The sequence below is a fragment of the Chrysemys picta genome, chromosome 10 (assembly GCF_011386835.1).
Source record: "Chrysemys picta bellii isolate R12L10 chromosome 10, ASM1138683v2, whole genome shotgun sequence".
NCBI classification, from domain to species: domain Eukaryota; kingdom Metazoa; phylum Chordata; order Testudines; family Emydidae; genus Chrysemys; species Chrysemys picta.
In genome coordinates this window covers 84,341,262-84,560,184 of record NC_088800.1, presented here as the reverse complement: position 1 = coordinate 84,560,184, position 218,923 = coordinate 84,341,262, and the positions used below count along the sequence as shown (strand labels likewise).

The following is a 218,923-nucleotide window of genomic DNA, read 5'->3' as shown; positions in this document are numbered from 1 at the left end:
TTAAGTACATCAGTCACATATGGTTTGTTCTTTCTCACAGCCTCTCCCTAAGGGGAGAGTTGTGTGTGCAGTGGACAGGGAGGATAAATATCTATCATTTAAAAAAAGTGGATTTTTTAAATATATATTTTTTAAAATTTAAAATAAATACAGGTTTAATTTAAAAAAATCTATTTACATTTGAAACCAACCACCTATGTTAAGGCCTAAACATATTACATTTGTTCACATTTTCAATTATATTCAGAAAATAATGTTAGCAGTACATGTTTGTTGCCAGGTTTTAAGGAAAGTCAAACCACTGAACTAGTGGAAGTCAGTGGCCAAGGGTTTGCTGAAGTGCGGTTTATTCAACTACTTTCGTGACTACTTCATTCAAAGCTGATACACTGATTAGGAGCTGGAAAAGCAGGAAAGCTTGTTTTCTTCTTCCAGTCTAAGAATAAAAATTAGGTGTGAGAGGGTGAGATCTATTAGTTCTAAAATCTTGAAAGACAATGGTGGCCAGAAACAACCAGTTCAATTCATTAACCACACGTAATATTTCCTTTGTTTAGTAGATCAGCCAGTTTTAAATGTAAAACACGGTTTGGTAAACTTTTTTATGTATTTATCCGATACTTTTCAGGTAGTTTTATTTAATAAAAAAAAATAGTAAATGCTGTTTTTCTGCATTTGAATGGCATTTTAATTTCCATCCAAATGGAACTGGACACAAACCACAAGGAAAAAACTCAATAAGAAATGCACCATTTTTCACATAAAAAAATAAGAATCGGACTAAATGCAAGTTATGCTATATAGTTGCTTAAATAAATATTTATAGATGTATTTGTCCTGGTTAGCAAAAAGAAACGCCAAATTTAGAGCAAAGGCTCTATTTAGCTGCAAATCAACATGATTTAGTGGTTACTGTGATGATTCTTGGAGTACCCAGGACTGAGAATCACCTTATTATCCCCTGACTCCAGCAAGAGGTAGATTTGCCTGGGGTGGCTGGGGGTCAGCTCCCTCATATCACCTGCCTGTCAGCCGCTCATATACTTGCCTCTGGGCTATGCCAGCCCTGTCTTTGCCTTGCAAGTTAATGATAGGGGCACCCCAGTCCCTGAGTCCCCTTAGGAGGTTTCCTCTGTGATATCTAGCTCCTGACACAGGGTGCTCACAGAAATCCCAGATCCTCTGCCCCCAAAGAAGCAGTGTGCCCAAGTTTACTAGTTTTACCTTAAATCACTATCTCTGTGTAACATGCAGCACTGGTGGGCACTTATCATAAAACAAAAGTAGGTTTCGGTAAGAAAGGATAGAAATTCCACTAGAAATGATAGTGATGGAAACAAATGGTTACAATACAAAACCAAACCACAAAAGGCAAACTAGATCCTACACTTAACTGTCATCTTTCTTATCTAATAACGTAGGTTCCCCAGCCCCCAGAGTTCAGTCTGTTGCAGAGCTGGCTGGCTTCACAGGAACCAAACTTTCATGAAGCACCCCTACTCCACAAGAGGTCTTCTCAGTGAATGGATACCAAGTGCTTCTCCCCGCTCTGTTATACTGAAAAGATTGTCGCTAATCCCCTTATATAATCATTTAATTGTGTTATCTATTGTTGTAGTTATCCCATATGTAATCAGTGTCTAATGAATAGATTTAAACTGTAGGACTACGTGGGATAGAATTATAGGGGTATAGGCTTGAGAAGCATGTATTGGTAAAAATGTGTTAGGTATATAAGTAAGATAAGGCTGTAATGCAAGGCCTAAAGGCTTTAGGTCGGTAAGATATGTACGTTGGTCATAGAACGCCTCAGGCCTAAAACAGGTTGGCATGACTAGTTGACCGAGAGATAACCTGTATCAGTAAAGTGTAAGCTTACAGTAAAAAATGTGTTAAGTCCTGATGTTCTGGAAACTATGCAGCAATAGAATGGAAAATATGCCGCAATGTGCCACTTAACATCGCAAGGTGCCTGATAGTAACATTGTGGGGATTCTATAATAACCTTAAATTGCCATGGTAACTCATTGAGCTAGATGTGAATGAGAATAAGGGGAACTAGGACTAGGGACCGAATAGCTAGCCAGCAGTTCTGCAGAAAAGGACCTAGGGGTTACAGTGGACGAGAAGCTGGATATGAGTCAACAGTGTGCCCTTGTTGCCAAGAAGGCTAAGGGTATTTTGGGCTGTATAAGTAGGGGCATTGCCAGCAGATCGAGGGATGTGATCGTTCCCCTCTATTCAACATTGGTGAGGCCTCATCTGGAGTACTGTGTCCAGTTTTGGGCCCCACACTACGAGAAGGATGTGGAAAAATTGTAAAGAGTCCAGCGGTGGGCAACAAAAATGATTAGGGGGCTGGAGCACATGACTTATGAGGAGAAGCTGAGGGAACTGGGATTGTTTAGTCTGCAGAAGAGAAGAATGAGGGGGGATTTGATAGCTGCTTTCAACTACCTGAAAGGGGCGTCCAAAGAGGATGGATCTAGACTGTTCTCAGTGGTAGCACATGACAGAACAAGGAGAAATGGTCTCAAGTTGCAGTGGGGGAGGGTTAGGTTGGATATTAGGAAAAACTTTTTCACTAGGAGGGTGGTGAAGCACTGGAATGGGTTACCTAGGGAGGTGGTGGAATCTCCTTCCTTAGAGGTTTTTAAGGCCCGGCTTGACAAAGCCCTGGCTGGGATGATTTAGTTGGGAATTGGTCCTGCTTTGAGCAGGGGGTTGGACTAGATGACCTCCTGAGGTCCCTTCCAACCCTGAAATTCTATGAGTCTATGAACTAAGGGGATCGCCAATGAGAACTGGGGCACCTCTCGGCATTCCAAACTGTGGTTTCTTGCAATGCTTTTTCACCTAGCCGAGAAGCTGCTTGAGGACAAGCTTGCCATGGACATCCATCCATGAGGAACTGAGCTGAAATCACCCGTTTATTACACACTCTACCAAACAGCCATCACAGGGAGTTCAGTGTTGGTCAGATTTGACCCCGTGACATAGGATCAGTTAGGTGAGTAACTGACTCACAATCACCATCCCAGCACTATTTGAATGTCCTTTATCTGGAAGGATCCTGAAGGACCTTACAAAGTGTGCCTAGCACCACTGAAATTCAAGGGTGCTCTCATGTGGAGAGAAGCACGGCACAAGCTACGGGCGTGCATTCGGAATGCTGGAAACATTTGAGTGGGATTCAAACAGCCACCGAGAAATTAACTATTCCATGCCACAGCTGATGGAGTTAGAGAGAACCAAACACATTCCTAAAGTTCTCTGCCAGATGCTGGCAAAACCTCTCATCCCAGCCTACATGAAAGGTTACATTTCTTATCCTTGGCCCTTGTAAACAATATACTTTTAGTCAGCTCCAGGTTTGGGTTTTTTTCTTTTTCTTTTTAAATCAGGGCTTGTCTTTGTCGTTAACAAGTGTCTAAAACTTTTCCTTTGTTCTCTTGCAATCAGCCTTTAGGCAGCTGGGTTTTTCATTAAGGGTGCTGATATGTCATGTCTTATCGCAAATGACTTCCAAGAGCTGCAAAGGGCAGGGTTTGATCCAGAAGATGTTGCTGGCAGGGAATTAAGCGCTCACACAGACAGCATGCCAGGTGTCAGCTGCCCCACCCCTTCTCTGCCCAGAGTAGGTACTGATACTGTTCTCTCCTGGAAGTGGCTTGTGCCTCTGTGGCATCTTGAGGCTGGCTTGAGAATTTCTCATTTGTGTTTTTTTGGGGGTGTTTTTTCTGGGAAGCTTGAAGCAGGTCAGAGTAACCCAGGAGCAAGCCACTCTCGGGTGTACCCTGAGGACTCCCCAAAACACTACAGATTACTAAACAGCCTGGACCTGAATCAAACACATGCTAAACAATGCCCATAGGGTGTTTCATCTGCTTTTTCTTGTGTAGCTGTAAGAGGCTCATTGCGGGTCACTGTTAGAAACCGACTTCCATGGAACTTTGCTGCTTTACCGAGATTGCGAATCTGGCCCTGGATATCCTGGCGCATCTTAGTTCTGAGACTCCAGTTTGGGCTCTTATGTGGTGTTAAAAATCGGAGCTAGATTCGCCTCCCACGTATTCTGCTTTGTACATTGGTGTAATGTCACTGACATCAACGAGTTACTCCTGATTTACACCAGTGGGACAGGAGAATCGGGCCCTTCAAGGTCACCTGCCGGGGACATTTCACAAATGATGGAGAGGCAGGCTAGTGGTTAAATGAAGTGGGAACTAAAGCAGTGGACTGGGAGTCAGGGGATGTGGGTTCTCTGACAAAGACTCCCTGCGTGACCTTGGCAAGTCTCTGAATCGCTCTGGGCCTCAGTTTCCCTTGTGTACAATGGGAATAATAGGCCTGCCTCCTTCTAATTGTCTGTCTTGTCTCTCTAGACTGTGCAGTCTTTGGGGCAGGGAATTGCCATGTGTTTGCACAGAGGGGCCCTGACTTCAGTTGGGGCATCGCGGTGCGACTGTAATATAAAGAGGTGCAGCTGTTTTAAAGTGGCAAGAGTCCCTCACATCAGCAAGGCTCAGAACACCACCACTGGGGGTGGGACGGTGGGACACATGGCTTCCTGGCACAGACTCTCCAACTGGCTTTGTTTGGGGCTCTTTGAGGGGTGTGTGTGTGTGTGAAAATGAGCAAAGGGCAATCTGCTAGCAGTGAGATCTGTGGGGGTGTGGACTACACTCCACAACGGAAGGGGTGGCAGTTTCATTGCTGGGGACCTTTAAAACTCAACAGGGCCAACCCTGCCCTCCCTCCCCCATTGTCCGGGCACCATGGCCTAGCAGGGCTCTCTCATTGTTCAAGTCTGCGGGATCTGATACTGCGAGGTGTCTGGGGAGGATGGGAAGAGCCCGGAATGGGGGAGTGGAAGGTGAATGGGATGAGGGTGACAGGGAGGGGGAATATAATGTCCTCTGCTCTTCATATCGCCAGATCCCCCCTTCCCCCATGTTACTCTCCTGTAGTTGCCTACCCTGCCCGGGGTACCATGGCCGCTGCGGAATCCTGCACTCTGAGCTCCCTTGGGCCTGGCACATCACGGTCGCATTGTTAACTCCTTGGATGTGGCAGCCTGTGAGTGCCAGACCGACGCTGGGGTTCCTGGGCAAAGGGAGGAGCTGGCAACCTGAGGCAGGCCCCTGACAGTGGCTCTGTGCCCCATCCCCGTCTGTCCCGACATATCTGTCAGGAGGGGCCCAGGTGCGGGCAGAGCTCTCAGATGCCAAGCCAGCACGGGCAGCTGCAGCAGCCACCCCCCTTCCAAGTGAGGGCTGCTGGCTCAGTGCAGCAGGGAGGCCGACAGCAGCCTGAGCCGAGCCCTGCGCTCTGTCCCGTCCCTCCAGCCGCCTGCACGCACAGACCAGCCCGAGGGGGTGGGCCGGCGGCTCATGGCCAGTCTCAGCTATGAGGATGGATCTCCCCCTGCAGCGAAACCACAGGCCCAATCCAGGCGTGCAGGCCTGGTGGAAAGGATGCGGCCTGGGGCTCTCCACAGAGCATGGCGGTGTAGCTCCTCAGTGGACGTCACCCCAGTACCTCCAAGGGGGAGAATGGAGATCCAGCCGGCTGGAGGTAAAACATCCCGGCCCTCCTCCCCTGCAGCCGCTGGGCTGGGCCACAGGGACAGTGCACGAGGCAGTGCCCCCTGGTGCACGTGGCTGTGGCCTACCTGCCCCACCCTTTCCGTACCGGAACTGCGCTGGTTCCACCGGGTCAAGGTATACCCGTGGCGGGGGAGGACTTGGCCCAAACACATCAATCCAGGCGGTCCCGTGTCAGCTGGTTCTCTCCACAGAAGAAAATCCATCGTCTCTGCGACGGGGCTTTAGGAAATTCCAGGGAACTGGGAAGCAACAGGGAAGGAGGGCGGGGAAGTACTTCAGCCCCCGGACATCGCTCTGACGCGCAGAACCAGCCCAACCGTATTTGCCGGACATTCGATCAGAAAAGAAAGAGGTTTGAGCCCAGCCCAAGCACTCGTCAGCCAATTCATAGCCCGAGGCAGGTTAGGGCTAAGTCAATCCTGCAAGGCCAGGCTTCAGAGCTGTGATTGCTTAGGGGCTGCGGAGGCAGCTGGGACATAGGTCACCTCTTGTAAGAACAGATCTGCTGCTCGGATTCCTGTTGTCCCACTCTGCCCTTCAAGTGCCTCAAACAATGCAGAGTCCATCCAGAATTGTCTTCCCTGCAGGGTGATGGGTGCCTGAGGGGGCAGGGGGTGAGTTATGGGGCTTTTCACCTCTGACTCTCAAGCTCTGCTCTGGCCTGGGCTGGCGGAGGCTGAAAGTCCTTCCCCTTTCCTGTTGCGTGGCCTGTGATGGGAGCTGGCACTATGGTGTCTAGTTTCACAGCTTGCTAAACGGGTGATTACATCACCGTCCTGCTGGGAAGGGACAATGACCCTCATGGCTGTCATGACTACGGGGCTAACTGCGCCTCTGTCCCCGTTCTGGTCTCTCTGAGTGCACCTAGGGTTACCATACGTCCGTTTTTTCCCGGACATGTCCGGCTTTTCGGCAATCAAACCCCCGTCCGGGGGGAATTGCCAAAAAGCCAAACATGTCCGGGAAAAATACCAGCCGGGCACTTTCTCTCCCGCGGCTGCTCTGCTCCTCCCCAGACTCAGACTTCGGCTCTGTTTAAGAGCCAAGCTGCCCAAGCCAGCGCTACCGGCTTCGGGCATCCCCTGTGCCTCTGGACCCTGTGCCGCCGGAGCAGAGCAGCTGGAGCCGGGGAGGAGAAGTGCCCGGCCAGTGCTGGGGAAGCGCCGGCCAGGGGCGCAGGGTCTGGAGGCTGCCCGGCAAACCGTAAAGCCGGTAGCACTCGGGCAGCCCTTTTCGCGTGGCTGGGAGGGAGGGGGAGTTAGGGCGGGGACTTTGGGGAAGGGGCGGAGTTGGTGCGGGGCCAGGGGTGGGAAAGGGGCGGGGATAGGGCCCGTGGAGTGTCCTCTTTTTTTTATTTTTTAAATATGGTAACCCTAAGTGCACCCCCTCCGGTGTTTGGCCTCTTGCCCATTCCTGGCCCCGGGTGGGGTCTCAACATTCTTCCACCATCAGCCCAGGAGCCGAGGACACTACCCTGCGTCCAGCAACCACTCGTCCCCCTGCAGCTCCGTCCGACTGAGCTCAGGTCCCCTGCATTTCCTCCTTTGGGAACCTGAGATCAGTGATAGCCACCAGCCGCTGCCTGGAAAACCAGTGTTTTTAGTTGCAATAAAGCATTAGAGAGAGAGGATTTTAAAACAAAACTCAGCTGATGCCCACATTCAGTCTCATCTAATCTGATGCTCCATTGCAAGCTAAGTGCTAGGCGTTCCTTGGAAGTCACAGGAGCAGAGCGGGACCAACTCACATGATCCCAGTGAGCCCAGATCCTCCTGTGAGTCTGAGAAGCAAGTGGCAGGTTTTGGAATGGAAGGGATGGGAATCACAGCCCCAGGGGATTGTGGGAGAGCACTGGCAGACTCTCCAGGCCGCAGTCTGGCAACCCGGACTAGAGCTGCATCTACACTGCAGCATGCCTGGCTCTGATGCGCATCACAATGGGATCAGGCTCTGACTCACCCGCCTCCAAGGGTCCATGGGCCCAAGTCAAGAGGGGTTATTAGTAATTTCTGTGTGGCGGGAATGGGAGCTGGGGCTCGAACCTGAGTCTGCACCAAGGCTGCGCTTAGTGTGCAGTGTAGACATACCCTGTGGGACTCTGGCTGGTTCCTCTGGTGCAAACAGGTTTGGGTGCTCCCCCTTAAGGCTACTTGCTGGGGCATTGTCTCTTAATGACTCTTAAGTATAAGCTGTTAGAAAAGCCTCCTCTCTCTTGCCCTAGCTGGTAGGCTGTGCTAGCCAGATAGACCCTGGGGGTGACATATCCACCCCCATTTCTGCTACAGCCACACCACGCGAGCACTAGGGCCTGTTACAGTATTAATCATCACCAAAGAGCACCCCCAGATTTATCACAGTTTATTATTGTCATGATCTATGAAACCACAGTTCTTCAGGAAGAATTTATTCAACACATTAACTATACACTTCAGACCCAAAGAAAGAGGCAAAACTCGAGTTCCGGCTTTGTCCATCTTGTTTACCAGGGACTACACCCTGGCTGGAGTTCATGCGGAACACACTCACAGGTAGAGGCTGAGTAATGGTTGGGAAATACCCAACCATTACAAAATTTGTGGTCTGGAAAGGTCGCAGAGCACTTCAGCCATCTCTAAGGTGGAAGAGAGCAGATGTTTAATAGCAAATCTACACAATAGTATAGGATAGGACATGAACAACTCATTCAACTGAAAATGCAAGGGAAACGGACTCTACCACGTTGGAATTTGGCCAGGGCTTTGGGGTGAACATCTCTTTCCTGGTAAAAAGTACCTCAGGGGTCTTTAGTCAGGCCCTCAGTATTACAGCTTATCCCAAAGACAGCACCTTTAGCAGCACAGTGCCCCCTAATGCCTGAGTAGGGCATGGGTTCAACACTGACTCAGGGAAGAACCTCGCCTACTGAATCTTCAGAGCCAGTTCCTGGATTGCCTGGGTTTTCCTTGCAGGCCTCCCCAGCCAAATACTGGCCTAGCTCAGCTCTGGTTAGCTTAGGGATCTGGGGGCACGTCTCGCAGCACTAATTCTACAATTAGTTTGGTCTGTCCCAAAGAATCCCTGTATTTGTCGCCCAGGCACACAAACTCCATCCAACACCCAGGGATGCCTCGCTTTCCGTTGCTCTGCTCGAAAGCAAAGAGCCAGACGATATAAAGGCATTTGTGACTTAGCCTACAGTTTCAGAGTAACAGCCGTGTTAGTCTGTATCCGCAAAAAGAAGAACAGGAGTACTTGTGGCACCTTAGAGACTAACAAATTTATTAGAGCATAAGCTTTCATGGACTACAGCCCACTACAGCCCATCCGAAGAAGTGGGCTGTAGTCCATGAAAGCTTATGCTCTAATAAATTTGTTAGTCTCTAAGGTGCCACAAGTACTCCTGTTCTTCTTTTTTTAGCCTACAGTGCTGTCAGTCGAGAGGCATGTCGAAATTGGCAGATCTTGGAATTTCTGGACCTTGTAAATTTCTGGGTGGAGCAGGAAACAAAAATTGGTTGTTTAGCTTAAATCTGATTGGCTGGAGCAGCCAGGGCCCCTCCCTCCGGCTCCTGAATATTTAATCTGCAGAAGGCAGGTGCCATAGCAGACTCTGCAGGGCTTGAGCCAGCGTGTAGTGAGGGCAGCATCAGCCTGCAGGAGAGATGAACTGTTGCCGGTACCCTGTTGATGTGAAAGCTGTTGGCTTGATGCAGTGCAAAAAGCAGAAGGTACTTTGATCGGAGGCTCTTTCCTGTAAATATATTTACCACTGCAAATTAGGAAACTTGAGAGCTTTTTCTTACAACAACTAGAGGGTCATGTTCGCTCTTCTGCTTGCCAATAGTGGGATCGCAAAGTTATCAGCTGGGACAGGAAGAATCTAACTTTTTCAGGGCCACATCTTAATAGAAAGGCTGCCTCTTAGCTGCCCTGCCTTTCCATCCGTGATCCTGTACATTCCCTCTAGCTCCTTCAGTGATTCCTTACAGGGAAAAGTAACTCTAGGAAAGGATTTAGCTTTTATTGGTTTATTTTTTAAAATGTGACTTAGCAGCTGGAAGCCAGCGCTCTTGTGTCTGGACAGCTCTCTGCAGACCCCCAGCAAGTGCTCGTTGCACCCCCAGTCTGGGACTCTCAAACCTCAGCTAGGGTGATCAAAGCCTATTTTATTCCCTTTTTCTTTTTCAGAAGTACATGATGGCTGTGTCCTGGTCAGACCGAAACAACGTTCTCATCTATAGGACTTTCGAAGAGTTTAAGAAATTCCATGTAAGTTAACAAATCCCTGGCAATGGTGTTATTTTGTTGCTGCCATTACTGGCAGGTGGGAATGCCCTTGCTCACGCTCTCTCTCTCCTTTCTTGCTCTCTGGGGTCACTCAGAAAGTACTGAAGAGAAAATTCCCCATAGAAGGTGGTGTACTGAAGAAATCTGACCGGAGCATTCCGAAGTTTAAAGGTAAGGGGATTTAACAAACAGGGGAGAGGGAAGGGAAGACCAACAAAAATGACTAGAGGGGTTGGAGGGAAAGCACTGATGCGGAAAGGGGACTAGAAGTCAGTCACTGGGCCAGAGCCTTAGCTGGTGCTGCTTTACACCCATGCAGAATCTGGCCTATTGTTGGTTTAAAAAAGGAACACATTTGGGAATTAACTTTCCAGTTTAAATATTGATCCAAGCCCTTTGCAACATGATACAGTGCAGCCTTCATATACGATCAAGGGCAAATGTAAGGCTTGATACAACATAGCACTAACGCCAAGGCACAAGCCATTGAAAATGGTGAGGAGAGAGACAGCAATAGATCCTGGTGCTATATGTGAAGTCTCCTACTGGGATGGGAATTAGAGATGTGCTGGCAGAAGGTACCGTGTACAAGGCAGCAGCACATTATAATCACTTGCTAACAGTGTTTTGCTTCTTTCACTTCAAAGATGCAAAACTGATGCAGAGAAAGAGCAGGAATTTGAGCAGGTCAATGGAGAGATTGAAACTGCTAGAGACTTACGCCCAGGAGCTGCTGAAAGCGGATGCTAAAGTCTCCCAGAGCGAAGATGTGATCCAGTTTTTCAAAGCGCAAACCCAAGACCTAGATCCTTCCTTTCCAGAAAACAGGTACTGATGAATTATACTTCCCCGGCTTTTCACATGTCTGTTTCATAAACAGGGGGAAGGGAAATTTCAATACAAAATGTGGAGAAACAATTATGATTTTTTCCCTGGAAAATGTTTTCCATTTTGTGACCCACCCTGAATTAATTAGTAATGCAGGAGGACTGAAGTGACATTGAATGATAAAAACACTGATAAGTTTCCCATAATGCTTTCCCCTGTTCTCCTTGCATCTTGATCCCTTTTTCCATTCGCTCGCTCACTTTTTTCAGGATGCAGAACTTTGCATTTTCTAGATATTGCTGGTTTCACTCAGACCACTGGTATATTTGTGCAGCAGAGCAGAAATTGAAAATCAGCCAATATTTTCCTTAATAATAATGTGTCTCAGCAACCCCTGATCAGCTTCCCTGCCTGAGATTCTGTATTAGCAACTGCTTTTTAAATCTAGAGAACTAGCTCATTTGAAAGCATGGTTTTCAATTGGCAAACAGCAAAACAATAATTATGAACATATTAAAAATGAGGCAGTTTTTATTCTAGATCAAAGCACGCTCGGAAACAAAGCAAATTTCAGGGTTTTGATGTCTTGCTTAATGCAAAATGGATGGAGCAAGCTAATTACGCTTTTGCAAACAGACAGAAAGCAAACACGGCAGGCTAACAACCTGTGTGCAATACCCTCTGACTCTTGCAATTCAGAAGGGTCATTACAAACCCCTGCGAAGTGGAAATGCAGATACTGCGAGGAATGTGGGCTAGTGGTAAGGGACAGAGTATGGAAACCAGTGCCTTTTGAGGTTTATTTCCAACTCTACGCTGGTTTCACTGAGTGAGTTTGAGCACCTCTCTCAAACTCTCTGTACCCCAGTATCCCACCTGCGAACTGGCCATAAGAACTTATGTGAGAGGAGAGCTGTTTGCTGAGTGCTTTTAGATCCTATGGACTTAAATGATCCCTACCCATTGTCCTGATCTTCTGCATAGGGGTGAATTGCACCCAAAGGATGTTCCTGAAATTGATCTGAAATGCAGTCTCTCTCCTGGCTTCAGAACAAACCAGTGTCAAACTTTACTTTCCAGCATTATAATTATGCCCTCAGAAATGAGAGATGGAAAGAAAGACCAGCCCAAGCAGCAGAACCCCTCTGTTACTCAGCCAGTGGTCTCCCAGAACTACAGCTGCATTGAAGCCTATGAAACCAAAGACACGAAGAACAGGCCCTTCAAAGTTGCCAAGAAGGAAATTGTGGAAGTGTTAATCAAGGACATGACCGGTATGTCTTGTATGGTCGGTTATTTTCTGGTTTTGGATGTGAATTCTAGAGATTTTTAGACTGGTTCCTGGCCTGACAAAAATGTGTGTTTTGCAATACGTGTGCGTCCGTTTTGTAATAGGGGGTGTGTGTACTGAATGGTATAACTTACCTTGGTTAGGATTGGAAATATTTTATCAAGAAGAAAAGAACAAGTGAAGTAGGGTTTTCCGGTTGGTGGAACAAGGAGTGTAAGTGTCAGGACTCGAGGTTCTATACCTAACCTTGGGAGAGAGCATGAGTTGGGGGCTCCCCCATTTATAAAAACAATGGCACGTGTTAGGCAACTTTAATATGGGGCGGTTGCCGCCTCCTCTATAATAATTAACACAGGGGCTGCAAAGCTTCAATAATGAACAGCTGAGAAGCACTTTGACAGCAGTGTCCAAGTGCAATGTATTGGGTTATTAAAAGTGCTCCTGCAGTACAAGCTCCCTCCTGTTCACCGCAGGTTGGTGGCTGGTGGAGAACAAGGATCAGCAAATAGCCTGGTTCCCAGCTCCGTATCTGGAGGAGAGAGGAACTGGGGAGGAGAATCTGAATGCCAGAGAACTGGATGAGGAGGGTGAGTCTGTTTATCCCTTGCTGTGGCTCTGAGCTTTCCATCGCTGTGGCTGGCTTAGGGCTGCATGTCACTACATTGACATTTTCCCCCTAAAAGTAGGTCCTGCAAAAAACACGCTTCAGCTCAGAATGAAAACCAAACACATCCCAGAGAGGAGGCATGAGCTGGTGGTTAATGCCCAGGCCTCGGACGCGGGAGATCTGGGGTCCAGTGCCCAGCTTTGCCACTGATTTGTTGTGTGACCTCGGGCAAGTCCCTTACAGGGCTGTTGTCAATTTAAAGCTCACACTTATCTGCACACCTTTACCTGTTGCCATTACGAGCGGCCCTGCGATAACGATTTCCCCCAATTTGTTTCCTTTGCTTTTGACGACAATTAGCCTGTGGGTCAGTTGGTCATTTTCCCGGACACCAAGCTGGTAACAGGACTCGGGGCCAGGGGCAGCACTTGGAACTGCCTTTAACTTCCTGAAGACTGACTAGATTTGGAGTTGACATGGTCCCTTTTAGCCTCCAGGCCTTGGTTCCTCCATCTCCGTAATCCTTACCCACTGCAGAGGGGCTTTGTGAGGCTCGATTCTCTAATGCGTGAAATTCACCCTTGTCCAGAGGGCGAGTTTAAAGTGGTGCCTAGACATTGGTCTGGTCCCTCTACCTGGGGTGAATGACCCCCTATTGCTTGTAAGTTCTGCAGCCCAGATGGCAGGCAGTCCAGAGAGGTGTTCCTACCTCTCTGGTTCCCACACTCCACCCAGAGTTCTCTCTTACCTGCAAAGCAGAAACGACCCCTTCCTCTTTCTTCCAGGAACTCTGTACTATGCCGTGCGGGCCTACAAGTCTCAGAAGGCCGATGAGCTCTCTCTGAATGTTGGGGTAGTTGTGGAGGTGCTAGAGAAATCTGACAATGGCTGGTGGCTGATCTGGTAAGGAGGTTCTCTTCCCCCGTCCCCCTTCTGAATCAGCGCTCCGTGAGAGAGCCCGTTAGCAGTGGCTCACTCATTCCCATCCCTGGGGAGGGTATGCAGGGACCTCTCAGCCTTTGGCAGTCACCCCGACTGATTTAGAGAACTCGCTCACCCAGGCAGGGATCTTTCCCCTTCCTTTATGTCTGATACACAGTAACAGGCTGGACTCCCTTGAAGGGGGCGGGGCAGGGGTCCAGGGACTGAAGGACTGCACTTGGGGCGTGGCTAGCCCTGTGCTGGGGAGCCTGTCCCATGCTGCTTGGGAGGAAAGAGCATCTCCCACTGGGAGAATTAAGAATTCTCAATGGAACTTCCAGGGCGAAATCCATCTCTCCCCCCACCCCGAGTGACTAGACCGTGTGTGGGGAAGTAATCGGAGACTGGCCTGGAATTCATGCCTATGGGCTGGGATGGCAGCCACCGACCCCTGCACCCAGTACACCACTATCCTAGCTATAGAATCTGCGTGGGCATCGATCCGGTTACCCTGGCAGCACCTCGAGGACCCCTCCGTGCTTGTCTGCTGAAAGTTGGCATGGATCCCGCCAGGGCAGCTTGCAGGGCCCTGCCCCCTTGGGATGGATTCACCCCCAAAAGCACACCGTTCTACACGTCCCATGGGTCCCATCTGTCATAGAATCATAGAAGACAAGGGTTGGAAGGGACCTCAGGTGGTCATCTAATCCAACCCCCTGCTCAAAGCAGGACCAACCTGGTCTCCCCTGGCTTTGGTGTCACCAATTCGGAGCTCGCTCCTTGTCTTCCCTTTGCCCTCAATGGCAGCCTCCCCCTCCCGCCCCCAAGTTCTGTCCCTGTCTCCCAGGTCTGGCATACGTGGCTAGTACCTAGCACCCCCTGGCTGCATTTCCCAGGGATGGGAGTGTCCGTAGGGCATGATCTCCCCGGCATGCTCGGCGCGCGCGTGAAGTTGCCCTTATCCTTAAGTGTTGCTTTCCCCTGCCTTTCTCTCAGGTACAATGAGCGCACTGGCTACATCCCCTCCATGTTCCTCCAGCCGTATAAGAACCCACACAGCAAGTTCCAGACGATGGTGAACGCTGGCCTCTGCGTCTCCACCCCTAACCTGTTGCAGGCCGCCAGCCCCTCCAGCTGGAGTTCCCTCCCCCAGCGCAAGACGCCGGCAGGGGACGTGCCCCCCACTCGCTCAGCGCAGGAGAGGCCCATAAAGAGCAGGGATCCTCTGAGCAGAACGAGATCGAGATCTCTGAGCGGCCCGCGGGCTGGGGCGGAGAGCGCAGCCAGCTCCAGCCTCACGTGTGAGCTAGACAGTCTGTCTGTTAGTTCAGGGAGCGGGAGCGAACACGGCTTCAGCCGGGATCGGAAGGCAGGCTCATCAGGGTCTTTGCCTGGAGTCAAGCAGGCCGTGGCTGGCCTCCTGCAAGCGAGCCTAGGTCAAGCCTCGGCCAGTCAAAGCAGCAAAGCTCCTCACCTCACCAGCAAGGATAGGAACGATTCTGGCTTTGAGGAGGAGTCTCCAAGTGACTCAGATTCTTTCCTTCACAGCCCAGACTCTTCCGCCAGCGTCCCCAAGCTGCCGGCGCGACCCGCGGTCCAGGAAATCCTCCAGAAATGCAGCACTGTGACCAAGAGAGCCGTGCAAAGGGCTGCCCCCAGGCCAAACCTGCATTCCTCACCTCACCTCCACCCCGGAGGGGAGACGTGTGCGAAGCCGACGGATGCTCTAGCGCACGTGTGCCTCAGATGAGAGTCCGTTATTGCCCTGAGCTGCAGGGAGGAGACTGAGGTGGCTGAAATTCCTGACATTATCCTTGCTCGGCCATCTTTTAATAGCCACAGCGGGAAGCGGACGGAGGAAGCTCAGCGCTCGTGATGGTCGTGTGCTGAGAGGATGGACTCGGCCTTTAACTCCTGGTTGGAAGCTGCTCTTGCGTGGTTGCTTGACTGGCTGGTTTGCGTTCATGCACTAGTCTCGCTGTTCACATAGGAAGAACTGGAGGCTGGAATGCCACAGAATTGTCCCTGCTGGAGATACTGTACCAGATCCGCAACTGGCGTAAATGGGGTCATTCCACTGACTTCAGTAGAGCTGTTTACGCCAGCTGAGGCTTTGGCCCACTAACTGGGTAAGAAGTTAAACTTTAGAGTTCAATTAATCCCAGCCATCGACCTAATGATTGCTTTACCCCATCACTGAGGCCCAAAGGCTAAGTGACTTGGTCAAGGTCACGCAGAAAATCAGAGTAGGAAATCGAACCCTCATCTTGGAAGTGCAAGGCCAGCAACCAAACCACCAGACCAGCCTTCTTCTAAAAGACTTATCCGAAAGTGCAGTGTTAGATCAGTGCAGGCTGGGCTCAGTTTGGTTTACACATTGTAACCACATCTCACACACTTCAGCACATGTATTCTCTTAGGCGCCACTGCAACATTAGGCGGTTCAGTCCCCACCCTTGTAAACAATCAGACACTACTGGATGAAACCATCACATTTGATGGGAGGAGAGGGCGTTCTCTAACCCAGACTTCCTTTCGCTTATTTTGGTAGAACCAAGTGAATAAATCATAGGAACCATTTATTCAAACTGTCCGGTCCTCCGCTCTGTCTCCAAACTGCTCGCAGGTCAATTTGGGATGTTGTTGAATCATGAATGAATTCAACGTATTGGTCAAACCGTTTCTGTGAATCACGCTGGATCTGCCGATCGGCCACCAGAACTGAAATTTCAAGCCGTTAGGCAGCTGGGCTGGCTGGCTTTATCCTTCCAAGGCAGGTCCGTACGGGCTTGGGCGCATAAATCCCATGGTATCATTTGTTATCTGTGTGGAGGATAGTCATTCTTTGGATCAGGTCTCTGTGTGAATTTTCCCCCTTATGAGTTAGGTGTTGACTGCCAGTGAAAATTCTCTAATATTAACTTAAATTCACCCTTTACACAACCATTCCGACTTGTAAACTCACTCGCGAAGATGCTCATGGAAAAACCTATTTTTAATTCACAGGTGCTTTTTTAAGCTGTCCCCTCCGAGCAGTAATTTAATTACCCTTCCATAAATCTGTTATTCTGACTTTCTGAGCCAGGCCTGTGAGATCACTATGAACCAAGCTCTTTTGTTCAGCTTGCAAGGTATTTATCGTTCTGAATTACATATATTTACGCCTCGGTTTGGATTAAACATATGCTAGAACACCTCTCTCTGTTGCTTAGAACTCTGACACAGTACCCGGTTTATTTTATGTTTCAAGGGTCTGCTGGTTTTAGGAATTAAATTTTGGCAGCAATCCAAGGTGGTGAGCTTTGAGGGTGATGGGCACAGCCTAGGAACCTGGGGCAGCTCCTCACCTCCTGTGGATTGTCAGAGCTCCCTGGGGCTGCACAGGGAACCAGTCATCTAGGAACAGAATTACAGACGAAAACTACGTGAAAAGAACATTAAGGCTGCAAAGTCAAACACGGAAAAGTTAGGAAATGCCTGAATTCAGTTTGCCCGAGCAAAGAAAGATTTCAACACGTGGCCACAACCTTGGGTAACAGCCAGATGCCTGCCCCAGGATGGCCTGTGATTTCTTTAACAGTCCTTCCTCCAGAATCTTGCGACTGCTCATTTGGCATCCCTGCAGCATTGCAATTGTCTCATGGCTGCCCTGGGGCAGTTCTCAGTTTGGTTTCTTAGGCTTTACTTCCTTCCAGACTAAAATGGGAGGTACTTGCTGTTTATTTTTCAACCTCTTCGCCTCCTATCCACTCCCCAGGCACTGCCCCTCTTGATTCACTTCCTGCATCTCAGCTGGGGTGACCAGATAGCAAGTGTGAATAATCAGGACAGGGGATGGGGGCATCTATATAAGACACAGCCCTGAATATCGGGACGGTCCCTATAAACTCGGCCAGCTCAGCACAAGCACACCCTTTGAGTGTATAGTTTGTGCTGCAGCCGCTCCTTTTGAAGATTAAAGACTGAAATCGCTTATTGTGGGAATGAGTCGCTTTAAACTGCTCCTCCTGCTACGATACATTGTAGCAACTTGAGGAATTCCTGTTTCCTTCTCACAGGGAGAAAGATGCAGACAAGACAGAGAAATTAAAAGCCATTAAGAAGCAACTTCCTCCCTCTCTACTCTCTAGGGACGCATCTGCTTACCTAGTGCACAGCTGTAGATTAGCAAGCAGCGCAGTAACAATGAGATTTAGGACTTTACCCTTTACCTTTGTGCTCCTATGACCCTCCAAACAGCTTCAGTGACGCAAGTCTACTGAATCCATCCCAGGAAACATTGCGTTTGTCTGTCTTTTTCTCGAGTAGAATGGAAAGCTGGTAATGCCCACCCCTTCCATGCCCTAGGATACAGCCCTTTCTTTAGGGTGTGCACCAACACCCAACCTACACAGCCACAAGCGAGCTGAATCCTTAGCAAGCTCACCACAAGCGAGGGATACTTCCCCGGAGGTCAATACAGAGGAGAATGAGCAGAGATACCAGCTGGTGCATAGACAGAAAGCGGGGGGTTGGGATGGTCTCCCAACAGGGTGCAGTGCTAATGATAAGAGGACCTTTGCTCTAGAACGGACACAGCAGGAGTCAGACTCGGGCAGGCAGCCTATCCCCTCCTTATCTACGGCACTGAGGAGACAGCAAGTCGAGACTGGACTCGCTCATTTATAAAATCAAACTTGAACTATTTATTATAAAAATACTCAAACTGCAACTTGGGAGGGTGGGGGGGAAGCCAACTAATGTTAGCGTGCGGCACTGCAGTCAGTGTGCGTGTCCTTGGCTCGCCAGTCATTCCCCTCAGTATACTGCAAACAGCATATAAAAGGTCACAGACTCATGTCCTCTTCCCACTTTGACACATCTGCTAGTCTCATATTTTGCCACATGAAATCGATGAACATGGAGGCTTGCAATAAGCGGCCGAGTCTCTGGAAATGGCGCTCTGTAAAGAGGAAAGAAAAATTATGGCTAAGTTCAAGGAAAATCAGAGAGAATTCTCTTCTCTGCCCTGACTCAGGCTAACGGGGAAAGGAGAGGATGCTGAGTGTGTATCATCTTCACAGACTTTGAACAATTATTTTTCAGTGCTGATAATAAGACGCCAGGAAGCAATTATTCATTCCACATAGCACTGGTATGAGGATGGAAGGACAATACAGCTGGCAACACTATAGTGTATTGTTGTCTACAAGCTGTGTCCGAGGCACAGCTCGGAGACCGGGATCTAGGGCATGGCTGAGATCAGGCGCAGTGTGAGCCACTGAGCGAGACAACTGTGCCAACGTTGGAACGGAGCTGAGATACGGTCTCTTTTCTAACTCACCGGTGTAAGGCAGAAGGGATTCCACAGCAGTTTTAATCCCTTCATACTGCAGGAGACACTCTGGCGCTTCGTGCTTTAGGAGGGTTTCAAGGACAGCCTGAGCCTCATGGCAGTTTCGAGAGTTTGTGTTCCATGTCACCAAAAACTTCAACACTGACTCTACAGAGAAAAGCCAGAAATTCAGGAGTGTGCGGTTCACACACGCAAGCTCAAGGACAACATCACCCCACAAGAGATGCCAGTTCAGGAGGGATCTGTTTTCATACCCGCCAGGTCAGGCGAGCTTCCATGCAAGACTGAGTGACAAGCTTGGGGGCCAATAGTAATTGTATAGAGAGTCCCTCACTGGACTGATTGAGAACAACTAATCATAACATATGGAAGTGGCCTTGTGAACAGAGATGGTGACAGGGATGCAAATCTCCGGGTTCTAAATTCCTAGCTCTGCTCCGGACCCAACTTGGGCAAGTTACTTATTCTCCTGTGTGCCGTCATTTCCCCATCTGCAAAATAGGGCTAATAGAACGTAGCTGCCTCCTAGGGGCATTGTGATGCTTTGACACACCTGGCTGGAAAATGCTATCGGGGTGAAAAGGAACATTGCATGGCAGCTGTGTGGCCACAGACCTGCCTGTAGCAGGCTCAGGTCTACGTCACCACTGGCACCCTTACTGATGGCAGCAGTCGCGCTGGGCAGTGGGAGGCCAGTGATGAAGAGTGAATAGAAGGATGATTCTAGTCCTTCTAGTTTCAGTACAGGAAACAGGCTTCTAATCTAAAATACTCTTTTAGTCACGTGAGCAATAGCCCAACCAACCTTTCTGATCCTTCCGCAGTCTAAGGATGTTCTTTTCTAAGTTCTCTTTCCCATTGGTTTCCTTAAGGATAACTAAAGGGGAAAGCGAAGAGACAGGAAAGAATGGTAAGATTAACTTCTAGAAAACAAAAAGGTGACAATCAGAAGCCAAGCTTTGGAAGCAGAAAGTATCCAACAATTTGGGGTATTTATGAGTGTGCAACACTATAGCTTAAGGCGTGCTGGTTTTTTGCGTTCACTCAGAATGTTTAGCATACTGTACTGCGTCAACACCCTGGCTCAGCCCAATTCCTCATCGCCAATGAAAAGACATGAAAGCTAGGTCTAGTTTCTCTGCCAAACTCTAAACCTGAATCTGATCTCCGGGACAACCAAATCAGCAACCTGGCGTCACTGCCATGAGCAGACAAAATACTGCAAAGTAACAATTAACCTCAATAAAGAGTCTGGTTTCAGGCTGTTGGCTTTAGGGATGAAAGCTGCCCTGTCCGCTAACTTTGACGCTTAGAGGACCCACTGAAGTCTGTACAGTGACCTTTCCTGAGATGCGCTTGTGCTTTGAGATCAGAGGAAACATTTGCTGTTGGGCACAATGCAGTGGGGCATTGGTGGTTTCAAATCAAAAAATAGAGGTGACAAGAAAAGGGGAAAATAGAAGTGGGAGGCTCCTGGACTCTGGGTTTCTGTCTCCTTTACCTGACAGAAGGGGATGATTTGGAAGACTCCAGAAAGAACATTGACTGACAGTGGACACCTACCCTTGATCACTGTCAGCACCGTGTGTGGCCGATCCAAAGAGATTGCCAGCCCTAAAGCTTTCAGGTATTTTTTCTCATGGAGCAGGTTGGAAAGCTCTTGATCTCTGTAATGCAGTCAGGAAGAAGAGGTTGTCAGAGGTTCGTTTGCTTGAGAGAACAAAACGTTATGCAGAATGCAGCAAATTCAATGGTAACAATGCATAGAGATTTAGTGCCAAGAAGATAATAAAAGTAGGCTAGTCAGTGAAAGCCACAGTGCCCTCATTGTGTCGATAATTATCCTGGCATTATGTTAAAGGGGTTCCTGAGCTATTCTGTGCTGGCTGACACAGGAGAAAATGAACGATGAGTAAGTTTCAATGGTCTGACTTGGCTTATCTCAGCAGTACAGATCCTTGAAGTTCATTGACTTCCAAGCTAATAGTTATTATATGAAGATTTTATGGGAAGCAAAGATAACCTACACCAGCGGATGAAGAGCTGAGAGAGATTACAGGGCAGACAACCAGCTAAACAAAGGCTTTGCTTTATGAATCAGAAGGAATGGGAAGGCTTTAAGGGCAGTTTCATGGGGACGGCACATGATAAAGGAGACAATAAACTATCCAAAGTACTGCTCAGGGTTACTCACTTCATAATCTGCTCCTCTTGCTTAGCTTGCTCCTCTTCCAGTTCAATTTCAGTAACATCCTTTAACAGATCACAACACAGCCGCTGTCAGTCTTGCTTGAACAGAGTTTGATTTCCTGCCCAGCTTTTCAGTAGGATCACGTGCTCCACAACAAGATCTTTATGTGGGGTTTCAAATGCTGAATCTAGCTGCTCCCCAAATTATTTACAGCACCATGGACTTGACCCCTTCCCAACCCATCGCTGGTGTTCCCATTGCGCCTTTCGCTGCTTGCAGGCTGCTCAGGGCCTTTTCCTGTCTCTACCTTTAGAGAGAAGTAGCCAGTGCTGTTCTGGAGCCTTGGCCGAAATCAGTATCTGCCTATCCCCATTTCACAGATGGGGAGGATGAGGACAGCAGAACTCAGGCAGCCTGGCTCCCAGTCCTGGATTCTGACCACTAGACCACACTCCCTCCATTCTTTTCTTAAAGCAAATTGAAGGAGGACCATGTACGATACCTTCCACAGGATGACGCAGGAATCGCTGGATGCTGTCACGACCAGGTCATCCTGTTTGTTACAGTGGAGACCCCACACTTTATCTTCATGACCGTCTAAGGTTTTCACACACTCATTTGTTTTAATCGTCCAAAGTTTCAAGAGCCCATCGGAACCGCTTTTGGAAAGGGGAAAGAGAAACCAAACGTAAATCTCTGGATTTAAATCGGCACTGCACGGTCCTAGTCTTGCTCTGCTGCAACCTGTCAGAAGTGAGGGCTTGGTAAAAGTGACACTCTCACACCATCACGGGACCCTGTCAGGTTAAAAATCATTTCAAACTAAACCAAATGATGCTATGAACATCCCCTTAGAGTATTCTTTCTATCCTGGCTATTCATATAGCCCCGATCATGGCAGTATCTGAGGCACTCAGAATCCGAATGTATGTACCCTCCCAGCACCCCTGGGAGGCAGGGCAGTGCTCTTATCCCCATTGTACAGACAGGGAACTGAGGCACAGAGAGTAAGTGACTTGCTGGGGACATAAAGTTGGTAGCAGATGTGGGAACTGAACTGGTGTCTCCCAAGACCCAGGCTAGCGCTTTAGCGGCCGAACCATTCTTCTTCTCTGAACTAAGAGTTTTAAACCCCAATGTACGTCTCGCTGTGTATGCAGTTCATTGGCTTTTTCCATTTCTCTCTGCTTGGAGAGTGCAAAGATCATTCATTCAGGTTTTATTTCTGTTTACAACTAGTAAAGGCAGAAAACCCTTTCCTTGAGGGGTCTGCATTCGTTTCCCTTTGGCTGATTAACCCTTCCTCTGCTGCTCACGCCCGCTACAAGAGGTGAAATGCCCCTTCAGAGCTGCCCACGTATTGGGTATCTCTCATGTCCCAGATAGTTCAGTGGAGGTTATTGGAACACAACAACACAGGTGCTAGACTGGAGGACGAGTAGGGGCGGAACTAGCACTTCAGCAAAGCTGAGCAGAAATCGAGGATTTTCCCATCAGCAAGGTGAACGTACAATTCGCTTCTGGGAAAGGGCTACAGTCAAGGCGGCTGGTGCTGACTCATCTGGTTGCTGGTTTAAGACCCAAATCCAGTGTCAGCGTAAGCAGGCCCAACTCCCACTGACTTCAATGGGAGTCTCACCTGCTTACTCCAGAACTGAATGTGGTTCCCTCTCTCGTCAGAATCCCACCTGCCGAGCACACCTCTCTCCCTGGGAAAGGGGATTTTCAAATCAACAACTCAACCTCCTGCTCAAGCCTCTGTTCGCCAGTTCGCTGCACTGGCCTAGCTTCACTTAGGCTCCTAGAGGAAGGTCATACCTACTAAGCAGCTGTGTCCCCCGGCTCACGAAAACTATCTTCAGCACAGAGGCGTCGTGACCTTCAAAAGTCTGGGTGGGAAAAAAAATAAGTATAAAAAGAAGTAACAGAATATTAGACAGCCAGGTCACAGGGGAGACCATGCCTCACTGTTTGGAGCTAAGAGGCAGTTTGGAATGGCGCTCTTCTTTCACGAGAACGAAATCTGTACCCAGATGCTAGATAAAGAAGTTCCAAGCAGGCAAACCATATCCCCGGAACCTGCGTTTTGCTACAGGGTGGGAAAGGTAGGAGGGAAGAAAAGACGCATCCCAGTACTACTTTATAAAAGCTTAGTGTAACTGCTGGAACATGCAATCCAAGGTTAAATCACAGTATGATCAGAGCGAGACATTTACATTAACTGGATCAGTCAGCTGCTGAAAAGTTGATTCACCTGCTTATTGTGTCAGATGGGAGATAACACCATCGGGGAAGAGTCACGTGGGGATCACAGCACTAGGACTACTAAGTTATCTGAAGGTAGGAGCATGCAATAAGAAGGGTGCAATTTAGCATCTACCTCCTTCTAATAATGAGACAGACTGGAGAAATGTTTCTCCATTGAAGACCAAGAGTCAAATTACTCTGTTCTATGCCCATTTCCTCCAAGGTCCTATCTCTGTCACGTCAACCCAGCCTGCACTGCTCCTGGGTTGGCCAGAGAAGGAAGCAGGTTATTCAAGAGTATTGCTAAGGGGCTTGCTGCCTGTGCAGGCCTGGAGAACAAACCCAGGCCTGAACAGCTTTTCCCTCATCACGGCAGTGTTGTTACACTTCTGCTAGTCTGGCCAAGCCGTGTCTGTTTGGAGCAGCCCTGACGAATCTCTGCCACATTCAAGTGTTTGTCTAGACGGCCCAGGAGTTTGAATTTTCATTACCTTCAGACAGCTGAAGTCATGAAGACCCCACAGCTTCACAGTGCCATCTGCTGAGGAGGTGGCCAAGACTTGATCCACAGGAGAAAACTGCACGCACCAGATCCCACGCGTGTGTCCCGAGAAGATGCCCATCAGAGAGCAATCAGGACAGGACCACAGCTTGGCCGTCCTGTCCTGTGAGCCGGTGGCAATCAGTTTGTCATTTGGAGAAACCGCCACACTATTTATATCCTAGAGAAAGTCACACAAAAGGAGCGAAGCAATGAAATTCTCTTGCCAGCACTAACCAGGATAGCCCAGGGCTGAGAACGGAGGCGTGAGAGAGGTACAAGTTCTGGCTATGCTCATTCTGAGCCCTCAAGATTCATTGTTCCCGGGACCTTACCTGTTTTATAGCTAACACACCTGTTACAGCTCAACTAAAAACTAAATACAACATTTTCCCATGATGTGATCTCCCCAGCACATGAAATCTTTCCTTTTGTGCAGCTGTTCTATGCTTATAGGCAGGTGCCCCCAAGCCAAGTCCCACTAACTCCGTCAGTCTCAGACACACATCTGTTTCCTGTACTGATCTGAGATTCCTAGAGTAACTAAAACATCTGAATGAAAGCCACAGACAAAGAGAGGGGAGAAAAATACATGCCCTGGCTTGGGAAATTATTTTTTAGCGAAAGGAACAAATAGTTTCAGGGGGGGATTTCCCTAGCCTCCACTTTACAAATAAATCACTGATTTTCCTTGTCTGATGTCAGTGGAAGTTATTTCACCAGTCATGTTACTGCCTGGAATCCATAAACATATGTTTTATGAAGTACTGAACCTTGCGGCCAAAGGCACTCAAAGCACAGAGCACAAGAACTGGCTCGTGGAGCTTCCACAGAAAAAGAACCTTCTCCAGTCCACTGAGATTTTACCTTGTCGTGACCCCTCTCCGTCACGTGGGCATGAAGGATTTCAGGGCTAGAGACCAAGCCTGCTTTTGTTTTGGCAGTGAGGGACTCTGGGAGATTCCAGACTTTGATCGTACAGTCTTGGCTGCTGGTGACTACAAAGCTCTCTTTCATTCTGGAAGCAGGAGTGGGAGGGGAAGATATGAAGAGGAAAAATGTCAAATGCAATAAACCAAAACAATTGTTTCACCTGCACAGAGAAAATGGCTTTTCTTTCTCCAGCACCATCCTACGCACTCAGTTGGGATTTCAAACAGCTCAGTGTTTGAATGTTTTCAAAAGCTTCGGTTCATTTCATTTAAACCCTTACAACAGCCCCCAGCAGTTCAGCTGTTTGCCACAGGCACCATTACTCCTCTGAGCCAAGTATCACTTAATGAATTGCACCTTTTGAATACAGAAATTGGAGTCCAAATAGAAACAAATGTGAAGAAAGGAGAAGAGTTTATAAACAAGCAAGATTTCCCAGCAAGGTCGATTATCTCTGTGTTTCTCCCCTTCCCTCTCTAATTCACTGTAACGTAATCCAGGAGCTAGATGGATCAAGGATCCTGCATCTTTTTGTTCCTCTAGAGCAGGGGTCGGCAACGTTTGGCACGTGGCTCGCCAGGAGAAGCACCCTAGCGGGCCGGGCCAACTTATTTACCTGCTGACGTGGCAGGTTCGGCCAATCGCGACCTCCACTGGCCGCGGTTCACCGTCCCGGGCCAATGGGGGCGGTGAGAAGCGCGGTCAGCACATCCCTCGCCCGCGCCGCTTCCCGCCGCCCCCATTGGCCCGGGACAGCGAACCGCGGCCAGTGGGGGCCGCGATCGGCCGAACCTGCCACGTCAGCAGGTAAATAAGCTGGCCCGGCCCGCCAGGGTGCTTACCCTGGTGAGCCGCGTGCCGAACGTTGCCGACCCCTGATCTATACAAACTTGAGCCAGCCGGACAAAGAGGAGAAGCGCAAACATAAGAGCTGGGGGTGGTGAGGCAACAGGGTGGGCCAAAAAAAGTCTCTCTTCCAACTTCATCACATTACAAGTCAACACGTTTACCATGACTGGCCTGGGATACCGCAGAGGCAGCAGCCTTGGTTCAAACAGACTGTGGTTTCTTCATTGTGAACACAGACCACATGTAAGAAGAATGATGCCTCCGTTACCTTGAGCAAGAGAGCGCACCCACTCCATGGGCATGACCCAATCCTTGGGCCACGCAGACCACATCGCCTGCTTTATCCATCCGCCAAACCCGGAGGCTTCTGTCCTGAAACAGGAAAGGAGGAAAACAGTTATACTTTTCTGACAAGTGAATAGATTAGTATTAATAGCCAGTGTGTCAGGTATTAAAAAAAAAAAAATCTATGCCTGCAGTCATTTCATCACCACCACTTCAGGGCACAGATAGACAACTGTAATGAGGGATTCCATCTTACAGGACCAAGCAATATTCATAGAATCATAGAAACGTAGGACATAATAGATTACCTAAATTCACCCTCCGGTGCTTAAAAATCTTTCAAGGGGATTCCACAACCTCCCTATTATCCTTTTCCAGTGCTCAGCTATTCTCAGAGTTAGAAAACGCTCTTAATATCCAACCTAAATCTCCGTTTCTGCAAACTAAGCTAGACAAATTAAAGGTAATTTTAATGGTAAGCTACAATGTACATTAGTTACTTTATTTCTGAGCATGTTGCGACAGCCTGCCCCTTGTCTCCTTACCTCTGATCATCTGTGCTACACGCTGCTCCCAGCCACTTCGGCAGCAATGAATAGCTCTGAGCTCACATGCTTACTAAGAGTAGCACAAATACTAAAGATCCCAGGAAGATAAAACAACTGGGATTTCCTGTTGGGCCAGTATACTAAAACCAACCCATATTTTTCTAAGGACAATGTTAAAAAAATGATAGGATTTAAAAAGAGCTTGGATATCTATGAAATCTCTAGATATTCTCTAGAATTTCGAAGGACAGAAGTTTCCATCGGTACAAAAGTCCTTTCCAAAATCAAGGAAAATGAGCAGAAAACTGCCCACAACAATAAAGGTCACTATAAGCAATGGGCCTTACTACATACCCAGGAAAGGAAATATTAGATTACCTTAGCACAGCTAGAAAACATCAAGCCCTTTCTGAAGACATCCAGGGCCAGAACGGTTTCTGAAAGGAAAGATGGCAGCAATTATTGTTCATGATTTGTAGCGCCTCGGAGCCCTAGTTGTGGACCAGAACCCTACTGGCCTAGTCATTTCAAACAGAACAAAAAGATTAATTCTAAGCACTTCAGAGCAGGGTCCAATATAAAACAAGAGGTAACAGATGGGGCAGCAAAAGGAACAATGGGAATACTGGTCAGCATGCTCTGCAGTGATCTCAGGGATAACCACTGCCAAGTTGCTGTGATGGCTACGAAAAAAAAAGGGGAGTTTTAAGAAGGGGTTTGAAGGCTAATGAGATTTGTGGATGGTTACAGGGAGCACCTTCCACGCATGAGGGAAAGCAACAAAATATTGTATTTAGACAACAGAAATGCATGAAGTAAGGCAGAGTCCACCGCCCAGTAGGGGTGAGGGGAAGCTCTGTGGCACTTCAAAACACACCTACGCTGTGAGCGCTGTCGTTTTCTAGTAAGTACTTGGCTACGTTTGTGGACCTGGTGTGATTTGATTAGACACTTGCAGTCACAAAGTGCATTAACACTCAGAGTCGGTCTTCGACCCCCCACACCCTAATCTAGAATTTAAGAGGATTTCAGTGCTGGCGAAAGATGCTAAACCAACAGCCCTGGAGAATAAAGGCTTCTCTTTAAGCAAAACAGGGACAGCATGGAGAGCAGCAGGAGCTTCCATGCACAACGCCTGCAGAGCAGATGCCTACGGTAGAGGGCACTGCCGCCTCCGCGCAGACGAGTCTTGGGAGGAGAGAAGCCAGTTCCAGGGGTGACCCACACAGCTCCTCCCTGCCCAGTGCAGAGCTGACAAGCCTCTAGGTCCTTGCGTACCTGTGTGACCGTACAGGATCTGGCAGTGCGACGTTGCCAGCTCAAACACTTTCAGCTGAGGGCTGTTGGTAGCCACAACAATGTGAGAGTCAGCAGGGCCAAGGAACCGCACATCCAGAACCTCCTCGTTGTAACCTGCAAACTGGGGGCAACGAAACAAGAGACAGCTTAACAGGCAAGGAACGAGCTGGCGAGAGAAGACCCAAATGACAGCCACGGTGGCTGGTAGCACTGCATTCCTGTGCATTCCTGGGGATCTGTCATTTGATGCCATGCTTAAAAACAATCTCACATAGCACAGCCTCCATTTAAATACATAGACATTTAAGGATGTGGAGCATTCCTCGATGGTCTGTCCCTCACTGCCCTTTCGTCTCTGTTTCATTTCTTTAAGAAGAAATCCCTGCAAAGAACAACCTATAACTCCTGATGCCAGGTCTTTGGTTCATACTGCATAGACACCAACTCAGGACAATGCAAAGCTCTCCCAAAGAAACCTTATCAATGAACCTGTGCTCTGTGCATTGGAAATAGATCTGAGTACCAAGGAGAAAAGGGAAAGAACATAAGAACGGCCATACTGGGTCAGACGAAAGGTCCATCTAGCCCAGTATCCTGTCTTCCAATAGTGGCCAATGCCAGGTGCTTCAGAGGGAATGAACAGAACAGTTTATCATCAAGTGATCCATCCCCTGTTGCCCATTCCCAGCTTCTGGCAAAAAGAGGCTAGGGACACAATTCCTGTCCATCCTGGCTAATAGCCATTGATGGACCTATCCTCCATATACTTATCTAGTTCTTTTTTGAACCCTGTTATAGTCTTGGCCTTCACAGCATCCTCTGACAAGGAGTTCCACAGGTTGACTGTGCATTGTGTGAAAAAATACTTCCTTTTGTTTGTATTAAATCTGCTGCCTATTAATTTCATTTGGTGACCCCTAGTTCTTGTGTTATGAGGAGGAGTACATAACACTTCCTTATTTACTTTCTCCACACCAATCATGATTTTATAGACCTCTATCATATCCCCCCTTAGTCGTCTCTTTTCCAAGCTGAAAAGTCCCAGTCTTATTAATTTCTCCTCACATGGAAGCAGTTCCATACCCCTAATCATTTTTGTTGCCCTTTTCTGAACCTTTTCCAATTCCAATACATCTTTTTTGAGATGGGGCGACCACATCTGCACACAGTATTCAAGATGTGGGCATACCATGGATTTATATAGAGGCAATATGATATTTTCTGTCTTATTATCTATCCCTTTCTTAACGATTCCCAACATTCTGTTCGCATTTTTGGCTGCCGCTGCACATTGAGTGGATGTTTTCTGAGAACTATCCACAATGACTCCAAGATCTTCCTCTTGAGTGATAACAGTTAATTTAGATGCCATCATTTTAGATGTAGCAACAGCTGGGGAAGATGGAACCATTTGACAAAATGTTGTCATTGGACATGGAGTTGTCCCAAGGTACGGTGGGGGAAGAGAAGAGGCACTGAGGTTTGGTACATGGTACCTGCTTTCTGAGCTGAAGCGTCTGGGCATCGTAGAAGATGATATTATGCTCAGCAGTCACAGTTGCGATCTCATTTTTCTCAGGCACCAGCATGCAGTGTGTCAGACCGTGCGTGCTGCCCTCTTCCTCCTCCTTGGCGTCCACACATTGGTAGGGCACGGGCTGGGTGTACACACAGGCAGCTGTGGCGGCTTCCCAGATGTGCAGGATCCCTAGTGCATGGGATGTATACTGCCTGTTAGTGGCATTACGTTACCTGCACAGTACGCTCAGAAAGGTCCTCCGAGGTGTGTCCGTTCAAACTCCAGCCTTGTCTATAGGAGACAGCTGTGCTGGTGTAACTAATGGTGTGATTTTTAAACTGATTTAGTTCCGTGGATGTGAAAGGCTGCCTGGACACTCTGACTTTGGTCTAAGCCAGACTTATTTCAGGTTAGCTAAAATTGATTAGGAACAGGTTTAAGCTAAACCAAAATAAGCCACTCAAACTGAAGTGTCCACAGAGGGGTTTGCACTGGTTTAAAACTCAATTTCATTTAAACCAGTGCAATTTTCTCATGTAAACATGATGCCTAAGACAGAAGGTGTTTTCTAAATTAAATCTAGACTATGAAATCTGAGCAGGCGTTCATCCCCCACTCATCACCGTGGTATCTGGGACTGTAAAAGCTTAGCAGAGATGGGGAGGGGGAGAAAGTGCTACTTTAAATATCCCAAGAGTGCCAGAACAGGCTCACTGAACTGGACCTGGCTTTCAACAGATACAAGACAATGGAAAAGGTGCTGAGCCCTGACAATGGCTGGCCACAGAGTGTAATTTACTCCTTCTTACACCCGAGCCAGGCAGCGACAAGACAGGAGATTCCATGGGGCTCACTCACCTTTGCTGCCAGCTGTGAGAAAGTGAAGCCCTCGCTTCTTCACACCCAAGTGTGAGAAATCTCCACCCTCGGGTAACAATACTGCAGCTTCCACGCTCTGCGAGAGACATCGACAAACCATGAGGCGCAGTAAAAGGTAAGTAGAATTTAACAGCCTGAGTAACCACTTGGAATCAAAAGCAGGTCCCTTTTTTCCTGACTTCTAGTCAAATATCACCAGGGAAGTAATCTCACCTCATATATAGGGACGGTCCTCTTGGCTTCTCTTGTTTTCAGGTCCCATACCATACAGATTTTATCACGACCAGAGCTGCAACAAAGGTTATAAAGAAAAATTCACTACCAGCACCTTCCAGCCAAGAATCTCAAAGCAAAGTCAGACGTGGAGCTGTGGCTGGTCAACCTCTCTCTAGGTCAGGCACGGGATGAACAAAGCCACACACATCCCTGTGAGGCAGATCAGTATTATCTCCAATTTACACGTGGGACACTGAGGCACAGAGCATGATTAGGTGAAACCCAGACCCTCAACCTCTCTTTTTCTCGGAGCCCCAACGTGCTGTATTGTCACCCCTTCCTTCCCTCAAACAGGAAACCCCATGGGCAGTACGAGAATGCCATATGTTTCTTGGGGAGGGGGAATCTGAATGGAGATCTGATAAGCCCATAACAAGTTTACCTGATGAGCGTGTCTTTATCTGCAGCAAAAGCCAGAGAGGTGACAGCACTGTAGTGGCCGTCGAGAGAGGCGATACACTTGCTGGATTTCAGGTCCCAGATCCGGATTATATAGTCCATTGAGGAGGAGAAGAGCTGCAAGCGGGAGATATCGGGATGGAACTCAACGATGCTAGCAAGGGAGGGTAGAGAGAGATTAGCATAATGCAGGCACAAACCAATCAGCATCGTCTCTGATACGGCAATAACGTAAATGTCTAGCATCTATGACAGATCATTCACATTAGCTGAACTGGGCTTAAATTACTGACCTCCTTTGTCGAATCTCATTTATCCACAGTCCGCCCACTGGGAAAATTTACCATAGGTCTTTGCCCTAGGAAATGATCTAAAGAGTCCATAAACTGTCAATTGTGGGTGTCTGAACTGGAGCTCCCAGATTTCCTTAACCACATCATCTCCCTCCCTATCTTTTCCTCCCAAAGCAACAGCTAGTTATAGCCCTGGTCCCTCCGTTAAGCAGATCAAAAATCGGAAACCGAGAACAGTTTTGGACCTGCTTAGTACAGTCATTTGCATTTCTCTTACCCAGAATGCTCTTCTTACTCAGTCATCTCAGGATAATACTAATGACCAGACTGGGATTGAGCCAAAAGGACTGGCAAAGATTGCAATTGTACAGCAAGATCTGCTAACAGAATTGGGGTCACAAACCCAGATCCCCAAGCTGCTGCTCCTTATTTCAGACAGAACACCTGGGTGGAATTTCAGTGTTTTGGTAAAACTGTCTCTGCTAGTTTCCCTAACGGAAAATGGAAGATAAGAAGATTTTCTCCTTACTGTACAACCCCCGTAGATCCTTTCAGGTTATGCGTGCAGTACTGTTTGATTACATCCCAGATCTTAATGGTGCTGTCACAGCCACCTACAAGAAGAAAGGACATGAAGAAATTAACAACACAGCAGGGCTGGGACACTAGCAGTTGTATCAGTTTCACAGGTTACAAAAGCAGAAGAGGGAAAATGAGAGAGCGAACAGTTAGTCACGACACCCAGGGAGGTTTCACGGATTATAGCACTTTGCATTTTCAGAGGGCTTTGTAAGTATTAACTCACTGGTCCTCACAAAAGACAGGTACAGTTAGTGTCCTTACTCAGAGATGAGGACCCTGAGACACAGAAGAGTTAAAGGACTTGCCCAACCCCACCTGCACCCACTCCCTGACAGAGAGTGAGTTTCAGAGCTGGGTTTTCCGATTTCCAGATATGTGCTCAGACCACTAGACAAGCTTCTCTCTAGGTGCATGTGATAATTTGTAGAATTTTCAATTAATAATATATTTTTACATAAAAACAATCTTCTTATTGCAGTAACAGGAAAGTCTTGAGAGGCTCTCAAGTTCTCTTTTGATTTTATTCGAACAGCAGGGGTCACTGTCTAACAGCACAGAACTTAAGGTCATTTCATCACAAAAACAGACTCCCCCATCATGCGACACTGAAGTCAGACTGTACCTGTGGCCAACAAAGTGGAAGTGGGGTCAAAGATCATGGTGGCCACTGGTGCTGTGTGCATTGCTTTCCACGTACGTCTACACTTGTTCTGTCGCCATTCCCACTGCTTTAACAGCAATGCCCGGCTTCCTGTCACAAGAATCTAACAGAAAAAGCAGGAAAAAGAGGAAAATACAGAGATTAAGTTAGCCAGTATATTTACATTCTGCATTATGTTCACAGCGAAATTTAGAAAACCCAGAGACAGACAAAAGCCAGGAAATTCCAGTTACCAAAAGAAGCTAATTCTGAAACTAATTCATTTCCCAGCATTTTTTTTTTATAGCAAAAGCCTGGAAGCCATATAAATAACATAAAAATGTAAGTACATCACAAATGAACTGGACAGAAACGCAATGCTGTAATGCAACAAACAGATAAAATTCTGCCTCCCCGCTCCAATATATCAAGTAAGTTTAGAAGCAACTGCTAGTCTTTCAGAAGAAGGCATTACAGATAATAACAAACAGCTAATAAAGACCTGTTGCAATAATTGGGCCTACAAATTTACTGTAATTGTGAGATGTGAATAAGTTCATAAAATGTCACAATAACCTAGAACAATAAATGGTGACGGGGAAAAGATGCAAAAGGGACACAGAACCAATTAGTACAAACAAAAAGGCCTATTATAATATAACTCAATGACTGTGTTAAAATTATGCCTGGTAAACAAGAGAAGGACGGGACCAGAAATTGACAGATCAAAATTGGTGTGTCGGAAATTACTCCTAATTGGTAAATAAATTAATGAGGGAATGGGCTATTCCACCAATCGTTCCCTTTGGGGTCCCTAAAAGACAAGACTTTGGGGGAAAATAAAGTTCAAGCTAACAACAATTACTGGCTGGGAGAGAGGCAAAACAGAAGAAGCTAGCTACACCAGCATGGCTGCCACTCCCACCATCTTCTGGGACCCTGGGATCCACCATGACACCATTGGGCCTTTGTCATCCTGATCCTGAGAGATGTCCTGACCTGACCAGACCAGGCCAGAGAGAAGGACCCAGATGACATCATCTCTGCTGGCTCTGGCTAAATCCTGTTGGAATCCCAGAGATTTGGTGCCTGCTGTCACTGTCCTCCCCCTGGTATGTTCTTTTTCTTCCTGACCTTCCTTCTCCTTTTTCTTACTTCTTTCCTTTTGTCTTCTGTCTAATAAGCATCCGGATTAGCCCACCAAGACTGTACATTCTGCAACATTGCCGTATGTTAAAAGCAATGCTTTAAACAGCTCGATGCTGGTACAAGTTTGCCAGGTCTTGGAGTGGCTGATGAGACCATGTGCCATGCCTATGTTTCTCCAGCAGTGAGGTTGCAAGTGAAAGTCAACACCAGAGACAGAGACTGAATTTTCTCTCTCTACTATTCTTTTCTCTTCCCTCTTGTGTTTGCCTTGTTTTGTCTTCTAGGAAACAGTACTGGGTTAACAGCAACTACAACAGCTCCAGTCAATTTCAACTACCTTTTCTTTTCCCCAAAAAGGACAGTTATTACCACCTTTAAAACGTGAAAGTTGTTGGAATTAAAGTCTTAACATTTTACATTTCACATGTTCTCGTGGTTTTTCTTTCTTTTCTGCATCTTTAGTAAAAGGTTAAAAAACAAACACACAAATTAGCAGTGTTTGCCAGTGTACTAAGAAGATGATGTCTCTGTTTACGAAACCCTGAACTTTGTTTAAAACTGTTCAGTGTTGGACAGTGACTGGGTCACATTAACATCTTTAGCTCTTTGGGCCATAATATTCCATCAAAATTAATACCATAGGCTCCAATCCTGCAAACTCTTAAGCACGTGCATATTTGCAAGAATGGGTCTAGAGTTAACTCATGGAGTAAATTAAAATAGCAGCTGGTACAATCTATGCACATGAACAAATTGATTATATTTGATTGCATCCCTTTCCCTCTGTTTTTTGTCTTCCTAGATTATAAGATTTTTGAGACAGGGACCATTTCCCTGTATGTGTTTGCTCGGAGCTTGTCACAATATAGTTTCAATCCAGATTGCTACCTCTGGGCACTATTGTAACATAATTATTAAATAATAATTCCCTTTAATTTATACAGGATGCAAGTTTGTTGGAAGTAGCAATTCAGACTGCACAAAATTTATTAGAAAATCCTGTCAGAAATTAAAGCTGGGAGAGTCCAATCAGACCCCATTTGGACCATCACCCTTTGCGAGTGCAGGATGATTCCATGCAGAATATTCTCCAGTGCTGACATGATTATTTATGGGACCTATTAAAGTGGAAAAAAAGGAACCAAGTGTAACTTGACACATACCTCATCATCAGGGCTAAGAACAAATGATGTAATGTCCTCTTGATCATCCTATAAATGGAAGAAAGACGCAGTTAAATCATCTGTGCAATATTTTTAAATGCCATGTTGCCCTATTCTCTGTACAGGTTTTACATGGCCTACACATGCTACATTGTTTCTTGCGCTTCATCACAGAATCTCCTGCAGACGAAACTGCAGAATACCCATGAACAAGACAGACTAACAGGACTGGGTACATTGTACAGGGCTAAGGACTCCTGGTTCCCACAATGCTTCACTTCTTTCCCTGACTGAGCAGTTCCAACCTGGGGACACGGGAGACAGGGACAGAAACAGGGTGAAGTGTGTGAATGAGATATCTTCCTAGGGAGATGCTTCTAGCTTTCGTTTAGCTCATGCCACTGTCAAGTGCAGACTCTTCATTTCAGTGGCAATCCAAAAGGTGAATCATTTCCAGAGAGACTGTTCACAGGCAAGTTTCCTACTCTGACCAGAAAGCTCCCATGCCGACTATATCGCTTCAGCCCACCAGGATGCACGTCTGCAAGCACGTTTCACCACTGGGGTCTGGAGTTTGAGACTAAATCCAGTTTCCCATGATAAATAACAAGTACATAAAAACCACCATGCTGGGTCAGACCACTGGTGCATCTAGCCCAGTGTCCTGGCCTCAGAGTGGCCAGTGCTAGCGCTTCAGAGGGAATGAACAGAACAGGGAAGTTTCGAGTGATCCATCCTGTCATCCAGTCCCAGCTTCTGGCAGTTGGAGGTTTAAGGACACCTGGAGCATGTGGTTGCATCCTTGATCACCTTGGCTAATAGCCATTGATGGACTTATCCTCCATGAGCTTATCTAATTCTTTTTGAACCCACTCATACTTTTGGCCTTCACAACATCCCCTGACAACGAGTTCCACAGGTTGACTGTGCGTTGCGTGAAGAAATACTCTCTTTTGTTTGTTTTAAACCTGCTGGCCTATTAATTTCACTGGGTAACCCCTGGTTCTTGTGTTACGTGCAGAAGTAACACTTCCTTATTCACTTCATACATTCATGATTTTATAGACCTCTATCATATCCCACACAGTCATCTCTTTTCTAAGATGAACAGTCACAGTCTTTTTCATCTCTCCTCATATGGAAGCTGTTCCATACCCATGATCATTTTTGTTGTCCTTCTCTGCACCTTTTCCAATTCCAATATATCTTTTTTTAGATGGAGTGACCGGAACTACACGCAGTATTCAAGGTGTACCAGGGATTTATATAGTGGCCCATGACTGCACGGATCCCCCTTGGATGGGTAGGAAAGTGGTCCATTCAAGAAGAAAAACCTGTGTGTCGTACAAAAGTACTGGGAAAAAATACATTCCCTTTCATTCCATGTGCAGACAGTGCTTGTTCATGGAAACTCAGAACTGCTTCTTTGCACCAGTGAAAAAGGCCCTCTTTTATAGTGAGACATGAAACTGTATTAGCCATGTCCTAGCAAGAACTAAACTTTGAAAATGTTTTCAAATCTCATAGTAGCCAGGGACATTGCAAATAAATAATGTATCTGTCTAGATTCAGATACATTTCTCATTCTTCAATACTCAAACTTTCTTCTCAGTGCCTTTAGATGAATGCCCCAGTAATAAAGGTAAAACACCCTTTGAAAGTCATTTGAAAATACTGAATTAAATACATCACGTTAGTAGATAAAAGTTAATCTAGAAAACTTAAGTTAGTTTGATTTTGCATCATCTCACCTGTTCGATGCTATGAACAAGGGCTCCTGTTGCTATGTCCATTATATTTAGTTTCGTTCCACAGGGACAAAACATGTGTTTTCCATCTCGGCTGAGCTAGAAAAGAAAAAAAAAGTCTATGGCACCAAAAAGAAAGTTGATGTATGTTTTTATACATTAGCACCAACACATCATTGTTTACTTTCCTCCCCCAAGATTTCAGTAAAAGAATTTGGAGTTTGGCATTACCTGAACTTTCCCTCCTTTGTAGAAAGGCTCAATTTTCCTAGACACAGCATAGCTGAAAGGAGAAAAAGAAACATAAATAGAGGAACAGTTAAAATAGACTGATTTGTTTACACCATTTGCATTAAAAGCACTTTGAAGTGATTATTCATACGCAGGAACACTATATGTACACGTCTTACCAGAATTAAACCCGCTAAAAAAATTGTAGCTAAAGAAATATCAGAAAATAAAAAAGACCAACATGTGCTATGTATAGAAAGAAATGGATTATCTGAGTCATGTACCAGGAACATAAATTACAGTAAAATGCTTCTATGTAACTGCTCAAGTCTATTCCTGTAACATCTTTTCCTTCATGAATCCCTGCTTCAAGTTTGTGAAGACAAGGAATCCAACAACAAACTACTCTGGATTTCCCAGAACTATTTTATTGTTGTGTACAGGAACTAGTGAAAGTTGAGTTTCAAATAGAGATGCGTTATCCCACTAAAAGCGTCAGAGGCTGACATAGCAAACATGCCCCACTGAGACAGCATTGTAACTACCAGTGATTCAATGTGCATCATGTTATGTTTAGGTGATCTGGAACCAGGTGATTCAAATGGAGCAGTGTAAAACAGTAGCTTGAGCACAAAGTCTGCTCACTAGCTCCTTATCACAGTGATGATAAAAAGCACTGTTAAACACCTATAGACTGCAACAGAAGATAAGATCCTGTCAAAAGTGGGTTTGACAAATCCTACCATTCTCTACAGTACGGAATCATTCTGTATTAAATCTACCCAGCTTTTCCTTAAGGAGATGAGACCAATACGCCAGAGGTAGAACCAGAGGTAAAACCCTCACTCCCAATGTGTTCTGTGGGTGTTATTAAATAACAACAACTAAGAGGCAGCATGGGGAGGGGAAAGCAACTGTTATCTGACAAACTCGATATCACGTGTATGTGACAGAATCCCAGGCTTGTCCCATCTGCACAACAGCAGAGACTGGCCACTGGCCTGGCACCCTCCCAGCCACCTTCCTGGCAGACACCCCTATGCCACAGTACCGCTTAGCGCCACAGCAACGCCAGGGCTCCCACCATGGCAACCCCAAAGTGATGGTACAAACGGGCCCCTCCACATTGGCGGCAGCACTGGCAGAGAATGCCTCCCCCACGCCACCTCCAAAAGGCTTTTGGATCTCTGAGACACAAGGAGCCCCACAGGCCCTTTTTGCTCCCCGGGGAACTCAGCTTCCCCCCTCCCCAGCCCCTTGGCTCTCCGGGGATCTCAGCTCCTTTCCACAGACACCACCCCGGCCCCATGGCTCCCTGAGGATCTCAGCTCCCCCCCCGGCCCCTTGGCTCCCTGGGGATCTCAGCTCCCCCCCTCCCCAGCCCCTTGGCTCCCCGGGGATCTCAGCTCCCCCCCTCCCCAGCCCCTTGGCTCCCCAGGGATCTCAGCTCCTCTCCACAGACACCCCCCCGGCCCCTTGGCTCCCTGGGGATCTCAGCTCCCCCCCACCCCCGGCCCCTTGGCTCCCTGAGGATCTCAGCTCCCGCCCCCCCCCCCGGCCCCTTGGCTCCCTGAGGATCTCAGCTCCCCCCCCCCCCCGGCCCTTGGCTCCCTGAAGATCTCAGCTCCCCCCCCCCCCGGCCCTTGGCTCCCTGAAGATCTCAGCTCCCCCCCCCCCCGGCCCTTGGCTCCCTGAAGATCTCAGCTCCCCCCCCCCCGGCCCCTTGGCTCCCTGAGGATCTCAGCTCCCTCCCCCCCCCCGGCCCCTTGGCTCCCTGAGGATCTCAGCTCCCCCCCCCCCCCGGCCCTTGGCTCCCTGAAGATCTCAGCTCCCCCCCCCCCCCCGGCCCTTGGCTCCCTCAGCTCCCCCCCCCCCGGCCCCTTGGGGATCTCAGCTCCCCCCGCGGCCCCACCGCTCACTTGGATTTGAAGCGCACGGGGGCGCTGCCGGGGCGGGTAGCCGCCATACTCCCGCTGGGCCCCTCAGCAGCCCGGAATCTCGCTTCCCCGCCCCCCCCACCGATCGCAGGGAGCCCATGTGGTTCCGGCGCTCTCAGGTTGCCAAGGGCGAAAGCATCACTTCCGGCGCTCCCACCTGACGTCACTTCTCCCGGGCGCCATATTAAGTACGGGCTGGGCGCTCGTACCCCGCCCCGCGGCCATGTTGAATGCGGGCAGATTGTCCCGGGGGCTGAGACAGGGAATGTGTGCGCTGGGGGGGGGGAGATGGGCTCCTTCACCCTGCCCTGCAGTGCAGCCACCTCTGGGGGGGAGGAAACGAGGCCACCCACAGCAGCCTCGTGCCACTAGTCGGGATTGGTGGCTGGAAACTAGAGCGACTTAAACTGGGATTTGGCCAGTACATCAGGTTTTACCCCCTACGCCAGATATTTATGCTGCGCCCAAGCTCATGGGGTAGATCTACTTTTAATATCTATTTTATTTACACATGGCTGCCTCGGGTAGCCTACCAAAAAGCAAATTGTAAGCAGCTTTTGCACCTAGCCTACAGTTTCAAACAAGGGGAAGAGAGAGAAAGATGTGATGGCTGTCAATGCCAGCTATCACTTATATGTACATCCTTCATCCTGCAGATGGTCTGGTATATTGGCAGAGCAGACCCTGAATTTGCCCTTCATGTTCACAACAGCCCTTCAGGGTATTAGCAAGTCAGATGGAGAAAGGCAGACATTTTCACATTAGAGTAACTGCAAGGTGCAGCTGTATTACACCTGCAAAAAGCATTTTGTACACTTGAAACTTTTGCATGCTTAACTAGTCTCAGGACCCACCCAAAAGTTCTGTTACTCTTAGCCTCTAGGGGTACCCGCCTTTATGCAGTTCCTAGGGCTCAAGGCATAACCCTGTCAATTTATCAGGGGGTAGCCGTGTTAGTTTATATCTACAAAAACAAGGAGTCTGGTGGCACCTTAAAGACTAACATTTATTTGGGCATAAGCTTTTGTGGATAAAAACCTCACTGCTTCAGGTGCATGTTTTTACCCATGAAGGCTGATGCACAAATAAATCTGTTAGTCTTTAAAAGGTGCCACCAGACTCCTTGTTGTTCCTGTCAATTTAGGCACCCACCCTTACCCTTCAGTGAACTCAGGCATAACCCTACACTCTGCAGGATCTTTTACCAGTGAAAGAGCTTCACACAGTAATATCCTACTTAACGTGTGTTTTTTGATGATTGTTAATAAACAATACACATGCTACACAAACAATGCTCACCACTCCCAATAAGACAGATGAACTTTTCTTGATGGCCAGTCAGGATCAGGTCCATCTGGGGACTCCAGTTTCTGCATGATGTCAGTGGCAGTGTTGAGATCTGGCAGCTCTGTTCTTGGGGCTGTGTCCTGAAGTTGGTTCCTAAAGATCTTCCTTTTGGACCCCAGTTTATATAGCGAAACTGGAGTCCTGCTTAGCTATACCTTAACTAATGATTTTACTAATCAATCCTAACATACTGTAATAAAATTCTCTAACCATACTCTTACACCATCTTAAATAATTTACACCTAGCAAAATTAACTATGTAACCAAAAATAAAAATTGAAGAACCAGCAATCATACAGAAAAATAGGCAAGTGAGGACCATAAAGATAAAACAAAGAAATGAGGATTTCACAGCCACAACTACTGATAAGCAATTTCTTGCCAGACAGGATGCTATCAAACCAAGTTCTCTTTAGCCACCTTAAGATCTGTTTCTTTATCTGGTGATCGTGGGGGCTACTAGGACAGAATCTCCTTCTTAACAGCCTATTACATTGTTTTAATGTAATTTAGATGGCAAGTGAGGATTTGACTTCCTGCTTCTTAGATAGCGGCTGCTGCTCTTAATATGGCTGCAGACAAAGGCCTTATCCTGACACACATGGGCATAGGTAGAACCCCTTGGACAATAAGCATCTCAATGACAAATTAGTGCAAGCTTGTTCATTCTGTACTGTGTTCGGGTTATGCCTCATTATGAGATTAATAAACTTGTACAATTGGGTATCTGAACATATGATTGCTCTATAAGCGCACAGATTAAGTGTCAAACGCAATTATGACTAGTGATCATTTACTTCCTAACGGTAAAGCATTTGATAAACCAATTACGAAGATCCTCTAGCCAGGTTTAACCTCATTTGGAAAAAAAGCAGAGACAAGTGGCTACTCTTAAGGCTGCTTTGAAAGGTGACAATTTGGGGAAGGAACAGCCTGAGGCAGATAGATTTGCTCTTACAGACACTGCAAATAGCAAGTTGTTTACTGGAATAATGAATGAAACCAAAAAACTGTCAGTAAGCAAATATTTTATTACACACTGAAATTTATACCGTCCCCTAGAAGCAGCATTTTTACAACTGAAAGACATTCTAATAAGTTTGACATATTGTACGCACAGACAGTAACCAGGCCACTACTTTCTCTAAGCATCCTATTTAAGTGGTTTTGCTCACTAGAGGGCAGCATTTCCCCTGCCACACATAGTCTGACCCTCTACTCAGTAGTAACACTGCTACCCCTTTGATACTACTGAGTAGTACATTTGGAAATAAAGGCCTTTAAATTGCTGCCTCAAATTAAATTATCATAACTTATTATAGCAGGGCACAACATCCTCTTATTCTGTAGACCAACGGTTTTCAAACTTTTTGCATTGGTGACCTCTTTCACACAGCAAGCCTCTGTGACCCCATGATAAATTAAAAATGGGGGGAGGAAATTTAATTTAATGAGGGCTCATGACCTCCATGTAATCACCTTGCAACCCCGAGGGGTCACAAGAACCCCTGCGTAGACATTCTGCCCTGCCTGAAAGCATTAAATCCATTACCTTTCTACAGCAGTTACAACAGAGCCCCAGTCTCACTATAGGCCTCTAGGCACTGCTGGAATACAAATAGAATAGCCCTATTCCAACGCAGTACCAAAAGAGCATCTTATACCTTTGGGCTTTGTACTACACCACCATAATACGCTCCTGTCAGCATTACTCACTACAATTTGACTACTCATGCAAACAATCATACTAATTACTGGTCAACTTCTTTTGCTGAATAAGGGCTGGAGACTCAGATGTTTTCAGCATTAAAGACTATTAGTGTTTAAGTGAGATGGTCTTCGAAGTGTCCCATTTATAAGCAGAACAATCTGCATTTAGTATATTCATCTAGAAAGGGGTACAAATGTGGAATGTTGCTGAGATGCTCCACGTACTCTCGATTGTTCATGTGTGATCCATGGCTCTTCGGACTCCCAGTGTGTGCTGGAAGAAAAACCAAACATTTCTGTTTAGAAACACCAGTTATACCAGACTTAAAACAATAACTCCCCAGTATGTCCCTCTCCTCCCAGACAGTACTGACAGTGTTATTATCAGCCACCTCCCATTGGCCTGAATTATAGGAACATGGGTTTTATTCCCCACACATTGGGTCCGTGGGCAATAAGCTTAATGCTCCTGTTGCTGTAGGCACGGTGATCTCCCCAGAGGCCATTGCAGAAGCCAGAGGTGATTTTCAAACAGTGCCAGAGAACACCCTGTGCCCTACCACAGCCTGATGGCAGTTTGGTGCTAATGGGGAAAGGGCCCTGGAGAGACAAGTAGCCTCTCAGGCCTCAGCCAGCTCACCAGAATGCGAGACTCCAAGAGACACTGGATTCCATGCAGAGCCCGGGAAGAAGTGTGGGATCCCCTGCAAGGGCAGGTCCCTAGCAGCCTATGCACGCTGGGGGCCCCCCAGTCCATAAGGCACCAGTAGAACTACACCTCCCAGCATGCCCTGTGGAAGCCAGCCCACAGCCAGAGAGGAAGGATGGAGCAGGGCACGCTTGGAGGTGTAGTCCTGGACATATGCCCGCCGCATGCACTATCAGGACCCCGCCCCCAACCCCTCACGATAATGCCCAGTCACCCAACACAGCACAGCGCCTGGGGTGACAGCGGAGCTAACCTGCCCTTCTGCAGTCTGCTGCCAGGCTCCACACCATCCCTTGGTCTTATCGGCTACAGAGATCTGCTCCCTTGAGCTCACCTGTAGGAGAGCGTTGCCAAGTCTCACAAGGGGGGGGGGGGGGGGGGAAGAGTGGGGAAAAAAAAAAGGGGGGGGGGGGCACTGCCTTTCGAAACAAGCCCAACCCCTTTCAAAACAAGCTCAGCTCCTTTCAGAGGGAGGGCAGTGGGGGTGTTTATACAAACTCCACCATTTTTTCAGTCGTTCAGTTTTGCTGCATACAACATTATTATTTTAATGTGTCACAATTGGTGTGTACGTACATTAAGAAATGTCATCTTTACTCTCTCCATCCTCCACGGTCTCTGTTGCCTCAATGTTCAACGTGGGAATGTACTACCACATCCTAGTGTGGGACAAAATCCTGATAACATCCCCAGTCTTCTTAACCTAGAGCGGAGGTGCAGTATACGGCGCAGAGTCATCCATCCTGTTCCAGTGCTTGGACTTCTCTCGGGTGAACAATGAGAACACTTGTTCCACATCAGCATTACTCAGTAGGGAAAGTGCAAACAGGGCTAGCTCTTTAAAGCACTGTTCACCGCTACCGTCTTGAAAAGTGTATACTTCCACCCAGAACTGCTCCGCATTGTCATAATCTGTGCTCTTCCATTGCTGGAAGTTGATGGCTTGATACTGTGCATCCAAGGCCCCCAAGTCATCTTTGAAAATTTTCAGCATGGAGATGTCATTAGTTGAGGTTTTCCCTGAAAGAGAATAACTGATGGACTGAACACGGACATAGATTCCCACAGATTAATATTTTCTGGAAGTCTCAACTGTACTTGTTTAGCTTCAAGAGCATTGTCAAGCTTTGCATCTCCTAAAGCAACAGTAAACAGTTCTCCAAAATTAACAGCACACAGTGCCAAGTGGCTGGCTACTCAAATTGAAGTCCAGGAGTTTGCGATCAGATAAAGGGATACTTTCTAGAAACAACACTCTTAATATAAAGTATCAAAGGGGGTAGCCCTGTTAGTCTGGATCTGTAAAAAGCAGAAAAGAGTCCTGCGGCTCATGCTCCTATACATCTGTTAGTCTATAAGGTGCCACAGGACTCTTTGCTGCTCTTGATACAAGAGTAGGAAAGAGACTGGAGGGCAAGTTACCGTGATTACTCAGGTGGTGAATATGTACCAAATCTCAGGAAGCTGTGATAAAACCAGTTGTAGGAATGCGAAACTAAAAAAACCTCTAGATTGGCTGGCATTTCTACAGTTTTACTGGTACACAGCTGGATAGAGTGACATATACATTTGATCAAACTGAGATTCTCATTCCTTTGGAGATGTGTGTAGACAGAACTTTTCTTCCCAATCACGATGCTACAGCCATCAGTCCCAGTCCCAATACACCTGCTGAAATCCAGACCAACATGGTCAAGAAACTGAATCAGTGCTGTAGCAATTGCGTCTGCTGTTTCACTTTCCAAACTGACTAATCCCCAAAAAAATGCAGACACAATTTTGTTGAAGGAGGAACTGAAGTAGCGCACTACAATGCAAAGCTGTTTTACTGCAGCAATATCTGTCCTCTCATCTATTACCAGTGAATACTGAGACTCACCAATATCTGATGAGGTCAGAGAACATACAGGGAGCAATAACATTGTTTTATTAACGCCATGCATTTTGTGCAATGCAAACTTACCTCTTTTTCGAACGCTGATCCGACAACTTCCCCAAGGTGATCCAGGGAACTAATTTCTGAGTGGCAGGCAATGTAGCAGGCCAGATTTAAATCTGCTTGGTGCATCGTGGTTGAAGGCTTTGATTCTGTAAATCCAGTATCTGTCAGGTGCATAGAAGAAAATGGTGTTGTATTTGTTTTATGTTTGCCAGTCCCTGCATGATGTGCACGAATCTAGATTTTTACAAAATTTGCATGCAGCTTTACTGTCGTCATCACCAACCACAGGCTTTATCCAATCTTCCAACACCTTTTCTTTTACCCACACCTTTTGGTAGTTGTTTCTATATTTTGCCCATTTTGTTGGCGGCATACTGCTCTTTTGTTAGGTTAACCTCAAAATGGCGTCTAAGCATGGCTTAACTGAAACATGATAGGATGTGTCAAGTGGGTGGGCCAGAAAGTTCACAAACTTGCCACCCACCCTGCAAGGAACTCTGGGTAGGGGAATACAACTTGCATGCAGCATCTGACCGCCCCGCCACCCCCAGTGCAGGGAGCTGGGGCAGGGTAAAGGGATTTGCATGCAACATTTACCCCACCACCCAACCAGGCTGCAAGGAGCTTGGGGTAGGGGAGTGGGAGTTGCACGCAGCATCTGCTCCCCCCCGCCCCGCAACAAGGATCTCAGGGGGCTCTGGTGCACTATTTTCCTGCCAGCACTGCAGTATCCCACGGGCAGGGAGGAAGGGGCTGGGTTTCGCTGTGTCTCCCCCCCCCCCACCCTCAGTCACAGGCTGACCAGCCCTAGCCACACTAGCTACTTTATGGGCCTGCCTGAAGGTCAGAGCCACCCAAGGAACAGAGACGACTGACTGAGCAGCTAGTAGCCGCAGAGGGGGCCCCTGGCAGGGACAGTTGGGGGGCGCATGTAGCCCCCCAGTGCTCTGCACGGTCCAGTCAGACACCTGCCCACCCGGGCCCCACATACCCCGCCCTTCATTAGGCCAAGATTCTTGTCCCCCCCCCCCCATTTCAGACCCCCCCACACTTTCCCCCTCACATTCCCCAGTAGACAGGAGAACCCCGCCTCCTCATTCTGCTTCCCTACCACCCCCCCCGCGCTCTAGGGTCCACTCTCAGGTGACATCTCCCCAGGGCCCCCTCCACCACTCAAACCCCCACAGCCCGTGCCCCCCCCCCCCCCCGGAGGTACAACTGCCAGTCAAGGGCAGGCAAATCGCAGGCTGCTCTATCCTCCCCCCACCAACCCCCCCGTACCACCCAAACCGACCTCCCCCTTTACCTAGCGAGCCGGCAGCCACGTGCGGGGGGGGGGGGGGGGCCGCAGGCAGCAGCAAGCCCCACAAGCGAAAGGAGAATGGGGCAGCCAGCAGCCTTTTAAAGCCTTTTTTTTAACCGCTTGCACAACCATGAGCCAATCACGCTCTCCGGCGGGAAATTAAAAAACAATCAGAAAAAGTCCCCCCCCCCCCCCCGGCTGCTTAACACGCGGGCAGGCACTTACCTAACACGGAACACGTGCTTGCTGGGAGCGGCCGGCCTGCAGACAGCTTTGCGCATGCGCAGCGCAGGGTTCCGGGCTGCTCCAGTTATCCCGGCGAGTCTAAGTCATGCTCGATCCGGGGCGCCTCCGCCACTAGCCACGCATGCGTACAGCCGGGGCTCCGGGGCGGGAGGAAGCCTCGACTCATGGCAGGCGGCGCAGGCGTTCTGTATTTAGGGGGCGGGGCGCTCCACCGCCCTTGCGAGGAAATCTCGCGAGACTTCGTTTGCTATAAATACCCAGCTGCGCGAGGCGGCGGCCTTCTAGTCTGAGAGAACACGTAAGGCTGTGCTGCCGGGCGGGGGGGGGGGGGGTGGGCATCCACTGCCATCGGGCCTGGCCGCGGGCCGGGTGGGCCAGGGCCCCGCTGCGGAGCCTCTGCTGGGGGTCCGCCTCTCGGGCACAGGCCTATTTCCTGCCCCGGATGGGGCTGTTCGACCCGTTTTCGCTCCCTCAGGCGGCCGGGGGGGTTGGGGCCCCGGGGGAGGAGGGATACGGGGGGGGCGGGAGGAGGGATTTAGGGGCCGCGGAGGGGGGGGGGGGGAAGGGAAGGGATCTGGGGTGTTTGGGGCCGGGGGGATTAAGGGAAGGGATCTGGGGTGTTTTGGGCCTGATCTCTGCCCAGGAGGAACTGGTGGGATGAGATAGTATTGCAGTGAAAGGGAGAGCCAACCCCCCTCCCCGGCTAGTTTAGTGTGGGCTCTCCGAGGAGCCCCCGGGGCAGCCTCCAGCGCTGGCCTGAGGAGAAGAGGGGATAGCAGCTGGTGCAGTATGAGGCGAGTGTAGAGAAAGCTGTACTCTAAAAAGGGCTGAGGGCATCTTTCCCTGAGACCATGGGTTGCCGAAACGTTTCCAGGCTGTGCCCCATTTGGGGATGGTGGAGAGATGGAAATGGGAGCTGAAATTCCCTTGGGACTGTGGAAGAGGAATAGGAATCTATTTAGAAAAACTAGTTTGAAGTGGATTAGGGATAGTGCGGTGACTGGAGCAAATGCTAAAAAGGGGCATACTCTCTGTCTTGTACTTTAGACTAGATCACTTTAGTTTGGGGAATTGCATGGTCCTGGTGCCTACGCTGCCCTTGAGAATGTGTGTAAGTTAAACAGTTGTGCAAGTAAATATGTATTTGTCCCTTTTCTATAGCAAATGGCGGACGACGCCGGTGCTGCTCCCGCAGGAGGTGCGGGAGGTGCAGGAGGAGCTGCAAGAGGGGGTTTCCGAGGTGGCTTTGGCAGTGGTCTCCGAGGCCGTGGTCGGGGTCGTGGCAGGGGTCGTGGAAGAGGGCGTGGGGCCCGTGGCAAAGCTGAAGACAAAGAAGTAAGCCCATTTGCCAACTCTGCTATCTTTACCCAGTCTTTAAAGACTGCCATCTTTCTCTCTGTAGTTCTAAGACCTGTATCTGTCTGTAATGTTTTGTGAAGTTTACATGTGTTAATGCTCACATGTGGACACCAATGACAAATGCATTGTTAGAACTGGGAGCTCTGTTATACTTTGATAATCATGTGATTGTTAATAGACAATTGGTACTGCATGATTGGTTTTCTAAAAAGTTTTTCAAGCTCTGCATAAAGCAATTTTTTCTATTGCTGTTGCACTTTAATGATAAAAAGTATGTTACTGATAAAGCTAAAGGAAAAATAAAAACTTATAAGCTCTAAGGGGCACAGCATAATTCTTGAATGATTATGACACCCTGGATTGTCACTGACATTTATTGGTGTTTTCTTTTTTACAGTGGATTCCTGTCACCAAACTTGGTCGCCTAGTCAAGGATATGAAAATCAAGTCTCTTGAAGAGATTTATCTCTTCTCCCTTCCAATCAAGGTAAGCCTATATGAATTCTGTAGGTGTCTCAGAATTAGAGTGCATACTAATACATTTGCAAATCAAGTTATTTTTATCATATAACAGGTGTTGCATTAGCCAGTTGGGAAGTTCTGATTATAAAGATCTGTCCTACTTTAGGGCTTAAGTGGTTGACAGATGGGATTCATCTGCTCCCTTGTGATAGAACACTACATAGTTGCCTCAAGTGGATTGAGTCTCCTGCCTTCCTTTGAGTTATTGGGAATAGGCTATGTAAAGGTAGTATAATGCCTGATGCAATGCAGCAGCTGTGTTCTGATGAAAGTGGAAAATACAGGTTTCAAAATGCAAATCAAATTTATTATGACTTAAGTACATTGGATTGTACTGTGCATTATATGATATAGTTTGAATATTTAAAAACTTGTGTTTTCTATAGTAGATTATTCAAATCTTACCTAAAATATGTTAATACTATCACTCCATATTGGTACATAGAACTGTTCATTTCTGTGCTGTGTTGCAGGAAGCCTATCAATACCATCTTAAGTCTGTCATGAGGTAATGGGTAGCTTTTGAACTGTGATTGATTAAGTTACTTTGCTTCCTGCAGGAATCAGAAATCATCGACTTCTTTCTGGTATCTTCCCTGAAGGATGAGGTTCTGAAGATCATGCCTGTCCAGAAACAGACTCGTGCTGGTCAGCGTACCAGGTTCAAGGTAGCTTTTCACTCTTGACTAAAGTGGAAGCAGATTGTTTCATTTAATTGGAAACGGTTCCATCTTTTGGCTGATGTGATACTTATTCTCCTGGTATATATTGTTGGATAGTAAAGAATCTACAGTTACTTTCACTGGTGTTCACAACATTAGGTGGTATAGGAATTATTAGATGGTAAATCATAGATATTCATGAGACCACCTACCAAATATACAGAAGTCAGCTCATAAGCACTGTTGTGTTAATTTATTGAATACCAGTTATATCCTTCTGAATGTAGCCTTATATAAATAGCTCTTACAAAAATTCACAATTCATTTATATTGCATGATACTGGTATAGTTCACCAGGAACTGAGTGTTGTGGAGACACTGTATTTGGTCCAAAAGAGGGAATGCTATGTGGCCAGTTTTCAAATGCAGCCTTCTGGCCAGGTGGTGGCTGCAGAGGGTATTCAAGAATCAAGATCCCCAATTCTCTCCAACCTGAATTGTCCTTGGCTTAGGAACAGGGTTTGGGGGTAAAAGTGGGTTTAACAGCCTACCAGCCCCCTGGTACAAATTTGAGTAGTTGGAGTTGCTGTAATTTATACTTGGCTGGAGTGGTGTGTAACTGAGTAAATGGAAGGTAGCAGTGTTCCAGTCACCCCTGCTGTATGGGGAGCTGCAAGGATGGTGGCATAGTTGGGAGTATTGCCCTATTGAAAAAATCTGCTGCCTTTAATGGTCTCTTTGCACTTCTGGAGTTGCTGTACACTTCTTGCAGCAGATTCTGCACTGCAAGTTTGGAAAACTGGAGATTCTCAAAATAGTGCTGGAGATAAAGGACTCTACCATAACCAAGGGGCAAAATCTGTGCTGGATGTAGTCTGAGGTGGTAAAAGGGTGATAGGGTATGTTCTTATTGAAAGGAGGTTTGTAAGTGCAACATGTATACACAACTAAAAAGCTTTTCTTTTAATTTTAGGCTTTTGTTGCTATTGGTGACTACAATGGTCATGTTGGCCTTGGTGTAAAATGCTCCAAGGAAGTTGCCACTGCTATTCGTGGGGCAATCATCTTGGCTAAACTATCCATCGTACCAGTACGACGAGGCTACTGGGGTAACAAGATTGGCAAGCCTCATACTGTACCTTGCAAGGTAAAGACTAATTTGCTTCACTATAGCTCTGTGCTGCACTTCAAAGCATGAAGGAGTTATTAGAGCTTAAATAGTCTCATAGATTAGTTGAATGTAATCTGCTGTTCTGTTTAGGTTACTGGTCGTTGTGGGTCTGTTCTGGTGCGTCTGATCCCAGCACCCCGTGGTACAGGAATTGTATCTGCCCCTGTTCCAAAGAAACTGCTGATGATGGCTGGAATTGATGACTGCTATACTTCAGCTAGGGGTTGTACTGCTACCCTGGGCAACTTTGGTAAGTTAAGTTTTGGGCCAGTTGTCCAATCTGTTAGGAGTTTAAACTGGCTTAAAATCATACTGTACCTCTGGCCATTTTAGGTGCCTTTGTAATATAGTCCCAGTGGATGACTAAATTACCTGTTTTATTTAATACTTATTTTAGCTAATGTTAAATTAAAAGCCCTTATCAAACTAGGAATTGAGCCCAATATACTACCAGATTGTACAGTGCAGATTGATCCTGCCAAAATTTATTCTGAAGTTAGATCTGTCTTGTAATAAAGGCTTTGAGGCATTGAATTATAAAACCTCCTCCTCCTGTGTGTTCTGTTCAAAATTCTCTCAGCTCTGCTCAGTTACACTTGGCTGAAGTAGTGTAATTGTCGTCATTGGAGAGAGAGAGAAAATGAGTTCAATATGCACGACAGAGGGACAGTGTGATATGGTCCCCCTGTTCCTTTTCAAACTCTACATTTTTTTTTTAGATTGAGGGCCATTAAATTCTGAGGCAGGCACTGGCTTTTGCTGTCTGTATTGTGCCTTGCACAATGGAGTCCCAGCTTTGTTGAGGCCTCTCATCGGTACTGTGTAACACAAAGTGCAATGTCTGACTTTTCTCAATAGCTAAAGCCACCTTTGATGCGATCTCCAAGACCTACAGTTATCTGACCCCTGACCTCTGGAAGGAGACTGTGTTCACCAAGTCTCCTTATCAGGTAAGAATTAAATCAGGGCATTTGTTCTTCATCTCAGAGTTCATCATGCCAAACTCCTGAAGGCTGACTTCATTAGGAGTGGACTTCCTTAAAATTTCTATTGCAGTTAATAAAGTGAGGATGTGGTTTCATATAGAATCATAGAAATGTAGACCTGGAAGAGACTTTGAGCAGTCATCTAGCTCAGCCCCGGTGCTGAGGCAGGACTCAAGTATACCTAAACAATCCCTGACAGGTTTTGTTTGACCTGTTCTTAAACCTTCAGTGATTGGGATTCCAGTCCATAACTACCCTTTAGTTATTTTTCCTAGTATATAACCTAAATTTTCCTTGCTGCATATTAAGCCCATTACTACTTGTCCTATCTTCAGTGGACTGAGAACAACCATCGCTGTCCTCTTTATAAAAGCCCATAATATATCTGAAGACCTATCAGGTACCCCCCCAGTCTTTTTTTCAAGATTAAATATGCCTAGTTTTTAACCTTATCATTTTTGTTGCTCTCCTCTGGACTCTCCAAGTTGGTCATTGGTATCTCCTGAATGCCAAGCTCGCTAGAGAATAAAATGGGGAGGGAGCTTGGAGGGTTCAGGGAAAGATACATTTACATTTGTAAAAACTCAGTCTCTAGTTTAGTTTAAAATGGTTCCGTTGTACAGTGAGGCCTGCAACATCATTTGGTTCAAGGCAGTGAAATGTCTCATTCTTTTGCAGGAATTCACTGATCATCTGGCTAAGACCCACACCAGAGTTTCAGTGCAGAGAACCCAAGCAGCTGCTGTGGCAACAACTTAAATGTTTTTGTACAAAATAAAGTGATAAGTGAACAAGAGTTTGGTGGACTTTTAATCCGTTGGGGGGGGGGGGGGATGCAGATTCAGCTGACAATGTGGATTTCTGTGTTTAAGTGAAATCTCTGTTCATGAAAGATATGGATCAGTGAAAGGTTCAGTTGAACATATGCTAAATGTGATACAGTAGCCAAAGTTTCTTTTGACTAATCCTTAATTTGCTAAACATCTGAATGACTTTTTTTAAAAAAAAAAAGCTATTTGAAAAAGTAAGATTTCCTGATTAACTTGCCCAAACAAATGAATTCAGAGACAGCAGCGCTCGCTTGTTCAACAACTTACAATAACTGGTGGGACAGAGGAAACACTTTTTTCCTCAGAGAAAAGTGAATTAGGTTTGAATGATCAGCATGTAACAGGATTACTGAAACAAAAACTGTTAATGGTTAATTTTTAGGAAGACTTTAAAAAAAAAAAACCAAACAGATCAAATGTAAGTAAAGCACTGAAGACTCCCACTTAAGTGATGCTGAAAGAAACCAGAAGATCTTTGAGGTTCTGTCTGAAACAATACTGTTGTTGGGAGTTAGTGTAAAGATACCCCCCTACTCACTGATGTGGGCCCAGACTGAAACTTCCTCCCTACTAACGAGGGTCTGCTGCTCTAGAAATGAGATCAGATAACTTATTTGTTCTGTGGGATCTGGTGGTAGCTTTAATGAAAAGTCAGACTGACTAATGTAGACCATACAAAAGTAGCTTGTAAGTACTTCAACTATTTTTAAAGACTATCAAGACCACAGGGTCCTACTTGGAAGGCAAACTAAGAATTTTCTGCCAGTCAAGGATGGGATAATTCTTCAATACAGTAGTAGTGATTCACATGGCTAGTCACTAAAGCTGTCAAAAGCAACTTTATCTGAAGAGACAACTGCAGTAATTACCTTCAAAGACTTGACATAAAAATTGCATCCTCAGAGCAAACTGGAAAACTCAAGGTAGAAAGAAATGTACTTTGATGCAATCAATGGCTGAGTTCAATATAGAGCATTATTACTAAAGGACAAATAATGCATTTATCCAGTTAATGTTTAAGGGGGAAAATAAACTCCCAAGTCATCTGCTTGGGAGAAGTTAAAACCCTCACAACCAGTTAACATGGCTAAAGGTGCTCTGCTTTCAAGCATCAGGAGTTGCCTTTCTAAAAGAGACCAGGGGAAAATCAAGTAGAGGTTTATGGACTTACATGTTTAAAATGACCTATTAATGTGAAAAATCCTTGATCCATTGATATAGTTGACCATGAAAGGGCTCCCTGAGTTATAATCTTCTAGTTCAAGCTTTCATGCCAAACCAAGGGAAGGCTTCCTGCTTCATTTATAAAGATGAACAATTTTGCTTGGTCTACTGGCCAGAGCCCTTTTTCTAGTAGTGTTCATGACTGTGCTGATAAGGGAATGCTGTGGTGTTCTGCAGTGCAAGGATGAGTACTGCCAATGTTTTTGCTTATATTTCTTTACAAAGTGGCACTCATAGTTCACTACATTCACCTCTTCACAAGGCTGACAGCATCATAAGCTTTAGAACCTAGTTATCTGGCAGAGATGTTCTCTGCAAATGCTTTATTGTACAGTTGAGTAATACAACTCATACAAGCCTCAGCATCCAGGTACATTGGAAGATTCACATAATATGATGAGAAGTAACACAGCTACCACTTTGAAACCCCTCACAATACAGTATTCAAACCTTAAACTTCAAATACTACACATTGACGATTTGAGCTTAGTCTTTTGCTTGTGCTTGTGCTTTTCTTTCTGCAATCATTCTCTGTTTCTGCTTCATTAAACATTTTCTAGCATTTCCATTGGCACCAAGATCAGCATCTAAAACAAGATGAGAAGAAATGCTGTGAAGTGTTCAAATCAGGCCCTTTAGCTTGATGTCCCACTGAAGACATTAACAAAGTTATAAATACCCCCCCCTCATTACAGTTCCATCTTCTGAACCGGGGTGGGCAAACTTTTTGGCCCAAGGGTGACATCTGGATGGGGAAATTGCATGCAGGGCCAGGGCATGGTGTGCAGGAAGGTGCTCAGGACAAGGGGTGTGGGATGCAGCAGAGGGCTCAGGGCATGGAGTTGGGGGGCAGGGTGTACAAGGGGTGCAGGCTCCAGCCCAGCACCGCTTACCTGGAGCGGCTCCAGGATGGCACACTGGGGCCGGGGCAGGCTCCCTGTCTGCCCTCAGGCCTGCACCGCTCTGGGGAGGGAGAAAGAGGGCTCCATGCACTGCTCTTGCCTGTAAGTACCTCCCCCGAAGCTCCAATTGGCTGGGAATGGAACCACAGCCAATGAGAGTTCCAGGGAAGGCACCCACAGGCAAGAGCAGTGTGAGGAGCCCTCTTCTTCCCCGCAGCAGGGGCATGGTGCCGGTTGCTTCCTGGAGCAGCACGGGGCCTGTGGCACCACAGAGGTGGCAATCCCATAGGCCGCCATAGTTTGCCCACCCCTGCTCTGAACAAAGCATAGCCATACTTCCTTTCTGAGCATTTATCAAAGAGTTACTCTATGGTCCCTCTTTCAGGAGCTGACGGCACCAGTCTCCAAATCTTTAGGTTAGGTTTAGGATATTCGACATCCTCTCCTGCTCTCCCCCGCAAGTCATGCCACGGTCAAACCTGAACATTTTTCAAATAAATTAAGAGGCTTTAGATGGCCTTACTCACATCTATCTTGATAGGCTTGAGCAACCTGAGTAAACTGCTCTATCTCCTTTGCACAATTCTGAAGGTAGTTAGTTCCTTCTATCTGCTGGCAAGCTTTTACCCTTCTCTGAATTATGTTCACAATTTCCTGATCAACTTTCCTGTGTGAGAGAGAGAGAGAGATCAGTGTGACTGCAGCAGTGGCAATAACTTCCTGCAGCTGGAGAAGTTAATAAGTTACATTCTGGATAGAAGAGACAATTTTATTAGCTGCTTTAATATGGGATACAATTAAAAGGCACAACTAAGCAAAATCAAGCCGCAGGGGCTTGGCAGCAATGCCATATGTAGTGGCAACAGAGAAGGAGAATCAGTAGTGATTTTCGGGTTCTATTCAGAGCCCAACTCGGGCATGCTGCAGAAAAGATACTTGGAACTCTGTCAGGGATAGAGGAACACCAGCAGCTGCCCAGTATTTGAAATAAGCTTCTAAGGAAGCTTATTGGCTTTGCTACTAGCAGAAGAGAAGCTTCCTAAATTGGAGCAGGAGCTAGGGGAAACCTCAGTGTGGAGTATTTACAGTGACAAGCTATGATTGAATCAGGAACAGGCTTCTAAACTTTCATGGCGGGGGGGGGGGGGAGGGGGGGAGGAGAGTCCATTATGATTTTGCAGCTTCAAACCACATGAAAGCTGCATACCAATCCCAAGCAATCTATTGCAAGACAAAAAAAAAAAAACTGTGCTCTACTGGTTTTCTTCAACATGCTGTAGATATACATACATGTCCCTCCTCCACTGGGACTCAGCTTCAAAGAAGCATACATAGTCATCCTCCAAGCACTCAGTCAGATCCGGCACACGGTTGTATTTCCGATGATAGTAATAAGATCTTCTCTTCGCATGTTGGCGTTCCATCCATTCTGCAAGAGTCAACCACCACATTCATGAATCTTCAAGGTACTAATCAAAGAGATAGACAGAACCAACTAAAACAACTACTGGGCAGGGTACAGTTCTGGTTTAGGATAGAAAGCATACAGGACACATGACACAAATTGTCTCCATAACCTAACGTGTACTGGGTGACTTGGAAAATAAAAATGAAAGGAATTTTGCAATATGTATTTTGTTCTGCAACAAAATCTTGAGTTACTTTCTATACAGCCTATGTACCACTGACTGGGCAGGAATGATTGATAATATCAGGTGCATGTCCACCTGCCCTCACTTTCCCGAACTGACTCTACAGAGAGAATGCCAAGCTGTAACCCTATGGAAATACAGTAAATGCTACACTATGATGTCTAAGCTTCACAAAATCAGGCAAGTCACTTGCCCTCTGGGTTATTAGTCTGATATTTTCTATCACAGAGTTCAAAACTAACCAGGGAAGGGAGACCAGCGTTCCTCATGGTATCAGAAGTGGTAAATGACTCTCCATCAAATCATAGAATCATAGATTATTAGGGTTGGAAGGGACCTCAGGAGATCAAAATTAATGAAGATATCCTATCTCCTAGAACTGGAAGGGACCTTGAAAGGTCATCGAGTCCAGCCCCCTGTCTTCACTAGCAGTACCAAGTATTGATTTTTTGCCCCAGATCCCTAAGTGGCCCCCTCAAGGACTGAACTCATAAACCCTGGGTTTAGCAGGCCAATGCTCAAACCACTGAGCTATCCCTACCCCATCCCAAAAAGCGATAAGGAATCAGGGCATACCCCAGGGGAGAGTCTCCAGAGAGCACATGGCACTGAAAGCAACCTGGTACCAGGCAGTTGTGCAAGACGGGAGTGGGACACATCCCCGGAGCGCCAAGCCCCGTCCTGGGCAGATCATAAGAACGGCCATCCTGGGTTAGATCAGTGATCCATCCAGCCCAGTAGCCGGTCTTCTGACAGGGGCCAATGCCAGGTGCCCCGGAGGCAATGGACAGAACAGGGGTCGTTAAGCCATCGCACGTGGCTCTGATGGAGCTCGGAGGGGACGGTCCCCCGTGACCCTCTGGCAGCAACAGGTCCGCTGGCTGTTCCCACAGCCTCTGCTTAGGCGCTGTCAGGCAGGGAGAGGGGCCCGGGGGGGCTCCCCGAGGCGGCTGGGACCCAGCCCGGGGTCGGGGTGAACCCAGCCCCTGGCGGGCAGCCCGAAGCCCTGCCCCACAGCAGGTCAGGGGCGTGCCCCGGGGCTAGGCCTAGCTCCACGGGGATGGGCCGGGCACGGCTGGGGGCGGGGAAGGGCCCGCCTGCACCGATCCACACAGCGGGGCAGGGCGCGGGTGCTGCCCGGGGAGCAGCCGGGGGCCCGGCCCGCTACCTCGGAAGAAGGTGACCGGCGCGTCGACGCTGTAGTAGTAGAGGGTGTTGATGATGGTCGCCGGGTTAGGCAGCGACGACCGCTTCTCGGGGATGGGGGTGCGGGCCGGCGGCCTCTTGTACGCCTCCGGGTCCCAGTCGTCCGGCATGGCGACACAGTAGCGGCTGCGGATTCTCCTTCCCCACCGGCCCGTACAAGATGGCGACCACCTCCAAAAGCTGGGAGAGGGTCAGGTGGGGGCAAAGGTCAAAGGGCACGCAGGCGCAACTCGGGTAGCGTCCTGCGGCGCTTCGAGAGAGTCTCGTTTCCGGGGCAGAAAACGGGGCCCCGCCCGATACGCATGCGCAGCGCCACGCATGCCCCCTGGGATATGTAGTTCCGTTCGTTACAGCCTGGTGCGCCGGACTCTCCGCGAGCCTGGGGGAGGGGTAAAGCGGAGAACGCCGCCTCTAGGGGCCGCGCCGGCCGGCGGCAGCCTCTGCCCGGGGAGGGGGGTCAGCATGTAGCACGCGGTATGTGATTATAGAGCCTGGCAAATGGGGGGGCAACTGCCTCCCCCCGCAAATGGTGTCCCCCCCATGCACCCCTCGCTCCTTCCTAAGGGCGGGGGGGGGGTCACGTAAACTCCTGCAGCCCCAGGGGAGGGGGCGAGAGCGGGATCCAGACGGGCTGGAACGGGCCAGTACCCCTGGGACCCCCTTCCCAGCCTCGAACCGACCCCCCTCCCCCGGCGAGCTTGGTACCTCCCCTCCCCCACCTCTCTGCCCCCCATTGGAATAGAGCTTGGCCACCCTAGGGAATCGGCCCCAGGGCTCCTGCCAGCAGCACTAGCCCCAGGGGACCCAGGAGCCTACCACCTATTAGCCCCCCTGGCACAAACTCCACAAGCCCTGCTCTGACTCCCTCCCCCAGGAGTCTGACTCTGCCTATTGGGGGCTCCATTTCTGCCTTTGATTGCTCTGAGAGCCGGGAGTGGAACCCCGGAGTCCTGAGTCCCAGTCCACAGCCCCGACTCCCCTGGCTCGCCTCTTGGGGCAACCCCACCCAGGCCCCCGGCGCGATCCCGCCGAGCAGCGTGCACTGCTGCGTTCAAAACCACGGGAACACGCCGCCCTGCGTGTTGTCATATTGCCACCTTTTCAAAAGAGAAAAAGGATCGGCCCCCGGTTAAGTGGTTCTGTAGCTTTTAGGAGGGGGAAGGATTGTGCTCTCTTTGAAGTCAAAGGACAAAATTCCTTTAGATTTCAAAGGGGGCAGGATCAGGCCCTTGAAGACAAACAGTGGGCAATCCCGCAGCTACGTGTAGTAATGCTGTAGTTGGATATTGTGGCAACATTCACTTCTTCTGAGACACGGGGCTATTTTTGAAAGGATTAAAACAATCCAGTGATGATGCCTGTCACTTTTTGTCCACAGGCAGGGGCTTTATTTTTATTACTAAATGTAGAGATATGAAAAGATCTGGCATCTGTCGAGCTTTAACTGGTTTTCGTGCAAATGCAAACCTCAGCCAAGCTAGTAAAAAAAGAGAAAAAAATCTAGGCCGGGTGCCAGCCTATCAGACAACAACTTTCCTTTCTTTTTAAAATCTTCATTTAGTGCAAGTACCAGCACAACATGGTACTGACCTACAAGAAAGAAGGGATTGTATTTGCATATCCCCCCCCCCCCCAATCCACCCCACTGCTGCTCAAAGATGGGATATTTTGGAGAACTCTGTGAGCTGCTGTTTGTGGGTCCCGGAAAAATAACTGAAAATCAGGACAGTCTTGATTTTCATAGAGATGGGTGATAATATTAACTGTTACATATCCTGTCAGATCCTGTTAGTCTCCGGCTAGGTAAGACGGTGTGGCTATGGAAGACCTGAAGTAAAGGGCTAACCAGATCCCAAGTAACTAAAGTGAATAAAAACAAACAAGGGCTATTAAATTATACTTTACTGATAGATTTTAACCTCTTTCTTACTGTACAGCACCAATGCTGGTCAATGCACCAGTTATGTCCTCTCTGGGTAGGTCCAATGAAATATCATCACTTAAAGAAATGCTACTGCTGTTGAATAGACACTGCGTCAGTGTTGCCCAGTGAAAGGGATAAAGAGATATGAGGAAAAGCTTCCCTGCCATGCGATCTGTTTGACTGTGTGTGGAATAGTCTCTCTAAAGTGGAGTGGTGAAAGCCCTCATCGTTTGGGCGGAACAGAGCACAGGAGACAATACAGGGCTGGTGGGTGGGAGGGGACCCTGAGATTTTTACTCTGTTCGTACCTAGTGAAATGGATGAGTTTGGCCTGAGTATGAATTGAAAGCCCCAGTCTTGTGATGAGCTCTGCGTGGGCTCAGGGATCCACCTGCATGGAGCTTGTTGCAGGATCGGGGTCGGAGCTCAGGATTTGGCCATTTTATGTAGCAGTATATACACAGAATATATTGACTGCCCTTTAGTGATACAAAAAGAACAGGAGTACTTGTGGCACCTTAGAGACTAACAAATTTATTAGAGCATAAGCTTTCGTGGGCTACAGCCCACTTCTTCGGATGCATATAGAATGGAACATATATTGAGGAGATATATATACACACATACAGAGAGCATGAACAGGTGGGAGTTGTCTTACCAACTCTGAGAGGCCAATTAAGTAAGAGGAAAAAGACTTTTGAAGTGATAATCAAGATAGCCCAGTACAGACAGTTTGATAAGAAGTGTGAGAATACTTACAAGGGGCGATAGATTCAATGTTTGTAATGGCTCAGCCATTCCCAGTCCTTATTCAATCCTAAGTTGATTGTATCTAGTTTGCATATCAATTCCAGCTCAGCAGTCTGTTTTTGAAGTTTTTCTGTTGTAAGATAGCCACCCGCAGGTCTGTCATTGAATGACCAGACAGGTTAAAGTGTTCTCCCACTGGTTTTTGAGTATTTTGATTCCTGATGTCAGATTTGTGTCCATTAATTCTTTTGCGTAGAGACTGTCCAGTTTGGCCAATGTACATGGCAGAGGGGCATTGCTGGCACATGATGGCATATATCACATTGGTAGATGTGCAGGTGAACGAGCCCCTGATGGTATGGCTGATGTGATTAGGTCCTATGATGATGTCACTTGAATAGATATGTGGACAGAGTTGGCATCGGGCTTTGTTACAAGGATAGGTTCCTGGGTCAGTGTTTTTGTTCAGTGATGTGTGGTTGCTGGTAAGTATTTGCTTTAGGTTGGGGGGTTGTCTGTAAGCGAGGACAGGTCTGTCTCCCAAGATCTGTGAGAGTGAGGGATCATCTTTCAGGATAGGTTGTAGATCTTTGATGATGCGCTGGAGAGGTTTTAGCTGGGGGCTGAAGGTGACAGCTAGTGGTGTTCTGTTATTTTCTTTGTTGGGCCTGTCTTGTAGGAGATGACTTCTGGGTACTCGTCTGGCTCTGTCAGTCTGTTTTTTTACTTCAGCAGGTGGGTATTGTAGTTTTAAGAATGCTTGATAGAGATCTTGTAGGTGCTTGTCTCTATCTGAGGGATTGGAGCAAATGCGATTATATCTCAGAGCTTGGCTGTAGACAATGGATCGTGTGGTGTGTCCTGGATGGAAGCTGGAGGCATGTAGGTAAGTGTAGCGGTCAGTAGGTTTCCGGTATAAGGTGGTATTTATGTGACCATTGCTTATTAGCACAGTAGTGTCCAGGAAATGGACCGCTTGTGTGGATTGATCTAGGCTGAGGTTGATGATGGGATGGAAATTATTGAAATCATGGTGGAATTCCTCAAGGGCTTCTTTTCCATGGGTCCAGATGATGAAGATGTCATCAATGTAGCGCAAGTAGAGTCGGGGCGTTAGGGGACGAGAGCTAAGGAAGCGTTGTTCTAAGTCAGCCATAAAAATGTTGGCATACTGTGGGGCCATGCGGGTACCCATAGCAGTGCCGCTGACTTGAAGGTATATATTGTCCCACATGTGAAATAGTGATACAGTAGTTCTAAATATAGTGCTGCTAAGTACAGGAAATCACACTACTGAGAGGAGGGGAATTCTTCCCTGCCCTGGGGTTACAAAGCAATCATAACATCCCCTTTGGGAATACCTGGCCTAGGTCCCGAGTTGCCAGCAGGGCAGGCATGCACGAGAAAAAAAAACTCTGGAGGTAATTAATTAGGCATGTAGTTATCTAGCTGGAAGTGATGGGGTTGCTTAGGTATAAGTGAGGGCAGAATATTGTCTTCATATATTGTGCTGTAGGTAGCAATTGTAATTCCCTCCATTCATGTTCAATTTGTTTCTGTGGTAAATTGAGACACTGGCAATTGACCTTTACCACATCACAACTGTTGTTAGCAAATCTGCCAGGGTCTGACTCTGAGTATGAAATGAATATAGCGTTGAATGAAGCCAGCAGCTAAATTTGTGTCTTCAGACTGATAAACATCTTAGGTATTAGCCTGTAGAGGCACTTGGTGACTGCCTCGTTGTGCTGCTGACCTGTGCTGAAGACGTCCCATGGTCTGTAACGTTCCATGTTAATGTCTTATAGCTTGTAGGGTAGACCATTTAATGGGCTTGAGATATTCATTGGGCAGATTAAACGAGCACATTTGAAACTGGCTTGAAATCAACAATCAGTTCCACTTTGGGCGGGAGAATAAGTTTAGGGGAAAGGGAAATCTGGTACTGGAATTACTGAATAAACAAGAGGGAGTTGTAGTGAGTGTAAATTTACTCCTTTGCTGCTGGGCTGATTCCCTGAACCTTGATTTTATGCTGCTATTGTAGGAATTTGTCCAACTTTCTCCAAGGTGGTAGTGGTTGCTATGCCCAGGTTGAGTTCATGATTGTGACTTTTCTAGTTAATTCTCATAATTATATTTGGCCTGTACATGTGGCATGTTCTTATTATGGTTTCCTTTGTCCACCCTCCCCCATTTCTTCCAATTGTTAGTTACCTCCATTGGTTGTGACTTGTCTGGATGAGCATGTACGGCTATCAAAGCAGGGCCTAGCTTTCACTCTGGGTTTGTGCAGCACCGAACACAATGCTGTACAAACCCTGACTGGGCCCTCTACGTGTGGCCATGACACATATTAAGAATAATAATGAACGCCAAAGTGGGGCAAATCTGGAAAACATTGCGCTTCTCTTAGCAGAAAGAAGGACAATTATAGTCAAGATGTTTTATTTAGCAAATCCTCGTCAGCAGTTTTCACAGAGACTCGAATGCTTTGACGCAAAGGATGGGGACTACATTTATAAACTTAAATAAAATCTGTCCCATTAGGGAGATCTTTCGCTCTGTTACTGGAAATGGAGGAAAAAATAATTTGTGAATTTCCTCTCTCAGTGAGATCATGCATCCATCGGCGAGATACATAATGGCCTTTGTAATTCATATAATTCCTTTTTTATTTCTAAACATCTTATAGCAGATGGGCCTGATGTAACAAGCTGCTGTCCTGAAATCTGTAATATACATAGAGCCAATCTAACTGAAGTCCAAGGATTCCTTCCCATTGTCTTCAATCAGCATTGCCTCAGGCCCATAGCCTTCTGGGTTTGAAGGTAAAACTGAATCCTTTTTGTTTCTTGCCTTCCCCCAGTCCCATCGCAAGTTTTCAGCTCCCAGGCATGGCCACCTGGGCTTCCTCCCTCATAAGAGAAGCCGGCGTCACCGCGGGAAGGTGAAGACCTGGCCCAAGGATGATCCCAGCAAGCCAGTCCACCTGACAGCCTTTCTGGGCTACAAAGCTGGCATGACGCACATCCTACGAGAAGTTCACAGGCCAGGACTGAGTAAGAGGCTTTGATTGAATCAGCTAGTTTGAGTCCAGGGAAGGATAGAAGGAAAAGTCTCTTATGGCCGGCTGGGATGGATAGCTTATGGGGATTGGGAATGGGTTATGGATTTGAAATGGCAGTTCACCAGTGACCAAAAATCATCTGGCAGCTGTTTAGACGTTCTCAGTGCAATTCCTACCTTACATCATAAGATCACCAGCACAGCTGGTATTAGTTAGCTCCCTGTTGGCAGAGAAGCCAAGCAGTGAATAGCCCATGGAGGGATAACTTCCCTCATACTCTGCATGGGGTCTCAGGGTTTAGGTGGGGACGTTGTGTACTGTTGCTTTCTGAGCAGTAGATAAAGGTAGGTCTCCAGTTCTGTGCAACTGGCATCCCCATCTGCTCTAAGTCAATTTGCCTTTATAAAAGGCGGAGACACCAATAGACAGTTGCCCTCTGCTGGGACACGATGTAGTTGAAGGTGCATTGGGCACCAGGAACTTGGGTATCTAATTAAGAGAATTACTGGCCACCCACGGCTCCCCTGAAAGAACCTGGTCCTGTGAGAACTGAGCACAGTCAGCTCCCATTGACTTCACTGCTACACCCTTTGATTTCAGAGCTTTCCAAGAGGGAAGAGGTGGAAGCAGTCACAATAGTGGAGACCCCACCCCTGGTAGTGGTTGGGCTTGTGGGATACATAGACACTCCTAGGGGCCTGAGAAATTTCAGGACCATTTTTGCTGAGCACCTCAGCGATGAGTGCAGACGCCGCTTCTACAAGAACTGGTAAGAATCTCTCGGCGCATGGGTTTCCTGGCAATTGTAACAGCGTCGCCTTTCCCCACCCCGCGTTAGCCACAAGAGGCTCTTCGTAATGTCTCCACATTGGAATCCTTCACTCGGGGGTGAAATGCAGCAGCTGTTTAATTGCGCACAGCTGCACGACACGACCATTTTGGCTACTGTGAATAAGAACGTGTGCGCACAAATTTCTGGTTCACGTAATAATAGTAAAAAGAAGAACAGGAGGACTTGTGGCACCTTAGAGACTAACAAATTTATTAGAGCATAAGCTTTCGTGGACTAACTGAGTTACTTGTCTCGGTGATGTGGCAGTGAGTTCCACAGGTCAATTATGCATTGCGTAGCTGAGGCCAGCTTCTGCTCACCATTGTAATTGGTTCATCAAAGTAACTCTACTGACGTCAATAGAGTAATTCCAGTTTTACAGGGGTGCAAATTAAAGCAAAATCTAGCCCGTGGCGCTTCGGCACCTTTGTAGAGATTGACTTCCCAAATCTTGGAGCGGCAGTGAGGAAAGTGATCGCTTGAGTCTTTGTAATTGAGTAAACTTATGGCTGTAAGGCTGTGTAGCCATGCTTTCTATCTGACCCCTAAAATGTCCCTGATCCTCAATAAAGAGACTGTTTTGTCTCATTTCCATTTAGCTCTATTTTTGCTGTTGTATTTTGACTTCACTAAGTGAGCAAATCAGTGGGTGTCAACTGGATTCTCTATACAAAAAGCTGCCAGAATTGCAAGTGTTGTCAGTCCATTACTGTCCTTCCACCATTTCCTCCTCTGAGCTCCCTCTAATGGTCTTGTGTGTATTGCATTTGCTCACCTCAGCTTGGTGCAATGATGGATGCATGATGCTTCCAATAGCAAGCCTTAATAATATATGGAGATATACCTATCTCATAGAGCTGGAAGGGACCTTGAAAGGTCATTGAGTCCAGCCCCCTGCCTTCACTAGCAGGACCAAGTAGTGATTTTTGCCCCAGATCCCTAAGTGGCCCCCTCAAGGATTGAACTCACAACCCTGGGTTTAGCAGGCCAATGCTCAAACCACTGAGCTATTCCCCTCCTTAAGCAACCTTGTCCCACATGTTGTACTGTGTTTCTGAGATTTGGTGCTTCATTATTCCAGTCTCCAGCATAATTAAAAGGCTCCTGTCCTTAGGCACAAGAGCAAGAAGAAGGCCTTCACCAGGTACTGCATAAAGTGGCAGGACAAGGACGGGAAGAAACAGCTAGAGAAGGATTTTGCGGCCATGAAGAAGTACTGCAAGGTCATTCGAGTCATCGTCCACACTCAGGTCAGAACTTCACACAGGGTGTGGGACTTGATCCCAATAGCCTGTTGGAGTGGGGCGAGGGCTTGGAAGCCGAGAGCAACTAGCAGGTGGGAATCGGGGCACTTCTCATCACTGGGGGGGAATGGAGGGTCTTGTTGGCTGGGGCCTCTAGTCACTGGTGCAGGATTTGAAGTGGCAGGCGGGTTAGTGGGTGCTGGAGCTGCGGTATGTGCACGCTGCAGGAGGTGCATACTGACGTTGCAGCCACTTATCAAAGAGTAACCTCGTCCTTTTGAAAGTGCAAGGGGGAATCCAACGGGCACAATGGAAGTCTCTACACTGGGATTCGCCCAGGAGCCTGGCACTGACACCCCGGCTGCTGTGGAAGGGTTGGGCCTGGAGTTTTCCATCTCCTTGCTGCGGCTTGGGACCCTGGAGAAGCCACAGGGCTTGCAGTGGGCAGTGCCAGAGGCACTCACAAGTTCGTTGGGAGGAAGCAGGCATTGGTCCCAAGCCCCTCAGTGAACGGTGTAACGCTAGCAACTGGTGTCAGGTGATGGGGTAAAAATAACCTGTGATCCTGGCCGCAGGGAAGGGTTTGCCAGATGCCAGAGCTACTGGATAGTCAGGGGCTATTTGAATTGGGATCCTCAGGGAGCTCTCAACTCCTCAGAGCCCAGGAGGATCTTGGCTGGCCCGAGGGCCCTTTGGGCTAGTTCGGGCTTGTCAGCTCGCCACGGCAGGTCTAAAGTTGTGTCTGGCCACACGACACGGATAGGCCCGGGCTGCCGCCATCACTACCCGCTGATTTTTGAAAAGTGGGATGCGACACCGGCGCTGGGAGGTGATGTGACGCCGCAGCGCTGCCGTCTAGCACTGTGTGAGGAGGGGATCTTCCTGGGGGGCCGAGGGCTGGTCACATGGCCATTTGTGGGATTGCATCGATCTGAGCTGCATTGGTGGGGCTGGCAAGTGCTGCTGAGGCCGGGGAGAGGAGAACGCCGCCCACGGTGGGTGGAAATACAGGCCGAAAGCACAAAACGCTGCCGGACGAGCCCCCAGTCTGCTGCACGTGCGCCTCTGAACAGTCCCGTTGGAGACAGGGGGACTGCCCCTGCGAGTCCCTGTGGCCGTATCCACGCAGCTGCTGCACAGCTGGTGAGCTCCAGTGACACACACAGCTCAGCTCCTGTTAAAATCCATCCAGCTAGCCCCGGGCTCAGAGGGTTCTCTGCAGAGCCCAGTTTCCATGTCTGTCCCCGGCTGGCCCTGGAAGGGTGGGCGTCGCTCTGTTCCTAGCCACGCCGTGCTTAGTCGGGGGTGCACATGGCATGTCGTAGTGTTTTGTTCTCTGGGATTCCGGTTAAGCGTGAAACAGCATCTCAGCTGGCAATAGTAGCAGCGTGGTCAGGAGCTGAACACGTGTTTCTGATGGTGGGTGGGGAAGGGGAAGGCCTGCTTCCTAGGAACTAGTAATAACCCATGCTACAGAAATGCAGCTTGTGCCAATCACCACGTAGCCTGATGGCATGCTGGGTGAGTGTGTGTGTGTGTGTGTGTGCGTGCACCCATGCCTGGTGTGCACGTGTTGGTGCGTTCAGTGAGAATGTGTGTGTTTGCACTTGGCGAGTGTGTGTGCTTAGTGAAAGTGTGTGTGTGTTTGAGTTTAGTGTGTGTGGGTACACGTGGGTGCACATGTATGCTATGTGTGTGCTTAGTGAGAGTGTGTGTACATGTGGGAGGGTGGGTGTCCTTAGTGTATGTGTGTGTGTGTATACATATATGCTGTGTGTGCATACATGGGAGACGTGTGCTTAGTGTATGTGTGTGTGTACATATATGCTGTGTGTGCATGTGTACATATATAGATGTGTGCACACATGGGGGATATATGCTTAGTGAGCGTGTGCGTGTGTGCTTAATGAGTGTGTGTGTACATATATGCTGTGTGCGCATGCATATATAGATGTGTGCGCACACATGGGGATGGATGCTTAGTGAAGGTGTGTGTGTGTTCAGCAAGTGTGTGCGCATGCGTGTGCTCAGTGAGTGTGTGCACTGGATGTGCCTCAGTCACACCAAGGCTTGATGGGTTATTTTTCCCCGTCAGGATTTAGTTTGTGGAGGACCCTCTCGGATTCTGCCTCTCTCAGTTCCATCCCCTCTCTCTCTCTCTCTCTCTCAGGCTGCCTTGTCCCCAAGCTGCAGGGGCTGAAGGCAGCTCCCTCAGAGTCCTGTTCATGCTGCTGCCTGGCTGGGGTGGTGGGAGAGTAAAGCCAGGTGCCACCTCCTTGCCTCGCTCTTTCCCGGGGCGAAAGGACCCCGCCCCCGGGTGAGTGCTGTTCTCCCCGTCCCCAGCCAGGAGTCTGCAGCCATGCTGAGATATAATAAAAGCAAGAGACCCTGAAATGCCATGTCTAGGGCTTCGCTGCTGGGGAGACAGCACGGTGAGTGGGTGCTTTACGTACCCTTGGGTAGACAGATTAGCTAGACTCAGGCAGACTAAACCGCAAACAGCCCGCTTGCGTCCAAGCGGGCCCTGTCTCCTCCTCCCAGCACTCAGGGATATTGCCCCTGGGAACACGTTCACACCCACAGGCCTGGTGTCATTTCTTGGCCCTCGCTGCCCAATGCAGATGAAGCTGCTCCCTCTACGTCAGAAGAAGGCCCACGTGATGGAGATTCAGCTGAACGGCGGGACGGTGGCCGACAAGGTGGACTGGGCTCACGAGAAGCTGGAGAAGCAGGTCTCTGTGCACACGGTCTTCAGCCAGAACGAAACGATCGATGTCATCGGGGTGACCAAGGGGCGCGGGATGAAAGGTACAGGGGGAGGGAGGGCCCTTTGCCATGGGGCTTGGCATGGATCCTCTGAGGAGGCTGGGCAGAGGGGTGCTTACGCATTGCAAGGGCATTGTGGTGTGGGGCCTCCTTGATGCTCTTGGGGGAGACCGTTTTGTAGTGGAGTGAGCACAGGACTGGGAGTCGGGAGACCTAAATTATAATCCCAGTGCTCAGATCGACTCACTCTGTGGCCCTGAGCCAGTCGCTTGCCCTCTCTGTGCCTCAGTTTCTCCATCTGTAGAATGGGGATAGCAACACTGACAAGTGTGGCAAGTGCTTCAAGATCTATGGATGAAAAAGCCATACGAGTGCGGAGTACTTAATATTATTACTCATAGTAATTATTTACTAATCTGTCATTGTCAAGACACGGCTTCTTGACCTCATCTAATTAATAGTAATTCTCAATTAAACACAGTGAAGAATCCATGTGTCATTGTGAATAATTAACATTGATGCATAGAAGCTTCCCCTTGTGTGACATCCAGAGGAGAACAGACTCCAGTTTATTAGGACTGTACATTTCTTTAAAACATTGTTTTTAGTGTCGGTGAAATGCCTATTCCCGGAGCAGGTACAGCAGAGGCAGTGGTAGTGCGGGTGTCCCACATACTGTACACGGCAATCCCCCCATGTCCTGGGGATCCTCTTCCAGAGGACAAGAGGGGAGTTCATTTCTCATTCCCTCATTTCATCCTCGGCCTCACAGCCGAGACGACCAACGCTGGGGACAATCAGTGCCAGTATTGGTGGTCGTCCTTGAGAAGTAGTCTGAACAGCAGCCAGACTGAGAGCCCCCCAGCTCATTTCATGAGGGACACCAAAGAGTCGCTGGATTTGTGCCCATACGTCTGTTCTCTTTTTAGCAGATTTGGTTCCATTTACCTGGTTCAAAATGCCCTGTCATTAGTTATGGGCTTAGTTCCCATGGGAGCCCTAAGGGCACTTGGTTTGCTGTAATCTGAAGTAAACAAAATAAGGACAAAAAGTCATTTCAGTGCTGACAAAACCAGTGGGGGGGAGACACACCATAGTCCAGTCAGTTTAATGCGGAGCGAGTACAGTTCCGTCCATGGGCCCCCGATTCTGAAAATGGCTGTTTGCCTCAACCTGACCCACCGTCTTCTCATAACTTGAGATGCAACATAAGACAAACCTCACAGACGCTTGCTCTGATTTCTGGCTCTGAGGCACCAGCACCCGTCCCCCTGGGCTCCTCTGACAGCATCATCCTGTCCTGCTTTCCTAGGGGTGACCAGCCGCTGGCATGCCAAGAAGCTCCCAAGGAAAACTCACAAAGGCTTACGCAAAGTCGCCTGCATTGGAGCCTGGCATCCAGCCCGGGTGGGCTACTCCATTGCCCGGGCTGGCCAGAAGGGCTACCACCATCGCACGGAGCTCAACAAGAAGGTATGGCACCGGTGCGACACCTCCCTTGGGCCTAGTGCGGCTTCTCCTTCTTTCGAGCACCCTTCCCTCTCCTGTCCTGTCTCTCTGTCATGCATATCATTTCAGGGCAGGAGGGAATTTAGGGCTTCGTTTGGTGGTGTTATTTTTATTACCATAGTGCCCAGGAGTCTGAGTCACTTACCATGACCCCATTGTGCTAGGCACCGTCCAGACCCAGTGATCTGTGCCCAGGGGCGGGGATGTGCTTTATCCATCGCATGCTGACGACATCTGAGATGAGCCTATGAGTTTTGTCCCAACCCGGCATCTCTGCTTTTTGTACTCAGTTTGTGACACTTTGTTTGCAAATGTGGCCTAAAGCCATTAACTCCATTTCAACCTGGGTTCTCACCCAGATTTACCGTATTGGCCGTGGGGTCCACGTACAAGATGGCAAAATAGTGAAGAACAGCGCCGCGACAAACTACGACATCACCGAGAAGATGATCACGCCGCTGGTAAAAGGGCTAAAGAAATTGGAAGTGGTGGGGCTGGAGCTGGGACTCCTGCATTCCCGACTCTGCCACTGACCAGAGACGTGGCCTGGGACAAATCACTTATGGTTTCTGTTGGGGAAAAGCTGGTTGGGAAATATTTTTTCTGGCCATACAGATTTTGATTGTCTTCCTTTTTGTTTTGTTTTCTTTTTAGTAACGAAAAGCTGCAGAGGTTTTGCTTTTCCACACCCCAAAAACAACAACAAACAATTGTTTTCAGCTGGCGTTTTTTGCCTTACAGGTTTTTGGTTTGTCAGCAAAAACCCAGAAAAATCTCATCAAAGTTGGAAATGTCAGTTTGGACAAAAAGTCAATTTCCCATTTTTTAAAAAACGGCTTTGAACAAAAAATTGCTGCCAGCTCTATCCTCTGTGACAGCTTGTCCCCGTGTAAAATGATACTAGTATTTGTAGACCTCACGGGCGGGCTGCGCTGTGTATGATAAGCGCAAAGCATATTAATGGTTAGTTAATAATTAGGATGATTAATAATTAAATAATAAATACCCAGCTTTGCTACAGCTAATGTCACTTGCTGATGCATATCTGTTAACCACACATCTCACTACTGCAATCCCAACCTCTGCCTTTCCCCACAGGGTGGATTTCCTCACTACGGTGCAGTCAACAATGATTTCCTCATGCTGAAGGGCTGCGTCATGGGCACTAAGAAACGTGTGCTCACTCTCAGAAAGGTAAACTCCTCCCCCCTTCGAAATTCAGTGCCGAGGCTGCGCACACGTAAGGAAGGAGCTGACTTTGTGAGTCATGTAGTGATTTTCCAGGGGGCCGTTTCCCGGAGAGGTGTGTTGCCAGGCCATTCTCGCTGCTAACGGTGTTTCCAGTTTCAGTTCAGCCAGTCTCGTCTCCCTTAGGAACCGTTTTGCCGTTCATTGGAAGCGATCCTTGCATGATCTGACACACTCGGCTACTTTGTTCCAGTTCGAAGTGGGCACTGAGAAGCAATGACACTCAAAGTCATGCTACTCTGGGTGTGTCTCCGAGGAAACCACTGTTGCTGGAGTGATTGGCTGATGGATGTGCGTGAAATGTCTTAACTCCACTCACATCAAAGTATGCTTTCAAATCTCTGGTTAAACATAAGCCTAATGTGTTGTGACTTTTCCTCTCCAGTCCCTTCTGGTGCACAGCAGCCGTCGGGCTCTGGAACCCATCGAACTGAAGTTCATTGATACCACTTCCAAGTTTGGCCACGGCTGCTTCCAGACTGCTCAAGAGAAGAGAGCTTTCATGGTGAGTGAATTCTCTCAAGGTTCTCAGCTGGTGTCAATTAACCTAGCTCAATCGATTTCAAAGGAGCTGCTCCGATTAACACCAGCTGAGGGCCTGGCCCAGAAAATAAAGACCACCAAACGAATGAACAGGACTGTCTTGCATAAAAGGCAGTTCAGCTGCCAGAAACAATGCTAAGGAGGGAACATGATGGTTGAGAGAGTCATACAAGCCAGCCAAAGCCAGCAAATAATGCACCATATGGTCAGCCAGTTTGCACCCACAGTGGGATGCATTCAACAAGCCGTTAAATTGGCAGCATCTTGTTAGACATATGGTGTCTTTCACTCTGGAATTGTACATGTCTTTGATTTGGTTGGATTGCCTTAAACTTTTAATGTTTTTAAAGGAAAAAGGTCAGGTCAGATTTGGCCTCATATTTGGGATTTTGTTTAAATAAGCTTTTCAATGCCCAAATCAGGTACCTTTTAAAAATCCCAGCGGAAACAGGTTTATAACCAAAAAACCAGACAGTCATTCCTTTATAGAGTTTGCCCCCCAGCCCGCCACCACCTTGTGCTGTGGTAGCAATCCGAAAGTGAAATTGACTAGATACGAAGTGGACCAGAGCCACAGCTGGTGTGAATCAGCCTGGCTCCAATGGTGCGATGCCGATTTAAACCAGGTTTGGATCTGGCCGTCTGACTACTAGGCTAGTCAGTTTCACATGTGTTTAACTTCTCTCCAGGTCAGAAGGACTGGCTATGAAACCCCTTCACATCACTCTCGGGATGGCTGGAGGTTAATGCACAGGGCTGTAGCTTCTGCACTAACCACTGCTGGAGATTCTCCTTTTGCTCATGTGCTAGGGGGTTGAACTTTTGGAGCAGGAAGATGTGAGTTCTGTCCCTGCTGTCGCCTCTGAGTGGCCAGGCTGGCAGCACGGTGACATTGATTAAGTCTTAAGTGGCCACAGGAAGACTGCTCCATTAAGCTCGTTATTTTAAAGCAGCAGAACCTTCCCCACATTTTAATTTAATTCAGTAACATTTAGCTGGGCCGAAGCAAAACAACAGCCCCCAAACCACCATTTCCTCCCACTCTTGTAAACTAGAAGGGCTGGGACCCTGTCCTCAGCTGGTGTAACTCTGTGTAGCTCCATTGACTCCGCTGATGTAACCAGCTGAGAATCTATCCCCTTGATGGTAACCCAAACCAGAAACCCCTTCTGCTCCAAAATCCTGCTCAGAAGGAGTTGTCATATGCAACCTCCTGAAACAGGGGATTGTATAGGAAATTCTCCTGACACAACCTCATCTAGCCGCTCACAGTCATGATGCTCTAATAGTGTAATCAATATAATTACTTTACCACTCAATCTTCCCCATCACCCCAGGCCAGCTTGCCGGGCTCAGTAGCAAACCGGTCTTGGAAGCACATAGGCCAACTTTCCATGCTGCTCAGCTAAGCAAACTGCCAGCTCAGGGACGGGCAATTCATTACCCTCATTCCTCCAGGGTTAGGAGGGTTTCTAGAGCCCACAGCTACGCAGCTGCTGCCGTTCAGGAGGAGAGCTGAGAGTTAGCGGCCAGGGAATAGACATGAACAGCTCGTGTTGCAAGCCTTGTGCAGTGAAAAGGGGTCACGTCTGAATAGACATTCCACCGCGTCCAGCTCACCGACTGCCTCTCTAGGTCACACTTGGGGAAGGCTTGTAATGTGGATCTTGAACTCATCAGCTTGTGGCAATGGGATCTCTTCTTCTCACCATTTCACTTGTGTTTTAGGGCCCCCAGAAGAAACACCTGGTGAAGGAGAAGCCAGAATCCCAGGAAGAATTGTAGAGGATTGAAATACACATGGCCACCTTAACCTGGCACCTCCAATAAAGGGACTTCAAACCAGGCCTCAGCCGTTGTGTCTTTCTTCTGGCGCCGTTATTAATAAGCTTAAACTAGCCTCTGTTATCGGTGTCTGGTGTAAGGAGAGTTTGGTATCAGTCAATCCCAGAGTCTTCTCCCCATGTATTGATATCCACAGGCTGCCGAGAGGACAGTCACGGGGGAAATTGGTCCAGTGAGACCTGGAGATGCCGACACCTGGAGATGCCTTTTCTTAGCTGAGCTGTATAGGGGTCTGTTGTGACTTAGGAACATCCCCTAGGTCCTGTCCTCTAACTCTTTCGAGCTGTCTAGGGAATGGCCATTGGCGCTCTGAGATACAAGGCATCAGTTGTGCACTACCCCTGCTGGCAGTGCGAGGAGAAGCCGTTTACACCTGGCTGGTCGCAGAAGTGAGGTGACTGCACCGCTCCACGCAGGGCTGTTTATGGTGGGCCTAATGAGGCCGCTCTGGGATTCGTTAGCTCACTGACCCTTTTTCAAGTCAGTGGGAGTTTTGCTATCGACTTCCGTGGATGGAGACTTGGGCCCAAAGTCTGTCCTCAGGTCACCGAGTTCTCCCATCCTTCCTGCTAGGCTGGGCACAGCCAGGAGTGGGGGGAATCCTCCAGAAAGCTGCAGAAGAGGCACGTCAGAGTCACTCCTGCTCTACCGGGAGCACCAGCTGGGGGATTTTATCTGCAACTGACATGCTGCCTTTGCTTTTTCCCTCCCAGGTGAGACCCCATCTGACCAGGCTTCCCCGTCCTCCTCAGTGCTCAGGAGAAATCCCTGTCCGATCAAGGCCCCAGTGTTTGGCATCTGTTCCAGGAAAGGAAAAGAAGACCTGGCACAGATGAATCCTGTAAGGCCTGGAAAACCTGGGCATGTCAGCAAGGCTGGTTCTGCCCTGCCTCGTTTGGCCAGGATGATTACATCTTTCACAGATTCCAAGGCCAGAAGGATGGAGGGGTCAGACAAGGCTAGTGAAGTGGATTTTTACTCTGTCTGATTCGCTAGTATCAGTCCCGGTCTGCTTCTGACTACACTGATCTATGAATCCAGAGTGACTCCACTGACCTCATTGGCGCTACTCCAGATTTACACTGGTGTAGCTGAGAGCAGAATTTGGCTCAGCATGATAATATGCACCACAGCTTTGTCTGTGTATGTGACCAGGGACAAAATTCAGCCTGGGCGGAAGCAAGTACATTTCCTGTGACTTCAGTGGACTGCATATTCACACATTCCAAGGCCTGAAGGGACTATTGTGATCATCTAGTCTGACCTCCTGGATAACCCAGGCCAGAGAACGTCCCCACAATCATTCCTAGAGCAGAGCTTTTAGAACAACATCCAGTCTTGATTGAAAAATTGCCAGTGATGGAGACTCCCCCACGACCCTTGGTAAGGTATTCAATGATTAATTACCTTCACTGTTAAAAATGTACACCTTATTTCCTGTCTTGCTTCAACTTCCAGAAAAACGGGTCCAACAAGGAGGGGATACTTTTTTTCTGGAAGTTGAAACTAGATGAATTCCTTGAAGAACCTGCTTTTCCTAGACAGCAGCAGTGGAGAGGAAGAAGTTCCCCAGGACTCCTCGTCCCCTGCTTCAGATGCTCTGTGGAGGCTAGTAATGCACTTGCCCAGCGCTACTCGGCGCTGGTTAGGCCTCAGCTGGAGGGCTGTGTCCAGTTTTGGTCACCAACTTATAGAAAGGAGGTGGAGAAACTGGAAAGGATCCAGCGGCGAGCGACGAAGATGATCAAAGGGATGGAATGCAGCCAGACGAGCAAAGGCTGAAGGAACAGGGTGTGTTTAGTTTGGAAAAGAGGAGATTAAGGGGGGACATGAGAGCGGTCTTCAAATACTTGAAAGGCTGCCATAAAAAGGATGGAGAAAAGTTGTTCTCTCTCGCCACGGAGGGCAGGACAAGAGGCGATGGGTTCAAACTACAGCACAGCAGATTTAGATTAAATCTCAGGAAAAACTCCCTAACCGTAAGAACAGTCGGCCAATGGAGCAGACGCCTCAGGAGGTCGTGGAAGCTCCTTCACTGGAGGTTTTCCAAAGGAGGCTGGAGAGCATTTGTCCTGGATGGTTTAGACCCAACAAATCCTGCATCTTGGCAGGGGGTAAGACAAGATGGTCCCTTCTAACCCCATGGATCTATGAGCTACTCATCCCTGGATCTCAAGGGAGGGGGGAAGTATCCATTGTACAAATGGGGAGATGGGGCCGTTAGCAGGGGCTCAGGATTGTGCCAATTGCAGAAGGAGGGGAAGGTCCCATTGGTACCGATTGGGAGGGCGAGAGAGATGTCCTTTCATGCAGGACTAGTCTAAAGCGATTTGTGTTCACGTGCCTCAGGAGGGAGGGCGGGGGAGGGCTCTGGCTCCCTCCTGCACTGTCGCTAGCTGACATTTTACCCAGCTGATTACAAGGGAAGGCAGGCAGGCACTTTCCTGCTGCAGGGGCTCCAGAAGATGCAGCATTGTCCGTCTGCATCGCTGCCTGTCACAGGCCTTTGCTGGGGACGATGAGACGTGAACGTGGCTGGGACAGCGTCATCACCTGTCACAAATCGTTACAGAGCCCCACGCCGGGCTGGCACCCGGCTAGAACAGAACAAAATGAGCAGAGAACAGGAGAGGAGATTGGCTCATTATTCTCTGAAAAGGAACGCTGAGCAATCAAAAACCTCTCCCTTGTGTTTGAATGGCAGGGTCCACCCTAGCGTGGCCCCTCAGAGCCATGATCATAGATTTTATAGCTTCCAAGGCCAGAAGGGATCATTACGATCATCTAGTCTGACCTTCAGTAGGACACAGACCAGAGACTTCCCCCAAATAATTCCTAGAGCAGATCTAAAAAAACATCCGATCTTGATTTAAAAATGGTCAGTGATGGAGAATCCACCATGACCCTGCATAAATTGTTCCCATGGTTAATTACTCTGACCATTACCAATTTACGCCTTGTTCCCAGTCTGAATGGTGCGAGATTAGGCCGCTGTTTGAACTCTGTGATACTAGCTCGGGAAGAGGGAAGATAGCCCTGGATCTATTCAGAGGACTTCAACCCACTTCGCAAAGTCGTCGGTAATACTTCATGTCCACTCCATAAAAGGTAAGGAAATAATATTATTCCCATTTTACACACAAGTAAACCAAGGTACATAGATTGGAGAGTTGGGAAACAGCCAAAGCTGGGAATAGTTTGTAAATTAAGGGCTGGGGGAAGCCGACAGGTGGGGAGGACCATGTGGTTCGGACAGACACATCCCTTGAGAGGGTGGATTTATTAAAGGGGATACTCTATATCCTAGTACGTTGGTAAAGTACAGGTAGAAATGGAAGAGAAACAGTCAAATAAAAAAGAATCCCATTCAATTACATCACATGAAGGCAGACAACTAAATATTGACACATTTTATAAGTGCTGGTATATCAATGCAAGAAAGTCTAAATAATATAATCGGTGAATTTGAGTGCCTGGCATTAAATGAGGATATTGATATATAGGCATAACAGAAACTTGGTGGAACAATGTTACTCAATGGGACACAGTAATACCAGGGTACAAAATATAGAGGAATGACTGAGCAGATCGCGCTGGTGGGGGAGTGACACTATATGAAAGAAAGCATAGAGTCAAACACAGTAAAAATCTTAAATAAATCAAACAATACCATAGCATCTCTATGGATAGGAAGTCCATGCTTGAACAGTAAGAGTATAGCCGTAGGAATATTCTACTGACCACATGATTAAGATGGTGATGGTGACTGTGAAATCCCTGGGAAGATTACAGAAGCTACAAAAACAGAAAACTCAATAATAATGGGGGATTTCAACTATGCCCATAGTGACTGGGAACATGTCACCTCACAACGGGATGCAGAGGTAAAATTTCTAGATGCCATTAATGACGGCTTCTTGGAGCAGCTAGCTCTGGACCCCACAAGGGGAGAGGCAATTCTTGATTTAGTCCTAAGTGGTATACTGGATCTGGTCTAAGAGGTGAATATAGCTGAACCGATTGGTAATAATGACCCTAATGTAATTAAATTTACCTTCATGGGGGGGGAAATACCCAAGAAACCCACCACAGTAGCATTTTACTTCAAAAAGGGCAACTACACAAAAATGAGGCTAGTTAAATGGAAATAAAAAAAAACCCACGAGTGAAATGCCTGCAAGCTGCATGGAAACTTTTGGAAAAACACCATAATAGAGGTTCAAACAATATGTCTACCCCCAAATAAAAAAAATAGTAAGAGGACCAAAAAAAAAAGCCACCGTGGCTAAACAACAAAGTAAAAGAGGCAGTTAGAGACAAGAAGCCATGTTTTAAAAAGTGGATGTCAAATCCTACCAAGGAAAATAGCAAGGAACATAAACTCTGACAAGTGCAGTGTAAAAGTATGATTAGGCAGGCCAAAAAAGAATGTGACGAGCATTTAGCCAAAGACTCAAAAACTAACAGCAAAAATTTTTTTTTTAAGTACATCAGAAGCAAGAAGGCTGCCAAACAATCAGTGGTGTCACAGGATGATCGAGGTGCTAATGGAGCCCTCGAAGAAGTCAGTCCCTGACTGAGGTGTCAATAGAGGAGGTTTTGGAACAAATTGATAAATTCGACAGTAATACATCACCAGGACCAGATGGGATTCACGGAAGAGTTCTGAAGGAACTCATTTGTGAAATTGCAAAACTACTAACTGGTATGTAACCTATACTTCACAGGAGGGATAGCTCAGTGGTTTGAGCATTGGCCTGCTAAACCCAGGGTTGTGAGCTCAATCCTTGAGGGGGCCATTTAGGGAATCTGGGGCAAAGATCTGTCTGGGGATTGGTCCTGCTTTGAGCAGGGGGTTGGACTAGATGATCTTCTGAGGTCTCTTCCAACCCTGATATTCTATGAACACAGAATCAACCTATAGAACTTATTGCCAGGGAATGTTGTGAAAGTCAAAAGTATAACTGGGTTCAGAAATAAGTTCTTGGAGGACAGGTCTATCAATGGCTCTTCACCAAGATGGTAGGGGCACAACCCCAGGCTCAGGGTGTCCCTAAACCTCTGCCTACCAGAAGCTGGGACTGGCCAAGAGGGGATGGATAACTCAATATCTTACCCTTTTCTATTCACTCCCTCTGAAGCATCTGGCACCGGCCCCTGTTGGAAGATGAGCTACTGGGCTAGATGGACCATGGATAGGGAGTTCTACATCCTGGTCTTTAGTGAGTGGCTATAAAGAAAAGCCACACTGAAATGGCAATATAGACACGAAGGACAATAAATATAACAACAAACACATCCCAGCCTGAATCCCTGGTGGATGAATGCAAACTTTATTAGTTCAGTTCAGCTCTTCTCTCTTACACATCCACCTGGCCTGCAAAGCCCTTTGTTTTAACGCGGTGCCGTGACATTACTTGACAGAATCGGTTACTTTTATTGCATGGAGGATCAAATGGTCCCACTTTGTGCCTCGTGCTGTCGTCCAGACGGGCGCCTTCCATCGCTGCCCGGCGCAGGGTTGGTCCTCTTGGTGTTTTCAGATGCTTGTGGTGTTGCTGGCGGCTGAGATGTGTCTCTCCTGAAATGCGCCACAGCGAGGAAGCATGGAGCAAACGAAAATGCCGGTTGGAGGCTACTTCTCTCTGCCTCGTTCACTGCAAGGCAGAGGGGGCCAGCTTCAGTGGGGCACAGGCCTCGTGCAGTGAGGCTTCAATACCAAGGGAGCCCAGGCTCCTCCTGCTAATGCCCCCATCAGGGGTAACTCCCAGGGCAGGATGGACTCAGGGCGCAATGTTGGTGAGCGTCAGTGAGGACAAACACCACTCGATCTCCCTCCGACCTCCGCTCCACCGGCTTCCTGATCCCCAGTGAGGCTGGCTCACTCCAGTCCTCCATTTGGGGGCTCCCCTGGGCCTGGGATGGGAGAAGAGGGCTGTTGCTGTCTCCTCCCCTGCTTTTGACCTATTAGAGGTGCTGCCACGAGCCCTGACCTGCACGGGGCCTCGTGCCCAGGCATTCCCATGGCCTCCGCTTTCCCCAGGTGCAGGGTGCACTGCCTGGGCTGAGGGCATGAGCTCAGGACGGGCTGAACCTGGGCAGCTGACAATGCTGCCTCTCTTTTTGTCTACAAGCCGCTCTCGCTCTCTCTCTGAGGCTCATGGGACTTCCCCTCCGCTCCCTTCCCTGACATACTGAGCGCTCCCCCCCAGGCTCCCCACCCCTTAGGTACTGGGGGATTCACCCCCACGTCCCTACCCTCTGCCCCAACTTCGCCTGACGGAACAGTCGGTGGATTTTGACATGTGACTGTTTCAGTCCCTCCCCGCACTGCTGCTGCCTGGTTACCATCAAATGGCCGCTTTCCCCACTCTCCCCCTTCAAGTAACCCTCTGTGATAGCCATTGCCCGGCCAGGAGCAGGGCTGTGCATCCCTGCCTGTACCTCCCACGTGCTCCTCCCCAGGCTGAGGGGCACATGGTCCTCCCCTCCCCCGGGCTGGGGGCTGTCAGAGCCAGGTAACATCACTGTTATGTGTCCAGACACAGATACAAAGCAGCCTGTCACAGACACACACACACACACTCTCTCTCTCTCTCTCTCTGCCTGCTGCGTGGAGGTGAGACTCAGAGTACAATAAAACACTTGTAGGGGCAATGGGGGTTATGGGTTTTTGTGTGTGTGTTTCAGTTCATTTCCTGCCTGCAGTTTTCCTGGCAGACCCGGCTGCCTGTTTAAAGGATGTCCAGTGCTGATGCAATAAGCGTGGACCATTTCTGATCGGAACGTCTGATTAACACTCCTCGGACCTCAGGCTTCCCCCTTCCCTGGGGTTTCTTGCATCCCCCTTTGTAAAGCAGACATTGCCGAGCAAGTTCCTGCCCCGGCTGGCACAGAAGATGCCCACCTGGCCACAAGGGAGTTGTGTTAATCCAGAGGAACCTGGTGGTGATGGATGAGCTACCTGGAGTTTTGTATGCTTGGGTGACTCCAACTTGCTCCCCCCCCGTGGGTGTATGTTTCTGTCCTTAATGTGCTGTACCATATTTGAAGAAGAGGCTCCTTTGCTGGGCTGGGGGATGCTGAAGATGAGGTGGAGAGATGAACCCGGCGATTTCAGATCAGTGTCTTGGCTCCTGTGTGGTGACTGGTGGCCAGGCCCTGGTTAGCTGGGCATCTCCGCAAATCCTCCAGAGTTCTGCCAAGTGTCTTGACCCAGCCAGTGGGTCACTTTTCAGAGCCACTTCTCACTATCCGCTGGAAGGTCCTTGAAGGACCCCTCCATGGGGGGCTGGGGGTCCAAGCCGGAGTGCATGATGGGAATGATGAGATCATCCATGTTTGGCATCACTAAAATTTTCTGAAAAAAGGAAATTGGACAAAACTAACACCATGGCATGAAAAAAACCTTCAGAGGGACAAAGCTGGGAGCTCTGAAGGGCTGATTGGTACCTGTTGCTACCATCCCACTGGGGCTCAGAACCTGGGATGCAGCTTACGATAAGCAGAGGTGTAATGGAGTGGCTAATGCCTACGTGCAGCTCTGCTGGCTGGACTCAGCCCTCCCAGGGTTATAAGGGTTTTTTCCCCCTACCTAGTGGCTAAAGACCAACAAGAGCCGTAACCCAATGGAGCATCTCCTTCAGCTCACCGGGCAGAAGCCTGTTTGGGATCAGAAGGTCCTGTTTCCCATGGCGACTGAGTGCTGTTTAGCAGTTGACCATGTCCTCAGCAAATGTACACGACCATAGATGTGACAAGACAAGAAGACATGGCTTTTCCTTGATGTGGTTGGCCATGCTTAGAGTCAGGGTTGGGTGCTGCGCAGGAAACTGGCAACAAGTTCTCAAACCTCTGCCCTTCCTAGCTGGTTAAGAAGACACTAAAATCCCAGCAGATCATGCTGGTGCAGGGGGCTTTGGGAACTTTCAGCAGATCTTTCCACCTAGGACTTGCCAATGGTCTCTGACCAGAAGCCTAAGAATAAAAGGTAGATAGATAACAGCTCTAACAAGGATTGCAAAAGAGAGAATAACTCGAAGCATGTAGCTCCTTCAAACTCTTGGAGAAGCCCCTAGGAGCTGAACTTGGCTGAATCTCTTTGGGATGAGAATCAGGCTGGTCGGCTCAGGAGCCAAGGCTGTCTCACCAGCGCCTTCTGGGTTTCAACTGGGTGGGAAATCCTACAAGAGCAGCGGCTCTTGGAGCACTTCATTGATTTGAATCAAACCCCTAAAAAGTTTAACTCGTGTTTTCCAAAGAGGCCTGAGTCCGGTTTGGTTTCGGCTCTCTCCAGATTGGCCTGAACCAAAACTTGGGCCTGAACACCCCTGAATTTGGAGATGCCCAAACTCTATCGCCTTCCTTTACATGAATCAAAACCCTGGATCTAAACACTGCCCAAACTTGAGGTTTGCAACATCTGGCCCCAGACTTTGCAGGCCCATCTTTACATTGTTTAGGTCCCAGTTGTCCCCTCCTTGGTTCTGATCCATCCCCAGTGCACTCATCATTCCTCTCCCAGTGCTCTGGGAGCAGGTACCTGGAATTCATGCTGCAGCTTCCTCTCAATCCATTCCGTGACGTGGATGAAGGTGACTTCCCGCTCGCCCAGCTTTGGGTGGACTTTCAGCTCCAGCTGGGGAGGGATTCGGAAGCTGTACCTGGAGGGGGAAGGAAGGAAGGAAGCAGAGACCATCACAAACTCCCTTGTGCTCCTGCAGACGTGGCCTGGTGACCGGGGAGTGCAGTCTCCGTGGCCCATACAGCTGTTGGCCTCTCTGCTGACACTGCCAGCGAAAGGACCAGTTTTGGACACTTGTCCATTAGAGGGGGGCTGAGACCCACTGAACAGCCATCAGACCATAAGAGATTTTGGTCACTAGCACTACCTGGTGCTGGTTTTGAACCCATGACCTAGATGGGAACAGAGTGACGTGTGTGGCCCAATCCCCCGAGCAATCCAGTCCCCATTTTGGGAGACTATTTCTGCCCACGTTGAGTTCCCTAATCCTAAATCTCAGGCCGAAACGCCGACCATGTTCCACTAAGCTCTGGGAAGTAGAAGCCGGGCTCCGCGGCGAATCACCGCGTGGCGGGACACAAGGGCGCTCCTACCAGATTCGGTCTGTCGGGGGTGGAGGAATGTTCACAGCCAAGGTGCCGGCCAGCTCCTGGACTTCCACAGTCAGCAGCAGCGGCGTGTTGGACACCTCCTCGATCTTCTTCTTGATGAATTCGTTTTCAGTGGCCTTCTGGAAGTACTTGGACTTGGCGATCTTATCCACGAAGCGCAGGATCTTGCGGCTGGTGCTGTTGCCGCCACCGTGGCTAAGGAGGGGGAAGAGGAGAGTCAGCGTCAGCCTGAAAAAGGGGTGGCTGTTCCAAGGCAGGGGGCTAAGCTGGGCCTCACCTCACTCGGTCCCGCCCCATTCGTCCTGGGGGCACCTCTCACTCCCTGTAGAACCCCCCCACCCCGCGGTCCATGACACTGCGACAGTCCTCCAGCAGGAACAGGCCACCCTTCTCCGTGGCTCCCAGGACACGGAAATCCATCCAGCAGAAGGCGCTGCAGGTGTGAGACTCTCACACTCCTACAACTCTTCTCCTTCTAGATTTCCCTAATAGCTTCATCGGGGAGACGACAACGTGCCTTTGCAGGACGTCGGACTCAATGATCTAGCCAGCCAGCCAGCCGTCCTGTGCTCATCGTGTGGTGTCTAGTGGCTGTGATTCCCAATGGCTCCCCACAGGCAGGGCTAGCTGAGGGACCCCTCTTCTGAGAGGGGGTTGTTTGACTGGGATGCAGGAGACCTGGGTCATGACTCTGCCATGGCTTCGTTGGGGGATCTTGGGCAAGTCACTTACCTGCCCTGTGCCTCAGTTTCCCCATCTGTGAAATGGGAATGATGATTGTGACCTCTTTTTTAAAGTGCTTTGAGATCTACTGAGGGATAGTGCTATAGGCGGGCTAGGGATTATTATTACTATTTTATTATTAATTATTTACCCTTCAGCAGGAGAGGGGACGATCCTCTCTCCCAGGGCTCCAGAAGACTCTGCTGCAAGGACGTCTTCCTCGTCGGAGGAGCCGGCGCTGGAGGATTCTGCATCGCTGTCTGCCAGCAGGATCCCCCGAGGCTTTGCCCTGCGAGCAAAGAGGGAGGGGGTGAGTCCCTGGGCGGGGAGGGTCCTTGGGCTGCGGCACTCGCAGACTGCACGGGCCTGGCGTCTTCCCTCTAGCCCTGCAGCATGGGCCAGGTGCTTGGGAAGAGGAGCCGGTGGCAGGGACGCATGGCAGGGTCACCTCTGTTTCTCATACTAGGATGAACATGGATGCAGCAGGGTGGCCTGGCCCTTTAAGGCTACAGCCCCGGGACAGCCTGTTCTCATTTTAAACCCAGAACCCAGGCGTACTGGGACTTACAGTTCCCAGGACCACTGGGAATGGTAGGTCATTATAGCCAGGCATGCTGGGAGGAGGAAGCAGGATATAAGCAGATGTCTGACTCTTCCCCCCCAGGACAGAGAAGAGAGCAGGAAGAAGCAAGGTTTGGGGGTGTGTGGGTATGGGGGGGGAGTGGATTTCTCTATGGAAAGAAATATCCTGGAGGGCTTGCAGGCTTCTCTGCAAAGGGAAACAGACAGAGAGGTCTTCTCGTTCCCTGTAGACCTGCAGGGACCCTGGAGAAAGTGGGTGAGCAACTGGGGATTTGGGCACTGGCCCCCAAAGGAGATTGGGGTGTGTATCTGTTGGTTTTCCTGCAGGTCTTTGGGAGACAGAGTGGGGAGTGACTGGAGCAGGCTGGCCTGGTGACCCAGGGCAGACTGGGAGAGATTTCATTTGGACTTTCCTTAGCCCAGCATGGGAGGAGTGTAATTTAGCTGTAGGATTATATTAAACTAAGAGCAAGAGGGAGATTGTATCAGAGGGGAAACTGAGGCAGTGGCCCCACCTGACACTGGAGAGGTAAGAACCTGCCACAATGGGGCTCTTCCAAGTCAGTTTCTAAGGTGAGGGGTTTAGTGGGACTTGACAGTCCCTGGAGCTTGAGGCAGACAATGGGACTTCCCAAGCTGCTGCTGGGGGCGAGAGTTTGGAGGTGGATGCCCAGCCAGGTCCCATTACAGGGGCTCTGAAACGCTTACCCAGCGCTGTCTAAATGCAGGAGAGTCTGGGCAGCTGGTTGGCTTGGGGGCTCCAAAACCATCTTCCTGCTGCTCGCTGGGTTTACCAGTAGATGGTGACCCCAGCGGAGGCCAAACGAATCATCCTGGCGTCATGCCTTGGTCTCTCTTGTTGCATGGGTTGTGCGGATAGCTGGGGCACGACCCTGCTGCCCCCAAGCTGGGAAGTTCCCTTCCCCTGCAGGCAGCATTGTTCTCTATTTAAATCCTTTAACTCGCCTTTAAGAAGAAATGACCTGGTGACACTGACCTACATGCAGTGTCAGGCTGGGGAGGACTTTTGCAGGGGGAATGCAGACTGCCAGCATTGTGGGGAGGGGCGTTAGCTTGAGAGTTGTTATCTAGTGACCCCCCCGGAGCTGTACTGGGGGAGGCAAAAGTTGATGCTGCTCCCTGCCGGAGCGTATTGTTAAAATGCGGCTAAGTAAGGAGGCTTGTGGCTACCTTTCCTGTGTCAGAGCCATCCCATCCTCTTGCCAGGGCGGAGCTGTTCCGCGAGGCGAGGGATTTGGAGCGGTAGGGAGGCAGGGGAATGCACGCCTCGCAATCGAAACCACGCAGAGTCATCTTGGTTCTGAGGTATTGGAAATCCAGCGTGAGGCTGGTGAAGCAAAGAGCTTTGGCTCCAGTTGCAGAGAGATTTAATGCACCGCTGAGCGTGACGTTAAAGCTTTCATCGAGCTGCTTTCTCTCCACTCCTCCAGCCCCGGCCTCTCCTCTGTCACTCTCCTCCCTGTGGCTGGTGCAAGAGCCTTCTCCTCTGCAGCCCCTGCCAACTGGAACCACCTCCCTGGATCCCTCTGTCTCATAACTCTCCATCCCCTTTCAAATCGCAGCTGAAAACACAGGAGGCCTAGCTGAGCCCCAGTGTAAGTGGGTGCACATCCAGGAATTTCACTGTGGCAGCTGTGTCAGGGCTGAATTTGGCCTGGTCTTTTCACCTTTGCTGTATCTCACGAGAGACAGAACCTCTGAGTCTCTCTCCTTGTGCTATTTGGGATTTATCTCGGTAAAGCACGATGGGGATGTACATCTTGTGCAGACGACCCCTGGCAGAATATTCCCACGTCCTGCTGGGATGGGCGGGTTTCCCATATCCCCACCCGCAAAAGCTGCAACAAAGCAGGTGTGACCGGCCTTAAAGTCAAATGCTACTCCTGGAGCCTTAAAACGCAGCCCCCGGCCACCGCCTCCCTGTGCAAAGCCAACCAGCTGCCAGGCCTTAGTGCTGGTGAACTCAAACCACGAGCAATTTCTCTTCCTGCACTAAGGGAGACCGAAGCGAAGCAATTATTATGGCTCTGTGCATTTGCCCAGGATGAAAACAGAATCAGAAGCAAGGTAGGTGCTGTCCCATCTGGGCTCCTGGCAAGCAGCCCCACATGTGACAAAGGTCCTAATGCTGCACCTGAAACTCCCATCATCTTCCAGCAGAGGACTGGCCCAGGAGAGGATTCTTGTTACAACCTGCAATTCCAGCTCTGTGCTGACACCAGACAGCTCTACCTCTCTGCTCCAGACCCGTCTCCTCCTGTCCAAGCATCTCGGCCTATCACTCTGACCTCTCCTCGTGGAGGTCTAGCTGTCAGCTCAAGCTCAACGTGGCTAAAACGGCGCTTTTAATCTTTCCCCTCAAATCCCCCCCTCGTAGCTCCGTTCTCGATCACTGTGACAACACCACCATCCTGCCTCTGACTCGGATCTCTCTCCAGGCTCCTCGCATCCAGGCTGTGTCGAAGTCTTGCAGATTCTTTTTACATATGTGGTAAGATGTGGCCTTTCCTATCCATCCACGCAGCTAAAACTCTCGGCCAGCATCTCAGCATCTCTCATCTCAGTTACTGCAGCGTCCTTCTCTCTGGCCTTGAGAAATGCTAGCCTGTCTGGCTAATAGCCAATCAGAATGCTGCCGCAAAGATCAGTCTTCTAGCCTATTGCTTTGACCATCATCCATCCACTTGTCCTGTATCAAGCAGAAGCTGCTTGTCTTCACTTTCAACCCCCACCCTACCTAGCATCTCTCACTTGCTACTGAGATGTCAGCTCCCACCTCCGCAGCCTCCATCACCTACTCGTTACTTTTTCAAACAAGCACCTTCGTGCTTTCTCCCATCATGTCTGGGAGAAGCTCCCCATAAACACCCACAAAGCTACCTCATAGCCCTCCTTCAGATCTCTCCTCCAAACTCTCCTCCGCTGTTGAGGTCTACAAAAAACTTGATGATGGTTCGGCCTCTGAGACGACTGCCTATCATGCTGACCAGTCTCATCTCATGTATCCCTCTCTCTGTATCCATCAGTCCTCTCTTGTCCTGGATTGGGAGCAGGCACTGTCTTTTTGTTCAGTCTGTACAGTGCCTAGCACAAGGGGGTCCCGTCCAGGTCTATGACTGCGGCTCTTGGGGTACATTTATTATTTATAAGATGAGCAAGAATTCATTGGTTCTAGGAAATGTAAAAGCAAGTGCAAGCACAGGGCCTGCTGCTGAAGGATGCGGGGTACCCTCACTGGTCATGGACTCCAGTGGTGTGGAGGGCTCACAGCAACTATAGGTGGGTCTCAGCACAGCAGCCAGACTTAGTAAGTCCAGGCCTCCCTTTAACTTGCTCAGGGAGCCCATATCCTGCATCCTGGGGCCGAATGAGATGATGTTTGTCCAGATCAATGCACCTCTCGCTGCAGTCACCCGTCACCCAGTTCTCCCTAGTGGGTAGAGGTAGCGGGGAGTCAGGTGGATAATTCTCTAGGCAAGCCGTGCACACCGCAGCATCTCCATAGCAGAAGCAGGCGCTCGAGGGGTAGGCCGGGCCCCAGCTCACATTCTGGCCTGGAATGGCTCTGTTAAAAAGTCAGAGCAACCAATGATCTGTCAGCAAATGTACGTCCGAGCAAAGCGGAGTGCTCCAGGATCAGGGATGAGAATCCGGGCTCGTCAGACATAGCTGCTAATTGACAGTGAGTGGCGTGATCCCCGATCATTCTTGAGTCAGCTAGACATGTGCTAAGTAGCCACACAGACAGTGTCTCCAAAAGGCAGAAGAAAACCCATTCCCGTAACTTGTAAATAAGCCAATGGGGGATGTGGGGAAATGTGTCAACAACAGACTCTTCCAGTAGTGCTAAGTACATCCCAGCAGATCACTCTCTGAGGAATAGGTGAAGGTTTGCAGCATGCTGGGAGAAGGACGGGCCAGGTGTATGTGATTAGTAGGATTCATTTGCACTATCATTACAAGTGGTTGACAACCTTGTTCACAGCTGGTCAAGTACAGCAAAAGGCCAGGTTAGTGCAAGTTTTTTCCATTCCACCGTCTCTGAGACAAGATCGTGTAAGTGCGCTACAGCAGATCCAGTTTCTGTGCTTAACCAGCCCTTGGCTTCTCAGCTAGCTTTGCTGTCTGCATTGTGAACACAAGTTCACCAGGAGCTAGACCAAGATCCACCATCTTATTTCATATACTTCCAGATGATAAGACAAGCACTAGCAACCTGGAGTTGCATTTGAACCAAGAGGGAGAGGCCATTGAAGAGAAGACTGAGAGGGGACATAACAGTTTTCAAGTACATAAAAGGTTGTTACAAGGAGGAGGGAGAAAAATTGTTCTTCTTAATCTCTCGGGATAGGACAAGAAGCAATGGGCTTAAATTGCAACAAGGGAGGTTTAGGTTGGACATTAGGAAAAACTTCCTAACTGTCAGGGTGGTTAAGCACTGGAACAAATTGTCCAGGGAGGTTGTGGAATCTCCGTCATTGGAGGTTTTTAAGAGCAGGTTGGACAAACACCTGTCAGGGATGGTCTAGAGAATACTTAGTCCTGCCATGAGTGCAGGGGACTGGACAATATGACCTCTCGAGGTCCCTTCCAGTCCTGATTCTATGACGTTTGTCTCCCCCGCCCCGGTGAAGCAGACTTCTTTTTGAAGAACAGGCCGCTGCACGGAGCAAAAGCCTCATTCCTTCAATGCTTGTCTTTCCCGTGCTCTTTACGTTATCTGGAGTAACTCAGAATTCACCCACTTCTGGGCCGTCCCCTCTCCTCGCCTAACGCTGTTCATGTTACAAAAGGTTTAACTTTCCAGCCCATCTGTGCTTTCAACGGGGCCCAGTTAAATGGAGAATGTGCCCAGGAGCAGGGTGGGAATAACACTAGGCCATGAGAACATTCACAGCTCCAGACAGAACGTTTTGTCCTGATTTAAAAAAACAAAACAAAAACCCAAAGCGGCACATGGGGATGGGGGAGGATTTTTGTTTTGATCACTGATAAAACGACTAGAGATTAGTACAAGGCCGGGATGAGGCTGTCAGCTAACTCCGAGCACAAGCTGGTCATGACAAACAAGCCACAGGCACGCGCTTCTTATCTTTTTATTTTATTAATGACTCTTTCCTAGAACTAACTTCCCAGCTGTCTCCATCCTGCTCAGACAAATGGAAAATATTCAGCACAGATGGCCTGATAAATCCCTCCAAATGGAGTTGATTTATTTTCATTTGACTTATTCCTTCTGCCCCAGCTGGATGATATGTGACTCCGGATGGCCCCCAGTATCAGACACCTTGTCCCATTGCTCTGGAATAATCCGATCTCTTCTAAGACGCTGCTTCAGATCAAGACCGACTAGGTTCCTTCTGATTAGAAGGCGGCATGATGAGAACATGGAGTTAAATCCATTTGGCCTGTGCCACCCGGCAGGGAGGCGAACTGTAGATGTGCAGATCTGCTGCCCGCAGAGCCCTGTGAGGTGCCCTTCAGACCCATGATTTTGCAGACCTCACTGAATTATAAAGCCCTTTCTGTTCAGTGTAGAGACAGAACAATGCAGTGTCCTGGGTGCCTTGAATTAATACACAAAGGCTTCATACTCATGTCAAAATCCAGTGCTCTTACTGAGCACGGCTATAGAACCGACTACCTTCTCCTGGAGGAACAGTTGGACCAGGGTCTCTCCTGCCCTGATGTCACTAGGAGGCTGGTGAAGCACTGGAATGGGTTCCCTAGGGAGCTGGTGGAATCTCCTTCCTTAGAGGTTTTTAAGGCCCGGCTTGACAAAGCCCTGGCTGGGATGATTTAGTTGGGGTTGGCCCTACTTTGAGCTGGGGGTTGGACTAGATGACCTCCTGAGGTCTCTTCCAACCCTGATACTCTATGATTTTATGTTGCAGGAGTGAAGGCCCAGTAACGCTTTAGTGACCTTACCCTTCCCCACCAGCAGCCGCCTGCCCACTCTCCTCCGCCAGTGCCTCTTTCCCCAGCTTGCACAAGTTCATCTTCGTCTCCAGTGTCATCTGTAGGGCGCCGTTGTAGATGACTTCCACGTCCACCCAAAGCCCTGCAGAGGGGACAGGATGCAGGTGACCCACGGTCCCAGGAATCTGTGGTGTCTGGGAGGATGCGCGGTGCCTGCTACAAAGCCTCATTGGACTTGGTACTGGGGAAAGGTGCTGGCCTGAGAGCCGGTATCACCTGGGCAGTACCAGCTTCCCCACGCTGCCTCATCACGGTGCCTTATTTGAGACCGGGACAGACCACCTTTTGGGAGGAGAGGGAAGCTCAGCATCGATCTATCCAGCCTTCCCTGCCTCAGCCCCGTCGTGCCGGCCTCTCTATTCGTGACCCTTGGCGCCTCTGCTGAGACTGCCAGCAGACGCCTCATGCAGGGACGCCAGCCCTGTGGGAACTGGGCTCCGGTCACTGACCTCTCTCATGCAGGCCCCTGAAGAGCCACCAGAGGATAACAGCCTTTGGTCACTACTCGATGTGAACAGGTGACAGAGTCTTGAACCCTGGAAACTGTGGAATTTACCCCATTCAATCAACCACCCTGGCCTTGGCTGGGTAGCAGCTGCCTTGCTGCTCCCGTCATACAGGAAGGCTGTTCCGGAGGCAGTGCCCTAGGCTGAGAGGCAGGAGGCGCTGGGTTAAATTCCTAGCTTAGCCACTGTCTCCTGGGGTGAGTCACTGAATCTCTCTGGGCCCCACCTGTGAAATGGGGGTGAGAAACTGTGTGCGTGTGTGTGCGTGTGCACGTACATACACACAACCTCTAGCACAGTGGGGCCCCAATCCTGGTCGAGGCCTTTATCCTGACATTAACAATGCAGGATCCCTTTTCCACACATTGGGAAATTCAGCAGGTTCTTGTGACGCCCGTAGCAAGGACTGCACTGCACTGCACTGGCTTCTGGCTGCACAGAGCGATTATTACTGTGCTGGGTCGGCCGCCGGGAGCAGGAAGAGGGCTCTGTTTGAAGGCTCAGCGTGGCCCCTTTATTTTCCCCTCCTCTGTCCCCTTTACACCTGCCTCCTGGGAGTGTGGGCGGCGGATTGCGCATTCCCAAGCAGGCCGTGAATGTTTTGAGCCCCTGCGTGCTCTCGCCCGCTTTATCTGAGGTTGCACAGCGGGAATGGAGACTGAGGTGCTGGTGGGAGATCTGGAGGGATGCGAGGGGATGTGCAGGTCGGGGGGGTCAACACAAGCTTTATTCCTCCACTGCAAGGAGTCCCTGGCAAACAGTGTGTGGGGATGAAATATTAATCCAGCGTCTCTACTGAATGAATTCCGGAGGGGAGGGGGGAAGGGGATAACTGGAGACTTGGGAGGGTTAACATGCTGCCACAGCTGGGTTGTGGGATGCCCAGGATGGAGAAAGACTGGTGCTGCAGTCTAGGGGATCCAGTGGCATCTCCCCCAAATGCACCCCATTCTGGGGACAGGTTTGTGACCTTCCCCTAAGCCTTTGTTCCAAGCTGTGCATCACTGTGAGTGGCTAACCCCTCTGCTACCCTCAGGCTGGTTGCTACGTGACTCTCCAAATGGCCACCCATGTGGAACAAAGTGGGTGTGGGCGTGGAAGCGCTGGCTGTGGTGCTCGAAGGGGTAATCCGGCTTAATTCCAGTGCCCTGATTCTCTGCCTGCCTTTCTCCACACTTGGCCCCTCCCCATGCTCCCTCCTCTACTCCAAGCCTACTCTTTCCCTGTCCCTGAGGCAGTCCTGGACTCTTCTGCCACTTGACACACTTCTTCCTTTCCCGTAGGAGGCTGCCAACTTGCCATTTCCCCAGGGCTGCCCTGGGATGAGACTTAGCAGCATGGACAACTGCCCTTCCCCGTCCTCCCATTGCAGTGGCCCCCTCAGGGAAGGGACCCATTGGTTCTGGGTGTTCTACTTGCCCTGTTTTCCATCAGGGCGAGGGGCTCTCACTGCCCCGGGGTGGGGGGGGGCGGGTTCCTAGTATATAGCACCCCCAGTTATAACCCTCCAGTTCATAGTGGCCCCCAGCTGTAACTGTCTCAATTTGGTTCACTGACAGAACAAGGAGTAATGGTCTCAAGTTGCAGTGTGGGAGGTCTAGGTTGGATATTAGGAAACACTTTTTCACTAGGAGGGTGGTGAAGCACTGGAATGGGTTCCCTAGGGAGGTGGTGGAATCTCCATCCTTAGAGGTTTTTAAGGCCCGGCTTGACAAAGCCCTGGCTGGGATGATTTAGTTGGGGATTGGTCCTGCTCTGAGCAGGGGGTGGGACTAGATGACCTCCTGAGGTCCCTTCCAACCTGGATATTGTATGATTCTATAAAATGCCCACTTTGGGTTTCTTTTGTCAGTCAATTAATGATGGAGGAAGGTTCTGGATTGACAGCCCTGGAGATCAGAGGCCAGAGCACAGGGAAGCCGTTGTTGGGCAGCACCAATGCAAGCTTCTCCCTTACAACCCCACCAACGTGTCGCCACCCTGAGCTGGAGGGATCCCTCCTAGGAGTGACAGCAGAGGGCAGTCTCTGTGGAATACTGGACTGTAGGATAATCTGGTTGTGGGTGCATTATCAATGCCATAGGGCTGGACCCAAAGCTCCCAGAAGTCAATGTAAAGCTCCCATTGATTGACTGCTCTTTGGACGAAGCAGGCAGTGCCATCGCTGTGGTGGAACCAAGCTCGTGTCAAATAGTTGCCACCAAGTAACTTCTACAGACTTGTTGGTCTAAAATGGTCTTTGTCCGTGGCTGATGGGACAAGGGCTAGGCACTTTTCACGGGGATGCTTTAATCTTCCCAAAACATGTTTTTTTAAAGAAGTCTTGAGCCCAGTCCCTACGTTAGTGCAAAGTGACAGGGGCTAAGGCCTGGTGCGAATGCATTGAACCGGGTGGGAGGGGGGCTGCCGTTGGGACCCTTACCTCGGTTATCGATGATCGGACTGGAGGCACTGAGAACGAGGGGGATGGATGTCCCCATGTCCAGCTCGTTGAGTGTGAGCTCGTTCATAAAGTACGGGAGCTAGGTTGGAGCGAGAACAAACGAGAGCGATTAAACCCAATCTCCTTCCAAACAGATGCAGAAGGGAAGCTGCTTATCATTAATCAGAAATCAGAAACTAGGCTACAGGGCTGTTTAAAGTGGCCCTGGCCGCGCTGTCCAGCCAGGATATGGGGCCATCTCAATGAAACTGTCAAAGTAGGATGAGCATTATTCCAGCTGTAGAAATGAGAGATGGGTAAGATCTACTGGGTCCATCCTCCAAATCCCAATGCAGGATTGTTCTCTATGACGGTTGGTTTCTGTAGGTGTTGTAGCTGCTATATTCTTCTGTGTCCCAAACGATTCTCCACACAAACTGTGCTCCAGTCTATTTTTTTTTTTAAAGCCACCCTCTATCTCACAGGAATAGCCTTGCTGGATCCCCGGAGTTAAATTTTTAATTAAAATGTCATTAAAACCGGACAACTCATAACCCAGTGAAGAACAGACCTGGGGGAGGGCAGAGTAGAAAACCCTTTAGGAGAAGGGCTCCCCAGAATGTCTGAACTTGTACCGTGGCTAATGCATGCGGCTTGTTCCATCCATGGTGGCTTAATGGATGGAGCGTAAGCATCTCCAAGCACTGACAGAGTCCTAGTGCTCACTGAAGGTCCAGTACGAGGCCCCTCCCAAAACCAATCTACTTCAGACCCTTTCTAACTGGTTTCAGATGGGCACATTTCCCCATACGCTGCTCTCTGCCGACATGCTTTGTCCCTGCCCTGGAGGGACGCTCTCTGGGAGAGGGGGGCAGAGGAGATTGCCATCTCTAGGGCCCCATTTATTCTTGGCCTCCCTGCTGAGAGAGCCAGCAAAGGACCCCATTGTGCTAAAGGGTTTTGTAGTGTGGACGCCTGTCCCAGTAAGAACTGATCTGAGACCAGCTTGTGCCCAAAGGCAACCAGAGCCAGCAGCAAAGGGCTCTCCGTCACTGCTGACCCAGCCTGGGTTTGAATAAACGCTTCCCAACTGCACTGTTAATTCATAGAATATAAAGCCAGAAGGGGCCATCAGGATCGTCTTGTCGGACCTCCAGCATAGTACAGGCCGTAGGACTGCCCTGAATTGATGTGAGCTAGTGCGTGGCTTTGAGAAAAGCATCTAATCTTGATTTTAAAAGATTCCAGAAATGAATTCCTAATTCCCTAATAAACCCTTTAACTTTAATGATGAACCCTGGTCGTAAGGTTTCCTACCAATGAAAGATTTGAGAAAGCTGGGCACATGAATCACCAGTTCACAGAGCATCAGTCAAGTCTTATGTCAGGCTTGACTGCATGTATAACTTGACTGCCAAATCCTGCTCCCATCAAAGTCAGTGGCAAAACTCCACTGACTTCAATAAAGGACTTGGTCCATATGGTCCTAAAGGCAACTTGATGGATGCATCACACTTGCATCGCAATGCTCTGAAAAATACCAGAGCCCGGACTTTCTCTTCCAGTCCCATTCCCCAGCCAATGAGACAGGTGGAACACCATGAGGTTCTTCTGCAAGGGAAAGCAAAGATCCATACCGTCTCACCTTGATTTTGCTTAACTTCTTCTGGATCTTGTTTGACACTTGGTCCATCCAATATTTCTCCCTCAGGAAGTCCCAGAAGATTCGCCCAACCAGTGCATTCATCCAAGCCATGGACAATTCACTGCTGCCATTCATGTCCCTGAGGAACTTAAAAAAGTGAGAGAGAGAGAGAAATAAGAATACCTGAAAATGGGCCACGTATACGCTACAGAATGAAGGAGACCAACAAATGCCGAAGCGTAATGTAAGTATCAGATCAAATTAGCGTACAGTAGTATCCCTGACTCTCACATACTATATTTAGTATATGCCGAGGGGCATGGGCAAATCTTTTGTGAGAATTCACGTGTCTGTTTCTCTAAGCCTCTGGATTTCTTGCCAGACTACGCCGTTGGCTTCACTCACCTTTTGCGAGGTTGGGCTGCCCCTGGCGCTGTGACAGGGGCTCTGGAGGGGGCTGGTGCCCGTTTCTGGCTGGACAAACCGGGACATGTAGGTGCTGTAATCCAGAAGAATCTTCTGCCGGACGGTGCCAGCTAGATCCTTGGGTCTCAACAACGAAGGGATGTCTTCCGTGCTTCCCCGGCTGCTGCCGCTGTTGTTGATGCCCTTTCCTGAAGGGCTGGAGAGCTGGTTCGGACCGAAACCTGGGAAACAGAAACAAATGGAGCTAGTCCTCTGGCTGTGTTCCGTTGAGGGGAGTGGAGACAGAGGAGCGGTGCAAGCGAATGGCGTCCAGCAACGCCAGCCGGATGGAAGGACAGACCCATCAGCACTGAGGGTAAGTCTACACTTCAAGCTAGGGGGAGGTTTTCCCAGCTGGAGGAGATGGACTCCCACTCGCTGTGCTCGAGCTGGTGTGCTGTCAGCGGAGTGCCGCTTAGCGGGGCGAGCAGCGGGAGGGGCCAGCCACCTTGAGGACACGCCGAGCATCTCAGATGGTACATACTCAGGACAGCTAGCCCCCTGCCACCACCATGGCGACGCTCTCTGTATAGCACACCAGTTTGATCAGCGCTAGCGCAGAGACGTCTCCTCAAGCTGGGAATCGCCCCCTCCCCGGCTCAAAGTGTAACGCCCTCGGAGATACAATTGTGCATCTAGGAAAGGAAGGAGTCTTTCCCTGCCCCGGAGGAAGATGCAGAATGTAATGATCAGATTTTTCTATTCAACTTCAAAGCATTTGCCACACTTCAGCCAGTTAATCCTCATACCCATTGCCCTTATAGGGGGGTTATCATTAGTTCCGTCGCACAGACAGAGAAACCGAGGCACAGATTGGTGCAGCGACTCGCCCAAAGCCACAACGGGAGTTGGAGCCAGGTTTAGAATTCAGAAGTTCCTGGTTCCTAGTCTGTTGCTCAGGCCACAGACCATCTCTCTCTCTCCCAGGCATCGATGCAATACACTGCGGGCACTCTGCATCTCTCTGCAGGTGAGCGAGGCCTCGGCAGGCACATCCAGCATGCTTTCAGCACCCTCTGCTGCCGCTCAATCCGGGGTAGTTGTTTATAGAGCTGAGCGAGCTTTGCCGTCAGCGACAATGAATCCGGATGGTATCCCACCAAACCGAATCAGCTTCTGAAGCTAGTTATTATTATTTAGCTCAACGTAAAGACTCTTGCTCAGAGTTTTACTGGTTGCCATGAATATTGAGATTGGCACCTTCCAATAAACCTGCCATGTAGAATGTCAGCAAATCTGTTGCTAAAGAGTTGCTGAAAATGCTTTTAGGCTGGGGCATGGTTGAAGCTGAGTGGTCCATCTACCACCAGACATCCCCCTCTGTCTTTCTCCAGAGTTAGTGCTCGCACAATTGGGCTCAACTCCTTTGACTTTAGTGGGATTATACTTGTTTCCCCCCATGGTGGATTTAGCCCACAGCAAGCCAATTAAAGCCCATGGCTATAGAAGTGACCTCCTCCATTGGATTATCTGTATTTGCCTAAATGCAAAAGAGGCCACCATGATAAATAAATAAGATATGGAGATATACCTATCTCATAGAGCTGGAAGGGATCTTGAAAGGTCATTGAGTCCAGCCCCCTGCCTTCACTAGCAGGACCAAGTAGTGATTTTTGCCCCAGATCCCTAAGTGGCCCCCTCAAGGATTGAACTCACAACCCTGGGTTTAGCAGGCCAATGCTCAAACCACTGAGCTATCCCTCCCCCCCGGGCCAAATATTTTACCAAATTTGCCTTCACTCCAGCTGGCACTCTGCACCTCATGACAGTCCCCTAGGGAGGCTGTCGTGAGATGTTGGAACCACTCTTCTTTGTCCCTTCCTGTTCTTCCAAAGAGGTAGAGAGTCCTTTCCCGGAGGTCCCCTGGAGGCTTCAGGGGGACGTCCTGGCCTGGTGTCCAAGTCATTTTCAGGCTTTCATCTCTTGGGAGGTCCATGTCATGCTCATTTGAGCTTCTGAAATTTTGGTCCTCTTGGTCTGGGAACAGAATGCAGATGGGATATTTCTTGTTCCACATCCTCTTTCGGGCCAGGCCCGGTGGGAAGAGAAAGACCTGCAATATCAACAAATGCTGTCAGGCAGGGAGGCTAAGCCATGGGGACACTGAGCCGTTCCTTCAGCCTGGGGACTGCGTATGTTCTTTGGTGTAGCCCAGTGGGACAGGGGAGACAATCACATGGCGCATCCAGCCACGGGGACTCTCTTTAATGGAGACACAGTGAAGGAAGAGCAATGGCCTTGCTATGAAGAGTCCCAAGGGCCAAAATGGTCCAGCTGGGCTGAGAAGGACTTACCAAATGTTCCCACTGAAGGCCAAAACCCATCCATGATGTGGTAGGATGAGTCCAGCATGAGGCCTGTACCACCCAGCCCCAATGGGACGAGTTCAGGTTCAAAGCTACGTCCACCTGTCTTGGCTCAGTTTAAACTAGATGCTTTCAGCTATTCTGTGGGGACTGTGATCTCCTCGGGCAGAGTCCTACCTGGGCGTTGCTCATGTCGTAGTGCCGATGGCTGACAAAGGCCACGTCGAGGGTTTCTTCTTCGAAGGTGGCTCGGCGCGGGACGTTGTTCTTAGGGTAGGAGAGCTTCATGGCGGAGCCTTCCAGCGTCACAAACACCGAGTGAGTGAGCGACGGGTGGTAGGTCTCCGGGTCGTAGAAATACATCTCGTTCATCCAGCTCTGGAAGGGAAAGTCTGCATGAGATTACGTCTTGCAGCCGTGGCCGGCTAATGGATTTACTGTGGGACCAGCCGTGGTATGTGTTCCTTGCTGCCTACAGTGTGATGGGAATTGTTTTTCGGGCCAGTCGCTTGCACTTGGAAAAGAATTGCTGTGACACGCTCATGAGAAATGTGCTATCGAGTAGGAGGGGATGAGCGTGCAGGTAAGGTGTGGTGTGACGCGCGCGTGAGTTGGATGTGTGTGCATGTCGCACGTGGGGTGGCCTGGGGTGCACAAGTGCACACATGCATGCGGGGAGATGTGTGTGCTGAGTGGCAAAGGAGAAGGGGTGCGTGTGTTCACCTAGGTGTGTGAGTGTGCACATTATCTTTCACTGGTGTGAGGCCACAAGGACAAATAAAGTGCAACTTTACAACAGCAACACAGCAAATTAACCCCTGGACCCCAGCCCTGCTCCCCTGGAGACGAGAGGGGCTTCGTCAGCATCAAGCGATACGGCTCGACACACGTCTGGAGAAAATGGGGATGATAAAGAATTCCCTTTCAACTATCGCGACACTTAACCAGCAATGTGAAATCACGGCCCGGAGCTCCCAAAGCCTGCGTCCGCTCGAACGTTTCTGTGACCTCCAGGGCGGCGTTTCAGCAGATTTCCAAAACACACAAGGCTCAGCCTCCTGGCTGCTTTGCCATTAGCCCGTTCCTCACCCTGGCCCTGAAATATCGCCCAGCCAGCGCACTGGGACGTTTGACTGGCGCACACATGATCCAGTCCCTGGGTCAACAGGGTTCGGGGAGTTACTGTGTCATTAATGCATCGACAGAATCCAAACCAGGAATCAAATCTCCTGCTCGGTGTCTGCCCTAGCTTGGCTGCAGCTCAGCTCCCCACCTTGTCAGCCCCGAAGGAAGCATTTCTCTTCCCCTGCCTGACTTCCAAGTAATTCATGCTGCTGCCTTTCTAACCCCCTTTGCTACCTACCTGGCACTGAGGAGCCCAGCCCGCTCCTCTTCATGCCCTGATAGGGTGACCAGATGTCCCGATTTTATAGGGACAGTCCCAATATTTGAGGCTTTTTCTTATCTAGAAGCCTATTACCTCCCCACCCCCTATCCCGATTTTTCACACTTGCTGTCTGGTCACCCTATGCCCAGATGCGTGCTTAGCCTTCCACATCAGAGGCCGGTCTCTGCCCAGCAGCAATGCTTTAGGGAGGAAGGATGGGTACGGGACTGGGACTCAGGCGTTCCTGGCTCTGCTAGAGCGTCCTGTGTGACCGTGGGCTAGTCATGGACTCTCCCCATGCCTCAGTTTCCCATCACATAACCATGACAGGGATAACAGCACTGCCCTACCTCACAGGGGTATGTGGGGATAAATTCATGGTGTGGTGCTCAGGGATCGTGGTAATGGGGCTCTAGAGGGACCTAAACAGACAGACACCGGCGGAGCTAAAGGAGGACGCTAGCTGGGGATATGCAGTAGGCTGTTGGAGTTGCTGGGGGCATGGTCGTCACACACCCTGAGCCGGTGGATTAGATACACTCTCCAGCAGCCACCTAGTCCCGAATGTCTGGGGCCCACAGGGGTTCCTGTGGCAGCCGGGGTGCTGCTATGCGGCGGGCGCTGTCTGCATGCACCCAAACACCGTAGGGATGATCAGCACTCGGAGCACGGCTACCCGGCCCTGGCGTCACACAGGCCGTGCATGTTACAGAGCCGTGGTCTGGATAACTGCTGTCCCCCTGGAGCAGAGCGACCCCTAAGCGGGCATCACCCCCCACCGGACGTATCTCCTACCTTGAGGACATCTGGTTCCCGTGGCTTCCTCGTTAGCAGCTCCGAGTGCAGCTTGTCCTGAGGGTACCGTCCCTGCCGGGGAGCCAGGGAAGGCTTTGGCACGAACAGCAGGATGACCAGGAAGCCTAGTACGAACCCGCAGGCCAGTCCCAGACAGAGGCCCGAGAGGTAAGGGGGCAGAGGCAGGATGAAGTAATTGTAAGCCAAGATGGCGACGCAGGCGAGGGTTTTGCATGGCACCGGGCTGCCAGGCTGGGCTGGGAGGAGCTCGTCCAGGGGCTGCCGCAGCTGCGCCTCCTCCGGGCCGTTCTCGCTCTGCTCCATTTCCACCACCTGGATTACGTCTCCACAGGAGCAGATCTCGTAGCGGCAGTTCAAGGCGGGCCCCCACTTGTGCTCCAAGGGGAAGCCGTCCTTCGCCTGGGTCCTCCGGATCGCTTTGCACATGTGCTCTCCCGGCCGGTCGCTCTCCGCTTTCCCGGGACTGGGCCTAGCAGCCTTGACGTCCGCACTAGTGCAGTCCCCGCTGTGGCTGGACAGGGAGTCATGGACGTAAGCACCGGAGTGGGGCAGTTTATACTTGGCCGAGACGCTGTTCTCGTCCCCGATGATTTTGCTGAGTCTGCTGAGAGGTTCCTGCATGGCCTCGGAGAACCTCCTCTTCGTGTCCTCGAACTTGGCCTCCTGCACCCTGAAGAAGCTGCCTTTGCTCTCCGAAGGGGAGATATTGGGGGAGGAGGGGGCTGTCCTGGAGTCCCCATCTCTGCTCTTGGGATGGGTGATCTGCCTCCACAGATGCACGTTGAGCTTCGAGTCTGATTTGGACTGCGTCACCTCGGGCTCCAGGTGGGAGATCTCCGTCGAAATGGACTTGACCAAGTTCAGCAAGGGCTGGGGCTTGAGAGGGCAGCTCTCCTTGGCTTGTATCTCGGTCGACAGGGACTTCACTAAGTTAATGAGGGGCTTGGGGCCCGGGGAGCCCTGCAGATTCGGAGGGGCACTGGAGCTCGGTGGAGAGAAGCCAGGCAGGTGATAGAAGGGGATGTCGATCAGGAAGCCCAGCTCTGGAGGAGAAGCCGGAGGGAATGGCCTATGGAACGAAGATCCAGGTTGGCCTTCACACTGCCCAGTGTCCACATACAGAACAGAGTTCTCAGGCAAATTGGCAGCTCCTTCCTCTTCATCCTTATCCAAGGTGAAAATCAACTCACTCCCGTCCAGGTTCTCCCAGTCCTCTTTGCTCCTGGCGCTGGCGAACTGGCTGGTTATCTCTTGGGAACTGACCGTCGGGTCTCTTTGCTGAGGCGAGCCTGGGGGAGAAAAGGAGGCAGGAGAAGAGCCCGCTGGCTCCAGGGTCGCTTTGGCGTGACCAGCCATTGTTCACATCACTGCTAGTGGTGGTTCTGTAAGGAAGGCACAAATGAATCAAAGTGGGGAGGGCCCAGTTGACCTCACTGTCTAGGAGAACTAGATGGAAGGGGGGAAAACCATATAGGTGACACATCCCTAGCCCTCCCACATGAATAGGTACTACGTGCATGGTGTCAATATGGAATATATTATACCAAATATACATGTTGGGTAATCATGGCAAACTGTATTATGCTGATTCTTGTTCACTTGTGCTAAATATTCCACAAAACCTTGGAACAGTAGAACAGCATTTGTCCTAGGCAGATAGGCAAACTGCCAAAGGCAAGACACAGAAGTGTTCTACCCTGGCACAGGTAGGAAGTGCCTTCATAGCCCACCGACTTTGGAAAGGTGTGTTTCAAAACAAGAGAGAAGAGGGGCTCAGCAGAGTACCAGAAAAGTAAGGTACATGGCCGATAGGTGATTTTTTAGTCATGGGGGATGTGCATGGTTTTATGGCTCCAATCTTGCGAAAATGTATACCCGTGAGTAACTTCACTCACATGAGCAGTCTCATTGAATTTAATAGAACCACACCTATGAGTTAATTTATTCACATGCGTAAGTCTTTGCGGGGTTTGTAGTTTGCTGTCACATGCACATAAACAACCAACAAGGCCCAACTCCTGACACACACAGATAACACTGACACACACGCATTACCGTAGTCAACTTCCTTTAAAAAAATGCAACATGGGATTTCATCTGTAGCTTTCTTTTTAATCCGTTGTACGTTAGAAATGATGCCAGAAATCTAATAATTCTACTTGTGTTTTGGGGGCAGTTTATCCTACAGCACTATGAGTTATTGGTGGTGACTGATCTTCTTAGCCTCTTATGGTTAATGGAAGAATAAACCGCCTAGTACTAAACAGCATTATCTTACTCTTCTAATTGTGTTGCTTGCTTAATAGATATTTGAATTGAAGCCAGAGCTACCCCTGTGTTCCATTAGCTATACATTGACAAATGGTTTTAAAACTATATCTAGGCCCCAATTCAATTAAACAAAAGCTTGTGTTGTACGAGGGAAAAAAATCCACAATCTGAATTTTTACTAGATTTACAAGAAGTTTAACCTCCCCCCCAAAACTACTTTGTTTTACCAGAGAATTTTCCAAGTTGTCATAAAATATTGCCAGATCGCTCCATCCCAAAATATCAAACTACCACAACAACCCTCCCGAGCTCTGCCAAGCAATTGGTCCAAAAAATCAGGCGGGAAACATTATTAATCATTATTCGCATTTGTGGTTATGCATTATTTGGAGAGGAAGGCTGTTTGGACTGTGGGCTCTCTGGGCCAGGGACTGTCTCTCACTAGGAGTATGTACAGCCCCTAGCACAGTGGGGCCCTGACTCCGTGGGGGCTCCTAGGTGTCACCACAATACAAATAATAAATGACAGTATTTGCTATTCTGCTTGGGAGGGGGCAGGAGTGGGGTGAAAACGTTTACCATTCTGGCCAGAAAACTCCTGCTAATGACACACTGCAGGGCCACTTGGAACGTCATAGTGATAGCTGGGCTAGAACTCTGCTCCCCTTGGCTCGAAAAGCACAGATCACTTACGCTATAGGCGAATCTTCGTTAGCAGTATAGGGCCCATGACACACCGTTGAGCAATGCTTATTCCATTCAGTAGGGGGCAGAGGGGATATCAACCCCAGCCAGTTTGTTACTGTGCCAAGCAGTGTACTCAAAATGAGTAGTTAGAAATGAATTCCAAAGCAGACTCCATGTTTCTGTGTTCCTGTTCCAAACAGCCAGGCGGGGGTGTCCAGTGCTGCTCCGATTTACAGGAGGGAAAAATAATACTTAGCATTTATAGAGCTTTTGGGGCCAAATGGAGCCCTGCTGTCAGGGCCTGGCCTGCTTACACCAGGGCTGCATTGGGCTCCGGCTCTGCAAAGAACTTTACAGACATGAATTAATTACAGGCTGTGCAGCAGCCGCCTCTGGCTCGGTTTATATAATCTCATGCTTCATATTCCCGACCCCCTCCTGATTTACATGAGCCAATTGTTCCCAGCATAAACCTGACGGATGCCCCAGTCCATCCAGGAGAGGGCTGGAGAGCATCTCCTCGGGGCTCCAGAGAGCACTACACTGGAGCTAGCCCCTGTATTTTGCTGGAGCGCTCCCTGTCTAGCTACAAGGCCTTTGCCAACGCTTCGTTTTGCAGTCAGCTGCAGAGCTGCGGCACGTTTGCTAGCAACGGTGACTGATTTGCATTTACACTCCTGCCGCTGTCAGGAGGAGTCTCGAAGTGAAGAACAAAGACGTCTGTTCAGCTGCACTGAACCAGCCTCTCAGCAGCAGCCGTCTCATATCATTCATCTCATCCTTCTGCGCTGTGCAGTAGCTGGATATTTACCTCCTTCCAGTGAGATCGCAAGAGAAGGCACGGAGGAGGCTGAGGTTAACCTGGCCGCTTTCGCGGCATGCTGATGTTCGAGCTTCAGGGTTCGTGATGCTCTGCACTGCTGTCGCCCGTTGTCTTGAAGCTAAACTAGCCTCGCATTTTCTGAACATGTCTGGCACGTCCCAGCCCACGTGGGAGGCAGGACAGCAGTTCTCATCCCCATTGTACAGATGGCTAAACAAAGGCAAAGTGAAGTTAAGCTCAAGCATGAGCGTCGGCGGCAGAGCTGGGGAGAGAACCCAGTGGTAGCTATTACAGGTGTGCCTAGAAACCCCAGTTAGGCGCCATTGTGCTAAGCCTTGTACAGCCTTGTCCCTACCCCAAAGAGTTTACACTCAAAGTAACCCAGGAGTCCGGACTCCCATTTCCCTGCTCTGCACACCAGAAAAAACTGCCTTCCTTTTCTCCTCTGTTCGATGGGGCATGCAAGTCCCAGAAAGGGTTAATGGGCTACGGGGGGGGGCCCAATCAGCTTGCACTGGGACACCTGGAGCTGGAGTCAGGCTTCCAGGGAGGAGCTAAAAGGGAGAGAGAAAGCCTGTCTGGTAGTGATCAGTCATGCTAAATGAAGCTCTTTTTAAAAGTGTGGTTTGACTGATTTATGTTAAGTGACCGGGGTTGTTTAACACCCTGTTTTGAGAGCGATTGTGAAGAAAGATTCTACCAGTGCCCTCCTTAGGATGGTGTAGATGGGCCTTGGATACATTGCTCCTCTGCAGAGTTCACCACCACTTCATAGAACAGAACTAAACCCTGGCCTAGGAGAGACCTTGCTAGCTGCAAGTCCCAGGTCCTGCCGTCATTAAGGAATTTACAGGTGCAGACCTTAATGCCAAGGCACTGCCATGAGAATGATTCAAAGACTGAAAAACACAGCCAACAGCAAAAAGACTTCAGGAGCCCAATTTATTTGTTTATCTCATCAAAGGGAATGTTCAGGGGTGATGGAGCAGAGTCCAAAAGTACCTATATGGAGAACAGAAATTTGGTAATAGCGGGCTCTTCGGTTTAGCATACAAAGGTACAACCAGATCCGAGCAGATTGAAGCTAGACTCCTTCAGACTAGAAATAAGGTGCAGATTTTTAGCAATAAGGGTAATTAACCATTGGAACAACTTACCAAGGGATTCTCCATCACTGGCGATTTTAAAATCAAGAGCGGATGTTTTCTAGAAGCGCTGCTCTGGTTAAAGCACAGCTACTGGGGTGAAGCAGGAGTTACACAGAGAAGTCCTATAGCCTGTGTTGTGCAGGAAGTCAGACTAGATGATTGCAATGGTCTCGATGATGTTAGAAGCTCAGACCACTGCACGCGTACTCTGGTGTCAGATCAAAGAAAGCTGCACTGCCGTAAGCTTCACTCTGTCTCAGGGCAGCACGTCTCTATGAGGGGTGTGCTCTGGTGTGCGTGAGCTAGTTACCCTTCTGCAAATGTCTTTCGTGTAGACAGGGTCCCACGCGAGGAGCAGCTAGTACAAGGATAGAGGTGCAAGATGGAGCCTGAGCAATTCTCCAGCGATCCTTCTACTCTGCCAAACCGCATTGAGCATCGTTATTTATTATCAGTGTTGTGGCAGCACCCAGAGACCCCCCTCGGCTTGTTGCACAAACGCCTGGGAAGAGAAAGACCCTGTCCCTGTCCTGATCTACTCAGCATGTTTCAGTTTAGCTATGTGGTGGCCTGCGGAGACTTTGCAGGTGGCTGTGGAGAGATGACTGGTCCCACAGTGCTGCCTCCCAACCTTATTTTCCGCTACCAAATACCACTGGAAGAAGCTAAAAACATATAAATATTTTCCTACGGTTCCTTTGTCCTTGTAACTAACACCTGCAGTTGCCCCAGGGATGTTACACGATTGCCAGTGGGAATGGAGCTGGTCTGAGCAATTTCCATCCCTCCCATAGATAGCAAAGCCGTGTACAAAGTAGGGTGAATATCATGATGCCTATTTTACAGATGGGGAAACTGAGGCCTAGAGAAGTGAAGCGACTTGCCCAAGAGGCAGAGCTGGGACTAGACCTGGCTCCCAATGCAGTGCTCAGACGGCTGCCCCTACTGCCTCTGGCAGAAAAACCTACCCACGGATTAGGGTGTGGCCCACGCTGTGAAAATGGCTGTGACCGCACGAGTCACATGGCCGTTGTGCAGATTCCCTAATGCTGCTTGCTCGCAAACAAGAGCAGACTGTCCTGAGTCACGCTATCGTCTCCACCCACTGAGCCTGCTGCCCCTGGGTACCAGAACTAGCTCCAGGTACGGAATCGGCAGATAGTGGCTAAGAGCAGCTTTTGCATTTAGAGCCAGATCCGGAGAGGCCCCGACCTTTTGCGGTGTCAGCAGCAAGTGCTTGAGGGCTCAGCATCTCTCAGAACTTGGCCCTTCTTCAATTATCCCAGTCATATTTTGCTTGGTTTTTAAAAGCTAAAAAGTCCTGTATCCTAAGAGGCCATTAATACATTGGCAGCCTGTTCAGTAATAACATCTTGTATTTATATAGTAGCTTTCATCCGGAAAGAACTCAAAGTATGGTACATGCTATATATCAACCACTGAAATGCAGCCACCTCTGGGGAATGAAGGCAGCAGCACATTGCACTACCTCCGGGGGAAGGAGGAAGGCTGGCCAAGGATGTCAGGACAAATCCTTATACTTAAGCTGGGGATCAGACAGGGGCCACTAATGGCCACGCAAAGCAGGCTGCACCTTGGCTACAGGTCTTGCTTGGAAAGCACATCCATGTCTCTAGTCTGATAACACTTTAATTGCACAAAGCTGTAACGGCTACCGTAGTTATTTACCGTACTTCATGTTTATTAAAATGAACAGGTGATACTTACAAATGCTACGTGATCATTTTGTAATATAAAGGTTCATCCAACTGGACTCTATCCAATAAAAGCTCCCAGCATCTTATTCCCAGATGAGCCACTGCCAAATTAGTGTTTGCGTTTGTCGCAAAATTAGCCAGAGTTAATTGAAAAAAATAATTTCCAGGGGTTCTCTCCAGCCTATTAAGCCTGTCAGTGGCTGCTTGAGCAGGGAGCAGGCTGCTAGTGAAGACTGCACCAGAGTTTTGCTTCACTTCAAAGAGACTGATTTATGAGCCAACCAAAAGGGTGAGAAATCCCTCATCTAATTATCACTGAAATATATGGATACAGAAACCAAACTGCTGTGGTTATTAGTCTGGGGACTGCAGAGCTCCTCCAGTTGCTCTTTGATTAGGAAGTGATGCAGTTTGAAGGAAACCAAACTGCAATCAAAGGATGTAAATTATCTGCAAATTGACCTTTTTATAAAACAGATCTACATATTCCAGGCAAAAAGTTTGGCCAAATGCTGAGAAATCAAGCACCCAAAATGCAGGACATGGACAGAAAAGGCTGAAGCTCATTTTTAACTCTGTCCTCTTGAGCTTCTGCTTTAAACTATTTGACTTATCAATGAATACTAGAGTAAATACACATTGGAATTTCTTATACAGCCTCAGGTACAATCTTCAAGCTTGGCTTGATTTTTTTTTTAAAGTTGCAATGAGATCTACAAAACAAGCCTAGCTTGAAGAAAAGCAGCATTATTGAGTTATGGCTATATATTATGACAGCTTGTTTTGATTCAGATGGGTCAGGAAAGAGTAAATCCTGAACCAAAATAGGCCCTGGGCAAGTGTGTGACTCCTTGAGCAGCTTTGCCTGGTGGTGCTAGCTTCATAAAGAACATTGCAATCAGTGTCGCCCTGAGGGTATTACGGCAGCACCGAAGAATTCAGGTCCTGAGCTTTTTGGAAACTTCACCCCTGGGAGTGGAATCACTTTGCCTTGCTCTTCGCTGACTCAACCCGCATGATGCTCAGAGCGGTGTTGCTGATAGTCCAGGATGGAGCTGCCTCCAGCCCTCCGGGACCAGAGAATGGGTGCACGCAGTGGCAGTAATGGGGTGAAACTGGGGAGACGCTGAAGTCCCTCTCCCTCAAAAGGCCAAGGTCACTCTGTGCACAAACAGTGAAAGGGGGGGTGAGACAAGCTCTTTGGGGCAGGGGCCACCTTTGTTCTGTTTGTACGGCACCTAGCACAGTGGCAACCTGGTCCATGACTGGGGCTCCTAGGTGCTACCGTAATACAAATAACAGGACCTGCTACAGCCCAAAGGCTCCTACACCTCTTGGCTTCGCTGCCTCACTGCCCCTGACCAGTTTCTGCATCAGACTCCTTCTCATCCAGTGGATTAGATCTGTGGCCCTTGTAAAAAGGTGTTACGGGTCAGGACTGAAAGGCATTGGTGCAGCTGTGTGTAGGAGCCTAGGACTGGACCAGCAGGAGATGCTGCAGGTTAGCCCTGAGGTGTTAGTAGAATGATGTCAGGCTCAGGACTACAACGCAGGGGGTTGCAGGTGAGGACTATGGGGCAGTGGCAGGGCTGTGTGGGTGGGGCGTCCAGGGCTGGAATGGGGAGTGGGGGAGGAGGCTGCAGGACAGCTCTGAGGTGCATTGGCAGAGCTGGGTCAGACCAACAGCTGGAATAGTAGGGTGGGTACAGGCTAGAAGTGAGGTGCCCAGTGGGCATGGGGAAGGCTGTGTGTCTGGGTAGAGGGCCATTGGCAGGACTGGGCCAGGAAGCTCAGTCCCAACCTCCTCTGCCCTGCCTAGCTGGCGCCATCCCAGTTTTTCACCTTTGTGAGCACTGACGTTCACAGCTCGGCCCAGATAAAAATAAAAACGGCAGGTGCAGAACGTGTGACCACACTCCCCCGCCTCGTGCCTCTGGGGCGCTGCGTAAGTGCCGGGCTGATCATGAGGTGAGACGGAAGGTGCTGAGAGCGTCACTTTAAAATGGCCCGGAGAGCTGGGGTGGGGTGGGGTGGGTTTTTTATGAGTGCCCTCTTCTCCTGGAGGGGCTGAATTCTGATCTCGGTGAGGCGGGTGTAACCCCAGTGACGGAGGTGTAACTGAGCACCCAGGGAAGTTCCCAGTTCCCGGTTCCCTTTACTAATGCAGCTCGGGGAGGAATTTCTGTCTTCCGCTGGGGATGCAAACTGAATCCCAACCTGACCACTGGCTCAAGGAGGGGGCGTTCTTAAGTCTTTTAAGGAGTCCGCCTTCGCCTCTGGTTCTTTCTGGCCCAAATAATGACCAAGGGACTCCTTCAGGAGGCTATGTGGTCTAGAGCTCAGGCTTCTGGGTTAGGAGTCAGATGACCTAGGCCCTAGTCCCAGTTGTGACCTTTGGGTAGTTGCTTCCCCTCCTTTGTTGTCTCTGATTAGACTGGAAGCTCTTGGGGGCAGGGCCTCTCTCTTACTATGTGACTATAAAGTAGCTAGCACAAAGGGCCCTGATCCCAGGTGCTGCCATGATACAAAGCATTAGAATAACTTCTGTACCGTGAATGCAGTGGACACTCGCTCCACGACAGTCTCGTCTCTGAGGGGTCAGGGATCTCTTAGGGAGACCCCCGTGCAGCTCTCTGCATTGCTGTTTTCTCCGACTCTATAGCTCACATGCAAGAGCACGGGCATCAAGGAGAGCGCCCCATTCCAGTGCTGACGAGCAGCCGTGCAGGCAGCGGGATTCAGACATGGGGCCTGCGTGCGTTCAAGGGAGAGGAGCGCTACATCTCTCATTGACCTCCGCTGTAATGGGCCGTTACCCCTGCTGCGATTCGGGACTCGGTGTCTGTTCACTGGCCCGTATCCGCTGCCACTAACGCTGTGCTGTGCCTCACAGAGATCAGGCTGGCCTTACCCGAAACGTGTGGAGCCCCGTGCAACCCTGCACCAACACGTGCATTTCCTGTTGGTGTTAAAACGGGGTGGAGGGTCTAACATGCAGGGCTCGAATCTGGATAGTAAGCCCCTGTTATTTAATCAGACTATATCTGATTAGAGGACGATTTTTCAGGACAAAAATCCCTGACCAGCAGGCTCTACTCCTGAGAGAGCATCGTGACAATTGTACCTAAAACAGGGGTTACTGTCAAAATATCCTCATCCTTGGTGTTTCTATTCTGGCAGCTCCACTAAGTATGTTCCAAGAGCCGGATCCGCAGCTGGCGTCGCACTATTGACGTTAGTGGAGCACTGCTGTTTTACACCAGCTGAAGCTTGGCCCCCAAGGAGACATTTGGCCCATTGTCTCTTAGGAGCCTTTTCCAGCCTGTTTGATCCCTCTGAATAATAAATACCGGTATGAAAAATAACACATCGCTTGTTCTACACACCACAAAACAAGGCAGGTAAGTCGTGTCCTCAGCTCCCCATTCCTCACGGGCCCCACTGCCACCTCCAGTGACTTGCTGCTCTCTGATCCAGAGGACGCATGCTGCAGCAAGAGGTCCTCGCTTAATGGTCCCTCGGCACCTGCCACTGCTACCAAATTCCGCTTTGTCCTCTGGGAGGGAGCTTTGCAGAAATCTATCTGCGATGAATGACTGACCTAATTTGAAATGGCAGCATCCAGAAGGCAGAGTGGCTGCCACCGCTTGCCTGAGCACAGAGATTTCAAAGCCCTGGGCACAGCCCCTGTTCGATTCGGAGCTGCGCCCAGATCAGTTGTTCTTAACCAAAGAACTCAGAGGCTTCCATGTGCACTTGGGTAGTCACTCTGCTCCGGGCCTAGAGCAGTGGTTCTCAACCTGCAGGCTGCTTGTGGCCCAATCAGCACACAGCTGTGTCCCATGTGACATCCTCAGGGCCATACAGGTGGTATATATATTGTGTGGATGTGGCCCCCATACCACAGAGAGAGCTGCATAGGCGGCCCACGATGATAAATAGGTTTAGAACCACTGGTCTAGAAGGAGCGGGGGCGCTGATGTTCAGAGCATATCGCTTGGAGGTGATTGGAAAAGGACAAAACTATGGGGGCTGTGCCCTAAATAAAATAATGGAGATATCCTATCTCCTAGAACTGGAAGGGACCTTGAAAGGTCATCGAGTCCAGCCCCCTGCCTTCACTAGCAGGACCAAGTACTGATTTTGCCCCAGATCCCCGAGTGGCCCCCTCAAGGATTGAACTCACAACCCTGGGTTTAGCAGGCCAATGCTCAAACCACTGAGCTACCTCTCCCCCTTTCTTTGCTTCTTCATATTGGAGAAGGCTGGAGCAGGCATGTTTTCTTTTCGTTTCAAAATGTGTCTCGATATTTTTTACATTAAAAATTCAGGCCTTGTCTCCATGGCCCACTGGAGGACAACTGGGCTTATAACATCAAAGGTATCGAGGAAGAGAGGGGATTGCTTGTGATTTGTATTCGGTTTTATCTAACGGTCCCTTTAGAAACTGGGGAAAGAGCTCTCTTTACTGCAGAACGAGCGCCTTCAGCTAAAGAGTTGGAAAGCACCTGATTCACATCCCTGGTCAGCCAAGGAGCCATCCAGCAAAAACAGGGAAGAAAAGACTTGAGATGCCTGATATTTATAAGGGGAAAAAGAACCCTGCATGCCAACATGCTCACTCCTGCATGCACCTTTCAGTCCCCATCAAGAAGCAAAACAAAGGGAATTGAATCCAGATTCTTTCTTTTGCAGATCACCTTCAGAGCTACTTGGCTCTCTGACAGCGTTAACAGCCGACATCCACTTCAGTACATCCACCTGATAAAAGCTATGGGCAGGATCTTGCAAAGGGCTGTGGGTGGGTAGCCGGGGCTGGACTGCAGGATTGGAGCCTAAATATTACTGGCTGCTGGCATTGCATCCTGCAGCCCTTAGACATGCAAGCAGCTCGCTGATCCTGTGGGGATCTCAAGGAAATCTCCTGGGGCAACTGCATGGAGACACTCTCCTTGCTTCCAGTCCGTCTCCCAGCCACCCTGGGGCCTCCTACTGACCCTGGACAGTACAGCTGTGCTGTTAGTAATCCTTGACAGCTGCAGCCCCTTCAGCCCGCGTAGGGTGGTGATCCCTGGAGCAGAGGAGGAAGATTCAGTGTATTGCCTTGCTCCTGTTTGCCCTATGGGTTTGGGGGATGGAAGAAGCCTGTGGAGCCCAGGTGCTACCCTCAGGTTCCCAGCTCTCCCTTCCTGGCCCTCTCTCCATCTGTGGATCTAGATCCACAGGGAGCCCCCCACAGACGGCCATTGGAGGTGCATACTGAAGAGCTTCCCCCTTCTCCACACACCCCTAGACTGATCCATTCTCACGATCCAAGGCACAGGGCATTCAGCCTGCAAAGTCCTTGGGGGAGGGGCTGTCTGTTGTAACCCTCTGTACAGCACCGCGCACACCTCTGCAGGCAACAGAAATACATAACAATGACCACTGCTCTGGGAAGAGAGATGCCATGGCGCCAGGTCTGTTAATCCTGCACCCTTCCCCAGCGCTGTATTCACTAGAAAGACAGGTAAAACCCACGCCAAAGCAGCCGAGGAGACTTCTGCTTGGCTAGGGGGATCCCAACTGCACTGGGAGGGGAGACACAAATGCGTATCTGCCCCTCTGTTGCGTCCACCCACGGTTTGCTCCAGTCGCCAAGTGGGAGCAGGATGCTAAGGATCTGTTAAAACTCCAGCAGCATTGCAGGGATCAGCTGGTCACTGCAAGGTGCTTGGGAAGGAGATGGTCTTGGGCCTCGTTTTAAGTGGATTTAGGGGCGGCGAAGGGTGCCAGGTTGCCACGCACGGGGCAGCGCCAGGGCAAGCTAGCTCTAGGCTGCCCTGCCAATAGTCCTCTCTCCTGACCTTGAAGCGTTGCCTCTAGTGCTCTAAAAGCATTTTACTCTCCACACCTAGTGCTTGGTCTCTGAAAGGGTGGGGGTTTGGGGTTGTTTTTTTTTTTTTGCGGTGGGGGGTGGGGAGTAGAAGAGATAGGAGGATGGTGGCATTTTCTGCTGTCGATCTCTAACCCTAGACCCTGGGAAACCAGCCAGTCATTCTCCATAGTTCACCAAACCCTCATCCGATGGTAAAATGGTCCATCCTACTGAGAGGAGAAAACCCCCATGAGCCATCACCAATCTCCTGCAGCACCCGGTTGAAGACACCATTGAGGCTACATGGCACAGAGGGGTGGGATCCCCTTGAAAGTCTCCAGCATATGCTGAACTCGCCAGCCAGCAGACATTCCTCACGCGGCCCCCCAGTTACATATCATCCATCACACTTATAGAACAGGTGAATTCATGTCTGGTCAGGTCTGAACTGCCTGTAGTTGAAAACCCAGCCCTACTCTGCTATATATTTGCAATGCACATATCGATGTTCCACTAGGGACAGGAGTTTGAGGTTCACAACACATGCTGCAGCAATGCGTTCCGCAAACACACCCGGGTCGCCATTCACCCTGGGTGTCTCTAAGTGGGCGACTGTCTCGAGAACTTTTCTTTTTGTAATGTCTTGAGCTCCTCACAACTCATCGCACTGGTGACATTAATTTCTAGCCGGAAAAACGGCTGGATTATTCTGCTGTTTCCAACGCAGCGCGGGTTGCCGGCCCCACAAGGACTTTACCTGGGGTGTGGACCGCACACAGCCCGCCCCGAAATCATTCCAGCCCTGCGCTCTTCCTGGGTCGCCCCTAACACGGGGGCAACCCCCTGGCTGGGTCACAAGCTGCCTCTGGGATTTGAATCCTTAGGTCTGCGCCCAGGGCAGCCCCTGGAGCTGGTCTTTGTGCACCGCCCTCCGGCCACGCAGCCCGGCTGCAAAAAAAACCCCAAACAAAGTCCCACGCGCGACTCTCCTCCGTTCGCCTCCAGCTCGAGGTTTCCGCGGAACTCACCTGCGTGGGAGCCGGGGAAGCGGGGCGGCGGGCGGGGCTGTCCGCCCCCCCGGGATCCTTCAGCTGGAGAAGCGCCCGGGCATGGCCCCGCCGCAGCGATCCGCCCACGCGAGAGAGGGGCCCACGCCGCTGCAGCCCCCGGCGCCTGGGCGGTGCTGCTGCAAGCCGCGGCCTGCCTGGCACGGTCCCTATGGGCTGAACTGGGCTCCCAGAGTCCCGGCTCCTCCGCCGCGGCGGGAGCCGGGGCCCGCTCGGTGCGTGGCGGCGCTTAGCGCAGGGCTCCCCGGGAGCAGCGCCCCGCACCGCCCGCTCGCACCGCCGCCGGCTCCGAGGCGCGCCGGAGAGGGATCGCGGCTGGCTGGCGGGGAGCAGCCCGGCGGCCCGGGCACCGGCTCATGGTCAGCTCCGGCTGCGGCGGCGTTGGCAGGGCTGGTGCTTTGAGCAGCTAGAGGCTTGGAGATCCCCCCCCCCCTTGTCACGTTGCCAAACTATCAGCCCTGAGCTGCAGGGGTGGCAGAAGGGCTCTGAACAATGAACCCCTCCGCTGCGCCCCGGTGGCCAAGATGCTATAAATACCCCACCCTCCCCTCCGCCCCCGGCACTGTGCTACCGTGACTGCCGCTGGCACTCCTCCCGATGCACGCTGCTCACACTCACTGGGCCACGCACGGGGAAGGGGCAGTGGCTTGCGGGTCCCCCAAGCAGCCTCTGCAAGCGGGGTCGGTCCGGACGCAGCCCCTGCGAAGGGAGGGGGGGCCCTTGCAGTGCATCTGTTTTAAGGAACAGTGGCAGCTCAAATGGGGAAAGGAGGGGCCCAAATCCAGTGGAAACAGGTTCATGTCCTCCCCAAACAAACGAAACCTTCCCATCCTGGTGTTTGCCAGCCCAGCATTGCAGGACCTTGCTGGAGAGAAATTAACCAGAAGGTGGTGGGTGAAGAGAAACCACCTGGTGCGTTGGTAGGGTCCCCAGGCTGAAGGAAACGCAAAAAGTGAACCAACACCGGCTGCCAAAGGAAAACTGGGGACCGGGTCCTGAGCTGGTGCAAATGGGCCTCTCTCCCTTGTCTGCAGTGGAGCTGTGTGGCGGAGGAGCTGGCTCTCCGTGGTTAAAGTCCTTTCCCTTTGAAAAAGGAAGGAAATTCATGTTGTTAAATTACCACCATCCTGCCCTCATGCAAATCCAAGCAGCGAGTTTATCATTAATAAAACAAGGGACCACCCTGGGATCCCCACCGCTGTATTTGTCGGTGCATCCCATTGGCTATGCTCTGGGCTCTCTGGGACAGGGGCTGCCCATACTTGTGGGTAGTGTACGGTTCTGAGCACGTTGTGGGTGCTAAACAAGAGCAAGCCAACACACTGGGCCCTGGGGCTGACTGTATGGTTTCCAGGGTGAATCTCTCCATGTCTCAATGCAGGATTCTTAACCTTCCAGGATCACTTCAAATTCTCCCATATTAACAGCCCAGTTCAGCTGTGGGCAATGCTTTCTTTTCTTTTCTTTTCTTTTTTTTTTTCTTTTCTTTTCTTTTCTTTTTTTATTGCCATATTGATGTGTTTTCCATGCCATATACTCAGGCTGGGATGATGAGTGCTGGGAGCTCACCGGATACGTGCTGCAATAGAGACCTCAGTCCTGCTCCCATTAACATCAGTAAGGAAACGCCAGGATCAGGCCGTCTAGGGAATATTGCAACAGGACAGCTGAGATTCCAGGCTGGATGACCGCAGTGCCCTCTGCCTGGGGGTTCAGCTGAAGACAGCTTGAAAGCTTCAGCTAGCGCAGAACGCAGCTGCGGGTGTACTCAGGGATGTTCACCGAACCCCTCTGCGGCGTAGATCTGAGCCATTTCTGGATACAGTTTAAGGCGAGAGATTTTAATCTATACATTCCTCTAGGACTTGACCCCTGTCCTTACATTCTGTTTAAATATGTATTGTAAAACTCCACCAGAGAGGTCCTTTGGGGCCATCTGCCTGTCCCAAGTCAGGATAAAGGAGGAGGGTTGGGCGTGGGGCTAGCAACTCCACCCCGTAAAAAATTAACCTGCTACAGAAACGCCAACAATAGAGATAACAGAGACTTTTAGCCTGGAAAAAGAAGGGTCTTCAACTTGAAGATACATGACGCTGGGTGGTGAAAGTCGTGAGGAAGCCACAAAGCCGATTACCGTTCTTGCAACCAGGAGGATTACCATCGGTACATGGAACGTGAGGACCATGTACGAGTTAAGAAAGATGGCGCAGGTCGCAGCAGAGATGAGGAGCAACCACCTGAAAAGAGGCCGTCCAAGAAACACCTGGCGACGCGACCTTCAGGCTGATAGCATAAAAATGGGCTATACCTGGAACCAGCTAGAGCAAATGGCCCAGGATAGAGGACTCTGGAGATCTGTGGTTGGCGGCCCATACCCCGATTGGGGTGACGGGCATGAGTGAGTGAGTGATGTATTGTCACCCTCATTACCTCAGAGGCCAGCCAAAAATTCAGGATCCTGCACGTTGTTCCAGTTAGCAGGAGAAATCGGTGCCGAGTCTGGTGTTACTTTGATGCAATCCTATGTATTTACGAAGAAGGTACGAAGTCCTGTTTCCCTGCACCCAGCAAGAATCAAACAGCAGAAGCTGGTTTCTTTGCTCGCAGGTCCAGGCCCCTGTTAGCCAGCACTCAGCCCCAAAAGCTCTCTCTCCAGACTTTTTGCAGTGCCATGCTCCCACGGCTTGTTGTGACAGTACCTGGTGCTTCCTTGTTGCCTTCTCTCTCAGCTTCTGTCCGCTGTTTCTCTCATAGACACACACACCTTCACAAGACAATAGCTAACACATCCCCTCTGCCCATATGTGCCTTTTGCTTTCAGCGGTGACATATGCCTGTGTTTGGGGTGGAGAGGCTGCTATTGTTTCAACCTGACTTCTTACAACTATCTTAAATGCAGGGCAGTGGTTATCTTCCCCTCCCCCACCACAATTTCAAAGAGGGTTAAGCTGTCCCAACCCATAACATTATAGTAGTGTCTAGAAGCCCCAGCCAAAATCAGGGACCCATCATCACACACACGGAACCCCTAGGAAAGCCAGGAGGAGAAACCAGGTCCAGCTAGTCAGAAAACAGTAAGTATTGTTCAGGCAAATTTTTGAAATAAATCTATTTTTTATTCCAAAAATGTCATGGATTTTTTTTAATTCAAAAAATTTCATGGATTTTTCCCCCATCAACATCCCCTACAAAACAAAACTAATTTCCCCGCTGCCCTCTCCCTCCAGTTTTTTGGTTGGTTTTGGTTTCTAAAAATTAAACATTTTTCAGTAGTTGACATTTTAGGTATTTATATTGTTTGTTTTAGAAAACTGAGAACTTTGTTGTTGAAGAAGTGGAAAAATTCAGACAGATACAAAAACTTCTTGTCCATTTTTTTCTTATAAAAGAGGTAGAAAATCTCTTTCAAACAGAAAAATGTAGGCACCTGCTCAAACCATGAGGCAACATAGCCACATGTGAAGGTATTTTATTTTGTGGGTACCAAAGATCACATCTCATTTCACATAAGTCACCAAGGAGCTATCAAATGGTGACAACCTCCAACCATAGCCAGAGACTACAAGAAGTACATGGTTCTTCGCAGTCCACTGCCAAACCAAACCAGTCTGATTTCCTTAAAATGGCTTTTAAAACGAGAGGGGCATATCCTACATTTGTTCCATGCCTGGTATTTGAGTTCTGTGCCATTGTCCACTCTGTGGCCATTCTAAAGGTCATAGCTGGGGATTAAGAAGCCAGGTATAAACCAGCCAGCTTCCATCTCACTCCAAAGTGTTTACTACGGAGGATGTTTTAAGCAGTTCTATAATCTGAGACACAGCCCTTTGCTGGCAGACGTATCCTGAAGGCAGCGGCATAATTAAAATCTTGTTATAACAATAGCTGAACATATGTATTATTCATGCAACAAACCACAGCTGTGAGTGTTGCATTCGCCAGTGGCCCCACAGGTACCAGCTACCATTATTAATGAGACAGCTGGGAAGAAGAGAATCTGTTTTAAGGGCCTGATCTTGATTGGTGCTGGGAGCCTGAGGCTCTAACGGGAATCATCGGTACCTGGTATCTCTCTGGATCTGGCCCCAATTCTCTTGTAGAGTAAGGAGACCAAATTTGGCCCATATTTGCAGCGCTGTTTGCAACCAGTAGAGGGTGCTGATGCATAATGAAGGACAAGATTTGGCCCTAAATACTTTAGTTACACTTTAAATACAACAGCAAAATGCCTTGTTAATTGATGCCGGTATTATGGAAATTGCAGGGCCATCCCCCTCTAGGATACTAGTTCAAATCCAACCTGGGCTGGCAACTGCTGGAAGTGGCATAATGTTAAGTGACCCGCTTGTTTCACTCTGGTTCCCAGTGGACACAAAGGTCTGTATCACAGCAGGGGTTAAAGACGGAAGGGCCATTGGAAGCAGAGATGGGCCAGAACCAGAACCAACATACTCAATTTGAACCCCACCCCCAATATTAGGCTCTGGAATCATTCCTGAGCCCTATGGCTGGCCCTTGTGTCTATAAAACCCTACAGCCCAAGCCCCCCAAACCTTGGAAACATTCTCCTTCCAGATCAGCTCCAACCCTGGTGGTTCAGGCCCACTCTAACTGCAAGCTAAGTGCCTTCTTCCCTCTAGAGGCGGGCTGGTTAAGTCCAGGGAGAAGCACCCTGACTGGGTGGTACATGGGGGAAATTTGTCCTGTTTCTTTCCCATACTGCTCTGGGGATCGAGAATCCAGCTCCATGTACGCCCGGTCTGGAACCTAAATCCACTGAGTATAAAAAACGAACATCAGTAAAATAACCCAGAGGACAGTTCTATATCCGCAGTAACGACAACACAGCTGCCCCTGGGGATAAAGTCCTGTGCAGCCCTGGTGAATTCATCCCTGCTTCATTAGTGTCTTCTGAAGCCTATACGATGATATGACTCAGGCACCTGGAGTATCAGAGTCATTTCTTGGTTCCATTTCCTCCAGCTTTAATGTCTCTCTGTATAATTAGAAGATGCTGCTCCATATACCACCAGCCTGGTGGGATCAAATATGCAGTGAGAATTAAAAGAGAGAGAGAGAGAGAAAATCAGCAACTCAACTACCGGGGGAAAGACTGTGGTGTAGTAAATTATTCATTGGTCAGCCCCCGCCACCTACCCCCCACCCTGGTGGATTAAAATTAAACTATCAGCAAGATCCAGGGTCTTCTATCCCCGCTTCCTACGTCGGATCTCACGTCCCACTGACAATACCCAGGGTTCTTCCTTGACAGTGGAGGCAGACCCAGCTCCTGAAGTCAAATTGGCCTTGGAGTTGGCTTTACAGGGATTGTTTATGAACAGCCAGTGGGGTTTTCCCTGTAGGGGTCCTCATTTATGGAGCCAAGGGGTCACAGGGTGGGCTTGTAGCAACCTGCATGGAACTTGGAGGGAAGAGCACAGGCTGCGGGAAGGAAGTGTTTGGAGGAGGCACGAGGAAGTCAGTCTGTGTGCACATGGCTGGAATGCCGGCTGCAAGTACAGCCCTTCTGTCAATAGCTTTCTCACTAAAGAGCCAGTTTGAGACACATGGAGTCCTCCCGTGTTATTACCCAGCACGTGGGGCATGAAACCAGGCCTAAGGGACCTCCACAGAATGCCCCAGCAGAAGGGGAGTTGCCAGGCTGAGGGTGGAGCGGAAGCGCTGAGGCAGCTTGGGGGTGTGGCTGGGGCAGACCCGCACCTGGCTATTCTGCACCCCTGCAAAGCCCCATAGGGGCCACTGAAACAAGGTACAGGGTAGTCCCTGCAGAGGGGAGGCCTTAGCTGTCTTCCCTCTATTCCAGCACCAGCACAGGGAGAAACCTGGGGCCTGGCTACTTCCTACACCCTTAGCAGGGACAGGAAACCACCCAGAGTAGTTGACTGCACAGGCTGAATAAGAGTAAACAGCTTGTGGCCTAGCCCGGTGCTGCTGCACCCCATCACACACCTCGATACCCCTCCCCGTCCCTCCAACCCCGCTGGAGCTCCCTCTCCCCCATTTCCTCTGTAGCCTTCCTTGCGCCCCTTCATCTTTCTTCCCTCTTGCTCTATACTGCTCTTACCCTCCCTCCTCTCCTCCCTCCAGGGCCACCCTGCGCTGCTGCCTTTTAAACAGCTTGGCACTGGGACCTCAGAAGGGACTCGGCCAACCTTCCCCTTCCCGCTTCAGTGGGAACCTATTGCTTGAATCCAAATGGGTTGGGAAGGGAGGACAGACGGAGAGAGGGATTTAGGGGCTCTGGAACATCAGTTCTCTTAGTGATAACAGGACCTAATGCACATTGACAGGTGTAGACATAACTCAGATCAATGATGATGGAGAAATGACTGAGAGCGAGGCTGGGAAGCTGTTCATTCATACAGGCTGATTTGGAATAATACATGGATTATGATTATGATTTATTAATATTATCCTTTGTCCTCTTATGGCAGATTTCATCTGAGGAGTCATAACAGCTTAGCAACCGTTAAGACTCACAGCGACTTGGCAAGGTAAGCCAGTGTGATTGTCTCTACTTTACTGAGGCAGGAACCAAGGATCCAAGAATGTAAGTGACTTGGGAGCCTAGAATGTAAGCGACTTGTCCAAAGTCACACAATAGGTTAGTGACAGAGTTGGGAACAGGATCCAGGCGTCCTGACTCAGCCCAAGGTGGCCCAAGACTTTTCAGGTACGCAGCACAGACAGGTATCTTGAGAAAGAAACCAAACAGAGGGTGTCAACTTGAGTTCATTGTTCATTTCCGCGTCCAGGGCAGGATCAGGAAGGGGAGCGTAGGATGGGCTTAAGAACTGAGGAGGAGAAAGAGGCCAGGTAGGTCGAGGGACAAACATTCCTGGAGACAGTGGCAGCAAAAGGGAAAGCTAAACTATCACTAAAAATGCTGCAAGGGCCAATATACTGTGATAAACTGGATCTTACCCTCTGGATCTTCTTTCCTCCTTGATCAATAACCTTTGACAAGTTTGCAACCACAATCCTCGGGGGGAGTGAAGTGCTCATCGCAGCAGGAGCTGGGGTAAGCGGTTTGTGACACTGGTAACTGTTTAGTGCCTTTGCTTCTAGAGAAAGGCTTTGCATTGCATCTGGAGGCAGAGGAATCTTTCCTGTGACCGTGGGGTGAGGAACTGCATGAAACTAGCAGCAGAAGATATGATGGGGAGGGGTCAACACCTACAGAATATCGATGCTGTGCATCTGGTGGGAATATACAGCGGGACTCCTGCACTCACATGGCACCTGATTCAAAGCCTACAGAAGTCAGTGGGCTTTGGGTTGTGCAGGGATGGGGAAGGGCAAGAAGGAAATGACCTTTTCACAGCTAATTTCTAAGAGAAATTCTTTGCCCCCCTGTGACGGAACAAGGTGTTGTGTCCTTAAATCCTTGGCTCCTTAAATCAAAGCCTTGAGGCTCAATAGTGAGGACATATCTGGGAGCTTTGCTGATCATGCCTGCCCTGTCTGGGTAACCATCCAGGACAAACTAAACTCCCAGCCTTCTGTCCCAGCATGCAATGGGCTCAGTGTAAAATTTTGGCTAGAATTTAGATAGGGGACAGACTCCCGTCTGCTTGTTCCAAAGTCCTCCTGCTTTCCCCAGGGTGTGGAGAAAACTATCTGATCTCTCTTGAAGTGGAAGTGGAGGTGCTAATGTTCACACCCCCATCCTCCTCTCCTCACGGCTCCTACACTAAAGCCTCAATCTAAGCAGATGAAGAAACAGAGTCAGAGGCCAGCCCAGTGATGCGCCGAACACGGTGTGAGAAAACGTTTTTACTGCTAATAAAGAGGCCAGACACCAGAACACTCCTCTAGAGCAGATGGGAGTTTGCACTGGTATATTTCAGCAAGGTCAAATGTGCTATGAATTAACAAGGTCTCAGAGATAAGACGCATCAATTATTGAAGAGTACAAAACCTCCAGCATCAGCAAAAGTTGCAAAATCACTGGGCTGGTGCTTACGGGACAGATCTTTGCAGTAGGTGGAGTGCGTTACAGGCTCAGCTATCCAGGCAGATGGTAGGTGACAAATTCAGGTTGCTGAGGAATGCCAGCAATTTGATCATCAGGGACCAAGATACAAAAAAAAATGACTTAGACAAAGTGTGGCAGGGCACTGCTAGGAAAGTCCTTAATCAGCTCCTGCCACCCTAGCCCCAATCAGGGGGAATGGATTGGGGCTGGGTAAATAGCCAGTGCTTGGAACTGCCCGCACCTGCCAGCCTCATAACAGGAGCAAGAAGGCTGGGAGGAAGTGGAAGAAGGGGGGTGGAGACCAGAAGGGGAAGGTCAGGCTCAGATGGGGGAAGGAGTCTATAGTCTGTTGCTGGACAGGCTGGTGTGAGGCCAAGCCACGTAAACAGTGGGAAACTGGTGGTGGGAAACGGATACAAAATAAAGAGCACAAGTGTTGCACCAGCTTGGAGCATCCCTGAGTCTTTAAGGAGTGGGGCTAAGGAGCCGAATCCTACGGGGCGCAGCGTGCATCCCGTTACACAAAGGTTTAACCGGGCTATGTGACCAGTAGTCGATGCGTTCCTATCTGTCTGGGATTACAGAAAGGCCCCAAGAACTCTGCAGCACTACAGGGCTGTTGCCAGTCCAGATGCAAGATGAAGAGAATTCTGCAGCTGCGAGGAAGCGTCTCTGCCTGTGAGTCCCTAATCTGGGGGATTTGCTACAGTCTGCAGGATCCCTAAACAATCCACACTGCAGATCCAGGGGTGTTAGACAGACACTGCCAAACTCCGCTCAAGAGGTCTTTTACAAATTGCGGTGTTAGCTTTGCCTTTGGCTGATTTGACAGTCAACCTCCGTTTGGACCCCATATTAGCAAGTCTCCATTCGGCAGCATTGGCACAGTGATCCACAAGAGAGATCACTCAGCTGATGGCAGTTCAGTCTGGCCAAGTGAATCAGAATGAAACGACGCTTGCCAAGGCATCCTGAATGGCAGAGATTCTCATAGTAGGCTCAAGGAAGAGTGATTAGCACTGGGAACGTTTGCCAAGTGCCTGCAATGCCCCTGTAAAATGGGAATGCAGTAAGCTCAGTTGCCATCTTTTGCAGACTCAGCGTCCTGTAAGAGTTGGTTCCTTGGCCTCAAGAAGATTGAGAATCGCTGGTGCATGGGAAGGGCTGTGCCTCTGATAGGGTTGCCAACTCTGTTTGGATCTATTCTGGGAGGTTTCATCCCCTGACGTAATAGCATTAGTGACTGACCTACTGTCGTCTAAAACTCTTTCACGACAGAGCCATCATTTTGCCGTTGGTGGAAATAAGGAGCATCGTGTGAATCATACGTTCACATTTTAAGCAGGTTGCATAAATAAACAATATTGCAAAATCTCCAGTTGTACGGTAATGTGAATCTTATTTGTAAATCGCGAGATCGGGTTAAGTTACTTAGCTTGTTAATGCACGTGTAAATGTTTGCGTGTAGGCGTGCATGGGTGCATTAGTTTATTCCATTGTTTTAAAATGCAGAAAACTATAGCATGCCATTAGAAAATGACAGATACAGCAAAACCTCATTGATTAGACTTATGGAACGGAAAATGCTCGATGACACAAAATGTGTTCTGCTGTAAATTCATCGACTTTGCGAAGGCAGTTTTTAGAGTGGGGGCGGGGGGGTCTTTACAATGACCACTGGTGTAACGACAGTAGTCCAAGGTACATTTGGAGCTGCTGTGTTTTGAAGAGCCCTCACCATCATCCATTTCTGTTCTCTTTGTTTGAAAGCGCGAGGCAGTTGCAGTGAGCGTAGACTAAAGAGACAACGCGAACGTGCCCGCATGCATGTGTAGATCAATGACGGTGCACAGACTTTACGTCATGACATAAAACGTCGCACAAGGTAAAGAAATACAAGCACAATGAAACTGCTGGGCAGGCAAATGCACATTACCATGGCATTTTAAACACTGGCTGGGCTACTGTACAAATCGGATTCAGCGTTCAACGTTCATTTCCAGAATGCCCCATGATTTATCTCCTGGATTGCTCTCCGCCGTCTCCTGGAGATTTATATGTAATCCCAAGAGACTCAAGGGCAATCCTGGAGGGTTGCCAACCCTCCTTCTGAAAGGGATTGAAAATGACCCCATAGGAAATAATGGGGTGTTTCAGACCCAGCGGTAAATCCCCGGGGAGGGGGAGAGAGGAAAAAGCATGAGATGCGATTGCTGAGTTTCTGCTGAGTGCTGCCTTTGGAAGTCCGAGGGCAGAGACGTGCTAGGCACACGCACAGATAAACGGCCCCGTCCGTACTCAGGTTAAATCAGGAGTGACTCCTCTGAAGCTAATGGAGCTGCACCAGGCTAAAACTGATGGGAGCGGTGACTTGAGGCCTGGACAGTGGGCCTGATTCTGATCTCATGTAGACTGCTGTGAATCAAGAACAGCTTCCCAGAAGTCAGTGGAGTTACACTAATGTGGAACCAGTGGGGGAGAGAGGAGAATCGGGTCCCAGGGGTAACTGCACCGACATCATCGGTGTAAAACCAGTCTCAGGGAGATCAGAATCAGGCCAGTATCTTGGGCAATAGGGCAAGCTAACCTAGTCCTACCTGCCTATCTAGGCTGCAGGCATTTGGACTAGGAGCTGTGTGTAGCTGTTCGAACAAACTCTGTCTGTGCAATGGAGAGCGTAGCTGCAAAGTGATCTGGTGGGTGGGGTCAGGTTCTCAGCCTGAGAAGAGTGTCTCTAGATCGCTATCAGGGAGATTTTTTACTACTGAGGCAGAATGGGGGCCTTAAGTCAAATCTCTTTATTGTGCAAGAATTGCAGCCTCTTTGAACGGCCCATGCGAATGAATGCTTATTGGTCCGAGGCCAAAATCCATCCAGGAAAAGGGGATCAGTGAAGCAGAGGCGGATTAAGGTTTCCTGGGGCCTGGGGCCCGAGCAAGTGGGGGGCTTCTCCCCACCTCTTCTGCCTATGGCATGCCCCTATTCTGCCCATGGCTCTGCCCACAGCTCCACTCCTTCCTGCCCCTGTTCCACTCCCTCCCCATTCTGTCCCCTTATTGCCCCCCCCCGCCGCTCTGTACCTGCACCAGGGCCCTGGAGCGCAGCAGGGAGTGAGAGCTCCTCCAGTCCCAGGGCTGCAACGGGGGTCCGAGTGCTGGGTCTTCCATCGCCACCCCCTGCACTTCTGTGGGGGACCAGGTCAGGGCACTGGGGCTTCTCCCGCCCTGCTAGGCACTTCGGCCGGAGAGTGGCATTGGGCATGAGGGCTAGGCTTCCCCTGCTGCCCTGTGCCCAGGGGCTTCTGCCAGGGACAGGGTTGGGGGCTGCTGGGGGGTGGGCTGCTGTGGATCGGGGTCCAGTGCGGGGGCTTTCCCTGTCCTGCCCGCCCGGTGGCAGGGGCTCTGGGCTTCCGCAGCTGGGTGGCAGATTTTTTCTGGGGGCCCTGAAGGTGGCATGGGCCCCTGGGCATGGGCCCCGTGGGCCCAGTTGCTAATCCGCCACTGCAGTGAAGGATCAGGCTGTGGCCTGTTTAGTTCATATTTATTTTATTCAGGATTGATGGGTCAGACAAGGCTATGGAATAGATTCTGATTCGCTGGTATCAGTCCCGGGTCTGCTTCTAGCTACACTGATGTATGAATCCAGAATGACTCCATTAACTTCACTCCAGCTACTCCAGATTTACACTGCTGTATCCCAGAGCAAAATTTAGCTCTTAGCATGATCATCTCCATGGCTTTGTGTATGTATGTGACCGGAGGATAAAATCCAGCCCAGGTGTGAGCAAGTATGTTTCCTGTGATATCAGTGGACCTGTAGATTCATTGATTCCAAGACCAGAAGGGACCATTGTGTTCATCTAGTCTGACCTCCTGCATAACGCAGGCCAGAGAACATCCCAAGAATAATTCCTAGAGCAGATCTTTTAGAAGAACATCCAATCTTGGTAAATTGTTTCAATCATAGAACTGGAAGGGACCTTGAAAGGTCATTGAGTCCAGTCCAGTCTCCTGCCTTCACAGCAGGACCAAGTACCATCCCTGAGACAGATTTTTGTCCCAGATCCCTAAATGACCCCCTCAAGGATTGAACACTCAATGCTGGGTTTAGCAGGCCAATGCTCAAACCACTGAACTATTCCTCCCATCCCCAATGGTTAATTAGTTTCAGATTTCCAGTCTGAATTTGTCTAGCTTCAACTTCCAGCCATTGGATCATGTTATACCTTTCTCTGCTCGATCAAAGAGCCCATTATTAAATATTTGTTCTCCATGTAGGTAGTTATAGCCTGTAATCAAGTCATCCCTTAACCTTCTCTTTGTTAAACTAAATAGATGGAGCTCCTTGAGTCTACCACAATAAGGCAGGTTTTGTAACCCTTTAATCATTCTCATGGCTCTTCTTGGACCCCTCTCCAATTTATCAACATCCTTCTTGAATTGTGGGCACCAGAACTGGGCACGCTATTCCAGCAACAGTCACACCAGTACCAAACACAGAGATAAAATAACCTCTCTGTTCCTACATGAGATTCCTATTTATTCATCCAAGGATCACATTAGCCCATTTGGCTACAGTGTCGCACTGGGAGTTCATGTTCAGCTGATTATCCATCGGTATTCCCAAATTTTTTTAGTCACTGCTTCCCAGGACAGAGTCCCCCATCCTGTAAGTATGGCCGACATTCTTTGTTCCTAGATGGGTACGTTTACATTTAGCCATTTTAAGACACATATTTGCTTGCACCCAGCTTACCGAGCAATCCAAATTGCTCTGTCTTAGTGACCCGTCTTCTTCATTATTTACCACTTTCCCCAATTTTTGTGTCTTCTGCAAACTCGATAAGTGAAGATTTTGTGTTTTCTTCCAGGTCACTGATAAAATGGTTAAATCGCATAGGAGCAAGACCAGATCCCTACAAGGCCACACTAGAAACATAGCCACTCGATGATGATTCCCCACCTACAGTTACATTTTGAGACGTATCATTTAGTCAGTTTTTAATCCACTTCATGTTTGTCATGTTCATTTTGTTTTGTTCTAGTTTTTTCTAGTTGCGGCACCAAGTCAATCACTTTCCAGACGTTTACATTTATTACAGCAACACTATTACCTTTATCAACCCAATGTGTCATCTCATGAAAAAAATATCAAGTTAGCTTGACAGGATTTATTTTCCACAAACCCATGTTGACTGGCATTCATTATATTACCCTCCTTTAATTCTTTATTAATCAAGCCCCATATCAGCCACCCATTATCTTGCCCGGGATTGATATCAGACTGACAGACCTACAATTACTCAGCTCATCCCATTTTCCCTTTTAAAGTATTGTCACAATGTTAGCTTTCTTCCTGTCTCTTGGAACTTCCCAGTGTTCCAAGACTTGAAAATCAACACTAACCGTCCAGCAAGCATCTCAGCCAGCTCTTTTAAAACTCTTGAGTGCAAGTTATCTGGACTTGCTGATTTAAAAATTTCTAATTTCAGTAGCTGGTGTTTAACATCCTTCTGAGATACTAGTAGAAGGAAAGAGTTATCATCATCATCTGATGAGACTACATCATCTGTTTTTTTCTCTAATACAGAACAGCAATATTCATTGAACACTTCTTCCTTTTTTGCATTATTATTGATGTTTCTACCATTTCCATCTAGTAATGGACCAATAACAGTATCAGGATTCTTTTTGTTCCCGATATACTTAGAAAACTCCTTATTGTCCTTAAATCCTCTAGTTGCTTGCATCAGCTGTGAGTGGGGCCTGCGGTCTCTTTATAGGGTTAGATAGTTTATGTTATCACTAAGTAACTTTCATCCTGACACCGTGAGTGGCAGGTATGGAACCAGAACAGCTACAAGATGGGTAGCAGCTGTCTTCTATCATGTTCCTAAAGCAGCCTCTGCTAGAATTAATTCTCCATAACCCAGTGAATCAATAGACTCTGCTGATGTTGCCCTCCAGGCTGGTGATTTCTGTGATGCAAGGGAGAGCAAAAGCCTCCCTGTGTGACCTTAGACAAGTCATTGATTCTCTCTGGGCCTCAGTTCTCCACCTCTAAAATGGGGATAATAATGCTTCTTTTCTTCCACCCTTTGTCTATCTTATTATCTACTTAGATTGTAAACTGTTTGGGTCAAGCTCCGTCACTTGTTATGTGTTTGTACAGCGTCTAGCACAATGGCGTCCTGTCCTTGATTAGTGCCTTATGACATTATTGCAATGCAAATTCATAAGCATTTAAGGCCAGAAAGGATCATTAGATCATCTAGCCTGACCTCCTGGGCATCCCAGCTTCATAAATGTCACCCACTTACCCCTGTATTAAGCCCAGTCACTTGTGTTTGGCTAAAGCATCTGGATCTGAAGACAGCAAGAGAGAGAATCCACCACTTTCCTTGGGAGCATGTTCCAATGGTTAATCGCCCTCAGGGGTAACAATTTGTGCCTTTCCAATTTCAATTTGTCTGGCTCCAGCGTTCCGGGCACTGGTTCTTGTTTTGACTTTCTCCACTAGATTAAAGAGCCCTTTAGCACCCAGTATTTTCTCCCTCTGAAGGTACTTACACGCTGTAATCCGTAATAACAGCAATGTAACATCAGTCCACTGGGAACTGTGCTGAGACAGTGCAGTTGACAAAGGTCATCAGTTGTCAGAAGGAAACTGACTTGACTGGATTTATCTTTGACGTGAAGAGCTCCACCTCCCACTCCAGATCCGTTCCCCCCCAGGAACTTGCCCAGGGAGAATATGAGATTGCTATTGATTATTGCTTTGTGCAGGTTAGCCATGTCCAGGAATGTAACAAGCAGCTCAAAATATGCCACTTCAGATGAGCGAGGTCTGGAAGTGTCCTTCAAAACTCTTTGCAGCAAAACAAGGCAAACTCCATTATTCTCCAGCGGTGCTTGCTCGCTGCTGCAGAGCCCGGGTTGCTATCAGCCCTGTGCCATTCAGATTTCTTCAGTGTCCAGCTGAGACATGAAATGTCTGGTGCATCAGGCAGATCCCCCGCAGGCTTGTGTTTAATGAAATATTCAGCTCATTTGAAAGGTTACAGGGGAAGGTTAAGAGGACTCTTATAGACGGAGCTATTTCTAGTCAAACAGGGAATGTCAAGATAAACATTATGGGCCAGATTCCAATGTCAGCTACCCCAGGGTAAATCCAGAGTAACTGAGCTGGGTTCTGGGGAGTTACTCCTGATTTGCACGGCTGCAAGAAGGGGAGAAAATCAGGGCTAAATGAGGAGGGGGAGTAGGAAGAGACGCCAGCAGACGAATAAAGTGAAAGCAGGCCCCTGCCGCACCTTGGTGTCTAGCAGCGGTAACTCCCCTAAAGCGGTGGAGTCCGCGCAGGTTTACACGGGTAGGGTGACCAGATGTCCCGATTTTATAGGACAGTTCCGATGTTTGGGTCTTTTTCTTATATAGGCTCCTCTCACCCCCTTGCGCTCCGGTCACCCCATGCACCGGGGTAAGCGAGAGGAGACGCAGGCCCAGTTCCTTGCTCGCCTCTCACTCTGCGGCCCCTGCGGGTGGCAGATTGGTGCAAGTGACACGCCCGGCCCCTGGCACCCAGTGTAAGTGATCACAGCACCCGGGGGAGGGATCACACCCCAGCTACCCCCCCGGTCCCTTTCCGCAGCGCCTCTGGAGCCCGGCACAGGGCGGGGCCCGGCTCCCCGCGCCTTGCCCGGCAGCGCCCCCTGGCGGCCCGTGCGCGGCGGCCCTGGCCCGGTGCCCGGCGAGAGGAGCCCGGCCCGGCCCCGCTGACAGTCGGCGGCGAGCAGCGGCCATGTCCTTCTGCGCCTTCTTCGGCGGCGAGGCGTTCCGGGGCCACTTCGAGCCCGGTAGGGAGCGCGGCGCCGGCGGGGGCTGCCCCGAGCGGCCGGCCGGAGCCCCGCGTCCGTAGGGGCGGCTGTCGGCCCGGGGAGGGGCGGCTATCGTGCGTAGGGGCCGGGCTCCTCTCCATAGGGGTGGCCGGGATCCCCCAGTCCATGGGGTGGGCAGGTTCCTGTCCATAGGGGTGTCTGGGATCCCCCTGTCCATAGGGGTGGCCAGGTTCCTGTCCATAGGGGTGGCTGGGCTCCCCCAGTCCATAGGGGTGGCTGGGATCCCCCTGTCCATAGGGGTGGCCGGGATCCCTCTCTCCATAGGGGGCCTGGGATCCCCCAGTCCATAGGGGGGGCCGGGCTCCCCCAGTCCATGGGGGTGGCCGGGCTCCCCCTGTCCATGGGGTGGGCAGGTTCCTGTCCATAGGGGTGGCCGGGCTCCCTCTCTCCATAGGGGTGGCCATTGCCCATAGGGGTCGGGCTCCTGTCTATAGGGGTGGCTGGGATCCCCCTTTCCATAGGTGTGGCCATTGCCCTAACCCTAACCCTTTGCCAGCCCCCTCCTGGTAACACGGGGCCCTGATCAGCTCAGTCGTGGGGCCTGGGTATGAGCTCCCCCAATCCCTGGGTGGCCGCACAGAACCTCAGACCCTCTCTGCAGGGCGCTGCGCCCCCAGTGTCTTCCCGTCTCCTGGCGCAGGGTGACTCTGAACCGGATCCTCCCCGGATGCCAGCCAGGCCCCACTAGTCACATGACTCCCCAGGAGGGGCACAGGTGTGTGCAGAGCCCCCTGGCACCCAGGCCAGTGCGTGGGAGTGGCAGGTAGCTCGGACTGCGCAGAGCCCGGCTGGGTTGGGCCCAGTCTTGCTGGAGAAAGCGCGCCGGGGCTGGGGTCAGCAGGAGGTGGGTGTGGACCAGGGCTTAGCATGGACTTCTGTTCTGAGCTGTGCTTGAGCCAAAGGTGCATAAGGAACAGGCCAGTGTGTGTGTGACAGAGAGGACTCAGAACTGTGTCATAGGCCCTGTACTGCTTGTAGCTAAATGGGATTCTCTTTAGTTCATGTGACGGGGCATGCGATTTTGCAGCAGAACGCTCTGAGATTTCATCCCTTGCCACCACCATGAAATCCTGAGTCATATCTTGGCCACTGGAAAGTGACAGCAGGTGGCGGTAGGTTTGGTTAAGCTGTGTAGGTGACCTGTTGGTGTATCCTGGCCTGAGTCCCTGTTTAGCAGGGCTGTATTGTAAACCATCCTTTGAGGTGATCGTCTCTGACCTTGCGCGCTGTCTGGGCAGCAGGATGCAGGCGTTACAGGTGCAGCACACACGCGATTGAATTTGCCACCCGAAGTTAACCCGTCATTTCTCCTGTCCCCCTCCCCAGGCATTTACGTCTGCTCCAAATGCGGTTATGAGCTGTTCTCCAGCAAAGCAAAATACCAGCACTCGTCGCCGTGGCCGGCCTTCACTGAAACCATTCACGCCGACAGCGTGGCCAAGTACGAAGAGCGACCGGGCGCCTTGAAGGTGCTGATGAAAACCTCGTAGAGAGTAAAGCAGAAGCTTGCCAGCTCTCCCTGACTTGTCTCTGCTAAAGGGGCCGTTCCAGTGCCTGCTGCTCGCTGTCCGAATAGCAGCACAAAGGGAGCGCCCGTGGGTTGGCCCCGGTTCATTCGTTTTCCTCCCTTGCATCTTCTAGGTGTCCTGCGGCAAATGTGGTAATGGGCTGGGCCATGAGTTCCTCAACGACGGGCTGAAGAGGGGGCAGTCTCGCTTCTGAATATTCAGTAGCTCGCTGAAATTCATCTCTGCAGGTGAGGGCTGTACCCGGACGGTCCCTCTGGCTGGGGTCTGCCTGGTTTGATTAGAGACTCCAGTGGTTTCCAGGGTTTGAGCGAGAGCATGTTTAATAAGAATGCATTTGTCTAGCATCCGCGTTTGGTGTCTCCATCTCCAAGGACCAGTGTAAAGGCCGCGCCCCTCCCCATTCCCAAACACAGCTGGGGCATTGAGAGTACCCCTGGGAGCATTCTTGATCAGGCCTGCCTCCTGGGAAGGAGTGAGGTGCCTTCATTTGTTTCCCTCTTTCTTCCACCTCTGTTAGCGAGACAGCCACTGTCCAGGATCATGGCCGTTGTGGCAGAAAGTGCCCAGGGGGCCTCAGGCTGACCCGATTAACAAATACCAGGAAATGTTCTTCCCTGGGGCCCTCTCTGGTTAGGTCAATGGGAACAAGAGCAGGCACCAAGCTAACAAAGTGATGAGGCTGGAGCCGCGTTGGTAAACTCTCCTGGGTGTGGTCCCACTGATCTTGTTCTCTGTGAGATTTGTGTTGATGAGCTGTGTTGTGCTTCACGTTCAGTTAGAGGGTGGCTGGTTTTTATTAGGTCATTGGCAGGGCCGCCCAGAGAGGGGAGCAAGTGGGGCAATTTGCCCCAGGCCCTGCAGGGGCCCCGCGAGCCCTGGCCCGGTGGCCGTCCGGGTCTTCGGCAGCATTTCGGCGGCGGGTCCTTCAGTGCTGCCAAAGACGTGGAGCAACTGAAGGGCCCCCCGCCGCCAAAATGCCTCAGCCAAGCTTGTGGTCTGGGGAAAAATTCCTTCCCAGCCCCGAAGTGGAGACAGCACAAGCCACTAAGACCTAGATAAGCGGGGCAGGGTGGGTTGGCGGCTGGAAACCAGCAATCAGGAAGTAGCCCTGTGCACAGGGCTCCTATCATGGCTCCAAATCCTGCGAGACCTCAAACCTACCCTGGAAGTGCAGTGTGGGCTGGAAATCTCACGAGCCCCATCCTGTCCTTTTGCCCTCTCTCATCACGGGAGGCCCCAAAACTCACTCAGCTCAGGGCCTTCTTAGCTAGGTAATTCCTCCTGTGTCTCTGCCCCATTTCAAAGTGTGTTAGAGACGTTAACGATGGAAGTTCTATAAAAGCCTTGTTAGAGAGGTAAAGATGCCCCCCATTTTACAGATGGGGAAACTGAGAACAAGAGGGTTTGATCCTGCTGCCAGGGGGGTTCTGCAAAGCAAGGAGCAAGGTTCTGAGGGACTTGCCCAAGGGCAGAGAGGGTGCAAGAGCAGAGCCCGAATTAGAACCAAAAACTCGGCGCATCCAGCTCGGCCTGCTAGTCCCCAGACCACGAAACTTGTGAAATATTAACTGTGTTCATCCAAACTTCCGGTGTGTAATTAGCAGGGGATTCCAGAGGAGTGGTGTCGAAAGGCTGACTTGTTGATTTTGTTTCCCCCTTTCTCAGACAAAGCGGAGCAGAACCTTAAGAAGTAAGCGGGCTGCCGGACTCACTCGCTGCTTATAGTGGACTCCTACACGCTACCCATTGTTTCCTGTGATAACGGTTTGGGATCAAGTGCCTGTGTGCTCTAAATGAGAATCTAGTGAAGCAAAGTTCCTCCAGGCTTCTGCAATACAAAGCCTCCCATCAGAGATCGGTGCTGGGTGCTGGTTTGTCAGCTGGGAACATGAGGTTGGGGGAGCAGAAGGGAAATGGGACACTGATCTCTGATTGCCTTTGCTCTGTCAGGTGGGTTATCTCTTCCCTAGAGCGAATGTGGCACAAGGTGACAACTTCTGCTTTGAACCATCTGGTTGCAAACTTGTACATAGTTAGGGCCCTACCAAATTCACGGTCCATTTTGGTCAATTTCACGGTTATAGGATTTAAAAAATTGTAAATTTCATGATTTCAGATATTTAAATCTGAAATTTCATGGTGTTGTATCTGTAGGGATCCTGACCCAAAAGAGGGTTGGCGGGAGTTACAGGGTTATTGTAGGGAGAAGGTCACGGTATTGCCACCCTTACTTCTGCGCTGCTGCTGGTGACGGCGCTGCCTTCAGAGCTAGGTGGCCGGAGAGTGGCAACTGCTGGCTAAGAGCCCAGCTCTAAGGATGGCATGGTATGGTATTGCCACCTTGACTTCTGCGCTGCTGCCTTCAGAGCTGGGCACCTGGCCAGCAGCTGGCGTTCTCTGGCCACCCAGCTCTGACCACAGTGCAGAAGTCAGGGTGGCAATACTGTGACCCCCCTACAATAACCCTGCATCCCCCGCCGCCCACGTCCCCTTTTGGGTCGGGATCCCCAGTTTGAGAAACGCTGGTCTGCCCCATGAAATCTGTACAGTACAGGGTAAAAGTACACAAAAGACCAAATTTCACAGGGAAGACCAGATTTCATGGTCCGTGACTTGTCCCCTAAACATAGTGAATGGGGGAGAAGCAAATGCTGTAACTCCTTCTCATCCATCAGACCCTACCCCCAGCAACCCCATGTCCCAAAACAGCCCAGCCTCTGTCCAGTACCAGCTACTGAATTCCTTCTCTCCTGTCCATTATAAGTAGCGTGCACGATGGGTGAAATCTTGGCCCTGTTGATGTCAATAGGAGTTTTGCTGTTGTCTTCAAAGGAGCCAACATTTCACCCTTTATTTCCAGAATGAAATACGGAGATATTGGGTGGAGATTCGGATCTCTTATGCCCATGTAAATCCAGAGTTACTGCATTGAAATCAGTAGGGAGTGACGCTGGATTTAACTGAGATTCGAATCTGGTCCCATTCTCACATGCTATTTTCTGGTCTGGGATCATGGTATGAATTGCCCTAGGTAAACCCTTCCAGGATGGTTAGGGTAAGGATGTTTGGATGATCCTACCAGATAATCGCTCTGGGTATTTTATCTCTTTTGCACACAATAGAAATAATTTTAGAAGTTGATTTGATTTTATTCTGCGTTGGGCCTGATTCTGATCTCGCCGTGTGCTGGTTTTATTACTGTGTGACTCCACTGGCCTTAGCAGAGTTATTCTTGATTTACACCAGAGTAAGGGAGCTCAGAATTGGGCCCTTTCAGCAAAAACTTGCATAGCTCAGGCTTTGGAAATCATGTGTGAATTACCTCTAGATACTAAGGGCTATTATATTTATTTCCCCTTGAATCAGCACCTCATCCTCCCCTTCACCACACTGCCCACTGCCGTTCCCTTGGGCTGGAATGTGCGTATCTTCCTCCAAACCCTAGACCCTCGTTTGTTCCTTGATCGGTCCACAGGGACACCAGTACAAATGCACAACGGGGTTGCTTTCTCCTCCTTGAGTCTCTTCGGCTGTCTCCTTGGAGGGGCTCCATTCTGCTCTCAGTGACGTTAGTGTAACTCCGTGGGTGGCGGTGGATTTATGCCACATTAAGGTCCTGATCCTGCTGCCACCGAAGTGGGTGGCAAAACGTCCACTGGCTTTGGTGGTGTAGGATCACCACTGACTCTAAGTGAGATCAGAATCTGCCCCCCAGCTGGACTGGTGCAGCTCCAAGTGCCATCTTGAACCTGCATCGTGACTGTAGAGCTCCAGGAAGCCCCCCTTTAACCACAGCAGCCCTCTTATGGAGCGAAGATTGGAGGTGCACAGCGCAATAGGGAACTGGGTCCACCCCCGGTGGGCAGAGGACTAAGGCACGCTGATGGCAGTATTACGGTTCATCTGCACTGAGGGGCACTTTACAAGCTGCATTTTGCCTGCTGAGGTGCAGCCCAGGGGCGGAGGGGAGGTGACCGGGACCCCGTACAAAGAACGTGACATCCCAGCTTAGCACTGGGCCTTTGCTGCTGCTGCTTGTATCTGCCTCTGTAACTGTCGACCTGATAATAAACCATTGATTCATTGTCCCGGAGCAATAACCTGCTTTGTGAAGCATTCCTCATGCTGACCCCTGCGGGGAATAAATCCCAGTTTTCCTCTTCTGTTTTCTGCATCCTCACTGTATTGAATGGCAGGATGAGGAGGGAGAAAACAGATTTATTATTATTTTTGTCTGAGTGCCCAAAGATGTGCTAGACACGTCACAGTCACATGTCTGAGACCGTAACCTCTTTGGGTCAGAGACCCTATCTTCCTCGCACAAGCCTGGCTTGGAGTACAAATAGCAAGTTTTGTATTGCCCCCCGTCACCATCGTCTCTGGGCCCCTTCCCCATAAATTCGACAGCGATAGCGAAAGCGCTAATGGACTGGACACTCGGGCTCTTCTTCCCTTTTGGGGTGGCAGCTCTGTTTGGGAGAGTGGTTCTGGTTCTGAGGTTTTAAAAAGAGTGTATTCGTTTACTTTGTTTAGGTTTGTTTGTTTCACGGCCATTTTTGTCTTTTTGGTTGGCTGGGGTTGGTTGGAAAGAAGGGAGAGTCAGTGCTGGGGCATTGTAATGGTGAAAGGGCCTTTTGGAAGGAATCTCACCAATCCAGTTGCAAAATTATAGCCCCAGAGTCACACACAGGAGGAATCTGCCTCTGAATGGGTTTGTTTATTCTGACAAGCTCGGGTACCCTGTCTCCTGTGGACAGTTATGGAGCTTCCATCTGGCTGACTCGCTGGAAAAGGACAATGTGGACAGACAGACAGACACACACACACACGCGCACAACACACACTTTTGGTCAAGAGCGAATGCATTAGAATATGAAACCAAAACGAGAAGTGTTTTCAGTAGCAGTGGCTGCAGCGTGTCAGGCGTGATGCAAGCTTGCTTGTTTTACAGTGGGTCTGACATCGGCGTAATTTTCTGCACAACATTTGCCATCGCTCGCCTCCATGACTGTGTCCAGGTGGCTCTCTTTGACCGCTCTCTCCTTAAACTGGAATCTGCCTGAGTCTGCTCCTCATGCCTCTGCTAGGGTGAAATCTGCCTTCTGGGACGGCAGGGAGCCAGTCAAACCTTCCTTCTGCAGTTGCCTCCGGCCTTTGCAGAGGGGCGCACACCTCTCTTGTTTTCCCTGATGCACAGCTCTGACTCCAGCTGCTACCAAATATTGCTGCCTGTGCTCTGACTGTACATGGGTGAGCACACCAGTTCTGGCTCAGTTACACTGGTCGCTAATCAGCTTTCTGTATTAGGTCCAAGCTGCTGCACAACTGATGAAACCTTTGAGCCAAGCTCTTCCTCTGATCTGGTCACCTCTAAGCATCGGGCCAGGTCATCGGCTGCTGGCCCACTTGTAACTCCAGGATGTAGCCACCACTGCAAATCCAGGGCCATGTCTGCTTCTTGCATTTAGCACTGCTCTTTAAGAGCCTACTTGGACATGGCTGGGACCCCTCCCCACTTCCCGAAGCAACGCTGACGACTCAGCTTTTGGGTTTCAGTCATTTTCGTGCGGTATGGAATTGCTGTGCACCTCACCGGGCCTCTGGAGGGCAGGCGGGATGTGAGTTTACAGCCTGGGCCTGCAAAGACACATGTGAGTGATGTTACTGACGCGCATTGTCCCATTGAACTAGATGTTCAGGCTCAGATGGAGAAGACAAAAGGGGACAGTGAGGATGGAATCGGGGCAGGGCCCAGGCATAGGAGGAGACACGGGTGGGGCAAAGTCACGGGCAGCTTTGGAGACAAGGAGCAGCATGAGTGTGCTAGGGAAGTGGAGTGAAAGTTGCTGTCCTAACTCGCCTCAGTGCCTGGCAGCCCTCCCTGGGAAGGGCCGGCTGAAATCTTGTGGCCTCATTTTCATCCTTACTGTTGTAGCTGCAGGCTGAAATGAAGGCTTCCCTGCAAATCCACTCTCCTTCTCCCAAGCACCTGAATCCAGTTTCCTTCCAAGCCTTATTTATTAAAAAACAAAACCTGATTCACTTTCCAGCCAAGCTGTTGCGTGTCAGCCTTCAGCCCCGAGCCGTCTTCTAGACAGGCAGCGGTGAAGGTGGGTCCAGTAGAGCTAGACTCTCCTGAGCATTTGTACAGGGCGGGGAGAACAGCCTCTTAGGTGACCTGGTCATTGCTTCGCTTGTGAAAACAGATTGATACCTCGTAGCAAGCAAAGATTCGCTCTCTCTCCAAGCTCTCTTTGCTGGGAGGAAACGCAGAATCATTTACAGCAACGCAAAGATTGCAAGGACAACGTCCCTGAACCCCGACTCCGAGCGTTGGACATGACGCTGTCTGCGCCGAAGTAAACTACGGGGGAATGCTGCTCCCCAAGACTGGAATAACAGGGATGTCAGGACGGAGGGTACAGCCTACAGGGTGGATAAGGGGTGTGTTGGCAGAGTTTGTGAGGAATGGAGCATCAGGGAGCCTGGATTGAGCACACAGGCCAGGATCAAAGTGCATTGGGTGAGCTCCATGGGGGGAGCTCAGAACTGAAATAACAGAGGTTGTTGCTGGAGAAGATTGAGGTGCATCGGCAGAGCTGTGGGTGGCTGTCGAAAGGGGGCAGAATTGGATTTGTCTTATCGATGATTTAATATAGAATAGTGCCGGCAGATCTGTTAGTATCACCGATTTTCTATCCCCCAAACTTCAAGCTCCTGGATTCTTTGTAATGCCCCCCCCTGCCCCCCAACCAAGCTGAGTATTCTCCTCCCCTTCACTCTGGCGCAGGCCCCATTGTCCCTGGAGTTAGTTTCTTTGTAAGGAAAAGATCTGATTAGTTCAGCCTCCAATAGCTGTATAACAGAGAGAGACTTTACTTAGATTGTCAGCTCTTTGGAACAGGGACCATCTTTTTGTATATATGTTTGTACAGCACCGAGCACAATAGGGTTCTGGTCTATGACTGGTGCTCCCGGTGCTCTCACCGTACAAATAATAATAATAATTGATAATTACTTCTTTTGCGCAGTGGCAGTATCCTAGCCAATGAGGTTAATCTGAGGTGTGATTATTGCTAGTTGAAAACTTTTCAACTGGGTTTAATGTTGACTTGCTGTACCCCAAACAGACACTAGGGGGTGCAGTTGCTATTCCAAATGTCCCCTTTGCCCAAAGATGCATGTAGATGTTGAAGTTTTTCCACCGGTGCCCTTCGCAGAGCGAGTTGACTTATCGTGAGCGTCCATTAAAGTGACATCGCTTGTGAGCAGTCACAAAGGAAAGAAGACCCATTAGCGGGGAGCAAGGGCTGTAGGGGGACTGAGCGGATTCAAGCCTTAGAAGCAGGGATTTCGAAGGGAAGTAGGAGGTGTCTCGCAGCCCACCGGGCAATGGACTGACATGGCTTAGTGCTGAGGACGACACCAGAGCCCTGCAAATGGGCATGATGTGCTAACAGAACACGGAGTAACAAATGCTCCTTCCCCAGAGAGCTTACACACCTAAGCCCCGCCACCAGCGCAGGAAGCAGGTGCTTGGGGCGGCCCATGGAAAGGGGCGGCACGTCCGAGGTCCCTCTCGGAGGGAAGGACCGGCCACCGAAGAATGAAGCGGTGCGGTAGAGCTGCCGCCGAAGTGCCGCCGATCGCGGCTTTATCCTTTTTTTTTTTCCTTCTTCGCTGCTTGGGGCGGCAAAAAAGCTGGAGCCGGCCCTGCCTGCCACCCAGGGCTGAAACCCTTCGCCTTGGCCAGCAAGTCTAACGCCAGCCCTGGTGACCCCATTAAACCGGGGTCCTGACCCCCAGTTTGAGAACCGCTGCTCTGTTGCATAAGCAGGGCTACAGATCTGGTCCAGTAGTGGGGGGAGAGCAGCATAGTAAGGATTCATGCAATGAGAAGCTTTAAGGGGCAAATCCTGCCCTTCCCTCAATACAACGTAAGGGCCAGGCCTTTTGCAGGCTGAGTTACAGGGTGGGTGCCTAGAGCTGAGAGAAGCTGCAGAACTGGTGTGTGTGGGGAGGCATAATGCAGGATTGTGCTCTGCGGGGTGGGATCTGAGCAGGGCAGCGTGGAGAAGTGCGGGCTTAGGAACGGGGATGGCTGGTGGATCCATACATGGCCTGAATTCTCCATGACCCCTGGGGTGGAGGCCCCCTACCCCATCTCTCTCCCACATCTGCCAATTTAGGGTCCATCCCTTGAGCACTTGTGCATGTGGGGCCTTTGTCTCCTGGGGTGTGGGGGGTGGGGTGCCAGAAGGACAAGCCCCTCCCTCTGGTCTTGACCCTGTGAGCACTTCTGACAGGTGTGAGGTGGTTGTGATTCCGTGCGAATGTGAGCAGACCCTCCAGGGGGGTGCAGATGAGGGTCCGAGCTGGGCTGAGTCCTGGGCAGTGGGGAGTCCCAGGCCCCCTGCTGGCCCATTCAGTAATGGCTAGTGAGAAGGGGGCAGGGTATGGGCTGAACAGTCAGCGACTTAAGCATGAACTTCTAACAAAGAGCCGAGCCTCCCTCCTGCTCCCAGCATACACAGCAGTGATCTTGTTAGGGCAGGGTCAGGTTTGCACACCCCGTTCTTGTGTGCTGCTACCCTCTGTCCTTTGCGCTGTGTGGGAGCTCACCCCAGGCAGTGCAATTGAAATGCCCATCTACTATCTGGGCCTGATCCTGAAACCACTGAAGCTGCTGCAAGGGCGGGCGTTGGCTTGGACAGCAGCATTGGCACGAGAGCAAAATGAACAGGACGGCGAGGATCTAAGTTTTCTGAGTTGACGGCACCTTGCACTATGACGACCCCGCTCCCTTTCTATTGCCGGGGCCTTGTGCCCTGCTTTATGCCGGCAGAACTCAGTGTCACTCTGGCCTGAATCCAGCTCAGGCGTTGGAGCTGAGAATTACGTTTCCCCAGTGTCCTGCTGTTCCAGTTTTGCAATCTGCAGGCTTCCCAGTGAGCATTAGCTTCTCTGAAGGCTCCTGGTAGGCTTCTCTCTGCTTGGATCAGCCAACAGCTTGGATAGCATAGAATAAATGCTCATGACTTGTTTGGAGTGAAAGGTCTGGATTATGCCTCCTTTCCTGGCTTTGTCACATACGGAACGCGCTAAGGATTTCGGTGTTAACTAAAGACTGTTCCAATGAGCACACGAAGCCAGGAACAATAGGTAGTCACAACCCAAAGTCTTTGCAGGAGTCTGCAAGTCTGCTGCTTCCCCCTTTGCCCCTTTCGTCACAGTCTATACCTTGATTCTCAGTTCGCTGGCACGGTGCAGCATGTGCCTATAAATCACGACCTGTTTCCTTGACGGGCATCGGTGAATGTTATTCTGTGCCAGGCGAATTGCTGACGAGTCCCAGCAGAGCAAGGGATGAGGTATCTGCTGGGATAGCATCCGGGGCAATGAGTGACGAAGATTATTTAAGGTCGGCCACAGCACCTGGTGGCAGGGCGCAGATGCCTCAGCTGAGAGCCGAGTCGCTGCTTTGATCTCCTGCCGGCGTACAGGGAGGGCTGGCGAAGGAGGACTGAAGGTCCAGGCAGGCATACAGAAGGGACACAGGGTACAGCTCCCCAATGGAGAGAGAGAGGAACCTCCGCGGAGGCTGAGTTGCTAAGGGGATGGCGTGTAGCCAGGGCTCTCTTTGATTCTCTCCCCCTGCTCAGTCTTTTGGCTGCTGAAGCTGCTCTCCTGCACCTAGACCAGGTGGCTGGGTGCCTCCAGGTGGCTCAGGGAGCGGTAATGAAAGGAAGAGCTTTGGGGCTTTGGTGAGTGCCAGTTTGTTTTGATCTATATTGGGCCGAATCCTGCAGTCCTTCCAAATGTTGCACTCAGGCAAACTCCTAGGCACGTCTCTGAGCAGGCACTGAGTAAACCTGGAGTAAAAGCCGGCTGAGGACCACAGGGTCTGGCCCACTGGGTTTTGTAAACACCGTTATGAAAACAGAATGGGGAAAACGGCAAGGAGCCCAGTTCTACCCCTGTCAGATGGGGCCTGATCCTGCAATGTGTCTAGCTCCTTCTGTGATGCTCTGACCATCCTCACTTCCCTGTGATGTGGGTGGGAGCTGCGGGCGCTCAGTATCGCACAGGATCAGCCCCTAAGTCAGACAATCATAGGAATGTAGTCCTGGAAGGGACCGGTCCAGCCCCCTGCACTGAGGCATGACCAAGTAAACCTAGACCCTCCCTGACCAGTGTTTGTCCAGCTTGTTTTTAAAAACCTCCCTTCTGCAGATTAAGCCCATTACGACTTGTCCTGCCTCCAGTGGACATGGAGAACAGCTGATCACCGTCCTCTTTATAACAGCTATCAACATATGTAAGTCACAATTTAGCTTATGCACTAATACTGTGAGTTCTTCCTGTTTATTCCCAATATGCCTTGCATTTGTCTATAGACACATTGGCCCTATTGTAATGACCCAGAACATTTATGAATAAGATGCATTGGATTTTCTTTTTTCCCCGTGTCTAAAATGCTCTTCTCCTTCTTGGTCAGGCAGACCCCATTTCGTCCTGCTCGCCTAGCTGGCTTGCAGAGCTGGAGGGGAGCAGGGCGTTTGGACTTTTATTGAGATTTGAGTGTCTCAAGTTAACCTCGTCTTGCAAGCTACCCAGGTGCCACAGTGATGGGTGCCATGTCAACACGGCAGTGATAACAACAATCGTTTGGAAAACCTCATCGATCAGGGGGCTCCGCTACATTAGCACCTGCGTGTGGTGGGATTCGAGCATTTTTTTCCTTCTTTCCTCTCCCTTCTGTTCAGATACTTTGCAGCCTGCTCCTGGGCCCTCACTCCCTTTGGAATCCCTGCTAGCCCCCAGCCAACACTTTCAAGAGAGGCTAGTGATTTTGGATACCTTGGGGGGCCTGATTTTGAACAAGTCTCGAGCACCCACCAGCTGGAAACCAGGCCACTTTGCAGTGTCTCAGATGTTGGGTAGCGCTTTATAAAGCTGCAGATCTTTACCTCTCTGAACGTTGGTTTGGGCATCCTCCGTGCGTCCCCGGAGATGGTCACTGGGTTGGGAATGGCTTCTTCCACAGCCACACTTGGAATCACCACTAATTCCCCAGTTTGTTCCCACGCCTCCGTCTCCATCCCCCACCGCGCTGTCATCAGCTCCTGGTGGGCTGATGAGATTTCAGTGCTTCCTTCAGTGCCCCCTGCGGCAAGATGGATCGTGCAGTGATGCAGACAAGCCGCAGGCTAAAGTCTGTCTCTTTCAATATTGTTTTCAGCCCTAACACATCTCATGCTATTTGAGAAGGAATTCCGTTTCCCTGCAGAATAGCCAGACCTAGTGTAAAAGCCAGCAGGCTGTCCTGGAAGCTGGAGTGGCTGGACCATTTCTCTCTCTCTCTCTTTTTTTTTTTGGTTACAGTTCCATTTTTTAAACATATGCTGAAGATGATCTTTCCAAGGGGTTTCTTTGTTCTGCTGTGGGAGCACTAAGGATGTCTCCATTTCCCTCTCTCTGGAGCCCATCTCACAGTAGGGACTAGCCGGACTACACTTCCAAACCTTAGGAGATTCATCCGGCATTAACCCAGTGCATGGCCCCAAAGCAGCCCGGACCAGGAGTGCTTTCTAAGCAGCATGGTGATCGGCTCCAAAGTGACATCTCATGCAGTCCTCCTCGTCCAAGACAGTGGGTGGAGGGAATTGTGTGGCTGGCAAACCCAGAGAAAGGGAAGAGTCAGGGGGAAAGCAGCAAGGGATAGGATAGTGGAGACCTTGGCTGCTGAAGAGAGGGGCCCCTGAATTGGAATCTGGAGTAGAGGGTGGGCCCGCCACTGGGGAAGTGGCACAGAGCAGGCAGTGAAGAGCGGACTGCCTGGGACAGTTTGCCCCAAAAGACTTGGATACCCCAGAAGAGGAGGCCCATAGTGGCCTGGCCGGAGGGCCAAGTCACAAAGTGGAAGCTACAGCTCCTGGAAGGAGAGGGCTGCCAGGCGAGAAAGGATGAGGGGTGGAGAGACCGCCAGAGAGGGTGCAGCACCTGGAAGGAGCTAATCCCCAGAGTGGCCAGGAGAAGGTGCCCCTAGCAGTGAGTAGACCCTGTGACAGGTCCACATTGTGGTAGTGCTGTACACGCATATAGTAAGAGAGAGTCCCTGCCCTGAAGAGCTTACAATCAAAAGAGACAGCGTGGGAAGTGAAATGGGGGAAGTGATAGGAACAGAACCCGGCACTCCTGACTCCCACTCCGGTACCTAGTCACTGGATTGCATGGCCTTGCTACCTCTTTACTTCCAGCAAACGACGCTTCGACCTTGAAAGGCACAGCACGCAGAAAACCAAATCATAGCCGGCAGAGATGGTTCTAGGGTCCCATCACTGGGGGGGGACAACAAGGGGGGATTTTGGGGCCCACGGATGCCTCTATTTAAAAAACACACAACCTTCCAGGAGTCCAGGGGCTAGTGAGACCCCTGGAAAATCTTGGATTTTAAAGAGTTTTTAAAATTAAAATTTGGCTCCTGTATCAGTATTTTGCTGTGATCTATAAAGGGTGAGGACTCTCCAATCCACTGCTGTTCTGTTGCTTAACATTAGAAACTTTGTACCTAGTCTGGCCTTTCTGACCAGCATTTGTGGCCCTCTGAAGATTGTTTGGGGCGGAGGAGAGATTTGTCCCCCTGGTAGTACTGGGCCTGATAATAAGTGCATAGCTCTGTGCATCCTAATGTCATTATCCACATGTGTGTATGATTCAAAACTGATAAAAAGATGTACATTTCCCGAACCCTCCCCCGCCCACACATAATCAGCCTGTGGAAGTCATTGTCACATGATATCGTTGAGCCCAAGAACCTAGTGAGATTCTGGAAGAGACTGGACATTTATATGGATACCAGAATGCCCAGTTATAATAGTTAATGCTAACAAAATTGTTGGAGGAGAATTCACACCTCCTACTTCAGGGCTTCAGCTGATCTTTAACTATTAGGATATGTCTATGCTGCAAAGAAAAACCTGTGGCCCTGAGTCTCAGAGCCCAGGTTTGTGGGGCTCAGGCTGTGGGGCTAAAAAGAGCAGTGTAGCCATTCCTGCTTGGGCTGGAGCCTGGACCCCGAGACCCTCCCTCTTGCCAGGTTTCAGAGCATTCACTAACCCGGCTGGCCATTGTTAGAGACCTCCGCAGCCCTGTCTGGGATTCCCATTTGTTCAAGAACCGTCCTATTTTCTGCTATCACCTTTTCCAAGGCTTGTTCTGCGGAGCGCCTGATTGCCCTATTACTGCTTATCATTGCCTATGATGGGCTCTGATGAGGCCTGCCCCCCTCCTCCATCATTAAACCCTTGTTTTGTTATTCAACTAATGACAATTCTGACTTAATACGAATATTTTGCTTAGTTGAGCAAAAGAGGCCTCGCATCAGCACCATGCATCTAACGAGATAAAGGGCTCCGAGGACAGAAATTGGATTATGTTACCAGGCCTATGGAAACTTCGCTACTTGTTTAAAAAATCATCACTTTCCTTCCCAACAGCCTCAGTCTGACCTTGGGGTTTTTTTTTTTCTTTTGCACGGCACAGAATGGACAGAATGCACCTCTCTGACCTCCGGAGAAATGGCTGGAGTGAAAAGTGGAAATGTCGGAGAGGAAGAGAGATTGACTCCTTTTCTTAATAATAATTAAAAAAACCACAGAAAAGCTCCTATAAAAATGACATTATATTCAAAAACGATCACCAGGCATTAGGAAGTTCTAATGATTGTTATTCCTTTAGGCAAGTTAATTGGGATAAAGCAGCAGTCTGACCCAAGATTACACTGGGTGCAGTAACCTATATATATATCTGTGTCACACACACACACACACACACACACACACACACACACACACACACTCTCTCTCTCTCTCTCTCTCTCTCTCTCTCTCTCTCTTACTTGCCATAAATCCTTTCTGCTCTCGAATACACAGGGCCAGATCCCCAGCACAGCTCCCTTACAGCTGAGCCATGCCAGTTTGCACCACCTGAGGATCTGGGCCACAGACGCCACTTGAGGCTTCTATGCAGTCAGAGACCAGGGACTGAACCACACGGACCTTGTGCCTGATCCACTCCGGCAATTCCTCGGTTCCTTTCTCCCCAGCAGAGCTTAAAGTGGTCTGAAAAGTGTGTGTGTTGGTGGGGACGGTCAGAATCTGGGGGCAGGCGCTTTGGTAAGACTGCTTCAAGTGTGGTGCAAGCGAACCAGCTTGATGAATTATTTGTTTTGGCTGAGTCTGTGACCCCTGGCAATCTCTGCCCTTTAAGTACTGACCCCCTCTTCATTTCTGTCCTTCGGTCAAAATTTTTTTCTAACATCAGCTCGTGCCTCCCCTCCCCACTGAGATTTCCGAGGAAGATCTTTATGGCTATGCCCTTATTTGCGTTACCAGATAGGAGAGAAGAGGTAAAAGCCAGTGCTGAAATCTCACATCGTGTTTTTACCTCTCACCAGCTGTCTGCCCTGGAGACACTCCCTGCTGCGTGATGGACCAGGAATTCTTTAAGAGTTAATGAGGCAGATGGAAAACATCTGGCTCCCAATCAGCCTCCCTGGTGACATACCAAGAGCTGACGTGTGGCGAGCGGTTTGGTGTCATTAACCCCTTCTGGAGGCTCAAGCCCAAACACGGTGATGCCCCAAGTCTTGAAGTCCCCAAACAGCTGGTACATCCTGGCCTCCACCCAATGGCTGCTGAAACTGGCTGGGCTGAGACGTTACTAGAGCTATAGCCCCAGCCAAGGTACCACCCACGGGAGCTCTGACTGGAGGATCGCCCGGCTCCACCGATTGGTTCAGTGACGCTATTGAAGCCAGGAGGAGGAACAGGATGTTTGTCTGAGCAGCGAGGTGGTCTCCTGTTGTGGCTACATTGGACCCCACTTGTGCCTGCTTTCTGCACCCAACTCTGTACCTGATTCCTGCTCTGCCCCTGGCTTCTCCTGCCTTCACTCCCACTGCGCTCCTGCTCCATGCTTGATCCTTGCCTCTCCTCCTGCCCTTTCACCTCATCTCCAATCCTCAGTGACCAGTCCTGGCTCCGACCCCAGCCTCTGACTCCGGCTTGAACCCTGGCTCTGGGGACTGGCAGGTGACTCTGGTGCTGACCCTTGGCTTTGTTCTCCAATCTGGATGCCTGCTTTGCCCACTAGACCGGACTCCTGCTCTGATGACTAGGCCAGACCACCTACCTCCCGGTCCATAACAAAAGCTGGGCGCGGGGACAAAGCAAATGTAAAGTCTCAGTGCCTGTAGAGCCACGAAGAGAAGAAATGTCTTGTGTTTCTTTCCAGGGTCGATGAGTTCTCCAGGTCGATGAGTTCTCCACTCACTGTTGGTCATTTCTTCCCAGGATGTTTAGCGTTAACCATCTGCCCATTGCCTGTGTTGCACAGCTGGGGACGAGGTCCCATTTGAGGGCTACTCCTGAGTCCTGTAATCTGGATCTGCCACTAGCTCACAGGCAAGTCCCATTGTGCGAGGTGCTGTTCGTACATAGAGTAAGGCACAGCCCCTTCCCCCAAAAGAGAAGGAATACAAACAGAGAGGAATGCCGCTGAAGAGAAGATGTGGTTTTTATTGAGATAGATACGGTATACAGTATGCATCCAGCTTTATTGTGGATTTACACCAGTATTGGTGAGATCAGGATTTGGATTATTGTTAGTGTTTTGTACTGAGGAGCGTTGCCTCTTTTTCCTGTATGCGGTGCAAGTAAATGGTGTAAACGTGTGTACCTAGCGTTCCGAGCACTGAGAAATACATTGTTCACAAGCCCCAACGCCACCATTTTAGGAGCTTCTCTTCCTGTTTGGAAGGTAATTGCTCATCACCGATGAGAATCTTGCTAAGACTTCTGTTGCTGTAACGTGCTGTTTTCCTTGAATAGGGGCCTTGTCATGATGTCTAGTCTCTCTCAGGGTTGAGATAATTCATAGCGATCCGATGATCGCTCCGTGCATGTATGGAAATGTTATTCATCAGGTCACTCCCAGCACCAGGGGTTTCTGAGTGCATCTGGCCTCTAGTTTGGGTCTTCTACTAGCGGCACAAGGTCAAAGGTCGCAATTCTAACAGTCTTGATCTTACAGCTGTGGATGTCTAAAGTTTCCTCAAGTTTAACCTTCCTGCAAAGACCGCATAGAACTGCCTATTCATGACATCTGCAAATTGTCAGAAGGAGCGTTACATCAAATTAGCACCAGACACTTGCCTTCCAAGTTGCTTGCTTTGAGCGGCTGTGTGATGGGGGCAACTTTGAAAACTGGGTCAGATGGTATAGTCCAAACGAGGAGGGTCAGATACAACTATCCAAAGTTGGTGCAGCAGTTCCATTCTCAGGAGATAAACTAGCTGGCCACTCCAAGACTACGGCTGGTCAGAGAGACAACCTGAGTGACCCTGATTTATAACAGCTGAAGGTCTGGTTCAGAGACTTCTCTATTTCAAAGCTGGGTCTGATCCCAGCTCCTGCTGCTGTCGAGGGCACTGGCCCCTTCCCGGGTGTAGACCCAGACTGTGTACGTTCCATCTAACAAGTCTTTAGGGCCGTGGTGTGCTAACAATGCCCCAGGCGTAGGACTGCGGCTGCACTCTGTGTTTTGTTCAGAGCTGGTGCAAGGTGCTGCGTTGACAGCCCGGTACCCACAAAACAGATGGAGCATTGACACTGCAGCAAAGGCTCCCCCTCCCCCTCATCCCTACCTTGGTTGGCGCCGGCAATGTCAGGGGAGCTCTGTCTCCAGGGTCCATTCAGTCCTGGGCCTCTCTGCCGAGACTGCCACAAGAAGGGTACTCTCAGTGCCGGCTGGGGTGGTGGCTTTTGTGATGGGGAGCCCGTGTCCAGGCGGAGCTGGACTGAACTCACATGTTCTCTGCTGAATCAGGCCTTCACAAGCGCAGGTCTGTCATGCTGTAACCCAGGGGTCGGCAACCTTTCAGAAGTGGCCCAGTCTTCATTTATTCACTCTAATTTAAGGTTTAGCGTGCCAGTAATACATTTTAATGTTTTTAGAAGGTCTCTTTCTATAAGTCTATAATACAGAACTAAACCATTGTTGTATGTAAAGTAAATAAGGTTTTTAAAATGTTTACGAAGCTTCAATTTAAAATTAAATTGAAATGCAGACCCCCCATTGACCAGTGGCCAGGACCCGGGCAGTGTGAGTGCCACTGAAAATCAGCTCGCGTGCCGCAGGTTGCCTACCCCTGCTGTAACCCATTCATAGAATCATAGAATATCAGGGTTGGAAGGGACCTCAGGAGGTCATCTAGTCCAACCCCCTGCTCAAAGCAGGACCAATCCCAACTAAATCATCCCAACCAGGGCTTTGTCAAGCCGGGCCTTAAAAACCTCTAAGGAAGGAGATTCCACCACCTCCCTAGGTAACCCATTCCAGTGCTTCACCACCCTCCTAGTGAAAAAGTTTTTCCTAATATCCAACCTAAACCTCTCCCACTGCAACTTGAGACCATTACTCCTTGTTCTGTCCAATAATATCTTCACCTTACAGATATGGAAACTTAGGTACAAAGAGGTTAAGTGACTTTGCTCAATGTCACATAAAGGCTATGGGAGAGCCAGGAATAAAACCCAGATCTTATGACTCCTAGTCTTATGCTTTACCCACAAAACCATCCTTCCTCCCTTGGTCAGTGTGTGTCCTGCACCCCTCTCTCTGCCTGATCTACAGGGGAGGTGAGTCTTTTGCAGCCCCCCACTACAGAGCCTGGTTCTTTAGTCCAAGTCTGTGCTGTCAGTTTAGTAAGTCCCTGGTGCAGTCCCCAGCATCAACCAGGGTTGTGGGAAAGAGGAGAAACCATGGAGCAGCAGGATTCCTCAGCGGCATTCCTGCCCACCCAGCCGCACCTCCTCCAGGGCAGTCCAGGCTGGAGGGGGATCTTCAACGCTCTTTAACAAGGCGCGGCCCACGTGCGCCGTGGTGGTAGCTCAGCTTCGTTGCCTGGTGAGGACTTAAACGCTGCTCTCACTTCCCCTGCGATGGAGCATGGGGGAGCACTGGCTTAGCTCCGTTTTTGGCTGCTCGTGACATGCCCTTTGACCGTGGGCCCATAGAAATGGGTGGAGGATAAGAAGGTTCTCTTTATCCCCCCTGTCTAGGGGTTATCCCACTCTCTGGCCATGTATTAGCTGAGTAAGAAATATCCCACCTAGAATTAAAGCTGCTCCTTGAGAATGAAACGGTGTTGCTAAAATATACACTCACCCTTCCTTTCCGACTGGCAGTTCGTTCCTTGTCTCCCTGGAGAGTGGAATTTCATGCATCTCCACAATTGCTAAGCCTTTTTCTGCCCCGCATATCAACCCCGCTGGCCCATTTCATGAAACAGATTTGATGCACTTTCCGTAATCTAATTCTCAGGCTTTTAGAATCGTCATTGTGTTTAAAAAGAATTGCTTTAATTACATCTGGGGCTGTGACAACTCAGCAAGGGGTTGTAGCTATTTTTTTGTCAGTTGCATACAATAAAATTAGATTAAAAAAAACCCTTCTAATTTTACTGACATGCAGAAAAGAAGTTTAATTAGATGAAAGTCATCTTCCTATCAGAACCCCCATTCCCAATCCCTCTGAGAGCAGACCTGTCAATAGAGAAAATCCAAAAACATCTGGAGAAAATTAAAGGCTTATTTCACTGCAGTCTCTGATAATAACTTCATCTATCTTTATTCCTGGCTGCATCACTCCCAGCAGAATTCATGCACCTAATGGGAATGGATAGGTGACCCATTTCCCCCCCCCCCGAGTTTGCCTAATCCAAGCGAATCTCTTAAAGCCAGGAGGTGTTGACATTTGTTTTCAGTTTGTGGTGTGTGTTAATTAGGGAGATAATGACTGGAAACATTCACAGCTAGTCTGAGCTCGCTGGAAAAATGTTTAGCCCAAGGAAAATTTAAATCATGTTTCCCCCGGCTGCTGAGATCTGACTTTTTAAGCAATTAGTGAGGGTTTATGTGTTAATCAGTCATACTTACACGCATCTCTCTCCTAATAATATTCTTCATTTTGTTATATAAAAATATATGCCTCTCCCGCCCCGTTTTCTCCATTTGAAGCAACTGAGCATTATAGCAGATTGTATTTTACTTGAGTGGATCCAGCATCAGCTGATCAAGATTTTCACACTCTCCTTTCTTTTTTGTGATCATTCCTCCTCGCTCTTTATTGGCTTGCGCTGATGATGTTGGCACTGGTTGCCTGTAGTCATGCCTGCTCTGATTCCAGCTGTTGATAGCTTGCCCTTGTACAAAGCTCAACACGCAACAAGGAATGCTAGTGGGGTCCATTCCACTTTCAAGCAGGGGTCAGCCCCTCCAGTACAAATAGCAGTTTTTCTTGCCCGTACTAGGGGGTTTGCACGGGGTCAGCTGCCTCGGCTGGTCGCTGATTGCTGGAATCAAGGACAAATTCCCAAAGACGTCAAGGCCACAGTCGATGGAGATCAATTGGGGATGAATTTATGATGAATTCAGCCCCTTTTCTGTTTGGGAATTATTCACAAATGGATCCTGAGTTTCTCTGAATGGGTTTGTTAATCTGCCAAATGGTGTGAACAGGACTAGGGCAAAGAACTACTTTACACATCCTCTTCTGATAACCTCTGCAATATGACAGTCTGCAGCAGTGTGGCTGTCTATACTTTCTTCCTTCCTACCAACCATTTCTGAAGAACAAATGACCTGACCTATGCCGCTGGAGAGTGACTGCATGTATCATTAGGCAGGCCAAAAAAGAATTTGAAGAGCAGGTAGCAAAAGACTCAAAAACTAACAGCAATTTTTTTGGAAGTACATCAGAAGCAGGAAGGCTGCCAAACAATCAGTGGGGACACTGGATGATCAAGCTGCTAAAGGATTACTCAAGGAAGACAAGGCCGTTGTGGAGAAGCTAAATGAATTCTTTGCATTGGTCTTCACTGCAGAGGATGTGAGGGAGATTCCCACACCTGAGCCATTCTTTTTAGGTGACATCTGAGAAACTGTCCCGGATTGAGGTGTCAGTAGAGGAGGTTTTGGAACAAATCAATAAATTAAACAGTAATAAGTCACCAAGACCAGGTGGTATTCACTAAAGAGTTCTAAAGGAACTCAAATATAAAATTGCAGAACTACTAACTATGGTAAGTAACTTACCACTTAAATCAGTCTTTGTACCAGATGATTGGAGGGTAGCTAATGTAATATTGATTTTTTAAAAAGAAGTTCCAGAGGTGATCCGGGCAGTTACAGGCCAGTAAGCCAAACTTCATTACCCATAAGTCTGTAAAATCATGACAGGTGTGGAGAAAGTGAATAAGGAAGTGTTATTTATCCCTTCCCATAACACAAGAACCAGGGCTCACCTGATGACATTAATAGGCAGCAGGCTTAAAACAAATGAAAGGCAATATTTTTTCACACAATGCACAGTCAACCTGTGGAACTCACTGCCAGGGGATATTGTGAAGGCCAGAAGTATAAGTGAGCTCAAAAAAGAATTAGATAAGTTCATGGAGAATAGATCCATCAATGGACTGGCACTTGAACTAGATAGATTAAAGCTTTTATTAACCAAGACGGTCAGGAATGCATCTCCATTCTCTGGGTGTCCCTGAACCTCTGACTGACAGCTGCTGGGACTAGATGGCAGGGGATGGATCACTCAAAAATTGCTCTGCTCTGTTCATTCCCTCTGAAGCACTTGGCACTGGCCACTGTTGGCAGACAGGGTACTGAGCTAGAAGGATCATTGGTCTGACCCAGTATGGCCATTCCCATGTTCTTATATAAATGGAAGCTCATTGAGGCCCGAGACAGGTAAGCGCTCAGCAATGCTTCCCTCGCTGCACTCCCAGAACTCCCAATTGCAGCAGCAGGAGTTTTTGTCTGCATCAAGTGGAAAAGAGATCCCGGGCAAAAATTTCACACGCTCCTGAGCGACTCTCAATGAGATGCAGAGGATCTCTCCACTGCTCCTGGGGTGAGGTTGTTGCTCGTTATAGATGTACCTGCGCTAACTTTGATCTCGCTATTGTCTGATAAAAGAAGATTCTTCCCTGCAGACCCCCTGCATCCGTGAAGCTGGGAGGCACCAGTTGCTGCCAACTCTCTGACCTTCTGTCGCTCCCAGCTGAGGAGACTTTTCCTGGGAAATCCTGCAAAGGGACTCCCGTGGAATTTTCTGGTGCTTTCCCAGGGTTTTTCCAAAGGAACTGGCTATTTGGATTATGATGCCACGGCATTATCACCTCCCTCTGTAAATACCTTGGGGATGTATTGTCATGTTATGTCTTCTTTATGGCACCAGTGAAATCACACTAAATATATTACAAATAGGGTCTTTTGTTGTGCGACCAAGTTTTTGAGGTTGGATCTGTTAGCTACACCGTTTTGCATAAACAGCTGGTCTGTTTAGCTTGTGTCTGCCTAAGATTCATTGAAGTTCAGGTGAGTAACCTTTTGCATAATGTGGAGAGCATCTGTAGTTACTGTCCTTAGGTGATGGGACTCAGACGGTATGTGCTCATCTGCATACGTTAATAAAGCACGGAGCTCAGAGCAATGTGCTTTCTTGCCTCTTTGGAGGGGTCTCCTTCCCAGCTATTATGGACGAGTCCTGACTTGAAAAGCTCTGTGTCCTTTGTGCTGTCAGGGAGGTACTTTTCTTTCTATTGAACTTCATAGGAGCACTCTTTTAAGTAATACACTTTACTGTCTACAGTAATGATTTGTTGCTTGTAAAACCACCGTGATTAACTATGGTTTAGCCTCCTAGTTTCATGTCTTATCATGTTTCATCTCCCACAAAAGACATTTACAGTCTATTTTCAACTTCAAAGTGAATGCTTTTTGCGTGAGCATTAAGGAAGGCAAATATTTAAACAGAACCTGTATGGTATTGGCCTCTCTTGATGTTCCCTGCTGAGTGAGGATTGATGTCTGCCTCAAAAGGCAGGTTTTTCCTATTGTTTTATCATCAGTGATTAATATTTTATGCTCCCAGTGTTATATATTTGCTGGTTGGCACAGGACTATCCTGTGCTCTCTCCATGTCTTACATGTCTAGCCTTTATGCAATCCAATATAGGAAGTGTGACTCTTGGCAGGGTCCCCTGATCTTATTGAAGCCACATGCCCAAGTTTTTTTGAATTAAGCTCATCTGGATGGCATTAGGACGGGTGGCATGTTTTTCTTCTCTGCTAGTATCTATCGACTGTCATTTTTTTTATGCTTCCTGGCACACATGCTACAAAGACACAATTCTGCTGGTATCAAGCATTTTCGTTTCGTTTTTTTCGCAGCCCTTGTCTTTTATAGTGGTTATTAACGAGGCTGTTTAATAACGTCATAACAAAGTCTTGCACTGATGTAGCAGCTTCCATCCTGAAGGGCTCTTTATAGAGGGCCACATCGTCAGCTAGTGTAAATCAACATGCCTACTGGCTCTGTGCTCTGGGACCGCTCTGCAGTGTGACTCCCCTCCGGGCACACTCTCACTAAGGCAAGCCTCCTTGGCTTCAGCGCCTCCTGGGTCTGACCTCGGAGCATTCATCCCTCCCAGTTTCCCGCCATGAGCTCCCAGGAGGGCATCCACCTGAATGGGACACCTGGGGAAGCCTTGCACCCCCCCCCAAAAGGGGCCATGCACCCCCAGCTTTGCAGTCAGCAGTGACTTTCAGCCAGCGTTGTGAAAGGGTTTATTAGTCGTCTGGAACACAGCATAGAACAGTTCTTGATAGCACAGGAAGTAGGAAGATTCAGCAAAGTCCATCTTGGGGGGGGATCCAGAACCCTGGGCTCTGCACCCGAGTCCCAAACCAGGAGACCGACCAGCTTCCAGTTGCCCCTCCTCTGTCCTTTGTCTCTTTCCTGGGCAAATTGGTCACCTGGCTTCCCCCTCTCTCTTTGTTCTGCAACTCCTTCGGATGGCTCCTTGCAGAGGATGGTCCCCGGCCATCAGTTGCCAGGATACAGAATGTCTGGCCATTGCTTGGGCCCGGGAAGCTAGATGGCATCACACCTGCCCCCTAGGGTCTCTGCAATTATCTTGCACCCTTGTCCCATCACCTAGATACTTGTGCAACACATAGGGGAAACTGAGGCACACACAGTATTCATGCAAAACATTAAGAAAATTCCCACTTCGTCACATCCACATGGACTTTAATGGAGTTATGCCAATTTGCATCCGCTAAGGATGAACTCTAGTCTGATAGGGAGTTGGCCTTGGAGGCAGGGTCTATTTTTATAAAGAGAAGTAGGATTTTATTATTAAAAGGCAGGGATCTTAATTCTGCTAGCATTTACACCAGTTTTACACCCATGTAATGCTTCTGGCGTAAGTGGAGTCGCTCCTGATTTACACCCTTGTGAGGTCCGAATCAGGCCTCGCTGGACGATTCTGAGGAAATATAGTAGGAAGATCCTCCTCCCAGTTAAGAGCATGAGCTGACCCTGTCAGTGTGATCCATGCAAGGCCAGATTTATAATGGTGGGGAGCTGAGAACACGGGTGGCCCCTGATGTTTATAGATATCTTAGTTATCTCTCTCTATAACTATATATAGATAGTTATCTTAGCCCTGCTAGAGATAGAAATGACCTATGAAGATGGAAATGGCCTCCACCAGCAGCCGCAGTTCCCTGCAGTGCATGATCCAGTGCTCTGTCCACCTCAGTGATAGCTGTCCCACCCCTTGTCCTTGGAGAGGCCGTTCCACAGTCTAATGGAGCTCACTCTGAGGAGATATTCCCCTTATCTTCATCCTTAATGTCACTCTCTCGGTATCATTCTATTACTGCCAGCCCACTAGGGACCCCCACTTACAGCCCCCAAAACACTGGGGTTTGACCCTGCACTCATTAGACGGGGAAAACGCCCATCGGCGGCAGTGAGGCAGGACAGGCTATTAGTCCTTCTCCTGGGTTGGTGTTTTCACCCTTCAAGCACTTACCGCCCTGGCTCACGCTCCTCCTGTTTGAATGAGTCACGGTTCCGATCTCCCCGTTTTATGACAACTGTTGTAACGAGGCTGAAGGGCTCGAGTGTGAGAGAGCTCAGGAACCTAGCAAGCAGACCCAGGTGACGCTGTGGGTTTCGATTGCTAAAGGAGACAGCCTGCCGTACGGCATTCTGGCTGATGGTCCACCTGGAGCAAAGCATTTCTTTCCTTCGGTGACAGGTGTCTTTCAGGGACAGCTTTCGGTATAAGAGTAGGACAGCTCACGGAAATGGGAATTGCAATGGATCATAGGCATTCCATGGAAGGAAAATGTTACTGTATTACCTGTAGCGTTTCCAAGACTAGGAAGGACCATTATGATCATTTAGGCTGACCTCCTGCATAACCCAGTTCATAGAATTCTACCCAGGGACTTGTAGGAGATGGAAGACCCAATGACAGGACAACAGAGAGAGAGGGTCTGGGGATGACAGGGGTGGATAACAGGGGATAGTTATAGCCCTTGTGATTTCCGCAGAGACCTAGAGATAGAAGCTATTTATCTTCCAAAGTGGATTCAGCTAAATCACAAGAAAGACATTTTTATTCCAGAATAAGTGTGTCCACATGGGAACTGTTTCAGAAGAGCTTATTCTGCAATAGCGATTCCAGTCAATTTCCTTGTGTAGACAAGCCCTAACTGGGTAAAGAGATTTTCTTGTGATCACTTCCCCTCCCATTCAAAACCAGTTGGCTCCAACCCCTTCCATTCATGACCACTTGGCTCCACCTCTAAGCCCATTCACAGTCATGTGGTCCACATCCCCATGTCCCCACTGGCCATTGAATAAAGCCCATAGTAGTTGCTTATGTGGAAAAACGATATTAGGAAAGCACCAAATATATTTTTAGCTTCTTTCAATTCCATTTATCAGCTAAAAATAAGGAGGAGGAACCAGTCCCATATGACCAGCCATAGAGCCCCACTGAAGAACAGCTCTAAAGCATTCTGTTTACCCTCTATTTCTGCACCCCCATGGGGACCTGGTGCTGCTGGGCGTTTGAAAGCCACTGAAATACTGCTTGAGAGGCAGGTGGAACTATATGGTTGCTATTATTACATTATCCCCATTCAGTGAAGCGGAGTGGATTAATTTGGTTAGCTGCCTCTTGATATTCAAAAAGACAAGCTCCCTGTTTGAACCATCGGCCAGAGCATTACAGCAGGAGGAAAATGGCTTCCTCCCTCCGCAGTGAGGGACCAGGGTGAGACTCAGAATTCAGAATGAGGATTGTCTGCGGGGGGATGTGATAGAATCATAGAAATTAGAGAAAAGATCTATTGCTGCTATTTATTTGTATACGATAGCGCCCACTGTGTGCTTCCCAGACAGACCAAAAGGGACACCTTGTCCATTCCCTCCTCCCGTTGACCTCACTTGGATGCAGGATTATTCCCTGTAATTAATTCACCAGTGCTTTGCCCAACCAAGCAACGGAGCTCTGACTCCTCCCACTGGGAGATTATTCTACAGTTGATCTCACTTTTAGGACAATGTTCCCCTCCCCTCTCTTCAGCCTAAATTTTTCTTCCTCAGTTTGATCCCATTATTCCTTGGACCACATCCTCGGTGTTCACACTCATTAAATACACATCACTTTCTGCCTCAGACTCAGATGATTGTATTCGAATCTCTTTGGGCAACAGCACGTAATATAGTCTCAGGCCGGTATTTAACAAACCGGAATGTAGCACATCCTTAAATTAAGAGCTTTCAACCTTATCCACTGCTGGATCCCTTTGAGTGGAAAGAGGAAAAAATGGCTTTTTTCCATTGGACTTGCAAACATGAACATTTACACAGTCGCTGCTCTTTCTTAAAGCACATCAAGCTGTTAGCAAAACCATCGGACTTCAAATTTCCAGGTCAAATTTGTCAATGCAGGATGAAAATAGCCCAGAAACAAATCCTTTGCTTTGAACATGATGACATGCTGGTATATATTTGTCTGAATGCAAAACATATTAGACCACAAACTACAAGGGCTGGCTCTGCTTATCATCTAGTTTAGATTTAATATAATTCAATTAAAATGAGCAGTAAATATAGCTCGTTTTAATTTAGACAGAGGAGTTAGTATGGTTCTAGCCTTTAATTTCAGGAGTAGAAAAGCTGCAGGCAACCTGCCAGAAATCTCTCTAAGCCTTCATGTTCTCCATGTTCCCCTGATCTTACCCTAGATTCTCAGCTTGCAGGCTACGGTTCAGACCACCCCCTAGTCAAGATGTTCAGTGCATTGAGTCATGATCTGCTTGTCTTAAAAATTAAGCAGGCCACTTATTGAAGCGGCCTAGTGGAGGGTTTTGCAAAAAAAAAATTTTATATGACACCACTGTTAGAATGGAATGTAAAATAGGGATTGGAAAGATACCAGGACTGGATAAATGGATACAGTGTATTTAAGGAGGAAAAGATCCGACAACGAGAGAACCTGGATATATCTGTGGCTTGAAGATTCTACTACATTATAAAGACATTTCTTTTTTTTAAGGTTTGCATCTTTTATGTATCAGACATAGATATCTATATTGATATCGATATAGCTAGATATATAATTTTCTCTTTGCCATATTGAAGTGGTGTTGGGTCCAGATCTTTAAAGGTGTTTAGGGGCCTAATTCCCATAGAAATCAATGGGAATTAGGTGACTTTGGTGTTTTATTGTCATAGTTGGGCTCACCAGCAACACCGTTACTTATCTGGCAACTAACTGAAGCTTTTCTTCTCTTCTTTCTCCTCTGCATCCCCAGGTGCATAAGGTGTCCACCAGTTTCTGCCATTTATTTTGGTTTTGTGCTGGTCTGTTCAGGCTTCTGAATGTCCTGTTGATGGATTTGGCTTCTTTCTCTATGTTCCGCGTAACGTTTCTCTAGGTTGCCCTTTTTTTCTCTTTTCAGGTGGTGTTCATATAATCACTCGCTGTGGAAGCTGTGTTGGTGGCACCCTTAAAGCATGTCCTAAATATGTCCTTCATTGTCTTCTTACCATATTTGATGCTTTAGTTTGGTTTGCTTTACTTAGAATTTCGGATGTTGCCAGAAACTCTTTCCAATGGATTCTGAAGATCTTCTGCAGGCATTTACTTTGGAATGAGTTGATCATCTTATCCATTTGTGTTGTAGATTTCTATGACTCTGCTACATAAAGGAGGACAAGTTTCAAGTTTATGAAAGTTGTCTGATGCTTTTGATATTCATTACTTGACTCTAGCATGGTGTCACCATCATTGTACATCTCACTTCCTAGCTAGGTGAAATGACTTACTTCTTCTAGTGTTTCTTTGTCCACTCTAATGATTACTTTGGGGACATTGATAGCCAAATATTTTCTCTTCCACTTGTTGATGAACAAACCAACTTGTTTTTCTGTATCTGCCAAAAGGTGGGTCTTTCCGTCCATTAAGCGATGTGTTGAAGTAAGCAGGACAATGTCACTGGCAAAACCGAGGCTATCCAATTGTGCTTTATCATTTATCCATAAAATTCCGCAGTTGCCTTCGGAAGTTACTTTCCTCACGACATAGTCAATGACCAATGCAAACAAATAGTGGAGACATAATACACCGTTGCCATACTCCATTTGTCACTGCAAACCATTGACTGGCGTCGCCACCTTCTCTGACGCTACATTTGGCATTTCTAGTAGTTCTTTTGGGCTTGGTGTATTTAAAAAAGCCTGAAAATGTTCTACCTATCTTTTCCTTTGTTGTTCTCCTGTATTAAGAATCTTTCCATTTGCATCTTTAACAGAGACTCTAGCACTGCTAAAGTTTCCTGTTGGCTGTTTGTTTGTCTTATATAAGGTTGTAAGGTCACCTCTTTAGCTAGCATCTTCAGTCTCTTGACATATTCTAGCAACATACGCTCTTTTATCTCATCTAGCACTCCTTTTCCCCTCTCTGTCAAGAGCTCTGTATTCTTCTTGCCACTTGCTTCTTTCTTCACGTCTTAGCATTCATGAGATTTTGCTTTACACGTCTTCTCTTTTCCACTGCTGCCCAAGTAGTATCGCTAATCCAGTCTTCATTTTGGATTTTTTTTGTTATTAGAGCTGTTTTTGCACTTTCTAGATAGCACTCTTTGATGTATTCCCAAAGAGTATCAATGTCTTGGTTTTCTTCAGTTAATTTCATTAGAATTCTGAACCTGATCTTCCGTTCAAGCTGAAAAGCACTTTTTCTGTTTGGGTCTTTTAATTGTGTGCTATTGATGGGCAGTCTTCTTTTAACTTGTTCATCCTCTTTAACTTGATCTTCAAGTTAGTGATACAAAGGTTACGATGACTGCCCACATCTGCTTCCCTGTACTCCTGCCAATGAACATTCATGAAATGCAGAGGTGATCTATCTGGTTCTTTGTAGTACCAACTGGGGAGTTCCATGGATTTCTTTATGAGGAAATATTGGTCTGCCAATCACTAGGTTGCTCATACTGCCAATGTCTAGTAATTGTTCACGCTTTTGGTTCATGCCCAAACCCCTACCATGCTTGTCCATAACTTTATCCAACCCATCATTGGTACTTACAACCTTTGTGTTACAATCCCGCATAGTCACCATGATATCATGTGTTGGGACGTGGGTTAACACGTCCTGCAACAAATCATTAAAAAGCATCTTTTTCCTCATCTGGCTCTGCATTGGTTGGTGCATAGCATGGTATGACTGTTAGTTTGAAGACTCTAGTCTGAAAGCAAGCTCTAATAATCCTTTCGGTGACTGATTCCCACTCAGTCTGTGGCTGCTCAACTTTATTTGACATTAGAATTGCTACACCAGCTTCATGTCTATCATCCACATTCCTGGCGTAGATGATGGTCTTATTTGTTTCTCTAAAGAATAGTTTCAGTGAAACTGTCCATCTACACTCACTAATTCCAAGGACATCAAGACGGTATCTGTCCATTTCTTTAATTACTTGAGCAGTTTTAGTAGCTTTGTACACCGTTTTCACATTCCAGAATCCGATTTTCATTACTGATCTGGCCTTGAGTAAGGGACTTTTCAGGACACGGGTTTGACCAATGCCTGTCAAATTCTTCACAGAGGTTGATCTTTTGCTTGAACCTACTGCAGATCAATATGGCTGCTGGTGTTTGTTTCTGTAGTAAGTTTGTCTCTATGTGAAGGGATTACCAGCCCCTGGAGCAACATTAGGTCCACAGCTCCTTATTCACTATTCTAAGCTGTCTGCATGTGGACACTTCTCCGGCCACCGCCAATGGGATGCGCGTGGTAGCATCAGAGGCCCACTTCTCTGCTATCTTAAAATCTCACAGGTATTCTTTTCAAGACCTAAATAGTGAATCTCTGATTGATTCAGGACTGGATCAGAAGGTGGGAGCATGTGGGTTCTTACAGCGTATGCAGATCTTTGGAAATATATCACAGATGCACATGGCACAAAAACCAATGTGAGATCTTCATCAGAGGTGTTCTGCCTATTGCACGGTGCCACAACAGTATCCCTGTAGTGTCCTACGGAAAGGCACTTACCAAACAAAATAGTGGAGGGGACAAAGATTCTGTTCTTATGCTATTGCCATTCCATTAGTCCTGTCTTACATGCTCCCTGGAACATAATTATCTTGAAACTACATTAGCATCCTCACTGGTAGCACTTGGTTTAAGTTCCTCAAAAGCAGCTGCTGCATCTGCAGATGGAGGAAAAGCCAATGCATCAAGCTGCCAAGATTATTGTTTTCAGTTTGGTTTTTATTCGGGTAAGATCCTTTGAGAAGGACCCAATCACAGATCATAGATTGTCTGGCCATAAGGGACCATTACAATCAGTTAGTCTGACCTCCTGCAAATCATGGGGTAGAGAATGTCACCTGGTGATTCTAACATCAAGCTCGCAACTTATGGATGAACTAGACTCTTGGCTGAAGATGAAACATGGCGTGTCAGGATGTGTTATTGCCATGGGCAGTGCTTCTGTCTTAGAGATGTGGGAAGAACTGGGGCAGCAGCAGTGAACCCCACAGGCCCCATTTTGCACCCAACCCCCAATCCAACAGCTTCTTTTCACGCTTGGAAGTTATTTTTGAAAGGAAAGAGGCACGACATGCAGAGGACACCTGTGTTATTTCAACCAGGAGGAGCTGACTCAGTCAGATACTACCATGCAATTGACAGCAGCTAACCTCAATTGCTGTGGCTGTAGATCTCCGCATCTCAACGCTCTACGGCTGCGGAAGAGAAATCCAGTGACCCACTCTTTTTCTGTTAATGTATCTTGAACATAAGCAATATTTTTCATGCGCTCTCATGTGTGTGTGTGTGTGGAGGGGGGCATTATAGATCATGAGGCCATAACTCCTGCAACAATACAGCCCTCTGGTAATGAAACTCATGAAATACACCTTTCTTTGTGCACTAGTCCAAGTGGAATGTTTTTTATCATCCCTCCTGACATTACTGCATAGTTTAGATTGTACTTAATTAAAAAGATCCCCCTTTAACTGGCAGCTATTAAAATGTAATTTTGAAGATTGTTCTTTCTTCCTGTCCATCCTACACAGCGTGAATAGATGGGAATACTCGGGCATGCCTGCTCCTTGCACAAACCAGCACAAACAGGAAGCGTTCTAGACTAGGGCAACTCGGTCTGTTTTACGTATGCAGCTCAGTCACTTAATAATAAAATGACTGCTGGTAATGACATCAGGGGCAGGTTGCAATAAAAATTCTCAAGTAAAATCCAGAGACTTGTGATCCGAATTGTTCAGGTTGATTACATGGTTCATCAGACTGAAGCATCCACCCAGCTGGCTGCTTTCCTAACCCACCTTTCGTGATCTAGACGATGCTACATGTCCTAATACGCTGGGATTCCACCACACCTCCCGCTGGAGGATTCCAAAGTTTTCCGCAAGCACCGGGACTCATCCAGTGAGGTGTGGAGCATCTCTCACGGGGTACTTCAGTTCCTGTTAAGGTTAGTGGCCCAGCTCTGGGGTCCTTACTCAGTCTTAACGCTCATTAAAGGGAAGTGGGAGTTTTGCCCGCAGAAGGGTTGAGTAAAGAACTCAGCATTTGGCCCCATGCATGCTGAAAGAACTTAGGCCCAGGGTTTTAAAGGTCTGCAGGTGTTGCTCTGATCAGCTGTGCAAGGCCTAAGTGACTTAGCTGGCTAAGTCCCATTTTCAAAACTTAGTAGCCTAGGTGCCTTTTTGAAAATGGGACTGCGCCTCACAGGATCAGGCCCCAGCTAATGAACCCTGACGAGGTGGATAAATATCATTATCCTCCATTGTACACGTGAGGAAATGGAGGCAGAGAAGGGAAGGGATTTGCCCACGGGTCACTCGATTAGGGTGTGGCTGAGCTGTGTGTAATAACTTTCCTGATTCCCCATCTTGGGCTTTAACCACAAGACCCCGCTTCCCCCATGCTAAGGCTTGGCAGTGGGACAGAGTGCAGCTATTGTTTTTTGCAGAATTTGTTCTTTCCCAGATTGTTTGTGCTGAGTTTATTTGGATGCACACAGGGCAGGAGTGTGTGTGGGTGGGTGACCTCGTATCTGGTTTTACAAGTTGAAATCCATTTGTTTGCGGTGCAACTGTTCCAAAAACACCAGGGAAGTGATATTGTTGCAATTGTGTCAATGACTGGCTTGTCCAATGAGAAACAGTAACAGCCTGAGCGTGTGTGTCTGCCTGTTCAGGTGGGGGCTGACTGTTAAGTCTTGAGAAATCCAGGCAGATGGGAAAAGGAGGAGAAAATGAGGAGTCGGAGTAGGGGCAGGTGAAACAGCTCAGAGAAAACAAGAACCCCAAGCGGTGGCCCAAAATTTGAACTGAGCCTTTCTGAAGATTGGAGAAGGTTTGTCAATGTTTGATTTCTGAGGTATTATTCCTCCCCGCTAACTGGATGAGATCTGGTATCTCTCTAGGCACAGGTCAAGGCATAGTATCATAGAAGATCAGGGTTGGGAGGGACCTCAGGAGGTCATCTAGTCCAACTCCCTGCTCAAAGCAGGACCAATTCCCAACTAAATCATCCCAGCAAGGGCTTTGTCAAGCCAGGCCTTAAAAACCTCTAAGGAAGGAGATTCCACCACCTCCCTAGGTAACCCATTCCAGTGCTTCACCACCCTCCTAGTGAAAAAGTTTTTCCTAATATCCAACCTAAACCTCTCCCACTGCAACTTGAGACCATTACTCCTTGTTTTGTCATCTGCCACCACTGAGAACAGTCTAGATCCATCCTCTTTGGAACCCCCTTTCATGTAGTTGAAGGCTGCTATCAAATCCCCCCTCACTCTTCTCTTCTGTAGACTAAATAATCCCAGTTCCCTCAGCCTCTCCTTGTAAATCATGTGCTCCAGCCCCCTAATCATTTTTGATGCCCTTCACTGGACTCTTTCCAATTTTTCCACATCCTTCTTGTAGTGTGGGGCCCAAAACTGGACACAGTATGCCAGATGAGGCCTCACCAATGTCGAATAGAGGGGAATGATCACGTCCCTCGATCTGCTGGCAATGCCCCTATTTATACAGCCCAAAATGCCGTTAGCCTTCTTGGCAACAAGGGCACACTGTTGACTCATATCCAACTTCTCATCCACTGTAACCCCTAGGTCCTTTTCTGCAGAACTGTTGCCTAGCCATTCAGTCCCTAGTCCGTAGCAGTGCATGGGATTCTTCCATCCTAAGTGCAGGATTCTGCACTTGTCCTTGTTGAACCTCATCAGATTTCTTTTGGCCCAATCCTCTAATTTGTCTAGGTCCCTCTGTATCCTATCCCTACCCTTCAGCGTATCTACCACTCCTCCCAGTTTTAGTGTCATCTGCAAACTTGCTGAGGGTGCAGTCCACGCCATCCGCTAAATCATAAATGAAAATATTGAACAAAACTGGCCCCAGGACTGACCCTTGGGGCGCTCCGCTTGATACCAGCTGCCAACTAGACATGGAGCCATTGATCACTACCCATTGAGCCCGACGATCTAGCCAGCTTTCGATCCACCTTATAGTCCATTCATCCAGCCCATACGTCTTTAACTTGCTGGCAATAATACTGTGGGAGACCATATCAAAAGCGTTGCTAAAGTCAAGGAATAACACATCCACTGCTTTCCCCTCATCCACAGAGCCAGTTATCTCGTCATAGAAGGCAATTAGGTTAGTCAGGCATGACTTGCCCTTGGTGAATCCATGCTGACTGTTCCTGATCATTTTCCTCTCCTCTAAGTGCTTCAGAATTGATTCCTTGAGGACCTGCTCCATGAATTTTCCAGGGACTACATAAACACTCCATTGTGGGGATTTAAAGTAAATAAAAACTCCAGGTCCAAAGAAGGGCAAATTGTTTCTTTTAATTAAAAACAAACAAACTCAAGACTCAAGCCCTGAGCTGCATCCTTTGACACATTTTATTGTGTTTTTAAAAGAATGAACAAGAGATAAACGCTAATAAATGTCAAAGTGAAATATCCTCTAATAGGCTGATGGTTGTAGAGCGCAGCCCCTAGTCTGGGACATAAAGCATGGAGAATATTGCCCAATAATTCTTTGACACCAAATGCTGGAGATGCATTCTTAAAACCTTAATAAAGGATCCATATTGCGGGAGCTCCAATTCCTCTGAAGAGCTATAATTCCAAACAAGTCCTTGCAGGCAAACTTTACTATGTAAACTAGCTCTCGTCTGCTCTGAATGAGACTGGCATTCACAGAGGAAGCAAAATCTTGTGGCTACAGTGTTTGGGTTTTGGGTTTTTTTTCCAGTTTGTCTTTGGATCGAAAATAAGGATTGTTTTGAAATGTGTAACAAAGTTGAGAGGGTGCATAGGGACACCGATGGGAGCAGCTCAATACCCTGATGCCTTAATGCAGGAACTCACTGCCGCCTTGATAGTTGTCTCTCGACCATTGGTAGTCAGCAGATCACGTGCTAGTGGTCTATGAAGAGCTTGCGGATCATGTGGGGGTGTTGTCTTTCTTCCCAGCTGCTAAATTGCATTAAAAGAAGCTAAAACTACATGAAGTGCTTCCCTGATGTTACTTTGTGATGTAAGCCATGGCTGCTGTCGCACAGGGTTGTTCTGGGAAAGGACGGTTCGGTGCACATGGCCCTAAATAGATCCACCTCGGCTCCGTGTGGTCATGAACGCAAAGGGGGGCATCCACAACACAGTCTCTCCCAGTGTAATTTGGACTATGAACATGGTTAAGGAGCCCTGCTCTAGCTCTTCGCCTCTAGGAATCAAGATTCAATGTTGACTGAAAATAAGTTTAGTGGGTAAAAATCCAGTGCACAGTTGTTTGTGTCATTGAACCATGAAACTCCAAACTGGGTGAAATTCACATGGCTTGGTTTGTTCAACGTGCAGCTTCTGAACCAAACTCTAGCTGCTTCCAGGAGCACCTGCGAAGTCCTATTCTTGACGTATTGCCAGGAGGATTGTGTGAGCCCTGAGACAGGAGAATGCCTTCTGCTCTTGTTTTTCTGAATGGGGAAGGTTCAGGATTCTACAAAATGTACACGCATATCAAAACAAAAATATAATCGTCATCTAAGGAACTGGCTAGTATCTATGTGCACCACTGCTGCACTCAGTGTGTGTGGGGGGAGAGATAGCTCAGTGGTTTGAGCATTGGTCTGCTAAACCCAGGGTTGTAAATTCAATCCTTAAGGGGCCCAACTGGGGCAAAATCAGTACTTGGTCCTGCTAATGAAGGCAGGGGACTGGACTTAACTCAGTGACCTTTCAGGGTCCCTTCCAGTTCTATGAGATAGGTATATCTCCATTTATTATTGATCTGAATGGCTCAACTGTGTGTCATATGCCCTATATTTTCAACAGTGAATGGAGATTGTTCTTTAGCTTGAATGTTTTTGGAACTGACAGCAACCCCTGCTGCTGCTGCTAAGTTCTGAATGGCCGCAGCATGTACCGTGCTGATAACTATTATTTAATTGTATTACAGGAGTATCCAGAGGCCCCAGCTGAGATCAAAGCCCTGTTGTGCGGGGTGCTGTACAGACACACGTTAAGGGACAGCTCCTGCCCTGAAGAGTTTATAGTCTAAAGAAATCAGACAGGAAAAGGGTGGGAGAAAGGAAAGGTAGTTATCCCTATTTTACAGATAGACACTGAGGCCTGGAAAATAAGTGACTTGCTCAAAGTCAGTCAGGGAACCTGTGGCAGACCTGGGTGTGGAACCAAGACCTCAGTTCCAGTCCAGTGCCCTAGCCACTAGGCCATCCTTCCTCTCCAGGGTGGTACATGAAGCCATGGATTTGTTAGGGGCAGAGCAGGTTTACCTCTTAACTAGAATCAGGAGAAGCAGCAGCCAAACAAAGGGCTCTCTCAGGGTACGTCTATACTACCCACCGCATCGGGTTTTCCAGGATTCCTTTTTTCCTTAAAAGCAAATTTAATACTGGGGAAAGGTGCTACATTTATTTAATATTTCACTGATTTATTTGGATGGCCCCAAAGACCTGATTTTATTCGTACCATAGGTAAAGCACCGGCAGCACATGGACGCTTCCCCCTTATGCCACCCTCCAACACACACCAATGTTCTTCAACCCTACCCTACAGGGACAAACAACCTCCAGCAGAGTAAAAGGGTAAACTGAGTCTCCAAAGCACATTCACCACTGGCCTGTGTGAAACTGCCGCCGAGCACCGGTGGCAGGCCTGATCCAAAGCTCATTGAAATCAATAGAAAGGGTTTGGATCAGACTGTGCGAGAATGTTATAAGATCAGAAATTTGGGGTCTCTTGGGGCCCCAGTTTAATGGAGCATTTCATCCACAGCTTATACTTCGTGGGAAAGCCCTTTTGCTACGCAGTTGTGCAGTGATCATTTTAAAACATTCCATTGCCATGGAGTGATGTGTTTATAAGATTGGCTGGAGATAAAATTGAATGTTTCTTGTTTTTGTGGCATATGTTTGTAGATGGACTTCCCAGGAGGGACTAAAAAGTTTTTTCTATTAACATTTTTTGGCAGATGTAGATTAACGTAGGAGACAATAATAAAAAGCTATAATTCACAGATACATGCTGAAGGGAGAGGCTGATCATGTCTTCTGTTACAACTGCTCATGTGAACGAGTCACCAAAAATATCTGAAATATTCATTTTGTGTCTCCATCCAGGGCCGGTACAGTATAATCAAAGTACTCATCAAAAGAGTGGTTTGGACTCAAGCTCTGTGGCTGAAATTCATCCCATTGCAGAAGGCTTCTGCAAAGCCTAGGGGTCACTTAAGCCCTCAAAACTGAGTTTAAATTGGGCTCATGTGTCCTCCTGCTGGCCCTGTGCACAGGCGTGAATTTCACCCTAGGGAAAAAGGATTTGAGCTTTCTCCAGTCTGTGAGACAGGGTATCGAGAGAGATTCCTCATTTTACTTTCCATATAAAAAACATAAGCGGCAAAAGCCGGGATCTAGCCAAGGTCTCTCCAGCAAGCTAGGCCCTACTCAGGGAGCAGCTAAAGCATGCTTAAGTCTTGTCCACATTACAGATCCGAACCTTGCTTTCACCCTGTCCAGGAGGCAAGTGTGCTGAAACTATCTCCCAACCAGGCTGAATGTGCAGCACCTTAGCTGGAATTGTGCTTACGCCAAGTTGAAATATGCTTCCGAAGCTTGACTTAAAGCAATGTAGAGGGGGAATTAAACAGAACAGCGGCCCGGTGTCCCAGGTGATCGCGACAGCTTATCACAACCTTCCTTTAGTAAAAGTCTACCCCATGACCAGTGGATAAAGCAATGACATGTCCAGTCAGAGAAGTAGACTGTGAATAATCAGAGTAAGGGGAAGAAATAGGATCTCAACTGGAATAACTTCCATGAGTTCCTCCAAGGAACGGGAGACTCTGGCATGAATTTTCTTCCTCTTAGACCCTTAGCCTTGATAGTTCCCCTCAGGACTGTCTTACTTCAGCTCCTTATCCTGTGGAGACACACAAGAGAAGAGATCCATGGGCACCGCAGGACTCTGTGCTTTTGGATACGCATGTGACAATCATTATCGTATTTCTCTGTATGTTCCAATCAATGCCTTCAACAAGACTCCTGATAATAAAATAATCCACGTGTTTCCAAAATAGCCTCTTTGCTTGACCACTAGAACGATGTCATCTATTTGATCTCGTGTGGACAGGCGTTAAGCTTTTACTTGTGGCCAAAGGGGCTGGAAACGGCTCCACAGGAGGATTTCTATATCTAGAGTTTGAGCCCCCATAACTAACTCTTCCCAGCAAGAGATACGAGTGCAGAACTCCAGCCAGCATGGATGATTTAATGGCTGTGACCTATAAAAAAGTTTGTAAAATTAGCAGTTAATTAACGGTAAACAGTGACTGTAATGGATGTCATTTCCTGCTCATGTTAAGCAAGAGGAGAGATGCTGTTAATGTAAAACTGGGAAACAAAAATGCTGTCACATTTGTATTTGCTTTCAGCCAGAAAGCGACGGTCTTGCAATAGCAAAATTTGTGCTAAGCACATAAAAGCCTTTATATTAAAATGGTTTCCATCAGGAAGTAATAGTGATACTTTGTATAACTCTTCCTCCTGAGGCTCTCAAAGCACTTTACAAACATTGAATTAAGCCTCATTGCCATCTCTTACTTACACATCTTCATTTTACAGATGGTGAAGCGACTTGCCCAAGGTAACACAATGAGTCAGTGGCGGAGCTGGGAATAGCGGCGTGTTTTCCTGATGTCAGTTCTGTGGTTTAGCCACAGTCTCAGCCTTATCCCTTCACTATGGGCTAGACGGCAGGTTTACTCTCAGCTCTTGATAAAGGGCAGTGTGTAGCTACATTGTTCCTGGAGGCTCTTGGGATAGGAATTGTGATGCAAAGACACTGGTGCAAACACCTTTTACACGGGTGCAGGACTGGAGGGTTGCACCAGTGTAGATCCATGTAGCTACACAGTATAATCATCGTCAGCATTAACAGGCTCTAACATAGACCAGTGAGGGTCAGGACCAACTTGGGTTGAAGTTAATGGGAGTCTTTTCATTAAATTCCATAGGCACCAGCTTGGCCTCTGTTACAGTTACTGCCTGTGAAGCTGCCCAGATGCCAGTTATTTGTTGTTAATTTGCAGGATTCCTATTTTTCTTTGGGCCTGTAATTCTCCTCTTGTTACATGTGTGCCCTTGAGCCAGTCAAATAAAAATTGGAAGCTGAACAAGGGGATCTGAATCAAGGACTGCAAAGCATTTGCCTTAGAATTCTAAGAATTTAGAGTGAAAACCCCTAACAAATTAAGGACAGATGGGTCACAAAAAACCCAAACCAAAACAACCAAATCCCTTCTTCCCTTTGGTGTCAGTCTCTGAAATGTGACCCCTTTCCATACTGTTGTACCCACCCGAAAAATACTTTGCATGCACCATACAAAAGCATCTCTTCCCTTGGAAATACAGTGTGCTCTAAAGCCATAATGAATGATATTACAATAGGCATCCATTTTCCAGCAGTAGAGAGGTTATTTTACTTCTGTATTTGGCAGCGGTGTGACCGCTGCTGGAACTCTGTGTCCAGGTCTTGTGCCAACAATTCAAGAAGGATGTTGAAAAATTGGAAAGGGTTTAGGGAAGAGTCACGAGAATGACTAACAGATTAGAAAACCTGCCTTACAGTGATAGACTCAAGGAGCTCCATCTATTTAGCTTAACAAAGAGAAGGTTAAGGGGTGACTTGATTACAGGCTAGAACTACCTACATCGGAAGCAAATATTTAATAATGGACTCTTCGGTCTAGCCCAGAAAGGTATAACAAGGCCCAATGGCTGGAGGCTGAAGCTAGACAAATTCAAAGTGGAAAGAAGATGTAAATGTTTAACAGTGAGAGTAACTAACCATTAGAACAATTTACCAAGGGTCATGGTGGATTCTCCATTGCTGACAATTTTTCAGTCAAGATTGAATGTTCTTCTAAAAGCTCTGCTCTAGGAATGATTGTGGGGACGTTCTCTGGCCTGGGTTACACAGGGGGTCAGACTGGATGATCACAATGGTCCCTTCTGGCCTTGGAAACTATGAATCTATTAAACCACTATTGTACGGCCAAGCATTTACCATGGCGGATGCTGCAGACCTCACCCGGGATTGGCTGTACCCTGGGCTCTGTGGTGATCTGGCCTGGCTGGGTATTTTTGGTCCCATTCTGTCCCTTGAGATTCACATGCTGGCTCCCCGGGGAGCTGCACAGCAGTATCTCATCTCTCATCTCCAGCCAGTGATGTAGAGTATCTCACCACCCTCTAGCCATTTCCTTGCTCTCTGGGCCATTCTCAACGGTTGAATCTTATACGTTCAGTTAGCAAGACCCTCCTCGATCCCAACTCCTCACCGAGGGAATGCTCCGCTGTCTGCCGCTGTGGCTTTCGTAGATTAACTTCCACCTTCTCTTCTTACCCGCCCTATCCTATCGCCACCTGGGAAAGCTTCCGCCAGCCTCTCTGGCACTGATACGCCTGGCTCCCAAAATGGACCAAACAGGACTCACTTTGCCATAGTTTCTCTTGTTTGAGCTTGTCTAGGCCTCCAGGAGGCGCTGCTCGATAAAGAGTCTTCTCCTGTCAGTGTCATCTCCTGCAAAGGGGTTTGATTGGAACTGGAACCACACCCATGTAGCCCTGCCCCCCGGAGTGGTTCACACCTCCCGACTATGACCCACCAGTGGTTTAGGTCTTTTAATCTATCTGTCTCTGGCAGCATCAATGAAGGGCCCCTTTGCATTTTCTGGTGGGCTCTGGGATCATCCCAGAGGCCAGCTGTGCTGCTGAGCAAAAGGGAATCTCAAGGGAACTCCATTGCCTTTCTCTCTCCTCTGGTTCTTCCTTTGGTCCTCTGACAACATTCTCCCCTTCTCCTGACAGATGTTTTTTTCCTCTCTCCTTGGTGCTCTCCTTCATTCCATGATCCACCTTTTTCCAGTGAGGAGGCTACAGTTACCTCAGTCCTACTTTCCAGATCTTTAAATTGATTTCAACTGGATGCGAAGTTCCTCTCCATCAGTTGCAAGCTTTTGTTCTGTTCTGGGGTGTGTTACATCAATCACGGTGCAAACGCACTTGCAGCAAACCCAGGCGTTCCTGTGCATTTTATTTGAAAGCCCCATTGCGAGATGGCAATCTCTGTGTGTGTCAGAACACCAATAGTTCATGGAGGAGCAAGACCTTAATGCTTCCTCTGGGTAGCCCACACGTTCCCGTCCTGCCGCAGAACAGAGACTTTCAAATGAAGCGTCAGCATCTTAAAAGCAGCAAGAGCACGGTGGGGAACATACGACAAGAATTAAACTGCCTCATCTCTCCTAATTCAATACTACAGTAAATGACTTTAGGGAGCTCAGTCATAGACTGAACCAGCCGTGGAAATGTGATTTCCGTTAGTAATCTGAGGAACAGGAAGTTTCATTCACCCAGGCATAGCCCTGAACTGACTGTCGCTAAATATCGGCGCGCTGTTTTGCTGAAGGTGGCTGCTTGGCATACAAAGTGGAAGGTTGCTGTGAAGTAAAAGAGCTGTTTAAAAAGAAACACCCCGGACGTGTGGTCACAGCTCGTAGGGTTGTAACAAATCCACATCCGTTTAAGGGCTTCACAGTAGCCGCTTTAGCGCATTCTCACTGCGGAGGAAGGCTGGAGTCCAAACGGCATCAGACATTGAATTCAGAAGCATTTAATATTATTGTTTGTGTTACGCTAGTGTTCAGCAGCCCCCACTGAGATCAGAGCCTCATTGCAGTAGGCATTGTACAAAACCATGGTAAGGGACAGTCCTGGGGGCACATCAAGGGGACAGCAGCCTCCCCAGGTTACCTTATGGGCTGTAGCAGCACCCAGAGTCTCCACAACATTGTGTCCCCAAAATGCCACCCCTTATGCTGGGGCTTGCCATGGAGGTCTCAGAAGGTGAATCTTGGCTGTCTCCCACAGTGTCTGTGTTGGTGGAATTCTGCTCCAGATAGATATGAGGTTGTAGGGCCCCTTAAGGTGGCATAGAGGGGCTGGAGCAAGGGTGAAGGGTCAGACCAGAAGAAATTAAGTGCCTTACATGAGATAGCACAGGGCGTCTGTGGCAGATCCCAGAAATAAACCCCGATCTCTTGAGCCCCCCACCAGTGCCTTAGCCACATGCCCATCCTCTCTCTCCAAGCACTGCCATTGACTGCAGTGGGTGTGCTGGAATCTTCATGGGACGTGAACCTGGTTGTCTCGGAATTCTCTTTCGGAGCTGAATGAACAGCCCTGAAAGTGTTTTCACAAGTCAGCTCTCCTTGTCACCATCTCAGAGAGGAGCTCGTTTCACCGTGGGGACAATATTCCTTAGCTTTCAAATCTTGCAGAGAGCTTGTCCGCAGCACAACTCACTGCTCAGCATTCCTGGAGAGGCAACTTTCCCATTTCCTTCTGGTTAACATGCGGTTCTCCAAAGTGGTCCCCGGAACCTGGGTAGGTGTTTGGTTGAGACCATGAACCATGTTACCTATAACTTCATTAAAGAGCCCAGACAACTTCTTCATTTCCCAGCTCCATCTATCCACCTAATCTTATCTACCGTTACCCCTGCCATGGTCTTTGAGTGGCCATATCCAAACGTCAAGGGACGTTGCAAGAGCGAGGCAAGTTCTGAACACACTTAGGGCTTGGCAAGGAATTCTATCACAGCTATATCTATTATATAATAGTACCTTTGATGTCAGGCAGTTGAGTCTGAGATTGTCACAATTACATATCTATTGGGGCAGATCCGCAGCTGGCATCACTCCACTCACTTCATTGGACCATGACCGGTTACACTATCTGAGGATCTTGTTCATGTAGTCTATGATTCGGATCAAACAGAAATCTGTTCAGACTTCGGCGCATTGCTCGGAGCCTTTCACAGCAAGCTTTTTCAGACTCCCCCACCTTTGTGCTGACTTCAGCACCTAAAATATTCCTGATGCCAGGTTATTTTGACCGTGTATTGTTGACCCTAATGGCTCACACAATGCATAATTGTTCCTCTGAGTAAAATCAACCAGCAAGAAGGCAGTGGCTGGGCTGGAGAAATGAAAATACATACAGTCCACTTTCTGATCTGCCGTGGCTTTGGTCGGCGCTGGCTGAAAGAACAAACCCTTTCAAGTCACAAATTATTACAGGAAGAAAAACAATGGGCTACTCTCCCGAAAAATGGGTGTATAAAGGAGAAGCAGGAAATACTATTTTTTCTCTGAAGGTGCTACGGATAATTGATGTTGTGTAGGGCTAATTTTATTATGGCGTGCTTGATACATTTCCATATGCCGAACAATGCTCAACGACATCCAGATGAAGTGAACATTAGTTCAGATTGAGAACGAGGGCGCAGATTAGCAGAGAGGAGAAAAGTGTCTGTATATATATGCGGTGCACCAGATGCAAACAATAAGACCAACGGATCTTGATTTCATCTGTCAAGTAATTGGACTGGAAGTCTGTGCATGCTAATGATTCCACATCAAGCGGCGTGGTGTTCAGATGTGACCCATTTCATTTTGTGGGAAGAGGGGGGTATGAAATCTGCGGTGGCCATGATGAATATCCCCCAGATGTTATCCCACGGGGTACGAAAGACCCACAAGTATGGTATTAATAACTCTTGAGAGATCTGAGGTTAAAAAGGACCAAGAGGCATGCACATGAGTCCTGTTACGTTTTGATTCCAAGGGGCTAGGTGCTTAGCTTGCATTGTTCACCTGGTGCAGACCCCAAATGTCAAATCCAGGGAGATGACTTCAAGGATATATAGCCAAACAAAAGTGTGTGTGTGTGTGCGTGCACATGCACGTGTGTGCGGGGGGGGGGGGGTTTGAATACAGTGCTCTGCTCTGTACTTACACAGGATCTGGGGAGGGCTCGGGGGTTTATTTACACTCACAATTGAAAAAACCTGCTTTCTGAAATGTATGCAACCCACCCCCTGCACTGAGCGAGATTTGCCAGCGACTTCCTTGGGAGCAGGCGCGGCCCTTCATGGGGTTTCTAAGGGATGGGATGCAGGCTGGTATGATCATCTGACTTGAGGAAGAGGGGTCTTGTATGTAGGGCGCTACACTGGGATTTAGGACGCATGGGTTCTTTTCCCAGTTCTGTCTCTGACTTCCTGGGTGATCCTGCGCAACTCCCTCTGTGGGCCTCAGTGCCACTGCTGTACAGTCAGGATAGCAATACTCGCTTTCTTCCCACCCTTTGTCTTGTCTCTTTAGTCAGGCAATGTCTGCCTGAAGCACAGGATGGGGGCTCAGGAGACCTGGGTTCTAGTCTCCTTGGCTCCTTGGGTGACCTTGGGCAAGCCACTTCTCTACTCAATGCCTCAGTTTCCCAATCTGTATAATAGGAAAAGTGCTTAGACATCTCCTGACGACAATAGGTATTGTCCTTGTTATTTGCCCGTGAGCTCTTGGGGGCAGGATCTCACAGTGCCTATAGCACAATTGGGCAGTGATCCCTGAGCAGGGCTTCTAGGTGCCACTGTTATACAAATAATAAACACGTGATTGCAACTCTCTCTAAATCCATGATTGAGTTTGGAGGAGGCCCATGTGTAAGGCCCGGCGTGGAGCAGTGGGATGTCAGACTGCCCAGCAACGAGGTGGAAGCAGCTTCTTTTCCTTGCTGGCAGCGTCACTGGATGGCGCCAGGCCAGGAGCCATCCTGAACACTTTTCAGGTTTGATTTCACTGCTCTGGAATGTCTCTGAACTGGCTGGAAAGTTAAGAGTCAGTTAATCTCCTTTAAGGCTGTTTACTTACCCCCGCGTCACAGGGCTAGTTATCGGAACAATGCCCAAATGTTCTCCCAGATCCATCATTTCCGCAGACACAGATTGCGCGTCTGGAGAAACCAGGCTCACACAGTGCACCCCCTGCCTTCAAACGTAGACAGAGAGGAGCTGGGCTGGTAACGGATGGGCCAAATTCAGACCTGGAGCAAATGGGTGGATCTAGGCAGTGGCGCCTGCTTACACCGGCGTAACCCTGGCCCCTTGTTGAATACCAAAGGAAAGAGAAGCAGTTCTCACCTAGAGAGAACGTTCCAAACAGGAGACAAATGGCCATTCTGGCCCTCAATAATTGATCTAAAGCCGAGGGAGATTTGAGGTCAAATGTTGTTGGAGTGGGGCCACGCGAGATGAAAAGAAGAGGGCATTATTCTGAGCCAGCCACTCCACAGACGTTTAGTTTGCTTCGGAGGACAGTCTGCTCACAGGAGCCAGAAGACAGCAAGACAAGTAGACTTCTACAAGGAGCTGTACCCACAGTAAGTGCCCACAGGAATGACTGAGGGGGAAAAAGAATGCCCTGGCAGGGGTAAAACTGGAGAGAAGAAAGGTAGCGGTACTCGGCCAAGCTCCGCCCGCAGCGGAGTGAGTTCCTTGGGCTCAGCTTCCCCTCAATAGCTATGTCTATACTCTGAGCTAGGGCTGTGATTCCCCTGCTCGTGTCCACACATTCGCACTAGTGCAAGTATACAGAGCACTGTAACAGCAGCAGAGGCACGCCTGAGCCATACCACGTACAAGCCCGCCTAGAACTGGGGGGGTACGTACTCAGCCCAGCTGCACTGCTGCTGGTACCCACACTAGCTCAAGACTGTGTGCATGTGAATACAGCTATGGGCTATGCTGGGCCCCCACAGCGTGACTTCCTCTCACTTAAGCTTGTCTGCCCCCCTGGAGCTTGGCTTTCCCTTGGGGACTCTCAGAGGCCTTGTTGAGCTCAGCTTTCTTCTTCCTTTGTGGGGGTCGGGGGGAATAGAGTTGCTTTCCCAAGCCCCAGCTGCCACAATGAGCGGCCACTCATAGTAGGTTGTGTGATCTTCACCTCTCTGTAAGGGGCTGCGGGACAAGAACCTGGGACTATAGGGGTAGCTGGCTGCTGATGCTTCCAGGTTGCTATTGGACGCTTAGTCTGGGTTGCTGCTGGAGGACCATAGGAAGCTAGACACTACAGGAAGTACCGCCCAGCAGCCCATGAGTGGCAGCCCCTCGCAGCCCGCTGATTGGCTCATGCTGGTATATAAACGAGGAAGCCAGCGTAGGGAGCTGTCTGAGCAATGATGTAGACCGTCCCTTTGCTTCTGCTCCAGACCTCACTTTGCTGTGGCCCCTGGACTTTGACTTCTGATTTCAGTTCATCCTGGACTCTGCTGCCTGTAACCTGGCGCCTGACCCTGACTTCCTGGTATCCTGACATGGCTCGACCCTGACCCCACTAATCGTCTCCTGACTGCAACTTGGTAGCTGACCAGTCTGCGCAGGCTGCCTGTAGCCGCGCCCCTGACGCTCCTTCTCCTTTCCGACGTGCTGCGGTAGTAGTGAAGGAGTTAACAGTGTTGACATTGAGGGTAGATCTGCACAGCAATCAAAATCCTGCAGCAGTGTTAATGTTTGGGCTCAGCCTGTGCCCAAGCCCTGAGGCCCACCCCACCAGCAAGATCTCAGAGCCCAGGCTTAACCCTGAACCCAAATGTCTACACTGCAATTGTATAGCCCTGTAAGCCTGAGTCAACTGACCCAGGCCCGCTGCGGCCCTGCTAAGTGTCTCTTATTGCAGTGTACAGGTACCCTTCACGTTTTACACTGGGCATCTGAGCTCACACCCACTGAGAGGAATGGGGCAGGTCACACCTCTCCGAGCTACTGGTTTGGGTTTTGCAGACAGCACTTGCACCAGTTGCACTTGGTTCCCATTTTCCAGGCTTTCAGCAATCACAGCGGCTTTTAAAAACCAACAACCCGAAAGCTTAGCTTCTGGAGAACAATAAAGCAGCATGAAAGAGGTGCCAACACTGTATTGGTGCATCCTAACCCGGAACCAGGTAATTTAATAATCCAGTTCTCCTGGTCCACTGGAAAGACTATTCCATACAGAGCATGGGTGTTGGATTTTATGTCCCAGGTGTGGTTCCAAAACCTATTCCTGGGATTAAAAAGTTATAGACTTACCCAGAAGGTGAATCCGTTGATGAGTGGGACCCATAAGAGGAGACATATGTCATCAGTATTAGTCTGTTGCCAGCAGATAGAAGCAGCTTTCATCTGCTGAGTTTTCTTGTCTGAAGGGGTGGAATAAATATTGAGAAATGTTACACTGATGGATCTGTGCAGATCTGGGCTTATTCTTCAAGACATTCTAGGACATTCCTCCAGTGGGTGTTGGTGCAAAATTTAGGATCAATGTTAATCTTATTCAGCTAATTTTCTCTATGTGAGTCAGGCAGCATCTCTCATTGGTAGGATTTACTGAGTTCACTCAGGGGCAGTTGCCCCTGATTTGAAAGTGCCTTTTGCAGAAGGAAAATCAGATGGGCCCAGTAAAATGATCGTGTTTGGACATGGCACTGCTTTCAGGGTGGACAGAGCTGGTATACTTGCCTAGATACAAAATCTTGAAAGGCCACGATTACATGTAGTCATCTTGGGCAGGGAAGGTCACGATGGGCAGAAGGTATCCTAGGCTGGGGGAGGCTGTGCCTCCCCAAACAGCCGGGCATGGCCCTGCTCATGCTCCGTTCCCAGTCCCCCTACTGCAGTTCCCAGTGCTCTGTCCTGGCTGGGGCCACGCTGCTCACCCAGCGTGCTGGGGCTGGGGGCCGCAGTGGGGTGCTCTGAAGAAGATTAGAAGACCACTAAAGAGAGCTCTTGTCACTGAGATGGCATGGTAAGCCTGTACTAGAGCACCAAGTCCCCAGTAACTACGCAGGCCTTGGGGATTTGTTCTACAACATCTTCATTCCTTGTTGTCCACTACAATACAAGACCCTACTGTGCATACTTCTTCCAAGAGCTCAGTGCACATACCTGCTCCCCCTTGGCGAAGGGGTGGTGTTTCCTGTAGGTCATTCTGGGAGTTGCATTTCTCAAAGTCTTGTTGATCAAATGTGCCTGTTAGTGAGCTCCCTGCAGCAGCTCCAGGGGATTTCCAGAACCCTGCTCTATGGTATCTCCCATGGCTGTCCTGGATGGAACTCCCCTTAGTTAGGCTGGCATCTGGGGAAGGCTTTAGAGCCTTTCTGAGATGCATGCTAGGCTGTGGACTCAGCTAGCGATGTGGCTCTTTAGTGCTTTCATTCTGCAGACCCCTTCATAAGGAAAAGAGCCAACTCCCCTCCCATCACCCCCCACTGCATGGTTCTCAAGTGGGATCCGTGGGATCAAACCCTGTATTGGGAACCTTTCTGGTATCGCACTACATGTAAGTGCATGAGGCCACAGTGTTGGGAGTAAAGGGAGGATGGGCCAAGGGTGCAGGATGATTTTGCCAAACCTTATTAGTTGGGCTTGGCTTTGTAAAGCCGGCACCTGGGCTCATTTGGAATTCGGGTCCATTTAATCAGAACTCCCCAAGTTTGGGCAAGGAGAGTGTTTGGGTAAAAGGTTTTGGTTCTGCCCCATCTCAGTCCTGGACAAACAGGGTTAGGTTTGGTTCTGAAAGCCTAAAATCAGTGGTGGTTTGGATGTAGGCTCCTTTTGTATCAGACGCACCAGGGTTCAGAGAGGTTTGCCTGACAGAGTCCGGCTTGGGCCCACTTCTAAAACAAGGGGTTGGCTTTTTCCGCCAGAAAGGTTATGAAGTGCAACATATTAACCTCGATTCTTTGTAAGGGGATTGGGCCATGTGGTTCACGAAGATCATATACCATGTGGGAATGTCTGCTCTATAAGCACCAGATGCCTGTTGTCATTGTATGAGTGGATCTTCGCCTCAAAGAAGCTTTTGTCTCTAAACTAGCCAGCAGAGAGGGGCTACCGTGGATTGGGTTACACATGGCTACTAGGTACAATACTAATGCTAGTGAAGGCAGCACAGACAAGTGCCTACAATCACCAGAGCACCTGCAGTTTATGGGTGTGAAAGGTATTGCAGCCCCAGGGTTAGCAGAACTAAAATATACTCTGCACCCTCTTTTATTTGAAAACCTTCCAAACCTTCCTCTTGATTAGTTCAGCATGTGTGTCACGTAAGATGAGAGATTAGTAACATCTTTCCCTGCTTTTCTGGGCTAGGCCCAAAAACTTTCTCATAGGATAAGTAAGAGGACTTCACCAATGTACAGCAATGAGCATTTGAATTACCTGCATTCCAACCTCCCTGCAACCATTTGCTAATGTACTGGGGGGGAGGAGGGGGACCTTGATTTTTCTCCTAACATGTGACACTTGCTTGAAGAAGTGTGACCCACAACAGCCTTTGGTTCTAGCGATCGTGGCGTGTGATGTCCATTTAACTCTCCAGATTAAACCTTAGAGTAACCCCATTGTCTTTAATGAGACTTTTGACATGAATAAGGCTTGTAAGATCAGGTTCACCCTTCACTAAAGCCACTTGAGTAGCAGAGACCACATCCTGTCACGTGGACCAATATTGTCTCATTGTTTCTTTGTACTCCCCCGTCAGTCTGTCTGTAGCCACCTGTTGTCTCATACTTGGACTGTAAGTTCTTTGGGGCAGAGACTATCTTTCACCATGTGTTTCTACAGTACTTACGGGCTGCTATTGACTATAATAATCAATGACATCCCACTAGTGCTGTTGAGTTTGCCCCTTGCTAGTATTTGTCAACAAGTCATTCGGCCCTAAGGATCAGGCTGGGATTAATTTATTTTTGGTGTTTGATGTTTTCAAAGGTAGGAAAGAATTTCATACATTCCTCAGTGCCCCTTAGCTGTGGGTAAAGAATGTTACTGCTTGTGGGAATTATGTTCACAGTAGAACCAATTATTGTTGACTGATCAGCCGTGGTATTAAAATACCCAGTCGAACTTGCTTTTCCCTTGCAAGCTGAAGATTTTGCTTCTCCGCATGTGGAAAGTTCACGGTGTTGTGGATCCAAATGTAACAACTGAGCCAAAAACCAAGGTGTGTGTGTATGTGGGTTTGATACACAAATTAATCCTTATCGAAGGCTTTCATTGTATACAGGATCTTATAATAGTGTCAGCCCTCTTCCAAATGGTAGGGCATGTCAAGGTTTGCAAGTCACTTTCCCACTTGAGTTAAAACCAGTGACATAGAGACTGGGTGTTTTCTTAGTGTAACTTGTTTGTTTACATGATACACACCAGTCCTGGAACAGAGGTCGTCACAAATGGCATGCCATCAATTTACAGGAAACTTTTTGGGCTTTGGGTGTTTGCTTTTTGGCTGGAAAGTCAACAGTTTCTGCAGAAAGCAGACACTTTCCATGGAAAAATTTCATGTAGTCACAAGCCCAATTTTCCATTGAAAAAGCAGTTTTGACCGAACATTTTTGAGCAGGCCTAGTACAAACATATAGTGAGAGACAGTCCTTGGCCCAGAGAGGTTACAAGCTAAATATACAAGACAAACATAGGGTGTCAGGGGAAGCAGAAGCAAAAAGAGGTGAAATGACTTACCCAAGGTCAGCAGCAGAGCCAGGAATAGAATCCAGATCAATCGAGTCTAAGTTTAGTGCCCTATACCCTGGATAGTGCCATGTTTTGTAGTAACTACCAATATTTTTCCTTTTGAGTAAATGATGTAATATTGGTTTTGACAATATGCCATACTATAGCTAATTACCCAAAGGTAGCTATAAGAGACGACAATTTCCCACTTGTTAAATAATCCGGCTTTTTCAGAATTTCCACCATATATAACAAATGTGCTAAAACATGAGAATTTGCTGTGAAATGACATTGGAAATTATAGCCCCAAATACCCACTCACAGTACAGAGCACCATGTTTACCAAACATCACACAGAGGGGACAGAAGAAAACCCAGGTTCTTTCTTTCTTTGCTTTCCACAGATTGCCATTCCTGTCAGATTTTATTAGTTACATATAGCTCTGGGCATTCAATTCTCATAAGTCTAATTCTAGACTACCTGCGAATTGCTTTACCATTAATTTCAACAGCTGTAATTTAAGAGTTCGCATGAAGCATTTGACTATTCAGGGGAATTAGGGTATTATCTCATTAAGTTCATTACCTGATTCATTATGTGTTCACTAGCTGTTCTTAATGACAGAACTTTTTGCAGTCTGAGGGTTTTCACAGAATTCAGATTGGACTAGACAAGAGGAACAGATATCGCTCTCCTCCCCCACTAATATGGCTCCAAATCTCTCCGCCTCACTTATTCTGTCCTCGCAACTCCAGGAGATAGCTCAGTAGGACTGTCCCCATTTTATATGGAGAGATGAAGTGATTTGTCCAAGGTCACACAGGTTGTCTGTGGCAGATCTGGGAATAAAATTCAGATCTCTCAAGTGCCAGTGCAGTGCCTTAATCACAAAACCATCGTCCTCCTCAGAGCAGCTGTTCTCTGGGGCCACTCGGTTTAGCCTAGCTTATCATCAGAACTGTACATATTATTTTTACACGGCCCAAAAGTGTGTAAGCCAATTAGCTCTGCCTCTAAGCACCCCTCCCACAAGCTGTGGCATTCCCTGGAGCCGAGTGGCACCTCAAAAAAGGTGTGAAATTCCTTCCGACCATTGGAAACATCAAAGGAACTGAATGCCGATTGGATCCTCAGGGGCTGTTCCCCTGTTGAGCAGTGGGGCAATCACGTCAGCTCATAGAAACCAATATCTGAACCACAAAGTGGAATGACATATATGGGCACAATCTTGTTAGGTGGCCCTTAATTCCCATGGAAGGCACCTTGCAGGAAGTATTCAGCATGCCCTGAAAGGGGTGACCATGAAGGGCCAGATCAGCTGGTGTGATCGGTAGAAGGCTGGAATTGCTCCACCCAAGCACGATGGGTGGTTATGAAGTTACAGCTGCAGCCTTGTGATCCTCCCTGAGAAGCAGGAAGTGACACTGATCCGAGACCATCTGGTCTAGTTTCACTGTCCACGCTGAGTGTAGTACATGCCTCTCCACAGGCATCTCATTTTCAGAGGTCACTCATTTGTGTCCCCAGGTTACTTATATTCCAAACACACATTTGATGCCCTCTTCCTGCTTTATTTTTATTGCTGAAAATGACTGACATAAAATGCAAAGAATCGTTAAGTTGAGGCTCTAGGGAGAGTTATTTGCACTGACAGAAGGAATCCCAGGGCATTTTCACTTTCCTGCCTGGATGATTTTTTTCTGGGTCCCGCTCTTTGGATCTGTGTCACGGTGTCCCCCATTCAGACCCTGGCAGGTTGAAGGGTATTTTGAATTAAGTTTGATGGAATAACGGGGCCTAAGGTGTTCACATAACCCCGTTACTGTCCAACAATAAACAGCGTTAAACAAGGTTTGGGGTTTGGTATACAGTCTGCTTAGTACCCTGGCAAACACGCTATTAAAAATCCTTTTAACCTTTGATTAAAGACACAGAAAAGAAGGAAAAACAGTTACAGCCCTGGAAATGTAAAGCATTATGTCAGGCTGTCGTGATCGCATCCCTTGTTCCCTGTCCCATTGGCTGCAGAGAGCTTTAGAAGGAAACCCACCCTTATTCGGCAGTCTCGTCGCTGGTATCAAAGATGCCGATAACGGTCCTTTTGGGGAACAGAAAAGAAGTTAGGTGAGATGGGTTGAGCTGTTGCGGCTGCTGCCACAAGCGTCGCCTTCCTCAGGTCCTGGGGGGTGCTCGATTCCCACTCCACCCCAGGCCCTGTCCCTATTCCACTCCTTCCCCCAAACCCGCACCCTACCCCGCCTCTTCCTGCCCCCGCTCCTCCCCTTCCCCCCCAGTGTCTCCTGCACGCCGCTGAACAGCTGGAGGCACTGCGGGAGCACTGATCCACGGGGCTGCCAGTGAGCGCTGAGCACCCACTGTTTTTTTCCGAGGGTGCTCCGGCCCCGGAGCGCCCATTGAGTCGGTACATATGGCTGCAGCTGTTAAAGTCCAATCCTATTTCATCCCTGGTGGTGTTTTGGAGCCGGTAGGGGTGGCAATGTCATCTGGGTCCCTCCCTTTAACTCGGTCAGGTCAGGACATCGCTCAGGATCAGGGTGACGAAGGCCAAGGGTACCAAGAGAGGAGGGCGTGGCAGCCATGTTGATGAAGCTCACTCCAGTAGCCTCCATCTGTTCTTCTGTCTTCTCCCCTCAAGCCTCCTTCTTTAAGGACCCATAAAGGGAATGGTGGCTGGAATAGCCTGTCTCCTCACTATTTTGTACACCAATTAGGCCTGGCTTGCTAGGGTGACCAGATGTCTGGTTTTCGATGGGAACACTTGGTTGAAAAGGGACCCTGGTGACCGGGCCGTTGACTGTCCGGTTGGCAGTGCCGTGCAGCAGGGCTGACAGGCTTCCTGCTCGCCTCTGCTCCGCGTGGCTCCCGGGAAGCAACTGGCGTGCCCCCCCTCCAGCTCTTACGTGTAGGGCAGGGGTGGGCACACGGGCCAGACCCTGTCCCGTGGTTAATTTAATCAGGCCCACAGTGCCCCCTGGAGGGCGAGAGCCATGAGCGCCAGCTCACCCCATTGCTGGGCGAGAAGCCCTGAATGTCGGCGCCCCCCCACGGGGCTGGAGCTGCTGCGCTGGCTTGCGGGGAAGGAGGGAAAGCCCCGAGCCTCCACGCCCCGCCGCGGGACTGGAGACACAAGCGTTTTTGTTTAGATGAATAGAGTCATTCTGTCTCCTTTTCGTACCTTTGCTTATTAACCTTTGATGGGTTATTGTGTCCTCTGATGAACTTTCACATAGTTTAAAGAGTGAAGCTTACAAGTAGGGTGCGTTTGTGGGCCCGGTTATCACACCCGGTGCTCTGTAGTGCAGCATGTAAACCAACAGCAGGAGTCGTGATGGAAGGAAGGTCTGATCCTGCTTCCATTGCAGCGAATGGCCAAGCTTGCACTGAATTCAGTGTTTGCAAGATTGGGCCCCCACTTAACTCATGATACCTTGGTAGCAAGAGCCGGTGCGTCTCTTGCCGTCTTGATTAGTCCCACTGGCTGCAATCATGGCAGCAAACACGGAGCTTGGAAGTATTTGCATCAGGTCCGGAGAGAAGGACTATAAAACAGGCGATCAAATACTGGATTGAGACTGGGTCCCTCATCCAGTCCCACCGATCCCAACGGGAAGGCTTAGGATGCAGCATGGCAGGGAATTCACCCAACCGTTTTTATCTTGAGTGTCCTTTTAAGGGCCAGCTGTAGCCTTTCGGTTACTACTTCTCATGCAATGGGCTCCTGCCAAGGTAACATCAAGAACTGGATTTTGGACAAACCCTTAGGGTGGAGGAGGGGAATTGATGCGAGCCAGGATGCCGTGAGAGGGCAGGGGATGGTGGTGTTCACACTGTTGTAGGTTCTGTAGCCTATTCTCTGGGGATTGCAGAGAGGACAATGGTCCCACGGGGACAGGGAAGGGTAATTCCTAGGGAGAAAAGCCAGGGTCTGTTTCAGATGGAATGGAAGTTCTTTCTGGCTGCCAGCGTTCTACTTGGCAGGGTTTAGTAAGCGACGTGTTTCTGACAATCTGGTGAACGGAAACAGTGTAGCTGAAATTTGGGTTTCTCAAGTCAAGCACTGGCATTTCTTTACGCCCCTAAGCAAGAGAGCCGCATTTCGTTGTGGGCAGGGGGCGAAGGAGCCTGCCACTCTTAATATTTAATCTGGTGGTTTATTTTTTTCCCTCAACATCACTTTTTTTTCTGCTTCCAAAGGCCAAACAAATCGACAACAACATGACATTTGGGAACCCGCTGACTGGCAGGGGAAGATTCTTTGAACCATGGGTTTTTCTTTCCATGTCAGAGCTAGAGAGAATTTTTTCAACCTTGTTTGTTCGATTACTTTTTTTTTTATTGCTGGGCTCTGTGCCAGATTTTGCATTTCATGAGCCCAGACCTTCCCCTACCTCTCAGTCTTGCCCAGTGAGAATTTGGCTGGATTATCTCCAAATAAAAATGAAACCCTCTTCTGTAGCGCATTAATGCTGGGCACTCAGATGTTGTGTAGACTTCTTCATGCAGCCAGCCAAGCCCTGAGACTTTTTGTTTAAAGATTCTTGTTAAAAAGATGGAAACATGTAAAATTCTTCGCTTGACACACAATTGCGCTCGTTTCAGAGCAAAGGGGAGCAGACGGATGGGATGGAGCTGCGGCCTGTATACATTGGTGCAGTGCTATTGACGCCAATGCAGCTCTGCCGATTCACACCAGCTGGGGATCTGGCGCGTGTGTTCTCATGTAGCTGCATCAACAAAACTGTTGATTGTTTCGCTAAGGACAGTCCTTTGCACTTATATGGTGACTTATGTGTGGATCTCAAAGCCTTTTGTAAAACTTTATTAGTTCCCACATCCTTGCCCTCCTATGAAAGATGTACCAGACACATTTTACAGATGGAGAAACTGAGGCCCAGAAAGATTACGCGACTTGCCTACATTCACAAAGCCACTCAAAGCGTCAGAGGCAGCATTAGAAATCAGGAGTTCTTGGATCCTACTCCCATATTCTAGTCCACTAGATCATTCTGTCTGTCAGACATTGCAAATGACTGAGGTTTGGCAGCCCATGCACATTGTTGGATAATTTCATATAGACCACGGAAGGGATGGGCCAGTTGAAAAGAATAATCCAGGAGAGCCAATAACTCAGACTTGTTGACATGTGCAAGCTGGCCTGTGACTGGTTATAGGGAGCTTTTACATTCAGAGCCGGATTAATGCAGGGGCTTTATGGGCTGCAGCCCAGGGCCGCGGGCTAAGGGGGGCGCTGGAGCTGTGAGCACCGGCTTGCCGATGTGCCCCTAGGCAAGGGGTGTTCCGTGAATCTGTGCATGCTGCCCCTGCCACCCAGCACCGGCTCCGCAGCTCCCATTGGCCAGGTACCGTGGCCAATGGGATTACATTGGTCACCATTAGCGCGTAATTGACCTGGTAAATACGGATCACAGATCAGATAAGGTAATAATAATAATAATTAATAAAGAAATAATCTTAGATTATCCAGCGCCTTTCCTCCCAAAACACTTCACAGACCTTAACTATTATCCAAACGACACCCACCACTGAACTGCAACTATCTTTGGAGTGTAAAGTGGAAGTTCTTTAGCAACGCACAGCAACCCTATCCAACAGCACAGGACTAGAGCTGAAATGTAGTATGTCCCATAGCAACTGCAGGGTTGGCAGGCTGTAGTGACCTCAGTTTGAATCTGGTATGAAGTGGGATGTAGCAATGTGGTTGACAGATGCTGAATTGGCCTCTACTGGCAAAGAAGGGGTTTGGCTTCCTGTCCGTATCCCAGACCTTCCGCGGGGGTGACAGTGTGTAGAATCAGAGTCACTGGCCTGGCCGATCTGTTCATCTCTCTTTTTCTCTCTCTCTCTGTCCCTGGAAATGCAGGATTCTTCTCTGCAGCAGATTTTTCTACTGAGTTGTCCGGTCAGATCTTAATTCAGTTGTTCTAAGAAAAAGAGGGGCGTTTCCATCACTTCTCTTTGGAGATCAGTTCAAACACGAATGGAGCCGCTCTCAGGATGTTTTTCCAGCGTTCCATCCCCTGCTGCAATACTGTTCTATTCCTCTTAGTCAGATGGGACTGGACTAGATGACCTCTCGACATCCCTTCCAGTCCTACGGGTCTATGATGCTAAACCCCATATACCATGCTGGGTAATTCAGAACTTCCCAGGTCCCTCTTAGGAGGTCAAGAGTGATGTTTCCTGACAAAGATATTCAAATTGCTGCTGTCGTGCGATGGTCTTTAACTCCTACTTGGCATCAGCAGACTTATTTTTCTCATTGCCAGGAATGAATCCCACCAGACAGCTCCCTCTAACACAATTATTAACGGCACCGGCCGCTGATGTGCTGTCTATAGCGGAGTCTTGGAGCTAATTTGATTGTGGTGATTCAAATTAATGCTGTTCCAAACAGCTGCAGATTCTGAGCCAGGAGAGTCTCTCTTGTTTTAATTGTACTTTATGTGCCAGATCCTCCACTGGTATAAACCGGTAATGCTCCTTTGCAGATGGACGTATGTCAGTTTGCAACTGCTGAGAATCTGGCCCATTGATATTCGTGAAACACTTTCATGTTTGGAACCTCATTCAAAATTTGCAGAGCCTAAGTCTCCTCCCACTTTCACCAGTTTTGCACCGCTGCAACTCCACTGACCGCTCTTGATTTACTCCATCGCAAGAGAGGGGAATCCAGGACTGTTCTCTTTCCGTTTTCCTCAGTCTCAGAGTTTATGGCCTTTTGTCATAATGATTAAGCAAAGAGGTAAAACGAGAGCAAAGTCAGTAACTTACACTCTAAAATTCTCTGTGCTGCAGTTGATTTATTTTTAGCCTCGGGCCATTGAAGTCATAGTTAAAATAATGTACTGTCATTCCAGGCGGTTTAGAGAGCCATTATTTTCAGGTACACAAATGGCTCACCGATGGACAGGGCTTTTCAAAGCCATCCCCTGAACCTGGATATTATTCTTATTCAGAATTGGTTTCTTCTTTCAGATCGGGGTTTTCAACCTCTGGAGCTTTTCCTTATGCAGATGTTTTAAGTGGACCGTGTGCGCAGAGGGTGTAGATCCGATTGAGCTCAATGCAGCTACTCTGATTTACACCAGCCTAAAGATGTGGCCCCAGGCCGTCTATTGTATTTTGATGTCTCTTGGATACCTGAAGACCGACTTGCGGTCCCATGAGGTCTCTCTTCATATTTGTTTTATCTCAGGTAGTTTTTTCTCTGGATTCCTTCTGTGTGACCTCATGTCTGATAGTGCTCAGGCACTGCGGGTGATAGGTGGCAAGAGAAAAGCCTAAAATAGATAAATATTCCACAGGATAGACTACATGATGTGCCCGGCACTGACAAAGTGAGCACAGATATCGGTTTGTCCCACCCTGGTGTTTGAAGGTAGTTAGAAGGTGGATCAAATATAACGTCAGCTGTATCAGAACCACTCACAGAGCCGGTGCTAGGCATAAACAGACTAAGCAATTGCTTAGGGCCCCAAGCAGCTTAAGGGGCTGCCCATTAATTATTAGTATGTGCTTTACGGGGGGGAAATATTCCTGCTTAGGGCCCCCAATGGGCTAGCACTGGCACTGACCACTCATCTGTCTTTGGCTCAGTTTGAATAAACATGGGCCCTTTCCTTGGTCAGTTTTCTTCATGGACAGATCTCACATCCTTTGAGTCAGAGCCTCCTACCCTCGCTGACAACATGGGGAATCCAGAGCGGAATACTGTTCCTGGCCCAATCTCTGTTCAGGTCAGAAATAACATAGCATTCAAACACCACCCAACATTGGGGGGTGGAAATCCAGAGCCGGATGTCAAGATTGCTTTGTAGGTCTTTTTCTAATCTGAACTGGTTCACTCGCCCACCAGAAGATGAGAGCTAGACTGTGCCCTGGTCTTAAATGGCTGAGCAGGAGGGCAAGGCCTTGCTCCGTGCTGCTGCTTGTTCTATCTGGATTTTGGGGCCAGAGCTAGAGCAGAGCTCAGACTAGGGGGCGGAGGAGAAGGGACAGCATTGTGGCTCCACCTCCAGGTTAGACCTGAAGAGGAGGCAAACAGAGCTGGGTGGAGGATAGAAACTCTTTTTCATGAAGGATTTTGAGATTTCAAAATTTGGCTCCATTCTGAATTGGAGCAAAACCTGAAAAATCTGAGATTCTCCTCAATTGAAAATTAAAAAAAAAAAATCCTTTTGGATTGTTTGAAATCTTTCATTTTGATTTTGACTTTTAAAAAAATCTTGGTGTGACATTCTAATCTAAAATAATCCAAAATAAAAACGGAAAAATCAAAACGTTTGGGTCTGACAATAGCTAAATGGGATGTTTTGACATTATTGGAACTTCTTTAAAAAAAAAAAAGAAATTCCCAGTGAAACTGACCCAATTTCTCAAAGCATTTGGATTTAGCTGGAACTGGAAATCTGGTTCCATCAACGTTTCTCTGGCCAGTTCTAGAAGTGAGTTACCCTTGTTACAAGACTGCTCCGTGTCTGTACATAGGTTAATAGACAAGGTGATAGTAGATGGCACTCAAGAATGTGCAGTGTAGTTTCTGGGTTTTGTAGCTTCTTGTTGTGCACTGCAGAGGGTTTCCTTTGCATAGCTCTTTACAGCAGTTCTTAACAAAACCCTTTTGAGAACGGCAGTAACTCAGAGCAAAAGCAAGAATTTTGATTGCCTCTGTCAGGTAACAAGTAAATAGGCAGATTTTTCCAACCAGTTTTTCTGGATGTAACCCATGTAGCTGCCTCATGCAGCTCTCCGTATGTGGACTAGTCACTGCAGTTTGGCTCTGTCCCACTGCCGTGACTAATCCACATATATAGAGTGTGAGTCTGCTACAGCCTTTGAGTTATGGGTCGGTTCCTTTGCCCAGATACTAGATCCAGTGCTCCTGGGTTCACTCCCCAGAGAAGATGACTCTCCCAGGGGTGTCGTTACATGTATATGATAAACCACAGGGCAATAGGATTACAGAGACCCTGATCCTGTTGGCCCTATTCTGTATGTCGGTGAGATTTCTCAAGTGAGCAATGGCTGCAGGACTTAGTATACAGCCTGCCCGTAGCAAAAAAGCACATGAAACCTTTGAGCAATCAGACTGGTTTGAGCAACTAATGGTTGGATGTTCTTTACATCCCAGTACTTAATGGCTGATATTTTAAAAAAGATGATAAGTGTTTTTTCCAGATTGGGCCCCGGCCTTCAAAATCAAAACACAAAGTTCCTCTCAAGTTACTGGTTTGCCAAACTGCAGCTCAGCTCAGTCTGCTGCTGTTTTCATATAACTCAACACTGGCCAAACCCGCTGGCCGATTTTGAGTTATATAATTGCGGAGGGTTTTTTCCTTTAAATGTGGTAAATAAAAACCCAAACAAAATTTGAAATCTGCCCTCAGGCTTAAAACAGCTCTCTTGTACCATATTTCAGTTGGGAGAAAATGTTTCAAGCGAGTGAGCTCTCTTGGACTAAAGGGCTTGGTGCCAGAAGTACTGCAGCAAGGTGAATTTATTGTGAAGTCAACTCTCTCCTTAGAGTAATTGTACAAGTGTGATGAAGCACGTACAAACCCTAAATACGGACAGGTTCAGCAATGGTCTTTCTCATCAAGCACTAGCTAAGGTTATTGCAAAATGTATCTCGCTCTCTTGCCCTGTCCTTACCACTATTCTATCTGCAGGCTGCAACAGATGACAGCTTTAATATCCATTTTTTACTGCACACTTTCTTTGAATGATGAGTCTGGTCTTGCTCTGGGAGTTTAGGGTGTGCAAGGAATGCAGGATTGGGTACTGGTCGTGCCCCCTGGGTAGCGTACACACACCCCAGCCTACTATGCAACTCCAAATCTGTGTTCTCTACAAAGAAGAACCTGATCCCCAGAGTTCGGCTCTGAATCCAAACTCCACCCAGCTTCAGAGGCGCTGAGCTCTTGGGTTCTGGTTAAGTTCGTCTCTGGATCTCTGTCTCTAAAGAGGGATCCGCTTATGACCAGGACATGAACTAAACCAGAAACCTAAGCTAGTAAGTCACATGGAGCTGAACTGATGCCTCAGAATCTATCCAACACAACACTGGATGACGTTGTTTTAGACCTGAGGATTAGTACAGGGTGGGTGAAGCACTGGATAGAATTAGTAAAGATACACGTGCATTAAATATTGCTGGGCTGTTAAAAGCCTTTGTTGGGAAGCTCCCAAGCTCATTAGAGATGCATCTATTTGGCATGTAATTAACGCTAAATGAGCTCAGCAATGAACATGTAATTATGGTCCCACTGAGTTATTAAGCTTGTAAATGGGAGGTAAGCAGTTGACAAGATACCTATGGCCAGTCAATCAGCTACTCATCATACAAATTGACTTAACCAGCGTGTCAGATGTGTGGAAATAATTACAGGCAATCCCAGTGTGCCTGAAGGGTAGCTAGCTAATATTAGGGATGCGCGGAATAGCCCAGCCTGTCAGGGGAGCCCATGGAACCCAAGACTAGAGATTTTTCCAAGTTTGCACAATGATTATCTCTATGGTGGTAGCATCTGGGGGCTACAACCGAAAGCAAAGCCCCATTGAGTTGCATGCTGTAGCCACACAATTGTCCAGGACAGTCCCTGTGCTAAAGAGTGTAGGACGTCAGCGGGTCTCAGGCACTTAAAGACGTTTAAGGATCTGGGCCTTACAAACTAAATAGGCAAGAGAGGGGAAAAAACCAACATGACAATTCCTACTCTAGGCACAGAGAGGTCAAGTGAGCCACCCAAAGAGTCTATGGCAGAGCCGGTGGTTGAACCCCCATCTCATGACGTCCTAGCCAGTGCATTAACCACAGGGGCCACCCTGGCTCCATAAATGCCCCTTTCTCTGGGCTGTTTTAGAGACAGTGAAATGGAGCCTGCCACGGAGAAGGGGAAATGACCCATGAATCGTCTTGTCCAACTCAACTGATTTCATGATGCAAGTCAAACAGGAAAGTCCTGTCCCCCATCTGCCAAGCGATGGGAAGGCACAGAGCACCATGGAGAAACGCACAAAGGTTTTATTAGGTTTTATTAACCTATCCTAGTATTTTAAAGTTTATGGATCAATTGTTCTCCATGTCCTCTGAAGGTAGGACAAGAAGCAACTGGCTTCATCTGCAGCAAGGGAGATTTAGGTGAGCTATTAGGAAAAACTTTCTAACTGCAAGAGTAGTGAAGCAGTGGGACAGGCTTCCAAGGGAGGTTGTGGACTCTCCATCATCATAGGTGCTGGAATTAGGGGTGCTGGGTGTGCTGCCGCACCCCTGACTTGAAGTAGTACTAACAACCCAAATACATGATTTCTGCCTCCCCTGCCTCATAAAAATTGTTTCAGCACCACTGCCCATCATTGGAGGTTTTTTAGAACAGGTTGGACAAACATCTGTCACGGCTGGTCTAGGTTTACTTGGTCCTGCCTCTGCGCAGGGGGCTGGACTAGATGACCTCTCGAGGTCCCTTCCAGCCCAACATCTCTTATGATTCTGATTATCCAGCGCTCCTACCTTGTGCTCATTTCACATTTGTCACGTTCTTTCCCTTCCCTACATGCCACATCCAACACGGAAAATCCTCTCTGTCACTTCTTTTTCAAGTAGCATCACACAGTGGCTTGGGGCATGTTCAGATTGTGGAATCGTAGAAATGTTGGGCTGGAAAGGGCCTCGAGAAGTCCAGTCCAGCCCCCTGTGCCGAGGCAGGACCAAGTAAACCTAGCCCATCCCTGACAGCTGTTTGTCATTAACCTCCTTGTCTTTGGGGTGTCTGTATTCTGTATTCCGCTGCCTACTCCCACGTACAACTTCTTGTCAAGCCTGCTCCATCCACCCACCCACTGAGGGAGCTTTTCAGATGCATCAGCTAAAAATCCCATTACTTTCTCTGTCAGTAGTCAGACTAGCTCCCATTCTATTAGTTTTGCGGTACAGTAATATTTTACCCAGCAAGACAGTCTGGCTACATATTATTAGACTGGCTTCTTCGGGAAAGAGATTTTTCTCGGCTCAAAACCAACTCGCATCGCATCTGGAATCCAATTGTGGGTAACTGAGCTTTTCTGTGGGACACTTGAAGTGTACATATCTGAGCCTAACGGATCTGATTCTGTTATGGTGTAAATCAGGAATAATGCCATTACAATACAATTAACAATTAGCGTTAATTACATGCCAAATAGATGCATCTCTAATGAGCTTGGGAGCTTCCCAACAAAGGCTTTTAACAGCCCAGCAATATTTAATGCACGTGTATCTTTACTAATTCTATCCAGTGCTTCACCCACCCTGTACTAATCCTCAGGTCAAAAACAACGTCATCCAGTGTTGTGTTGGATAGATTCTGAGGCATCAGTTCAGCTCCATGTGACTTACTAGCTTAGGTTTCTGGTTTAGTTCGTGTCCTGGTCATAAGCGGATCCCTCTTTAGAGACAGAGATCCAGAGACGAACTTAACCAGAACCCAAGAGCTCAGCGCCTCTGAAGCTGGGTGGAGTTTGGATTCAGATCCGAACTCTGGGGATCAGGTTCTTCTTTGTAGAGAACACAGATTTGGAGTTGCATAATAGGCTGGGGTGTGTGTACGCTACCCAGGGGGCACGACCAGTACCCAATCCTGCATTCCTTGCACACCCTAAACTCCCAGAGCAAGACCAGACTCATCATTCAAAGAAAGTGTGCAGTAAAAAATGGATATTAAAGCTGTCATCTGTTGCAGCCTGCAGATAGAATAGTGGTAAGGACAGGGCAAGAGAGCGAGATACATAGAACCTTATTTTGCAATAACCTTAGCTAGTGCTTGATGAGAAAGACCATTGCTGAACCATTACAATGCGGGGGCCCCGTGTACAGTCGTCCTGTCCCAGTGTGAAATGCTACGACTCTGACTTCGGAGAAATTTACCCCACTGGTAAAAATGACTGCACATAGTATAGGGGAGTAGTGGGAATATGCCCAGTGCAGGTACATAGCTGTGAGTGAGATCAGAATCAGACCCTATATACATATATACCGTGTATTGCCTGTCAGATTTGCAATAGCAGGATTCCCTGGTGCCTCGACATCAACTCAACCTTTCATCCTTGAGCTAGACAAAATAAATCCTGTGTCTGTGTGTCTCATTGAACAGGTGTCCCCTTCCCTCTACTTGTGCACAGTTCACAGCGTGGTGGTTGCTGCCCTCCACCCCAGACACAGCTGCATTTTGGTGGTGCTGTATGCATCCAGGCAGTTTGTACAAGTGCTTTAGGATGAAGAGCACGAAACAAATATCAAATATGATCATTTCTTCAGGGTGAGTGTGTTGTGTTGCCCAAGTCCAGTTTAAGTTTTGTTGCAAGATCAGTCACATCTGCACACATCTAAATAGAATAAGCACACCCAAGAGCGGCTGTTTGAACAGGGCTGGGTGTGAGGGAAAATATTTCAATTGGGTGCCTGCCCCAAATTACACACTGTCAGTTGCAGGATCATGTCGCAGCTCAGGCGGTCCTATGTTTTCCTGGGAGAGGAAAATATAATCACTCAGAAATGACCCTGTTTTCATGTGGGAAAACTAGTCCCAGAATGGAACCACGTGAGAACCCCTAAGCTCCGGCTCGAACGGTCAAGGCCTTTGGACGTTGTTGCTAATATTTCATGCAACTCGAACCTGGGGATGGAGTTTGTGGGACCCAAACAGCCCTGCCTATTGTAATCAAAAGTGCACATTTCATATAGTTAATAAAATTGCAGCCTTTTCAATTCATTGGGTTTGGGCTGTTTTGTCCTGCTATGGGGATTATTCATCTAAAAAGCAGCACTCTGGGGACGGCTCTTTCTGCAGCTTCCTGAGGACTGGAGCCAGACAAGCCCGGGCTACCGCAAGCAGGGGGCAGTTCGAAGCAGGGTGGAGCAGAGAGGGTGGGGGGTAGCCGAAGAGACACTAAATCTGGTGAGCCCTCCCCCAGGGCTGTGGACGTGGAACCTGTTAGAGGAGGGTTTCCAACCCAGGCAACCCTAAGAAGAGAAGTGGGGACAAGAGCAGCTTTGGTTTGTGCAGCTGTGGCTTGTCAAGCCTGCCAAATGGAACGCCGACAGTTCTGGTGCAGTCCTACGGTATCACATCTCTGCCAACCCGGAGCTCAGGGTGAAGGAGAGGGCCGGACACTTTCCCATGGGTCCCTCAGGGCTAGCTCCCACCTGCCGGTCACGTGCCATCCAAGCTCTCTCAGGCTGGTGATGGGAGGGATTGTTGCAAAGAGGTGAAGTGTTCTGTCCCCAAAGCAACTCAGCGGCAGAGCTGGGGTTGTAACATGCTGTGTTCTTGCCGTCGCACTTTGCTGCCTGCCTGGTGCTGCTTAGAACGGCGTGGAGCAAGGACAGGGCAAGCAGCTGGCTCGAGGGACAAGCACCTGGTATCCTCGCAGCACTGCCTGGATTGTCTCATCCTACCCAATGCTCCCCTCTGCCCCCACAGCTCTTCATCAACTGTCCCTGCTCCATTGCTGCTTGGCCGGCACTACTCGTGAGCTCGCTTCTCTCTAGAGCCGGTGAGGGGAAAAGGCCTTGCTCTGCTCCAGACACGCCTCGCTGGGAAGAGCCCACCAGAGACTCCGAAACATCCGTCCGATTCGCTCCCCTGGGAGACCGCTCGAGTGCTTGGCTGCCCAGGGAAGGGAAATCTCAAACCGCTCTGGAGGCAGCATTCCAAAGCCAGGCCTTGTGTTACATCCCAGAGCGCTCGTAAGTATCTGTGGCCACAGGCATACAAACACCGTGGTCATGGGCTAACCACATACAGGCTGGGGGAGCAGAACTGCCAACCTCTCGCTCTGCCACTGGGATCCAGTCTTACATACACACGAGCAGCTCTGAGTCTGGCCAGATACCCTGCTAACCCTAGACTGTGTTATCATGCAAACACACACGCACAGGGGCATGAGTCTGAGGCAGACCCACCCTCCCCCTTTAGTCTACGAGTTACTCTGTGTGCTCAAGGCACAGAGAAAAGATGAGCTGTAGCACCATGATCATGAAAACCTTTAAGCCCCGGCCCAGAATCCATTCACTCTAATAATGACGAAGAGGATGAAAACAAGTTCGATTTTACTCGCCTGCTCAAAAAATCACTCCTGTCCCCAGGGCAAAGAAGCAGGGGGAATTTTGCAAAGGTACTTTAGAGGGGTTATTTGATTACTGGTAATCACAGCTCTACAGAGAGGTGGGGCAGGAAAGACTAAAGCCCTGCACAGCTGACTAGGGGCATTATGGTGCCATTTGCCACCTCCCCCGACGCATCAGCTTTCGGAGAGAGGACAGTGGCGTATTGTTCAGGCTAATGTTCTGACAAATACTATATGGCCCAACAAGGAAGGAATCTGTCAGCCAGAGACTAGTGTCTTTTGGTCGTTCCCTTCTCCAGATGTGCCTGAACAGCTTGCATGCCCCCCTCTCCCGTTTCGGGCAGCTGGAGAGCTGTAACTCACATCACTAACTCCTCTGGCTCGAGGCTGCAGCTGGAGGCTGACAAAGGATATTCACTGAACGCGCCTGTTGTCAGCTACACCCGCCATCTTGTCCCGCCCGAGGGGAGCAGGGGGCAGGCTCGCGTTGCTCAGGAGAATTGCACGGCATGGCGTGCTCTTGGGGATGGCTCTCACGCACTTCAGCTCCTTTCTATTCGACGAGGCTTTGCTGGCGGGACGAGCTGGAAAATAGCTGCTGATGTGTAAATTCAGCGGGTGACCCCTCAGGTGTGTATCCGAGGTGGACACGTGACACCACATGTGCTCCCATTTGACCATGCACACGTTGTTCCAAAATCCTGCCACCGAAAGCGTTCCCTGCCCAGAAATTTCTAGGCACAGGTATGTAGTGGGGCGGCGGCCCCACGCTGGCAGAACAGGGGTTAAAAGCAGCGTGGAGAGGACTGTGGCTGGGAGAAAAGGAGTGAGAGCAGCTGAGTGAGTAGCTGACCACAGGTGTGGCCGGCTCAATCCGGGCCCAGCTGGCCCTGATAAGGGCTGTGGGCCAGGAGCTGTGAGGCATCTCACTAGCCCTGGAGTGGGAAGGGCTGGCTGCCGGGGAGCAGGGTACCTGAAGCGGAGCAGTGCTGGGGACAAGGGCAAGAGGAGCTGGGGAGCTCCAGCCTGGCAACTCCCCAGGCTGAGGCCTTGTTGAAGGCCTGCGGAGGTACTGGGGCTGCAGAGGTGTAGCCTGGGATAGACAGAGGCAGCAGGCCCTACCCCCTTGCCAGTGATGAGTGGCCATGACAGACTGCAGTCTGCCCCAGGGAAAGGGGGCTAGATGACGGCAGTAGCCACTGAGGCAAGTAGCCACTGAGGGCTTAGAGGGTTGGGGGTTCCCCTGGGAGGGGAGACCCAGAGCGTGGGGGTACTGCTGGGGCAGAACCCTGAGGTAAAGGGGCACCAGGGTCTGGGAGGGACATAGGGGCCTGAGTCAGGTGAGACACCGGCCAGCAGAGGGTGCTCTGGAGCTGGAGTTGAGCTAATTCCCAAGATGACCAGCAGGAGGCGCCGCACGGGGGAGTCTTTGCTTTGCTACAAGGCATCTTCTGTTTGCTGCCTCGTCTCATGGTGCCCCCTCTGACCCCTAAGTGGGGAGGTTTGCTGAGCGGGGTGAGGACTTTCAGGGGCTTGGGAGGAAGCTGCAGTGGGGAAGGGGCGCCTGGATCCGTGTCTGGGATTTGGCGGGTACTGATGGAGGGTAGGTCGGATCCCACAAATGAGGGGTGTGGAAGTCAGGGCACTAGCACAGCAGGGCGGTTGGGGGTCGCAGGCTGCACCTCTCGGAAGGCAGCGCTTCTCTCTCTCGCCAGCGACGGCCCCGCCAGCTGCATCGTGCTTGCAAAGCGCAGCCTGGCAGGTGTGTGGTGAAAAGCTCATTGTTTTGTGCGATATTAAATATGAGTCACGTGCGTGTTGACATTTCAGGATGGGCTTGGCAATTAAATAACAAAGCTTGCAAGCCTCGCCTGCCATCAGCAAGTGCCACGGGGTGTTATTAAATAGAAGCTGGAGCTGCTAATAGGAGCAGGATCTAACAGCAGCAAACAAATCCCTCCATGGCACGGAAGAACCAGAGGGATAATTACCAGGGAACGGGCTTCTCTGCTCCTTCTTAAGGGGCTTCTAGACAACAAACTGATTTGGAAAGCACCCACCCCGTGCCCTCCACCCCAACATTAAAAAACAGTTAGCAACTCAGCCAGTCTCTCTCAATCTGTCCTATACCCACGACGAGCCTGCAAGCTCCAATTTTGGCCGGCGGCTGGTTTTGCAGTTAGTGAGCGGGCTGGGGCGGCTCTTCCTGGTGTTCAGAACAATCACAGACCCCAGCACGTTCCCCAGCCCAACAGGCATTTGCTTGGCATGAACCTGGGGTGGGTGGGGGGGTCCAGTGGGCCCAGAGACGGAGGAGCGTCAGCCCCTGGCTCACCCAGCCTGGTAGCCCCTCATCCCAGCCGCACGGCAAGTCTTTCCTCGGCAAGGAGCTCCCTGCTGAAGGGATGTGGACTTTCCCTCTGAAGCCCCAGTGCATTTACAGGGCTTTACAGAAAGTGCTCGAAGGCAAAGCCACACTCTGGTCTTTTTCTCCTCTGTAAAACAACCATCATGAAGTGAAGGGCAGGTAGCCTCATGCCTAGAACGCCTACGATAGCGGCAGGGAAACACTGCTTTCGTGAGCCAAGCATGACCAAGCCTCAGCCAGTTCCCATGGCTGGAGCTGGAGACCTAGCCAGCCCTGTCTTGGAAAGCTGATTCAACGCTGTGAGCCAGCTCCTGATCTCAGGCACACCCCCGTGTAAATCTGGACTCTCTCACGGGAGCCCCTCTGGATTATACCGGTCAGCAGGATCTGGCCGGAAGTAACCTAACTTTGAGCTCCCAAGTGCCTTCCTTTCGATCCCCAAATTCCCTCGGGTGACATGAGTTTGGTGCCCGCTTGCTGGTACTGTTGAAAATTATTTCCTTCGGAACTAAAGACACTGAAGTGCTAGGAGGAGTCTGGCATTCTCAAGGAAGAGATTCCACAGCGTGGTCAATCTCCTGCTAGGATAATATTTATGTGTCCCTCATTTGGGGTCTTTGTCCCACATTGCATCATTCTTTGGGGCCTTCACAGATCGAGAGACACAGTCAGTCCTGAGCAGGGCTCCTTCGCTGCTTATCTGAGTGGCATGGCTGCATACTTACTGCAGAGGAATGGTTTGGCCAAAGCTTGCTTGAGGAAGCACTCAGGTCAGGCGATAGAAACCAGCAGCGAGCCTGTGCTGGAACTAATACTATGGAAATTCACACTGCGCTGCTGAGCTGGCTTCATAGAGGCTCAGTATTTTCCTTTAAGATCGTAATTGCTATGTTTATTTGCAATATATTATTCAGCCACTAAATGTCACTGTGTGGAGTTCCAGACCCAGAGTGCTCCATGGTAAACAGACAAAGTTGGGATTCAAGCTTTGTGGAAGTGTGTTTGTTGGGTTTGTAGCTGTTTTGTTTAACAAATGCCGCCTGTTAAAGATGGACTGTAATTCCGGATATCATGACAGAGACATGTCACGAGTTCTAGCAAATGACAAATAGTGCCACAATAAAATACAGCAGCACAGACTATGCTACTTATATCCTGCAATCAAAACATACTGAGAATTACTCACTTATTTACATTTCTGAGGTTTTAAATCTTGTAAATGTTTCAGTTCCTTGCATAACAGGACTGTCTGTAGTGCAGTGGCATCACTATAGTTACAGGCAATTTGCTGTATTCAAGTTTTGTTGAATGCATAAAGAGAAATCTCGCCATGGTGTTGCTGGCTCTGTGTCACTTTGGGAAATTATATTCTCTTTGCTTAAAATTCCTCCTGTAGTTTCAGATGGATAATGTACACCTTCACTTTCTGTCCTGAACTATTTAAAGCATTGTCATGCATGTTAAAAACAGCTGCCATGTTCTACTCCAGAAGTGGCTGCATGGGGTGAACCATTTAAAATAATGTTGTTGCATTAGTTGGGATCTTTTTCTGAAAGGTTCTCTATAAACAGCAGTCATGAAGAAATCCAGAGGATTTCTATCCAGAATCTAAACCCATCTTTGGATCCAAATCTCATGACCACCCCCTCTCATGAGTCAAACCAAACCCTCAGATCTGAAGACCTCCCAGATGCTGAGAAGGTCCGAATCCAAATTTGGAGTCAAATTTTGCCACTTGGGGGTCTCTGGTATAAATGATGAATAAAAATCCAGGCCCAGGTCTGGTGATGGAAATCCTCTGGGAGTCTATAAGAAAGTATTTCCCCTCCCCACATGCTTATTCTACATTCATACCCATGTGCCCTGGAGCAGGAGGACAAAGACACCACAACCAGTGGGAGATCAGTAACAAGCTGATTCTCATTAACGTGACAGCCGCTCCTTTCCATAAGTCCTGAAAGGTCCTTTCCACAACAGCCAGTGGTTACCCAATTAGAAAGAGAGACAGTTCAGTCTTCCTGCTCTGTCCTCATAAAAATCCCCATGCTAGTATAGATCAAAGGCAGAAAGGCCCCTGCCATAAACCAGCTCTGGGCTCAGACAAGAAGCTAAAGTTTCACAATGATATTTTCCCTCCCCCAATCTATAAAAAATGCTTCTTCTCTGACTCCAGTAGGAAGGATCATTAAATACAGGCTCTTCCACTGACGCAGAGGCTGGTCATGCCCGCAAGGTTGCAAACAGTTATCATTACTAGTATCTCCAGTTTTCACATGCTCGTAACTTATCTTGAGGGCTGTGCTTTCCCAGGCTGAGGGCCATTTGTTTTTTGAAAGTTTGAGTAAATTCCCTTAATCCATTTTTTTTTTGGCATTCCAGGAGAGTCAAAACCAAAGCGAACTGGGTCTTGTAACAAACAACAATAACCCCTTTTAGCACAACCTCAACCTACATAGCTGATGCTTGAGAGCTGAAACTTGGGCTGGAATATAGCCCGGGGTGAGGAATGGAGGTGCCCCACAATGCACTGTGTGACCATGGCGGTGATGTGTTCCAGGGCTGAAAGTCCTCACCCCCACTCTGCCTGCAGGAGGGGAAAGAGGGCATGTAGCCCATTTGTCGAGATGATCTGCAGGCATCTCAGCCCAGATCCTCAAAGGGTGTAAGTGGGACGTTAGTGGGCTAGGTCTGGGGGCGGGGGAGGTTTGAAATGACAGGTAGGATTCCAAATACCTTTAAGAATCTGGTCCCTTCTGCTTCTATGCAGCTCTGTACAAGGAAGGGTGGCAATACCACACCATGCCATCCTTACTTCTGCGCTGCTACTGGCGACGACTCTGCCTTCAGAGATGGGCTCCCGGCCAGCAGCCGCTGCTCTCCAGTTGCCCAGCTCTGAAGGTAGCACCGCTGCCTGCAGCAGTAAGGGTAGCAGTACCGCAACACCCCACCCCCCAGCTCCTTTTTGGATCAGGACCCCTACACTTACAACACCATGACATTTCAGATTGAAATAGCTGCAGTCATGACAGTTACTATTTTTTAAATCCTATGACTGTGAAATTGACCAAAATGGACCGTGAATTTGGTAGGGCCCTAGTAATGAGCTAATGGCTGGTTGGTGGTTTGCACATCTGAGGCACTCTATAGGTGCTAGGGATCGCTGTGAGTTAGGGGTGGGAAACACTCCCCTTTGCTCATGCCACACTTCGATCCTCATCCCCAGATTGCATTGGACTGAATCATTTTAGTCGTTCAGACACTGAGATCTCTTTTGGGCACTGTGGACTGCTGCAAAGACCTCGGGAGGAGAGATCAGCTGACCTGCAGCCTCATGTTAAATGCTGACTTGATCATTTATAACCAGGACGATAACTGAATGCTTTCCCGGGGCTGCTGTGGGATCCATGGAACACCAGGCTATCTGGCCATGAAGAGAAAATCTGCAATACTGATGGGACTTCAGACCCCCAGATAATTAAGCTGGGTACAGATTTCATGTTGAGTTGCCACCTTTCTAATGGCTGGTAACTGGACTCCCAAGGCACCACCCCCTTCTCCGCCTCTTCCCCAAGGCACCACCCCCTTCTCCGCCTCTTCCCCAAGACCTTGCCCCCTTCTCCGCGTCTTCCCCCAGATCCTGTCCATGCTCCACTTTCCGCCCCCCCCCCCCCGATTAAAAAACAACAACAACAGACATCAGGGCTTGTCAAATCGCACCCAGGCACACAAACCGAAACCCGGACTATCCGGGTGAAAACCGGATAAGTGGCAACCCTGATTTCATGGCTAAGTATGGGCTATATTTAGACTATCGCCTCTGTAAGCATCTTATAGCTAGAGGGCACTGGCTTTCCTGTTATTTATGGATTGCTCTTTGAGCCCAAGCAGTTCTGCTGTATTTGTAAAGTATAGAGCCAAATGCAGGGAAACAGTCTCTTTAATTGGATTGGGCTGGCCCTGGATAATTGGAAGTTTGGTAGCAGGTGCTTTGACTGAAGCCGCACACCCCGTAGTGAGTTTACTTGCCTAAATTAGCATGGCAAACTCCTCTGCAGAGGTGACCTGTCCTAAAGGATCTCCCATGGTTCCAAAGCATCTGTCAACCTGACTGATCCCTTGAGCATTTTTTTAAAAAGCAAACAAACAAAGAAGTAGGTAAACTCACCTAAACTAAACGCCACGTTCCCCAAATGAGCAGTGGAAAAACGCCATTTGCCTGTGTTCTCCCTCAGCTGCCCTACAGGTGGTGGGCCAGTCTGTTATCAGACCCAGCTGGGTCTTCTTCATAAAGGGAGGAGCTCCGAGTGGTGGGAAAGCAGGAAGTGAAGGGGGAGAATTGACCTCTAACAATAGGCCAGGAGAAACCACTGGGGTGGAGGCAAGCGAGCCTGAATAAAAGGGCAGGAACCGGCTCTCCAGAGGAAAGCCTTGTGTTGTGCACTGCCAGAGCTGGAATGACGCTGCACAGCCTGGAAAGGGGCTGAGAGACAGGCCAAGGTATGAAGAAGTCCAGGGAAGCAGCAAGAGGTTGGAAGGAGCAGACCTTGGACTAGAACCCAGAGGAGAGGGAAGCTGCTATGCCGTGCCCAGCCAGGAGGGGGCGTGCTGGCTGGTGAGTCACTTCTCCAGGTATATTTATTCAGGCTTTGTGGGAACTGAGCAGAAGCTAGCACTGAGTTGTCCACGCTGCCCTCTGCTAACACCTGTGACTTCAGGTGATGCAAATCAGCCTAACTCTAGCATGACATTGGTGGAGCAGATGCCCAGTGGCTGGGCTGCCCTCCCAGAGTCTCTCTGGAGGTGCTGGGAAGGGTGGAGGGGAGTGAGAAAAGGGTTAAGACACAAAGGGAAAAATGGGGAAGAGGACCGGAGGGAGGAGCCCACGAAAGGGGCGGGCATGGAGAAGGATGACCAAGAACACGGGGGGGCTAGTGAGCCCCACTTAGCTCTGATTTCCACCCTGGCAGCCCCAGGCGGGAGTGGGGGGAGGGGAAAGCTTGTGCCACTCACTGCAAACATAAAGAAGAATTAAGAGACGTCATTGAAACGTGTTGAAACCTCCTCGTTGGCTTGGGGATGGCTGGGGTGAGCCTGGGGCTGGAGGTTCTGGCCAGTTCTTAGTTCAGCACCAGTTTGCCCATGGCTCTGAGTGAGACTCTTAAGCAGAAAGAGGAAGAACAAAGAGAAAGATGAAGGTGCTGCCCCCTGGGATGATAGTGGGGCCAGGTACAGGCAACTGCTGTAGTCCAAGATGGGCATAAGCCATCAAGTTAGGATCTGGATCCAAATTTTCCAGGTGTTTAGCTCAGGGGTGAAATCCTGACTCCATTGAAGTCTAAAGCAAAACCCCCGTTGACGTCAATGGGGCCAGGATTTCCCCCCAGGGTTGGGGTGGTATGATCTTGAGATGGGATCCACTGCAAAGTTGGGCAGTAAGTCTGAGCTTCCCCAATGTCTAGGAATATTGGGATCCGAGATTTTTCTTTGGAGCCCTGGCTAGTGTTTGGAAAAGCTTGGTCTATTTTGCACAGGTTTCTGATTGCCAACGGGGAGCTGGTCTGGTCAAGGTACTGCTACCATCCAGGAATGGAAATACTCCAAGCAGGCCAAAGGCATTAAGGGCTTGACCGTGTGAGGCTCAGAGCACCCTTGACGCCGGCTGATGTCTGTGAGAGAGAGAAGAGCTCAGCAGCTCGCCAGACTGTGCCTTAAAAACATATGTGCAAACCCATCCCATGGTGATGGATTGCTGGGCCCCATGCACACACGCATACAGCTCTTAAACCATTCCCCAGACAGTGCCCAACCAATGCATCACCACGGGGTTACCAGTGCAGGCTCCAGAGAAATCACACAACTCCAGCAGCAGCGGGGAAGCATCTGCGGCTGATTAAGGCAGATGTTCCATAGCAACCACCGGCCAAGGGGTCCCCGTAGTCAGCTGTTGTGGAAGCAATGAAGTCTGGCTGAAGGGATGGGTGTAACCATGGTCTCTTCCAGGTCTCGACGGGAGATCAGAAATCCGTGTTTGGGATTCTGTTGAAACTGCACATTTACCATGAAGTTCAAAAGCCGCACGGAGCCGGGCTCCATAATGACCCCATAAGACAGATTGCAATGTCCTCATTATTGCAAACCTCAGACAGCTTGAGGGGAGAATTCAAGTCATTGAGAGAATCACCAAGAGCAGTGATGGGCTAAGGTGGGAGCCAACCACTCAGCCTGTGTTCTGCTGGGGACCACACATGTTCAGATGGGCCCTCCGGACTGCCTGGCCGTTCCCCTGGCACATACTCAAGGGGTTGGGGACCCTCACTCTGTGGCAGTCCAGGCTCGGTTTAGGTTCGGTCAGTCCCTGCTGAATATGGGCCTGAGTCAAAGCCAGAGTTCTTGTGCTGGACGAGGGTGAATTTCCCTATTGCTCAGTGCATCCAGCAGGTTACATGCTGTGCTATTTCTAAGGGCTGTCTGACCAGCGCATTGCTAACGTGTAGCTTGGACCGCTGATGAGTCTGGCCCAAAGGCATTTGTGGTCCTGAGACTTCATGTACCCTGTAGCAGTGACTTATGTTGTCAGACTTCAGGGCCATATACTGCCTCAGTTTCCCCCCTCTGTCATCCCCCAACTCCCAGTGTGGGTAGGTTGCGGAGGTGAGTTGCCCTCCAGCAGAGTCGCAAAAAATCCACCTCTGCCAGAGTTAATCAAAATCCAGATGGAAACCCAAAAGCCACCCCTCCACCCAGAATCTGTCCTCTTCCTCCATGGTCTGTAGCCCTTCTCCCAGGCTCCAGTCAGTCCCTCCTTCCTCCTGTTGACTGGGGTGGCAGCACAGGGGGAATCCACATCCACCCTCTACTACAGGTCACTGGCCTTAGGACCCTAAACCATTGAGCTATCTACCCCATAACCCAAACTTCCCTGCCTTTCCTTCCCAGGACCCCTTCCTATGCACCAACCTGGGCCTCCTCCCAGACGCTTTCCTTGCTACTCTCCCTGAATAACCACAGGCTGCCCTTAGAGCTCCCAGAAGGGTAGTTCTGAGTCACATGACCCTCTTACCCATTTCCTTCATCTGGGGGGGTGGGCTACACCTGGCACAGGTGAGGCTAAGATGCAATCCCCTATTAAAGGGCCAGTTCACCTTGAGACATACTCACTCCAGCCAGCATGTGGTCCCTTGTTGAGTAGCCCCTTACTAGCCCTTAAAAGAAAAGTCCTCGGGGGGAAAAATTATCCCTGGATAGTCACTTCGTTGGGTTCAAAACAGTCTTTCAAATGGAGACTAATGAGCTCAAGCCAGTAATAATAATCTAATAAGTGAAACAAACAGCATTTTGCATTTCATCAGTCGGGGATAGGAACCGGAGAGGATCATTTTACCGTCCACAGTGTCTGCATGTGATTTCCATTGAACGCTTGCCGCTTATCAATAAATTTGCACACACTGAAATACTTTCAGCTGTGTTGGATGGAGAACTCGATACGCTCATGTGTAGAATTATTAATTGATGAAGTTGAGTCCAGACAGGCCTTCTTCGGAGCAGCCCAGATCAAGATTCCAGCTGTGGAATTTAGAACGCCAGCTGGGATTCCAGATGTTTTCAGCACCACTTCCCCTCTGCTGCTGCCACAACATGCCAGGCCAAGGGCCTGTTCAAAAGCAAAGGCTGGCTGCTGAGTGGGTGTAAACTAGTGTCGCTCCAATGAACAAAGCAGGGCTACAGCGACTGACACTAGCTGAGGATCTGGCCCCTAATTTATACAGGATTTTTATTCTGACTTCGAGCATCCTGGTTGAATTATTCATTGACAAAAATGGACCCAATTCTCCTCGCCTTACCCCAGTGTAAATCAGGAGGAATGCCATTAAATTCCAGTTAGTTACATTGGTGTAAGCCTGTGTGAGACAAAACCAAACCAGAATCTAGTTCTTTTTCTGATTATGAGCCAATCACTCGTGGTGGTTGTTTTTTTTTTTTTTTTCAAATGTGCTTATTATTCATAAGACTCCACTGAATAATCTGGATGAAATACTTCTCGGTGATGGGATTTGTGCAAACTGTTCTTTTCAACTGTTCACTGTTTATATTGTCTGGCTGGTCATCCAAGTCACACGGGAGTTTTTCTGCTCCCTGATTGGATGACTTGAAACTTTCAAAAGAGGAATCTAACAAATAGCGAACATGAATGTTCAGATGAATGATTGCACATGCTAAAATTTGGGAAAACATCAGGGTTTGTGATGAAATGCCAGTGATTGTCTAAGTACTTGCAAAAACGAGAGCCCATAAATAGAAGGAAATGTAACATGGGATTCATATATACGTAAAGTCACAAATCAAGTTTCTCAACTCTGTTCTCTACACCTATGCAGGTGCACTCTGTAGTTTGTGAAGTACAATGCACCTAAACCCATGTGGTATCTCCTGCTATTCCTGTCCTGAATCCCCCTGGTTTAGCTTTGCTGATCGACAGCACCCAAGGCCATCCTTGTTTTGTGAACAGATAACGGCTAACGTGCTGTGGGTTTCCCCAAGGATGTGGACGGGTATTAACACCTGACATTTTAGTGGCATTGGGAAACGTGAAAATCTTAAGTGGAATGAGTGGGTTTGAAAATAAACTTCCCCATCCTCTGGGAGTCCTGGGTTCAAATCCTGCTTTGCCAGAGGTCACAAGTGGCAATTGTTAGTTCTCCAGTGGATAGACGTCCAGATTAAAAATAACCAACCCTTTCACAGCTGCGTAATTGGCAGTCGTTGCAGAAGACAAGCCCACCTGGGGGTGCTGCTGGTTAGGCTTGTGGTGTATCCACAGAACTATCTGTATGGGGCATCTGTCTCTTGTATAGCCTCAGCCCCCCACAGAACCTTCCGGAACATCACCTTACCCTGATTTAGAAATGAACAACAACAAAACCTCTTTTGGGAATGGCGCATTCCTGCTACTTTGCAGTGTCCTGAAGAAAACTGACCCCCCACAACTCCCCTCCCCGCATACTGCTCCATCTTTGTCTAAAGCGTTTTCACTTGACAATAAAAATAGGAATGATCCATTCCTCAAGAAAGAGTGGGATGGAGAGCTTCTTTCTCTAATAAGCTGCAGCTGCTGAACGACAGCAGGACGCAAGGGCATGTTAACGGGGCAGGTTTGTCTGTGTTCATGCACCTGGCTACTAGAACTGCCTTTGAGTCTATTTATGTAACTACCGCCTCTCCCAGTGGTGCAAATCAGGAGCAACTCCATGGCAGTCAATGGAGACAGGCCAGTGTAAGGATGGAGATTCCACCACCTCCCTAGGGAACCCATTCCAGTGCTTCACCATCCTCCTAGTGAAATAGTGTTTCCTAATATCCAACCTAGACCTCCCCCACTGCAACTTGAGACCATTGCTCCTTGTTCTGTCATCTGCCACCACTGAGAACAGCCAAGCTCCATCCTCTTTGGAACCCCCCTTCAGGTAGCTGAAGGCTGCTATCAAATCCCCCCTCACTCTTCTCTTCTGCCAACTAAATAACCCCAGTTCCCTCAGCCTCTCCTCATAAGTCATGTGCCCCAGCCCCCTGATCATTTTTGTTGGCCTCCGCTGGACTCTCTCCAATTTGTCCACATCCTTTCTGTAGTGGGGGGCCCAAAACTGGACGCAGTACTCCAGGAGTGGCCTCACCAGAGCCGAATAGAGGGGAATGATCACCTCCCTTGCTCTGCTGGCAGTGCTCCTACTAATACAGCCCAATATGCCGTTAGCCTTCTTGGCAACAAGAGCACACTGCTGACTCAAATCCAGCTTCTCGTCCACTGTAATCCCCAGATCCTTTTCTGCAGAACTGCCGCTTAGCCAGTAGGTCCCCAGCCTGTAGCAGTGCATGGGATTCTTCTGTCCTAAGTGCAGGACTCTGCACTTGTCCTTGTTGAACCTCATCAGATTTCTTTTGGCCCAATCCTCCAATTTGTCTAGGTCATTCTGGACCCTATCCCTACCCTCCAGCTTATCTACCTCTCCCCTCAGCTTAGTGTCATCCATGAACTTGCTGAGGGTGCAATCCATCCCATCATCCAGATCACTAATGAAGATGTTGAACAAAACCGGCCCCAGGCCTTTTTCCAATCGTCTGGGACCTCCTCCCATCGCCACGAGTTTTCAAAGATAATGGCCAATGGCTCTGCAATCAAATCAGCCAACTCCCTCAGCACCCTCAGATGCATTAGATCCGGCCCCATGGACTTGTGCATGTCCAGCTGTTCTAAATAGTCCTGTTCTTTCACCACTGAGGGCTGCTCACCTCCTCCCCATCCTGTACTGACCAGTGCAGCAGTCTGGGAGCTGACCTTGTCTGTGAGTCTTTGACAAAAGACTCTGTCCAGCATCCTCTGTGACACACGCCTGCTTTGAGGGCTGTGACGTCTCTCTGTGCTCACCCAAAGGGGCTCAATGAATCTTCAGCTGAGATCTCCCTTCATCTCCAGTCACAGAGAGAACATGGTGCCTGAGCCCAGCTGTGGAGCCGTTGCATGTTTGCCCTGAGAATGCACCTCCTCGAACTGGGTGTGAGGACTCATGAGATTGGCCGGTCAACACATGGCATTGGGCTCGAACTAATGACCTCTGGGAAGTCACAAGTGCTGGTGGGGACTGGGAGGCGAGAGAATTGTGGTTTCTAATCTGGCATCTGTCTGGTTGACCTTGGACAAACGACCTGTTTTACTTGTGGGTTACGCTGAGGCCAGCTTTAAAAGAGGGTGAAGGCGGACAATTGCCTTGACCCTACAGATCCTTGCATGGGGCACACAAGGCTATTGGTCTCCAGGGCAGGTGTGACTGGAGGCTCCGTGCAGGCATGAGGTTAAGCGCTGGATGGTGAGGAGTTCCTTGTGCACTGAATCCCTTACTCTCAGGGTAAAAAGGGGCAGGGTGTGGGTGGAACATGGGTGTGTCTGATGAGAGACAGGAGTCAGGGGGTTCCTGATCATGCTAATGCCAAGGAGAGTCTTTGGTGCCTGGAGAAAGGAGTCTCTCTCTCTCTCTCTCTCTGTCTCATTGATGTTGTATCATGTTCTGCAGTGCTCCCTGCTCATCCCCTTTTACCTTTTGCTTATGTGCACAACCCTGACGATGTGCGCTGGGCCCAGCTGGGGTGAGCTCTGCAATGGAACGTACAGACAAAGCGACCGGTGCCAGAGTCACTCACTCGCCCGCTTTGTCAACATTCGAGTGATGCTCTAAATCCTCCAGCAGGTGCATGACATCGATAGGAGCTGGCAAAGCATTCTGGGTACTGCCGAGCCAATGAGCCAAACATGAGTTCCACATGGCTCAATAATAGGCCTGGCCAAGCCAGGCTTCTTGAGGACACGCTCCGAGTAAACTTTCCAAGGAGGCCCACACAGCTCTGCCAATGCTCCTCAATCCCTGCTGCTCCAACCCTAGGGACTGTCACACTGCTCTGCATGGCTCACGCCTTGATCCTGACCTGCAAGACATCGGCTGCTCAAGCCCTCGTCTCTGCCAATGCTCCTCATTTCGGATCTGTGCCAGTCCTGGGCCTTCTCACTGCCCTTGCAAACACATCTTGATTCTGGCCTGCAGCATCTCTTCTGGGCCCTTCTGGGCTTCCCCTGAGTGCAGATTCCCAACGGAACCAGATTTCATGAATGTTGCGATATAAACAGACATCCTCTGTGGGACCGAGAACTCACTAAACTAGAACTTCCCCATTTGAACCCGGGTCTCCTACATTCACGCACTGGGTCCCCTGGTGGGTTCCTTCCTATTTCTGGGGACCACAGGTCCAGCAGCAAAACCCCATGATAAGTTAACATTTTGAATTGGCCAGGAAAGCGATCGGACACAACATGAAAAGACCTATTGAAACAGCACAGCTTGTATCCAGGAAGCACGGTTGAAAGACTTCGTGGCTGGTGATGGGACAAACAGGGATCTGTCAGTAGACAGTGGCCATAACCAACAGCATACTGAGTGACTGTGGCTAAGGACCTTTCAACACCGTTAAGAAACTCACTAAAACCTTCACTCCCCAACAGACTGTGTTATCAGGGTAGTAGATGAAAAAGTGCTAACAGAAGGGGAAGACATCGAACGGCCCTGGAGAGAATATTGTCTCAATGAAGCACTGATGGGTAGCCCAGATGTTAGCAAAAGTGAGTGCCCAGTGCCCATGCACCATCCAAAGAATGACCTCCGGCAAGTCACTTCACCACTCCCTCTGTGCCTTGATTTCCCCTATGTCTGCCTTGTCTTTAGCCTGCAAACTCTTCAGGACACGACTCTCCCTTACTATGTGTCTGGGCAGTGCCTAGCACCATGTGTTGTGGAGTGGTCGTTTACTGGCCAGCCCTTTGTGGCCAGGGTCGCTTTGCAGGCACCCTGCCCCTTTTAGCACCCTCTTGCAGACCCCTTACGAGCTGCACGCAGGTGTTCCTGTGGGTAACACATTCTCTGCCTGGGGCGGGCTTAAGAACAAAAGCAGTTCTTAATGCTCCTCAAGGTCCCAAAATAAAGTCCCACGCCCCACAATAGTCTGTACTTAGCTCTGGTGTCATCTGTCCCGGCTGGAGCTCCTCTTCCGTCCCAGTCTGTTCTCACAGCCCATCTCCTCAGCTCTTCCGATTTGGAGCTCGGCCTCCTGGCCCTGTCTCTAGGTCCCCAAACTTCTAGGCCCAAACTCCAGTCGGGTTTCCTCACAGGAGTGGGGGAGTGGCTCTCCATGTCCAAAAGGGCAGAACCTGTTTCCAAATCACTGGTAGCTTGGAAGAAAACGATCTGGAACGCTCATGGATCAATGCCCTAACAAATAAAGGACAAGCTTGGGTATTAGTTGGTGTCTGCTACAGACCTCCAAATCACACTAGGGAACAGGATGACCGGCTCCTTAGGCACCTATCTACAATGTGTAGGAAAACAGCTGCGTGATCATGGGGGACTTCAGTTTGAGTGACATTTGCTGGAGGTCTCATGCTGCCGGTACTAAAACAGCCTGGAAATTACTAAACATGATAGACAACAATTTCCTAACTCAAAAAGTGTTGCAGCCAAGAAGGAGAATTCTTTATTAGACCTTGTCCTAACAGAGAAAGAGGAACTGATCCCAGAGCTAAAAACAATGGTAGCTTAGGTACTAGTGATCATGACTTAATCACATTTATAACGTGCAAGCAGAATAAAGTCCAGACCAGTAATATACATTCTTGGTGCTTTAATAGGGCCATTTTCACAAAGCTTAAAACAGTTATGAGCTAAATCAGCTAGGAGGAAGAATTTAATCAGAAAAAAATGTGAATGATCGTTGGGAATCATTTCAGAACACCTTACTAGATGTTCAAAAAGCCACAATCGAGGAAGAAGGTTGTGCTGGTTTAAAAAACCAACCTGGTTTAGAGGGAAGGTGAAGACAGCTCTCTCTCTCTCTCTCTCTCTCTCTCTCTCTCTGTGTATCAAACACATGGAAGAAAGGGGAAATTGATGGTAATGGCTTTAAAGTCTATGAAATCAAAAGTTAGGAATTGCAGAAAATTGATAAGGGAAGCCAAGGGACACAAGACGAAGTCAATGGCCAGCAGAGTTAAGGCCAAAAAAAAAAAAAAAAAAGGAGTTCTTTAAATGTACTAAGAACAAGAAGAATCCTGTCAGTGGAATTGGTCCATTACTAGATGGAAATGGTAGAGTTATCAATAGTAATGCAGAAAAGCGAGAGGTGTTTGATAATATTGCTGTTCTCTATTTCGATATTAGGGCCCCAAAGCAAAACTCTTGATCCAAGCACTTCCAGCCTTTAGAGGAGTTTGGAGATGGAACTGAACTTTAAGGCCCTCTCCAGTGCCATGCTCTGGGATAATGATGGAGAAGCCAACCACCATACATCATTCCACAGCTAAAAAGGGGACATGCAAAGCATTGGACAAGTAACACAGGCACTTGCTGTGGAAGACAGGTTCTGCCTGGCATGATCTGCCAGGCTAAGGCCAGGATACATTGCAGCAGCAGTATTGCCAAGCTCAAATGTTCAGAAGTCATGCTGTGGGCCCCCAAAATCAGGAGATTGGCTTAAAAATCATGAAATTAAAAAAAGCCAACACATGTGGGTGCTTTGTCTTTGCCTCCTGGTTTCTGAGCCGGCACATTTTCAAGCTTTTCTCTGCAACGATGAGGGCTAGGAGCTTATTTCGTTTATTAAATGAATGCGGAGATTCTCCCCTAATTAGTGCCTCCAGGAGCAGCAGGGGCTTTATGTAAAACATCAAATATCCTGAGTCTCATGCTACAAATCATGAGAGCTGGCCACGCTGGCTCAGGCCCCATCGTGGGATCTCAGCTCAGACTCTCATTTAGAGAATCTTTGATTGAAAAGAGCAGATAATTGAATCAGACACTCTACATCCACTTCATTGATTAGCAGGAGGCCCTGGAGTGTGTCTCTTTCATACACAATGTCAATGCTTAGCACATATTTTACTGCTCGCCTAATTGGATTGTTTTAAAAGCTGTTTGGCAAACAGCAGCAGGAAACAGTGGCTTTGATCCTAGGGGAACGTTGTCCCATGGGGCTGCATGCTCTCACTCTGCTCTTTGGAAAAGTGATGACATTTTTAACAGGGATTTGAACCTTGTGCATCACCTCATCAAATCTCTGCTGGTGAGGCTGAGAGTACCCAGTGGGGTGATAGGTTGGCTGTTTCCTCTGAAGACAGGGGTTTAAATGTTCGGTCTGAAGTAAAGCAGAATTTGGAGACATCGTCTTGACATGTACCACAGAGTCTGGCATATGCTATGCAGGAGAGATGCAGGCCTGGACTAGTGCAGTATATCAGGCGGCGTATGTTTGTCCCGCTGGATGCAATCAGCTCTGGTCGTTAGAGTGGAGCACCAGCTCCGCTAGAAGCGTGAGAAGTCCGGTCTGTTTCAAGGTTGATTCTTCAAAGTGCTCTAAAATCTGAAGGCCTGTGCAGCTTGCCTTGCCATTTGCTGTGCCTCCTATGGGTGCGGGGTAGCATGCGTGATCCAGATTTGTGCTGGTAATGCTTTAGTGGCTGGTCTGCACACTCGGCTATAAGCCCCAGTACTAGTGACAGCTAATTGAGAATCTCTTCTATTTAACGAGGGGAGAGGGCTGTTGTTGTGGAAAGAGAAGTTCTTGGTTCCTCTTCTTTTTACTGCTTTTAACCTCCAGGAGAGCGTTTACAATCAAACAATGAACATGAAGCTTAATTTCCTGAACCCTTACAGATGCACGCAGTTATGCTAATATGGCCCACCTTTGCAGGGTGTTGCTCCCAGCAACCGTCTAGCAGGGTGGCAAAGAAAGGTTGGATGGAGCAAAACTGAAGAGGGAAAATATAACCAGGGCAAGTGAGCAAACTTTAAGAGCAGTGGAGCTCACAGGTAGAAGACACAGAATTTGCCACTCCTCTTGTTCGGTAAATATGAGGCTGTTAGAGGAGACAGTTTGGGTTGCAGTAGCATTGGCCTGTGGATAACACTGAGCTCTAATCCTCCTTTCTGAAGATGTAGATGGTAGCGTTTACTTGCTTTCTGAGTACCTGGCCAAAGGAGGGACCTGGGATAGGAGAACCATTGGTTGAAAGTCAGTCTGGAAAAGGGGGAGGCAACTTGAGGGACTAATGTTTACAGCTATTCCATCTATTGGCTGGAGTAAGTCCACCCCTTGCGAGATGCTTTTGGGCCTCGGAGTGCTCTTGCATTTCCAGGTGAGAGTGGCCTCTAGTAGCACGGGTTTCAGTCTGTGGTAGTTCGGAGTTGCAGCCTTTCCTTTCTGATGCGGCCCTCATCACAGCCATCCACTTCCGGGCTTGAACACTGCAGTGTGCCCTACATAGGGTGACCAGATAGCCAGTGTGAAAAATCGGGATGGGGGGTGGGGAGAAATAGGCATCTATATAAGACAAAGCCCCGATATATCAGGATTGCCCCTATAAAATCAGGATATGTGGTCACCTTAGCATTACTTAGCACTTAGCACTTAGCATCACACAGATGTTCCAAGATGGTTGAGCATGCTGCCTGCCCCTCCTGATGGAGTATGTCAGTGTCAACTTATTCCACCTTAGCCCAGGGAAGTGCACAGATTAAGATACTTTATGTGCTTCTGGGTGCAGTTCAAGGTCTTGATTCTAATCTAGAAAACTCTGCATGGTGTCCATCCTTGATACCTTAGAGATGGGCTGCCATTCTATGAACCATCAGATTTTATGGTGATGAGGGTCATACAAGTACCTGGATGGATGGTGGGAGCTGAACTCCTCCAAGATGCTTTTGCTGACCATCCCCAGATATGTATAGTTCAGCATATATTTAGTGAAGTGTCTCTGGTTGTGGAATTGCTTCTGGAGCATTTTCCAGAACCTAAATTTACCAATCTTCAGGGCACAAGTGCCAGATGTATCCCTTTGATAAGTCATTGGCTTTACTCTGGGCTATGGCTGAATTATGTCTGATTTGGTGGGAGGGCATTGGAAGTGGGGCTGAATGTGTTGTCCATCATGGCGGGTTTCATATTGATTGAACAATTCATCGCTGCAATTTAACCCCATTGCTTCTTGTCCTATCCTCCGAGGTTAAGAAAAACAATTTTTCTTCCTCCTCCTTGTAACAACCTTTTACATACTTTAAAACTGTTATCATGTCCCATCTCAGGCTTCTCTTTCCAGACTAAACAAACCCAATTTTTCAATCTTCCCTAATAGGTCATGTTTTCTAGACCTTTAATAATTTTTGTTGCTCTTCTCTGGACTCTCTCCAATTTGTCCACATCTTTCCTCAAATGTGGCCCCCGGAACTGGACACAATACTCCAGTTGAGGCCATATCAGTGTAGAGTAGAGCGGAAGAATTACTTCTCAGGTCTTGTTTATAACACTCCTGCTAATATATCCCAGAAAGATGTTCGGTTTTTTTGAAACAGTGTGACACTGTTGACTCACATTTAGCTTGTGATCCACTATGACCCCCAGATCCCTTTTCGCAGTACTCCTTCCTAGGCAGCCATTTCCCATTTTGTATGTGTGCAACTGATTGTTCCTTCCTAAGTGGAGTACTTTGCATTTGTCCTTATTGAATTTCATCTTATTTACTTCAGACCATTTCTCCAGTTTGTCCAGATCATTCTGAATTTTAATCCTCTCCTCCAAAGCACTTGCAACCCCTCTCAGCTCGGTATCATCCACAACTTTATAAGTGTACTCTCTATCCCGTTATCTAAATCATTGATGAAGATATTGAACAGAACCGGACCCAGAATTGATTAGGCCCTTCCAGCATGACTGTGATTATGGTCACTATTACCAAGCGGTCCAGCTATATTTGCCTCTCAGACCAGATCCGGTGCTCCACTTAGGACTAAATCAAGAATTGCCTCTCCTCTTGTGGGTTCCAGGACTACCTGCTCCAAGAAGCAGTCAAGAAAGGTGTCAAGAAATTTTACCTCTGCATCCTGTCCTGAGCTGAAATGTGCCCAGTCAATATAAGGAAAATTGACATCTCCCAGACTCCCAGCTACACTAGGGGCTGGTTCCCTATTTACTGGAAGATGGGCTGAAACAAGCAATGTTCACACAGACTAGTGTTCAGATGGTGGTGACTGAACACTGTTAATAATCTAGGTGGCATTTGAACCATGTGACCTAGAAACAAGAGGCTCCCAACTACTAAGCCCACCCCTGTCCTGAGCCATCCAGTCCCCTTGGCCAACTTGACTTTGGTGACAATTCTGCAGTCACTTAATTCCTCATCAAGCATAACAAAAATCTGTTCTAAAGCTTCTGAAAGACACCGATCCCTTTGCTTCACAGAGATCCTGTCTCCTGTTTGCTAGTGAGGGCATCGTGCACCAGTGGGCGGTGGGGATTAGGATGCCTTTTAAGGCCCCGGATCCTTTATCCTCTAAACGATGCCCTGCCACAGCAAGCTCTCTCCAGCCACTGGAGACCTGGATTGAAGTTGTCCTTCCCGTGAATCAGAGTTATGTGAACCTAACAAGCGCTGGCAAGTGCTGTTGGCACTGCGCTGAGTATCCAAAGTTAGTTTATGTTTATTAAAGTGCTCCCAGTAACAGACTCATGTCTTTGTCTTAATCTTTATGTCTAGTTTTCCCTGCCTGGAGATGTTAGCGTAGTGAAGTGGGAGGTTTATCTGTTCTGTTCTCTTGCTAAAAACCTACCACATAATTTAGCAGTGAATCGCAGCTGATATCCCTGAGCCTCCTACTTCAACTAGTACACTAGGGGGCGCTATTTCTCCCTCTTTCTCCAGCAGTGGGAGAACGTCTGTGTTACAAAAGGCTCTCCTGGCATTAGGGTGCTCTGATATAGAAACCCCAACTCTCATGGAAATGTCCCCCATAGTTCTCATTCACAGAGAGCTGTAAGCACACACAGGGCTTTGCAAAACGTTTAAAAGACCAGGTCCCTGTCCTGAACGGCTTGCCATCTAAATTCAGGTAAAACACCAAACCTGAGACCACCACGTCAGTTTAGCGACACCAGGCAATTTTTTTAAACTCACTTCAAATGGGGACAATTAACAGAATCTTGGGAATTAAAGAGGGAAAAGGAATCATCGGCCAAATTCAACTGGTGAGCAGGTACGATAAAGTCACTTGGCCAAATTGAAGTCCTGGCATAAATTGATGCATGCAACTGCCAATGAAATCCTCCTCATATGCCCTTGGCTCTCACCGATACACCCTCTGATGCCATTGTCTTCCCCTTAGAACAGGACTCCATTCGGCCCATTAGGTCACAAATATCCTACCTCCCCCAGACGGTTCATTAAAGCTTGTACAATGCTTTGAGATCCTGAGACGGAAAGCACTGAACAAGTGCACAGTATTATATTTATTCTGATTCACATTCGGTGATTTCTTACTCTGGGTTGTAAATGTCACCATTGTGCTGGTCTGTTTCTTCTCCAGCCCCTCAAACTGTATCCTCCAGTTCTATTTAGAAACAGCAGCAGCTGGTAATCACCTGCAGACGTCTCCAGCTATGACTTGGCTCCCAGGGCTGACATTTCCAGTGCAGTTTTTGGGTGCTTCAGGGGGTAGAATCATCTGAGCGTTAGTAGGGTGGGTGCCACTGGAACAAAAGATCAACTTACTGCTTCTCTGCCTGATTGAGATTCCTCATCAGCTTAATCGTGTGCCTGCCTGTCAATCCCTGCATTTTGCTGGCACCCCTGAGATTGCTGATTTTAGCTGAAAACGGCCTTAGTGCAAAATTGGAAATGGCTGAAGTGGCAACGTTTCAGAAAGAGACTGATGGAAGGACCTGTGGGCTTTTCAGTTAAGTAGCCAGGGGTGTTCCATAAAGTTAAACCAGACTCCATAGTCTACAGCTCAGGGCCTGGGGTGGAGATGTGTACAGACATATTGAATTTAGTAAGTTAGTTTGTGGCAGTTTTATTTCAATTCCAGTGATAAAATGTTCCCGGGGTGAGGGAAGAAAAAAGATGCCGAGCGCACGGCGTCAACATTTCCCCACTGTCAAGCAAATTTGGGGTGCATATTAACCCTAAAACTCCCAGTTAAAGGTCCAAATTACTCTGACAGATACAGGGTAAAATTTCAAAAGACCCTACGTTCCATTTTCAAAAGTGATTTGGGCATTTGGGGCTAGATTTTTTTTTAAAGGTATTTAGATCATACGAGGAAAAGGTCAGTTACATGGTAACATATCTGTGGCTACATATGCACTTATGGTTGTCAGTGTGCTGCATGCCTTGGCCATTTAGAATTTTGCAGCCACAGTGAGGATGTAACTTGAATTCTCTTATGCTACAAGCCAAAGCCACTACCACTGGAGCTAAAGGAAAATCTCCATGAGCTGTTAGCAGTATAGGACCTATGACACACAGGCCAGCAGTTCCAGTCCCATCCAGTAGAGGGCAGTAGTATAGAAACTAGTCACTTGACACCTAGACACATTCTAACCATCAAACAAAACTCCTTCCCCAGTGTCTATTGGTTCATTCTCACTGGCAAGTCACATAAATAAGGTGTTGGCATGTTTCCATTGGATTATATTTTGTCAGTGCACTGTGCAGGCTTCAGTAAACTGCACAAGTGAAAGAGGAATGTTATGGAGGAAAGAGAGAGAGTGTTTTGAGAGATTTCTCTGCCAGTATCAATGCAGAGCTGTACCCCATCTCAACAGGTGCTGAGATCCCACAGAAAAAGAATGAGCATTAGCAGAAAACTCCTTACACCGTGACCTTTTTGACATGACATGGTTTGACAAGGATATCATTGCAAACTTCAAATGTAGGGCCTGATCCATCCAGCCGTTGAGTGCCCTGTGACTCAGTGGGAGTTAAGGGCACCAAGCAATGCACAGGATCAGGCCATTGGAAGTGGGAAAACTTTAAGCAGGATCTGTGAAGCTCAAATGATGTATATAGATATCAATATAGGGTGTTTCTCACTACATGATAGCTGCTGTGGCAGACAAGAGGGAGTTCTGGTGGAGAGGACAGTGGAGTGGGTAGCAGGAGTCCTCGGTTCTTTTCTTGCTCTGCCACTGACCTCCAGCGTGACCTTGGGCAAGTCACTTTGCCTCTCTGCATGGCTCAGTTTCCCCATCTGGAAAATGGGTATGTTTGATGCCTAGATTGTAAAGCACATTAAGATCATCTTGTCATAAGTACTAAGTATTGTTATTTATTGCTTCCACCTAGATACAGGCTCTGACACTGCTGTTCCAGGAGGCAGCATTCAAAAGATGTTCTCCATAGAACAACTTGATTCAAATCCCGCTTGCCTTACTCACAAGAGTAGTCCCAGTGACCTCAGTGTAGGATATACATTGAATACCAGGGGTGTTTCAGAAAGTTAAATCAGACCTATTGAAGATGAGCAGGGTGAATAGGTAGAACCCTGCAAATCTGCAGATATTTGATTTATATCCATGGGCTATGTTTGCAGATTGGATGCAGATACAAATGTATCTGCGGAGGGCTCAACAAATAGGATCTAACTTTCTAGAAATGTATAGTCAGTAGATCTTGTGCTTAAGTCACTATCATAGGACTCAGGAAACCTACGCTCTGGCACAGACTTCCTGTGTGACCCTGGGCAAATCACTGAACCTCTCTGATCCTTAGTTCCCCCATCTATAGATGGGATGATAATATTGCTTTGTCTGTCTTATCTATTTAGATTGTAAGTTCTTTAAGGCAGGATTGTCTCTGTGTGTTTGTAGAATGTACAGCACAATGAACCCCTACTGCAGCTAGGAATTCCAAGTGCTATTGTAATAGAAATAATAATATAATACAGATATTGTAGTAAGAATGCACTGACTTTTCCATGAGAAAACAGCATACAGTTGTTTTGGTTCTCTCTGAGGTTTGCAAAAATGTATTTTTAATGTGACGCATTTCAAGTACGCATTTGATTTTGAAAAAAAGTCCACATTGTAAATTGTTTCCTTTTAACTTGTTTTGCAAGCCCTAAGGTAAGTGAATAAACCTTTGAATTGTTTTCCCCAATCTGAAAATATAGGTGCACTGTATTATACTTATACATAAGAGCTGATGCGGTATAATTAAAATTGACTTTCTCAGTGTTGATTGTTAATTGCGTGGCATTTGGCTATCATCACAATCCTTATTGTTTATTTACAGCATATTTTTCCCTTTGATTAAAAACTCTGCAGTAAAAAAAGTTTGCTGTAAATCCCTTTGCATGATGTAAGTGATTTAAAACAATAATTAGAGTGTCATAAAAATGAGAACATATTTAGTTAATCTATTGTAGGCTGTAAAACATTTTTTTTACCTTCCAGTTTTATTGGTATTCAATCTCTGTTTGATCTTCATTTAATTTCTGTCTTGGGGAAAAAAAACTAGTAAGAGACAAACTTTTCAATTTCCTCTTTTTGTCACTGTGGGGGTCCTGGTCGCTTGGGAAGGAGGCAGTTGGAACTTCGAAGGTTTCTGCAAAATTAGCAGAATGCTTTTTGGCGCAATGCCCCACCCCTATTGCATGCATTCTCATTAAGGCTGATGTGGTATTTTCATCATCATGTTGTACTTTGGTGCTCAGCCCGTGTCAGGGGCCTGTTATGTCATTGTTGCTCACCTTGATTGCATACATTCAGACAGTATGGTCATCACGGGGAGCTGAACCAGAATTTTTCAGTGCCAAAAGCACAAATTGCTGCTATCTGAGTCAGGGTCTAATTCTCATCTGGTCTAAGTCAGCTTAGTTGCTTTGACTTTAATGGAGTAATGTGGATTTACACCACCTGAGGATCTGGACCGAACTCAGTAAATAGCAGGTGCTTGTATCCACTGGGGCCAGCTGCTAAATAAAGAGATGATCATATGCTCTAAGCCAGCGAACAGAAATGTTCCTCTCTGGGTGAGCCAGGAGTGGTGTTCATGCACTGCAAAAGGAATGACCATCAGCCCTCTGTGACACACTGTGGTGTTATCCAGACCAGGGAGGCGCTGTGTCATCACCTTCCCTCTGTTATTGGAGGGCCCTGCAATGTTTTGCTGCTGGTTATTATCCTAACCTGGATCACTCACAAACAGTCACCAGCATGCAGGTACCCCTAAGTGTCTAAGTGTAACTGCATCCTGCTGGCCACGCTGGGGCTCTCATCACCAGCCTTGGTTACTACTGCAGGGTGACCCCAACACACTCCCAGCCCAAAAATGTATGTTCTGTACTTTCCAGCCCACTCCTGGACAGCCCAGAGGTATTCGGTCCGCGGTCCCTCTATGAGAACAATACACAACAACTTGCCACCTTAAATGGAGTTACCCAGACAATTTAACTTAAACACACTGGATTGGATTAAACAATACAGCAAGTTTTATTAACAAAAGAAGAGAGGATTTTAAGTAATGAGGCATAAAAGTCATAAATGGTTACACACAAAATTAAGACAAAACATTTCCTAGTGCCTAACTTAACAAACTATACT

General features: G+C 48.7%; 7 protein-coding genes, 2 non-coding genes and 1 pseudogene across 14 annotated transcripts; 6 read left to right on the top strand and 4 right to left on the bottom strand.

Annotated features, from left to right (window-relative positions):
- The first annotated feature begins 9,145 nt into the window (after nucleotides 1–9,145).
- Nucleotides 9,146–16,110, top strand: NOXO1 (NADPH oxidase organizer 1). The gene is made up of 8 exons (XM_005289177.4): nucleotides 9,146–9,316; nucleotides 9,777–9,857; nucleotides 9,971–10,046; nucleotides 10,523–10,703; nucleotides 11,784–11,977; nucleotides 12,468–12,581; nucleotides 13,387–13,504; nucleotides 14,519–16,110. Exons 1-8 carry the CDS (start codon nucleotides 9,251–9,253, stop codon nucleotides 15,270–15,272), a joined length of 1,584 nt encoding a protein of 527 aa, XP_005289234.2. The 5' UTR covers nucleotides 9,146–9,250; the 3' UTR covers nucleotides 15,273–16,110.
- A 2,073-nt stretch (nucleotides 16,111–18,183) lies between these two features.
- TBL3 (transducin beta like 3) lies at nucleotides 18,184–44,435 on the bottom strand. 2 transcript variants are annotated; one of them, XM_065560252.1, is made up of 22 exons: nucleotides 44,296–44,435; nucleotides 36,630–36,681; nucleotides 36,402–36,497; nucleotides 34,651–34,698; nucleotides 32,321–32,462; nucleotides 31,646–31,730; nucleotides 30,807–30,977; nucleotides 30,362–30,437; nucleotides 30,128–30,224; nucleotides 29,247–29,458; nucleotides 27,730–27,871; nucleotides 26,830–26,888; nucleotides 25,887–25,990; nucleotides 24,704–24,854; nucleotides 23,787–24,017; nucleotides 22,867–22,937; nucleotides 21,551–21,707; nucleotides 21,052–21,110; nucleotides 20,421–20,524; nucleotides 19,663–19,734; nucleotides 18,846–19,004; nucleotides 18,184–18,464 (listed from the first exon to the last, which is right to left on the bottom strand). In XM_065560252.1, exons 3-22 carry the CDS (start codon nucleotides 36,474–36,476, stop codon nucleotides 18,349–18,351), a joined length of 2,331 nt encoding a protein of 776 aa, XP_065416324.1. In that variant the 5' UTR covers nucleotides 36,477–36,497; nucleotides 36,630–36,681; nucleotides 44,296–44,435; the 3' UTR covers nucleotides 18,184–18,348. The 2 variants fall into 2 exon arrangements, with proteins under 2 accessions (XP_065416324.1, XP_008162998.2); XM_008164776.4 differs by lacking the exon at nucleotides 44,296–44,435 and adding an exon at nucleotides 38,549–38,708.
- On the bottom strand, nucleotides 42,030–42,159 carry LOC112059069 (small nucleolar RNA ACA64). Its single transcript, XR_002888280.1, has one exon. It is a non-coding gene; the product is annotated as a small nucleolar RNA ACA64 (small nucleolar RNA).
- A 1,926-nt stretch (nucleotides 44,436–46,361) lies between the features above and the next one.
- RPS2 (ribosomal protein S2) lies at nucleotides 46,362–51,319 on the top strand. Its single transcript, XM_005288954.5, has 7 exons — nucleotides 46,362–47,158; nucleotides 47,580–47,669; nucleotides 48,265–48,372; nucleotides 49,340–49,513; nucleotides 49,628–49,787; nucleotides 50,396–50,487; nucleotides 51,202–51,319. The coding sequence occupies exons 1-7, from the start codon at nucleotides 46,988–46,990 to the stop codon at nucleotides 51,280–51,282; spliced, it is 876 nt and encodes a 291-aa protein (XP_005289011.1). The 5' UTR covers nucleotides 46,362–46,987; the 3' UTR covers nucleotides 51,283–51,319.
- Nucleotides 50,108–50,247, top strand: LOC112059073 (small nucleolar RNA SNORA64/SNORA10 family). Its single transcript, XR_002888282.1, has one exon. It is a non-coding gene; the product is annotated as a small nucleolar RNA SNORA64/SNORA10 family (small nucleolar RNA).
- A 1,550-nt stretch (nucleotides 51,320–52,869) lies between the features above and the next one.
- NDUFB10 (NADH:ubiquinone oxidoreductase subunit B10) lies at nucleotides 52,870–56,543 on the bottom strand. The gene is made up of 4 exons (XM_005288958.4): nucleotides 56,300–56,543; nucleotides 54,770–54,908; nucleotides 54,007–54,146; nucleotides 52,870–53,164 (listed from the first exon to the last, which is right to left on the bottom strand). Exons 1-4 carry the CDS (start codon nucleotides 56,445–56,447, stop codon nucleotides 53,064–53,066), a joined length of 528 nt encoding a protein of 175 aa, XP_005289015.1. The 5' UTR covers nucleotides 56,448–56,543; the 3' UTR covers nucleotides 52,870–53,063.
- Nucleotides 56,544–56,659: 116 nt separating this feature from the next.
- On the top strand, nucleotides 56,660–72,069 carry RPL3L (ribosomal protein L3 like). 4 transcript variants are annotated; one of them, XM_008164773.4, is made up of 10 exons: nucleotides 56,660–56,811; nucleotides 61,881–62,073; nucleotides 62,682–62,850; nucleotides 64,028–64,163; nucleotides 66,779–66,965; nucleotides 68,236–68,396; nucleotides 68,792–68,893; nucleotides 69,531–69,626; nucleotides 70,066–70,185; nucleotides 71,952–72,069. In XM_008164773.4, exons 2-10 carry the CDS (start codon nucleotides 62,034–62,036, stop codon nucleotides 72,006–72,008), a joined length of 1,068 nt encoding a protein of 355 aa, XP_008162995.2. In that variant the 5' UTR covers nucleotides 56,660–56,811; nucleotides 61,881–62,033; the 3' UTR covers nucleotides 72,009–72,069. The 4 variants fall into 4 exon arrangements, with proteins under 4 accessions (XP_008162995.2, XP_065416322.1, XP_042708993.2 ...); XM_042853059.2 differs by having other exon boundaries at nucleotides 56,786–56,977; XM_024102349.3 differs by lacking the exon at nucleotides 56,660–56,811 and adding an exon at nucleotides 60,683–60,788.
- A 5,311-nt stretch (nucleotides 72,070–77,380) lies between these two features.
- On the bottom strand, nucleotides 77,381–111,720 carry LOC101945813 (testis-expressed protein 2-like). Of its 2 annotated transcripts, XR_010591221.1 has the most exons (13): nucleotides 111,588–111,720; nucleotides 98,035–99,437; nucleotides 96,030–96,230; nucleotides 95,272–95,599; nucleotides 93,487–93,728; nucleotides 93,082–93,228; nucleotides 91,437–91,536; nucleotides 88,458–88,590; nucleotides 82,078–82,215; nucleotides 81,186–81,398; nucleotides 80,611–80,731; nucleotides 79,111–79,428; nucleotides 77,381–77,725 (listed from the first exon to the last, which is right to left on the bottom strand). XR_010591221.1 is itself a non-coding variant. In XM_024102348.3 (12 exons), the coding sequence occupies exons 2-12, from the start codon at nucleotides 99,409–99,411 to the stop codon at nucleotides 79,303–79,305; spliced, it is 3,126 nt and encodes a 1,041-aa protein (XP_023958116.2). In that variant the 5' UTR covers nucleotides 99,412–99,437; nucleotides 111,588–111,720; the 3' UTR covers nucleotides 77,381–79,302. The 2 variants fall into 2 exon arrangements, 1 of the variants encoding a protein (XP_023958116.2); XM_024102348.3 differs by having other exon boundaries at nucleotides 77,381–79,428.
- A 15,600-nt stretch (nucleotides 111,721–127,320) lies between these two features.
- On the top strand, nucleotides 127,321–133,139 carry MSRB1 (methionine sulfoxide reductase B1). The gene is made up of 4 exons (XM_042853935.2): nucleotides 127,321–127,480; nucleotides 128,849–128,991; nucleotides 129,164–129,278; nucleotides 130,717–133,139. The coding sequence occupies exons 1-4, from the start codon at nucleotides 127,426–127,428 to the stop codon at nucleotides 130,743–130,745; spliced, it is 342 nt and encodes a 113-aa protein (XP_042709869.2). The 5' UTR covers nucleotides 127,321–127,425; the 3' UTR covers nucleotides 130,746–133,139.
- Nucleotides 133,140–136,070: 2,931 nt separating this feature from the next.
- On the top strand, nucleotides 136,071–136,149 carry LOC112059071 (U4 spliceosomal RNA; annotated as a pseudogene).
- The last annotated feature ends 82,774 nt before the right edge of the window (nucleotides 136,150–218,923 follow it).

Bases quoted from the DNA above. Each gene is read 5' to 3' on its own strand.
- NOXO1 (XM_005289177.4), top strand. From the start codon at position 9,251: ATGAACTGTTGCCGGTACCCTGTTGATGTGAAAGCTGTTGGCTTGATG. The intron at 11,978-12,467 runs GTATGTCTTGTA...TGTTCACCGCAG, and splicing joins GTTAATCAAGGACATGACCG to GTTGGTGGCTGGTGGAGAAC. The intron at 12,582-13,386 runs GTGAGTCTGTTT...TCTTTCTTCCAG, and splicing joins CAGAGAACTGGATGAGGAGG to GAACTCTGTACTATGCCGTG.
- TBL3 (XM_008164776.4), bottom strand. From the start codon at position 38,595: ATGGCGGCTACCCGCCCCGGCAGCGCCCCCGTGCGCTTCAAATCCAA. The intron at 27,872-29,246 runs GTACCATGTACC...CGTTGCCCCCAG, and splicing joins CGCTTCAGCTCAGAAAGCAG to TTTGCAGGTTACAACGAGGA. The intron at 21,708-22,866 runs GTATGACCTTCC...CCTTTCCAAAAG, and splicing joins GGGACACAGCTGCTTAGTAG to CGGTTCCGATGGGCTCTTGA.
- RPS2 (XM_005288954.5), top strand. From the start codon at position 46,988: ATGGCGGACGACGCCGGTGCTGCTCCCGCAGGAGGTGCGGGAGGTGCA. The intron at 47,670-48,264 runs GTAAGCCTATAT...TGCTTCCTGCAG, and splicing joins TCTTCTCCCTTCCAATCAAG to GAATCAGAAATCATCGACTT. The intron at 50,488-51,201 runs GTAAGAATTAAA...ATTCTTTTGCAG, and splicing joins TCACCAAGTCTCCTTATCAG to GAATTCACTGATCATCTGGC.
- NDUFB10 (XM_005288958.4), bottom strand. From the start codon at position 56,447: ATGCCGGACGACTGGGACCCGGAGGCGTACAAGAGGCCGCCGGCCCGC. The intron at 54,909-56,299 runs GTAGCGGGCCGG...TGACTCTTGCAG, and splicing joins GCCGGTCACCTTCTTCCGAG to AATGGATGGAACGCCAACAT. The intron at 53,165-54,006 runs GTGAGTAAGGCC...ATCTTGTTTTAG, and splicing joins TCAAGCCTATCAAGATAGAT to ATGCTGATCTTGGTGCCAAT.
- RPL3L (XM_042853059.2), top strand. From the start codon at position 56,864: ATGGTGTCCCCCCCATGCACCCCTCGCTCCTTCCTAAGGGCGGGGGGG. The intron at 62,851-64,027 runs GTAAGAATCTCT...TCCTGTCCTTAG, and splicing joins CGCCGCTTCTACAAGAACTG to GCACAAGAGCAAGAAGAAGG. The intron at 70,186-71,951 runs GTGAGTGAATTC...CTTGTGTTTTAG, and splicing joins AAGAGAAGAGAGCTTTCATG to GGCCCCCAGAAGAAACACCT.
- LOC101945813 (XM_024102348.3), bottom strand. From the start codon at position 99,411: ATGGCTGGTCACGCCAAAGCGACCCTGGAGCCAGCGGGCTCTTCTCCT. The intron at 96,231-98,034 runs GTAGGAGATACG...TTTCCCTTCCAG, and splicing joins GGGAACCAGATGTCCTCAAG to AGCTGGATGAACGAGATGTA. The intron at 81,399-82,077 runs GTAAATAATTAA...CCCCCTCCTTAG, and splicing joins GTCCCCTCTCCTGCTGAAGG to CCACGGTGGCGGCAACAGCA.